Source organism: Zosterops lateralis (assembly GCF_965231275.1).
Source record: "Zosterops lateralis genome assembly, chromosome: Z".
Lineage (NCBI taxonomy): Eukaryota > Metazoa > Chordata > Aves > Passeriformes > Zosteropidae > Zosterops > Zosterops lateralis.
In genome coordinates, this window is record NC_139800.1 from 10299199 (window position 1) to 10587556 (window position 288358).

The 288358-nt window shown below is 38.7% G+C and overlaps 4 protein-coding genes across 7 annotated transcripts; 1 reads left to right on the plus strand and 3 right to left on the minus strand.

Annotated features, from left to right (window-relative positions):
• Positions 1–48845: 48845 nt before the first annotated feature.
• Positions 48846–131462, minus strand: IPO11 (importin 11). The gene is made up of 32 exons (XM_083884166.1): positions 131420–131462; positions 130874–130943; positions 124183–124267; positions 123757–123900; positions 120338–120438; positions 115235–115307; positions 111692–111895; positions 109846–109978; positions 108866–108924; positions 108110–108158; positions 106871–106941; positions 105255–105447; positions 104298–104450; positions 103987–104030; positions 102994–103084; positions 101462–101509; positions 100726–100831; positions 97000–97126; positions 94980–95013; positions 94756–94796; positions 93778–93894; positions 92276–92389; positions 90898–91013; positions 89303–89379; positions 84255–84334; positions 83601–83681; positions 81159–81254; positions 79528–79641; positions 78174–78295; positions 59007–59102; positions 55511–55595; positions 48846–50603 (listed from the first exon to the last, which is right to left on the minus strand). Exons 4-32 carry the CDS (start codon positions 123892–123894, stop codon positions 50439–50441), a joined length of 2928 nt encoding a protein of 975 aa, XP_083740292.1. The 5' UTR covers positions 123895–123900; positions 124183–124267; positions 130874–130943; positions 131420–131462; the 3' UTR covers positions 48846–50438.
• Positions 65512–68661, minus strand: LRRC70 (leucine rich repeat containing 70). Its single transcript, XM_083884167.1, has 2 exons — positions 68517–68661; positions 65512–68016 (listed from the first exon to the last, which is right to left on the minus strand). Exon 2 carries the CDS (start codon positions 68003–68005, stop codon positions 66080–66082), a length of 1926 nt encoding a protein of 641 aa, XP_083740293.1. The 5' UTR covers positions 68006–68016; positions 68517–68661; the 3' UTR covers positions 65512–66079.
• Positions 131463–132680: 1218 nt separating the features above from the next.
• On the plus strand, positions 132681–140358 carry DIMT1 (DIM1 rRNA methyltransferase and ribosome maturation factor). Its single transcript, XM_083884518.1, has 12 exons — positions 132681–132752; positions 132862–132935; positions 133273–133359; positions 133732–133793; positions 133891–133984; positions 134085–134134; positions 134946–135069; positions 135184–135276; positions 136016–136080; positions 136362–136425; positions 136900–137006; positions 137706–140358. The coding sequence occupies exons 1-12, from the start codon at positions 132698–132700 to the stop codon at positions 137746–137748; spliced, it is 918 nt and encodes a 305-aa protein (XP_083740644.1). The 5' UTR covers positions 132681–132697; the 3' UTR covers positions 137749–140358.
• A 120-nt stretch (positions 140359–140478) lies between these two features.
• On the minus strand, positions 140479–196720 carry KIF2A (kinesin family member 2A). Of its 4 annotated transcripts, none has more exons than XM_083884517.1 (20): positions 196604–196720; positions 173829–173923; positions 172464–172583; positions 171957–172011; positions 169834–169899; positions 169119–169219; positions 166629–166724; positions 165814–165868; positions 162673–162835; positions 159485–159575; positions 159243–159306; positions 158744–158835; positions 158365–158507; positions 157444–157648; positions 154399–154509; positions 150148–150215; positions 147087–147237; positions 145358–145459; positions 143186–143321; positions 140479–141375 (listed from the first exon to the last, which is right to left on the minus strand). In XM_083884517.1, exons 1-20 carry the CDS (start codon positions 196665–196667, stop codon positions 141290–141292), a joined length of 2064 nt encoding a protein of 687 aa, XP_083740643.1. In that variant the 5' UTR covers positions 196668–196720; the 3' UTR covers positions 140479–141289. The 4 variants fall into 4 exon arrangements, with proteins under 4 accessions (XP_083740643.1, XP_083740641.1, XP_083740642.1 ...); XM_083884515.1 differs by having other exon boundaries at positions 169777–169899; XM_083884516.1 differs by lacking the exon at positions 196604–196720 and adding an exon at positions 193241–193259.
• Positions 196721–288358: the final 91638 nt, after the last annotated feature.

Consider the following 288358-nt stretch of genomic DNA (forward strand, 5'->3'; position numbering starts at 1 on the left):
ACACTGGAGAGTTCCACGGTGAAGTGGTCTCTTCAATGTGGCCCTTTTTCAGCTGTTCTTCCACAAGCTCATTGAGCGCCTTTAACTTTTGTTTAGAAAGTGGCCACTGCTCTATCCAGACTGGTTCATCTGACAGCCAATTCAGTTTCTGTATAGGGCGCTCCTCAGTGACCACTGCCTGAAAAACCTTTGGAGGGTCAGGAATGTTAATCGTGACTCCCCATTGGGACATCAAATCTCTTCCCCACAGAGGTTCATCAAAATCCAAAACAAATGGGCGAAGCGTGGCCATTTGCCCGTTTGGCCCTTCAATTGTCACTGCCTTTTTTGACTGCTTGGCTAATTGCAAGCCTCCAATACCATTTACATGTTTGGCAATGTCCTGCAGTTCCCAATGTGATGGCCACATCCTTTCTGGGACGACCGTCACATCAGCAGCTGTGTCCCAAGCTCCTTTAAGGAGTTTGGATTCCCCACCCATAGAAAGCTTACAGAAATCTTTTGGTCTGTTTGAGCCTATCTTTTTTACCACAGCGACAGTGGTGTCTTTGTCGCTTTCTCCTTTGCCACTCTCTGTGGCACTTTCCTCTGGACTTGCTTTTACTGCAAGTCCTTGCACTGCAGGGATGGCCTGGGCAATAATTTGCCCTTTTGGTAGGAAGGTGGGTGGGTTTTCACTGCGGAGCCACACAACAAATCGCTCTGGGTCAGTTGTGATTGTCCCAGGGGCGACCTGTATGTCTGAGGGGGTGAACTTACAGTCCCCAATGACCACAAATTTTGTCTCCACCATGTGCCACGTGCCGGGTTCCTTTGAGACCATGGCTGTTTGCCACTGACTGTCCTGCAGGTGAAGAGGCTCAGCCAACTGGAGCCTAAAGGGCTCATACCTGTCCTCTGTTGTCAAGGATCCTGATGGCTCAGGCAATACTATGTGCCTCGGTTTCCCTTGTTTTGTCAGGTCCTGTGAAGAGAGAGACAAATCTGATTTAGGTGACTTTTTTTCTTTTTGGGTTGCTTGGGCTGCCCGATTGGGGTCGTCACGCTGGGCAGTTCCGCGCTCTCGAATCAGTTTTTTGACACCCTGGTGTTCTTTTTGTTCTCCCTCCCCTCATGTTCCCTTTCCTGTTTTAAGAAATTGTCAAATTGTCCCTTCATTGGACACTGATTGATCCAGTGACCGCTTTTTCCACACAGAAAACACTGGCTGTTAGCTCGTGCAGGAGTGTTCTTTTTGTGTGGTTCTGGTGTTTTAGGTGTTTCCACAGCCGCAGCGGTGATTTTCTGGCGCGTTTTCCCCTCTCTAAGGGCTGGTTTTCTGCAGCGTGGGACGATGGCACTGACGGCTTGTAGCATCTCCTTGAGAGGAGGTGTCGAGCCTGGTTCTCTGGGTATCAGATTTATTGCAGCAGTGCACTCCTCGTTCGCATGAGAGAAAGCCAACTGCTGAATCACTTGTTTCTCTCCCTCCTCTCCATCAAATTGCTGTTCCACAGCTGAAGCAAGTCGCTCCACAAATTTGACATAGGGTTCTTGTGGTTCCTGAAAAATGTCTAAGTAATATTGTGAGGGGCCATCGGGCCGCATTTTCAGAAAGGCTTTGCATGCTTGATTAGCTACAAACTCAAGGACATTTTGGGGAATGTTGATGGCCTGATCTGAGGCTGCTTTCCAATCACCTTCACCTAACAGGTGGTTTAGGGTAATAGGATTGCCTGCATTATCAGTTGCTGTGGTTGGGTCCTCCAGCAAACCTGGCAATGCAGCTTTCAGCAGTTTTCTCCAAGTGACCTCCCACAGCTCAAATTCCATTTTGCTTGAGAGGCACTTGAAAATCTGCTTCAAATCAAAAGGTACAACTGTGATTCCACCAAAGGAAGTAAACAACAAGCCTTCGAAGTAAGGGCTATCTCGCCCATACTCCTTTAATGCCTTCATGAGGTCTTTAACAAGCGTCTGTGACAACGCTTTCCAGGTGGCTACCGTGGTTCCCTGCCCCCTGCTCCTTCGGTATGTCACCGGAGTAACTGTGGGTACCCCGTCTCTGTTTGCACCCCCGAGCTCTTGCCTTGCTCCCTCTGGGACTCCAGCCGCTGCCTCAGGTTCCCAGTGGTAAGCTGGGGGTGGCTCCCAGCCTGCCTGTGGCACGGGTGGCTGTGGCCGTTGAAGGCTTGGAAAAGCATTCCCCAAAGGAGGTGCAGTCGGGGACGCCGTGTTCCCGAGTGGGGGGTAGGGCGGGGGCGGTGCCGGTGGGGCTCCCCCTGTGGGAGGGGGCTGCGGGGGGGCGGGCTGGGGCAGGGGCGCCCCGGCCGCCGGTGGGTGCCACGAGGGGGGAGGGGGAGGGGGGGCCACGGGGTCCGGCCCTTTCAGCCACTGTCCCGGGAACCCGGCAAAAGCGGCTGCAGCGCCGGCATTCGGTGGGGGGAGGGGAGCGGGCGGCTGCGGTTCCGGGGGGGGGGAGGCAGCAGCCCAGGCAGTCCCAGCACTGGGCGGTCCCAGCACTGGGGGAGGCGCCGGCAGCCCGGGCAGGGGAGGGGCAGCCGGCAGCCCCGACGGGGGAGGAGGGGCCGGCAGTGCCGGCGGGGGAGGGGGGGCCGGCAGCCCCGGGGGCAGCGGCGAGCCCCACGCTGTTGAGGCTGTGCCCTGATCCCCTCCCGGTCCCAGGAGCAGGGGAGGGGAAGGTGGGGGGTGCGGGGCTTTTTCGGGACCACAAGGCTCGGGATAGATCGGTTCCGGGAAAGATGGCTGGGGAAAAAGGGGGTGGGGAGGATAAGGAGTTTCTCCGGAGGAAGGAACCGCCCACTTCGGGGGCGGGGCGGGCAGGGGGAAGGTTCTGGGCGGAGTCGGGGCGGTGCCCTCACAGTAGGAGTTGGGTAAACCCCACCCCTGGCTCTGAAGGGGCGGGGGAAGAGGCGGGGGAAGGGGCGTGGGAAGGGGCGGGGGCAAGCCTTGTGAGGAAAAAGGGGGCGGGTAGAGGGAAGGGCCAGTAGGAGGGGGCTGAAAGGCATTCTGGGAACAAGAAGAAGGGGGAAGGGCACAAAGAGGCTGCACCTCGTGGCTGCCGCCATTATGGAGGCCTTTTCCTTTGTTCTCTGGGGAGGGGGGGGTCTCCGTGTCTCCCTTCGGGGGTTTCTCACAGCCGTTTTCGCTGCCGGACCCAACCGGGGTAGTTGGGGACTGGCGGTCTTCCTCGGCGAATGAGAAACGGACTCTGGGTTTGTTGGCTGGGGAAATCGGGGGGGTCGTGGGGGGGGTTTGGGCGTTCTGGCCAGCCAGACTGCCCCGGGAGCCCCGAACAGCCTGGCCGTGGCTGCGGGGCGCGGGGGACCCAGGAATTCTCAAAATGCTTGGCGAGGGGGAAACCTGGGACGCCGGAGCATTTTTTAAAATACCTGGGGGGGTTTTGGGGGTTTTAGGGGACTTAGGGGGCTTGGGTTCTCTGGGGGAGGGAAAAAGGGGAGACCTGGGGGGTTTGGGAGATTTCGGGGAGGCCGGGGGATGGGACCGGGGGGGTTGGGGGGACTCGGGAGAGGCAGGGGGAGGGGTATGGGGGGAAGGGACTGAGGGAATGCTCTGAGAGAATGCAACTTTGTTATCTTGCATTCCTGTGATCTCTTTTAAGGCAGCTTTTATTTGCCACGGCCAGAATGCAAATTTTGCAGCCAGGACGTCTCCTGACTTCCCTAATTTTTCCAACTTTTTAGAAGCATTTTCCCAGAACCAAATGCTGTTCACTTGGTCCGAATTAACATTCGGAAAATGCAAAAACAAATACCTAATAAACTTTTTCAGTTCCTTTTTTGAGTATTTAACTTTGGCAACAATTAAAACTCCAATTAAACTTTCAAAAACCTCTTTCTGGGTGGTGTTTAGTCCGTTTCCCATTCTGACTAGCTGTTATCCTTTTCCACCACCCCTTCCCAGCAAAACCACCCCCCAAATCCCTGTGGGCGTCCTTTCCTAGGGGTAAGGGCTTCCTTCGGGTGGACCCCCGGTCCCCCCCTGTCCCGTCCCTCCTAGGGTTCCCTGAGGCTTCCCAAGCCTCTGTGGTGGGTATTCTCCCTTCCCTTCAGGGAAATATACTCACCAAGCCCTCGGGACGCTGGAGACGTTGCTGGGGCAACCACAAGCCGGAAGGGACTCCTCTGGGCAGGAGCTGTTCCCTTCGTCCACCAGGGGTGCTTTTTAGCAACCCCAGTGGCTCCGTGAAATGCTGAAGACCTCGGGACACGACAAGGCGACGTCCTCTCAGAAGGTCTCTGGGTCACAGGGTCCGAGTCTTCCTCGGGCCTCCGTGTCAGCTCCCACGGCACAGCGGGTCAAAAGGCGTCTGCAGGCCCCACGAATGGGCGCCAATCTGTTGCTTCGCGTATCTGTCTCTCAGGTCAGCTCAGCGTCAGCTGGGCCACCCTGCTAGCTGTGATACGCCCAGCAGTACCTTTGCGTGGGTCCTTGGCTCCGCAGCGCTTTTGCCTTAGCTGTCTCGGCCGTGGTTTGAAAGAGGGGACACTCCGGAGGCTCAGGGAGAAAGGTTTTATTCGGGTAACTCAGGGGGCAGCCCCTGGTTCCAGGCCTGTGCCTCTGGGGAGTGACCCCGGGCCTCGGTTACAGGGGGTTTTTGTTCCCCCAAAATCTCAGGGGTGGACACCAGTTACAAGACCAATCACACAAAGCCAGGTGGGTAAGGTCAAAATGCAATACACAACATTAACAAATCAGGTGAATTTGGGATGTGGTCTTGTGAGACCCACCAATCCCTGTCAGACACCTCTCCTGAAGGTTCTGGGGTCTGGGGGATGGTGGACATGTGGGGGAGAAATACAATGGGATGGGGGAAAATACAATAGGATGATCGAAACCCAGGGCAGAGGATTAGAGTTGTCTCGGCAACTCTTATCAACCTCTGATAAGCACAATCCAAGACAGGAACTTTACCAGGCTAGGGTTAAAGTCCAAATCACATCAAACCTACAACTAAGAAACTTATAATACCATTCCAGCACCCCCACAGAGAAACAACATAAAATTAGTAGAAAGACAAATGGTAATTTTGAAAAGGTAAACCTGTTCGAAGATATGAGAAAATTAAGAAAGGCTTAAATTAATTAATTGGAAAATTAAGTAAGGCTTAAATTTTTCTTAAACTTTAGGCATTAAAAACTACCACACCTAGCTTATACTAAAATAACTTAGATCTTTCTGAGAATTCAGACAGATTTGAACAAAGTGCAGGCAATATCTGTTTCTTACAGAGTCCATTTTAAGTCTTTGTTAATATCATGGTTTCTGATACTGTAACCATTAAACTCTGGAACTTATGTTTTAAAGCTGAATCTCTTCAAATGTTATGCATTAATACCACGAGATGTTACACTTACCAAGCAATTGGCTTCAATATAACAAGAACACCGTTTCCTACAATGAAATTCCATGCTGCAATTTGATCAAACCTATATCTGCCTTATTTCAGGAACACATCTGTGAAGTTAATAGTAAGATTTTTTTACTTAAAATCATTATCAGTCTTCTTTCAAGGCTGATAAAACCCGTCAGATTACATATTATTATACTAGGTTATCATGAAGAACTATGAAGAAACCACAGACAGTTTCAATTACCACTAAACTCCATCTCACTTTTCAGAATTGTACTCTCTCTTCTCCTGTGAGTTTTTATCAGCTTTTGCTGATAGAAATCAGCTTCTGCTGAAGAACCCCATTTCCCAACTTGTATCTTGCTCATGTGTCTCATCTCAGAGCTAATGGGTGCTTTGTGAGTCAATATAATAATTGGCCTTGTGAACAAGGTGCAGAGAAAACTGAAGGCAAATATTTAGTTGCACATCCCAAGTTTTATCACAGAAGGTGTCACTGGATTCAAACACAGTTTGCAGTGACAGAATATTAAGGTCTGTCTGAGCTGGACTGGGAACAACATAAAAGCAATCCTTTGCAAACAAGGCCACAGCATCTCTATTATTCTGTAATTCTGGAAAAGCTATGCTAAAGCTAACCTTCTGTTAAATTCCATATCGTGCAACATCTTACTTTATTTCCATCCTTTATCCTTGGCAATAATTAGTGCACACCTGCTGTTGATCACAAATTTCTATCCAGTTCTTTGGCTCAGGGCTCATGGCCTTGGGGTGACCTGACAAGCTGGAAAGACCCTGCATCACGTGCAGGGGAATTAAGGTGTCTTGAAACATATTTTGAAGGGGATTTGGAAACACAAAAGTGCAAGATAACCAAAGCACAGAAAAAAACACCAGAGCTAACATGGGGACAACCATATTGCGGCTGGGCTGCATATCAGGTGATTCACCCTTTGAGCAAGGATCTCTCTCAAGGTTAAGACTCCTTACCTGAGACTAAAATACCTTTGCTCAATGTGGAGAGATCCTCAGTAAGTGATTGATATTATCCTGAATTATTACCAAAATATTACTAATTCCATGAACCATTCTAACTTGATTCTAACTCCGTTTTTCTTTGTTTCTTCCATACAGTAACTAATAAGATGAACCTTGCCATCAAGCTTATTAAGTATTTTCAAACCACTATTAAAATGTCGAAAATTCCATTAAATTTATTGAATTCTATCAAATTATTATTTTACCTTCATAAAACACATTGTTTCTTCCTCTTTTGAGTGAGGTGTATTCCACTCATCTGCAAAACCAGGAAACATGATGTGCCCTGCTTTGAACAGATTATAGTTGAGGCAAAAAATCAACAATGATTGAAATGTTTGTCCAACTGAAGCAATTCTGAATTTTGCTCCATTTTTCACTTTATGGAAAATTATAATGGCTGCACTGGTTTTGGAACTCAGCAAATTGCAGAATTAGTCACATTTTTTTTCTCCAGAAACATGTTACCTTCACTGTCTTCAGTTGTGCTGCTCCTTAGATTCTAGATAATATGCAGATTTTCTTCCTTTGGCTCAGCTTTATGACATGCAGTGTATCCTCCAGCATCATCACATTTGACAAACATATACACTCATCTCATAGACTCATACATTTAGCTGAAGGCTGACACTTCCTAAACTGTTTTTGAAGACAGAGGCCTTACCTTCTTTGTTTGGAAATGCATAAAAGATGGAACTAATTATCAGGAAATTTATGTATTTTTAAAATCATATTATATTTTTATATCATATTATCATGATTATATCATGTAATCTATATATTCTACCATTACCATGTGATACAAAACTTATGGGACAATTACTTCATAATTGAAATTGGCTGATTGCGCATGCTTAAAATAATTTCCACTGAAGCAAAATATATTTTGATATTTTCTATCTATGAATATTCTTGATACACAGAAGACCTCACAAATAGTACAAGGACAGAAAAACTCTAGAATTAATTCTGCAAATACAAAACAATTACTAATGGAAACTCAGTTTTATTATTCTAGCTAAAATTTGACTCAGTGTGCAATTTCTAAAATTCTAAAACTCCAAGAGATCATATCAAATATAAAGAGAGAGTTGAGATTTTATTTGAACTGCACCTTTCTCATTGTAGTGTTGATTTTTCTGGTTTGAAATTTCAAATTCTAATTTTCAAAAATGCTGTTCCCAAGTACTAATGTTGTATTCCACCTGAGTAGTAAACTGCTGAATCCTTCCAAAAGCACACATCAATAAAGTAAAATAAAACTACAATGGAAACCTGGAACAGAGGGTTTATTTCTTTTTCTAAATCATTAATTAATTTTTGATATTTAACATATTTGCTTGTGCATTGTTGGTTTTAAGATCTAAGGGTTTTTAACTCATTACTTCATGTGCATTACCATGCATATGTCATACAACTAAATTGCCATGGAAAGGTGCCTTGTTAAAATTTTTCTCAGGTTTTTGGAAGCCTTATCTGAGTTACCTATAAAAAGAATACAAGACACTAATAACTCCACTGTCATGCCACTGTGACCCCTAGTCTGAGATTCAGCTACTGTGACCACTATGGCACAGTTATTCATCCTTGTCTTAGCTTTATTTAAAAAAAACAAGTATTGAGTTGTGATAAAATATAGTAAAGCTAATGCCAGGCGATACATGAAACATTAAAAAATGCATAAAGAAAAAAAAAGCAGAACTTAAGTCAATATCTCATGGAGCAAATAGTAAAATGCAACAGGATAAACAGGATAAAGGAAGCATCGTGAAGGAAAAACAAAGCTAATGTGGCAATTAAGCAAGGCTGAAGATCACCATGTTTCAGGATCAATGAAGATTGGTGCATTCTCACCTGACTGACAATATCCAGGATAGTAAAGACCCACTAAGTGACTGTGGGTGGAAGCATCCACTGTCTTTGGTCCCAGATGGAACCAGTGCTATCTAGATATTATTTTAAATACTGGCACAAAGTCTCTGGAAGAAATGGTGGTTGTGATAGTTTTCTCTTCCCAGATGATGATTTTCATATCCTTTTCTTTGGTTCAGCTGTAACTCTATGCCCTGGGAAAGATCAGGCTTTGTGAGCAGCAGCTGAAGCTGCTAGTTGTGGGAGACCTGGTTAATGTATTGCCTCTGCATTTGCTGGTGTCAGGTACCCTACACATGTGCAAAACTCTGAGCACCTGCTGCATTTCTCCGTACATTGGGAGCACTGGTATCAGTGTCCAAACATTTGGGGCTTACTTTGTTTTTATGATTTCCATGGTTTTGTCCTCCCCCTTTCAGATGGGGTCTGTGCATTTCCATCTCCACCATGGGCTGCTGTGACCCTTCCCACACCTGAGGCTGAACATGAGGAGGATGCAGTTGTAACATCTGGAATTGAACACAGCTGCCTGACTTCCCCATCTTCAATCCTCCTGCAGGTCCAACATGCTTGAGGTCTTGTTGCCCTCCAGGGACATTTTGATGGCATTACAAGCTTTTAACCCTCATTTCCACTGATATTCAGTGATGAAATCCAAGCAACATCAAAAAGTCCATTTTTACTTTGTGAAACACTGCAGTATCTGCACTCTGACAGGACAATAATGATAAAGTCATGGATAAATCTCATTAAATTTGAAATAAACAAAAGTACCTTACTTCATTTCAACTGATGGAGATTAAAAAGAACCTACCAAATGTCACAGTGAAATCTGTGAACAACAAAATCTTTCATCACCAGTTTTCTGAACATATCACTCCAAAATAGGAACTTTTTCAGAGATCTGTATACTGTCAATATGGGAAATCAAGACACATGAGTATAATCTTTTCTGGATTTATATTTCATGACAAATGAGCAATAAAATATTCTCAGTAAGGAGATTAAGATATGGATTACCATTTGAGTTAATTTAAAAATCCATGTATCTTCAGATAATATTGCAAATAAAGTTTTCCACCAGTCATAACATTCCAGCTCCTGTATTGACCTCTTCATTCAAATAGCATGCTAAATTCTCCAACATAAGGAAAAGGGCAAGTGCAATCCTAATCTATTTGAGATTTCCTCACCCTTGTTTATTTTACACAGAAGATACTCTATAGTTACCTACTTTCTGTAAGATCAAGCCCACTTTAATTTTTTTAATGGAGGTATGTTCCACATAATTGTAGCCTACCTATACCCATGTTGAGGTCAGAAGACTTGTCTTTACACTCCAAATGTGCCTACATGTCTTTTCATCCCAGAGTAGAGGATGGTTCCAAGATCCACACAACACAGACAATACATAATTCCAAAAATGCCATTTCCCAGCATTTCCCTCTTTGCTATACCCTGCCAAATGCCCTGAGATGGGAGTCCTGCAACATTATGCTGCCTCTGCAGAGAAACAAGTTGGCTGCTTTGTCCACCTCTTCTGCTGCTGCTGCTGGGCTGGACAGCAGTGATTCTTTCCTGAAAGCCTCACATATATACTATTATATACATATACAATTTGTATATAATAATGAACAACAGAAGTTCAAGGTATTTCAGTTTTATAAGTTTCTAACTGGGAAAAAAATATAATGTACAGAATCTAAAGAAATTTCCAGAAGATGTGACACACTGTAGCATTAGTACTCCTATAATTTTGCTAAAACATGATGTGAAAGGATGAACTGAAATATCTGAGAACTCAGCTTTTCCATCATGACCTCTTCTGAAACACTTTTGCACAACTTTTGGATGGGGATGATGAGGCCAGATGGTCATTTCTACTATCTTGTTTGTGGGAAGAAGATAGGTCCAATCAAGTTCTCTGTTGTCGACGATGTAGATTTTCCTTTAGTCTATATTTCAGTCTTCATTTTCTTGAATTAAACCTAAACAAAACAGAACAAAACAGATAAAACTCTCACAGGTTGCACTAGGAGCCTTGTCAATGTAAACACTTCAGCACAGACCTGAGAATTCTTTGCACACACTTTCATCAAAATTAGGTTCTAAGGATGGCTTAAGTCTTGAAAACCATCCTACAGTAACAAAGAAAAGAGACTTTCCACAGTGCAGGGGAAAAAAATTGTGGAGGATGGTATGGTATTCTACAAAACACTTTACCTAAAGTTCTATTATAATATTGATGTCATTCATTTTCTTGTTTCCCTTTGCCTACATACTGATCTGGAAAATCATCACTAAATCCAGTAATATCTACAGCATCCTATTAAAATGTCTGCATCTTAACTATGAAATTCCTACAATGATAAACACAGCTCTATGTGGGCATTGTCACAAATGAAGAAATTTAAGAGGCAGCTTTCCACCCAGACACAAGTGTATGTGCCTATGGTCCCACTTGAAAAACCTGCACATTTTCTTTCTTATCTTTTCTTCCTCCAAAACATCTGTGAGCACACCACATGATTCCTGCAAAATTGCGTAACTATTTCATTCTGTTCGACAAAATTTCAGAGTAAACTTTCTATTTGGGTTTTTTTTAAAGTATACATTACTATTTCATAGCAAGTGTTTCCCATATTATTTGAATAGGGTCAGTCCTGGAAAGATCATGTGTTGTTCACATGAAGTCATCATTAACAGGAGGTTAATCAGCTTTCAATTTGCCATATGCCACACCTCCTGTTTCAGTTCCTGTATTTGTTCAATTGTGACAAGTTTTATACATGTAGATATTAAAAATCTATCTGTAATTTTTTCCTTTGCCATTTTTTCCCAATAAAAAGACAAAATCCAAAGCTTATAAAACAAGAGCAAAAGCCCTTAGTAAAACATTTAGATATATATATAAAATAATTGTTACTCAATCAAGGAATTGTTTATGGCTATTTCCTGCCTTGTTAATCAAGGATTCTAATTACAAATTTAATATCAAAAGAGTACTAAAAGAGAGGTAGATAAATTTGGGTGGTGGTTGTGGTGCATTTTTACCATTATTAAGGCTGTCATAGTTTTTTGGGCTTCTGGTTTTATTGGCAAAAGCAGTCCCTAGTGCTCTGATTTCACTGATTAGACATTTTTACAAGATAATATTTTTATTTGAAAATGATTGATCACTTCATTATCTGACTTTCACTGGTGTTTATAAATTAAACACAAAAACACACTTAAAATAATGACTGTTGTTTTGTTTATGACTCATATTTCAACTCATTTCCTGACAATCACCCCAAAGAAAATACCATTCTTTGGAGTGAAACAAAATTAATGAGATATTAGGATCTGATCAAGAAAGATTCCACACATACATCTGTCTTCCTAATGGGGAGAGCCAAGTATGTAAAATGCTTTCTGTTAATAGAACTGCCCCTTTCCCAGAAGACCACAGCTGGGGAGGGCAAACAGTACCAGAGTGCCCAGGGATGGATTTCAGTGGAAGACAATGAAAAGAAGAGGAGCAGAAAGAGCCCAGGACTCCTGACCATCAGAACATTGTCCTCCAGGTTCTCTCCACCATTTTTCATTCCCCTGGGATCTCTACTAAGCAGTACAGGCTCCACCAGCAATGAGATTCAAATGTGCCCAGAGCTTTCCCTTCCCTGTAATTACCTTTCAAGTCATTTTCCCAGTCACCTCAGTTTACCTGCTTCAGGTCTGCACTCCCAGATGGATACAGCACAAGCATCAAAACTTTTTTCTCAGCAGGATACTTTTCTGGCAACAGTAGAAAAAAAGCCCAAACACTTCAAATCATTAATAGTTCTGATATATATATATATATATATATATATATATATATATATATACACGCAGGAAGAGATTTGTGAAGAAAATAAGACAACAAATTGAGAAGTGCTCTAAGGTGGCAGCATTTCATTCATCTATCACTAACTGTTTTTTTTAATAGTGGCTTATATTTTTCCCCATTAAAAGGAGGACACAGATGAAATAGTGATCTTAATTCCCAGAAGCTCCCTAAAGCTTGCTCTCAAATCTTTATTCTCATTTTAAAATCCTAAACCATATTTATGCTGAACGCAGAAACATGTAAGTTGTTTTCTCTGGCATACAACAGATGAGCTCAAACTGGATCAAGTCAAGATATCTCAATTTAGCTGGAATTTATGAAGTAGAATAGTTTATAATGATAAATAACAATAATTTTTCTAGATTCCAGTTGGAATACAAGGAGACCAGAACAAGGATAACCTTCAGTCCTCTGATAGCTGTTACCCTTCTTTCCACCTTAAAACAAGCACAGCCAGAACACACATCGCAAGATAGGTTAACTCCAAAAAGCCCTTGAAAAACTACCAGTCCTCAACTGAAGAACAACTTCAGCTATGCCTTATGCCCAGCTTTTTCACAAAAAAAAACAGGCTTTGTGATGTACCCTTAAGAGTAACTATTTTAATGCCCTGAAAATAAATGACCCTTAGGACTGGATGCTGAAGTAGAGATTGCACCTTCTTCTTCTGTGCTGTGCTGTACTTACAAATATATACCATACACTCACTGCTCATGCCATACCAGATAAAAATGAATAGTGATCATGTACCAAGACAACAGTTTAGAGGACATTAGAACCTCCAGCATGACTTGTCACAGGATCAGCCGTGTTTTTTAAAGTGAGTTCATTACTATTCACACACTGTGCTCTTTCAAGTTATTAGCCATCATTCCACATGTTCTTTTTGGTTAGACAGGACTGCTGCTGACAAGTGCATATTTAGCATCAACTATTTCAGGGTTGTAATGCCTGAGCATGGGGATTTAATGCAATCTTGGCATCAATGTAAGTATGGCAACACCCACACTGTCCATTAGCATTTCCACAAATTTAAAGGTCAGCTGTAAGAATTTTAAGTGAAAATTGACACCAAATTTAAAAGAAACACTCTGTGTAAACTGTAACCCAGAGAAATTGATTTTAACTAATTTCAGAAGTTATAGTCTATAGGCATGTATACTTTCAGTAGGTACAGAGGACTAGCCACCCTTATAAGCTGTTTCTGATCAAACTCTCTCCAAATCACTGTGTAAATTGAAGCATGTGAGATGTGCATGAAACACTTGCACATGTTTATGCACAGTGATTCCTAATTCTTGAAAAGAAAGCCAAGTTTATTATATATTTGTACTGCTGAAATCATGTGAAAAAATTTCAGCTTTCCATGAAAGTATGTGGGCTTAACTCCCAGTGTCCTAATGTGTTAAATATCATGCACGTGTACAATGGCACATAGTGTCCAAAACAAAGTTCAAAATCTAACAGTCTGAGCCATGGTGAAGTGCAATGAAGTTCTAGAGGAATGAAGAAAAGATAAAAGTTAGAAAAATAAGAGACTTAAGCACTTCTGAATAGACAGTGCAGTGTCTGTACTAAGTGATGGCATCACTGTGAAATGTCATTAGACTGCACCCAGAGATTTTCCTTGCCATTAAATGCAGCTTTTTTCTGTATACTGACTCATATCCATGTCCTTTTGAGGAAAACTTGCATTCTGAGCTTCTTACAGAGTCTTTCTGCATATATCTTCACCAAAGATGCTTTCTATTCCTTGAAGAATTCATTGAGTACTGTGATGACAGGACCAACTAGACTATAGTCAGCACTTACAAGTGAAGTTTCAAGGAAACTTTTTTTTAAATTTGTATATGAACTGTGATAAAAATTTTGGAATGTAATTGTTTTTCTCCTGAAGATGTTCACTGAAAGGTACAGCAATAATTCATTTTAAAAAGCAAATGCATGGAGATCCATGGAAAAGTACTTTCTTTAACAATTCTATGTAATTTTATCACTTATGATATAATAATAAGGCTCCTTAACTTCTTCAGAAAGATTAAGAAAGCCAAATTATTTTCTGGAGTGCAAATCATCTTCTGGAGTGCTGACCACTTCAGCTGTCTACTGATCTCAGCAGCATTTTAGCTGGCAGTGCCTGGTGTTCACCATGGAAACCACTCCCTTGTTTGCTCTGCACAGAGCTCATCCCCTCTCCTCATCCAAATTTCTCAGGTACAACAAAAAATTGAGTTAAAGAAATTCTATCCTTGAAAATGGACTTGGAAAATCTCCTTTGGAAGATAAATACTTTTAAATCAGTAATAAGCTTAAAAAAAATCCCCAAAAATCAATGACTGAGTTATGCACATCCCAAGCTGGAGGCACAGAGGTGAGCTCCAATAGGCAGCATCTCATCCTAGCACATTGTCAGTGTCTTAGGTTTAACCTTAGAGACTGTGTGTGCAGCTACTGCATGAAATGGAACATGTGCCCTCTCAGTTTACTTTTCACAAGGGCTGACAGACCAGTGACTGCACTGCTCCATCTGCTCTGCAGAACAGACATGATTACTTGCTTTGTTACCATATTATGTTCTGCAGAAAGTGTCTCATTTAGCAATCAATTTCAAATGAAAATAAGTGAATTAAATTCAGTATAAGTAAAATTGCAAAACTGGAAACACAATTACAAAGCATTTTCTTAAAATTTTCTCCCTTATCTCAGCCTTGCTGTACCTCTTGCTGGACAACAGTCAGATAAGACTTAATATTCTTTACAAGTGAACCCCGGAGGAATATGATTACACCTAATTTGTAAATTACCGAAAACAGAGCATGAATTTAATCCTGTGCCATGATTTTTGTTCTTTAAGAACTATTTTCCAGGATAATGGTCCTACAAACCTTGGAAAGCAAAGTTGCCCACTTAGCCTCCACAAAACTAGATTTTAAAATCTTTCCTTACAGGTTGAAAACATCTGGGGGAAGGGAGCTTAAACCTCTTCCTCCAAGCATGGTTCCATCAGAGTCCTGAATATCTATCAGTTCCACAGCACTGCTGGGCTGCAAGTGCATGAAAGCCAGAAAGCAAGGAAAGTATTCATTTACCCTATAGGCTGATGAAAAAAGAGTCATTGGCAAGCTGATGAACATGAAAAACCAGCTGTAAGAATATTTCCACTTGTAAACAGGAAATATTTCCTCTCCCCTCAAATACAAGGAAGATTTGGCAAAAATTACTTTTTCCTCTATAAATGTAGTCACAGGTCACTTGCTAGTTGTGGTATTCAGAAATGTGGAGAACTAAACTCTGAGTCACTCTGCACCAATACAAAGTTCTGGAAAAGTAGCCAGCTAGGATGTTATCATACCAGGCGTAAGGGGTTTTTTGTTTGTGAAAGTTTTTTTGTTTGTGTTGGATTTTGAGGGCTTTTTGGTTGGGGATTGTTGCTTCTCTGTTGTTTTTGTTTTTAATGAGGATAATGCTACTCCAGCAGTTCTGCAAATGTCCTTTAGAAAATAGTTAACCTCTATGCTCCTGGTCCTACCAGGCCACTACCAAGACTAATTAGGATTTAGCAACAGAGGCATAAATACCCTCAGGCTTTACAATTTTGACTTTACCCACTGCAGAGGAACTCTCTCAAGGAAAAGAGAACTGACTCAATTTTCACCAAAAAAAGCGAGGTCACAGAGGATCAGGTCTTTGAGGACTTAATCACACAGATTTCCAGGATGAAGAAATACTGAAGCTTTACTCCTTTAATTTTCCTTTAGTATATTGCAGTGCTGGCAGATCACTTACCTAACAGTGTTTTTTCCACCAGGAGACCATGTACCAATTCAGGTTTTAAGAAGTTCTTGTTCCTTTTTTTCATGCCCCATTATTAAGATAATCTGCTCTAATATATGCAGCTACCATATATTTAGGACCTCCATTAAGAGTACTAGCCCATGAAGAGATTTCTATTTCAGTGCATAGATCACAAGAAAATGAAACATCAGAGATCATTTTCAAAGCAAGCCAAGGTCTTTAATAATACAGCCAAACAATGCTTTATATACACTGGAATAATCTTTTCATTATCTTTGTATGAAGGACACTGACATCTTCTCATTTTTCTCAGTGACATGAATCCTGACACCAAAAGATTCTGAAAACTCTCCTTCATATATTCTTGCTTTGATGAAGCATGTCCTTTGAAGTTCTGTTCTGTGAGTGCTTTTGGCTTGTGCTCAATTTGGCATAATCAAACAACATATTATATTTATGCATGCAAATAATCTCACTCAAAGTCAATGAGCCAGCTGAAATGTCCTCTGCACTTGGGATCAAACCCCTGATTTGGAACAATGGAGGACATTTTCCCTTTCTTGAGGGCTGCATTTTTAAGTGTGAGGTCAGAAGCAATCCCCAGAATGGTGAAAATTATTACACATCATTTTCTGAAGAGTCTGTACCACAAATAATAACTGTGTATTAATAAATTGAATTTTATTTTCTTGTTTTCACTTCTGGAAAGAACTTGTTATGCATCTCTTTTTTTCACAATTGAACATTTAGATGTTCGAGTGATCTGCAAGGAATTTTTCATTTGTGCCCACTTCTGTCTTGCACTTGCATCTGACCCCACTGATTTCAATAAAAGTCTCTAAGTCTTAGAGGACTTCCCAGAATGACATTTCAATTAGTTTTCAAGGAAGATTTTATAATTATTTTTTTTAGTTGAATCTTTCTTACTTCCTGACATTTTTAGCAGGGAGAACTGAATGGTTTAATTTGGCCTTTACCCTAGAAATTGTCCAAGTTTTGTTCCATTATAGTCATAATTTCAAGCATTCCTCAAGATGTGCATCCTCCAGCTGGGGAGAATCTGAATATCAGTCCAAACAGTTAATAGTCCAAAAGTTGCATTATCAAGAATATTTGTCTTTCCTGTAAAAAAATTTAAAAAGAGCTGAAAATTATGTCCCAGCAATTACCTTTTTCTTTGCAGGTCTTCCTTGAAATAAAGAGCATGATTCAGGTAAAGCAAGCAAATAAATAAAACTATAAATAAAATTGTTTCACTTTATAAGTTGTATATATTGTCTTTAAAAAGAATGACAATTCTTCTCAGCTAATCTGTTTCTGTACTCGTGCTTCCTGCTAACAGCTTTTGTAGTGTAACAGCAATGAAGTAAAAACATTGATGCTCATAGATGAATTGGAGGATTCTTTTTATGCAAAAAAGGTATTCATTAAAAAAGAAATACACTCCGGTTAGACAGTTTGCAGATTTACTGCACGTATTATCTATATTGTATATATGTATCTATATGTATTCACTGTAGTTTTCAGTCACTGCCTGTTTCAGAGTTATTTTTAAGATGCAGTGTTGTGTACTTTTTTTGTACAGTATTGTATGTTCTGTACAGTTATTTATCAGACACTCTTACTGCAAAGGCTTATCTTGATAATTTTAATTATCATAGGATCAATTTGGCAATAACTGAACTATTTGGTATTTGAACAGAGGTCCCAAGGGGCATCTTGGTTCCTTAGGATCCAAATTTCTCTCTAACTTAGAGATGCTTAGTTTGCAAAAAGAGATACACAGTGTAGGTAGTCATTCACAACTGAAAATCATTTGAGGTTTCCCAGCTTCTAGTATATTATTACACTGCCAATTTTGAACTAAGTAGCCATAAAACTTAAGATTTTTGCACTGATGAGAATATAGTTTAAAATATTCCCCTATAGTTTAATACACAGGTGAAAAGCAAGCCATATCAAGAAGCTGTACAAAAAAAAAAAAAAAAAAAAAAAAAGGGAAACATTTTTTCCAGGAACATTAAAAAGTCCCAGCCACAGAAAATCTATTTTTTTATAAGAGTAGTATGATAAAAGTTTATTCCTTTTTTGTGTGATCAAAGACAGAAACCCAGAGAGACCAGGGCAGAGCTCTTAGCCTCTCATGGAGACCAAAGGAATTACTCAGCCATAATACTTTCTGGGAAAGAAACCTCTATGACCTCAAATTTGTGTGGAAATTAGTGGGGAGTAGGTTGTATCCTTGTAGGAGTTTGTTCTGAAAATTCCTGGAGGGGGGAACAAAGTTAACCACTCCATTCTCTTTCTATAAGATAGGGTAGCAAGTTTCTTGGAAAATAATTTATTTAGTCTCCTATACACAGAAAAACAAAAATAGGTAATTTTATGGGTTTTTTTAATATAGCTTCTGACCACATCTACAGAGCAGACACAATTTGGTTTCTTTAGGCCTCCATGAAAAAAACTCATATGAAAGATATTTGGAATTCCATACCTTTTATACAAAAGCAAATGTTTTAAAACAGATTGAAGGGGATTTTTTTGCTGATAGATATCAAAGCATGATAGAGCCCAGAACTCTGGTCATGATGCATTTAATAGGAGTCTGTCAATAACAAATATGGATGGATTATTGAGTTGGTCACAGTACAATTCATACGTAGCTTTTTAAACAAGCCTTCATGCAAGTAATTTTTTTTTACTTACATTAAGCAAAAGTGTCAATATTTTCGCATATCTGCAGGGGGAGCATATGAACAAACAAAAAAAAAATGTGTTCTACTGAATGCATGTTGCCTACATCAATTTAGACCAGGCACATGCTGTGGACTATTGCAGGAATATTTCACATTTTATTCAAAAGGAAGCCGGAGGATCATGCAACTGAAATGCTGCTAAAGAGGAGCTATGGAGAAGAAACATGATTTCAAACATGTGGCATGTTTCTTAGTTGCATTTTTTTTTCAGTAGCAAAAGAATAATCAGAAAGACAAGGCCACTGTGTAGCACAGTACATGTCACTATAAAATGTCTCAAAACTTACAGTGGACCTTTGCCAGAGTACACTTTATGCACAAAATACTATGATCTACACATTGGAATGCTTGGCACTCAAACTAAATATTAACATTTTCTTTGTTTCTCTCTGGGATAAATAGCTTTCATCTCTTAAATACACCAACTCTTTATACAATTTACATAAATGGGAGAGGAGCAGTCTGGATTATAGCCTCTGCAGTAGTTTGGCCACCTGGCTCAGTCCCAGGCAGGCTTAGATATCACTATTCAATGTAATTATGCATTCAGACAAAGTCGATTTTGTGTAGCCTGATACAAAGTCTGGCAGCGGGAAAGTTAAGAGTATCATTCCACATAAAATTCCTACTAATACATCCATTCTGTGAGACTGCAATGGGATTTAGACAATACACAGGCACTGGCTTGTTCCTCTGGATGAGGGTAAATGTCTTAAGGTGCTGCTGGAAAGGAGGAGCTCATTTACCACAAACAGCCTCAGTGGTGGTGTGAGAGACAAAGAATTGCAGTGTCAGGTGCTGTGTGCCAAGTTTCAGTGTCACATGGCTCCCCTCACAACTCAAGCAATGATGCAAACCCAAACGTTGCTCACATTTTTAGTAAAGAACTGACAAGGTACACAGATACTTGCATGAATTGTACTGTACGCAGTACATAGCTTGAATTTGTGCTTATATTGACAGACCTACTTACTCAAATAAGTCATCTTGCAGTGCTCTTCTGAAAACATTTGTGCAGGAAAGCTGATATTTGCCAAATGCCCCAGTCACAGGACATCGCAATAAGCTTTACTACTCGTTATCAAACACTGATTCCTCTTTAAAACGTGCTATTTAGTAATTGAAATAAGACACAATCATTGTCAGAGTCCTAGGCACTCAGTGGTCATTACTGAAGAGCCAAAGATTTCAGAAAATTTAATAATTTTCCCAGTGATAATCCATTGGTTTAGCCATCCAGCTAAACATCAGCAGCCTGTGTCTACAAATCAAGTTTCTTAACTGAAATGGAAATGTAAGTTTTTCAACAAATTATATTACCACAGGAAAAAAAAAAAAAAAAAGACACTTACTTATTTTTTTACCCACATATTTTTCTTTCAAGTAACCAATGATTTGATGATTTGATGATTATTAAAAAATTAATTCAGAGGTGGAATAAAAGAGCAATTCTAAATTACTATAAAAGATCTTTGAAAATAAAGTGGCATCACAAACAAGTATTGTACATTTCATAATCTGTTGCAGTGGAAGAGAATATGATGGCACAAAAATCTTTTATTTTCCACTAATAAAAAAGAACAAAGCAAGAATCCAAACCATCATCATCATCTGACTGACCAGAAAGAACAAGAATCAAGATGGGACCTACTTTGGTGTGAACTTCCATTTGCTAATTTAGAGCTTTTGCAATTTGGGATTTAAGTAATGATGAAAGCAGTTCTGCCTTAACTGAGTACCATAACATTGGCATAATTTACTAATCATGAATGGTGACTTTACTTAATGTTCCTTTCTAATTTCAAGTGTTTATTTCAGTTCTTCAGGACTGTAAAGTTTCTTACTTTCTCTATTTTTTTCTTTAAATTCAGAGAGGTCAAGTATCTAGAGAAATATCTCTCTCAAAAGGCATCTATATTTTTAGCAAAACACAAAACCAGAAGCAATAAAGCTTTTTCTTTGTTCACAATCTCAACAGCCATCAATCTCTGATTACTATTTAAACATCTCTGTAGGTCTATACTTCTTCTGAACAGCCTCTGCTGAGACCAAACTTTTAGGACCCTTTATAAATAGTGTAGCTGTGTAATTTTATTTCATTTCCAATAAAAATATAACTACCTTCGGCTGACTCCCTGGACATATGGTATAGACATCAGTTATAAAAATGATATGCCCCACTACAATGTCTGGAATGGATAGTTTGATGCTGAGGATGAATGGCTAAGTGGGAATCAATTATTTAGTTGCCAGTATACAAAATGAAATGGCTGTGATTCATTCCTCTCTTGGGAATGTGAAGAATATCTTTGAACAAGAGTGCATTGGGGCAATAGCAGATGGAGATTACATGTCACATCTGAATGCTTCTTTCTGGTGGTAGCCTTTGAGCCCAGGGACTTTGTCTTTGCATTAGCATTAAAGAAAAAAAGATATATTTAGCCTTAAGAATGAGCAACCATAATCCCCCTGTATTACCCAGTTTTGTAGACTAAAGTACTGCATCAAACACCCAGTTAACAGCTTATTCTCCTTTATAACTTTCCAGGTTCCAGTAAGACCAGAAATTCCATATAATCCTTTGCTTGTCTTATGTAAGTTTTACATAAGGAAAATATAATTGTCTATAATACACAAGTCTTTAGGGCTTAAGAAATTGGAAATAGGAAAGTTAGCTCTCACAACATAAAAATCTAAACAGAACTGGAGGGGGCAGCAGATGTGATCATCCAGGGTGCCAGTAATGCTAAAGCAAAAGGCATTCAGGAAAGGAGCCTTGGAAAAGAATGTTCCTGCATTTAAAATTATACATGTGAGATTTTTTCTAATTAAATAGCAACTTTTCAACTGAAAACACACCTCCTTTTTGCTGTTCAGTTTTTAATAGCTGCACATTTAAAATCTCCAAAGTCAAAAATATCTCTGTTTAAATTAAGAAAGTAACCCATTGGTGCAAGATTATTTATTCTAGGTCATAGCTCTACCCTTTGTTTTGTTTTGTTTGTTTGTTTTTTGTTGGTCAGGGGGATTTTTTTTTTTGTTGGGTTGGGTTGGGTTGGGTTGGGAGGAGTTTGGTTGTTTGGTTTGTTGTTTGGTTTAGCTTGGTTATGTGATGGTAAATTTTTATTGGTATTATTAGTGGTTGTCTCCTTGATTTGGTTTTCTGTTGTTTTGCATTTTTTTTTTAATAATCTAACTTCGTGAAATTTTTAGTAACAAGATGAACAAGAATTCTCTACTTGTCATTTTCCCTTCAATCTTTCCCTTTGTAAAACACCTCATCTCAGTATTTCAGTGAGGCAAGTGGGGTTTGGGGTTCCTTCTGCTAAAATCTGTCTTTGCTGTGCCTCAGCTAGCTACACCTTGTAGCTGTTCCTGCACCTGCCTGCCCCTCACTCCTCAAGTGCTGGAATAACCAGGTGTAAAGTGAGCCCAGACCACTCACATCCAGAAACAACCTTTCAGTACAGTCTAGGAGAAATATAAAGCTATGACATGTACAAAAAGAAAATTTGACAATCTTTCTTAAAAGGAATAGTCAGAGGATTTCTGAAAAACCATTAGTAACTTCTGACATCTCAAATGCAAACTTTCTTACAAAAGACAGCACATTCTGAAAACACAAACCTCTGGGGATTACTCCTGTTTATATCACTGCTGTGCAGCAACTAGAGGGCTATAAGGTAAAAAATATTACTGAATACAGTAACACATGATGAAGAATTATTTGATATAAATTTATCATGAAGAATTATTTGATATAAATTGACCATCATAACAACTTCTAGTAAGAAAGGCCTTAAACATGGAAGGAAACTCTAAGATGCAGCTTTCCCTACACAAATATGTTTTTCAAAACTAAAAAGTGAGCCTCTTGTACATTATAGAAGAGGTCCAGCTATTAAAGACAAACCCAAATACCAAGCTTAAATTACAAACAGCTGATGCACAAGCAGCCAAGCTAAAAAGGCTTGCAAAGGTTTGCTCTTCCTCAGGAAAGACTGAGGAATATGTAGAGCAGTACATACCTGGGCTACAAGGAAAGTTCCCATTTAAAGATGATTTCTGAGGTACTAATCACTTAAAACACCTGACTTTAAAACAGCGTGGGAATCTTTTCAGTGAAGCTAATGTTCTCTAAGCTGGTCCCCTCCTATATAGGTCTAGAAGTTTCACCTTTTGAGAATTTTATAGGATCTGTAGTTTCTAATACTTAAAAGTTAATTAGAATATACTAGCACTTTGGTAGTATTTTCCATTCTGATTTTTATTCTTCAACTGATGTGCACATAAACACAGAAAAATAACCTTCTCATTTAAACTTCTATGAAGCATGTTAAGAGAAGGTTCTTCACCCAGAGGGTGTTTGAGCACTGAAACAGGCTCCCCAGGGCAGTGGTGACAGCACCAGGCTGGCAGAGCCCAAGGAGCATTTGGACAATGATCCTGGGCACATGGTGTGATTTTTGTGGCATTCTGAGCAGATCCAGGAGATGGACTCAATGGGTCAGATAGGTCCCTTCCAACTCAGGATATTCTGTAATGGGATCAAGACCATCAAAGTTGCTTCTTCCTGAATTACTTGTAGCACTAATTCTTCTTCAAAGTAGGTGTTCTTCCTGTAATTACTACACTGATTTTTTCAGAAAGGGTTCTACAACATTTTGTTGATACATTCAGTCAACTTAGGTCTGTGACTGGGATTTGTAATGTCATAAATCTACATGTAGGGCCATGCTTTTTACAACCTACTATTAGAAGAATAAAGGGCAATAGTTGAAAGATACACCCACAATGAAACCAAAGTGAGTTAGAGAAACTCCCTTTCTTTCTAACTCTTCAGGGCTCCAGCCTTTGGACCACTACTGAGAAGGGCCAACCTGGCCAAGATGTAGACAAAGCAAGCACACAGACAGTGAATGATTTCTAAGGGCAGGTTAAACATCACCCCTTCTTCTCAACCAATCATTGTGTAAGTGTAGGTGAACACCACCTCTATCCACAACTGACATCCTATTCAGCATTCAAACAAATTTTATATCACATATTGGTAGAGCTGGATCAGTTCACCAAGCCTGATTTCTTAGCAAAGAAAAGCATTTAGCTGAAGATATTCACAAAAAGACAGATGGTCTTGCAAACTCTGCCAAGTCAATGGGTCTTACTATTAATAAATCAAGTACAGAAGTGATGAAAATTAATTTACCTACTGATAATTTTATCTCTTTTAAAGGTGAAGTCTCAGCCAGTGCTAAGAAATCTACTTAAAACCAGAGATTGTGTGTTTGATGGGAGATTCCAAACAGTGAAGACAAGTTCTGTATTTCAAAAACTCCCTATGTAATGAAGGTTCAGAGTCATTCAAAAGAACATCAAATTAATTACATGAAGCAGTGGCATTTTTAGCCAGTGTCCATAAGGCACAGTTTTGAAATGTGATCTGTATTAGAAGAACCTGCAGCGAAGACACCTGTGCAGAGTAAATCAAGACAAATGAATGTACAGAAGTCTTTAGTGTTTATCCTAAGCACAGTCACTACAAGCACAGTCCCTTTGACCCCCACAGGCAGGTTACCCATGGCAAGGACAGACTTCAGCTGCTGTGCCTCACAAAATCTGCTGTGCTGATAACCACTCATGGCTCTGGCAACTGCTAGACAGAGAAGAGGAAGACCTGTGCTGGGTGTATGTAGGGAGATGTCAAGCTCAGTCTTGACCAACCCTTCTCAGCACCACCTTTATGACCTACAACTAGCAAGGGGTCAGTAACAGAAAAACATAATATGTAGGTGTTGTACAACAGTGTCTTGGGTTGCAATACAAGATGTAACCAAAAGTGTATATTCTATTACCATCTGTTGAAACCAGCTGGGGAGGTGTTTTTCTCTTCTATGACCCATTTGTTGTGACTCTGGGGAGAGGGCAGGTGTCTCCTGTTAAAGGGCAGCTGTTAAAACCAGATAGGGCAGTGTTCTTATCTCTTCCATGGCCCATCCTCCCTCCAGGGGAAATCTGCTGTTAATGGGCCATTGAGACTCACTGCAGGACTGATAAAATTACATCATTCTACTGTGAGATGCTCCACCCAGTGGGAGGAGCCAACCATTGGATGAAAGCTGAGATTCAGAACACCAGCACAGCCTGTTTGCCACTGGATTCTCAGAGGAAGACTGAATCCATCCCACCACCACTGGACCTTCAGAGGAAAATTACACCCTTCTATAGGATCATCTCTTCTCCAGTAGAATCACATCTATCACTCCAGGAGGACTCAACTGGACTGCTGCCAAGACCCTGACCAACAGGGTGTCAGGTTGTATTCTCACTCTGTCAGGGTTTTTCTTTTTTTGTTTGTTTGCTTTTTTTGTACTGCTACATTTTTATTTTTAATATTCCTAGTAAAGAACTGTTATTCCTAGTCCCATATCTTTACCTGAAAGCTCCTTAATTCAAAAGCTCCTTAGTTTCAAAATTATAATAATTTGGAGGGAAGGGGTTTACATTCTCCATTCCAAGGGAGGCTCTGTTTTTTTCCCTGGCAGACACCTGTCTTTTCCAAACCAAGACAAACAGAAAGGTATATGAGCAGGTAGGTTCATAAGAGAAACAATGATCTGCAGTTGCTCCAGTTGCTGTAGAAAAAACCTGGAAGATGGAATCTGGCGCTTTGAAAATCAGAAGACTGCTTGGCCAAATTTTCTTTGGGTACTTCAGTATTTTACTACTAGAATCCCTGTCAAACTACCAGGGCAACATATAGTCCATGGTGATATCATTGTTTTCACTTATTTTTTATGCACAGTTTTGTCCTGTTCTGAATTTAATTTTTCTTCAATAAATTCTAAAGGTCATAGAATAGTACCATAGTATTGGTTGAGGAGGTGAAAAATTTATGATCTTTCTATCTGGAAGAATTATTTTTTAACTTTAGTATTTTGTTATTTTAAGTGAGATAATTTTCTGCTTTTGATGTTGAAACACTGATATTTTCAAGTATTACTTCTACATCTTTAAGTTTAAAAAGGCTATAAATAGGAAGAAAGGCTCTGGTAGGTTTGATATCAGCTGAAGAAGAAAAGATAGCTGACTTTCTTTAACAATGGTCACAGAAGATGAAAAATTATTTACAAAAGATGAAAAAAAAAGGGTTTAAAAATCTAAGAAGCTAATACTGTTTTCCAGTTTATATACCTCCAGAGCTTGTTCTATGTATCTCTAAAGAAGAGTGTCAGAAATGGGCTTAATGTCTTGCAGCTGAATAATTCCTGGTTGTGTCATATTAGATATTTGGGTTTTTTCTCTCTTCCTGATATAAGCTCGTTCAATTCACAGATGTCATAGAATTTGGATAGAAAATCTCAAAGGAAAACATTTATATTTTAGTAATACTAAGGATGTAAGTGCACAGTGTAGAATATGCTATTATTCATTTGAGACAGATTTTTGGGGAAGGTCTAAAAGCTATCTTCCCTGGGGGTTTTTAAAAGATGTGTAGATATGTCACTTAGGGACACAGTTTAGAGGGGAATATGATGATGCTGCATTAATGATTGGACTTGATGATCTCAGAAATCTTTTCCAAATGATTCTATTCTATGATTCAAGAATACCAGCAGCCAGAGCGGAGGTAACACCATCCTCTCTGGCTACAGGCTCTCAGTCCTTCCATCTCTCCCTGTCTTCTCTTCTCCATCAAGGCAGTGGCTTGGTTCCCAATGCCACCTTTTCCCAACCAACCTCCCTTTTTTCATTCCTCTTTCCCAAAAGAGCAAAGCCTAAGCTGGGTCCTGCCTTAAAGCAGGAAACTAAGAGTGTTGGATCAATCCTTGGACAAAAAACTCTCCAAGCACAACTGGATCATAATGAAGTTTTACCACTAAAATCCCAGAATTATGACAGTAATATCGATCAATAATTTTAGTAAATGGGGAGAGAACTTTTAAATAACTTTGTCTTCATCACAGCTGAAGAACTATTGATGGTTGTCAGGACAGATTTATTTCTTTAGATATACAGTATGGACTGCCTCTCAACTACCTTATCTATTTCCTTAAGTTACAAGCTTTTCCCATGTGAGCAAAATTGACTGTATAGCTACAAATAAGAAAAACCCTAAAAACTAAAAAAAAATTTAAAAAAAGAAAAGAAAAAAAACCCCAACCAACCAACCAACCAAACAAAAAAACCAAATCAATAAACTCCCCAGAAACTCAATGAATAAACCCCAAAGGAAAAACACACACACACACACACAAAAAAATTAACAAAGAGAAAAAACCCAAACAAACAAACAAACAAAACCCAAATGAAAAATCTCTAATCTAAAATATGATTACCTAATACTCTACCATAACATCCACTCAGCCTAATTAATCACTTTAGTTCACTTGCATCAAGTCTTATCTGTATTTGTGTTTTGCAGTGTTAAACATTCAGTCAATCCTGCTAATGCAAATGAAATTATGCCAGAAAGGGCTGCCTAGTGACACATATCTCAGTATTTACACTCACAACTCACAGTAGAACGGCCTGGGAAAATGTGCTCCTTACCACAAGGCAAGACCCCCAGCAGAGATGCTCAGAGATTGCAGGGTGAACCCTGAATTTAAGAAAACTATTAAAAGCATAGACTAAGAAGTTAGCCTTTTACACCTCAAGTTCATTAATGGAGAGAAGGGCACCATGTCAAGGAAATAGAGTCATGACACTTTTGTAGAGGGTAACATGAGGACAGCTGATGGACTCATTGAAACAAAACCTCATCACAAATGTGTGAACAATTATTTCCTCTCCAAACTAAGCCAAGTCACCCTTTCAAAACTATGTATTCATTGCCTTCAGCCATGATGAATCACAGAATCACAGAATATTTGGGGTTTTAAGGGATCTCTGGAGATCTCATCCAAACTACTTCCAAGGCAGGGTCACCTCAAGCAGGTGACACAGGAACATGTCCAGCTGGATTTTGAATTCCTCCAGGGAGGGAGACTCCACAACCTTCCTGGGCATCCTGCTCCAGTGCTCTGCCATCCTCAACATAGAGAAGTCCTTCCCTGTGTTGAGGTGGAATTTCTTGTTTTATTTTATGACCTTTGCTCCTCATCCAGTGTCTGGGCACCACTGAAAAGAGTCTGGCACCATCCTCTTGGCACTCGCCCTTGAGATACTTTTATATGTTGATGAGATCTCCAGACTAAACAGGCCCAGCTCCCTCAGTCTCTCCTTGTAAGAGAGATGCTCCAGACCCCTCATCATCTTTATGATCCTTTACTGGACTGTCTCCAGGAGCTCCCTGTCTCTCTGAGGAGCCCAGAACTGGACACAGCACTCCAGGTGTGGCCTCACCAGGGCCCAGCAGAGCAGAAGGATCAGCTCCCCTGATCTGCTGGCCACACTCCAGGATCCCACTGGGGCTCCTGGCCACAAGGGCACCCTGCTGGCTCATTGTCACCTTGAGACCCACCAGGACTCCCAGGTCCTTCTCTGCAGAGCTGCTCCTCGGTGGGGCAGCCCCAGCCTGGGCTGGTCCTGGGGCTTGTTCCTCCCCAGGGGCAGGGCCCTGCACTGGCCCTTGTTGAACCTCATGAGGGTTCTCTCTCCGCAACTCTCCAGCCCACCAAGGTCCAGATGAAAGGCAGCAGAGCCTTCAGGTGTATCAGCCACTCCCCCAGTTTGTATCATCAGTGTGAAATCAACCTTGGCTAAAAGTGAAAAAATTCAGAGGAATCTTGTATGTGCATACATGGACACAAACAACATTGTAAACATATATATATATCTTGTCAATAAAAGATGGTCACATGATAAATTTATTTCAGTTGGCACATGTAAGAAGTTAGATATTTATGTGATTAAATCATGTTTAACTAAATATAAAATTCATTTAGCCTAGTTCTCATAACTGGGAACACATCATCACAAAGCAAAATGCATACTCATGAGCATATCTAAAAAATGGATGTGCAAATTTAAGATTTGATGCTCATAGCTGGATAAAAACCAAATATTACTGCAGACATACCTTTCAGTCATACTGTTTTTTCAAGCACAGCCCAGGGTTACCACTAATGGGTAATCTAACAGCAGTGCTTGTTGTCAGCAATTACTTACTCATCCTGCTGAGACAGATGAGTGAAGAACATGTGTGTGAGCAGACAGGGCTCAAGAAATGCCAGACCTTTGAACCAAGGATCTCATTCAGATTCTGGTAGCAAAGCAACAGCAGCCAAAAGTCCACAGTCACAGAGATTAGAGCTATAATGCCCTATTCACTCATTCCAGCTAATTCCCCTGAAAACTCAATATCCTTGCTGGCACTTTGCACCATTACCTCTCACTGCTTTTATTGTTCATGTTTTTTCTTCACCTTTGAGGTCAGAGGCACACTGAGGAGAAATGACTTGGAATAGTGAAAACTATTTGTACTTTATCTGTAAAGAACAATCTGCTTTCCCTCATAATCATAATTTCAGTTTATCAGAAAAATGGTAAGGAAAGCACAGGTGATTGACTCAGAACATTTTCATTTTTTAAAATTATTACTATTGTTTATATTACTTATATTGTTTACATTTTGAGCTGAACAAGAAAGAAAAATCAAGTTCTTTTTGAGTGAACTTGACTTGTTCTGTGCTGATGCTTTCTGACCTTTAAACTAATAATTTGGAAAAAAGATAAGGTATATCTCCAGACACTTCCTTCTGTAAGTTGTTCAGATCTGTGGTTTATCTATTTAATTTTATTTTCATTTATAAATAACTTTCCCTGCATATAAATGATAGAGAAAAAAAATGGTAAGTTACATCAGCCAAAATGTACCTTCAAAATTAATGAGCCTGGTGACATAAAATACCTAACAAATCTGTTATTCAGACAATGCAGATACCTTAAAATTATAGAAAACCAAACTGAATGTACAGGCTGTTAAGCTAGGTATCATAATATTAAGAATTCCCTGGTGGGAAATTTCTAGCTTTGATCTGAATCAATCCTCACAGGAACAAAATTCAATTCTCAAACAAAACAAAGGACAAAATTCCAAGCCTAATTTTGCATTTCAAAAGAGTCTTCTCTGAAGTCAACATAGCATTTGAAACGCTTAATGAATGCAGATGTTCTTTTCTGAGAGAGGGTTAGAACTGGTGCACAGCAGCAAAACGAAGAACCACCACTCCATGAGTTGAAATATAGGTTCAATTAGTCCCCCCAAAAAATAGCTGAATACAAGTCACTCAGTGTGTCTGAAACGTGTTAAATTTCACATTAACAACCCAAAACATTTGTCTCTAACAAGGGCTGCTTGTTACCTCTCTCCAAAAGCAATGTTACGAAGGAATGAAAGCTGCTGCTCTCTAGGGGGCTCTTTTGTGGAACAGAAGTCAAGATTTGTTGCACCTAAATTCTTCAAGTGTAGCATGAATTTCAGATGTGTCAATAGTCAGATGTCTGGAAGATGAACCAATCTTTGCAACAAACAACTTTTCTGAATGTATTTGGAAGCAAAAGTGGGGACAGGGAGAGCAAACAACTATTCCTGGATATAGGAACAGGGACAGTTTCAGCCTTAAAAGAGAAATTCTAAAAACTTAGAAGTGAATAGGAATACTAGCTGTAAGCTGTGTTTTTCTCTCTCTGTGCACTCAACACAGTGACCTCCCAACTACCTCATGGTGATGGCAAAACTGTGCATGGTAATTAATAGTAAGGCAGGAGAAGTCCTGTTCAGTCTGTATTTTTGGACAAGCACTACCTCCCAGGTATGGTTTCAGTACCAGAAGAAGCTCCTCTGCTGATCACAGCCGAAATTGCTGAAATTGCCCTCATTCAATTCTGAGCCTGCTGCTCTGGGAGCTTTCCCTGGCACCAAAGCCATCAGTCCTCACTGCTCCATGGACAGCACAGAGCACCTGGGAAAAGGGAAGTCAGTCTATCAGCTGTCTCAGCAGCAGCAGGAAACCCTCCACAGCTTGGGAGTGTTCCTTAAGCCATGCCAATCCACAGAGGAAAAATTAGCAGGGGTATGAAAAGCACAGGGACAACAACCACAGCTGAGTTCTGTCCCACCCCACCCCTCCCTGCTCCCTCCTTGGTACCAGCAGCACTAAAGGAGTAAAGCCATCTGCAAAAAAAAAAACCTCGCAAAACACAGAACAATTAAATGAGCTTTCAGCTGAGCCAGGGTGGCAGTGTGGAGGCACGAGTAGTATGACAGGATCACCCTGACACTTTTTCCCTACTTTCCAGCTTTGCGACCTGTTTCCTAGACAACTGCATTGTCGCCCTCTCACTTTGTACCTCCGTGCACAGCCCCCTCTGCAACATAAAGAAGCCAAAGTGTTTGTAAGGAGGTGTACCATCTGCAGTGCTAGTTTCTGCAACATCTAGATTTAGTTTGGCAGTCTCACACCTACCCATTCCTTGCCAGCTGCAAACTAAGCGGGTTTGACAAAATACAACCAGGACTCAGCAGCACAAATGAATACAGAGGAAAACAGAGGACGCAGTACTGGCTTGTACAATTCTTGTTCCTAATATTCCTTCTATATCATGTTTTGTCATCAAATAGACTAGACAGCAGAAAAGCATTCAATCTCTGTAATTGTTTTTTTTAATATGCCTTTGACTCATAGAACATTGTTTTTAAAAATCAAGACAATTTGAGAGAGAGAGAAAGAAATGTATATATGTTTCTCTATATATAACTCAACCAACTGAAGTGCTTCTTGCTCTGGCTCTAGGGAGCATGAAAACAATTTCTTCAGTTTTAACCTTCAAGGCATTATTTGGCATGTGAAGGCACTGTAAGAAAATAAAATTTTATCCAGGCAAAAGCATTACAAAGTGAAGAAGTAACCATGAATTAAAGTTACCCCACATTGTAAGAGGCAGTGAGAATAATTTCTATTTTGGGGAAAAATGAGGAGAAACCACACTTGGGCATATTTTGTGACTTCCTCGGAAAGTTTTGGTACTAAATCCTGAGTCCTGCTGACCTAAACTGGTTTGTCACAGAGACAAAAGTTTGTCACTCAGCTTTTATATTTAAAAAAAGCACAAGGTTTTACTTAGTGAGTTTTAAGTAGTTTAGGAAATGAACCCAGACACAGATTTAAAGTTTGTATGATTACTTAAAATCCAACCTTACTGTCTGGAAAAGCAGGACCCAAATCCCAGTACAATTTGCTATAAGAAAAATTCTTTTTTTTCCCTGTCTTTACTCAGACACAAATAAAAAAATTCTTATTTCTCCTATTGCATGTTACCTAGAGCAATATGATATGTATAATTTTTATCTCCATTTTAATATCCTCTTTCTCCCTTCAGAAATCCTGCCCTACAGATAGAATACAGAATTGCATCATAACTTCTTTTACCTGTATTTATCTTTTACTATTTTATCAGCCCAGCTCAATTTTTACTCAATGTGAACATAAAGTTCAACAACAACAAAGCTGATTCTGGTTCCTTCAGACCTTGTATTGCCTTTTGAAATTTAGTGATCCCTGAAATCCTTTAGTCAAAAGGAGGCTATTTTAAAACAGCACCATCAGCAGTAACTAAATTAATCTCAGAACATGATATAAACTGTGCAGTCATTAATGCCATTCCCTAGACACTGCAGATGATGAATAGGACTATCCTGAGGTTTGATGACCAAAAATAGGACCAAGACCCAATTTATTAAGGCTCTATACCTCCTGCTCTTACCTGCATAACATAAAAACATTCAGAGCAAAGCAAAGGCACAGAAAATTGTTTAGAAACTTTCAGAACTACCTCCAGCAAATAAATGTAGTACTGTAAAAATAGGAGTATTCATAATAGGTAATTGAGGAATAGCTATGAACCTCCCACTCAACATATGCACAAACAGACACTGTAATTATTATAGAAAAGCTGCAAGTGGTAAGAAGACTAAAGTGTTTACTGAGTTTTTTAAAGGATTGGCCCTTGAGAAGAATCATCCTATGAACAGGTGCTAGAGCACCACTAGGGCTGAACTTCCAAATCTCCAAAAACTGTCATGTTCATCCTTTTTTAAGAATTATATTAATATATTGGCCCAAATAAATAGCTGGTGGTGAATTCCAGCATCTCAAGTGCAATTTTCCATAGATATTTATTTTTTTCTTTTAAAAGGCACATTTTATTTCTGTCTTTTCTTTGTTCATAAGCACACTTAAACTCCAATATACCCAACAAAACACTGCACCATCATTGTATATTCATGAATGCTTTGTATTCAGCTTTGTCATCATTACACAGTTCTGTAACACTCTCATATTCACACCAAAAGCCCTTAAAAACCTCCCAGTTACTACACATGAAGATCAGCTTTTGTTCACTGAAGAAGATTAAAACCCTTTTGAAACCCCTGAAACCCCTCATGCCATTAGAGCTGCCATTGGCATACAGATTACTTTTCTTATTTTTACAGTACAGTGCCTTGCAAAGAAGAGGATTCAAGGCAAAAGAAAGAGAAGAGAAAAGGAAAATAATGTGAAGCAGACAAAGTACAGTAAAGTTGCTCCAGAAATTTCTCTATGCTAACAGGTACTGGGGGGTTTTTAAGACTCATGTTTGGCTCAGCAGTCAAAAACATTTCATCAATGTGAGGTGAATGCCTTAAGGTTTTCACAGGTTTCAGGGATGCCCCAGGAAATTCCAGTTTCTACATGAAAGAACCTTAGGTCAACTCAAAACACATTTGTGCTAATGAAGAGAAACTACCACCTTTGGATCTATTTGAATTATTTCAAATTGTCCCTTTCTGGGGACCTAAAAATTAGCAATTCTGATGTATGCCCATCTACTCTACAGGCTCACAAGGCTCACCTCATTCTTTGTGCTTCCAATAAGGATTTTACAGCTTCACAGGTAATTGCACACATGAAAACTATTCACAGGTTTGAAAGCTCTGGCCAGGTAAGTCATAGCCAAAAATCAAGTAAACTGAGACAATTCTTGTTTTAATACTGTTGAACTTATGATGGGAAAAAATACTATGCAGAGTAAAACTTTTTTCTGACATGCCATGTATTGGCATTAAAGCTGTACAAATATACACATGTAGTCCCAGGATTCTGAGTAATGAGTCTCAAAAAATGAAAATCAACTCACTGTCCTTTGCAGCAACCTTTTCTTCTCCCCAGTTGTCATGAGCTCTTGAGTGCATCGAGTGTCAGGGGAACAAAAAAACCCTGACATCTTGCTCTAAAGCGCTTTGCCTAATAAATACCATTTCTTTGATTTGTGACAGCTGTAAACTTAACAGGCATCCAGCCTCCATCCAGGGTTTATCAACAAGGCTGCACAAAATAGATTTCCCCCAAATAGTGCAGAGACTCCTGAGTAGTGCAGAATCCCCTGTATTCTGTGGGATGCTACCTTCTTTTTTTGGGTTATTGTTTTTAAGCACATTTTTCAAAAGCACATGCAGGTGGTAAAAAACTTAGTTCACATTGCCTAATGTTTTCTCTGAGACAAATCTTTTCCCCAGAGAAAGATATCTCCTACATCCACCCAAGACAGCCCCTTATATTTATCTCAAATGTAACACCAGAATTACCAAAATTTGTTCTCGACCTAGTTATTGCCTCATTAATGCTCAGAGGACTGACATTTGCAAGCAGACTAAGAAAAGTGCTGAAATCTTCTTTTCAAAAATGCAGAGATGCATTCTCATTTTGTGTAGAAACATTTTCCACCATTACAGAAGACAGCTCAGTCTCTTTAATATGTTTTTCATAGTTTGTTTTTACACACTGTGTGCAAATAGGCCATACAACTCAGTGCGATGAGAAACCCTTGATGACAGGAACTAAAGATTAAAAATGAGATTTGTAAATACACCAAGGATTTTAAAAGTTACTATCAAGAAAACAGCTGTATGTTCTTTGTATATTCTGTCCAAAGTTCTGGGATAAACAATGGTCCTGCAGTGACTCAGGTACTGGGGGAGACCTGGAGCAAAAGCAGGGTTAAACTTAAAAATTTAAGTTGCATTTCATAGAATCCTAGAATGGTCTGAGTTGGAATAGGCTTTAAAGATCATCTATTTCCAACTCCCCTTCCATGGGCAGGGACATCTCCCACTAGACCAGGTTGCTCAAAGTCTATCCAACCTGGCCTTGAACACTGCCAGGGATGGGGCTTCCACAGCTTCTCTGGGCAGTGTGTTCCTGTGCCTCACTACCCTCCTGCAGTAAAGAATTTCTTCCTAATATCTAATCTAAGCCAATCCTTTTTTATTTGAAAGCCATTGTGCCTGGTCCTGTCACTGCCTGTCTGTATTAAAAGTCTCTTTCCAGCTTTTTGTTGACCACTTCAGGTACAGAAAGACTGCCAGAAGGTTTCCCCACAGCCTTTGTTTTTTCTCTGATTACATGACTCATCCTGCCTCAGGTAATACAATGGTGTTGCAAACATATATTTGCTATAGCAGGTATAGAGCTGTACCTCTGCAATCCTCTCTCATTGCTAGCAGCAGATGCTTGTTAATGCATATAACTCCAGTCCAAGGATGTATGTGGAACTCACACAATTGAGTCTTGAAAGAGAAACAAATTTAATATTGAGTGCCATGTCATTTGTTAGAAATGAAAAACACAAATTATGATACTTCATGTGAAACACAAAGATAGGTTTTTGTCCCAAAATATCAATTCTTAAGGTCATTACATCACTAAAAAACAAAAACAAAAACAAAAACAAAAACAAAAAACAAAAAACAAAAAAAAAAAAAAAAAAAAAAAAAAAAAAAAAAACAAAAAAAACCAAAAAAAAAAAACCAACCCAGCTGAAACACTTGAACAGTTGTAGTTATATCAGCTAATATATCTGACCTTCTAAAAAAACCCCCTAAACCAACTATGTATATTCTGCAATATAATTTGCATAATACTTGCCTTTTTCAGATATTAATTCCAGAAAAAGCAGTTGTTTTGATACTTATAGAGCCAAACCAAACCCGTACCCATGAAATCTTCATGAGACAATTTGTCATCATGTACTCTTCCCATACATGAATAAATTACTAATTTATGACACAAAATATTAGATAAAGGAAAGTATGTATGGGCATCTGATATTGATGCTTTCCAGGGGTTGGTGGTGTGTTTGTTTAATTAGCAGAACTTCAGCTCTGCCAACAGCTTCTCTATTAGTGCAGAAGCCCCACAGCAGTAGTGCAGGGGAACACACAATATGATGGATTGGTGACTCCTGAGGTTAATGGAATTGACCATATTCAGCTGCAGAGTTGAGTAACGAGGCCTGGTAAAGCCTGCTAAGGTAAGCAAATCCAGAAGATTTATCCTCTTTCCTCCTTCCTGAACACCAAAGCAATAACCTCTCGGGTAAAATTGTTATTTTGTATTTGGAAAGATTCCACCCGAAAAAAGAGCATTTTTCAGTTACACAGACAGAAAACCATATCATGCTGTTAAGGTGTATATTCATCTGTTATGATAATTATATTTAATACAGGTGTAATCCTCCTGTGTACTACCATTAAAAACTAACATTATCCCATTTATACTGCTTTTTTTTCTTCTCTTCTTCAGGTCCCTTAGCAAAAATCTTTGCTCAAGTGAGGCTTTCCTGCCAAAAGAAAGGTTGTTCTCTGCTTATGCACCATGTCAGTAGGCAAACATATGCTTTCAGCAAATTGTACAGCATCTAGCTAAATCCAGGACAAATGCATATGTCACCCCCTAAATCAAACACTCTCTCTGTAATTTACAGTCTGCTCCAAATTATAGCAATTCAATCAAAGGAAGAATTTGCCTCAGTACTTCTGGGTTTTTTGGTAGACATAATTAGTGCCAAATCATTTAATAGTTTGAGTTAACACACTCCAGTTCATTTTTGCTTTTCAGTTTAATGTGATAATAAGCAACCGTCTGATGTGAAGCAACTGAGTAATCTGGTGTTGCTTATCCTGTAGAAGAGAAGGCTCAGGAAGGACCTTACAACTGCCCTCTACAACTGCCTGAAAGGAGGGTATGGCCAGGTGGGGGCTCATCCCCCAGGTAACAAGAGCCAGGACAAAAGCAAATAGCCTCAAGTTGCACCAGAGGAAGTTTAGATTGGATATTTGGAAAAAAAACATTCTTCACAGAAAGTGTTGTCAAGCATTGCATAGGGAAGTGGTCCCTGGAAGTGTTCAAAAAACATGGATGTGGCACATGGGGACATGGTTTGGTGGTGACACAATGATGACATGGTTGGACTTGATGATCTTAGAGGCATTTTCCAGCTTTCTTGTGTGAAAGCAAGAAGCATCATGAAATAAGAGTCTTATAGTTTTAGTTAGGCTATTTTTCTTGAACAGTAACAACCCTTACCATGAAGTATGACACACAGAAGAACTCATTATATACTATTCCCAGGAGCAGTTATGAGGTCCAAGAAGAATCTGAAGCCAAGTAAAAATGGAGGAGAGCAGCATTTCTGTTTGCTGTGCCTTAACCACCACCTCTGTCACCTCAGTGAGGATAAACCACATGGTGCATTATATCAAGGCTCTGCAGCTGCCTGGCCTCAGACAGCCCAACACATGCCTTTCCAGAAAAAAAAAAAAAAAAAAAAAAAAAAAAAAAAAAAAAAAAAAAAAAAACCAAAAACCTCTCAACACAGCACCAGTATGAGTGAGCATGAAGCAGTGTTCTAATTCTCTGCCTTGTCCATCCAAACCATACTGCTGGTGTTTCTCCAGGAAGGGTGTCCCACCTTAGGAGCTGAGTCATGGTTGCTCTCCACAAACCTGCTCAGCTCAACATCCTCAAGCAGCCACAGTCCAGAGCTGGACTTCTAAATTTCAGTGTGCTGAAATTTTCTGGGAAAAAAAATAGATCCCAAACAGATGAAAGGACTGCACTACATATTATCTGGACCCCTGTGCCCTACAAATGCAGGTCAATTGTGGACAAGTTAGACTCCTCAAGGTGTTTTTAACTGGGCTTTAGTGTTGTTGAGACATCACTGAGACATTCAGACTGTAGGTTAGGAAGGCAACAGGTACAGAAACACCCTAATTGCCATGCTGTCGACTGAACTTGATTTGGCAAGGGTCTATTAGCTCAAGTATGGACTAATTTGAGCAGAATTTATAAATTACAGGCCAATTTAGACAGATAAGTGTGGCTGCTGCATCAGTGCTGAGAGGAGCCAGAACTAACAGCCCTTGTCTGAGCCTGTGCAAGCAGATCCAAAGATGGTGTTTCTGGCCACCTTTCTTCACTTGGGAATGCTGCATGAAACAACACAAAAGTATTCATAGCAAAACCAGCTCTGGTGCGACAAATACCATCAGTTTTGGCTCATCTGGAGCTGAGTTAATTCTTGAAGAGTCTGTTAATGTGAGCAAGGTTCTGGGAAACCACAAAGCAGGGGAGGCTGTGTCCAACATGGACAGAGGGAGCAGAGCTCCAGAAATCAAGCCCTAGAAGGACAGCACACTAAGCAGCTCTGCAGGAGAAAGAACAGCCAGCTTTGACTTGGCGCCTTAACACCTTGCTAAAGCTCCACATGGTATAAAAACAACATCTCTGCTCCATTTTTCCCTATGTTCTCTAATAGTAAAATTATCCAAGCAGTAAATAACAATTATTCTGCTGTATGGGGCCCCTTAACAACTTAATGGGGAAAAAATCAAATCCTTCCATCTCTTACCCCAAGAACACACGATTTGTCTATTCTTGGCCTATGCTTTGTAATTTCACATCATAAAAGACTGGAGAGGAATGGATGCCCTGGGTTAGGTGTAATCTGCCCCTACTACAATACTTAAAAATCTCTTATAGTAAGAGTGTATGTTAGCTTATTAATGTCACAGTCTTTTCACTTTAAATTGTGTCTCTAGAGCCTCAACTGAAATGTATCATATTTATGGGCACTAAAGCTTATATTAGTTACTTTATCCAAATTTACTGCAAAACGAAGTTGAGTTAGAACTTCAATTTAACCTGAAGCTGCACACAGAGTCCTTTGTACTTGCCTGAACTTCAGATTGCTTAGGATTTTATTGCTGTAGGATTTTATAGACTTTGAAGTGCAAACATAACTGTGGGCAAAGGGAAATAATATAGATTTTAATATAATTTCTGCTGAAAGAAGTGTTAAAGTAATAACTTTGAGCAAATTCAGTATTTGGTAGACTGACAATCCAGAGATAAGATTACACAAAAACCCCCACTCTCTGAAGGGGAGGCAAATGTACTTCTGGGGTTCCTTTATTTGTCTTTTCTTAATTATAACTTCAAACTCACATTTTTCATTGGTGATGCCTACAGTGAGGCTTTACATCTATATTTGGGATGTGCAAAAATGATCAGGAATAACTGTGGTTTTGCCACTTGGTGACTTACCATTGATCTGCTACTGTTAAGCTCTGAAGCTTCAGTCCTACACATCTTTATTATGAGTTCATGGTGGTTTTAAGCAAATGCATTGTGTTTCTTATTTAAAACACGAGGACAACTTACATCAACAGCATACCAATTCTGCCATGATTTCTATTGCTACTCTAAAATATGGCTGCAAGCAATAAATAGCTTCTTGCCCCAAAACAGAAGTTCTAGCAAACTTGAATGCCCCAGATGCAAGCTTCAAGGGCCTATTTCACTGGGCAAGCTCTGAGAAATAAAATAATCTTGTTAACAGTGACAGAAACACAGGTCAGTGCATACATACTGAACTGAACATTATTACCCTGACAGTGACACCTTTTTCATGTTTTCCATCCTTTTATGTTTAGCTTTTTCATAATTTAGTATCATTCACTTATGTTTGTTCCCATGTTGACTCTTATCACCTTCTTCTATCCTTTTCTTTTCCACTACATTTTTTCTCCTAAACATGCTTTTTCTATCCTCTTCTTCCCTAAGGCAGTCCATTTCTCATTGGTTCCTGCTGAGATCTTGTACTCACCTGTTTTCTGTAAGCAGGCAGTTAAAATTGTCCTACCCTAAAGCTACAAAGAGAAATCACACAGCAGATAACATAAACTGGTTGTGGTCAAATTCTTTGTAGCTTTGAGGTAAGATAGGCCAGGGAGAATTAGTTTAAAAATGCAGTAAATACAAAAGTGCACCTGAAGTCTTAGGGCCATAGAATGGCTTGGGTTGGAAGGGACATTAAAAACCATCTAGTTCCAACCCCCTTCCATGGGCACAGACACCACTAGACCTGGTTGCTCAAAGCCCCATCCAGACTGGCCTTGAACACTTCCATGGATGGGGTATCCACTGCTCCTCTGAGCAACCTGTTTCACCACCCTCACAGCAAAGAATTTCTTCCTTATATCTAATCTGAACCTACCCTATTTTAGTTTAAACATATTTTCTGTTGTCTTTTGACTACAATGTGCCCATGTAAAATGTCTCTCCCTCTCTCCTGTAGGCTTCCTTCAGGTACTGGAAATCCCCGGTTAGGTCATTCTGAAGATTTCTCTTTTCCTGGACTGAAAATACAAATCCTTTTCTCATAGGAGAGGTTCTCCATTCCTTTAATCAAATTGATGGCTCCTCTGGACTCACTCCAGCAGGTCCATGTCCTTCCTGTGCTGGGCCCCCAGAGCTGATGCAGCCCTGCAGGTGGGGTCCCAGCAGAGCAGAGCAGAGGGGCAGAATCCCCTCCCTGGCCCTGCTGCCCACACTGCTCTGGATGCAGCCCAGGACACGTTTGGCTCTCTGGGCTGTCAGTGCCCATGGCTGGGTCATGTCCAGCCTCTCCCCCAGCAGCACCCCCAGGTCCTTCTGGGCAGGGCTGCTCTGGGTCTGTCCATCCCCAGCCTGGATTTATACCAGGGTTTGCTCTGTCTCAGGTGCAGCACCAGCACTTGGTCTTGTTAAACCTCATGACATTCCCATGAGCCACTTCTCCAGCTTGTCCAGGTCCCTCTGGATGGCCTCCCATCCTTCAGGTGTGCCAACAGCACCTCTCAGCTTGGGGTCATCTGCAAATCTGCTGAGGCTGCACTTGACCCCTCTATGCCATTAAAGAATTATATTAAATAACACTTGTCCCAATATGAACCTCTGATGGTCACCACTTTTCACTGATGTCCATTGGGACTGTGCAGCTGACCACTACCCACTGGATGTGACCATCCAGCCACTTCCATATCCACCAAACGCCCCTCCTATGGAATTTCCCTCTCTCCAACTCAGAGAGAAAGATATTGTGGGGGACTGTGTCAAAGGCCTTACAGAAATCCAGGTAAATTACATCTATAGACCTCCCCTTTTCCACTGATGTAGAAAAGTCACTCCATCACAGTGGGGCATTGGATTGGCCAGGTGCCCTTGGTGAAGATAAGCTGGATGTCCTGAATCACCTTTCTGCTCCCCACATGCCCTAGCACAGCTTCTAGGAGGATCTGCTCCATGATCTTCTCAGGCACATAAATGAGGCTGACAGGTTGGCAGGTCCAGGGTCTTCCTTTCTACCCTTTTCTAAGACTGGTACCACGTTTCCCTTTTTCCAGTCACCTGGAACTTCACCTGACTGCCATCACTGTCTTCCTCAATTGTCAGTTGAAGCAAACACAGAATATTTCTGAAAGCCTGAGAAAATCTTCTCAATTTCTATCTACCAGTTCAAAGTCTCCCAAGATTCAGGGTCAGCAGAATTCTCTAATGCCACTGAGTTTTATTTAGTTTCACTTTGTGACTAACTTGCATATTCTCCATATCTGTCAAGGTAATGCAGCATATTAACAATGGCCTAAGAAACAGACAGTGAAGGTGATTCTGTTTAAGGAAAAAAAAAGGTTTTGAATCTGGTAAATAGAATAGGAAAATGCCTAATGTAGTGGTCAATTAAGAGCAGTGTTCTGGAATCCTTCACAGTAAAGAGTAAAAGAGGTTAAAAATAAAATATAGAAATAGAACAGCCTCTGATACAGTCTGCTAGGTCTAAGGGTTCTGTTCTACTCTGGTGTTATTTCAAAACTGTGAAATGACTCAACACAGTAAAACCAGAAAGTTTCTAAAGCCAGTTTCTGTCACTATTTTTCTATTTACAAACTGATTTTACATAAAGTGCAAATGAGGATAATTCTACTCAATGCCTGTGGGCAATAAGACATTAAAGACTTCATTATGTCTTTTGTACTTAACTCCTACTTATATGCTTATATATTAAAACAAGAGCCTTGAACTCCAGAGATCATGCTGTCATGGAAAACAGTCAACATTCCCATCTCCAATTAAGGTAAATGTCTTCCTTGCTGTTTTACAAATGAGCCAAGCCAACATTGCTGGTTTTTGTGGTGATGAAATATGCTTATGGCTGGGCATATGTGATGCCTCCAAACAAATTCAGTGTTCATCTGTCTCCAGTTCTTCTAAAGAAATGGGACAAAATTATTCTCCTCATCATTCTTCAATTTCAGGGCAGATTTTGTGAGGCAACTCAACATTAGACATTACAAGATTGAACCATTCTTTCAACAATTAACTTGCCAGCCCTACATGTCAAGGCAGAAAGTCTTTTCAAATTTTGCCTTTCCCCAGATTCCCCTTTTACAAAAATTAAAATAAAACACGACCTCATCTCTCCTAAAGAGGTCCTCACCTCCTTCTGGTCTTGCTCCTGACATATCCTTTTTGTGAAAATATTTCTACTTCCTCATGACAGAGTACCTGTAAGACCCCTCCAATCTTTGGAAATTCGTATTCTCTGCTTATTATGGGTCCATCCAGTCTCCAACCCAAACACTGACCAGTATTCTGCTCTAGCCCATGGACAATCCTGTTTCTTTTCCACACCGAGTAACATTAGGATCCACTGAGTTTCACCATCTTATCTTCCTTGAGAGAAATTGGTCCCCCAAACCCTCTCTACAGAAAGAGATGGCCAAATCTTGAGGGATCTTAGCAGTATGTATAAGTACCCAACAATAAAGATACAGAAAAGGGAGCTGAATTCCCCTCAGGGATGCTCACTGATGTGCTGGGGGTTTTTGCACAAATGACAGGACCACTGTAAGATATTCCTCCAACTTTTATTGTGGAATCAGTCTCATAACAGGGTTTGAGGCATTTGAAAGATGGCAACAGCTCACATCTTGCCAGCAGCAGCCCAAGAATTCTTGGTTACAGGGCATTTTAAAAGTTTTCCAGCCAATAGCATATTGCTAAATCTTACAGACAATTGTTCTAGCCAATCACTAAAAGCACATGGAGCACTCATCTGTGGATATACTCAAGAACTAACTGGACGTGGTTCTGGGCAATCTGCTGCAACTGACTGTCTTGGGCGGGAGGGTAAAATATTCAACAGAATATTCCAACCTGGACAATTCTGTGAGAGCTCCTTTCCAGCTGTGTGAGCTTGTTTAAATTCTCTCCCTCAACAATGGAACCCTCTAAACTTGTGTTTCACAAGCCCCAAGCAAAATATGACACTCAAGGGCTGACTCTGAACCATCTGTCACAAGGCAGATCAGACATGGACTGTACCTCATGGAAAAGTGACCCATGCTGCAGCAGTTTTGGGTGGACAGTCTGCCTGTGGGAGGGGCTCATGTTGCAGCAGTTTTGGAAGGAGTGCTGCTCCTGAGAGTAGAAGGTGCTGCTTGTGAGGTTGGAACCACGCTGAGGAATTTCACAGAACTGTGTCCTGTGGAAGGGATGCCAGGGTCTCACAGGGGAAGGACTCCTCTCTCTGACCACAAAAGAAAACCTTGGGTGATGAACTGACCAAACCCCCACGCCCTGTCTCCCTGCACTTCCAGTGGGAAGGAGGAAGGGGCTGGGGGAAGAAAAGGTAGTTTTTAAGGGCTTATTTTATTTCTCATTATTCTCCTCTGATTTTATTGTAATACATTCACTTTGTAGCTCTAAGTTGAGCCTGTTTTGCCCTTGGAGTGTTTTCTCCTGGTCCTTATCTCAACTCTTGAAGCCTTCACTAAATTTTCCTCTCCTCTGCCCAGCTGTGGCAGTTTGGCCAGCGTCAAACCCCAAAACTACTCCACTGCTGGCCCAGTTACATTCTTTGCCATTTCTACTTCACCAGCAGTTTGGTTTTTTTTCATCAGTGCTCCTAAACCATTCATAAAGTTTGATAAAACTCAGCCCTAATACAGAAGCTTTGTGGAATCTTTCTTCAGCCAGGTTGAAAACTGCTTATTCACTCTCTTGATTTCTGCCTGTTACTTAGATGTTAGCATCTCACATTTGACTGCATCACCACCCAGCCTCCCTAGGAGCCTTCTGAAAGACCAGCTCCTCTCATTCAGCCATGCATTTGACACCACGCCTGCAGAACCTCAAGAATGAGGCTGAGATAAATTTGTTGATTTCTTCGCAAGTGCTTCAGGAGGGGGAGGATGAAAAGGAACTTCTGCAGAGCAGAACAATTCTGCTTGCAGGGCTCTCACATGGATTCTCAGGAGAGAGACAATAATACATCAAAATGTTTCAACAAATGAGTACAGCTAGCAGCAAAAACCTAGATGAGGACTCCTGGGATCCAGGGTCTATCCACACCTGAATCATTACAGTATCATTGAATAAAATGCCTAAATAGCTTTAAAGCCAGATAGGAGAATACGGGACTCTCACCACTTCCTTCATCTACAGCTGTTGGACAAACCAATCTGCATCTTTTATTCCTCTCCAGAGTTCTTGATGGTCAGCATGCTTGGATTTCCTTTATGTATTTAAGAACTGAAAAACACAGGTGCTTGGGAAACAGCAGGCACTTGTTATAGATGTAGTAAACCAAAAAGCTACACCTGGTAGTGTTAAGTGTGGGAGAACACAGGGCAGAGCATTTCAACAGCTGAACAAGGTGAAAAGCTGTTTGTGCATGTAGTTCATGCCTGTAAGTTTCCTTGCATACCTGCCTGATGTTTGAAGTTGTGTTGGTGGAGCATTAGGGTGAAGGTACAGTTCTTAAGTATCTATTCCCTTGAAAACTCAGATAGTGAGTAAGGAGTTATTCCCATAATCCAGATGTATGAGAATTAGTAGTTTTTCTCAGTATCCTATAAAAATATCTGCAAGATATCTTTATCATTTTAGTTTAAAAAAAAATCAAATTGTAATAATTAATAAATAGATTATTAGCCATTAAAATAAAGACTACTTGGTTTAAAATATGTTTGAATTTAATGATGGTGTATTTTCAATCACTGCCATGCAACAAAATAACAAAGTGTACAACTTCTCTACTCAGAATTTATTTATCAGCCATTTCCATTTTCTCAAGGTGGTAAGTGGGTATTTGTCTACATTGTATGACTGATTCAATTGTTTCCTGAATAACTAATGAAATATTCTTCGTTTAAACCACAACTACCATCTATCAGACAGGCCCTACAATGTTCTGTTACTTTCCCTCATTAACACCAAAGATTGTGCCGGTACAAATATTAGAAAAACAAATGTAACTTCTGGGTCAAATATTCGTGTCACCTAAACACTTTCTGTCTATTTTTAAATGCTGCTTTAATAAAAATTTCTCCTGGTTAAAATTCCAGTGGGAGGGGATGAAAACCTGCAATCAAAGTCAACATGACTAATTTTTTGTCATCGTTTTAAGCAGTATCTCTTTATTAGCACTACACGCCATTTTATAATTGTATAAGCTTTCAAGAGATTAATGTAACAACTGAAAACTGAAAATTTGCATACTACCTGAACTAATACACACATTCAGAAAATTGTTTTATCTATTTATTGTGAACGTCTTGGGCTTTTCACAGGTTTAGAAGTGACAGCTTGACTCCAAAATTGGCTTGTATTTTATTAAAAGCAGGTTAAGAAGTCTTAAAAAAGAGAGAAATACAGCATTAAACCTTAGGTCAAGTAATACACTTCAGTTGAGCATTTGCCCTTCTTCAGAAAGGGAATGAAAAGCCAACTGCTTGCACAACCCCAGCCCAGGTAAACTTCTTTGCCACCTGCCAACATCCACTGCTTACTTCAGAAATGACAGACACCTTGATGTGGGTTGTGATTTTATTCCCTATAATCAACTTCTAGGAGACACGCTCTAGTTACATTTATGTATTGCTGGTGAAATTTGCACGTTTGCAGCACATTCTTTTAATCCTCTTTGTGACAGCTGCAGCTAGTCCGTAAGCTGCACAGATAAATTGGCCACAACAGACTCCAGCTGGACCAGCCTAAGCTCGTTAGAGAGTGGAAGTAAACAAATCCCCGGGTACAATAATGATGGGCTGGATTCAAACTCAAATACAGGACCCCAGCCAAGCCCATTCAGTCTTGAATGCAGACATATCATTGGCCAGTGAGATGGGCGGAGCTAAGACATCAACCAATCACATGTAAGCACAGGAAATTTGAACCCCTATAAAAGAGGGTGCCCAACAATAAACTTTGGTTGTTGTTACATGAACTTTGGTGTGTCCTGTCTGTGTGCCTGTCTCCAACATCAGCAACACCTTTTCACTTCATTTTAGACAAAAAAACTGTTCACCCATTCCATGTAAATTTGAAAACTATCTCCTTTATAATCAGTATTTTCAAGCATGCCATATATACTAGTTAGTGCAATAGTGCACACAGCCCAACATTCTGCTGCCTGGCCACTGTGAGGAGCAGAGGATGTAACATTTGTAAGCACTCGTTATGAATACCCAATTAAAATTTTAAGGGAGTTGTCTCCACTCAATTTGATTTCATTTTCACAAGAGTCAGCAAAATGTGTTATGAACAAGCTATTGAACCTTATGAAATGTTTTTACAGAAGTAGTCAAATCTGACTACCTGGTGATTAGTCATCATTATTAATCACAGCTGGCAGTAAGATGGAAAATGTGAACATTTTAAAATTAGTAATCATTTATTTTTTGAAGCAGCAGCATTGAAGCAAGACAGGTAAATGAGTCTGAAGACCCTTCAAAATGTGTATCTTAGTTACAAAGGTGCTGCTTCTGCTAAATGAAGATGTGGCATATTCACTGTTCTAATACTGTCAGCTGCAATTTAGGAGCATTACTAGAGTTTGGAATTAAACAAAAACTAAGGGAAAAACTTAAGCATACTACACAGTATTGAATATTAGCTGCAAACCTGGTATCTGTGTTAATACAATGTAAAGAAGTGATTTTATCATTACTGAATCATCAGAGAAAAGACCTTATCTGTTACAGGTTGCAGCTACGAGCTGTGATTTTGCTTAGGCCTTTGGCCTTCACTCACTTCACCCTGGGAGAACATGTCTGAAAACCTGAGTTTACCTCCTGCAAATCCTCTAAGGCTTAGAATCATGGAATCATACAATGGTTTGGGTTGGAAGGGATCTTAGAACCATTTAGTTCCAACCCCTCTGCCATGGGTTGACACCTTCCACTAGACCAGGGTGCTCAGAGTCCCATCTGAAAGAGTCTCAGTAATTTAGGGAAAATACAGTGGAAAAAGCTGATGAGCTATTAGTGTATGCAAAGATCCTGAGGAGAAAGAGGTAGATATGAGTGGCTTGCATGGTGTGTTCATCCCTGGAATTGTGGAACCCCTTCTCAGTGCAGGCACAGTGGGCAGAACACCCCCGGCCCATCTGCCAGCTTTGCTGCAAGCAGTCACTTTCCTGGCAAGGAGCAGGGTTCTCTCCAGCAGCCCTGCCATGAGAGCTGCTGGGACAGGCATCCCCCACTCCCTCTGCACCTCCTGGGACAGGAGCATGGCTGAGGTCTCCAGCACACAGCCTGATCCCAGCACTGGCTCATAAATGATCCAAAATCCCCCACCACTTCACTGCAGGGAGGGTTGGGAGGCCATGGCTTCACTGCTGCCAAGGCAAAGAGCACTGTGAGAATACAAGACCCTGCCCACAGATTATCTAACCTGAAAACATCCTTAGAAGTTATTCCAGTTGCATTCTTTCTGAGACAAACATCTCAACTATTAAATAGAAATAAGTTATAGCTTGGATAGGTTGTTTCTAAAGCTGAAAAAGATTTAACAGATTGAAAAGAGATCATGTGAGTAATTAACATTTAGATTAGGCCAAGACCTAAAAATGGTCACCATCAAGACACCAAAGCTAATGTTTTGAAGATGGAAGCAGCAGAATTAGTCCTCTCATTTAGCTCTTATCAGAAGCAGAAAGTTTGTCATACCTTAATTATTGCTTTTTCTGAAAAGTAAACTGATAGCATTTGTAAGTATTCAGTTGTGCCGTAGGAAAAAAAAATACCCCAATTTAAATTACTTCTGCCTTGGAAATCAAAGTCTAAAGAACAAGAGAATCCAAGATACTTCCTCATAAGAATTTCAGGAACTCTTTTACTGCTTTGGTGTCAGGCTAATTGATACATTTGGTTTCCATTCTTTCCCTAGAGACAAAAGTTAAAAATTTCACCATCAAATTCAGAAAGGGCTATAGCTTCCTGCAGTCCTAATCCACACTCTTCCAGTGAAAACTTGATCCTGTGTATAAGAGTTTAATATATAATGATAGTATGTGAGAGTTTTTCTGCCATTCCAAGCTGAAATTTCTCCACTTTGAATACTAGATTGTTGCTGGCTGCAGATGTTTGGCATTGTGCTCATTGACAAGAGTTCTCATATAAACAGTTATGATAATGATGATTGTTTTCAACTACAGTCCAAGCCTCAGAGTAAAATCTTCCAAGATCACAAGCCGAACACCTAGTAGCAAATTTAACTTGTTCCCTAATGCATATGAAAATGAACACAGGCAGTTAATTCAGAGACATTACTCAGAAAGTTAATCACAACTTAATATGCTGTTATTAGCTGAAAGTGTGTCCATCATTCTTGACAGGGTCTGTGCCCCCATCATGCATTAACATAACCTGCAGCCAACACTCCACCACATGAGGTAACAGGGGAGGAGTTGCTCTGAGAATGACACAGGCAGGCAGGTCTGTCTCGGCCACAGATCTGACCTGTGAGATGTTACACAGGGAGCTGGGTGGCTTGGCCACAGCAGAGACCAGTTTTTAGGCCAGGGCTGTAATGCAGCAGGTTGGACCTGCCTCCCTCTGAGACTTCAGGGAGTGCTATGGGTTTTACCCACACTTCTGAGGGCCAGACTGGCACAGACAAAAATAAATCAGCGAGAAGGCATGATTGAGTGTGTCTTGAAAAATCGAAAAGGTTTTAATAAAGAAAATAATACAAAAACAAAGGGAAAGCCAAACACGGTATAGAGACAAGTCTCCTACTTACTACAACGCCTCAAAAAGTGTGGTTTCTTTGTCCTCTGTCTTTAGTACTTAACAGCCTAGGTGGGCTTTTTGGCCCTTGGCCCAATGAGATGAACAACAGGCTTTAAGTTACACTCTCGGAACCCAATCTATGCTCTTGTGCTGGCTCTGACCCAATTACAATGAGAAAAGCATAGAACTTTATAGTTAAACTTCCTAAAATGTCTAAAGGTAAACTGAAAATCTTTCCCTATTTGGAAGCACCTGCTGGAGGTGTGGGGTGTATTACCAGCGAATGCTATTTGGCACTGCACAAGGGATGCTGCAGAACGGTGGAAGGACAGCGCTGGTTCCTGCCAGGATGTGTTCCTGTATGCCAGGTGGGGTCAAAGCTAGCAAGGGGGACCAGATCTGCACAGATTTTATACTGAGCTAAAAGCTTAGGGTGTCTGCAGATGAACTGTGCAAATCCAAACTTAGTCAAAAGCCACCAGGTCTGGTAATTGTGGCTCACAGCTGAATGGGACCATCAGCAGGACACTGAGTCTCCTCCCTCGTAAGCACCAAATGTAAGCAGATAAACTTCTTAATTATGATGATGAGGAAACGACATACACATAACATACATAGTATGTTATGTATGTTATGTTACAATAGTAGTAATTCTTCTGGCAATCCTCCCTATGCCAAGGTAAGATGCAGGAAACAATGAGTTGAGTTCTCACACAACTTCTCCTGACAGACGCTGGCAGGAAGGGACAGGGGAGGTTTTGCAGTCAGAACTGTGACAGTCCCAACAGTCTCTGACACTAATGCCAAAGGAGCAGAGAAAGATGAGTGTTCCTCTGCAAACAGGGGGAAGGTTTCTTAAAAAAGATTACTCTCCAAAAGAACTGTTAAAAAAGGATCACATTTTTAAAAGCATCTGGTAATCGGGTAAGATTGTCAGAAGCTTGTAGGTGTCTTTAAACAGCTAATCCTCTCTGGAAAAAAAAAATCTGATTTCATAGCTGAATCATCCCTTAGTGAGGCAAAGTTAATTTCAACTTTGAAGGTGGAAGATCAGTATTTAAAAGGAAGAATCTGAAAATGGAAATCAGCATTTTCTTCCCACTTCCATCTGCAAGGTACAAAAGACAAAGGCACGTAGAAAGGAGCAGCTTTACCCTGAAAGTAAGTAATAAATAATTAAAACTAAGTGTCATTTTTGTAAATAATTGTTTTACTGTGATTATTTGGGCTTAAACATTTTAGCAACAATTATGAAATATCCCCATAACATGTCTTAGATGAAAAAACACAAAGAATTGAGATACTGTACACAGTACTTTAAAGTAGTCCAGGTATGGCCACAAATTATTTAGAATGGAACTGTTAGCTTAATGATAAAACTCTTAATTAACTCTTTATTATTAAAAAACCAAAAGAGCATAGTTTAAGAGCAACAGCAGAAACTTATTTTTATTCCTTTGTCACAAGTTATTTTCACCTTTTGTTGGACTTGTCCATACAAGACAGAAGGTCAGAGTTCTTTCGTATTTTTGAAATAAAAATTTGACATAGAAAATCTTTTTTCCTGCGTATTTAGAAGCCTTGTAAAAATTCTTGTAGCTGGGCAACTATTTCCGTATCCACAGTTTCCATAAGGGCATGAAAACCTTGCTCTCCCAGTAATTCCTGCTGTGCCTTCAACTTCTCATAGATGAACTGCTGCAGTGACACAGTGTGTACTGGGTCCTTCAGTGCAAGCTGTGGAAAACACGTAAAACAAAAATATGTAACAATGCAATAAAAAATGCTCCATGACTTAAGCCTTTTGATTATAACCTCAGCTCAAGAAAGAAATATGCTTTTATTTTCTTTGTTTGTACTTGAGAAACAAGAGGAAATACTTATGCAAAAGAAAGATCAAATTAATTATTATGAAGGCAAGTATCAGTTTAAAACTATTTGAAACAGCACAAATCACGAGTCTTGCACTTTGCCATAAGGTCTCATGCTTCTGCAAGACAAAACAATTTCAAAGCTTCAATTACTGCTGAATGAGGTTCCTGTAACTCCTAAAATTCAGATCTTACCAAGGATTTGAGTGATGGCATACATGATGGTCAGTTTCATTTTATTAGTAAGAAAACAAAACACCGAAAAAGTTGAACTTGCTTAGACTATATAACTAACAAAATGAACTGTCCATATGTATAAGAAATAGACACACTTCATTACTGATACCCGTAAACCTCATAAATCTAGCTGGATTATACAATTTTCTTTTGTGCAGGGAAGGACAGGGTATTTGTCACTATTTTCCCACATTAGCTACCTTTTAATAAAAGCAAAGATAGGTAAAAGAAGAGGCTACATTGTCAGAGGATGTACTGCCAATTTCAGTGCCAGCAGACACATGGGCAGGCTCAGGGCATTGACAGTGATGCCACACCTGTCCCTCAGTCCACCAGGCCATAAGGGGATGGGAGATGGGGACACCTGGCACCTGCTGCATCATAAAGAAGTAGGATGTTGAAATCAATGGTAATTAATGTAGAACTGTGATCTGTTCATCTTAGTGTCTAACCCAAAACAACACTGCTGTTTATGCTGGAAGGTCAGGAAACTATTCTGCTATTTCAAGGTAAGACTTGATCATTTTATTACCTATTATTACCATTACACTCTGGTTTGGTACAGTTTGGTACTCTGTAAGAGTTGGTATTTTTCCAGTAAATGTAATTTGAATCTCTAGAATAGACTCTTCTAACGAAATTTCTAAATCACAACTACTCTAATCAATATCTGCCAAAGTTAGTGGCATTCTTTTCCTGCCTTGCCAAGCAAAGGACCTACCAGTTTCTGAATGATTTGCATTTGTTCATCTAAAACTGTAATTTGGGACATATAATGCATTTATAGTTAGTTTCTGTAAGTTTACAGCTCTGAATAATCATACATAAAATTACTCTAGGGAATTTTGCACAGAAAAACAGATACTTAAATGTAAGTGTTCTCATCCTTGTGACCCTGACCGTAACTGTGTCCCTCCACAACTGAGACAAGAGAGAGAAAATGTAATGAAAGGCTTATGGGCTGCGGTAAGAACAGGGAGAGATCACTCACCAGTTTCTCACATGATCAAAACAGATTTGACTCAGAGAAATTATATTACCACCAACCAGATCAGAGTAGGGTAATGAGAAATGAAACAATCTTAAAACACCTTCCTCCACCCGTTCCTTATTTCCTGGGCTCAACTTTAACCCTAAATTCTCTATCTCCTCTGGAGCAGCTTGAGGGACAGGGAATGGGGATTGGAGTCAGTTTATCACATGTTTTCTGTGGTGCTCCTTCCTCCTCACACTCTTACCCTGCTCTATCATGGGGCCCCACCCACAGGAGGCAGTACTCCATGAACTTCTCCCAGGTGAGTGCATCCATGGGCTGCAGTCCTCCACTAGTGTGGAGGAACTCCTTCCATAGGGTGCAGTCCTTCAGGAACAAGCTGTTCCAGTGTGTGGATGGCCACAGGTCCTGACACAAGCCTGCTCCAGTGTGGGCTTCCCACAGAATCAGACTCCTTTGGGCATCTCCAGCATGGGCTGCAGGTGGATCTCTGCATCCCCAGGGATCTCCCCATGCTGCACAGCTGCCTCACCATGGTCTGTGCCATGGGCTGCAGGGGAATCTCAGCTCTGGTGCCTGGAGCAGCTTCTCTGTTTCCTTTCTCACTGACCTTGGTGTCTGCAGATTTGTTTCTCTGACATATCTCACTACTCCCTGGCTGCCTGACTACTCAAAGCAGGAGCATTCAAAGCCATTAGAGACTTCTGCAGTATGATTAATGCTTGCTGCTAGAAGCATCATCTATCCATCTGTAAGTCAAATGTGACTTAAGAGTCTTCAGATTTAATTAAGGAGTTAATACACTAACTTGTTTTCATTCAGATAGTCACATCAAAACTATTTCAAGTAAATGAAAGTTTTCTGCAACGTGAAGTTGATTTTTTTTTGCTCTACTTTTTGGAACTTGTATTCAGAACTAACAAAACAAATAAAATAGTTTGATATAATGAGTTTGTCAACAATATGCAAAAGACAGCTGCAGTCTTCACTGATTAAGCAAACAAAATCGTAAGTTTGGAAGAAAAGTAAGCATAGTTGGTGAAGGACTATATATTAAATATGTATGCTGAGTTCCTAGGTGTGTGGCCATAGCTGTTTTATTGAAATTGCCTGATTCTGATAAGGCAAAACAAATCTATTTTCCAGTTAAAAAAAACCCACTAGTAAATACAAACAGCTTCTTAGTCAAAACAGCTGCAGACAGGAAACAAAAATTTGGCCAGTAATTATACATTATTGAAATGAGCTTTATGCTTTATGCTGCAAATCTGGATTTGACTAGTTCTTCAATCTTGTTACTTTACAAATTCATCTTGAAACTGGAGACAGGTGCCCACCTTGGGGCTGGACTGAAGAAAGTAATCTTCCACCTCACTGACTGTAAACACTGGCTTGAAGCAGACAAACAGTTCAGAGGTTTTGCTGATTCCCTTTAGGTTGTTCTTGATTTTCCTATCACATCATATATTTATTCCCTCTTTTACTTTACCAGTGGTGTCAGCTACTATAGTTTCATGTGAGTGTGTGCACTGGTGCTCCTACAGAGAGGAAGAATCTTCCATCATACACAGGTAGGAATGGGCCCAGGTAATGTTTTATTTTTAATCTAGTTTCTAAAATAAAGTGCTAGCTGTGCTTTCGAAGCCATGATTAACAATTCTGATTATTATCTGACACTTCTGCTACTAGTGACCTACCCAAAGGAGCTGTACAATTTTGAAATAAATAGCCAAGTGTCATGCCTCAGTTTCTGCACCATCTGCAAAGTAACATATCAAGCTATTTCAGTTGGGACAGAGAATGAATTTATAGCAAACATTTGTAACAACTATAGTTCACTTGCTTTCACAGCTGCAAGAAATTACATTAAAAAGAATACAGTGTATACTAAACTTAGCTGAAGAAATGACAGCATAGAAGGTTTAAGTCAGAAATATATCAGGAAAAATAAACTAAATATAAGAATGAGAAGACTAAAATAGACAGCTATTCTTACAAAGAAGGCTTGAAAGGAGAAAAAGGATTTCCATAATGCTTAGGAATCTAGGAAACACAGCAACCATGGAAATAGTTAAATTTAGACTATGAGATTCAAAACAAAAATGAAGCTTTGACATTCATGCATGATAATTTATTCTCTGTAAACTTTCCAAGAAAACAGGCTGAAAACATGTTTAAGCTTAATGTTAAAGAACAGAAGAAGAACAAACGTCAAGCAATTCCTTAGAGAAAAAAGCAAACTGATATGCAAAGGAAGGTATATGTAAGGGAAGATACATGCAGGGGAAGTAAACCAAGACCTTTGATATGGTGTTATTAGTTTGGTGAAGCTCCTCCTTATCAAAGCACATTTGTCTTCACCCAAAGGACCATTGATGCTGTATTGCATGTGACCCCAGAACAGTTCCCTCATTCTAACTGTGATCATCACCAACATATTGGTGTGTTGTGTCATTTAATGATATAGGATAATTCCACCTGCCCCGCTTTTCATTTTGCCTGACATATCCACACTGAATGTAGTCCATTACAAAGCTAACAAGCATAAATTCTTCAACATATATCCAAACATTTGAAGCTAACTTGAAACAGAAAATTAAGGTCTGACACAAAGCTATTGAAACTTTAGCCAGACAACAATGTTGCCTGAGTATACTCAAAACTAAGAACATAGAAGCACTGTAGATTTAAATTTACTTTGCTTTTTAAATCTGATTAACAAACAACACGTGTCTCTCCCTGTTGATCTACAGACATATTGATCCCTATCAATAATGATATACACATATGTATCTATATTGAGAGATCATACAAAACCACTAAGAATAAATACTACCACTCTGCAACAAACAGCTAGAATTTAAGCCCACAAGCAAGTAGGAAATTTAACAGAATCTAGAGATGTTTTTAAGAGTAACAACTATAGAACTGTGTAATATGTTTTTAAGGCCCACAGGAAATTATATTTCGGCATTTTGTTTAAATCTGAAATCACAAGACACTAGGAATTTCTCTTAAGACATTTCTAATAGCAGAAGAATTTGGAAAGGTTTTTTGCATTTTTATAAAAGATATATATTATATTGCTTTTATAAATATATTCCTATATATTTATTAGTATTTAAAAGAAAAGTTAAACAAGTATACACTGGCTTCTTTGTAAGAGTTAATCTTTACACTAGAAAAAACTTCTATGCAGGCACATTAATTCTTTTATATATGAGAAATTTAGCCTGTCATGGTATTTCAATAAAGTTCAGCTCTCTGCTTTTTTCAGTAAATTCCCTCTATATTACGTTAGCATTGTAATGCCCAGATTTTGTGAACAGATGATGTTTATTTTGATCACAGTTACCAAGATGCAAAAGGCAAGCAGAAGTGCAAGTGTTGTGATTGCAAGTTTTGGCATTAAATTTTCTTTTTTTGATTCAAAACATCAATTTTCCAAGAACAATAGATCAACCAAACCTAAAAAGAATTTAGTGTGACAGAATTGAGACACATAATCAGGTCTATGACTGAATAACAGATCTAAAACTTACCATTTTTTTCCTTTTGTCTTGTTCTGTGGGAGGTTCCTCATCTTCTGTAGCCTTCGGCTCTTCAAAATGAGACATCAACATGCAGCTAAAAATGGGAATAAGAACAGTTTTAACATCCATTATCACTAAAAATTATTTTAAAGCACTTTTGAAAACACAGAACAGATATGAAGTTTGCTGAAAAGTCAGGCAATCTAATCACAAGTAATTTTTTTCTGAGAACAGTGAATCTAATGAAGCCTGAATGCATGTCTTCTGTCACCTCTACCCTGTAACAATCTCAGTTATCCTCCTTATTTTAGCTTAAGTTGTGGGTTAAAATGTATTTGTGCACATAGAAAACAGACTACCACATCTTTTTTCAAGAAAGTGCAATACAAGCACTCTATACTAAGCCCAAGTGGCACATATACAAAGAGTGCAAAGATGTCTCATGGCATTCATGTTTTTCTGTGAGATCTTTGACAAAAGGATCTGAAAACTAGTAAGGACAGTGCTACTGGTTCTACAATAAATTCTGCAAGATACTGAACAAAGATTTTAAAACTCATTTATTGTTTTGCTGAAACGCTCAACTGGCAGGTACTCATATGTGCAAATAACAGCCATATTTTAATTTCTATTTTTGAAGTAAGTATAAAACCAGAAAATATGAAGAAAAAAACAGTTTAAAAGTCAGAGGTTTCCCTGTCTGCTGACATGGTTTGAATTGATTTTATAAAAACATTGATGAAAGCTATCCTATAGAAAACATGTATTTAATTCACTTTACATGCTCTAAGCTGAAACAAGAGACAAATACTCCACCACTTCATCAAGTATTTTCCTGGAATTTCTGCCTTAAAAACCAAAATGATCTTAAAAACACTCAGGTGATGACAACTTGCAACCATGTATCAGGTATCATTTTAAGACATAAAGAACACATAATTCACATATTACAAAGCACCAAGACAGATGCAGATTATTGTTCATTTTCAGTCCTGCACTACTGGGCATTTTTAATTTCTGCATTCCACTAGCATGTGAAATGCTCCATCAACTAAGATGAATAACCTATTTTAATGTTACGAAAATTAAAAAGAGGTTGTGATTTTATGTGTTTTTATATGATTTTATATGAAAATGTTCTGACTTATTCTGTTTACATATTTAGTTTTCTATTAACATGTGTTTAGAGCTGTATGAAACACTCCTTGCAAGAAGGGTCAAATGCTAACACAGAAATAATTTTAATAAAGGGATTTGTTATTACAAAACAAGAATTGCATATCTCATCTGCTCACAAATGGCTGCTTGCATCTCAGTTTATTAAAGGAAAAGGAGACAAAAATGTCAATTGTCAAAATATACAAGATTGAATTAACCTTTTCAGACCTTCATAAATTTTAGGTACCACAAAATTCCAAACACAAGGAGAGGAAAGAATAGAAGAAGAGATAAAATTGGGAAAGGTGATAAAATTGGGAAAAATCTGAGTATTGGTGAAACAAGTCTAGAGCAATGGAATGCTCCTCTTTCCAGAAAATTTGAGGTTTGTAGAGCTCTCTCATAATTGTCTCTACAATGTGAAATATGAACTCTAGGAAACCTGGCTGAGTGTAATCTCTTTGTATTACAAGACAGTATAAACATTTCCACAACCTGAATAAAATCCAATATAAATAAAAAAATGACAAAGCTCTTACTGCTTTCAAAATCTCACTGCTCTAACTACAACAATTTCTTTAAAATTCCACTTTAAATGTATTCATTTAAAGTGGTTAAACCACTTAAGTCATTGCCATTGTTTAACTTTTACAATTTTCCCTGTACACGTTTACTCTCTCTTCACCCTTTGGTCACTGAAGTTTTATAGTGTTTCAGCTTTGATTTTCCTTTGTTAAACATGCACATAATTTTATTTCCTGCACTACAATAATGAGCTACTATGATAATCAGTGGACTACATATAATCTTTTTTCTGAACCAGTTCAGGCTCAAGCCGTTCTTCTTCAGTCTGGAGAGCCACAACAATACACATGATTTCAGATGGCTGCTCTCACTTTACTTCCAGATGATGTCAAAATATATTATGCAAATGTCAAAATCTTTCAAACATCTCTTTCAGAACCTGTCAACATAAATATGTCCTTGGTTCAGTGTGGCTATATTTCATGAAGTAAAAGCAATGCCCAGAGTTTGGAAAACTAGTGACAAGTTCTACAAGCCTCCAGGCTTAAAATATGAAATGAACTAGGATAAAGTTTATTTATTTCTCAGTGAGAACTCTTTTCAACAAGTGCTGGCAAGGCAACGTTTAGAAATAGAAGGGCTCTGCAATGTTGCCTCCAACAGTAAACAAAACATAGTGCCAGACATTGTGCATATTCCCAGACTTTGGAGCTACATCTTCTTTACTAAGAGTTTGGTGGGAAGTACTTTGGCAAGCAATTCTTAGGCATAGTTCAGGTTCAGTGTGAGGGTGGATTGTTCTCAACATACAGTTGTGTGCCTACCACCTTTTTAAAGTGGAGAAGAACTCAATAGATTGCATTCTGGTGCTCTGTGCCACCTAGTTTCAGTGGCAGCAAACAGCCCCTTAGGCAGTTAATTGATTAGCTCAGATAGTCTGTTCCATCACCATGTAGTTATCTGAAAGAAAATGCTTCATTCTTAGCACCAGAGCATCAGTAAATTCCATCATTAGCATGTAGTGCCTGTAAGAATATCCTGCAGAGCACCTGTTTTTAATGTCTTATAACTCTCCATTCTAAAAGTAAGTAACCATTACAGAGATAAAAAGACATCAAGATCTCTGTCCAAAAAATATCTTACTGTTCATTAGGTTGGGTTTTTTTCCCCCTCCAGCTTTCATGGACTATAACCAGTAACCAGGAAGCCATCAGGAGAGGAATGAGTGTGGTTGGTGCTGGGTGGCAGCGCACTCTGGACACCTCCAACACCCACATTCCTGCCACAAGAAAGCTCTTGCTCCTAGCTCTGGAAACTGTCTCTTGAGATATATCCTGCAGGAGGACATGTGCTACACGGAACAATTGGAGAACTGTCCTTGTGGGATACACTTTCAAGTTCTCCAGGCTGTGAAATATTGCACACTAGGTAAACTCATATGAGGTTCCTCTCACACTCAAGAACTCTGAGCTACCTCTGAGCTAGGCTGGTCCCTATCAACACACAAGCTTGTTGTATTGAAACTTTAGATATAACAGTCAAGTAAGCAAAAAGCAAATCTAAGCATATGAATGTTTTAAGACATCATTTACATAACTTAATGAACAATATAAAATTATACCGTCATTTTAAGCCCTCTTTCTCCACTGCAAATATTTTCTTTTAAGACTAAAAGTTTCCTGTCTTCCTAAAACACTCACTCTTGAGAAAAAGAACTGTAACAAGCATGTCTTAACTGCCTACATATTTTTCAAATAAAAACACTTAATATAAGACAATACTGCTACTGTTAAACCCAGTTTAAATTAGATTTTCCGCTTACTCTTTGTATGTTCCCGTTTCAGAATCTTCAGTCATAACATCGTGCAGTCCTTCCACTGAAATGTTGATGATACCACAAAATTTATCTTGGATGACACTGTAAAAGAACAAAATTTATTTTGGATAACATTGGAAAAGAACAGGAAAGTGACTTAGCTAAAGGAACTGCACAGGAAATTTGCTCAGTTGTAGAGTACATTTACTGAGAGCTATTTTCCTTGCTTACTGCTTAGCTGAACTTGCTACCAAGCATCTAATTCAGTACTTTCTTTAATTACAAAAAAGCTTCAAAATAGACAAGAAACATTATTTTTAAATATTACAAAACTTAACGTGCCACTGAAAACCTAGAAGTAATTGCAAACGGAGTAAAAGAAAATATACATTAGCACAGGAGTCAAGAACTGAGTGGGAAGGGCATGCTCCTGCCAAGCATGGAGCAGGCGATGCAAAATAGTGGCTTCTATTCCCAACACATTTACACCTTTTCTACCATCACCATCCAATGTGTACACCTACACAACCCCTTGAGTGATAGCTGCTTGTAAAGGTACACTCCCCTACTTATCTGTATTTCTTCACCCTCCCAGGTAGCAGGTGGAAAAACCCTGCACCCAGTTCTGCAAGAATGTGGTTTTCCTGACTGTACCAAGAAAGGGTGGCAGGATGTAGCTGTTTAAACACAAGTACCTTCAGCCATTTGACACATAAGTCTATTTAAGAGTAATGCAAAGGGCTTGCAGATATCATATGGGAGTCAAAAAGCAAGAGTACTTTTACTCAGCATGACCTGAAGGCTTGACTAGATAGGCCCACAATACCCAAAATTACAGTGAACGTATTTACATTTGCCCCTGCCTTGAGAAAGGATGTGCCTGTAAGGTAATGGCACAGAAACACAATCTCCCTTGATGGATAAAGTAGGTGCTTTAGCTCCAGCTCCTAGTTTATGGAGAGCAGCCAACTGCTTCTGCTCCATTTCCTGCTACTGTGGATCTAATGCCAGAGACATGCCATTGTAGAACCTGGGCTCTCGGACTCCTACTCTGTCAAAGTGTGAAGACAAACTGGAAGTAAAAAGATGTTCATCTCAGGAATACCTCTAGCTACATGCAGCAAAGAAAGAGAAAGGACTTAACTGGTGATGGTAAACTGCAATCCTTTTACTGGGACTGCCACTGACTGAAACAGTTTATTGCTCCCTGTTTGGAATTTCAGTCTTAATTATCCCAAAAAGGTGCTGCTCCTTAAGAGGGACAGGCAGACACATTCTATTTATTTACAGGCACCAAACATGAAGTTCATATATTGTACTTTGATTGCAGTTGATCATTGTTTTAACACAGGCAGATCTATTTCCTAATATTATTTCATATCCTTTTCTTATTTGGGATGAAAACTGAAGACATGGATGAACTGTAGCTCCTTATACAATAGCAACTGCTTTTGAAAAACTTCTTGTCAGACACACAACAAAATTTAACACATATGACAAAAAATTAAATAGCAATAGATGCCTTGGAAAAAATACTCATCGAGTTAGAATACTAAGCATAGCAAATATTTATAATTATAATTTCATTCATGATCCTTTGTTTCAAAGGGATTTGTTTTTGTTCTCTTCTTTAAATTCAGCTACTGTTGTATCCCAGAATCTGAAGTGTATTTTGTACATGTATGTACAAAATTACATATATCAGACTTGAAATTCCTGAATTCCACAAAATGAAAACTGACATAACTTTTACTGCCTGATTGCCAGCTATATATTTTAAAAGACACTTATTCCTTTGCCAAAAGGTTTTCCCATCACATTCAGAACAGCAAAGCATTACATGTTGTGAGACTGAATCTCTGTGAGGTTCTGCAGACAGCAAACAACCTAATGACCTCACAGCACAGCTGAGAAAGTGAACAGTGCCTCAGACACCTGCACAATGAGCCCTCTGAGACAGAGCAGATTTCTTCACCAAGTCAGAGGTCCTGCCTAGTACACCTCCATTAAGACTCTTTTGCCTCATTCTTGTTTTTGAAACATATCCCTAGGAAAATGCCATTAACATGGTTAATATTTTCCAACATGAGTAAGGTTAGTATTTTCCAAGCTGCCCTCAGATTTATGTCAACAGTAGACAAGGGGCATTCAACAGAGAACCAATGTCAGCATTTTGAGCCCTGGAGAAGTAAACTATGTCCTGTTCATGCACACTATTTAATTAATAATACAGGATGCTGTCCAATACCTGTATTATTCCTTTGTTCCAAGTCGCACAAATCCCAGAATGGTCTGGATTGAAAGGGACCTCAAAGGTCACCTAGTTCTGACCCTCCTGCCATCAGCAGGTCACCTTCCAATGGACCAGGCTGCACAAAGCCCCATCCAACCTGGCCTCAAACACTTCCAGGGATGAGGCATCCACAGCTCCTCTGGGCAACCCTCACCCTCATCACCCCCACAGTAAAGAATTTCTTCCTAACATCTAACCAAAACCTACTCTCAGTTTTAAGCCATTCCCCCTTGTCCTACCAGTGCAGTTCCTGATGAACAGTCCCTCTCTGACTACCCTGCAGGCCCTTTCAGATGCTGGAAGGTTGAAGACAGGTCTTCACACAACCTTCTCTTCTCCAGGCTAAACAGCCACAACATTCTCAGCCTGTCTTCAACAGAGGAGGCGCTGCACTCCTCTAATCAACCTTGTGGCCTCTGGACTTGCTCCAGAAGTATCAGGTCCTTCTTACATTGAGGACCCCAGAGCTGGATGCAGCACTCCAGCTGGGGTCTCATCAGCACAGAGCAGCAAAAACATTGTTCTTGATAGTTACGGCAAAAGCACATAAGGAAATCACTAATTTCTTGGAAAGGATATTCTTACCTTATGACATAAATGAAAAATAGTATTTCACTTCTTTCTTTGGTGGAAGACTCATGAGAGTTTTTGGGTTTTGTTTATTTTTTAAGAAAAAACAAAGAATGTAGAACACCTTTCAAAATGTAATTTGCCTGCAGCTTTCAAATATAATACCTTTTCTTACCCTCCTCGCCCCCTTTTTTTCCCCTTTTAAATGGGACATACAGTTTCTTTCTACCAAAGACGCACTAAAATTTTACCAAGTATGGAGTCATTAAACAGTGCAACTATTTCTAGAACAAAAGACACATGCTAGTGAAAAATAAAGATACAGACTCATGCTTTAAAGAAAGAAACCTCAAAGTTCAGTGGCAATATAAAATGCATCAGGCCTTATTTTCATAGATGAGAAAGCAAGCCACGCCACTCAATGTAACACCTTTTCAAAGATACTAAAATTAGCCTGCTTATTTCAAGAAATAATTAGAGAAGACATATGAGCGGATTCAAAGAAGACAAATGACATATTCAGATGAATTTTCAAAACAGCACAGTTAATATATTTCATACTAAAATCTTAAACCTGGAAGGAAGACACCATTTAAGCAGTTCCCCCTCTGAATTGCATACAATCCAGATTAGCAATAAAACAAACAAAAGCATCAGGCTATAACTGGTTTTATATCTACCCAGTCTTCCTAAATTATTGGGACAAAACCTCTTTTGGTATGCAGCAAAAGTAAAAGGCACACACAACCAGGACCTAAAACACTTCATAACCTAGTTTCAGAGATATAATGACTACATTTTTTTTTATTATGGAAAGGATATTTTATGCTCCCTGTTAATAAAATTCACCTTACCAATAAAGAAAACAAAATTTAGCATTCAAGGCAACTTCCATATAAATAATCTCGAAACCTCTATTTCAAAGTTCACCTAAGGTTTTAGATAAAAGAATAAAAGCTTTCCAAAGGACAAAAAAGACACATCTGTTCTGAATATAAAAAGGTAGGAGTTTCTTTTATTCTGTCTATAATTTCTACTGCACAAGGCTATCTATACAACTTATTATCCTGAGGTTTTATGGGAGAATTCACAATTTTTACTTCAATTATATAGGCAACTACTGTAGACAAAGCTCTGTTATCATCTTAAAACATGTCTTGACATATTTTTAGCAGTGCTTAAATAAAATGGACCCCATATCTACTTTGCATATCCCTCAGAGACAGAGAAAAAAAAGATCTATATGAGAAAAAATACTTTTTCAGAGATTAAAAGAAAGTTAAAACATTTTCTGCTTGTCTACATTCACCAGGATGAAGCAATGAACACCAAGAAGAGTTTGATTTCACATCTTTACTAGTGTACATATTGAGAAAGCTTAATTAACTCTTTATTCTTATCAGCCAAGGAAAGAGGTGGAGTGGGACACATAGAGATTACTCTGCACATGCTGTATGTGATGTAAATGATTATTACACACACACATGCCTCTTAAGAGCTGCACAATTCCAGGGAGCTCCTAAAGCAGTGAAGTAGCAGCTAAGACAATTTTTCCAGGGGAGTCCTACGACTGACCATAAACCTGATCTTCATGAAGCACCACTGCTTCATGAGGGCAGACTCAACTCAGGCTTCTAATCTATTCCCTGATGATTTTAGTAGACATGAACCACACACATACATGAAAGGGTTGTTTTCCTGATGTGAACATTTAAATACAAAAGATCCTGACTGCTAAAGAAAGGCACTTCCCTCACAACTGCATAATAAATCTCTCAGTGCCTTGTTAGACTAATCCCTGTGTTGGCAAGCTGGATGTTAGAGGATGTCTCCACTCCAAAGGATGGCTTTCAACTGCTCTAACTCTCTGCTGCACAAACAGCTGCGACACTGGTTTCCTTTCATGTTCCACCACTACAGATGGTGAGACTCATACCTGGCAAACAATTCCCACAGCAGCTTGTCAGTGAAAAAGATACAGAGAGAACCTCTCATGCCTTTCTGTAAAGAGCAGCTGTGGAAATCAGAGCCTAAAATAACAGAGCTGCTCTCTGCCAGATTTCTTTGGGAATTCAGAGTTAGGTTTTTTCAGTTTTTAACCCTTGTGCACTACCAAAACTCCTCTGTAACAAAGGCATAGTAGCATTTCTAGCAAGAAAAACTTAGCTAGTTTCTACTGCATTTGAAATCCATTATTTCTGAAAGTGTCCATGTAAAATTAAACGTTTAGAAATATAGCATATAAAAGTGCTGAACCGACTACAGAGCAATCATTGCTTGCGCAGTTGTTACTAAGTGAAAACAAAATTAATATTTATCACACGGAATTGCGTAGGAGAGACAGAAAGAAACAAAAACGGGTTAAAGAAGAAGAGACTGCAGTGAATTAGCCTCTGGAAAAAAGTGCATAAATTACAGGCTGTATCTTCCCTTCTTAAAAGCATTTGCTCATTATATTTAACACCTTAAATTAGGAAGTTATTTTAAAAAATAGCTTCTACTCAAGCAATACTAAACAGTTCAAGCTTTTGTCCAAGAGGCTGAATTGTGTGTTCCCCAGAAGTATTTGATCTAGTATTTGATCTATGATACAGTAAATTAAAGCCAAATGCAGTATTATTTCATTACACTAATAACAAACAACAAACAAGTCACACTTGCATATTCACACCCACCCAGTACAGTCAAGATTTCTATATGTCCTGGTAGCAGATAATAGATTTTTCCCTTCTGGAAAAGAATTGCAGATGGACAAACAGGATGACCAGGACCTGCACAGGTCAGATACACACAGAGTTACACCAGCAGGAAAGAGAGGGGACAGAATAAGAATGCTGAGGGCAGTTCTGGATCAGCTGGAGCCTGGAACAGCAACATACTTCTACACAATTTAAATCAACACCATGGAGGAAAATCTATCAAAGCATTGTTCCCCACTTTTCCTTGAGGAAAATGCTCTAACTGTAAACTGTGTAACTTATAAACAACACAGCTGAAATCTCTAGGGCACAGGCCTGTAGAAGACAAACAGTATCTACAAGACTATGTCTCAGTTGTTGAAAATTTTACAATATTGGATTATTTGGAACATAGTTTTATGACTTTAAATTTCTGAATAAAGTTTGAATTATTGAAGTAACAAACAGAAAAACAAAAATCAGACTGAAAATAAAGCTACAACATACTAGACATAACCTGACAACAACAGAACACCAATATTTGAAACAAAAATAAGACGTTAAATGCAAACTATATAGGAAAATATCTCGATTTTGAAGAAGACTTCACCAAGAACATGTATCTTGACCTGACACCTTCAAATATAAACAAAATACATATGTTTTCAGATATTAATTTAGTATTATGTATTTATGGAGCATATTTATTGTATTCTTCATTTTGTACCTCTTACCGAGCTAAAAAGTCCTTCAAAATATTACTACATTGATTACATAGGTGATGATCTTTTATTGACAATAATTAACCAGCTCTATTACCTTAGACATAATAAATTTGGCCACTAAACTTTGGTAAATTTCAACAAATTCAGTTTTTCCCAACTCCAATTTGAGGTACTTAATGAAATGATACAGATACACACTAATAAAAAAAGTAACTTTAATATATTCTTTAATATACAGACTGAACACACAGCTTTGTATATTACAATATGCTATTGGCATGAATAGAATTTGTATAGTTTGAAATTTTTCCCTTGTGCAAGAGTTTGAACATGAAAGCTGTAAATGTGCTTTTTTTCCACTGTGCTTTATTTAATAGAGGAAGAGTAGAAGCTCTATTAAAATAAACACATGAAACACTGTTTTCTGATTCCACAAGATTTCTTGGCTTCATGATTCTACTAAGAACTGATGTTTTGCTTGCTTCACAATAGCTATGGAATTTCTATAGGAACTTACATCATTAAGTAATGCAAAATAAATTAAAGTGTACTTTGTACTTGAGTTTGAGTGAACAATTACTACAAATAGGGACTGAGGTTAATAAATCTATCCATGTTAGATTGAAATGACATAGTGAAATAATAAATTTGAAAACGTTCAGTAAGCACATGGTGATGCAGAACCCAAAATAAGCCATTTTCCACAGTTCTATTAAGCAGTTGGTTTTAATTGGTGGGGGTATTTTTGCAGAATCGAGTTCTTGATTTCTTGACCTTTCATGTCACAGTTAACACCAAATCAAATGAGGTAAGTTACAATGATGAATGCTCAAACAGGATGACCTGTGCCTGACTTTCTGATGCTGTTCGCTTGAGCAGCCTTATTTGGTCCAGTTCTGAATGTTCCACTGATTTCCGAGTCAGAGACTGCACTGAGTCAGTTATGTTGTATCTGCCAGGCTGATAAAAGCCATAATATTCTATACTCTTTTCCCCTGAGTTTTCCAGTGCCTTTAGTTTCTGCCTAAACAGAATAATTTTACAGATTAAGAACAGGATAACACCACAAGCCAGAATGAAAAAGGCTAGTAAAATGTCAAAAGCTTGATTCAGCTTTTCAACCTGTTGTGTACAAATCAGGGTTGTTTTTAACGATACAGGAGCAGGATCTGTTGTAAACAATCTTTCTTCTTCCGCATTTCTATTAGTAGGCATAGTTTCTGCTGGTATTTGTACTGGTAGTGTTGGTAACACTGTAGCTGCCTGCAAGGGCATTTCAACAGCATATTCCTCATAAGGCAACGGGGTAGAAGACGCAGCTGTAGCTCCCTCCCAGACAGCAATATCCTTAGTTTCTGCAGTGACAAGCTGTTGCAGTGTGTTGTGCCTGTTCCCATTATGCCAGGCCATCAGCAGAGTGGTTGTGTTGTGATGCACCCCAACAGATCCCAGACTTGGGGCAGAGGCTGGGCTGGCACTGGGGCCTCTGCAGTTTGAAAACCAAGCCCACTTCATGTAATGCAAAGGTCTACCACGCATACTCTGGGGATTCTGGCAGTGGATTTTTGCAGAAACAGAAGATGATGATAGCCAATTAAGTAATGCAAGCATTTTGCAGCTGCAGTTCCAAGGGTTAGACTGCACCTGCAGATGAGTTAAAGATACTAAGGGTTTGAGCACTTCAGGTTGTAACTCTGTGATATTATTAAATGCTAAATTGAGTACTTTAAGTGACTGTCCCATTTTTTCAAAGGTACCATTGTCAATACCAGCTATTTTATTTCTGTCTAGCTGTAGATACATTAAATTGTTCAATAGAGTAAAAGTGCTGGAATTTATATTTTCTAAATCATTGTAACTTAAGATTAGCTGGCTAAGGTTGTTTAATCCAAAAAATCCATTTACAGCAACACATTTTAGCTTGACATTTTTCAAAGACAGATATCTAAGCTTGTTAAGTCCCTTAAATGCAAAAGGCTGAATTGATCCAATGGGATTGTGAGACAAAGAAAGTCTTTCAAGATTTTTGAGCCTTCCAATAGCATTTGATGGCACAAGTGTTAAGTTGTTACCTTCAAGAAACAAATATGCAAGATTTTCAAGATGATGAAATGCTGAATCTGATATCCGTGAAATCTTATTATTTGCTAGGTTTAGTGTTTGGAGACTTATCATTCCCCAGAAAGTCCCACTTCCAAGGACACTGAGACGATTTCTTTGAAGTGTTAAATATCTAACAGAAAGAAGATCACTAAATAATCCTCTTGGAAGAAAAGCTATTTGATTATTCTGAAGGTATAAACAATGAAGATTGGAAAGGCCTTCAAAGATTCCTGGATCCAGGCGTTTAATGTTATTGCTATTTAGATGCAAGTAGCACAGTTTAGGGAGTTCCACAAAAGCTTTTGGGTGTACATACAAAATACTGGAGTTATCCATGTAGAGTGCAGCAAGCTTCTGAAGGCCTCTTAGATCATTTGGAGTGACATGTGATATATTATTTCCACTGAGGTAAACAACAATTGTTGATTTTGAAAGGTTCCAAGGGATGCTTGAAAGCCCTGCATTACGACAGCTAACTTGTCTCCCTGTGCAGAGCTGACAAGCAGATGGACAGCCAAAAGCCTCCTTCTGGAGCAGCAACAAAAGAAAACAATTAAATATATACAGGAATGCTCCTGGGCAGGGTGGAGAACTTTGCAGAACACACATATCCCTGTTTTTGGCCTTCTTATTCATCTCTGACTTCACTAGTAGAGATAAAGAGAAGTATATGAATATTATTAATTCAAGTATGTTCATTATATATATATTAATTATTAATAATTATTTGAATCTATGTGTACAGTCTCAAAAATATTAGTATTGCTCTCAAAATTGATTTTACATATTATTCTTTCATGCCAAACAAGTAGTTTAAAACTCCAACTTACTAACTGGACTACACTGCAAAAAATTTTTCAAAGTAAATGGACAATTAAATAAATATACTGCTAACATAGCCAGAAAATATTTAATTGGCTGTAGCATAAAAGCATCTAAGCTGCAAAAATAACAGTTTCTATTAAATTTAAAATACTATGTACTACCTAGTTCTTACAGTTGACTGTCACTAAGAAATGTTTCAAAAGCATTCAAGTAGAAACGGCAACTGTAAACAAGTTACCTTTTACTGGCAGCTCGCTTACATTTTGAATTTTACTTTTATAAAGCCAAGTTACATATAAAATAAACAGAAGCACTTACTTACCCCAAATCTGAAGTTCATTTTTTTCTGTTATTTTGCTGTTTGCAGTCTACTGGACTGTGTTATAAGCTGACTGGCTACACTCATCTGTGAAACCTTTGTAAAGGCAGTACTGCTGTGTACTACAACACTCACATTTTTGCCCCAGGGTTTGCAACAGTTTGTTCAGGAAACTAGGAAAGAAGTGCCTAAAGTCAGGTTGCCATGGATACAGGAAACCCTGGGACAGGAAGCCATTTTATCTGTGCTTCAGAAGTATTGTTGGAAAGGAAATCTCAATGATTTGTTTCTAGAAAACCAAGAACTATCTTAGTCTGTAGCTGCTGGGCTTTTTTTTGTTTGTTTGTTGTTGTTTCGTTTTGGTTTTTTTTAATCTACTGATTTAACTAGGAGAGCTCAAGAGTTTTATCTTAGTTAGATACAAGTTTTAGAATAAAGCGTAACTATTTATAACAACACTAATGCATTACCTGTAACTCCCTTATCTTTCAGCCAGAACCTGAAATGCTTTATTAAATTGGTAGCAACACTTAACACTGTTCTCTGTCTACAGAGCCAAACTGCTGTCACATGCACAAACATTCCAGTGGTCTGGCTGACAGGGAAAAGACACATGTCCTGAAGGGAAGAGCCCAGTGTCTCCTGCCCCTTGGGCAAGGCACAACTTGCCAGCAATCCCAGAGAAGCCTATGAAATCTTAGGACACATATGATGTGGCACTAAGCTGCTATGTACTTGTATTTCTGACCTGAGCCAAGCACTTTGTTAGGCCACCCTTTTTAAAGCAAATTTATCTACAGAGGACTATGAGATGATTTCTGGTTTGGAGAGCCACACCTTTCATGCACAGCCTTCGTTTCCTGCAGTGTCCCCTGTGCAGAAAAACACCACACGGGCTATAAATATCTCTCTTGCTTAAGGACCGGAGATTACACCCTCACTTATTCCATCACAGGGAAGAAATACTTTCAAAGCTCAGTCACATCATTGAAGGGGAAAAGGGGAGATTAAGCCTACAAATAGCAACCTAACTAAAACCCCATGATTCTACTGCAATGAGACCTTCTGCTCAGCAAAAGGAAGATGACAAAGCCCATCAGTAGCCACAGACAAAAAAGAGGTGCAACAGCAGGAGAACCAAGTCCCTCCAGCTACAGTGATCTCAACAGGAAGCATGAGTTCACATAAGGGGTGAAATGTAACCCAAATGTTCTCTATATATAATCCAATATAAAATGCAGGACACACATGAGAAAGGGAAGCAGAATAGACAAGGATATGCTTTTGATGAAGCATTCTTCCAAATATCTAGTCTAAAATAAGAAATCAAGCAAGTAAAATTAGTCTGTGGGCCACTTTAGACAAAGCCTGTATCAGTTACAACCCAGAATTAGAACTGCATTTCTTTTTTTCTGAGACCAATAGATCAATAGGAAAACTAGTTCTTCTTCAGATTTGAATATTTATTTTCACACTTATGTTTTTTCATAGTATTTAACATAATTGTTGATGTAGAGAAAAGTAAATATCATTTACTAAAGGGAAAAACTGTGTAGTTCATGGGACTGGATGTGAGGGACAGAACACTACGAGTAATGGAAAAAGATTATCAATAAAGTCAGATGAAGAGACAAATCAGACACTGGCCAAGAATGGAAAGCAACTTCAAACAGGAAATTATCTTCTACTTAAACCTGACTACCTATAGTCTCTTTGTATTGAAACCTATATGTGTAAAAAAAGCCACCAAACAACAACAAAAATTTCTCTTCCAAGGTGTGCTGTCTGAAACAACCCTTTATAGCTACAAGAAGTAAGACAAATTTAAAAAAAAAAGTTTTAAAAAGCAAATATTGATGGAGCTCTCTTTTTGCAAAATGTCAGAAGCAACACATTTTGAAAAACTAGATGAATTAATGAAGATCTACAGTATATCAGATAGCATGAAAATTTAGAAGAACCAGTAGAGCAGTGATCAGATAAAAGAAAGCTGATGACCAGCAAATGGCCAAATGTTTCTGTGGTCTTGCACTGAAAGTACCTTATGAATATTCACAAAAGTTTTACTTGAGCCCTAGCTCCACTGTGGTTCTGAGCACACTGAGGACTCTTCTGATAGTTGAATTCTATACCCAAAATGGAGGGAAAAAAAGTGTTAAACCAGATCATGGCTCCTTCCATTCTGCACTAGGAAATCTAGATAAAGTCCTGCTTTACTTGACAATACTGCACACAAAGGTGTGCAGATCTGATTACAATGTAATTTAGAGTTATTATTTCATTAATACTACATATTGTTAAAGTATCTAAAAGCAGTATCTGTTAAGAGCAAGACAAAATCACAAAATTATTACTGTTATGTGCCACAACTGATACCATTTTGGGGAAAACCATAAAAAAGGATGGCTAGGATGCATGCATAACTTGGATCAATATCTCTCAAACCGGTGTGTACTTAAACAATAAAATTAATCACTTTTTGAAAACTGTACCAAAAAAAACCCCCAGGAAACACTAACAAGCTTAGGCCACTCTTATATTTTATTCACTGCAAATTTTCTTCTGCAGTGAGAGAACTACTAGATTTGTACCTGAATACAGCTTCACATAATCACAGAGAAAATTATTTTTGAACCCACAAGTGAATTTTATCTTAATATATTAATATTGATGAAGTTACTAATGCTACTTGCTTTTTAACACTAAAATCTAGTTTAACAGTGACTCCTTGTAAATACAAGCAGAAAGCCTGAGTAACAACAATTGGTCAAATTGTGCATAAAATGACAAGCCAAAGTAATTGAAAGAACATAGAAGCACTGCACCCATGTTATATTAAAGCCAATATAATGAATGTTAGGTGGCACAAACTAGTCATCTAAGTCCCACTTATGTACAGCAGAAAAAATGCAGCAAATTCAAAAACAGGGTCTAAATCCAATTTTTGAAAAGAGATTTCATTCTCATAATCACTACAAAATTATGATAAAGCCAACAAAAGAGGGCAATCAATTTTTAGCACTGTAATTATTCTTTTAAGCTTATAAGAGTGAAACTATTGCCCTCCCATTGTGTATTTAGCAACCATCTGCTCTTGCAGGGCTTCCTTCTACTTTTATCCTCCACAGGTAGGCTGTTGTACAACTTTATTTTTTCAAATACCTACCTCCTTCTGCCCACATCATCTCTAGAAATGGCCACAAATCAAAGCAATTCCGGAACTAAACTAGTGCTTAGGTAGCCCAGACATCAACATCTAATTAACACCCAGTAGGCAGGTGAACTGTTGACACCTTATTAACTTACCAGATCCCAAAACACTTTTCTGTTTTTCTCATTATCTAGTTTACCTAAACATTTCTGAGAACCTCAAATATTGCAGATTCATTCTAGTATTTAGTATTTCTGTTTCAGTAAGAATCCTGACTTGATACTCCATTTACTGAAAATTTCTCTCTTCCACAGCATGAAAACTAAAAAATTATTTTTCCCTTTGAGGATATGAAAGTAAGTTTTCATTCTATAAACCTAATTTGACCTTAGACTCCAGCAAAATAATCTGACTGAAAGCTCTCAAGAAACTGAAAGCTCACTTTGAGAAACTCTTAGAATCAGTTTCTTCTCTTTATTCAGAAATCTAAGTCTTCTGTGGAGCAACCACTAAGTTTGGGAACAAAACAGTAACATAAAAAAGGTTGGCCATGAATGTAAGGCACAGATGTGATATGCTGACAATAACACTATAGCTTTAGCCTTTACTTTTCACTCCAATATTTAGCAATTCTGTTCAAACTATAGAAGTATTAATGTATGCAATATGAATGCAATTCAAATGAAAAGGTCCAAAGAACTCAAATTAATTTCCCAAAGTTCAACGTCCAGAAATTTAATCATAACTCAATTGCAAAACTAGTCTCCCTGACAGTTTAGGAGACAGGATGGGCATACACTTGGCATTAGCAACTGATAGCTCCAAATATTTAAGAGAAAGAAAACTCCAACAGTTCCTAACAAACACTACAGAGAATGCCCACAAAAATATTACAAAATTTATTCCTTAAAAATACAAGCTTTCTTTATACTTAGGCGTTTTTTTAACATCGAAACCTGAAGTTTTGTTTTAAACACTCACTTTCTCATTAAATTGTTTGAATATGAAACATTATTTTTCAAGACAGTATTTATTTGCAGAAGGTCTTGTCGTGACATGGGTTGTGGTACTTATCACTTCTGGTATCTTATCATAATAGTCTGGCACTGTTAAAGAAAGGCACTGAAAAATCTGAGCTACTCTCTGTCAGTCTCAAATTTCACAGAGCACAGCACAGAGAGATAAGCAGATGTACCAAAACGGCTCAAACAAACCCAGGTGCAAAACCAGCTGTAAATCTATGGTTTGGGTTTAGAGGTTTTTTTAACTTTTGTTACAATCTTGTGATTTTTACACATTTTTAGTAATATGCTATACTTCAGTCACTACTTACTTACTCAGTATCTCATTTACAAACATGTAAACCATACACTGCAAAGAGTTTGAAGGAAGCTAGTTAGTCTGTTATCTTTTGCTGTCTTTTATATAATTAAAATCTTAAATTTTAGGGTAAATTGTAATTAGAATAGTTTTAAGAAAGACTTCTGAAATATTTTATACAGGCCATGAAAAAAAAACCAAGATGTCAGCAACCAAACCCTTATGACTGCAGTTTAATTTTTTTGCAGCATTTAGCTGCAATTAGTGACATAATTCCTTGCTATCACTTGGTGCATTTTTCCTTGAAATCAAGGCTTAAGGGTCTTAGGGGAAAAGATAATATGCTCCTGACCAGTCCATACTAGCAATCAAGTGTAGGAGAAGAATTGATGGAGATTGTGAACATGGAAAGTTTAATGAGTGCATCCTTTTGCCAATGCCATAATGTGACATGCAATTAAAGAAGTTGGCAGTGCTCTCTGTAACCTTCTGAATTATGCAGACTCTGATAGTCAGACTAAGACCAAAGCCACATTTTTCATTCTTATCATTAAAACTGCACTGTTACTTGTCAGGCAAGCTAAATAAATCCAAGGCCAAACACTGATGACAACTGCAAAATCTTAATTTAAAGAGCTCCTTTAAATGCTAATAGTCTATTAGAGGCGTGGGTGAGCATACCTTCAACTAGAAGGATTAAAAAAATGGAGGGGAAGATAAAATAGCTTCAGAGTATCATCCCTATAAAAAAAGGAGGATGTACAAGTAATCATGTAAGAAATTTTGACTTTATAAATAAGGACATAACTACCCTGAGAAGAACATGACATTTTATTAGGCACTTCCTTGCCATTTACTAACATTACATACAGACAACTTTTTGAAAGGAAAATTAAAATTTCTAAGTAATTTTAACAAATGACAGAGACAAAACTTTGTAACAACCTAATGAAGATTTATAATTGCATACTGTAAGTACTTACAGTCACAAAATGCCAATTATGTAACTGGCAGAACTCATACTGGCTGATATATCAGACTTGATACACAATGAGAAAAAGCAGACATGTGTTTACATAATGATTAGAAACCCGGAGAACCTCTTAACCCTTTCCTCACAATACATATTTGACTCAAAGGGGTAAAATGAAAACTACTCATGTACCAGAAACCAAAATTAAGAAAGATAAATTAAAATACTTCATATTTTAAGCTCAGTCTAAGTCTCTTCTACTTTAGAATGGCACCACTCTACACAGGTAAGTCCACCAAAAATGAGCCTATCATCAAAGACACAGTTAGTGGCCTGTTTTGGAAAGCACTGACTCTGCCAAGTTTACTTTTACTCCATCTCCCATTGGAGAGTGACAGATATAGCAGAAGTAACACTCACTTGCAGAAGGGGAGTGCTTAGCTTCCAACATGGTGTCTGTCAAATGCTACCTGTGGGTACAGTTAAGTACCACCCCAAACTAGGCTGATCATTGACTCCATAATCTTTCCAAAAGCTGTTTCCATTTCCTTATTAGAGAAGAAATGTTCCTATCATTCTTTAGCATCTCCCAGTGTCGTTTGTGTTCTACCAAAATACACACAACTCTAGGAATAAAGAAGATATCTACTCTGTTAAATAAATCATTAGAAGTTTTCAATATCACCAAAGAGGGCCATTCCAAAACACTGAAATACTGACATTATACTGCAGTAAGCACACTGATTATTTCCAGAGAGATAGATATGGGTAGGAGAAGGGGACATAGTACTATTTTAGCCACTTTGGCATCAGGAACTACAAAGGATGCTGAAGAGCTCAAAATGCAGAATCTTAAGATAGTGGTGGAGGTCCACACATTTTCCACAACAAATAAGAGGTAGAATGCTGCTACTGACCATATTCACTAGGGTCTATTTTAGAGAACCAAAGGGGACATCTAATAAAAGGGACCAAAGGCATATCTAATAAAACTCAACTCAGTCTTAAAGAGTACTCTTGCAGCAGTATGTTCACAAACAAGCCATCAAGGTTGTAGACAAATATGAACTGACTGAACTACAACAGTAGGGAAATCACGACATTTGTGAATTTACTCATCCAGGTTGCTGTCACATCTCATGTCTCACACTCTAGCTCAGATGAAATTTTCCTATTTTCCTCCAAAAAACTTCAACTCCTTGCATGTTTTTCAAAAAGCCATGCCTGTTAGAGCTGCTGTGTGTCTATCTACACTTTCATGTACTAAACATGGAGACACTGACTCCCCAGGTGCATCCTTACTGCCTGAATGTTACTGGCCCCCACTGTTGATACAACAGTTTAAAGACAGAAATCTTTTACCTATTTAATGAAATAGTAAGATTTTTTAATAAATGAAGAAAATGCACGTGGATGGATGAGTGATAAACAAGCAGTAAGAACACAAAACACAGAAAATATTGCCAATGCATACATCTGTCAAACATAAAAAATGCTAACGTTAATTGACCGCACTTGGATAGCAAAAGCAGACAATTATATAGCATTTAATTTGGGCAAACCCCTAAGTAATACCAGGAAATTACTCTTCCGTGAAAAGGTGCTGCAACACTCTAATCAGGAAAGCAGCAGTTATTGTTCTTTTTTTGATATGAATTTCTAATCCGTAACACGCTGTGCAGCTGTGGGAAGATAAACAGGATGCTAGATGGAAGGACATGCATACATGATTAAAATGCAGCACTACTGTTGATACCAAAAGCATGTCTGTCTCTGGATGGTACTGTCTAGATGAGAAAGTTAAAGTGTGGCTAACAATTTGTCACTTTATAACCTGCTTACACTAGTCAGCCCAAGAGCCACTGCGAACAGCTGCTCAGCAGTGACTTCGGACTTACCTGCTCTAAAATACTTCACTCATGACACTGTCAAAGGTGCTGTACTTGAAACAGAAAATTATTTGTGTCAAACTGATTTTAAATAATTAATGGTGGAAATTTTAGCTTCCCCTAGAATGCAGAAAGTCCAGAGTTCCAGATATTTGTAACTATAAATCTGATCACTAACTAGAGAAACACTTAAAATCTAATAAGTAATACTATAGAGTTTACAGGGAGAATAAAAAAGGTCACTGTTTAATACTTTGCCCCAACATTTTATCTATAAAACTCGGAGGGAGGAACAAGAATACATGTTATCTTCATTTTCCCCCCACTATTTTTGTCTACTCCTCTTTCCTCTCCAAAATAAACCACTGCTTCAGCTATAGGCTAGAGAAAGCAAAAGGAAAAAAAAATCTCAGAAAGTGTTAGACACAGCACAGATGCCTGTTTTCCTTACAGCAGAGCCTTGAAAATCTGAGCTTGCTACTGGTACTAATCCTGACCACCACAGAGCAGCAAGATGAGAGAAGAATCTCACCCTTGCCTTGGCATTCCCAAGACACCCCATCAACTATCCACAGAAGAAAAAATTCTGCTCTGCCTCTGCAGCTGAGAAATCTTGAACCTACCTTGGATATCCAAAGTAAAATCTAATCAGGAAACCAGTTAGTGAGGTATTCCAACAGGAAAAATTACTTCAGCTTTTCTTGAAAACACTTACATTAATCAAAATGTTTTGTTTAAATACAGTATTTAAACTTTTTTTTTGCTTCAACTATGCAAATGTACTTGTACAAGACGCCTACAGACACAGGATGCAGCAAGTATGTGTAGTATAAACCCTGAGATATAGCAAAACCAGAGTGACTCACATTGTTTTAGTAAAAAACAATCAATTGACAGGATCCATTTCACACACTCTGTCTGAAGGTAAATTTGGCAATCTATCAACTGTGTAAGTGAAATTTTCATAGCTTAGACATAAATACGTCCACTGAAGAGAGGCTATTTATTTGAGAAGCAGCTTTCTTAAATGATATGAGTAACTGAAAAATAAAGCTGTCATTTGAAAAAGGTTTTATTATGTTAAGGACTGCCAGAAATAATTGGCTTTTACAGCAGGAAATCTGGAGCAGCTGAACATAGTTCAAAATAACATGGTTATCTAAAGGAATTTCTTTTTTTTCCTTCCTCTCTTTAACAGAAACTTCACAGGAAGACAGATGTAGTTCAGCACCTTAAATTTTAGCTAACACCTCTTTAAAAACATTTTAAATATACTTATAAACAATATAACACTGTTACATTTACTGAGAAAAAACCTCTCACAAAGCAGCTGCTTGGCTCACCTTTAGCCAAATGGTTATCCTGACTATCCACCAGACAAAAAAAAGGGTGTATTTCTGTGCATATAAAAACCAGTGAAGCCTCTAAATTACACCTAGGTGTTTCCTGATTTTTTTAGGTATTGACTACATAGTCGACAGTTTTGACAGGTACTACACATTCTACAGATACTAACAAAGCTTTTAGGATTTGGGAGCAACATTTAAATTCCCAAAAGACAACACTTAAAGACTGTTCAGGAAACCCAGCAGACTAAATATAAACTCATCCAGTCTTGTCTTCCTGAATGTCAAACAGATAAAAATAATCTGAAGGTAACTATGGACTGAACTGTCACCTTAACATGTTGTACATGACTTCTAGAATTGACAACTTAGAAGTCAATACTCTTACTTAGCATTTTCATTTAAAACTTTCATTTCCTATATCTAGCAATGATGATGGCTATTGAAAAGATAATAGTAAAATCTGCTTGCTGTAAAATTTATAATGCAAAACCTGTTTTGCAGCAACAACACAGTCTTCGACAGCAACTTTCTTCCATTTAATATCATAAAGGAGAAAACCAGGATGAAAGTTCAGATCACTTACAACAGGAAAGAAAACTGAATACTGTTCCCTGGAAGGGACACCAAAATAGTAACATCTCAACTAAAGCAACTACTAAATCACAGATGAGAGAAGCAGATAGTTTTAAGTCAATATGAGAATCAACATTAAAATCTACACTGCTGGTTCCTCACTTTTACTAAATGACATTTCCTATAAAATGGAAGAAAGGTTACTGTAATGCTATGAAGCCAAATAAGAAGTTAATATGATGTAGCATGGAAGTTCTACCTCTTTAAAGTTTCTCTTGGGAGAGAAAAACGAGTAAATAAAACTACTTATATTGGAATATTTAGCTGCAGAATTGTGAAATACTTCAAAAACAATTTCAAGGGCCTTTGAAGCATTCTTATTTAAAGCATTGTACATTTGCTTACCTATTCAATGATGGTAGAAGAGAAAGCAATGCCAAAGCAGAAAGTTTTCTTCTTTCTGGCTGAGTGATGTTATCCATCCTATCAACCCACATTTCAATCATGTTACCAAGAATTTGGTCCAACTGCATGGGGAAACACAACATTCCTTTTGAGTTATGAGTACATCAATGTGTTTAGAAAATAACTTATTTTAATTTTTCTAGCAACTGAATACATTATTTAGTCTTGGAAAGACACTATACAGTTGTATACCCAAAAAATGTAACAAGCAACAGGTACTCTTAAAATTTTCTGTGACAATGCTTCCAGACCCTGAACCCTCCATACCAATAGTTGTAACCTGTATGTTTGAAATGCATTTCATTCCTGGAGGGGGAACTAACCCAGGACAACAAATTATTCAATTTTTCCCTAACAGTCTCATAGAAACAAAGCACATAAATTTCCTCCGTTTTATCTACACAGTGAGAAGGGAAGAGGAAGGGAAGAGGAAGAGAAGAGGAAGGGAAGAGGAAGGGAAGAGGAAGGGAAGAGGAAGGGAAGAGGAAGGGAAGAGGAAGAGAAGAGGAAGAGAAGAGGAAGAGAAGAGGAAGAGAAGAGGAAGAGAAGAGGAAGAGAAGAGGAAGAGAAGAGGAAGAGAAGAGGAAGAGAAGAGGAAGAGAAGAGGAAGAGAAGAGGAAGAGAAGAGGAAGAGAAGAGGAAGAGAAGAGGAAGAGAAGAGGAAGAGAAGAGGAAGAGAAGAGGAAGAGAAGAGGAAGAGAAGAGGAAGAGAAGAGGAAGAGAAGAGGAAGAGAAGAGGAAGAGAAGACTTGTCATTTATCTGTTTGAAAACTGTATTATACCCCAGAAAAGCAAATGACTAAAATTTCACTTAAAGACAGAATAGAGCACTTGTAGCAGAAGACCCTCAGTAGCTTCACCAGTGGAACTGAACCACACTGAACCTGATATTCTAGAAACTCAGGGGAGAATGATTAGACCATTCTCCATCCTGCAAGACCCATCAAAACAGCACAGGGAAAAAAATTCTCACCCTACAATCACATGTGAACTAAGGGGGTTTATATGTCTAAGTGTGGGATGCAGCAGGAAGAGAATTTAGGGACTATATAAAAAATTTAATGGAATGTTTTAAGTAATTATGAGAATATGTAAAAGTTGTTACAGAGTGTTCAGGGAAAGCAGAAAAAGAGGGGAAAGAGCCCCTTTTCAAGATGAACTGGGCAGAACAAGGATGCATAATAGAGGGAAAAGTTTCTTCAGGTCAAAAGAAAGCAAGACTTCCCTATGTAATACGGCTGAAATACAAAGACACAAAAACCCCAAAAGGACAAAAAAAGACAATAAACCTTACCTCCTGACCCAATTCACATGCCATCTGGCTCAAAAGTAATGAAAAAAACCTTGCATTTTGTAGTAGAACTCTACCCATGATCCCCAGATAAGTAGACATCACCACTGGATATCTCTGAAACAAAAATAAACCAAAACAAAAGGTGCTTAAAAATATTTGACAGTCACAGCAGTAATACCTGGAAAATACTTGTATCCATCCCTTATGTCTTTTACTAAATCTTAAATTATAAATTGCAATTTATTTTTCCTCTAGGAACAGAAGACTGAGTGAGCAATCTTCACCAAAGTTCTCAGCTCTTACATATGAAAACTGTGACAATTTCAAAGTCAATTTCATCCAAACAGCCAAGACAACTTGCAAGGTATTTTACTTTAAATTTTAAAACCGGTATCTTAAGGAACTGAAAGTTCATCACACTGTTAAAAAATATTTTTGAAGTTGATTATGGTTCCAAGTTACTGCTTCCCATTTCAGTAACACTTAGTATTTCTGAACACTTACTCTTAAGAACACTTAGTATTTCTGAAGCTTCTACTTTTGTCAGATAGAAACTATAACACGTTTGCCAAAAACTAATCTGCGTGTGTCTCAAAATTAACTGGATACAATAGTAAGTTCATTTGTTTATTATCCTTGGTTATGACTTTTAAAAGAATCTATAGATTTTTTCACATTAAATTCAGCATATAACAATATAACTGTAATTTTTAAAATAGCCTACTTGAAAAACAACATGCCAGCATTACCTGAAAATGCTAACCCAGATTAATACATTCTGAATAGGGCATAATGAATTTATTAGTCTTAAATCAGAAAACATTTTAATAATTCACTCTATGCTTTTAACAGCAAAAAGTATTTTGCTATATAGTATTACTTGGCTTAAATTTGGAAATCTTATTCAACTCATTAATTCAACATATTTATATTTTAAAGTCTTCAACTGAAAAAAAGCAAAGGTTTTGATCAAAGAAGTCAAAAAGCTTGAAGAATTACACCCGCTGATTCGTACTAGAACTGAAAGGTTCAACACAGTTAAAGCATATTTGATTTTATTCATTTTCATCCAACACAGAATTCTGTTGAATACAAAGAGAGAAAAGCGAGAAGTTAAGACATACAAGCCAGAAAATCTTAAAGACTCTGTTTCACACAAATCATTCACACATCCTTCAGCTCTTCATACTAGATATGCCAATTAGGAAAAGAACGTCAAATTGACCTTCTCCTGGTTCAGTTTGCTTTTCTCTGGTCCAGGTACAATTAAAAAGGAATAATATGTGTCTTTAAAAAAAAAACAACAAAAAACGCCAACATCGACTAAGGATTAAACTAGGCCTAATGTTGCAGCTCTTAAAAGTGTGAATAGTGAAGGAACAGTGAAACAGCAGAGTAAAATCAGTGCTGCTTTATCAAAACAAACACTACATGACAAAACAAGTAATGGATAAGTTGTTTTTTCTTGTGCAACTGTGTTACTTTTACAGACTTTTAAACTAGATGTCAAAAATCTATCATATGCTCTTAAAACAAGAGAAAATACAACATCAATATGAAAAACTCAAGACAATGCAAGGTACTGTCATTTTCCAAAGGAAAAAGTAGAGAGTAGTTAATGTAACTCTTACCTCCCCATCTATAATCCCCCTGAATACTGATGGCAGAAGAGGTTGAAACATTTGAGGACCCAAAACAGGGTTGACTTTTAGGACGTTTTCTACAACCTTAAGAACAAAACAAATTAGACCATTATTAAAATGTATCCATAAATCTTAACTGAAGCTTTAAAACCATGTGTACTGGTGTACACATATAAAGTGGTCATAGGATGGTTACCATTAAATACCATCAAACCTCAGATTGCTGAAACTATCTTCTAGTAAAATATTCTGCAAATGTGACCTGGTGAAAGCTGACAGGCCAACGAAACCCACCTAACCAAGCACCTCACAAGCCTCCCTGTGGCCCAGGCAAAGTTGATGATGTCCCTTTGGAAAAAGGGACCTTGTTATGGTTCCAGGAAAAGCAGCAGATTGAGGGGGTTGGTAGGGTGAAGTACCAGCAGTTCAGGGTATATTTCCCTGAGTGTCATGTCACTTTTTTGAGAAACCACTGACAAGGTCCTACCAGCTCTGTGCAGTGTGCTCTCAGAGGTGCCATTCTGGGTACCTTGCTCTGGCTCCCAATGTTTAAACTCTTCACCCTCTGTTTTTCAGCTCCTTTTCCCCCCCATGTGCTGTTCCCTGAAACAACTTGTTTTCCTGCCTTCTTCAGTTTTAATTTGGCCCAGATGTTTGTGCTCTACCCCTGTACTAAGAGGGGTAGGAAGAGGTTGTGAGAATGATGGGCTGAGAGTTCCTCACTCCTATTGCCAGGTAAATACAGTGATGCCACATGCATGAACATGCACTATGTGTCTATAAAGCACATAAAGGTATCATAAAGGTACCTCACCTAAATGCTCCTAGTCTCTATTTACTTCCACCTAAGAGGAATTTCAACAAGGAATTTCATCTCTTCTGTGCTCTTGAGCAATCTCCCCTAAATACTTTTTCTCCTTTTTCAACCTTGTTCCCAATAGTTTCATTTAATACTCTATTTTTTCCATTGAGAAAAGTGTTAGGCCGTTGACCTTTCTCAATGCCTCTCAATTTTGTAGACTTTTAATATGCAGAGGTAAAAAAGAGGCTTATTATGTACAGAGGTAAAGATAACTTTTCCCCCACTCTTCTGAGTACTGGAAGTTCTGGCCAACTCCTTTGTTCCTTGCACAGTCTTTCTAAACCTTTTATTGTCTGTGTCAGATAATTAGAAAATCAAATCACATCAAGCCTCAGCAATCTTGCAACAAATTGTCTTATCAGTCCAAATTAGTATTTTTCAACTTTATTTATTTACTGTTCTAATGTCTATTTACAATCCATCCAAAGCTGTTTGCAGGAAACTATTTCAGAGAACACCCCTGGGTGTTCCTGTTCCCAATGCTTATCTAGATTTTGGGGTTTTTTGTTTAACACATCAGCATAGTGAAGCCTGACACAACTAGCTTTTTCTAAAAATATTTACAGGGATGATAGCTCAGTTATCCCTCTGGAATCAAGAGGGCACACTAGGAAAGTGTTCCAAGTATACTGGACAAATCTGGCAGCGAATGCAAGGCCACACAGGGACCCAAGTGAATAAATAATTCTATATTAGCAGTATAATTCCACTTTAGAAATCTGATTAAAAGCTGCTGCATAAAACATTTGCCCAACTACAAACTTTAAACAGTATCACTGATAGACTGGAATTGACATTTTAAATTTCAGAACTATAAGTCTTAAGCTCCTCACAGCAGCAACTACGAAGAGGGAAGACTATCAGCTTCACCAGTTGTTTTCTGTCCTGGACTCTAGAAGCAGTTGTGTGATCCACTAGACAGACAGGTGGGATCCAATTTATATTCTCCATTGCATTTACAAGTAATTGAATTCAAGTCCAAGTTTTCATAAGCAACACAGAGCCCCTTGTTAGTGCAACCACTAGAAATGTAAGTAGTAGACTACTACAGCCCCTACTCAGTTATTTTTCAATGTATATTCCAACTTTTTTTCCTGAAATTCTTCAAAAGACACATTCAAATTATTGCTATTAATCTTTCAAAAGCTTATGAGTCCCACAACACCATTTGAAGGCTGCGTGAAAATATAATTTTCTGGTGCTTTGAAAAGCCTCTAGCAACTTTATTTAAGCAGTTATGGCCATTGCAACAGCAACTTATGCCAAAGGCAAACAAACACTGCCTGAACTCTGTATCTGGTGCAAATGGAAGTATGGTACACAAAGGAATTTCACGGAGACCACGTACATAAGGCATTCAATAAAGATTGGAAAAGTTTGCTCTACACCCACGAGGTCTGTAGATATATGTACAGGCTTCAACTAAGTAGAGAAACCACCACTGTTGGTTTAACTCCCATGTTAAATTCTGCTAAATACACTGGTTTCTTCTACATGTTCTAAATTCTACCTGAAAACATTACATGCACAGAGCTGAGCCTCTGGATATTATTGTCATTATACTCCACCTTTAAAACTTGAACTTGACCTTCAGTAGTTATGTCCTTCAGAAGTTCACAAAATGACCGACATAAGTCAGCAGCATACATCTGAAATAAAAAAGGTATTATACAATGCATTTTATATATTTGTACATATTTCAAAATTCAATTTCTTAGGGTTTATATATGCCTAAAGATCCAGTTTCTCTTCAAAGATCATATCTGCTACAATGTTAAATCATTCTATACTAATTAAAATCTAAATTAAGCATTTTGTTGCTCTTTTGACATTGCAGGACCTTTAAACAATCAATCTCAAAGAATTTTCTAATGAAGGAGGTCTGACAACAGGGCATAATATCTCTAGTTCAACTCTTGCTAGAACATATATTCGTAATCTTAATCTGGTAGGATAATTAGAGTGACTATTATTACCCAACATAGGACCTTTTCAGCTATCAAACTACTAAATCAATCTACAAAGCATTAATTCTAAATAACAATATTTCTCAAATTGGAGTGTCCATTGTGCACCATAATGAGCATTAGAACAGTAGGTTTCTATACATATAAATGAATAACAGTATAAATGTTTGTGTGTAGGGTATGTTCCAAGATGATAGAAAATAGTCTGCTAGTAAATTAAGTGGTAACATGGATCTTTATATAACAGTAACATACCTGCAAAAATTCAGATGATGATAAGAAAATATAAGCATTGATAATCTTAAAGCAATTTTTGAGGTTTTCTGAACTCAGCTCTGGAAAAAATAGAAATCACAATTCAGAACTTGATCACCAAACTGAAGTGCAACCAAGATGATTTGTTTCTACAAGCCTTTTTTCTCTCACAGCTTGTAGTGCCAGATGCCAACAAGTAAAAAAAGATCTTCACTCCAGTGCCAATCAGGTTCTCTCTCCCTGCAGAGACAATTACAGAAGTGGGATGACAGCCTTTGTGCTCAAATAGAAGCACAATAAATCCTACAACCTCAAAAGCCAACGCTAACTAAAAACAAAAATCAAACAGACAGAAGTTAGGTTTTGGATGTAATACTGAGTTAAGAAGATATTAAAGACAGAATAAAAGAAACATGCACTTTAGAGATTTGCAATTACTGATAAACGGTCTCTCTCACACTGTGTCAGTAAATGCTGAGCAGAAAGAATGAAATCAAGATTGCAGTTCTGCTCCTCTGACCCAGATGCCATATCAAATGGCACTGAGCTGCCATATCAAATGGTCCTGAGCTACACTGAGCTGCAGGGCACAGCTTGAGTATTTCAGTAAAGAGAGCATACCCATCTAAGAGATAGATACACACAGAGGATGATATACAGCAGCAGCTTGAAGAGAGAAAAAAGATACATCCTCAGGCACTACCTGTAAGACTTTTAAGAAAAAAAAAATCACTCTGTAAAAGAAGAACTCAAAGCAAAACTAAAAGTTTCAAAGTTTCACATGGATGTTGATACTAATGCAGAAAGTCTACATTGTATAAAAACAAGACAAAAGAACAAAACCCCTCAAAGGTGTAAATTTCGTTAAAACCAATTTGGGAGACAAACTATTCTTGGTAAAAGAAGTGGACCTCAGCTCCATCACCTTCAAAACATCTAATAAAATCATCATGGAGAGGCAACAGGAAAATACTTTTAACATTAATTTTAAATAAAATTCCTTTACCAGATGGAACAAGCATCTGGCTAAGACTTCATATGTCTCCTGTGGCTTACATGAAAGCTGCCATACAAAAGTGTGGCGTACATTAGTGATATTTATATATATAGAAGCTTCTATCAAAAACAGTTCTCACCATGAGCAGTGCTGCTTTTCCATTATAACATCTGTATAGTTCTGGGGAGGTACAGCAGATTTTCTCAACCTTTAGGTAGAACATTAATGTTCTTCTATTTGATATGGCCATAAGACAACTTTGCATTCATGAGTGTATTCATACGTCAGTACTCAGACAGGACACTTCTTGTAATAATTTATTAGGAGTACTTTTGTCACTTGACTTGAAAAGAGATCACCTATCAACCTAGTATCAATCCAATCTTTTGATATCAAAAGATTCCAAGACATCTGTGAGTTTAGCTTTAGAAGCATGTTACTAGAGTTAAAACTGAGCTCTCCTTAGAAGTCTGCATTTGTGGTTCTTTTCTTTACTGGATACAATCATATTTGAAGTTTCAGACACTGAAGCAAATACACAAATTCTAAATAAATGGTCATATAAGCATGAAGTATTACTAAGTTTTAGATAGATTTCCATTCTGTGATTCTCTGACAACTGATAAAAGGTAGTAAAATGTGTGTAGCAAAAATTGTACTTCAGGTCAAAATGAAAACAGGTATGACAGACGCAATGGAAATGACAGAACTTCCATTACTCATCTGCAGCTCACTGTTTAGCAAGATTTTCTAGAAAGATTTCATGTCCAACTAACTACTTTTAGAAGCTAATTACACATCAATTCTCTTACTAGGTTTTCTTGAATCAAACATATTCCTCTGAATTCATTAATGTGCTCCTTTGAGTTTTGTTTGGATCAGAGGAGATAGTCCAGTTCCAGTAACCTGTTTTTTGCCTGTGCCTTTACAAATACAGCACATGCACATTAAACTTGATGCTTCTTGGAACAGGTATATCTAGATTTTAACCATATTCCCAACATGAAATTGTATCAGATTCAACTGTCATTTTAAGCAGCCTCAGTGCAGAAATACTTCCATCCTCAGGCAATTAATTATTTCTCCATTCCACATTATTCAATACATTCCAAGAGATGTATTAAAGAGATTGTACAATCCTTCTAAGGGCAATTACATTTCAACAGAGTTTAAACAGTAGCAGCAGTGCTGAAGTGAAAATCAAGTATGACAATTATGCTGTGAGTAATTATTGTACATCCGTGATCGCACCACAATCTTTGAAGGTCAGTCACTTAGCAAGTGAAATCAAGCCTTTAGTATCAAATGCAACATTCTGCTTCTGAAGGCAAATCTAACTGACTTGTATAACTCCTCTGACATCCACTTCCAACAACAGTAGTATCCTGAAATGGGTATGAAAAGATTTTTTCATAAGGACAATTATATCTGGAAGTGAACAACTATATATTATTTTCAGATTAGTTAAAAAGGAAAATAAAAAACATACATATATATGTCTTTCCCCTTCCAATTCAGAAATATCACATATGAATTCTTCTCTCCCTGCCCTCTAGCTCTTCTAGTTCATCCATGCTGACCTCTGATATATTTTCTGAATGACTTACATGCTGATGTATAAGGTAAACATACCAGGAAAACTGTCACATTACCTGTATATTACAGTAATTCCATTCTGTAAAAATAAATTCAGAAAAAAAGGTCCAGGAGGTTAATACTCCTTACATTGTATTTTCAAGAGTTGATTTTCTGGAGCATCTTGTTTCTAGTTCTCCACCCTACTCCAAAAAACGTAAGCATAGTAGTTACCTATTCAGAACTTCCTTTCACCTTATCTGTCCTTTGACTTTTAGTCTGATGACTTCAGACTGAATTGAAAGCCAGTCTTGGAGAGATTATCTTTTTTGCCTTATCTCAGACAGTTAAGGCACACAAGACTTTGCAATTTTGACGTCTCAGTTAAAACACCTTTTTCTGACAGCTACATCACCATGCTAAGAAGAAGGAACAGTCTGACTTTAAGTGCTGGAAGTTTCAGCTGAATACTGCTACTGGTGTACTGGAAAAACTCTCCTATAGGTTTAAGACTAAACAGTTATTTAATTAACTAGCACAGTTGATCATCCCTGATCAAGGCATTTTCTTTTGCAAGATGCTGCACCTTAAACTCTACTGTTGCACTTGATTTAAGTGAAGAATCTCTTTTTCAAATGTCCTGAATGAAGTAGCTCTCTGGAGGGGACAGCAGATGGTAGTACTGTACTGGTTTTCTAACTATCATGTTTCAAAATAAGGTTAGCACTAATCCAAAATTCCAGCTCTATTTAAGCATCATAATACCATGGCTGCGTCATGTGGAGGTTGTCTAGTCAGATTCTCCTGATACAAACAGATAGAATTTGTAGGCAAAAAGCACACCAGAATGGTTCCACTTCCTGGCAAAATGTGCATCATTTTGCAGCAATCAAAAATTTTGACGAACATGACACTCAAAAAACCAGTTTCTCAGAAAAATGCTCAGTAAAGTAGTACAGAAGCCTGCAGGATAAAATCACTCTGTGATTACACATCAGCTGCTGTGTTTTTGCCACTCACTCCCAACCCTGATAAAAAAAAAAAGTTTGACATAAGCATGTTTGAAGGCTCATCCTAAGTAAACCCTACCCAGCTGAACTGTACTACTTACTTTACCAGCATCATACACCTTTCATTTTTCAGAATAAATAATTTCTCTTAAGAATGTTTTCTTTTTTCCAAAGAACATCACTGTTCTCCAGGATTCATTCGTAAAACAAGGAAATCATTACAAGTATAGCATATTCCAGGATACATCCACCTTTTCTAAGAAGAGCTTGTCAAGGTTTCCGTTTCCACTCATCTCTACTCTGAAAAGTAGTACGTGAGGACTGGGCTCAGACTGAGGACTGGACTCAGTTTCTGCTACTGAGAAAGTATCAGTAGCAAACAAACAAGCCACAAATCCAAAGTATTTCTGAATTTATCTCCAGTAGATTAGCAGTGTGACAAACCATGAAAATCACAGCCATTCACTCAGTGCAGGCTTCCTGCAGCACAAACCACCTCTGACTGACCCACAAGAAGAAGGCAGAAGAGTAGGTGTGTAGTTGTGGAGGATGACAACAGTAAGGACTCAGCAACTACAGAATTTTAGCAGTAGCTGTGGAGTATTTAACCATAAAGCTACTACTAACCAGAGCAGTTTTGTCACTAGAGATCTTGCACACAAGGCGAAATAACAGAAGACATCACCTTGCACCTACCTACAATGATGTGACTTTCTACTGACCAGTAGAAATAGAATAAAATATTAAGTCCTGAAAACAATTATCAATTAAAAAGCTAACTTCTGTAATGCTGTGAACACATATCGCTAAAAAAATTAACCCATTTCCTGTATTAGTGTTGAAACTTCAAAAGGACAACTAAAGATCTAAATACAAACATATTAACATAAAATTAAATCACAGAATTCTTACATTCCCTTTATTATGAAGAAAAAGCACTTGAAATACCAGTATTTCCTAGGCACTGAATCCTAATTGTCATTATTAAGTTTATATTTTGCCAACAAACTGCTATTTTTAATTTCAGAGCTTGATCCAAATGTTTATAGACACATTTAGGTAATTTGAAAACATCCTACATTGTTATTAACTGAACAAGGGAAAAACTAATAACTTCATTCTGGTTTTAAGCAGAACAGGCAAGTATTCCATATAATCAATATCAGTAACACTAGGCATATTTGGTGTTAAATTTCAGAAACTTCTTTAAATAATGTCTAGAACGATAAACTGAAATTTGCCTTATCTTTCATGTACAGCAGCTCCAACCTATTTAAAAAAGAGAACTCAAGTAAGTAGATCATAAATATTAAAAAAGATGAGGCAGTCAGACAATAAAAACCTGTTCCTCAACTTTTGTAACAATTCTGCAAGCTCCCTTAGTACTTCCAGCCACAGGAGCATTGCTTAGTGGATGAAAAATGCAGCACGAAAAAACCCTGAAATTTTATTAGTAAAAGACTTACCCAGAAGGGCAGACATATTCTGAAATATTCTCAGGAGTTCTGGTGTAAGACATGGACTGTTCTCCAAGGTCACTAACCTAAGAACAGATTAAGCAAAATATTTCAGATGATGTATGAGTAACATTGAGCAATCATTTTGACAGATGTAAACATTTTAACCTCCACTAACCATCTATGTTATCAACCATATGTAACAATTACCAGAAGCATACTTCAAGCAGAGCAATAGTCCTTCCAACACACTCATCAGTATAGGCACAGGTCTTGCCAGGTGGAAAAACAAAAACATGCTACTGTCTTTTTATAAAGACAACATAAGCTCTGAAATGCAACAGTGAGAATATCTAAATAGCCAGCCAGGGAACCTGGAGAAGGTGGGTAGAGAGGGATATTTACAGAGCAAAGACAACATATGTTGTGTTATAAACCTCAAAGGAGAAGCTGTGATAGACCAGCTCACATGTTTAGATTTTTTTAATGTCCGAAATGATACACTGATTATCATACACTGTTTATAACAATTTGAAATATCTGAGGTTTGAAAACAGTAGCTAGAAATTAAGCTTGTGTTTAAAGCCACAGCAACAAATTACACTTTTTCCCTAGATCTTAGGCATGGGCTTACCATATCTAAATAATATGTCTGGTTATGTGAAATATCTTAGTTGTTTTCCTGCTCTTGGCTCAAGAAGCCCTTGGAGTCCTAACTGTCCCTGCCAGCTCTCCAGATTTCTCTGATGCTCTAGAACATCTTAAAATATCATTCTGCTGCCAGACATCAGAAGAGTAGCCTCAAGATCAGTATTATTAAGAAGATATAAAAGTTCTGAACTGATACATGTAAAAGGCCCCTATGCTAAATTTTGAGAAGCTCTTGCACTTTGACTTGCTGCCACCAGCATCATAAACCTCAGTTTTGCTGTATATAGAACAGATAATTTGTAAGTTAAGTATTTGTACTTGAAAGGCTCATTTACAATTTAGAACAAAGGAACTGGTCACTGTGTATTCCTAATAACTCTATGTATTTTTATTCTTCAGAATTTGGTCCAGGTAACCATTCTCCCTTCTTATAGTATCAGCTGCACCAGAAACAAATAAATCAGGCTCATGGCAAACTGAGCACTGTGTCACTTCTTGTTTTATGTCACTACATGTTTTATGTTCAGTCACCAAATAGTCTGAGATACAGAAAGCAACCTCTACATTTCATCCTTGTAATTATGACATCTCTTCCTGCAACCAGCTCTGATCCGTTGGCTCACTGTTCTCCCAAAGTCAAGCACACCAAATTGCTAAATTAGCATGGACATTATAGTGAGTCTAGACTTTTTGTCCTGCTGTTATCACTACAGAATGATATCTTCAGTATCAACTGTCTGAAAATTAATAATGGAAGAAACACAACTAAAAACAGCTGAGTGTATAAATTTCCTAGCCTCCTGTCTTCTGAGAAAAGATGTGATACAGGTGATGGCAAGGTAAGGTAACAAGAACATACCAGTTTCAATATTCAAAGCTTTTTACAATTTTTTTCTTATGGGGATACAAAAATAACTGTATTAAAATTAGAAACAGAAAGAAAACATTCTTACCACAGCTCTAAACCATCTTCCAGAAGGTAGACATGTGGAGGCTGAGAAACATCTGTACTTAGTTGGATAACTGGAAGTAGAAAAGGGTAGAGATTTTTGCTGTCTGCTCCCAATCCCTACAAAATAAGTAAAAAATGCCAAATATGTCAAAAGCCTTAAATCAAGCATTTCAAAAATAGCATGGAAAAGATCTATACTGCTGTTATATTCACATGTAAACATGCACTCAAGAAATCAGAAGTTAAACTTGCTTCCATTTCATACAACAATAAAATAGTCTGATATTCCTAAGCTTTCTCTTAACATGTCTGGAAAATATTATGTTTTTTGAAAACAATTCACTCATCAACAGTCTGCTAGAAAAAATGATAAAGAACATACATTCCTAAAAACATTCACTGGTCATTCTCCTTCTTGGAGAAGTCATGAGTCTAACAAATACCAAATGACTAAATGACTAAAAAGCTGAATGTTTTACAGGTCAAGAAAATAATTACTCTTTGGTTCTTATAATTTACAAAATCATTTGACATAATCTAATATTCAGGAGAAAAGTTTGTTTTTATAGCTACACAAAGATTCACAAACTGATGACAGTCCTTCAGTTCTTAAATGATCCATGAGATTTTTGAACAATGAAGAGTAAATTGAGAACAACTGTCAATTACTGAACAGCATTACAAAATATTGTAATATTACTACTTAAGAGAACTGAGGCTAGTGCAATGCTGAATTGGGATAATTCCTGCATTTTGATAATGGAAAAATTAAAATGATTTGATATTTCTAAATTGCAGCTTCTTTGTGGATTATCTACTTACTTAAACAAACATGCCTTAGAAGATTCTTCTACAAATCTGTCTCATGTTTTTGTGTCTATCTACACCAAGAGATACAACTTTCGTAAAAAAACACTCATATTTTACTCTCCACATGGGACAGAAAGAAGAATTCCTACAATTTGTTTATGGTAAAAATCTATTTCCTCTTCATTTGACCTCACTCAGCTCTGGAAAGAACCTTTAAGTTCTCCTTCTATAATAATATTTGTCATTTTGTTTTCAATTTCTCTCCACTGTTAACCTCTACAATACCATCCTTTTAAGACATGCATTTCCACAAGTTCAAGACTGCCTGCATATTAAGTCTGTTCCTGTACAGTCACTGTTGCAGGAGCACTTCTCTTGGCCTCTGCTAGTCCTACTACATTTTCTTTGGGATGCAACAGGGGTTGGGAGAAGGTAGTGTGGTATTAAGTCTGTATTAAAGAACTAGCTAATACCACAGGTTCTGCAGGCAATATAACCATGTACTGGTTTATCATCAGGAAAGAACTGTAGGAGGTACTGACAATGTTTATGTGACTCAGATTCCTTACCTGGACGAGGTGGATGAGGGTGGTTAGAATGGCACATCGAAGCATGTTGTGCTCCTCACTCTGCTTCCAAAGGAGTGGTAAATACTGAACTAAGCACCCTACATATGGTCGTATCTAAACACAAATCAGAACAAAAATTGGCTTCTTAATATGTGAAACAAGACTACTTTATCCCAAGCATAGTTTCTGAAAAAACACAGTAGCTGCTTTTGTCTCAGTAAAAATATAGTTTGCTCAAATCTTTCTAAAACATCATATTCTTTACTCTGCGACTGAAGTAACTTGTGACTGCAGAGCAGTTTGAAAAGAACAAATTACTTATGGTGAGATTCGTGTATGGCAATCAAGCTTATGTAGTAAATAGGACACAAAAAAATATTTAAAACTTGATACACAGAGATATTTTCATCTTAGTATATTCTTCACTTAGACAAGATTCCTAAACAACAACATTCTTTAAAACCAGAAACAGTCCCAGGGAAAAAAAAATAAGAAAAGGTGCTGAATAACCTCTGGAATTACTGAGCCTCTGAACAGGAGTTAAGACTGTGTAACTTTCAGAGATTTATCCTAGCCTATACTTTTTTGTATTATGGTCTTCAATACTAGAAGATTTATCTATTTGTCTTTAAAAGTATTTAATTAGGATTTAACCTAAACATATTCAAGGGTTCTTTCTCAACTTGTGTTTAATGCTGCTTCTCTAAACTGCAGAGAATCTATCTCTGCTGTCTCTAATCTGCTGTCAGGTTGATTTTTTTCTATAAGGGACAATTATGAAAGCTTCATCTGGCCAGCAGACAGGATTACTTGTAGAAAGATGAAATAAACTCAAAAACATGCCTTATCTCTGTCCTTAAATCAGTAATACTGAAAAAAACCTCAAACCAAACCCACCAAAACAAAAGCTGAGACTAAAGCAGTCAACTACTCATTGTTTAATTCTGCAAAACCACCTTCAAATTCTTTATGTAAAAGCTAAAGCACATACTTTAACACTAAAGTACTGAGAATTCATAATGTGAATTTGAAACCTGTCATGTAGTTAAGGAGAGTGCTGTAGAGGCAACTCTGACCCATAGCAGCATCAACAAGAAATTACAAATTTAACCATACACTCCCTTTGAGTGCAAAGCACTTTTTCCCAAAAATGTATTTTTTAATGTGTAATATAGATTAAAATATTAGTTCAGATTCAAGACAAGTAGAATAAATAGAAATAAAAAAAAATAAAATTACACGAAATGTCACAAGATGTAAAAATCCTTCAGTACACTAAAAGCTGACTCAAGAGAAAATATACATAGTAAGTTAAGAAAAGTAAGTTAACATTTTACACAAAAGATAAATGAGAATTGGAAAGAGGACCAAGTAATGCCAACAGTGCAGCAGGCATCTCTGACAACAACCACCAGTTTAACTGATGACATTTTCCTCCCACAACAAGTCCTCCTCTGTGTTCTTAGGACAAAACTAAAACTGAAATATACTTTAAAAATTACCTGCATATTGACTCTCTCAATCACACAGGATAGAACATGAAGAACATGCATTTTGGTGTCACATTGTGTTACTTCCTGAAGCAGCTGGAAGAGCAGTGTAAACATGGACTCCAGGTACTAAAAGAAAAATAAAGCTGGTCACATGAAGGGGTATGCTTTCTGTATGCTTAAAACTTTAAGACATCCATAAACTTTGAAAAACATGTATAAAGTGTGCAAAAGGAGCACTTTGTTAAGAGTCAAATCAAAGGTACAGTTTTTCAGCTTTTGGGCCAGTAGATAAAAGTTAAATACTAAACTGAAAAAGACATCTTAGAAAATTCCAGTCTTTACAGTCTAGATGCACTCTAAATTTTTGGTTTGTTTGCTCTCAAGTGAGTTGAAATTAATATGGAAGTCAAAATGAAATGAGAAAAAAAACATTGCTAAATTTGAGTGACCCAAATAAAACTTTGGTGCACTTATCTCTTTCTACTGTTTACTTAATAACAGTAATGACCATGGTAAAGAACACAAATATAGGAGAACCAGAAAGCTGTGCCTTTTTAAGGCACTACTATAACCACACACTTCTATGTAATATTTTTAAGAAGCAGCAGGTTGGAAAGTACTGTGTGAAACAGGCACGTGGGAAAGCCACAGTGGTGGAGATGTATTTGTTAGATACAGTTTTAATATTTTCCTATCATAAAGAAACTTACTATCTGGCAACACACAGAGCCAGAGCTCTGGTTTATAGAGCACTAAACACATTGCTATGAAGTTGTAATAGCATAATACTAAAATGTATCTACACACTAGCAACCTTAACAGCAGCGGTATGAGTATATATTTTGGACTGTGAAGACTGAACATACAATACAAACATGCACACACATCAATTACTAAACAATGTAGCTCAAAATGAAATTGGAAAATGTTTTTTCCTGCTTTTCTCTATGGATTTATCTACACATCAGAATATATAAATGCTCTTACTGGTAAGAACTGGTCAGTTCTGAACTCAAAGTCATCTACAGGTAAATAAACATTAAGGAAAAATAATACAGACAGAGGCAGATAGATACCAAGACTCAAATAAGCAAATATTTAATGGATACTCAAAAACATAATGTGAAGAATTTGGTAGTAAGTTTAAAATTGATTTTTTTCCAGGAACTCAAAATTAAGAACTAATCAAACAGTTTTCCAAATAAGGATATTTAACTTCAGTGTCGTAGCTGTCTCAATACGGACCTGAAAGACAAAAGTCAAGAAGCATCATGCATATGTCCATTAAACATTTTGATTATCCACAGAGTACCTGACAATATTGAACTACGTGATGTTTTGGCAATTGAACCATTCTCTGTGTTCTATAATTCTCTAAGAAAAGCAGTTAGGTTCATTTTCATTCACCTTCATTTTAGTATCCTTGACATTTTATTTGTCACTGCTGAAGTGGTAGAAATTGAAAAAGCTACTCAGGCAAAACCAAGGGTAAGAAATAATTAAACAAGAAGATATTATCTAGACTGTGATAAAAACTCTTGCAATAGGGAGGAGTTTTACTTGGAACTATCTCACAGCTTACTGTCAACCAAGAAAATCAGAATCAAATAAACTCAGTAAGTTAGACTGTTCTTCCTGTAGATGCTTAGAAATGCCTTAGAAAGCATTAAATAAAAACAGCTGTCAGAGAAACATATCCTGCTCTGCTAAAGCTCTCTCGAATCACAGAAATTATTGTTATGACTGGCAACTGCTAACTAGTATGTACCTACCAAACTAGCAAAATGTATTTATTGAGTTTTTTCTTTTGTGGGCAGATGGCCCAATTTGTTTAAAAACAAAAGCAAAATAAACCACAGTAAAACCAGCATCTCAACTTCATCTCACCTGCTGGTAAACTGAAGCTGTAGCTTAAAACTACAGATTTGTACTCAAGCAGTTTAGCGACCAATGCCATTTATCATATCAAGTTAGCAGGTAACTTTAATACCTAAATAACCATACAATCACAGAACCATTATGGATGTACAAGGCTTTTAAGATCATGTAGTCCAACCGTCAAACCAGCACCAACATCACTAAACCATGTCCCCAGCTGCCATATCCACACATCATTGAAACATTTACAGGTGACTCCATCTGTTCCAAAGCTTGACAACTCTTTCCATGAAAAATTTTTTCCTAATGTCCAACCTGAACCTCTTTTGGTGCAGCTCGAGGCCAATTCTTGTTTCGTCACTACCTGGGAGAAAAGACCAACCTCACCTGGCTATACCTCCTTTCATGTGTAGGGAGTGATAAGGTCTCCCCTGAGCCTCCTCTTCTCCAGGATAAACACCCCCAGCTCTCTCAGCTGCTCCTCACAGGACTGGTGCTCCAGACCCTTCCCCAGCTCCATTCCCCTTCTCTGGACTCTCTCCAGCCCCTCAGTGTCTTTCTTGCAGTGAGGGCCCAGAACTGGACACAGCACTCCAGGTGTGGCCTCAGCAGTGCCCAGCACAGGGGGACAATCCCTGCCCTGCTCCTGCTGCCCACACCATTGCTGATCCAGGCCAGGATGCCCTTGGCCTTCTTGGCCCCCTGGGCACACCCTGCCTCATGTTCAGTCACTGTCACCAGCACCCCCAGGTCCTTTCCAGCCACTCTGTCCCAGCCTGTGGAGTTGCCTGGGGCTGTTGTGACCCAAGGGCAGGACCTGGCACTTGGCCTTGTTGAAGCTCACACCACTGGCCTCAGCCCATGATCCAGCCTGTCCAGATCCCCCTGCAGAGCCTTCCTGCCCTCCAGCAGATCAGCACTGCCACCCAGCTTCAGTGTCACCTGCAAACTCACTTGATCAATGCTGTATAATAAAGGGACTAGTCAAAGAATAACTCTGTTCTATCTACACAAAGTATTAATTTATAAATTACTGTAAGATATTTCATAGTTTTATTCCTACAAAAACCAGATTGTTGCTCTTGGAATTAATTTTCACACCGAAGGCACCACTCATTGAACATCTTCATGCCTCATTTAATGTCTTACAGTACAGTAATGACATTATTGTTCAGTATCTGCACAATTAAACATCACCACATCTTCCCAATGGTTCATCTTTTGCAAGACACAAGAGACTTCAAAGCATGATGTTATGAAATTCTCAATCAAGTTTACACAAAGTGAGGTATTTCTGTTCCATCTGTGGTTAAAACAAATGTGTAGTCCAAAAGATTAGTTATTTATACTCACCACTAAGTCACGGTCTTGAAGCAAGTTACGAATTGCTTCATATAAAACAGGTCTCAAGTCTGATTTGAATTTTACAGAAATCCACTGTCCAATCAGCCATATTACTCGTCGGCGTATTGGTTTATAACTTTAAAAGTATAAAAAAGGAAAAAAATTGCACTTGTTAATTCATTACACTAGTTGTTATAGAATACTTTGATGAAAAAGCCAAGAATCATGATGAAAGTGTTATTGCCCAAAAAAATTAAAAGACTTAGTTTGTCAGGATCAACTTCAGAGCAAAAACCTTTTCCATTAAAATTCTTCACAAGAAGGCTCAGGAAAAACCAGCTTAGTCTGAAAAAGAAAATTTTCACCCTAATGAATGCCTCCCTAGAGATACAGTTCATTCTGCACACGGCACACCAATTTAAAAAAATAAAAATTAATGTTACGTTTATTACTGCAATCATGGTATCTACTGTTTTCAATACAGCTCCCAGCAATTCCCTCGACATTCTGTTTATGCTCAAAAATTTTAAGTCAGATAAAATTTTAAAACGCAAACTTAAGGACTGCACTACAGCAACTGTCAGAGTAGTTCATCAGTCCAAAACTATTCTAAAACAGACATTACCTAATCTTGCACTAGTGCCATGACACGGGTACAAATCAAACAGCTTTAGAGTTGATAGGAAGAGGAAACCAGAACAATGATTGAGAATAGCATTTGACAGAGCTGCTATTTTATTCCACTGAGCAAATAACTTAGATTTATTTGTTTAATTTACAGATGTATAAAGTTAAGAAAGATAATAAAGCAATTCCTTAGACTGGAACACGTATCTAATGAGGAATAACAGTCCAGTATTTCTTGATGCTTACTGAGTGGCAGTGAAGCCTGAATAATGTATGCTGAAGCATGACTTACACAAAACATTGCCTTATTAATGCACCCTTCAATTTGTTCAAGAAGCTGGGAAGATACAACTTCTTCTACTCTTAGAAGGCCTGTATCTGACACTTAATCTGGTAAACATCATAGTATTTAAAAGACTAAGTGATTTTCTTGAAATTCGAGTTAGGTAGTTTTCCATTATCACATAACGGAAAGTTTTAAATGATACGATGTAAGTGCAAAACTGTCTGCTGAAAGCAAAGGTTTTCAGGTCTGGTGGTATCTATTATTCAATACATACATCCTATCTCTGCATCTCTATATTATTTCTCTCTCTCCATGGTAGCAAAAATACAGCATGTTATTGAGATTTTTTGGGGTAGGTGTGTGTTTGGTTGGTTTTTGTCTGGGTTGAGTTTTTTGTTTGGGTTTTTTTGGTGTTTTTTTTAATACTGAAGTTTCTCATAGGTGCTCATTTTTGAGGTCCTACTTTTTCTATATTCAGTACTTCTGGGAAAAGCTCACCTCAGAAGATTAGCTTTTAAAAAAGAGCACACAGTGACTGAACATGGTGGACGTAAACCTCACATGGGAAAAGTGACCATATTCCAAAATAAGGCAACCTCCGCTGCATTAGTCATAAGACAGTACCCTTCAGCAGTCTGGACTGCATCAGATATTCAAGTCAGAAGTACTCAACTTTTTCTCTCAGCAGGAAATGTTGCTTTACAAATGAGTTATCGCAAAAAAACCAAAACCAAGTATTTAGTAAACTACTTTCTTATTATGGAAAAGCTTCTCATTAATCAGTACAAAACTAAGCATCGTGGCAAGTGATAAATTTGGCAACGCCCTATTTCTGGAAGTCTTTTAGATATTTTTTAATTAATTCCATATTTCTTCTATTGCTATGGTCATGGTTGATGGGTTTACTATCAACAGTAATGAATGAAACATTCAGAGAAAACAAAAGACTGCAAACTCCATGCTCACTGCTGACAAACACAATAGGTTTGTGTTTCCAAAGTGCAACCAGTTCTGAACAAGCATACTGGTCAGCATGGGACATTCTGTGGGACAGCAGAAAACACCCTCCAACCCACTTTATCTGAACTGCAAAAGTATTCCCAAAGATGCTGTTAAAGCACTACTCTATTCAAGCCATTAACACTGCCTTCTCTTATTGCCATGGTGGTCTCCAATAATGAAGGCAGTAGAAGCAGTTCAAGTAAACAGGGCTTCAAAATTCCAGACAACTTCTACTGCAAGCTTCTGTCCCCAAAGGAATTTCATCCTGGGATATCACAAATTGCAACCAAATGGTAAGATCAGGTATCTTCCTGAATGTAATACAACTGTATCAGGAAAACAAAACTTGTCAGTTTTACTTAAGCTATATGGGTGAACAGCATAAAAATGCCATAGCCAGCATGTGCTGCAAAGATCATGGCAGCTTTATTTAGAGGCTGCTGCTGGTGGAGCACAACAGCAAATTAACAATCTTATACAAGATCTCCCATTTTCTTCCTGCCCTTCTGACATTTAGCCTAATCATTACAGTATTACTTGGCCACTTATAAATAGTAAGTGAAATCTTAGTTTAAAAAAATAGTCTAATGAGAATAATAATAAAAACATTAGGAGACAGCAGGTAAACAAGTGTGGCAATCATTCTTTCACACTAATATAAGCTTATACATCCAAAAGTAAGTAATTAATTTTTTCAAAGTTCATTGTTGTGGAAAGAAGACTTTTAATATTTTAAGTTCCACTTTACAGGAAACTGAACTCTCTTTGTAAATAGAGCTTTTGGAAATAAAAGAGCTGACTAGCAAGCCACTATGGAAAATAATTTAAAATTTATAGTAGTTCCTAAGGGTATAAGGAAACAAATTACTTCATGTTTCCCACAAAAATTGCCACTGGTAAGATGAATTGCAAATGTTAAGAAAAACATAGTAACAGTCTTCAAAGGACATTCGGGTCACTGCTAATGATTATGTTGAGAAAAATAGGACATACTTATTTAGAGTCAACTGCTGATTTGAACTTGTCTGATAAGGATTAGCACGCACAATAGTGGTCACTGTCCTTCCCCTGGGGAAAGAGTGAGCTTGAGGGAAAGGGAGGAACAGTGTTTTCCAGACAGTTATAAAGAGCGACAGCTCAGTCTGTACCAAGATGCCAAAAAGGATCTTTCAAAATACCCCATGAGATCCATTAAACAATAGGAGGTACTTGTGTGAAGGCCGTCCAAGTGAGGGGGACCTTGGTGAGAAGAAAACACCACAGCAGATGGGCTGCATAAAACTCCTCATGTAGAACAAGCTGCAATCATTCACACTTTACAACACAACCCAAACCCTTATTTCCCCTCTTTATTGCAGCAAAATGTACTGAACAGAATTACAGAGGGCTTGTATTTAAACTTAAAGAGAAAGACAAATCAAGATCTTGGCTAAACTACAGTTTTACAGGGATGATTTCCACAGGTTTCAATTGGACTTTGCTGCCTGGAGGACTCCAGGGTCTCTGGAGACCTAAATATCTTTTTTTAAGCAAGCAAAGGTGGTTATCCTGAGAAGATTTAGTCAACTCTAATATATGCAAGAAGACAATGTCCTTTTACATAACTCCGGAAGTATTCACCACACAGTAATTTAATCATGAACTGTCAAGAACACTGTCACTTGTGACTGCTATGTGTAGGCATTTCATACTTCTCCTCATTTATTTATTTCAAGGTTGAGTATTTTTCAACTCAACGATTATTAGGCATTATATTTTATCGGATTTGTATCAACAGTTTGTATTTAAATGATGAAAGCATAACAAACCAAAGTGTTTACCTGTCATGAGAAACCTGTAGTTCTGCTAATAGCTGATTTTTAAACCATTGATCAAAATCCACACTATCAAACAGTTCATAAGCAGCCAGTCCAACCGCATTATACACTGGGGAAAAACAATAGTTATGCTTACTGTTTGCTTAAATGTTAATTTTTTAATACTAAATAATCAGATTAATTTAATATTCAAATCACATTTCGGTAACCTGAATATAGTAAAGAAAGCAAAACTAAAGCATATCTTTCCTTAGAAAGTTTTATCAGATCATGGTGAAAGAAATTCTTGTGGAAATTATTAGTAAAAGAGAGAGACTACAGAAGAAATGTTAGATTCTTGAAAAATAGCTAGAAGCCAAAGGAACAATGAGGATCATATTCTATCATCAAGGATGGTTCCATAAGAAACCATTATTTTCTTTTGCTGTAAAATCTCCTCACTTGTAAAATTGACAGAGTATCTCCATGTGAATACTGAAGGTCATTTACTTGGCACAGCAGAAAGAACAGGACAGTAAAGATTTCTTATTTCAGAAAAAAGCCAAAAAGCAGTGTATTTTTACATAAACATTTTCAAAAGTGAAGGCCAACATCAATGAAAGGAGAATTAGAATTTAGGTCCTACTTTACAAATGACTTTTAAAAAAATCTTGCAAATTCTTCATGCAATTTTTAAGAAGTAAAACTCATACACAAAAGTGGCTCAGTTATTTTCAAAATAAAGTAAAACTTAATTTACCAGCATCTTTAATCAGTATAGCATTGGTATTTTCCATGTTGGTAGGTCCTACAAGTCAAAGTTAAAATAAACAAAAAAGTGTCACTAAAACAAGGAATGCAAGCAACTTTGCATTTAAATGCTTTAAGAAAGGAAGACATGAATTAAGACTGCTTTCACTGCTTTTACTCAATTTACAAGTTCAGTCATTTCAGTTTTGATGGTTTGTTCAGTGAATATATCAAAATCAAATCTCTGCTTTCACATCCTATTTCTGACTGAATTCTTTGGATGTGAACATTTTTAATAACAACATATACATAAGTCAGAAGCAAGTATTTTAAATGAACAGACTCAAAACCTGCCAATTGCAGAAAACTGTCAACCACATAGTACCACATCCAAAAGGGTCCTAGACCAAGTTCCCAAGTTCCACATTTTTATTAATGTATACCTGAACGTAAATATTTTCTGAAGTTTTAAGAACTAATGGATTATCTTCTAGTACTTCAACAGTCAACCTCAATTTGAAAATATGAAGAGCAGAAGAAAACTGCTATGGGCCCCAGGAAAAGAAGTAAAGGTATATCTTTTAGCATGGTAGCATTAACTTTAGTAATTTTCGGAAAACAGAAATACATTAACTGTAAACCCTATTATAAAGAATCATTTACTACTCCCCATATTATAGTACAACAAGCCATCCTCTAACCTACATACATAAAGTACTTTATGAACAGATTTTGTGAAGTCAGAAACTACTCTCGGAAAATGAGTATTTTTTTTTTTTATTTTAATAGAATTTAATGATCCTTTCTGACAAGCTCGAATACAAAATATTGTAACCGAACTAAGAAACAGCTGGGGAAAACAACCTGAGCTGAAATGATGGGGGGAAAAAAAAGCCACTCCCACTTATTATCTTTCCTGGCCATTATGAAACTTAGTTAGGGGGCAAAGAATCATTAAGTAAACCAAAGAAAATACGAATCACTCCTCAACCTATGAATAATTCAGTCTTCATACAGAAACCCCATAAATTTTTAACACAATTCTTCAGATTTGGAAAGTCATCTAGACCCTCCAAAATGACAGCACAACTAAAACTTTTTCTTCTAAAGTTTTTTCTCCCCCCAAGATTTTGGCAGAGATACAGCATGAACCTGCCTTGCAACATTTGAACAGGAAGTTCCCAACAAAAAACAACCCAAAGAATTCATTAAGCTTGTGGATCACTCCCAAGAAAGCCTGAAACCTCATGAAATTAGAAATGCTACATTTGTCAATCATCTAGAATAGTTATGATGAAACCAAAGAGCCTTTAGGATTTTCTCCTCCTAGATACAGAATGCACTCCAATATGCTAAGTTTAGAAATAATTTTAGAACATTAACATGTCCTTTCAAAAATACAGAGAGAGAATGCATTATATAAAATTAGATGTTACAAGGTCAAATTGTTTAATAACTGATAAGAGTATGTTATGAATGTAAACAATTCTACTTTTACACAATTCTACAATTATACTTCCCTGATTTTTTTAAAGAACTTACCTTGCAGACTGTGAACCATTTCCAAAAGAACTGGGGTAAGAGTCTGATTATATTCATGAAAAATATCAATAAAAAGAACTTCTGTGCACGGCTGAAAAATTAAAAGATCTGGTTAGAATCTATTAAAAGAAAGGCAATTAAAAAAATACATTTTATGCTAAAATTTTAAGTGCTGAATACCTCGCACTGAAAGTCACAATTTAAACCATAATACATAGTAGCAAAATTAATAGTTTAAGAAATACCACTCTTTCTACTATACATTGTGCTTAACCCTAGCAAGAGTTTGATGGTTGCATCTACACCAACCAGTTCTGTGGCATTAAGAACAATGAATGTGTGGAGTGAAACAGCTGGTGCTGCACCACCAGTGACCATACTGTAGGTATGTCACAGGTTATTTCTGTATTGGCTAACTGGCTCTAGGTCAGGGACTTGGCCTGAACACTCTTTTACAACCAGAACATATTATGTACCACGCTGGGTCTTTCAGTTTTATAATAAAACTAATCCAGCAAATAAACATTGAGATCTCTCTGCAAAGCAAACTACAGCAGTTACAATTGGGAGACACATTACAACAGCGTATTTCTGATCGGAACTAAATTAACTAATATAATAACTAATTAATGAATGTAATTAACTAATAAAGATGCATCTGGAACTTGCTTCATTCATCATGTCTACTAACAAAGTCATATGTGGTGACATAAGTTATCAGTTTAAAAAAGAGATAACTTCTGCTGGCTTTAACCGGATGCTATATAATTCAAATGCTGAAGCAAACTTCTTTTCTCCCTCCTAAAATACGAAGTGCATAGATTCCCATGTATTTCAGCAAGTTTGAACACTGCAAAAAGAACAAAGTTAAACTTTACAATATCTGAAGAAACATAAGGATTTTTTTTCAAATATTATCTGTTTCAGTAATAAAACTATCAAGAATTGCCTTCATTAATTTTTAATGGTTTTATTCAAATTTTCAACACTTACTCTGAGACTGTACTTCCAAGAATCCCCTCCAGTCTCTTCTACAGCTATTATTTCACAAAGAAAAGAAAAAAGTATTATTTCAACTCTGGTACAAACAAAGTTTAGTGTTAGGATAAGAGGATATGACAGACTACTCAGAAATCTTTTATTACAAAAAGAATGACGAGAGGGAGCATTTGTCCACATAAGAAGACTGGAGGAAATAAAATGGCCAATATTGTAGTAGAAAATTTTGTAGAGACAATGTGGATATGAAGCATTTATACAAATATCTAACTACGCTACAAACAATTATATAGCACATTTCTTACTGAAGCTTTCTGGATCCTCTTCCCACATGGTCAATTCTTCCTTTGTCAGCAGAAAATAGTGAGTGACTAATCTCCTACATATTTCCATTAGTGTTGGGTATGTGAAAAAAGCTGTCTTTATCTTATGTGCTTCAAGAGTTTCAGGACTGCTGTCTGAAAAAAAAAAAAAAAAAGAAGATTTAAAATTACAAATAAGTGGCTTAATGATCACAGACTAGTCTAGTAAAATTAGAAGGAAGTCAGTAAATAAAAAACTCTTATCCTCTGAGTAAAACAGAAAAAATGTATTTTCATGGCAGACTTTAACTGACTTTCAGCTGGTAAGACGGGTTTTTAAGCAAGTAATCTATTCTGACACATATCAGTACACAAAACATTTTTTCAAATTCATAGAGAATGGTAATTGTTATCTAGTCACTGCCACATTTAAAACTAATGTGAAAGGTTGAGGTATTTTTTTAATTCACACATACAGCAGAGTATGAAGTCTCAAAATGAAACACAGTTCCCCAAAGCAAAACATATGAACTCCTTTATATTCAACTGTATCTCCAATCCACTGTGTTTCTGAATTTCATTGTACTGGTATAAGCTAATTACAGAAAATATACCATTTAATCAAACATATCTCACAGGAAAGATGCAACAAACTAGTTGATGAAAACAAACCAAACTCTATACCTCAGTACTTTTTAAAATTTGTTCAAGGGAAACTAAGAAAATCAAAAAAGAAAAAAGAAAAAATATTTGTGCTTCTTTTGCTTTTAAAATTGGTTTGGAATGTCTTTATCTATAAACATTATTACTTCAAAAGTTAAAATAGCAATTATCAATATAGAGGCAGAACCATACATATTTTAATCATTATTAAAATATTCATAAAAGAGTTTAACTGAGAATAGCTAGCAAAATGTTTCTCAAGACACGAAAAATTATTTTAGTAAATAGTAACAGTACCTTCAATATTTTTGGATGGCTTGTATGCATAATTTTTTACAATCATCTTAATGAGATTCATGCATTGTACAATAAACTGCTCAAATACAACTCCTTCACCAGCTTCTGTGAAAACATAGCTTACAGAGAACTCCAGGGATCTCTGAATCAAAGCAGTGAATGAGAAAGGATGTTGATCCAGGAAGTCCAAAAGCTTAAAAAAAATAGGAAGTAGAAAAAGAGAAATCAAAACACTTTTAGTGAAGTCTTAATAAATGTTTTAGTAAACTAGTTATCAAAAACAGGTGCCAATTTATATAAAATTATAGAAAGCTGAACATGGACAGAAAATTAGGAAGAGATCTGTATCAATTGTTAATAAAGCATTATTCTTGATTTGGATTCAAAATTACTTTTTTTTTAAGTATGGTGAACACCCATTTTCAAATGCACCAGCTTGCTAATAGTACACAAAATATATCAGCCAAACTTAAAAGTGAGCATTTTGCAGATAATTCAGCCCTATTAGAATCAGTGTGAGCAAAAGAGGTATGAGGGATATATAACTTCTCTCCAACACCACCACTGCAGTACAAGCACTTTCTCAACTTAGCTTTTCCAGTTACTGATCTAAAATAAACTCACGGATTCCTTTTATATATTATTATTTAAATATTCCTTTTTTAGTACTGCAAAAATGCCTTAACCTGTATTCTTGCATGCGAATTTCTATAGGTGGTAGATTAACTATTAATCAAGTTCACTTTCTCCTCAGGTCTGTGAAAGAGATGCACATTTGCAATCTAAGTACTAAGACCAAAAATAACGTCAGAGCATCTTCAGCTCAATTTTGGTGAAGCTGATAGGTGCCTTTTACTTCTGATAACTATGCTAAATATTTAAAATAGACCCATGACCTCTAGATAGAATCTGAAAAAAAAAAGGAAACTCTGTAGGTTTTGCAACTAAAAAATAAAATAAAAAAAAAAAAAACAAAAAACAAAAAACAAAAAAAAAACAAAACAAAAAACAAAAAAAAAAAAAAAAAAAAAAAAAAAAAAAAAAACAAACAAAAAAAAAAACAGACCAAGTGTCTATGTTAAAATTATCTTCAACACAATATGCATTTAACATTTACACAGAATCAGCTGACAAGTCCAACTGTATCACACAATACAAGCCTCAGAGGGCAAGAGAGTATGCTATTCATTTTCTTTTGATTAATTAGTGTGGCCAGTAATTCCACAGAACTAACAAAGCCATAGAAACAGTGATCTAACTAGCTATAAAAAATAAGATGAAAAGTTGATCTCTTTATTCCTTAATACCACTTCCATTATTTTACCAATACTTCCAGAACTCTTCTTCAAACAAACCCTAAGTAAATAACTTACTTACAGAATGCACTTAATTTTGTTTGAGCTAAGAAAATTCTTCTTCGCTGCTGCAACTTACATCAGCATGAGTAAACAGACACCCTTTTCCACAAAAATACATTTCATAACGAAGAAGTCTTAAGTTGCAGTACCTTCCATTTCTTTGAAAGATCTAAAACTTTAAGGCACATATGTATCTGGATGGAGACTGATCTTCCAAAACTATAAACTACACAGTAACTGAAAGGAAATTTTACTTACCACTTTAGTGAAGAGAATTATGGTCTTTTCTAGACGATCTCTGCATATGCTTTCTGCTCTTACACTTCTACCTAGTAAATCAGACATTTCATGACTATCATTTTTTAGACTTTCATTTTCTGTCTGGATAGCTAAGCTTTTAATAATTAACACTGAAGAACTTATTTTTACTGTAGTTAAGAGATTAAGTTGAGCCTGAAAAAAGTTCTAGGGCAAAATAAATTCCAAGTCAAATTCAAGGTAATGAGTACTGGAAATAAGCAATCAAACAGTTTCTCTCAAGTGTAGTGAAATTCACTGCACTTGATCAGGATATAATAATTGTGACATCATTATAGAAAATTCAATGATAAAAGGCAGTGAAAATAATGCAAACAAATACTAGTATAGAAAAAAATAATTATGCATTGAAAATATAAAGATATTCTTTTAATAAAACTATTACTGTATACTATTACGTGTTCTTTTAGAAATTCCACCTTAAAGAATAATTTATTACAGACATTAGAAAACATTCTCAAGTAGGAAAAAAAAAAACAGACAAAACTTTTATTAAAAAAAATAAAAACCAGAAAGGGCCTTAAAACATGATATAATAAATGTAAATACTAATCTTGCTTTTGCAAAACAATTTACTGATCAGAAAAGTGGAAATCGGAAGGTTCAGCTCAGTTCTTGTCTCAGAACACAGATATCCTGAAGTCCACATACTCTAGGGGACTACAATAAACACCAAACTTCAGTATGTGATGGTCTTCAATTCCTTCTATTAAACTCTGCACCTTTCTTGTCAAAAATGAAAGAAGAGCCAGAAGACTGTAGTGTAGTGAAAGTGGCAACTGGGGGGAGTTTCCATCTCTTCTAAAAATGAGGATCAAAGCCCAGATCAGCCCTCTCAGTGAAGTGCAGAGTCCCAAACCGAGGAACTTCATCAAAATATCAAAAATTACATAACTTATTTTTTAAAAATACTTCCTATTCAGTTTAGACAACTATTCTCGTAAAAAGCGTTGTTAAAATATGACACCAAATACAATTTTGGTGTGATTTTAGTCGATACAAAAAGACACTTCTACTGAATTCTACTCTGATAGTTTCAGCAGCATTTAAAGAAATATTTTTGACTTCTACAAAAATACCTTGCACCTAAATGATTAGTGTTGATACACTAGCCTGTATATTTTCTTGCAGCTTCTAATGTTTAACAATGAATACAAAGAAAAATATTCAGGTACTTACTACACTGCAGGAACTGTTTCAGCCGGTCAAATATGGCATGTAGAAAACCCTGAAAAACAAACACGTGTTTGAAAGATGAAGCTTATTCTGCATTGTATTATGAGAACAAAGTTATGTCAGACTGAAGTCATGTGTTACCAGCTCAGACATGACCTCATCACTTTTAACTTAGCTATCTGATTATTTTGAACAATTTCCTCAAGAAATTAACAATTAGCTAGCAAGCTGACTGCATAGATGATATGTTTATCCAATTCTATTCTGTTCTCAGCTTTCTAATGTAGGCCATAGGCACTCAATTCCTCCAGCAAAACAGGGAGCACTGAGGTTAAGGAAGGTTTCTTTGTCTGGGTTTCTTTGTCTGATGCTAACCTCTCCATGGGCTGCAGACCACAGACTCTTATCTCAGTCAAACAAATGTGTAAGGGCAAGCATGGCATTACTTTCATCACTAAACAAAATGCTTTTAACTGGGAGCAGGAGGGCACACGTAAGACATCTTTCACTAAGCAACAAGTGCCATCATCATGTGGTGCATAAACTGGAAAGGATGTCTTGTCTTTTTTTAAACACAATAACACTAGTGTCATAGTGTTTAGAATCCATCTAGGATCTGAGAGTTCTTGACTGATGGGAGAATGTTGCTTGATCTTCCTTTGCATAATACAAATGTGTTCAACAATTTTAAGACACACCTCTAACAATACCTGAAATCATCATAAAAGATTACTAATCTTGAACTATAAACACACTTACCATCACCTCTGCATTCCAATGTGGTTCCACAAAGCCATTGACCGTTAGTTTCCGAAGCACTAAGAAAAAAAATTACTGGTGTAGCTATTCATTAACTCTTGTTTCAACAAATTTCAGAACACAATTGCAATTCTACTTGCCATGGCTTTCTTTCAACTCAAGGCTTTAAAAAATACACATAATTTTAGGTCCTGGATATCTCATCCACACCTAACATTCACCTTACTGAAATTACTTTAAATACATCTTTCATAAAATGATGAAGAGAACTCCAAGAATTACTCAATCAGGAAGAATTCTGTCAAAACTCTGAGTATTCAACTCCTGAAAGATCTTGCAGTAGGAAAAGGGCCAAGAATAGCCAAGTAAGGCCCATAAGCCACTTGTAAATTCTCTCAGGTTTATCACTGGCACTAGCCCAAAAAAGCTGCACACTGCATCTTCTGAAACAATTCCAGACATGTATTATCTACACTGCAAGCATTGCATACAAAAATCTCAGTTGTTCAAAGCAGCAAAGTAGTCAGGATATGCATTTATTCCATTCGTAAGCCTCTGAGCTTCAACCTAAATATAAACTAACTGCTAAGGCTAGCTTTTCACTGGACACAGGGTGAACTTAATGGAATGAAACTTGTAGCTCAGCTTCCTCAATTAAGTGCTAAAGACATGCAAGCCTAAATTACAACACACGTTAGAAAATATCCTGTTATGCCACCCACTTTCTAACCTTCTAGACAATGACTTCCTACAACATGCACAGTTTCTCACATACTGAGAAACAAGATTACTCTTTCCCCCTTCTGCATGAGCAATCCTCTTTCTGCCTTGCTAACACTACAGGTAAAATAAAACTAGAAAAAAGTTATTCCCAATGGGCATGGCTTTGTTAGAGAATGGGAACTACTCGCCAAAGAAGTTCTACACATTTCCTGTGAAGAAAGTTATTTTATTCCTCAACATCATTCCATTATTATTACCTTTCAATGACAACAAGGTCCTTTCAAGTGAATTTGCAGCTGCAGCTTCATCCCCTGTACAAATCTGCTGTAGGAATGTATCTGTATGATGATTCCACAAGGAACAAGCAAAGCTATAAATACTTGATGTAAGCTGCAAAAGGAAGATCAAGAATATATTTTGTTTCCTGAATTTTGCTATACCATAATAAATCCCTAAGTTTTAAAGACTGGTTCAGACTCTTAAAATATTTAATCCAGCTTCTTGTATGTCTGACAGGCCACGATGTTTCATTTGCTTCATTGTTGTAACAAGTTGCATTAATCTAAAGGTATTTTCCAGAAAAATAATTTGCCTTTATTTGAAGATGTTAGTATAGACTCACTGGTTCCCCTGACTACTTGGGTCTATGACTCTCACCTTAAAGAAAACTATTTAGGGCTCTTTTCTTACCCAATTTTCAATAAATACCGCTATTGATGTATAATATGGTATGACACTTCAAAAAATTATCAGCTTTCCTCATACCTCTTCTCCTACAAAGACAAGCTGTCCATCTTACAGTTAAATTAATGTCTGAATCAGCTTACTCTGGGGCACACTTAGCTGTTAGAGATGCAATAGTATTGAACAATGCCTACTCCAAAACTAGCCTTGTTGATAGCTACAAACACTGACTCTTCCCCTCAATTTTTTTAAAACACAGAATGACAAATAGTTTCTAATCAGGTAGAACTAAACAAATCTCAAACTTAATTCACATTACAGTTCACATATAGTGCTTAACTGATAAAGATATCTGAATTACACAGAGAAGATAAAGGTTTTCTCACTCAGTTATGGTAGCACTTGACAGCTTCACAATTAGGGAAATCTGCACTTAGTCTGGTACACCTTATATCAATGGAGTCAAAAGCACATGACCTGTTTATTTAGATGCTTTGACTGAATAAAGGTTAGTAAAGGTTCTTTAGGACCTTTAAAAGTCCTAAAGGTGAGTAAAGGTAAAGGTTACAAGTCAGTCTTCAATGCCTCAGACTCCTGATGGTTAAAATTTCATCTTAGAGATTACACAGACAGAAATTTCTACATAGATAAATAGGTAAACTTCCATAAGCAAATCTTCATTTTCAGTGCTCACTCATTCCTTTAAAATAAAGGAATAAACAAAAACCTCAAAAATTTAAGAGTAACATGTTTGGAAAAACTGCTTAACTCACTAAATTCAGTTAACTGTACTACATCACTGGCCAGCTCCAAACAGGTTTGGAGATGCATTGCCTTACGGCCAAAGTTACATCTGTGTTCTAATCAGTGGATTTTTACAGTGGAGAATGCAAGCTGAAAGACACAAGATCCGGCATTTGCATTCACATCTTGCCCTTTAATTAACCTGAAGAGATGGCCTGGAAAAACCTCAAACACATTCCTGCTGATGATAAAATATTAAAATACGGTAGTATGGAAGTCTAAACCCCAGTATTTCTTAAATACTATATTGACTTAAGAATTCAGAACACACTTCCAAAAAAGCTCCATAAATTCCTAGAAAAGTAGATCATACACATCGTAAGGCTGAAATGCAGATACTGTTCTGTAGATGAAGCTCTGCTTCTTTACGCAAATTAAGATAACATTCAAGCTGTATGCAAAATTAATAATGACTTCAAACATCTCATCCAGAAACCGACTTCCAGTTATTCCATAGTACACAGATACCCACAACATAAGAGCACTTTTGTTCCAAAGGCAGACATTAAAGTCCACAGACATGCCATTAATGCCCTGCCAGCTTAACTCAGGAAGAAGCAAGCACATACAATACATGGTTTGTATGCTCTTACTTACTTTGCTTACATTACTTACATCATAGAAAAGCTTCCTATCTGCAGCAAGACGTTTGGATGCCAAGGTCTTTGTAACGTGGTAAAGCGTAAGCAGTGCCCTGTGCTGTTGAAGATCATCCTGCACCTTCACAGACTCTACAAGAGTGGGTATAAGTTCTGGCCATTGCCTTGGGCAGTCCACTCTGGCAACTTTAGCTATCAGTACAGAGATCTGAGTTGCTATCTGCAAAAAAATACACAGACACCGCCAAGTCAAAGGGCACTTAGGAAATGAATAATGATGAGCTCCACAGCCAAATAAAACCTGAACCTAAAAACACTAGTGTGGACTGCTAGATTTTTGTGTGCTTTTTCTCAAGCTGCTTTTAAGTTTGCTGAATGCAAATAAATGTGGAGAAAAAGTATTCTATTTTATGCTTGCAGCAAGTATTTACATAAAATACTAAACTTAATACCTTGTTTAAATTTTACATGAAGACCAGTAATGATATTTATTCTAGAAATCACATAAATGAAGAAACAAATATTTGGGAAGCACTTTTTACTTAGTGATCTTTTCTATCACTTTCTATGATCATACACTGCTGAGTACATATCACCCTTAATTCTGCTCTACCTGACTTGCAGACAGAGCCATTCCTAGCCCAAAGCACACATACATGTGTGTGTGTGCCTAAGCCCCATCCCAGTAACTCGAACTGAGACTCTCTCTTGCTCCAGATCTTCAGAACCACAGGGCAGGGGTGCCTGCACCACTCACATCATCTGACTTTGGTTGCTGGGCCCAAATTCCACTCGTGCCAGTCTTGCCAGCAGCTGGAACCTTTGCAGCACACATGCATGATGAACAGAGTGAGATTACACTCTACAGGTAAGGGATGTGATCAGAACACAGGACAGGCAGTAGCCATTACCCACAGGGTTTGTTTAGACACAGGTACAGACCACCTATGGTTTATACATGGCCCTTCTCATCCCTTCTTTCTGTCTATTCCACACTTGGCTGCTGTGCAATTCCCTTCCCCTAAACATTCCTTAGCATATTCTGTATGGCCCCTCAAAACCCTGCCTCAAATGTCCAAAATTTTTGCATTCTTGTTTTCCTTGTTCTTATTCCATTCTAATTGAAAAGGTTCTTGATTGGATTAGTGAAGCAGACACGCTCTCCTCTAACACACTGGAACAACCAGAGTTCCAGCGTGGGGAAGAAGTCACCTTTGTAGGTTACCAGAAGGAATCCAAGCAATTTACAGGCCTAAGAAGGATAGTGTTATGCCTTTCTCCTTCTTTGCTGCTTCCTGAGCTGTTTCATCTGGAGTCTGACAACTCCACCAAGTTTTCTGCAATATTTACTCCTACCATGCTGCTTAGTGAGAAGAATTGCTTCAGGAAAATGATGTCAATATTTGCAAGGAAGAGCTGGGAGTCCTACTTAACACCAGATCAAATTTGGAAGTAGGGGGTGCAAATGAATTCTTCTCTCTATGTGATATACAGGCAACCTCCCAGGAAGGCAAAAAATACTTTTATCTTCAGGACTGGCTTTTTAAATGGGGAGAAAGAAGAAAAAGAATTTGCTATCATACATTTGAAGAAGTACTTTGTTCCACTGTTCCCTCCATATGAAATATCTTCAGAGGGCATGGAAATTATACTCTCCCCAGATGGTATGTTCTCTTTTTCCTCTCCACCTCCCCTGGAAGTCAAGTTGTATTGCATCTCCATACTATGCCTATTTCTCACTTTTTTGTGTTGTTTTTCTTTCTATACAAGAGTCATATTTTTTTCTGCCTTCACTGATGCAAAAAGCACAAGCAGATAGCAACTGTGTTATGAGCTATCTGTGACTGGAAAAGTGCAGTTATCAGGAACACAGGATATCAAAACTCAGACATATCAAGCAGGTTGGGAACTAAAGGAAAGATTCCTCTGAAAGGACACCTCAGGATACCTACAACAGACTGGGAAACAAGGGGAAAGAAAGGAGTGTGGACTCTGTAAACATATTTAAGTATCACACAGAATTGTTCAGGCAATTATTTAGACTGCTGCCATAAAAACAAACAAAAGTCTCCACATCTAAAAAAATTACATCCCAAAAAATGTCCTAAGGACACATAAATCAAAACATGAAAACACCAGCCTTTAAAATGTCAGTTAAAAAGGTTCCAATCTCAACTGCAACTACAGTCAGAGAACTCCAGAAGTGGCATTTTTAACTAGTGGCATTTTCAACTACAAAACATGCTATGCTATCATCTTAGCAGGCAACCTGATGAAATACTAATGAATGTATGGAAAAAGTATTGATAAGAAGTTTTAACTGTTTTACGAACAATGGAGTTAGTATTACACTTTTATAAATTATTTCCCTGTTTATACGTGCAAAAAACATACAAACTTCAAAATTAAACATTCGATAAATTACATGCTACCTAGTAGAAGCATAAATGACATACACTATGGTTCAGCATGATATACTTCATAGTTCTATTTGGTTAAAATACAGAAATAAGTAATATTTGATAATATTGTTTACATTGAAACTATACCTCCCAAACAAATTTTAAAGTAATTTATAAGCTTTTTAAAAAATTGCATTTGCAATGAAAATTTTTAACTCTAGTCAAAGTTGTCCTTTCACAATAGGCTTCTACAAAGACTATATTACTCTAACTTTGATAAATTGCTCTAATCCTAGAAGTTACATTAATCTTGTCAAGAAATCCTGAAAAGTTAAAAGTGAACTGTCTGAAGAAGTTTATTTCCAATGCCTTTTCTTTTTAATCTTTACCTTACGCCTATCATTTCTGTATTTCCTTGACAAAGTCATTTAAGATCTAGCTCAAAATATTGGCAAATACCTCCTTACAGAATCTTATACTTATATGATAAAGAAGTTAGCAGAAGTAAGATTGATTCATCTAGTATGGACATATTCTGTGCCCCTAACATTAGTTCTATACTCAACACAATAATTAATTCTTCTTTTGAACAAAATCATGGTTTACAACTAGTCACTTTATGTAAGAAAAGACAGTATCACATTGAAGCTTTATTAAGCTTATTTAAATTCACTAATGCTGTCACTAGACACGTGACAGCAATACAGCTTAGGTGGGTTTATGCAGCAGCAATCTCAACTGCTCATTCCTGCTATGCCACTGCCACACTTCCTTGTATGGCCACACTGGGAGTCAGGTAAGAGAACAGACACCGCTGAGAAAACAAAAAATCGCTCTAAGAAAGGTTATTTTTGAGCTACATCCAGTCCCTGGACCATTTCACCAAATGGTTGCATAAACAGCAAGGGACAACAAACTGCCATTGCAACACCAAAAGAAACAAACCAGAGAGACAAAACGTGTTGTTTCCAACCAAAGTGTTTCTATAATACAATGAATTATGATCTATGGTAGAAGATCTCACTTCCAGATCTATCTGAAAAGCAATATGTAAACTGCAACTTTATTATTATAATTAAATACTTTGTAAAGAAAGAAACTAAGCTATCTATCAATACAAGCATTTCTCAGGAGAGTAATAAACAATCACTACTAACCTGATTCACTGGCTCATTGAAGTTGGTGATAAGTCCAGCACGCAATGTAGATTTTTCTTCTTCAGAAATAGCACTGCCAGGATACATTTATTAAAATATTATTTGTTTCCAAGTAAAAAACTACTATCGATTCATACGTAACTATCAAAACTAACAAAAGAACCTCCTTTGTTCTTCCACTATCTCAAGCATCTTTAAAAAAGAGAGGGAACAGTGAAAAAATTACTTAAGAGGCATTTGAGTCTCACGTTTTGAGACCTGAAGTGAGCTTTTTAAAAATAAATGGCAAAAGAGTGACAGAGTGAGAAACACAGATACATACTGAAAAAATGCAAAACTGTTCAAAATACAAATGGATTGCTCATACACAATTGTTATACAGTTATTACTGCCAGACTTAAGGTTTTGAACATGAATTTGCTCATGTATACTAATGGACAATGGCCAAAAAATGTCCAGAATAAGGCTATCACCATATCAGATGACAGGTCTTTTTGTAAAAGTAGTAAGTCTTTTATATTATAAATCGTTTTCTACTTCTAAGCAAGTAATATATTTACACTTTAAAGTACAGATCCTTTGAAAATTATACCTTAGTGTGAAAAGTATGTTGATATTTTCTCCATAAAACACAGGGGAAAACAGTGAGCAGGGCAAACTCTAAGCCATAAAGGCTAATTTTCGTTCAAGTGCAGCATTGTGGCATCTTAATACTTCATTTTAAGTGACCACTATCAGTTTAAGACTACAAGTTACAGTAGGATATCACTCCTGTATTACTTCAGACTTTACATGAATCATGCAATTTTCTTAGAATTTCTAGTCAGGAAACATAACACACTGCTTTAAAAAAAGTTTTCTTGATATTTACAGATTATAGCATTGAGGAAAGAGAAAACCAAAACCAAACCAAACAACAAACTCCAATTTTCATTTACTGATAGCACCTAGAAAGCTGTTTCTTCTTCATAAAGAGCCTGTAAATAATCACCCAGGATTGTTCAGATGAAATTTTCACCTAACATTACAATGACTTAGAAGCATTTGCATATGAATGCATTTGCTAATGAATGCATGCAAACATCACATCTCAGTGAAGACCAGTGGCTGGAAATTAAGATTAAACACACCAACACAACCATTTCCTCTTGTCTGACCTCAGGCAAAGATATTAGCCAGATAGTTTTATATATTGAGGTTTAAAATTATGTCTAAAGCTCCCTAAAGCATGGGTTTTACTAATCTAGACAAACAGTAAATATTAATCTAAAAATAATAAAAAAATAGAGGCAGGAATTGCCATAAGAGCAAACATCTGCAAAAATATTCTAGTTTTCACTTTCCCTTCACCCCTGCAAAAACACAGGTACTCACCATTTCCCAGATGAAAGACTTATCATTTGAAGTATAGCACAAAAGGGAGACAAATCACTGTTTCAGTGGTGACTCAAGACTGTACACTAAGTCTTATTTTCCAAGGTAGTTATAGCATTCAGGAGCCATAACCTTGTGTTTTATTTTTTAAATCAAGATGTAGACTTTAAGATTTTTTTTTTTTTTTTTTGCATAAAATTAAATTAGACCTAAAAACATTCTGGTGAAAAATTTATAGAGATTTCTGCAATAGTAAAAGCTTTTCTGCATTTAACTATTTATTTAAAGCCATAAGACTACATTCCAAGAAAATAAATTTTTGTGGGTTTTTCTTTTATAATATGAAAATGCAGTATATAAGTTCCACACATACAGGCATCCTCTAAGTGGTTTCTAAAACTTAAAAGCTCTTATTAATTAAATCTAAAAATCTATTCTCAATTCAATGTAGATTGCATAATACTTCACTTTCAGAGACAACAGAAAGCACCTAAAACCTGGTTTATAAATTAAAAAATGCCCTGTTTTACTGTATTACTTCATTTACTTTGTTTGTGGGCTCACAAGACCCCTGACCTTAAACACTTTTTCATAATTATAATAACATTAAATTTATCATATGCACACTCTAAGAGCAGCAAGAATTCAGTTCATTACTTACTGTAAATAAAAATGCTGTAATTAAGCTTTTGCCATTGCAGACAAAACAAAGGAAAGAAAAATAACAAATTCATGAGGACGAACGCCTCAGACACACAAGCTTGTGATAAGCAAAACTGGAAAACAGTAATGAAAAAAAAAAAATCTAAGAAACGAGCACTGATGGAAGTGTCACAGGGTTTGCCCAACCGTGGGCGGAGGAATTGTAGGTTTGAGCAACCCCAGGGTGACACCTGCCGGGGAGAGGGGACACTCGCACCCCCACCACGGCCCCAGCCTCCCCCAGCACCTCAAAGGCAGCAAACACAACCCCACTATTCCATCTCTAAAAGTTAAAGGCAGGAGAGAAGTTAGGAAGAACGTCCCTCACTGAGCCGGGTATTTCCCTTCAGCGTTTCTGGGCCTGAGAGAATTTTAGCCTGCTGAGCAGCTGCTTAACACTTTCCCAAAGAAAGGGTTCTCAAGAAAGTTTTTCTCAAAACAATCTTGGTAAACAACTACCTTATCTCAAAACAATCTTTGTTCAGCTGGTGTTTTGCTGTTTCTCTAGTTTAACCAATGGCATCAGAGAGGTGCTGTTCCCATTCCTCAATCATGTTAAGTCTGTATCGGAATACCTTATAAAAGGTGGTAAGAATTAGACAGTAAAGAGCCTTCTTTTTCTACTCTTGCTTTCTGATTTATTTGGAGTCTTTTGTGTCCAACAGAGACAAGCACTGAATTACATGTGCCCAAAAAAGTAAAGCTTCATCTCCACATGAACTTCTATCTACTATGCCATAGTCGTTCACAATTTTCAAGTTCAACATTACTTCAATCTTTCTCTGGGTTTGTGGTACAGAGAAATGTACATCCAAATACTTTAAATCTTGTTTTGGAGCTTTATTAAAAAAAAGTCTGATATTTCAAATTTGGATTTCTGGCTTATGAGGAGTTATATTTCAAAAGTATTGTTAAAGTTGCTAATACGGTACTCGAATAAGAGAATGAAGTCCACAAGTGACAGGATACAAAAGTAATTGTCTGCAAAATCAAAAACATGCTCAGCTCTTGAGTTCAAGAAAAACCATTTCTGAAGAAAATAAAAATACATACAAAATCATTCTGTAACAACAGTTTTTGAGCAGGCTGACAAAACATTTCAGGAAAAGAGGCCACATTGTGCCTGAAAAGGGGATATCACAACTTCAGGCTCTTTGTCTCAGCTATATGAAAAGCTGCCTGAAAAAGCAGGAGGAAGGAAGTTCCATAGGCTCATCTTCAAAATCACTCTCACTGGAAAATGTCTTTTTAAGCCTGATCTGAACTTCAAAATACGCTCTGATGTATATGAGCTGTCCCCTCTCTGTCATACCATGGACAAAGAGCGGACAGCTGCTGAAGTGACACAAGACAAAAGACAAGAACTTTGCAAAGGCAACAAAAATGCAGCCTCTACAAAGAAGCCTTCAAAGAATCATGACATTCAAAGCATGACTGGTTCACAAAATAATCTACTGAGAATTTAGTTTAAATCAGGATTTCTCAAAATGACCTCAATATATACTAAGAAAAATGTGATTTGGCTGAATGCTGACAAAATGTTGCATCTAACAAATTTAGAAAGAAAAATAGTTGGACTCAGACTAAAAATTAAGTATGCATTATTCCACTGAGTCCTTAGCAGCAGCCAAAAATTTTTCAAATTAATTTTATATTTTCATTGCATTCAATCAGTGGCAGAAAAATTAGAAGTGGGGAAAAACAGGGTTGCACTGCAAATTTAATATAATTTAACCCATGGAATCTTTAAAGCCAAGAATTTTTTTTTTTAAATTACATTTAATTTAGAACTACAGAAAAACTACATTAAAATACTTTTTTATGTCAAACAGTAAAATTCTAGTCTTTATTTCTGCAAGAAATAAACTATGCTTTTTATACACTATGCTGCTAGTGTTTAAAAATATTAGCAGATTGAAACAATGTTCAACTTTTTCCAACAGTCCTGTTAACCAGGAATGTCAAAGATATTTTCCATTTTTCATGAAAAAGATGGTATTTTCCTTTCATATAAAAAAGAACCCAAATGCTTGCAGATGTTTTGCAGTCATATACTAATTCACACATACAAATACTCTAGTGCTCTATGCAATAATGAAGGAGTACTACACTACTTAAAATGTGCTGTGGATACAGGATTTTATAATTTTTCCCTCTTTTGGGAGCTCCTTGGAAAAGCTTACAATGCAAGGCAAAATACATCGAACTATCTCAAACAATGAACAATGAAAATCATACTTTGTATTGTAACACAATATCTATATTTAGATATATATTTGTGACCCAGAAAAACTAGAATACCATCTAATGTACCTAGAATTCCATCTAATACCCTACATCTGACAGTGACAGTCCCACCTATTATTAGCATTTAAGAGAGACTCAACACTCACAAGCCTTTACAAGTGCTGGGACTGAAACTTCATGAAATCACACCTGTTTTTAAAGGGAAAATAAGCACTTTACATGAAAGACTGGGAAGTATATAAATCTACGAGTTGCATATTAAAATGGCACTTTTTGCAATTTTTAAGTAAATTACATGGAGCTCATGGAAAGCATTTATCTTCTTTGGAGAACTCTTTGTCATACATTATCAGAGCCCACATATCAGAACAACAAAAAAATAACCTGAACTTTTTAGTATAATAACTACTGCCTCTTTCCCATGTACACATTCAATTCAAATCAGCTTTAAAAAAATGAAATGTCTCTCCCACTCTCACTTCTGTCACTATCAGTAAATCCAGGTGTCGATGTTGTAACACTTACTGCATCACTTCAAAACCTATTATCTATGAAACAGCTTTCTAACTCAGTTCTCAAAAGTAAATCACGAACACAGTCGTAAGAAAAAATATGAAGACAAAATGTTTTATCAGCAGCTCCTGAAGTTTGAAGCATGTTGTCAGTTTCACCATAAATTCTAAAGTAACTTCTATGAAATAAGGATATGCTGTTTTTCCAGCCTAGCAACCACAGCAAAGACAACTTTAAGACAGTGAAGTGTAAGAACTCAAAACTTACTGTGGTGCGACCCGTCTCCAGTAACGATCAATTCCATTTTTGAAGTACAGCACAGCCAACCATCTTACATTCACATCCAGGCTATGATTTGTAAAGATATTCTGTTTACAAAAAGAAAAAAGTTAAAAACTGCTCAAGACATCACAAGCAAGACAGAAATTGTATCAACACATGCCCTGGTTTATGTAGAAATACCTCTGTGGTACAGGTGTACATAAACAAAAAGCCTTAATCATCATTTGACAGAAATGTGAAAACAGTGTGCTAAACAAAATTTTTAAAGATTGAAAAAATTTTTATCACTAGCCCAAATTTTGATTTATTTTTAAAAAAACAATATATAAGGCAAAGTACTGCTAATCTTGTCTGGCAGAAAAGGAAATGTAAGGGTGGTTACTAGAAGCTGACAATTTTTACATTAATGACATAACTGTCAGAAGTTTGTGCCACTGCTGAATACAGGACAATTCCTTATTCTAGTCAGAATCCAGTCTTCAGATTTATTATGCTGTCATATGCCAAGAACCATCCTGTCTACCAATATTGTTTGTAAAGCAGTGACCTGGTAGGTCTGCAATTCTAAAATTCAACTATGTTTACTCTAGAAAATTCTTTTCTACCAATAAAAAGCTATGTACCTATAGATGCATACATACATGCACATGTATCTATCTGTACACACTTATACATATGTATGTACATACAGAAAAACACAGAGGATTTACTTTGTACAGTAACGCTGTAAAATAACCAAGAAAAACTAAAATAAAGATAGGCTATTGAATCTCAACACGGGTACTACTCCGTGTTCTACTGCACCAGATGGACCCTCCTCAAGGGATGAGACATCATTACTGCCTCCTTTAGAGAGCAAGCATGTTCTTAAGTTCTTTAGAGAGCAAGCATGTTCTATAGTAAGTGTTCTTACTACACAGTGCACTGCAGAAAGAGTGCACCACCTGCATTCATTGCCTTCAGAAGCTCAGTCTGAAGGGGCCTGAAAAATGCAGGGATTCTGGTCAAAAGCATCTGCTACTTTTGGGCGCCACGCCTGCAGATGTATAAACAAACCTTTGAAATAAGTCAACTGTAGAAACCTAGGACCTCGTTTTCACTATGGATCCAAAACCTAACTTTCTCTCAAAATCTATTTTGATTAATAAGAACATCTTTCCAGAGGTAATGGCCTACCAAAAAAACCCCCAAACCCTAGCACACTCCAATCCCTAGAAAGTAAACAGACTTACATGCCAACAAAGACATCAACTTCCAAACTAGCAAACTGTAGAAAAGTATCAGAGAGGTGGTAGCCCACCAATAAACACCATATAACATGGAAATGATCTGTATGTAATATGCCCTCCTTCCCCAAAGCTCATTTAGGAAGACAGACTGAATCTCTAAAAGACCTGACCTTTCCCAAATGCAACTTGAGCACATTAAAATATGAACAGGTAACTTTAAACACCCATATCATAAATAAACACTTCAAAATAAATGAAACATGGAAAACCCAAATTACTCATACTGACACTTCCATTGATCTTACAAACAACTATTCCTCTTCTTGCTGAAATATTTATCAGAAGCAAAACTTCCACAGATTAAACTTTCCCGCCTTAAAACAAGACCTGGCCTAGATAAAGAATATTAAAAATAAAGACCAAAGAATCTACACAGAAACAAGTAGAACTTCTCTTTATAATCTGTATCTTCCTAAGAAGTTCCTAAAATGTGAAGTATTTAATATAACACAGTAATGCTGTCAGACAAATAATAGGAATGAAGCCAATATACAAACTGATATAACTTGTACAGAGTTTCTTTTCAAAACCATCCAATTTATCACTGAATCAAAGGAGAGGTATGTAATCCCTTCAAAAGAGAAACACAGAAAACTAATGACAGCAACTCCACTAGGTACTAAAAATGGTAGGATCAAGGATGCATGCCTCACATTTGTTTATGATTTTCTCTACTCTGTCTCAGAAGCAAGTGTACCTCATAGTTAATAATTATATTACTTGCCACATCCCACAGATATCAGCTGTCTTACCCACTCTCCATCTACATTTACCTGTTACCCAGCACTTTTCTGCTCCACCAAGAAGGTGCCAACTATTTTCCCTCCCAGACAGCCCATCTGCCATGATCATGTTGAACAAAGTAGACACTTTACTTGTTTAGTTTGCAAGACTATGTTGATATTTCACACTTAAAGAAAGGCTGATGTGGCCCCAACAAATCCACCTAACCATGTAAAAGGAATTATCAGCATTTGATCCTCTTTGATAAGCATCTAAACCCCTGAATTTTTAGCCCTTATATTTAAAATTAACTCATATCTGTTCCAGTTACACTGTGAGTACTCAACTTGTCTACACCCTGAATTGTAAGGTCTCAAAGGAAACATCCAGAGGAAAAAAAATGTCACCAATGGTAATTTCTGCTGTTTTCTATCAAGACCATTTACCACCACAGCTACACTATGGCAAAAACAGTTTGTAAAAGGAAATTTGACAGCTACAAATGTCACCTTCTACTCCCTTCCCTAAATCCTCTGGTTCACCTTCAACTTTCCAAGCAAATGAGAGGTCTACAGAGAACAGAACATGTCACCCTACAAACCTGAGTCATTCAATCTATGCACTGAAGACAGATGTTTGTAGAAAAAACATTTTACTTGTGTTTTTAAGACTATTATAAACATATGCATAGATACTGGAAAATGACAATAGTGTTAACTTTCAAGTGCCTTTGCTGAAATACTTTAATTTCCTTTTTGATTGTGTTGTCATCACTTTGACCCCATTAATGCATCCATTTCAGCAATGGTCATAGCACTTCTAGAAGTATTCACCCTCCCCATTCCAGGATCTCACTACCAAAGCCAGGTCAGATAATCTCCCTGGGAGTCTCCCTCCACTAACAAAAAAGGAAAGCAGTCCCAGAGAGGTATCACACAGTGCAATGGAAAGCATGAGGGAACTTCTATTAAAACGTTTGTAAAGCATTACCTCCACAAAAAAGAAAAGGTTATTACTGCCTTGGTATATAAAAGGATCCCTGCCTCTTGAGGTAGTAAAGGCAATTCCCCTGAAAAGGATGCTCTTGGCCTTCTACCATCTACAATTCACAACAGGCCAGTAAAAGATCTAGCCCTACCACCCACTCATACTGCTAGAGGATGGATTTCCACTTTCTGAATGGCTGGGAAAAGAGCTCTGAGACACAATGATGACAGTGCCTACCACTGTCATATCATACCTACCATAATCTTCATCATAAGGATCCTGGTAGCTAGACCATGACAACTCAGGGCTTCTCTCAGTCACAGGTCATGGCTCAACTGTGTTCTAGAGACCAGTACTCAAAATTATTCAGAGTTTACTTAACAGCACTTTTCCACTGTATCTTACCAACAAGACTGAATAAAAACCTGGCTGTGTCTCCCACTGCTTCAGCTGCTCCTCAGCTGGCTTCAGCACTGCAGTATCTTGGCTAGTGGCTTGTGTCAGGACTTGCAGAACAACAGTGCTAGCACTGTTGAGATCCATGAAAACCTGAAAACATTAAAAAGGAGAAGAAAAAACACTTAAGGAGAAAAAGATAGCAAACACAGACAGGTATTTTCCACTCATCCAAACACCCCACACTCATTTTTCATTATACTACACAGTGTAAAGATAGCATGACACCCACTCACAGGCAGTTTTGGTTCAGGGATAGAATTATTTGCCTTCAGAAATCTCTCAGCAGAAAGAGCAAGCATTAAATCTATCATTAGAAGCACATTTGCTAGATTTGAGGAACTGCAAGAAATATTTTGATTGTGTAACAGTTACCTCTGTCGTGAAACACAGCAGCTAAGAGCAAAACTGCAGCCAGAGATGATTACTCAGCTGTAAGCAGAGTAAACCATGGGGTTGTCTGAAAGAGGCAAAGATGCAGATTATTAACATTTTTTCAGTTTATTTTTCCTTTAAAAGAGAAAATGACACATTCATAAATGACACAAATTCTGTAACACAAATTCATCAAAACAATTCATATTAATTAAAAAAGAAAGCATTAAGTCTCACAATTAGTCCTATATGAAACAGAGTTTTTCTCAATATATTTGGTTTCCTTATTTAGCACACAAATGTGAAATGCATTACCAGCTGAACTATGAATGTGTATTGCCAAATTTCCAATGTATATACATCCTTATGCACCTTTGTACACTATGATGGCAAAACAAAACTGCTCTCCAGATGACAGAGATTACATTTATAATGACCACACAAACAACATTACAAGAAGAAAAACACACATTTATGAAAGGAACCATGAAGTCTGTTTTCTGCTTATAAAAAGAGACTGTCTAAAGCCTAAGTCAACTCTTAGTAACACATACACAGTTAAATATTCATATACTTAGGTTTCTAACAAACAAAAGAGAACAGCTTCTCTTCAAAGAGGAGAGAGGAGGAGGTTCAGGTGGGGCATCAGGAGGAATTTCTTCAAAGAAAGACAGTTAAACACTGGAATGGGCCAGCCAGGGAAGTTGTGGAGTTGTCATCCCTGGATGTGGCATCTAGTGCAGTGGTGTAGCTGACAAGGTGGTGATCAGTGAAAAGCTCGACTCAGTCTTGGAGGTCCTTTCCAACTGTAATGACTCTGATTTGCTTTTGTTTAATGGGGGGAAAAAAAGGTTTATTTTTCCACTCTCAGGAAAAAAAAATCAAGATTAAAATTCTTGCAGTAATGGTAAGAAAGTGGGGGAAATAAAATTTATTCTGACTTAGGTTTAAATTTTTGATTTTTTTTTTAGAAAAATCACCTTAACAACAAAACTAGCCATAATACTGAAGACTTTTTATACCAGTAATAGCATTGCACAATTGAAAAAAAAATGACACCCTAAAAAAAAGTTCTTTCTCTCCAATCATCCTCAACAAAAGCTGACTAAAATTTAAAGGTCTTAAGGTTAAAGAAAGTCTACTTTCAAACACAGGAAACACAAAATCACATCTCTACAGCAGTAACTGAACAGGTGAGTCCATCTCTGCTTTACACTTCCCATGTGAAGAATGTTCCAATCTTTGTGCTTTAACCAGTTGTGCAGAAGGGGGGTTCCTACAGGGCTGTCTCTGTGAAAAGCTGCAAGAAGCTTTCCCTGTGTCTGACAGAGGCAGTGCCAGAGGCTCCAAGACACACCTGCCATGGCCAAGGCTGAACCCACCAGCAGCACGGGCAGCACCTCTAGGATAACATGTTTGAGAAGGGGCAGGAAAAACCTGACAGCTTTTGCTTCTACTGGAAATTTATATTCTTCATCTAGAACAGCCCTCATTAGAAGACATACTTAACTTAGTAGAATGCAAGCACAAAAAACAGTTTTCAGTTTCTTGTTTCAAAACAGTTAGCTGGCAGTTCTAAATGCAACAACAAAAAAAGAACAAAAATCAAAGTGAAATATTAGCTTATTTTTAATAATGTTTCTCATTCTTGAAAATATTTGTATTTCTATATAAAAACTGGAGCAGCTAGTATTTGAGCTATTGCTCAAAAAAAAAGCTGCAAGAAAAATCAAACTAAGCTTAGTGAGTCAGAACAAAAATTTATTTAACCCAATGTTCTTTCTCTGTCAAAACCACAGCAGATACCCAAGTCAGCACATTTCTACATAATGCTGGCCCATCATCCAGAAAACTCTGGTTCAAAGATTTTCTATTAAGAGGCAGGGAATTTAACAGCCCTCAAGATTTATTCTTCAGTGAATCTGCACAGTAGCTTTTTGATCCCATGTAAAGAACAGTCCTCATACAATATTAGATGAGGCTGTCACCAGCCAAATAGCAAAACTGAATTAAAATATAATAATCTCCCTGAAGATGAGTCACCTTTTAGATAAGGTTTATAAATACTGTGAAATATAAGGAAGCAGTATATTCTGTATGATTTTGATAGCAAAACATTAACTGGAAAAGCATCTATTAAATGTATAGCAAATACAAATGGCAAAGATGAAAAAAAGCTGGCTATTACTACTCCTTTCTAAAAATTCCTCTGAAAAGTTTTTGTTTTCTTCTAGGAAGTAACTAGTCTTACTTGTATTAATTTCTGTTTTTTAAAAAAGCAGAAAGAAAATAATAAGAAATGAAAAATTTTCAACAAACTATTTTGAATCAATCCTTACTGCACAAAACTCGAATTTGCACTTTATGCTAGCTACAAATAAGTTAAGCTAAGACAAAGAGCTACAGTCACCAAAATAAATAGTATAACCCTCTGCTTCTCCCTGAACCCCATAAAAATCCAGAGATGGAAGGAGCAGGAAAAAATGCAGGTTTTGGTTTGGATCAAGTTTTCTTATCATTTTGACATCACATTGCTAGACAGGTAAATATGCTAGGCATAAAAAAAGGAAACAGAACAGGAAGCAGCTTTTATTTAACACTCTTGTCAAAATGTGATGCAAACTCAGAACAAACTTACAAATTGTGACTGAGCCATAAATGCCCACCAAAAGGCAAGAGGCAGGGGTGGGATACTGAGGGCACACAAACCAAAAAATCTCAGACGAGCCATCTAACACACTGTCCCACAGACATCAGAGGACACCACAGGAGCAAGGAAGAATATGTGACTTCCAGCAATGTCAAAAGTCATTCCAGGCTCAGCTCCTGGCATGTAGTGTCAACTCTCACAAAGTCCTTACTTTCCCTTCTCCAACAGGATTTCTATAGGGAACGAAACTTCTTCTCTGCATGCCCCATGTAAAGACAATTGACTGAGGGAGGGCAACAGTTCCTACCTTAGTGGGATCTGCTCATACTGCCATGTTCAGATGCAAATGTGAAAGTTACTCCTGCAGACAGACACAGCTGTACTTCAGGAGTTTAAACCCAGATCTCTCCCATCTTAGTTTGTTGTGGTGCCTTCACACTGACCTTTTTCTTTTTTTTCTTTTTAAATTGATGAACCAGGGCTCTCCAGACCCTAATTTACACAATGAATTTAAAGATGCTCTTAACCCCATAGAGCTGCAAAAGCTATCAAAATTGGCTCTAACACTATGGGATAGAGACAATCTTCACTTCTTCCATATCTGACTTCACTGTTGCATGGGAAAGGCAAAAAGGGACACAGGTTACCCCACAGATTGGTTAAATCACAGGGACAAGGACTCTCTCCATAGTTCATGGGACTTCTACAGGTTTACTCAGTACTGAGCTTTTTCTACAAGACTGTCCTAGAGATGAAACTCAGGAGGTGAGTATTAAATATGTCTTTCAGGTACTTTCAGAGACTTGAGGCAGATACAGAAATATCAGCAGTCTGATAAGCCACACATTCCTAGAAGGGTGTAATTTCCCTTCTTTACTTACTAGTGTCAGTCTGTGCCTTAACAATAAACACTGAGCAGTATCAGAATGTTCCTTGCTTTCTCCTGCTTTTTTGTGGTCCACACTCACTGCTATAACAACCAAACAGCACATAAACATTTTAGAAGAAGGAAAAGAAATTCCTTTCACTAGAAAGTGTTCAATGCTGTCAACTGCAAACCCAAGCATGACTCTTAGTGCCAAGCCAGAATTCTGTCTTGCAAAAGGAAAAAAAAAGACTATCTGAACTCCACAAGAAAAGCTGCTCTCCAAGATCCCACTGGATATGATGATACTGAACTTGACGATGGCATATTCTCAAGTCTCAGCTGGCAAGAAAAAAACAAGTGCATTTACATCTAGAATAAAAGCAACACATCAAATGCCACCCTTCAGCATGAATTAGTGTCTTCAGAGACCACAAGTATAAATATCAGTTCCTCACCATCATCACCCAATGCCCTACACTTCCATTCCCACTTTCAAACTCCTTCATCTCCCTTAAGTGGCAAAAATCCAAGCCTCATTCCCGTTCTGTTCTTTACTCTTTAATTCCCTTTCTATGGGGGGATCTACAAACACATTTTACCATTCAATACTATCCCAACTGTCTTAAACATTCTAGTTTTATACTAGCCATGCCAGTTTAATGTTTTTCCTAAACAGAAAATGCTTGTGATACAGACAAAAAGGTATCTAGGTACTTATCCCATCACATTAAAATACATCCTAATTTTAAAATCACATCAGCTATGAAAAGAAATTGGTGACTGCTAAACATCTAAAGTGGTACAAAACAAAGGATTTCATCACTAAAACAGCTCTCTACTTCACTTTTTCCAAGGGAATGCAGTGTAACAACTCAGTCATATCCCGATAATTCATTCTGAGTATTTTTGTTATCTTTTGTTAATAATTTCATTAATTCATTCCCACTGTAAGAAGGTGCAAATAAATTCAGCAAAGATTTTATGAAATCAGAAGAAGACAAGGCCATAAACCTATCACACAAAACACAGTTTGTTTTCACTGATCATAGTGCAAATACATTCTGGACTATTTCACGAGCACAAGCGGCTCTGTGGATATTGTTATCCTTCCTTACACAGCACCTGAGACGGCTTCTAGGACATCATTTCCAGTTTGGCTCCCACAGTTTTCCCTCTCCTTAGCTCAAGGAGGAAAAAATTGGAGAGAGACCGGAGTTACAGCACAGTGTGGTCAAAAACAAACTTTCTGTGAGGAGAGTTTAAGGACTTAAGACAGTGGAATCTAAGGAAGACTTTGGAGACACTTAAAACTAACTCCCTGAAGAGTGGATACAAAGAGGACATGCTGCTTCTTATCAGCAGATTATACAACTAATGAACAACTATAAAGCTACACCCTGCATCTCAGAAGGTTCAAGTAGAAACTTAGGACTGTCTTTTACAGCACATTTGTTTCCAGGAAAACAGGAAAAAACAAAGTTTCCACGCTGAAAAGCCGCAAGAACTCCTGAAATGAGTAACACGGATGCTGGCATTCAGCCATATAGATATGATACATTAGCAGGGATATTGTCACCTTCAGGAAAAGTCAGTTGTTACACTGATGTCTCTCCAGCCCTTCTGAAAACTTTTCCATGAATCTCTTTTCCAGCATTGCAGTATTCCTCCATCAATCATGTCACACACTAATAGTCCTACTAAGGCGTGCACCCAAAAGAACTAAAACTATCCTGGTTATTGAAGGTACTACGTAAACTCAGTAATAACCACAGCAATCACCAACACCAACACAATGACTAATGTTAAGCATCACTAAGATTTTTCAACACCTACATATTATTTTTTTTTTTAATGTAATTGAGCTAAGCTATCTACAGTTTGCCCAATTTAAGCCACAGTAAAGAAAACAAATAATATCTGAGTAGGAAAGACTCAGAGGTGTTTTCTTCCCATACTGCCAGTGACAGAAATACAGGAGTAGAATTTCCAAAATTTCACTTTTACAAAATTTAACATTGAAACTAAAACCTAGATCTGAAAAAAGCATGCAGAAGACACAAAGGACACAAGAACTAAGAACAATGAGGACCACAGTAATAAAGGACAGCAACAAGCAAGGCTGACAACGTTAAGGAAAGTGAATAAGATTATATTAAAAACTTGTAGAAGAAGAATAACCTTTCACATTAAACAGAAACCACCGAAGTGACCAAAAATTCCCAACAGAAAAAACAGGGAGTAAAGAAATGAGTGACACAATTCCAATGATTTGATAACTCAAAAATTACTGTCACAGGATTGTGTACTGATGACATAGGAAAAGCTGAATAGATACGGAGACAAAGTAATAGCATTTTTAACGTCTAATAATAAATTTCTAGGATGACTGATGCCTTAAGTTTTAGCTTTCATGTTTTTCAGATTCTGTGCTTCCCAGGGGTGCAGTTCTGAGGTTCATATTAAGTGCCAGTGAGCTCTCCTCACAGAATGGGTAGACAAAACAAGTAATTTTCCAGACAGAGACAATGGACAACTTTCAGGCCGAAAAGCACAAACAACAGTGGACTGAAGAGAGGAACAAGGATGAGAGCTCACAACCTGAAGCTGTAATTGGACAATTAAACCCCAATATGCAAATGGACCAAAACTTATAAAAATGTGAGACTTTCTGACTGGTCAGCCATTTTGTGAGTATTTTGGGTCCACCCTGGGTGTAGCTCTGGTCAGGCTCTGTCCTGCCCAAGGTGTATCCTAAAGGCCTTTCAATAAATACCTACTTTATTCTCTATCTCTGTTCAACCTTTGTTCCAGGTCAGCCTTCCCAAGGCATCATGACCAATACTATAAAGTCAATCTCATTCCTTTGGCTTCCTCCTAATTTACCCAATATAATGGATGACAGACCACGTAAGGACACATTACTGCCAAACAGCTGAGATGGAAACACAAGTTTCAGTCAGCCCTCATGCTCTGGGACAGGTTCAAACCTTTTCATTGTAACTACAATTAAATCCCATTAAAAGCCATATCAAATATGTTACACAGATGATCCATGTAACATACATGGGAAGCAGGGCACATGGAAGCAGCATCACTATTGCACTTAGGGCCTCGTTCTTGTATTTTACACACACTATTTTCCTCTGCGGTAACAAACTGGAGAAATAACTCACCGTTGGTGCACTGAGCCTGCCTCTGATTAAGGGAAGACTCTGCTCTGCAGAAGAACTGCTGCTCTTCAGCCTGCAGGAAGAAAACAACCACCTCGAATAAAGGCCAGTGCGCGCCCCTTCCCGCAAAAAACAAGTTCTGTCAGGTTAACGCCTCATCTTCCTCCCACGCCTTCCCATTAACCCAATCCTGACTGGACATTGATTCCAGAGGAAAGCGGGAAATTGCTCCCTGGCATCAGGTGACCAGTTATTTCCCTCCAGCTCCGAGCGGGCCCTTTGCAGCCGCCAGTACAAGAGGTAAGGAAGGCCCGGCTGCCTCAGCCCGGGCGCGGTGCCCCGGGGCCGGTCCCCCGTGGCGGGCACGCCGCGCGGGCTCGGGCAGCGTCAGCGGGGGCACGGCCGGCGGAGCGGCAGCCGGAGCCAGCGCGTAGGAGCAGCACCGCCCGCGGCGACACGGCCCCGGGGATCCATGCCCCGAGCGCCGCCTCGCTGGAGGCCGCGGGCGCCTTTCCCCCCCTCCCGGTGCCCTCCCGGCCTCCCACGAACCGGGACCCGGGAACGCCGCGCCGGCACCACCGCCTCCCCGGCGCGCGGCGTGACGTCACTGCCCCGCGACCCAGAGCAGAGCCCGCGCCGCTTCCCCGGCAAAGGCGGGGCCGGGGGCAGGATACGGGGCGGGGCCTGGACCGGTGGGCGGGGCTCGGTCAGCGGGGTGGGGCCTGGGGCTAGTGAGGAGGAGCGGGGCTTGTGCGGAGGGGGCGTGGCCTGGGGGCATCGCTCGCTGACGTCAGGCGGCGGCTGCGCATGCGCAGAGCGGTGGCCGCGCAGGATGATTCCCGGGATTCGGGAATTGTGCGGCGATTCCCTGTTGTGGTCCCGGGAAGCTCCGGGCGGCTGCAGCCGAGCGGGGCAGGGCATCACGGCGGACGTGCGTGGTGTTTATGCCAGAACGTAACGCTAAAAATATGTGTGAGAAGGTAAAGCAGAAAGTACAGAAAGTATGTAGAGAAAAGAGTGTAATTTATTGGTGTGCCCGCCCTGGGAATGGCTGACCGGCACCGCGGCTCCGGGTATGAGTGGACTGCTCAGTCAGGGGGGTAAAGAGCCGCGTTACATAATCGGCAGAAATTGATGAGAGTCGCCCTGCAAAAAATCAACTTTTCATTTCTTTTTCTTTTCTTTTCTCTCGCTTTCTCTCTTTTTCTTTTCTCTCTTTTTTTCTCCCCTCTTTTTATCTTTCTTTTTCTCTTCTTTTTCCTTTTTCTCTTTTTCTTTCTCTCCCTTTCTTCCTTACTTTCTCTCTCCCTCCCTTTCATTCATCTGCCATTTTCTCTTTTCCCCCTGTCCCTTTACCCAGCCCCCTGCCGTGCGGTTACGGCCTGGCCCAGGGTACCGAACGCCCCCGTTCCTCGGCCGCGTGTCATTGACTAATAAACCTGGGACACCTTTCGTGAACCCGCTGGCTCCTGTGGTCCCCGCTGAGCACTGTCCCTCGGGACCCAGGGTGGCAGGGATGTGCTGCGGGTCTCGCTGGGGGCGGGGCGGACTCGCCATTCCCGGCGGGATCCAGCGCGCCCCTCGTGCCGCCGCGGGTCCGCCGGGCCGCCAGGGGGCGCTGCCACCGCCGGCCCGCCCGCCGCTCTCGGGGCCGCTCGCCGGGTGCGGCACCGCGGGACACGTGCGGAGCGGGGCCGGGGCGAGCCGAGGCGGGCCGAGAGGAGCCGAGGAGGGCCGAGAGAGGCCGAGAGGAGCCGAGCGGGGCCGAGCCGGACCGGGAGGAGCCGAGCCGAGCGGGGCTGAGGGGATCCAGGCGGAGCCGCCGCTATGCCCAAGGCGCGGGCCGGGAAGCGGCCGGAGCGCCGGGAGGGCCGCGCCGGCGGTGAGTGCGGACCGGGCCGGGCCGGGCCGGGCGGGCGGGATCCCGGGAGCCGAGGCCGGGTGTCGGCGGGTCGCGGCTGCCCGCGGTAACACGCCGGTCTCTGCCCTAGGCGTCCTGTTCAACACCGGGGCCGGGCAGCACATCCTGAAGAACCCGCTGGTGGTGAACAGCATCATCGATAAGGTGGGAGCGGTGGGCCCGGCCCTGGCTCCGGCCTTCCCGGTCTGCGGGACTCGTGTGTGCCGTGTGTGTCCTGTGTCGTGTGCGGTGTGTGCTGTGTGTGCGCTGTGTGCTGTGTGTGCGGTGTGTGCTATGTGTGTCGTGTGCGCGGCATTGCCCAGCGCCTGGGGAATTCCTGTTCTCCCATTTCCCGCTCCTTCCCTTATAAACGGCTCTTACTATCCCCTGATACCCGGTTCCAACTTTTTAAAAAGTGTAAAAAGCGCTTGCTTTCAGTCTAAAGTCGAGTGGTAGCACGGAATGGGTGCGAGGGGGCACTGGGAATGCTGTGTGTCCTCAGGCCGCCCTGCGCCGCACGGATGTCGTTCTGGAAGTGGGCCCGGGAACTGGAAACCTGACAGTGAAAATGCTGGAGAAAGTAAAAAAAGTGAGTGCAAACTCCCTCACACACACCCCCTTCCCGAGGTCTGACTGTGCTTTGGCTTAGACTGTGGCAGACAGAAGGATCTTCATAGGCGTGATGCACATAAAGTAGAATTACTCCACTGATATTTTTCTTAACATTTGAACAATCCCAGTGGGTTTTTAGCCGATCACATAAATTTTGTGTGGTTTTATCAAAGTACATTGCTGTTATCCATTTATGTGGTAAAGCTTGCATGTGTTTGCAGAGGGAGGAAGGTGCATAGCCTAGCAGAGGTTTTTAAAGGATTCTTTAAACCCATAGCAGCAGATAACAGAGTTGGGGTTTTTATGATTAAATTCCAATTAGGAGTGGCAAAAAAATTATTTTTTTCAGGTTATTGCATGTGAAATTGACCCTAGACTTGTTGGTGAACTTCAGAAGAGAGTCCAAGGCACGTAAGTATCAATTATGGAAACAGGGAGCACTTAAAGCTTTGGACACATTTCACAACCTGTTTATCTGAGGATAACCACAATGTATCTTTTCCCTCAGGTGCCTAGCAAACAAACTTGAAATCAAGGTTGGAGATGTCTTGAAAACAGACTTACCATTTTTTGATGCATGTGTAGCTAACTTGCCTTACCAGGTATGGGCCAAACCACATAGGATACAACAACATTAAAAAAATTATTTTTAAATGCTAATTTCCCAGAAATTATACTAACAGTAGTAATTTTTTTCCTCAGATTTCTTCGCCTTTTGTTTTCAAGTTACTGCTTCATAGACCTTTTTTCAGGTATGTGGAACAACAGAGCTCTGTATTACCTGGGAGGAAGGAAAATAGTTTTAAAAATAATTTCAAATCCAAAATTTTTTTAGTTCCTAAAACAGCAGTTTGATGGATCAGAGCTGCACTAAAATTTTTCTGTAATGCACAGCCTGACAGTGCCTGGAAATTAAGTTTATGTTGATGTATTGAGCATGAGGAGAAAAGTTAAACTTGGCTACAGTGAGTGCCCAGCAGATAAAACCAGGAGTTACACCCTCTTAGTATTACAAGTATTATTCCAGGGATAAGCAGGGCATCACAGCATTTCAAATACCTTCCTACCTAAGTTAGGCTGGAAAGGGTAGAATCAATGCCAAGTCACTTTCTTGTTGTCTGATCTAAAAATGTAACTGCCCTGTCTGTGTCAGACATCAGTGTGTCAGCAGCTCTTGATTTCTCTCAGAGGAACGTGGGTAACATTACCAGTCAGTTTTTGGAAATCTTGGATTTGAGGGACTCAGCACAGAGTTATTCAAAATGATTTATCACAGTCAGGCAGCTCTGAGACTGGACTGTCTCTTTGATCCTGATCCATTTAGCAGCATAAATAATCAAATTATGTAACAGCTTTAAGGAGACTCAGATGGCTTCACCAAGTTCTGTGATGGGTTTTGGGGTTTTTTTTCAACTCACTATTTAATTAAGGCAGAGTTGTTTATTACAAACTTTTACTCTTCTGAGTGCTGAGGCAAATTGTGTGTTATCCAAGTGTGTTAGTTGGCTTCTGACATAAAAATTGATTACTTAGAATTGATTTTCTCATTTCTGTTACTCTCAGGTGTGCAATCCTTATGTTTCAAAGGGAGTTTGCACTCCGTTTGGTGGCAAAACCAGGAAGTAAACTGTACTGCAGGCTCTCCATCAACACCCAGTTGTTGGCTCGAGTGGACCACCTGATGAAGGTCAGTCATTCTGCATTTGGGCAGCTCAACTGTCAGACACAGAAGAGGATGTTGCAAGGGATGTGAGGAATTTGCTGCTTATTCACACAGCTGCTTGACTTCTCTAATTAACAGGTTGGAAAGAACAACTTCAGGCCTCCTCCCAAAGTTGAGTCCAGTGTTGTCAGAATAGAGCCAAAGAACCCACCACCACCTATCAACTTCCAGGTGAGCAGTGTGCACTCAGTGTAACATGATAGATACTTAATTTCATTTCTCTTTCCCCTTACTACTCAATTCCATGTGCTGATTCTAGTGCAAACTACCAGCTATTCATTAGAGTTTCCAAAATGCTTGTTTCTGTGTTGATCAGGCTTGTGTTAGGACATTAACAGAACATGCCACCATCAGCTGGTGCAACTTTGTGCACAGTATTTCTCACAAGGACAAGGTCAGGTGGAGAACTGCTCCTAATAATGTCCCTTTCATCATGGTTTACATCTCCCAGAGATGTTTCTGGCTGATGATTTTGCAGGTTTTGATCAAAAGAATATATGAGATTTACCTTCAGATGAGTGTGTGTAATCTCAGAAGACAAAAGTTACGAGTATTCTTAATTTTTAAACCACTTTAAGACCATTTCAGCCTTGCCCAAGGTTAGCCAGATTTTCTTCAAGTATCTGCCTTCTCTGCACATGAGAGCACCTGGGCACGAAAAAGTTCAATTCAAAGGGTTGTGGAGGTGAAGTATTTTCTCCTCCATTTGTATTGCTTTGTCCAAGACACAATTGGATAAATTAAATTTAAATTAAATCAAATTAAAACAACAACTAAATTGTTGTTTAGAAGGACATTTTCATGAAGGATTTTCCTTTGTGTTCAGTGTTGTTCTGAAGTTGCCAGTAGACTGTTCTTGTTTGCAGTAGCTGTATGTTATTTTCTAAAATTCTGAAATTTTTTATTTCAGGAGTGGGATGGTCTGGTAAGGATAGCCTTTGTTAGGAAAAACAAGACACTCTCTGCAGCATTTAAGTAAGTAACTTCTATCAAAGGAAATCTTTTTGGAGTTTGAAAGCCTATCCAGTTAACCTTTTCTGTGCAAATGCATAGCAGTGTTAAGTAGTCGCTGATAAACCCTGGTGGAAGATTTATACTGATGTTACAAGCTTTTTCTTTCAGAACAAAACTAGTCGGGTGTTTAAAAAGAACAGTTCTGAGTAATTGTTACAGTGTTTTTGTAGCAGACATGACCAACCAATAAAGTGAACAATAGTTACAGCTCATTTTTCATGCTAAACATGTATTTCTTTCAGATCAAGTGCTGTAGAGCAGTTGCTGGATCATAATTACCGAATTCATTGTTCCTTACATAATACAGTAAGTTCCTTCTTAATCTATTACATTCTGTGTACTGTGACCTACATACTGACTTCTATGAGAGTAAAAAGCTTGACATCAGAGGTTTTCCAAAAAAGTTTGAAGGTGGGAGGAACTTGCCTCTTTTCTTAGGGAAAAATCTAAAAGGGTCATTAAATCAGAGTGAAAAAGCTTAAAATCAAGTATATTGTTACAATATTGTCCATATATGTATGTCTCAAGGTCTTTTACTAATTTAATAAAACATTTCATGTCTGCTTTTCAATACTGTTGTGATTCATATATAATGAATGAACTGATATATAAAAATTCAGATACAATAGAATAATGCAATAATTCATAATAGAAAATGTATAACTTTTTATCACTTGAAACAAGAACTGTTTTAAAAGCAGGAAAGAGTTAGATTATTTAAATGAATCCTTTTCTGTGTTATGAGTAGAAAATAATTTCTATCCCATTTTTCATTGACAGGAAATTCCTGAAAACTTCAAAATTGCAGAGAAAATACAGACAGTTCTAAAAGATACAGGTTACTCTGACAAACGAGCCCGTTCAATGGATATAGATGATTTCATTAGGTATTCCCTTTTTTTCTCTTTATGCCTTCCTTTTAAGCTTCTTTAAATTCTGTCTGCATCTGTACCTGTGTAGTAAAGATTAGTATTGGATTGCACAGAAAGAGTAGGGTTTCTTCCAGTCCTGAACATGAGCAAACACTCCAGGCCTACTTAAGTATTTTAAATGCTGTTTATAATACTGAGGAGCAACTAGCTAAGGATCCCTATTTCAGGTGTTTGTGTACTAGGCCCTTCTGTGTCTCCTTTAAAAATGACCATAGTGTAAATTGATTATTAAAATTTCCCTGGAGTCTTACACATCCTTTCGCTGCCTTGAGGATTAGGCCAGAGTCTATAGCCTAATTTTAAATATAAATAATTTACTGCTATTTTCTGCTCTTCTGATGGCATCATGAATCCTCTCGTAATTCAAGATAAAAGTTCCTAGCTGTTTGTCATTTGGAGAACTAAGACGGGTAATGCTCTCTGAAGAAACATAGTGAACCTGATAGGATCCAATATAAGTAACTGCACTGAAAATAAACCTGCATCTCTAAAATGGCAAATTTGCTAATAACTTCTAGTTTCATATTTGTAAAAATTCTTTCTTTGCAGTTCGTCAGTAATGGCTGCTTTCATGCTATTTTCTTTGTACTTAGAAATGCCACAAGCTGAAGTTTAAATTGGTAGAATTGTAATACACCTATTTCACTCTTTCAGATTGCTACATGGCTTCAATTCAGAAGGCATCCATTTTTCATAGATACTGCTGGAAGAATCAAAGGTGCTGTATTTTTTCACCAAAGCTCTACCCTAGCCAGAGTGAATGGAATGGGACAAGCTCCTCATAAAAGCAATGAACAGCATATGCTTGGACTCAAAATAAAAGGTGGCTTTATCACAGACAGAAGGCAAGAAGCTGCTGCTCAGTATTTTAAAAGCAGTAAATTCTTTCACAGCTGGCGTGAGGTGCTGGGTTACCTCATGGCTGTGTTTTTCTATATATATCCAAAACATGGATTGATGATAATTGACTCCTGTGTTCTCTGATCGTGGACTTCGCCTCAGTGTATTCATGCACAATCCTCAACAGTGGAACACATTGGGTCTGGACAACAAAAAGAAAATTGTAGCAATTCCTTTTTTATTGATATCAATCCTTTGTGTGTTTGTTTAAAGTATATTTAAACCCTTCATTTTGATTTGAGGTGCCTGTGTCTCTCCTTCCTCTGGTAACTACCAGCACTCCAAGCCTGTTAGTAATCTGCTTCTCTTAGAGACTCGCAGTGTGTGTTTCTCAGAAAACACAAGAATTTACCTTGTGGGCTTGATACCATTTACAGAATTGCCTTTACCCTCTCCTCCACTGGTGGAACTGGGAAAAAACTACCAGTGGGCCAGGCTCATAAACAGAGACAGCAGGGTTGGGTTTTTTGTTAACTAAATTCAAGCAGCTATTTTTTAACTCACTGTTAAGGCAGGGAAAAGTCTGAGCAAAGATCATAGCTTTCAGTGAGACTGAGAGCAATGCATGCAAATTAGCAAAACCTCCTGTAAGAAAAACTTTATTTATTCACATCATTGAATCATTAAGGTTGGAAAAGATGTCCTGAGTCCAGCTAGCAGCCCCATTGACATCCTGTCTTATTTTTTAAAAGTCATTGATTCAGAGGCATGTATAAAAATAGCCAGTCAAATTTACAGGCATCCTGAAGCATTGACTTCAAAAACTCAATTGCACAATGATTTCACAATTTAATAATTTAGTAATTCTAGTTCTGCTTCGCTTCATGCACAACCAAATGATGAGTTAGGTAAATAGCCACAAGGAATATTGGTTGGACTAATACAGAAGGAGCAAGTGCTAAAGATATGTGTCAACTTCCTTAATGCTTTGTTTTACTGGAGAGGAATCGAGGACAGGCTTGTTCAAATCCTATTCAAGTAATTTCAGTCCATTGTGGCAATGTGCTGTAGAAACTCAAGTGCCACAACCAGCCCTATCAATTTTTCTTTATTCTGACTGCTTCAGTATCAGTGTAGATCTGACTTAAAGCAGGCTCTGGCACAAAGACGCAGCAGGCAGCGTTTCTGCTCACATGTGCTACTTGGCACACGTAATTTACAGGGCTTTGTAAAAAGATGGTGAAAGATGATTGTCCTTTGTGTCCTTTTTGGACCCACAGTAAGCCACAGCCTGGCTGTGGTGCTAGGCTTGCATGGACGAATTGTGTGGAAGCCCCTGTTAACCTGTAGGATGCCTCAGTCTTCAGAAGCTTTTTAGCAAGTAAGAAATGTCTAGAGCAGCTTCAGAGAAAACCTCTGATAATATGTAACCTGTACTATCACCTGCTAACAGAAGCTATTGCCTTCCATTCCATTGCTTTTTTCTTTTAGCTGTGATGGGGGATTATCTTAAAATATTCAGAAAGAGGTGTGATTTTTTTAAGATCTGCCGCACAACTGAAGTCAGGACAGTGGTCTGGGGAAGTTTTTTCTATATGACAAATTTTGTACAGAAGAGTTGGCTTTATTTTGAAATCAGAGGCTTTTTCAAAAATGTAACTGATGTGCTTACAACTTGAAACCCTTCCCAAAGCATAAACAGAAATTCTGAGATGTAATTCATTTAATAGCTTAATTTATTAAACACATTATGTAAAATCTACATTGTTTCAGTTTTCATGTTTACACACAGGAGGATTTTTTTATTTTTTACCATGATGCGACAAGAGCTTCCCATAGCCTACTTTTCTATGGGAGATACAAACATTAAACACTACAAGAAGTTCTGGCTCATTTAACTCTCTTTTCATTGCCTTCCCTTTATTCCCCCCCAGCCCAGGCCTGGCACAAACAACAGGCTTGTATTCCAGAAGTAATTTTTAAACATTTCCAAGCAAAAGTCTGCTGATACAAACTCCTGGAAAGAGGGAGAACTACAGAGGTCTACTCTTCTTCATTTGACAAGAAGTTCTTACAGGAAAGGTCAATCTCTTTTGGATACTGACTTGCAAAAATAACTCGAGTGCCACCACCTAAAAAGTGCTGATACACATGGCGCCATTTGTGAGAATTCAGGTACTTGTGGGATTTCTATTAGCGCTAGGTAGAGGTATTGTGCAAAATCGTCAAATGATGCAATTTTACCCCACTTTTCAGCTGCTGGCACTGTACAAAGGGAAAAATAGGTATTAGCTACTTCTTAAAGCAACAGAACTACTCAAGCTACCTGCAAACTACGGTTAATGTACATGTAACTTTGTCATGCATTGAAATCCAAGTATTTAAAACAGTATGTGAAAGGCCAGTATGGACATATTTATCCCCAAAGTTTGATAGTTAACTTATCCATACATAGCATTATCACACCATACCACATAATCATTATCTGCATTATCCTAAGATACAACTCTCCTCAGTACTTAAAACATTACCTTTTAATATACATCAACTAATTTATATTTTTGTGGGTTTTTGTTGATTTGTTGGTTTTTTTGGTTTTTTTTTTTTTTTAATGTTACAGATAACATGTTAAAATTATATAGCCATCTTATGGTATTCTAATAAATCAAGATTCCAGATTTTTACAAGAAAAATGGAATGTCCAGCTGTTCATCCACTCTTAACAGCTTGCAGTTCCTCTTTAAATGATATGGCACATCCTGTGAAATGAAACTAGCCACCAAAAAATAAGTCTTCTTGAAACACATCAAGAATGTACACACACTAAAGTAATTCATATTGACAAGTAAGGAATGTATTTTTTAAGGCTGTGCTTCAGACAAAAGATGTTTAGGGTTAAGTAGCCTTCATCAAGGCACAGAATGGGAAGAGTTAAGCACAGCTGTCTGTGGAAGAGAAGTTAAGTAAAACCACTAGTGAGGTGTGCATGCACGCCACAATTTTAAACTGCACAGCTGGTCTTCGTTGTAAAACTGAACATGGTCAGAAGGAAGTGCTGTGACTTTTTAATGGCCACAGTTTTATGTTATTAAAAATATGGCAAGTATTTCCAAACATTTCACTATTTGAATAAATGAAATATTTAAAACAAAGTGCTTCACAGATCTGAACCCTGCATGGTTGTGCTGTCTGGTCTAGAAGCATTTTGTAGACATCATAGGAGCATTTCACATAAAACTGAAAATGTCATTCAGGTGAATAAGAAACGGGACATTTCCACAAACATTTCTAACATTTTTACTTTCAAGTAGTTGAGTTCTCTCGGTCACTAAGTTTTGTAACAAATGTGTGCTACAGCAGTACGGGTTCGTGATTTCCTTTAGCAGCAGAGGCCCTGTTCAAAGGGCACGTGGTCTTTTCGGGTTGATCTGTTTACTGGCCTGTTCCTCTTCTTGCAGAGCTGCCCGGAAAGATTTCACTTTGTCTTTAAGGAAAAAACAAAAGAATGAGTACTGATGTGTCTCTGCTCAACAGATCTTGAAGCTGAGCCCTGATCCTCCACATCCCAGCCCTAACAAATAATGAGGAACATTCCTCCACAAAAATAGCTGACGCTACAAACTACAAAAGGACTGAGCTAAGCTGGCATTCAAAACCATACAAACAAGTTGCTTAGCAACTTAGTCTCTTCTTGAACACTACCCCTGTCTCTAGGCAGGACAGGTTTGTAAACTGAACAATTGTATTTCCCAGCATACAGTGTTCACACTTCCATTCTCCTCTCTCAGAGTCTACGGAGATAGACACTACCTATATCCCTTTCCTTCTCAGCACCTTCCAAACCATTCTTAGGAACATACAAAATCATATTTAGTGTACAGTCTGCCATTTCTGTACATTATAAAACCCAGAAGACTAAATTCTAATCCCTTCTGTTTCCTTATGAATGTGAAAAACATTTGTGAATAAGTTTTGGAACTTAGTCGCTGTAAATAATTAAATACATCATTCACTGGTTTCATTTTAATTCAGTAAGAATGAGAGAAACCTAAGGAAGGAAGTGTGGCATCCCCCTTTTTCTATTCCTGTCCCTTCTATTCCCCAGTAACATGCCCAAGAATGAGAAAAAGAAAACAAAAATGATGGCAAAAACATGTCAGTCCCACAGTGACAGAAGTAAAGGCTGAATGATTCAATGACCATTATGTACTGTGACCAGAATACAGATGATAACAAAACAGCGTTTTTGACTTTATACAAGTCACATCCTGTAAAACTACTGTTATATTAAGATGGCTGTAAAGATGCAAGATCTCTTGGCATTTTACCTCCAGTAGCCTTTTGAAAAACAGAATCTGCTAAGTTTTTTAAGAACAGGTAGTCACCTAAACTGTATTTTTTCACTGCTGGCGTCTCAAATTCTTGTGTTCTGAAGAGAAAGGCATCATCCATAAAAACAAAAGGAAACTCCAACTCCTAGCAGAAGTGTAACTGGCGTGCTCAGGACACAAGCACATCTGATCTGCTTGTTGTATCCCAAGCAGATACTCAGACTGATATAACGTGAGACTTTAACTTACAGTTTTTTAACATAGATCAAGAAAACTGTTCCATCAGCCCCCCAACTCACCCTTGAGCTTTTGCCAGTGTAGCAGTATGTTTCCTGGAGTCCAAACACTTTACAAAAAATGAAAAGGAAAATTTATCTCCAGGACTTACCCAACTGACAAGCTGATTTTAGAAGACAAGTGGAAGAGTTAATTTTAGGCACTAAGAGTTAGCTTCAGTTTGTTTTTCAACAAAAAGAGGCTGACAAAATTCAAACAAAGGCTGTTTAAAAAAATGTAAACTAACAACTAAAATACTCAGAGCCTGATGGCACTGTTAAACACAGTCTTAAAAATGACACCAGGCTCCCTGCTACACTCCACAACACAACAGCAGGGACTGGGAGCTCCTACTGCTTTTTCCTCATTGCATGGCCTTCTGTTCTTTTTCATACAGTTGGTTTGGATTTTCTTAGCTTCCTTTAGTGTTTTGGTAAAAAAGAAAAAGTTTCAATACTGAGTTTGTACTTCCTAGGGGTAAAGCTTAGACTCTTTATGTTAGGATGAACTGATCATAGATGCGAACTTGTTCTTAGACTGCAGAATAAATGTTCCTTCCACTGATGGCCAGCATAAGTGGGGGAAAAAAGACCAAATACATCCACTTTTACTTTCTTCCTTGTTTTTACTGCAAGTCTCCAGGGCATATGCTAATAATGCACAGAGAAGTGATTAAAAGCACCTTACCTCTAAGTTCAGTCAGAATATCAATTTTTTGCTCTAGAATTGCTTCAAGTTGGGTAGCGTAAGAATCCACATCATAGTCCACTTCTTCTGTCATCTCAAGAAGTAGTTTTTCAACTTCCAACCATCTAATGGATTCCTAGATAAAAGTTTAAAAATAAAGAAAAAACCAAAATACATCAGCAAAGTGTCAAGACCAAGAGCTGATTAAGACTTTTTTGCACAATGACCACACATTTTACTGCCTAGTCACCTCAAATAGATTTCAACCCAAAAGTGAAACTGCATTCCTAGTTCAGCAAAACTGCATTTTTTTTCTACATTATTTTTTAATTTCAGTGGCCACATCCTCACAGGTAAGCCCCAGCTACCCAGTTCTCTTCAAATTCAGAACATTAGATGGTGGTGAAGCTGAGAAATTTAGGGAGCAGAACTTCATCATGTTTGTGTCCCCTTAGGCAAGAGTCAAATTTTGAAATTAGGCTTTAAGTATGGGCTGCTTACCACTATATAGTCACACAGTCATTATTACATTCAAGGAGCCAAGATAATTCTGACCTGTTTTGAGAGAAGCTGTATAGAAGGATACCTATTTTAAACTCACTATTATATGATCTAAATTCACACACAGGAATAAGATAAATGTTGGTTAAAGAAGCTCATCTTTGCACTCTGAACATAACAAAAAAAAAAAAAGAGGGGAAAAAAAAGCTTGTGGCAAAGAAGAATGTAGCCAGGAGTTTAAATGTAACAGAACCATGTGAAATTGTGATCGGAAGAATTGAGCCCATTGGAAGTGCTTTGGTTTAAAGAAAAGAAAGCAGATGACAGTTTTAGGCATATTAGAAAGCTTGGTTTGACATATCAAGATGAAGTCTTTCCCTCTGTGCTCCACAGCCCAGGCAAAACTGAAAATGTAGTCCAGTCTCCTTGTTTGTTTTTTCGCTTTCAGGAGAGGTGGAGCTTACATGGGGTAAGATTCATCTTGTCTGGCATAACCTTGTACATCGAAGACAAAGACTCCTGAACATGGAGAGCACAGTCAGTTGCATTGGTTTATCTTAGCCATTTTTGTCAGGAAAGGATGCTGTGTATCAGCTGCTTCCAGGAGAACACAGACAGAAGATGACTGGTACAGCTGTTGGATTTTGTATCAGTGCAGCCCACCTACATACACAGATAAACTAACAAGCCATGCTGTGAACCAATGGACCTGAGGCTCGGACACATTTCCTCCCAGGGACTGCCAAAAGGAGCAGTAATCTCCAGCAGAAGGCCAGATGGACAGACAGAGGCGATTGTATCTTAAACTAATGCAGCTTGTCTCTCCAGAAGCCGCATTAGGACATAGCCACAGCACACGGCATATGACTTTCACACTTCCGTATGTTTTACTTCAGGGCTAATGTTCCATAATAAGTAGATATCTACATCCACTGTAAGATGTTTTATTTAGCATCTTGCTTTATTATGAACACACATCAATGTTCCATTAAGCTAGATACCTAAGCTGATAATGTGTATTCCCTACAGGTTTGATGGCCTGCTGTTCTCCAGGAGCAGATGTGCCAAACAGAAAACTTGCCTGAAGGCTTTAAGGCTATGAACAGAAGGATTCCACATTTCCTTCTAAAAACAAGTAACTCACATTATTGCCACAATTTTGTGAGCATAAAAGGTTCCTTAGCACTGACCAGCATTACATGGGCAGTATTCCCTCCAAAAGCTCTGACTAACAGACGGTGAAAATTTTACATAGCTGTAAAGACTGGATGCAAACAGGCTGTCTGAAATACATTGTCTCTCCTGGAGAGGGAGATGTCAGAAAAGAACACACAGATTCAGACACAATACTTGGAGGAAGATGACCAAACAAAAAAAATGGTGCTGACTGAGACATAACTATTAATGACCAGCCCAGCAAAGAAAAATTTTACTAAATTTCTGCCATGATCAAGAAATGTACTTCTCTTTAATCATGGGGAGTAAGATCAGGTGTTACAGAATCTGATCCTATTTATTTGATCCAATCAGCTTAACAAATCAGTTAAGGAATCTTTGACAGACAGAAAGGCTACAGATCAGATGCTCCTCCATCTTCAAGGGTATGCACTTTCATTGGGAAAATGTGAATTCTTGAATTAGGATAAAACGAAATGGAGCTCCATCTTTTACCTGGAAGACAGTCCTGTGGTCTTCTACTACTTGCTCTTCCATTTCTACCATTTGAGACACAGCTTCATGAAAACTAAACAACTGTGGAGAAACTTCTTCTTCCTAAAAACAATAGTTAACCTTGTTAGCCTGGAAAGAACTGTGACTACAGAAAAATGTTGAATGTCACACATTTCGTCACAGAACGTGGAAAAAAAATATACAGAAGGCAAAGCTTGTCAAAAACAGAATTCAATACTTATAAGAAGTATTAAGAAAATCTCCAGGAATGAACAGAAATTAAAAATATTTACAGAGTTAAATTTAATTAATATTCACCAAAAATTTCCAGTCACTAATCCTAGCAAATACTGGAAATCAGAATATTCCACACAAAAGTAACAAGTTAAAATAATGGGAAGAGGAAGTCTTGAGGGAATATTTGTAACTTCTAATATATTTTAATGCCCACAGAAAACTTTGGAGTTCTGTCAGGACTTTTTGTCGTTGTGCATGCTGCAACAGACAAGAAAAAATTTTTTAAAAAAAGAGAAGAGCAATTATGTTTAATACATTCCAGGAAATCAAAATTAAATTAAACTTTTTGGGGGAAAAATAAAATAAATGTGAAGGGAGTAATATAAAATTTACATAGTGGTTGATAAATTAGAAGAATGCACACATGGATTTACAAATTAGGACAAAGAAGGCTTCTTTAAAAATGAATAGTCAACAATAGAAGAGGAAGGTACTGCAGGCTGTAATTAACATTTAGCAAGACAGTGTAGTTCCTTACACAATGCCTTTGAAGTATTTTTTATAACATTAAGTAAGGCTTAAATTCATTCAACATGAGCATGAACAAGTGGTATGATAGGATATCTGGTTAGAAGGAGCATCCAATGGGAAGCTCTAGGAATCACTACCATGTTCTTAAGAAACAGAGTCCTGGGAAAAAAATTCAATTACTTAAGTAAGATATACCACAGATATCACAAAGAGATATCTGACAAAACTGAGAGTCTTGTGAAAAATCAGATTGTTAGGATTGTAAGGATTTTTCCTTTCTATTTGTCATGGATTCTCACAAATAGAGTTTTAATCCCTTTTGAATATTTAAGGACCAGGACTAAAGCTGATTAATCAGCAATGAGGGAGAATGCCCTTCAAAAAGAATCTCCTTGTTTGAAAAAAAAAAAAAAAAAAAAAAAAAAAAGAGCCTCCTGCCCAGGGAGACGTACTGGGAACATCATGTGGCTGTCTTCCCAAAGAGTGCACTGGGGTTTCACCCTAGGAAAACTGTGATACTAGGAGGAGGAATGATGGGTAGCCAGATTTCTACATGCAGGGAAAAGCAAACTCAGTTGAAATGGGGCTTGCATGCAGGGAAAATAATGCTCAAAACCACAAAACCACAAAGGGTGTTAAGTAAAACAGATGAGTTTTAGGATACTTCCCACTGCCTAAAAGAACGTGATGGTATCATTGAAAAAATGCATATTATAGATCATCACCACAGGCTGCCTAGATATTAAAAGCCCTAATCAGCAAGGAAGATAAAGAAACCCTTCAAGAAAATTTTGGATTTTTTTTTTTTTTTTGTACAGAAATGAGCATAATACCATAAGGAAAAAAAGGTGAAGAGGTATGCTGTATGCATATAAGATCTTACTAACAGGCTATTCATCTGGATTTGTCCTGCCCATTGTATGCCATCATCTCTTTCCATGTAATTCTGTAAACCACTCACATTTTGTTCACAAAGCAGCTTGAGATCATCTCTCTGAGGAGAGCTTCCCACACCCCACTGTGTCTCCAAGTCATCCATCTGATTGGGAGCATGGTGTATGATGGAACGGATATCTCCTGCAGCACTGGGATCAACTGTCAGCTCCTTCACCCTATGGGCAGAAAATGGTTCATTTGAAACTTGGTAACCTCCTGTGCAAATGAGTCACAACCAAAAATAAAGTTCTATGGGTTTATGTGCAATCAATTCATTTATAATAAGGAAGATGATGATGTCAGCTTCACAAATTTAATGTACTTTCAGTGACAAAAAAGGTATTAGTCCAGCTCCTAAAAGGCATGAACTCTTTCATTTTTACTACTTGCATGTGGATTAAAGTAATCTAGCAAAAAGTATTTTCTCATTGAAATCTTACTACTTGTTAAGTTAGGAGGGCAAAAATTTCAAACCCCTCAACATTAACTCTTTAACAATGGGTGATATTTCAAAGAAAAGGTCATTTAGCAGCCGAGACATCACAATGTTTCTTTTTCTTAATAGACAGTTATGCTTTAAAAAAGTTAAGTCAATCAGCTCTGCACTGGCTGTTATAAGCAAATCAACCAAGAAATTCTGAAGAAAATAACTTGCAACCAAATATTCCAGAGAACAAATAGATCCTTTTATTAGTTTCAAAGGTGAAAATATTTTAATAAAATGGTAGGCTCTCACAGCATATAAGTAGTTTAAAGATTGATCACGATTCTGTCAAAAAAAAGCCCATTTAAAAGCAAGTTTATGAAAGATGCATGGAAGTCTGAAAGCAAGTTTTAGAACATATTCCTAATTCCTTTAATCGGAAAAATGTTCTTTCAAGTAGCACTTATTCACTACAATGGAAAATATTTTTCATTTATCTTCAGAGTGCTGAAAAGCTTTAATAACATATATATATATAGACACACACACACATATGAAAGAAAATTTTCTCTTTCCGAGATATTCAAATTACCCTAAACACAGAATTGTTAGATTTGGTCCACTAAATGTACAAAGGTGACATCACCATTTTTTATTTTTTTTTTAATGTATGAAGGAAGCTAGCAAGCCTGGATATAGAATGTGGATGTTTAAGGAGGGTAAAACAAAATACTGGGAAGATGATTGCATATCATGCAGAACCATCACCTGCCAAACCAAAATAAAAACAAAGTATGTGTGACTCAAGGCAAGGGGACTAATGAAGGGTTGGTCTGTAAAATTACATAGCCAAAAAGGAAACTTAAAAATAAAGTTCCATGTATAGAATGAAGTAGACCTGGTGTTTGAAGGAGAAAAGTCGTCATACTCATAGGAAGGAGAGAGATCAGAGCGACTGCCACTACCCTGTGAGAAGGGAATGTCCGAAGGACTAATTCCAAATTCCTTTACTCTGCAGCAGCAAAATACAGTGGCAAATTAAAAGAAAATGTTCTCATAAACACAGTTAAAATGACAACTCTTTGTTTAGCATATTTCTTTAATAGTATAATTACAAAATTGCTTTTATAACACAAGTGTTTTGACATAATTAAACTCTTTGCAAACAGTTCAGATCACTAACAAAACTGAACAAAAACAGTGCTGCTAATTTGCAGGGGACTATACTATAACAGCAGAGTTTTGAAAAGAGTAATTTCTGATTTCAGTTTATATAGAATATGATTTGGTCTACCTTCAATAGTCCACTAAATGACTCCTGTTAAAATATCAAATCATTACAGCTACAAAATACAAATTCTATTTCACCTCCTGTTGTCACTGCCCACACACTAGTATCCAGCACCTAAAACTAACTACTATGAAATGATGTATTGTTAAAAAACAATAAACTATACAAAACACATGAATGCAACATCACAGTGACAGGTATATACTCCATAACAACATACAATTTTAACAGTAAGGGGAGGAAATAGATTCAGCACACCAGAAAGAGGTGTTTAATTTGTTTTGTAGTGACTGTTCATGGAGTCACTTCAGCAATGTAAGTTCTATAAAGGGTAGAAGTTCCAACAAGTCTTGAAAGTGCAAGGTCCTGCATCATGTTACTCTATGAAGAGGAGTAGATGCTTCATTCTCTTCAGGGAGGAAATGACAGACTGGTCCAAACCAGGCAGGTTTACTACCAGCTCCATTAACCCAGACACAGGGACATTTGGAGATTGAGAGAAGCAGGCAGTAAGCCTTCCTAGCAGGCCAAGGAGAAGCAGTTGTGATTCTGCCTGACCTCTCACTGAGGCAAACAGACCCCCAGATGGTGGTCTTTTCTGGCAAAGCCAGGGCTTTGATGGCCCAGAGGCTGTCTGCCACCTTTGTCCTTTGCAGCCAAGTGTGGAGTGTGTCTGAGTCACAGGTCTGGCTGCAGGGACACACAGGACCTGACTGCATCATCTCCACAGATTTTAAACACAGGAGAACTACACAAGGTGAGGGCTCCTTTCGCACTCACTGGAAAGAGCTGAACACTTTCTTAGAGCAGTACAGGTCCCAGGTGAAGCATCTGCCTCTGAAGGTAGTAATTTCTCTACAGCGATCATAAAGCCTGTTGGATTTCCTGCCTTTTTAAGCCTTACTTAGGGTCCTCAAATATTTGCCTGAATTTGGGAACCATGACATTTTATATGTATATATAATACAGACTGGCAATTGCACACTATTCCACCAAAAGGATGGAAAAAGAAATTGCATCACAGAAAGGTATTTTAGACAACACCCTAGGGAATCGTCATGAACACCAACTATCCCTAATGCAAGGGAAAAACTAATAGTAGCATGTGCCACATACCTTGCAATCCACATTATCCATCTCTGGATAATGACATAGATACAGTTTTAATAGATTCTTTTTAATGGTTGTACAAAGTGACGATTTAAATTAAATGTGAGCCTGGATCAGTAACTTGGTTTTAATCTTATTAAGAAACACAACTACCATTGAATTATTGAAGTTGCTAAAATAATCATACATCATGGAACAACACTATTTCAACTGTCAGTCATCAACAGTCAGTATAGCTTTAAGAAATAACATTTTTCATACCTATTGGCGTATCTCAATGTATTTAGAGTGTTTTCACATGATGCCATCCCCGGAGAAATTGTAGCAATCTGGAGAAAACAGGCCACACATTAGTAAATCACTTTGTACCAATGAAAGTGCAGATGAATTTAAACATATATATATATATATATATATATATTTAATATCCAGTTTAATTTCTGATTTTCTAAAAAAAATGTTTGCTATGGACAGTTGTCCTTACACAACGACATCTCAGGGACACAGATGGCCAGTCCAAGCTTCAATTTAATTGTTTTCCCATACAAGGAACATCAAAAATTCATAGAAATTCGATTTCCCCAACCATCTTGGTAATATACTGCATAAATGTGAAACTGTAATTTAAGAAATACACTCCTCAAAAAAGGAAATATGCAACTCAGTAAACTCTAAGTCTAAACAATTATCACATTATTTTTTATGTATCTTTTGAGACTCCCCTCTGTTCAAGGAGATCCTATGCTGATTTTGGCCATGTCAGAACCTGAACTTAGCAGCAGTAAAGATAAGCTTGAGTTTAACTATTTTCCTAAGTAGAGATATATTTTTTCTCAATTACCAGTTATCTGTAAACAACACTTCATGGCAAACCTTTCACAAGACCTATCTGGAATGTAGAGGTCTTTCTTTTTCCAGTTAAATTAACTACTCTGAAGATAGCCCCACCTTTCCTGAAATCAACAAAAATTAAAACTCTGATTGGGAAAAGCGGGATTGTTATTCGTCCTAGCTTCTCTCAGGAATCCAATTTTTCTACCGATGTTCTTTCCTAAACACTCATAAAGGCTCTGCTGAGAACAAACACCTCTGTGATCCTACACACTAACATTTTTGTGGCATCACAGACTCAGGACACTGAAACTGATGGTGATTAAATAATCCCAGCCTCCTCTTTCATCCTGCTACTGATATTCCTGTATAAAAGCAGAGGTAGTAATACCAGGAGGAATTTCTCCCTCTGGGGAGAAAGGAAAAATATGTGGTGGAAGTGACCATACAGACCTAAGTTTAAACCTCTAATACACATCAATTACAAAAGAAAACAACAAGCTTATATTTGAGATCACACAACTGCATGTCTCATGTTCTAATAGTTAACAAAATCTAATTTAAAAAAAATCTGAAAGTTCCTAAAGCCCTTACAAACTAAATAACATGAAAAATGCATACATCTCTTCCAGTTCAACGTTCAGAGCATGCCACAGACAGTGATGTTTAGATTTATGGCATTTGTCTTCCCAAGGCATCATTACACGTGATAGAGTCTGGGGACAGCTGGAGTATCCTGACAATTGGAAGTGGAGAATGAATTCCATGTTTTACTTTGCTTTGTGCACGGGGCTTTTGCTTTACCTATTTACTACCACTGCTGTAACACTAGGAGATTGCTCCAACATTTTAAAGAGCATAAGGTACAGCTGCCTTAGGGAAGTGTGGCTGCAGGTGCCCTGGTCTGTGTGAATACCCTGTGCAGGACACATGAACTTGTGCACACATCCAAGCCCAGTCCAGGCAGGACAGGAGGACTCAGACCTCTCTGTTGCTCACTTTCTTGTTCCTAATTCCAAATGAGGATGGAAAAAGCTGCACTACTCATAGACAGGAGTATCTTTAAGACCTGTAATAATCATTCCTCCTATTCTGAATCTATCTACACTGCTTGTAAGCCATCACAGCGCCATCAATGGCCCTGCCTGGACATGAGAGTCTGCATGTTCCTATTCCCATCCTGGAGGGCTGAGGGGTCTGACCATGTCAGCTACGACTGCAGCACAGGAAGGATACAACATGTCATGGAGCAGCACTCGCTAAAAAAATGAGACTATTCTATGAAGTCACACAGCAACTTTCAAATGATGATTCATTGTCCTACAATGAAACTCCTCAAAAACTTTAAATGGTTTCTTAAACTATTTAAAGACAAGAACAGTAAAACTGCAATGACTGATAAAATTTTTAAAAAATGTTTATGCTGACTGTAAGTCTCTGGATTTCTTCTGAAGGAAGTAAATCCTAGTCATTACTGTCAACATTATGAAGTTATTTTCAAAATATTTTTCTGAAATGTGAAAAAACAGAGTTTCCAAATCAGTTTAATGTTATATAGACAGAGAATACTCCATCCCTAAAGATGTAACTTTTACAACTGCAATACATCCATAAAAAATAAAAGGAAAAGTCACATAAAAATGAAGTGTGGAAACTACCCAGTGAGTTTTACTCAAATATCCTCCTTACAGATTTGTATATCAGAACGCAAGTGGAAAACATACAGCAGGTATTTTATTATGTCAGGAATCTTTTGGTAAGTTAAAAATCACAAGATTTTACTACATCATTTTATATGCATTCCATATTGAAAAGCAGCTCATAGTTGCAAAAATGTCCTATTCAAACAGCACGTTTCAACAGTGGATCAAATCTGTCTTGTTGAGAGAGTCCTTAGTAATAACTCCCATCGCTGGCTGGGGTTGAACCACGACAGTATCTTAAGATGAAACTGCTGATTACGTTCTTAACCAAAAAATTCATGTAAACAAACAGTAAAACCAGAGTGTCATAAGTGGTTCTACTACTAACAAAAATAGCAGAAGAATGAATCTGAAAGCAGTATCTTATCCTCAAACAGGTTTCTTAAGCTTAATTGTGAAGAGACTCTAGTTAAGTGAATGAGAAAATAAAAACAACAATCCAAGCATATTTCCACTTTCAGAGGGGATTCTTTCTATTAATTAAGAACTTCTCTGAAATATTCTCAAATGGTTTTTATTCGATGTGCAGAGAGTAACCTCCAACAGGCTAATTTTTCAAACCTCCTCCAGCAGTGTGGATACACCTGATAGAATTGCACCATCTAGCTATATAATCCTGCACAGGATTCATGAAGTTATAGAGTCATAGAATGATTTGAGTTGGAAAAGACCTCTAAAAGTCATTTAGTTCAACACCTATGCAGTGAGCAGGAACATCTTCAGCTTGGACAGGTATTTCTCAGTGGGAAAGAAAACTGTCCTGTTGTTTCATTAGAAAACTGAAGGAAGAGAAAGGTTAATAAACATATTATTTTACCACCATTTTCAAAAATTAAAGCTAACAACTAAAGGGAAGACTAAGCTGCCCTAAGACCATGGTTTTCACATTGCGGTCTGCATATTTCTCTGGCCTCTAGATTAATTAATTCAAAGGAGCCTGTGAAAAGTAATCAACACAAACAAGCCTAGTAATCAGTATACAGAGAGTTCACATTCTCATGAGGAGAAATGTTAGGGATGCGCAAATAAAACAACTGGGCATCAGGATTTTTATCTGTCCTTTCACTCATTTGTCAGAAGAATTCTGTTTTTCAGACTGGTGCAAATGCACATTTACAACTATTCAACAATTATTTGCATATTTCTATATCCTTATATGTTTATAATAGTTAATAATTTATAGTATTTACAATAATTTTGATTTATGTTCTATTTTATCTATTTTATATGCATATATATTTTTTATGTATTTGCAACAGCTATTCATCCCATCTATCCCAACAACTTCCCCTCAACAGCCTGAAGCATATTCTGATGACCTTGACAACAACTTTTAGTTTAATATGTGCCACTTAAAAATCACAAGTCATCACTGTATTTCCAGTCTACACCCTCTTTTCCAGAATTCTGCAAAACAAACAAGACGCTTTTATAATTAAGACACTGTTAAAAACAAACAAACAAACAAACAAACAAACAAACAAACAAACAAACAAACAAACAAACAAACTTCTCAGGCTAGAAGTGTTTCTAGCTGCCAGGCTAGCTAGAACACTAGAACAAGCAATAATAAAAAAGTGAGAAGGCAAAAAGTTTTCTAAAATCACAGAATCATAGAACCACTTGGGTTGGAAAAGACCTCTAAAATCATTTAGTCCAACCATCAACCCAGCCAAGCCTATCGCCATGTCCCTAACTACACTTATATCTTTTAAGTATCTCTAAGGTTTGTGACTAGACCACTTCTCTGAACAGCCAGTTCTAATACTTGACAACCCCTCTGGTGAAGAAATTTCTTCTAATGTTCAATCTAAATAATTGAGAAATGTCTTCTGAAATCTCCCTCTACATATAATATCAATTAGTAAACAAATTTAAGTCCATCACACTACAAGGAATCAATTTTAAACATAAAAGCCTAAATTTGCAGTGTCTTCTCTCTTTGTAATTGTTAGAACAGTTAACCAAATCAACTTACCATACAGGTACGTGAGTTTTCCCCAATGAATGAATCTCTTAACACCTGAGTGAGTTTACTTGCTCTGAAGGGTGTATGAGGTTTATTTCGGCCTAAGGCTCTAATGCACTCCTGAAAAAACAAAGAGATTCTTTATCATGGGTTAAATAAACATAATAAAAATACAGAATCAGAAAACATGTGCCTTTTATTTGATGCACTTCCCCAAAACTATCATTAAAATTTACTACTAAAGCTTGGATTCAATAAGCATTAGCCTTCTATTTCTCATTAAGCTCAGTAGAGAAGAAAAAATTTTAAAAATATTAGAAGCCCAGTGTCATCCAGATTGTTTACATCTACTGTACCCACCAAAACTAAACAGTGTTGCTGTGAAATATTCAGAGTAACAATTATTCCCAATTATCAGCTACAAAAGCCTGAATGAGCTGCAACCTCTGCCAGCAGCAGCAGTATGGGCAGGGACATGCATTAACTGTATCAGATAAAAGCAGTGGCTTTGATTCTGAGTTTACCACTGTCTTGCTTTACAGATTGGAAAAAAAAAAACTTTCTGAAAGCTTCCTCAGGTCACAAACCAAGTGGGCATAGCTCTCTACTGGAAGCAAGCTCTCTACTTAGCTTTGGAAGACCCTTGAAAACATTAGGTCACTCCCTGTTGTAAAATACTCTTTATGTGAAGAAACAGGGATAAAATCTTCTCTTCCATTCCCAGAGGCAAGGGGCTACAGTAATATTTGCAGCTGATGGGGTTCCAGTGAGCAATAATGTATAGGTGTAAATATTACAGAAGTTACAGCAGCAACTAAATACAACAGTGACATCAAGACACCATTAATCTAACCATCACTTCTGTCCACTCAGCACCCCAATTTTGTCTAATAAGCCATATTTTTATGCAAATTTTAAATTTTTGCATTGTTGTCATCATAATATTTTGACTGGTAATTCCAGACTCTTCCTTTGCCTTAACAAACATCTCTTCATATGCAAGGCTTCCTTGGTGCACTTTTAAAGTACCTACACACAGAACTTCTACAATCAACTATACTTTAAATGTATTTTAAATTAGAGCTTTGCTTTTAGCTGCACTAATAGATGAAATGGACTTTGTGTTGCATTCATAATTCTACAGAAGTTCAACTTCTCCAGTTGAAGGATTGAACTCCAGAAGTTCAATCCTCCAGCTGCAGATATATCCTCTATTGAATTACTGATATGGCAATCAGCAAGTTTTTAATTGATATTTTAATTTACCATAATGATTTTTAGTTTACTTACTCCTGAAAAATTGGATTATGTCCTTATTAGTAAAAGATTACAGAAGGACACCACCAGCTTCTAAATTTGTAATACAGTTTTAAACTATGTTTGGTTTTCATTACATCTCTGAAAACCAGGTAACAAAATGACAACACTACTTCCATGTAGAGACATTACAGAAATAACTTCTTGTGCCAAAATCCTGAACAGGTTAAGACAGGACTGATATCCAAGTGGAAAGAGCAGATCTTGGATAAGCAACAAAGACCACTCAGTCATAATGTACTAGTTTAATTGGAACTTGAAAACAACTTTGTTGATCCTAAATACCAATGGAAAAGCCAGTGTAACGTTTTGGGGATAGATGAAAAATGGCAAACATGTCATTGAGGAGCTTCTATATTTTGTACCACCTTTTAGACCACTGCAAGACCTCCATTTATTTTTATTTATTTTTATTTCCCCTTTCTCCATATAATTTGGATGGAAATCACTAGTATAGCAGCAGCAGAACCTTTTGCTATAATTAAAAAGACAAGATGTATAAAAATTAACCAAATATGTTATATGAGCACTACCCAGTACAAAAAGATAAACTGAAGAAAAAAAAAAAAAACTCAAACCAAACCCCCAAAATAAAATAGCTTTATTCAATTACATTTGGAAATGAGTAATAACATCAATCCAATGGCCCCTGCATTGACTTTTTGATGTTAAATCAGAATAGGCCAAAGTTTTGGAACTGCTGCTTTGGAAAATTCAACATGCCATAGAATTTTGTAATGACACATTATACATCACAATTTTATGGTGTATTGTGAGATCTGTTTAGTCAGATGTCCATCTTCTCTCAAGTTTATACTGAGAATAAAAAAGTAACCACATAGATCTTGGGGTTCAGATTTTTTATATAAAATCAATGTTGCTGCTGAGAGAAGTAAACCTAAGCAAAACTAACTAAAACCAGAGAGAAATTCTAAGACATTCAAAACTACTTCTTCTTCAGTTTGAAATCAAATATTACTTCCCCTACTTAGACTGAACCTCTTCTAATCACTATAAAACAAACCAAAAAGGTAGATGAATATTTAAGTAGTATTTCTTAGCTCTGTTTATATGTCCTGGATTGGATGCATGAAAATCTGTAAAGTGACTGTATCAGACAATTTGCTATGAAGAAGTGTTGACGAAAACGGATTTCACCTTTCAAGGTTTTTTCAATTATTTTCTAGTTTTTTCTGGATATGCTTGCTGCTGTTTTGCTTTAGTCAATATTATTAACAGCAGTAAATATGTTGTCAGTGTAGTTCTATTTTTCATTTTGAAAAAGAAATAGTGGTATCAGTAAGAATACTTCCTGTTAGTATTTCATACCTTGAGTACCAAAGTAAGTAATTTGCCTCCCTATTTTAGACATATATCAGAAATACCTGCAAATTCAACCACTGGGAACTTTTTGTGAACTTGTTTTTTTGGGGTCTTTTTTGTTTGGGAGTTTTGTTTTGTTTTTCATTTGGTTTGTTGATGGTTGGTTTTGCTGGGATCTTCTGATTTTATTTTACTAAAACTACATGTAAGTTGATAGCACAATGTTTCTGCATTGTTTCTACTTGGGACGTACTAAGTGTTCCCTCACACATTTAGAGGAGAAATCAATACATTGTTTTACTTGTCATATCAATAGACAATGTAGACAAGCATGCAAAAACACTAATTTTACTTGTCACTGCTATTACATGTAGGCTTCCACCTACTCCAAGGCAATAGAAACACATCAGTTACCTTGAGTGCTAAAAGGCTCTTGTTAATTTCTGCACCTTCCAGTCGTGTCTGCCTGTCTGCACTTGAAGTATCTGCTCCTCTTTCATTGCCAGCCAAATCAATCAGAGAAAATTTACCATGCAATTTCCCTTTCCTTCTGAGAATAATCTGAAACACTGCATGGCTTCGAGATGAGTGTGCATTTGCAGATGTCTGGCCAGATGTCCTTTAAAAAAGAGAAGAGCAGAGAGAGACATTAGTGGGTGGAGGACCACACATGTTAAACATGACACCTCACAATGACAGGTTTTCAAGGCAGATTCCTGCATTTTCTTACATGTTGACAGCATGTCTAACACTCTTGTGAACACTAGAACACTAATAATTGGATATACATAGTACCATTATGCCTCTTTTTCTATCACTTTGAATGGAAATGGAAGATTAGTAACGTTTTGCCTCCCTTTTAAAATCAGATCTTCACATATTCCAGATTGTCAGAGATCTTACACAAAAAATGCTGATGGCACTTTTATCTGATCATGCAGCAGTCCATGCTCAAGACTAATTTTGAAAACAATAAAGCTGAAGTCTTAAAAAAAAAAAAAGGAAAAAAAGTTATGCCAGTATGCATCAAGGCCTTTTAGAGATGAAGAACCTGGCAGCATGCCAGTTTTTAAATTACACGAATTTAAGTCAGTAAGCTGCTTATATAATGCATGCAATTCACATCCTCTTGAAAAATCAGTTATTTCTCTCTAGCAGACAGAAATTCTAAATGTCTCCATTTAAAACTTAGGTAGATTCCTTACTTGCCGACAACATAATCAAAAAATCCATTGCATATTGAAAAAGGCATCACTACAAAGATAGCTCCAAAAAATCTTTTTCTAATTTTTTAACTGGTGAAAATGAAAAACTGGTGTAAGCCATTTAAGATACCTGCAGCTGTTGCCTACTTCAATAAGCTTAAGAACATCTTCAACACATTTGACTTCCCGCTCCTGTAATCCCACCACCTGGACTTGCTGTTTACCATCTTCTAACACTCTTAGTTTTGTTTTCCTGTTCAACAAGTCAAAAACCTTAGGGAAGGAGGAAAACAGAACAGTTAAAAGAGGAGCTTTTAAAAAAATCCTTCTTTGAATTCCATTTCAAATAATGGAAAATATTTCATGGAAATACATGATTGGAAGGGAAATGTAAAGAATTCTTTGAAATACAGCTTTTAATACAAAGAGGAAAAAAATATTTTATATGACAAGCTCAAAGTTTTGGGTATGAGTAACTTCTTTCTCAGAAAAAAAGGCCTGGTACTTACCTTACCACTGTAGATCTCAAAAAATGTTGCATATACTTGAAGTTCTAACTTCTTATAGTTTGGCTTCTTTAGCATTAAAAAGACATCTCGAGCTGTGAATACATTTCCAGAATAAAAAGAAGTCTCGTCGTGTGTTTTCGTTTAGTGAAAACATTCATGTGTAACAGTCTATTTTACACCACCTTATATTTTGCAAGAATGACAGGCAGGGTCAGTCAAACAAGCCTAAAACAATCAGTGCAATCTAAACTGCCACATTAAACTGGAGGATGCAAAAAAAACCAAAATGATAAACTTAAATAATCTGTTATTGCATTTTTGCTAAGTAGTCTATATTTACATTACTGTGTAAGGAATATACACCTACGGACAACTTCTGACATCACCAAAGCTCTACTGCAAGCAAGTGCTGTAAAGTGTTATATTTGTATGACAAAGAGTAGAAAATTTATTGATCTCAACTGATCTGCCCAAAGCCAACTGATCAATGAAGTCTCACCTGCAAGTGCATATATGCCTTTAGAACAATCTTGGTTCTTCCCAGAAAAGTCACCACCCATAGTCTAAAAAAATAAAAAACAAAATAAAAAACAAAATAAAAAATTTTAAAAAGACAAAGGAAAAAAGAAAAGCACCATAAAAATCACGGAACTCTAGTTTACATATTTCTTATTCATTAGAACTCATCTAAGCATGTCATGTAAGAAAAGAGTATTGCTGACTTGTAGAAGAACTACTTACATGGGTTTTCCCACTGCCTGTTTGTCCATATGCAAAACAAGTGGCCATCCCCCTTTCAAATATGGTCTCCACCAATGGTCGAGCTGTAAACCTTAAATGCAAAAGAATATGTATTTAAAAAGCTGAAGTACCAACCCTAAACAACGATTTCCTTGTTTTAATGATCCAACACCCCACAACTTGCTAAACAGAGTCTGGAGCTCCCTCAAGATGCCAGAATAAGAAGATACTGAAGTAGGACAGCATAGCAGATAGGAGTTTCATCAATATTAAAATTTTGCTGTAGGTTTGTTTTTTTTTTTCCCTCCCTAAATCAACTTCCAAGATTAGATTTGAAAAACAAGAGGCTAAAACAACATTGCACATCTTTGAGAACATGAATGCATTAAGAAAGGGCCCAGGATAATGGATACCCAAGCTCTTAAGAATGAAAAAATCTACTTATCACTGAGGTACTATTTGCTGTGTCAAAAGTATTATCTGAAGTATCATTTCTTTTTTTAGATAATAATTTTATTTTAAGAAATACAGAGCTCTTGTTCCTACTTCAGCTGTTTATGACCATTATTTCATTGTAAACTCCAAAAGCAAAGGGTAAATGAATGGAGAGTTACATATGGAGATGATTCTCTCTGCAAAACTCTTCTTAAACTTTTTCCAGTTGTTTACACATAAATAATTGGTAAGTGACCAATAAAGGAAAAAATTAATTACAGAAACACTGATATGCTACAACCTTCTTTCATTCTGCTTTCAAACACAAGATCACTGACAAAATTATATGGGCACGACTGCACCATTCAGCAGCAACCCAGAGTTGTGGAAAAAAATCTGTGTCTATCTGAATCATGAATTTTCATCAAGAATACACCAGATGATTCCTGAACAGCCTCAATCTTTGTTTCTTTGCTTCTTCTAAGTATATACCTTCTGTCTTCTCAAGAGGATATTCTCATATTTTGATGTTTGTATTTTCTATCTATGAAAATTAAAAAATTCACGAAGTCCATCCAACTTAGAAGCACACTCCATTACTTCTGTCTGATTGAATTTGAAACTGTTTACTTTGCTTATTTAATAAAAAGGACTTAAAAGTATCTCTTTTCAAGTAAGACAAAATACAAACATATCTTAAAATGTTTTCATAAAGGACTACACAACTCCAAATGATACTATGCTAAAAGAGACCAACTTTACTTTTACTAGAACTGTTATTTGCAATTTTAGTCTTTCAGAAATGTAAACTGGTTCTCCTTTAAAAAGAACTCATAAGGCATATCTATTCCAACCTGTGAGTGCTTCTTAATATTAAAAAAAAAAAAATTGCAACTCTGTGTTGTGGTTCATGGACTAAAAATACTTTAAAAACAGGTTAAGCAAAACAATAAAAGCAGTAATAATGGTAATAATAATGGTGGTAGTAGTAGTAATAATAATAGTGTAGTACTTTTCTACCTTGGACTGAACATTTTTTCAGTATAGATATACAGTAAATTTAGCATATTGGAGAAAACTGGAGCATCTTGACACAACATTTTTTTCCTCAGTATGACCCTGAAGCTCTGATGAGAGCACATGATGACACCTATCTTGCTCTTACTTCTGTTATTACGGAAGACCTTAAAACAGATTGCCCTTCAAGTAATGATCATTATTTTGCCATGTGGGGAAAAAGGAGAAAGACTAGAGATCTACTGTTTCAATATGACTACAATAATCTTAAAATATATTCCTGTATTACCATTAAGGTATTACATAACTAATAAAAACTCAGTACAAAACCACAACATTGTATACCAAAACCACCCCTCACATTAAACACTGTGTTCACACAGATAAATAAAGAAAGGAGGGAGATTAGAAGAATGGATTGTCAAGCAAGAGAACTATTTCATGCATCATCAAGCACCTGGCTCTCCCACAGCTCTTCAGTATCAAGGAAAGGAAAGATGCTACCAGCAGACAACCAGCAATGACAGTAATCTCCAAGGACACAGCTTTGCTGTTTACAACTCTTTTGTTAGATTTTCCTTTCACTCCCATCTCTAATTATAACAAGCAGAAGACAGGAGTTTTTATTTTCACAATCCTTTAAGAATTCTTTTACTATGACTTTTTTTTGTTATCCACTATCAATCAGGGCATGATCCTCATTTTCACTTTCTAGTTGTGGATTACAAACAGAAAATAAGATATTTCTCTGTCAATACTCTTTAAGACTATGGGAGGCACTTCCCAAGCATAAGAAAAATTATCTTCACCAAATTCCTTTTTAGTACCAATATTTCCTGCAAAAAACTCCACAGTATTTAGATGCATACTAAGATTCTGACCAAGATTATGTCACAGAGTCTAACCTTGCCCACTACTGTATGTACTTCATTTAGTTACTTGTTCAAGGGAAATAGCTACTTCTAAACAGGCTTTTAAAAGTGTTGTGTGAATTATTCCATACCAACAGTGGAACTGAAACATAAGAACCAAGAACAAAATGGAAATCCAAACACCTTGGGCCTAAAAGAGGATACGGGTCTTTGTTGCTGTTTGTTTTTAAATTAGAAAGATTTGGTGTTTTCAGCAAGATAACTCATCTCCAAACACTTCCACATTACATCAGAGAGATTCCAGAAGACAAGTTAGCTCAGGTATCTCGGTAATACTGCAATATACACTCTCTCACTTTATTGGTACTCTTTTCTCATCCTCTACTGATTTGTTTCCATCTCTTATTTATCCTATATTCATACTGCAAGCTCTTTAGTGCTAGGGCTCTCCTTTTCTTCCAGGTTTCCTGATGACCAAAAGCCATGACTCACATTTCTCAGGTGCTGCACACACACTAATAATAAGACAATAACCTGGAAGCAAATGGAGAACTGATTACGTGGCTCAAGTAATCAGCAGCTGAGGAGGCAGGCAATACTTGCTAGAGCCTGGAATGCAGCAGGGCTTGGAGGAGGACTGGGAGTAGGACTGAGGCCAACAGAGATGGAAATGACATTGCAGGTGAATAATTAGGGATAAAGAGTTAAAACAAATGTAAACAGGTAAAAGAATGGAGGTAGCAATATACCATCTGCTAACACAGAGAATAGGAATAAAGTCTAAGACCAACGTAAGTGTAACAGTTATTAGTATGGAAAAAACATGAGAAAAAAGATTCACCAAAAGAAAGCGTATACACATACCTGTAAACCATTTCATTAGGAGCCGTGTCATCAAAGGCATAATCAAAACGAAAAGTTTGGTTTTCTAGGTACCTTGTTAAATCCACCTTTTGTTTTGGTTCATGTACCATCACAACATCTTTACTAGGAATTGTTATTACATCAAGGTCTTTCATTAAAGTTTCTATAAAATAAGTGAAATATATATTTAACTAACAACACATCATTATTTTTTACATTTTCAAATTGTTTACACTCTTATAAAATCTCAGATAACACAGCTCCTCCAAGTAACAACACTGCAATGGATTTGGGCTTCTGATGCCTAGACAGTAATCTGCTAAGCAAGAGATTTCATTTTGGAAATCTAGTCATCCTATCCTACTAATTGCTAGAAATTAAAGAGAGATAGAAAGCTGTTTAGAAAGACTATGATCATTAATTACAGCACTTTCACTGTAACTTGTCATGTCTTCTATAACACTTTTCATGGATTTGAGGTCTCATTCCTCAGTGATTATATAGTCTTCTACAGCTCACTGCCATATCCTTTGAGATTTTATAAATGTCTTCTCTAGTGGAGAAACTAGATTCTTGTACTATACTGGTTAGACTGTCAAACTTGAAAACACAAAGAAATTAACATCCTTATGATAACACATTTTATTTTATTTTAAAATTTTATCGTGATATTTTCTTTAAATTTTGCTTTCATTCCTCACTGGCATTTTCATTTGTGTACTCCTCCTGGAACCTACAGTATACATATATCTTTAATATATATAATTCCTCTAAAGTAAAACCCTTTCTAAAGATTATCTTGTAAGCAGAATAAGCTGAAAATTTTAATGATCCTTCCTATCACTGTGACTTCAACCGTGAGATCCTAGATTATAATTACTATACAGCACTGCAATTTACTGCTAATTGTTGTATGGTATATGAGTCAGCAAAACAGAGAACCCAGTGATCCATAATATGCACAAAAATAAAGACCCTTTATGTGTACAGTCAGGATTCACTAATGTGTCCTACTTGCATCTCTATGTAAAATTTCTTAAGGCATGCAGTTCAAGAATTTGATGACTTTATACAATCAGATGAAAAACTTTTCATGAGTTAATATCCTGATCAAACAGTACAATGGTTACCATTGCATTGCATTACATTACACACCAATGGAAATGCACATTCCAGTCAAAATATAATCAACTTTTCAATAGTTTTGACTGCAATAAAATGAAATGCAATTATTCTACAGCAATAGCAGATAAAAAGTAAGGAACAGTGACACAAAGAAATGTATGATGGACAATCCTTTGCAGCAAGAACTTTTTCCATTACCCAGTCAGAAGAGGATTTTTCTTAAAAAAAATGTTTGGAGTAAGACATTTACTTCCTCCCAGTTATTGGGTATGAGAACCTGCATTCTTTGCTGATGAAAATCAGGAATAGTGTCTCTGAAGCCCATCATACATTTCACAATTATAAATACAAGTCACTGAACTAAAATCTCAAAGTGCTACTTTGAACACTTCCTGCAAAGTCAATCTACAGAACAATTGATGCTGAGAACACCTAATGTTTTTGGTGATAATTCTGCATTTTGAGATGACAAAACAAATTAATTTTATTTTTTTCTAACCATAGGGTTACAGTCTAGCATCTTTAATTCTTCTATGCTTTTCTGTGATTTTATGAGAAATACTGTGTCTTATGAACTGAGTGTTTTTAGGAGATTGTATCATGTGGGTATTAGATTATCATCCCCTCCATAGAGTATGTAGTTAACACCTTTTTTACTACAGTTTATTCTTAAAAATGCCAAACAGCTTCAAGTATCAACCTCATTTTTACCTAGACATTCATCTTTCTACGAACACCTCTGATCTACTTTTTTAATAGCTCCCAACCACTAACACCAAAGATATGCAACTTTCAAATCAGTTCCTACTTCTGAATCCCAACTCATGTCCCATAATAACTTGTTTTCATTTACTACAATTTGACTTTGTCTACTTTCAGCACAGGTAGAAAGTGACATTTTTCCAAACGGTAAAAGTAAAAATGAAAAGAAGACAGAGAAGCAGCAATGTAAAGGGGAAAAATAAAACAAAACCTAACTATATACTGGTATCAACATATGTATGGGAAAGGGAAAACATTTCTCCCATTTTCCTCTGGGTATGCTTCAGATAATCCTAAATGTGTACTTCTTTCAGTACAAAAAACATGTCATTCCATGTTGCTTCAGCATCAGAGTGATGCTCATTTGAGTCCTTCAGCTGAACAGAATATAAGAGAAAGAGAAGGAAAGACATCCTGCAGCACTGGATTCAGACAGGCTGCAATCCAGTAGGCATTTGTGTTCCTAAATTCCCACTGAAAGTAAAAGAACTTACTAGGAAGATTGAGATTTAACTGGAATACTGGAATTGAAAGCTGAATAGTTTTTTGCTGTTTGGTTTTATTTTTTTGAATCAGACTCTAGTCTGATGAGTAGGCAGTAAGAAAAATACTTCAAACACTCATCACACAAAATAAAAAAGTCATTAAGGAGTTCTTCTACTACCTAACAGTTTGTTAGTGGCATTTGAAATGCTGTAGGGTAACTTTGCCAGCCCTGAACAACAACTCCAGGGTGTACAAGTCTTCTGTTTGCCTGTAATCCACTAGCCCTGCGAGGATGTCTTGGACATGTTTAAGCACCAACCATGTCATAAGATACTTCCTTGATTCAAGACCACTTAGAAGTATAAAAATATATCTACAAAAACATGTATGAAAGTTTTCATTGTGCAATTCTCTGCTCAGTAGGGCACTTGAAGGACACTTTCAAATAACAGTGATCCTAATATATTGTAAGAATACTGAAGAGATTACAGTAGAATTCACTTCCAGAACAACTAGATACATCCTAGATGACCTTGGGAAAAAAATGCACTCTTCCTGTGCCTCAACTCCTAATACATAAAATTGTGGCAGGTAAACTACTTTTCTCCCAGGTATTGACAAGTCTATGAATTTTCTAGGTTCATCACACAAACTGTCTAATATAAGAGATCTTTGATCAGCAATTCTAGAATTGTTTAACACAAATAATGTTACTATCAGAAGCAGCTTCTCAAATAAAGAAATTAACAAAATCTTCAATAATCATACCTTTTTTATTGAGTGGTCGTTTTCGTACACAAACACAAATCCTGTGCTCATCAATCTGCAAAGGAAAGTCTTTCAGTGACCAATTCCAGTTACAAAATATCTAACTTTATTTGACTTCTCTTTTTGAATTAAATAACCAATCATTTAAACAAAGAGAAATTCCCAAGACAGTGAGTCATCTGAACAGATAAAAACCCCTTGTGCCTGCAGAGTAGCCAAGAACCCAAAAGGGAGAACCACAAGTTAACAAAACTCCCTGCAGGCAGTGATCTAATCCAACAGGTTCTATTGGACTATGCAAGCAAGCCCAGCTTTAAAGGATTAATATGCTATTGACAGAAATCTCTGATTTCCATGGAATTTGACAATATCAATCATTTAAGAATTCCACTCCTTTGACATGTCTGCAAACAAAAAGACCACAACCCCTTCAAAAATCAAATAGTAATCATTATGTTGAAGAAGGTTTTTCAGGCAAGTTTCATGGTTTTGTGTGTGCTTCCCTTAGCATCCCAGGAAAATTTACCATACAGGGGCTGAGTGACTACTTAGTAGTATATATTGGCATAATTTAAGAGTAAAAAGATATTTAAATAACTTAACAATAGTTTAGTAAACTAGGACTTCCAAAACATACTCAATTTCAGTATCAACAAATTACCAGGAAAATAAACCCATGTCATACTGAATACTAATATATATTAAAATACCTATTTTTTGCATTAATAGATAGAAGCATACATTGAAAAAAAAAATGAGAACACACAGCAAAACCATAGAAGGATAACACATTTCCATGTTGCTGGCATACTTACAGGATCTGCAGTTGTTAGTGGTCTATAATCCAAACTTCCCCTGAAATCTCTTATCATACACATAATTTCATAATTTGGGTTTGTAGCATCAACATCCTAGGAAAAAGTAAGCAAACAGAATTTCTATTATACCTTTTTTGTTTCCAGAAAAGGCCTAAATTAATCATCTATTAAAAAAATACACATTAACTGAAATCTTATTTTTTTCTCCAAAACACCAGAAATGTTTCTTGCAAGTTTAATGTAAGTTTAATGCCTTTTTCCACTCTGATGAAGCTAATTTACTGATCATAAAGGAAACAATTACATGCTTCCCATGTCATTTTGGTTGGCATAAAATAGAAAATATTTATTAATTGAGGACTCATTAATAGTCCACTCAAGAAAGAGAAATTACTCCTGCCTTTGCCAGCACATTCACACTGAAGAAACACATAGTCAACACTTCTTATCTCAAATATGGCACTGACAGATGCACAGATACTCCACTACACAGGTACAACACACATTAGAGGAAAGAGCAGGAACCACAGCTGCTCTAAACACAATCCTGCTGGATATAAGTCAGTTAAAGTAGCTAACTAGTGGTCCTGTGTAAATTTATACATATTTGGATGTATTGCAAACTCTTCCAAGGGTCCCAGACCCTCAGCAAAGCAGAAGCAATCCCAAGGATACTCAATAGGCTACATCCAAGCTGTGATGGTTTTGGCTGGGATAGAGTTAACTTTTTCCATAGAAGAATGTGGTATGCAGCTCTGTTTCAGATTTGTGCTGGAAACAGGGTTGATAATGCATTGATGTTTTGGCTACTCCTGAGTAGCACTTACACAGCAAAGTCCTTTTTTCATCCTCACCCCACCAGCAAGGCGGTAAACACAGCCAGGACAGCTGAGCCCATGACAACAAGAAGATAACAGAAGATAACCTGGAGCCATCAGTCCCAGAGTGAATGGATATGCAAGAGGATATGCATGAAGCACCGACAGGCTGAGCCTGAGAAAACCCTGTTTTCTGCAGAACTGATTAAACAACTTCCCATCACTTCTCCCTGCAAATACCTGTTTTACAACACTTCAGGACATGCTACTGATGCCAATCCTGGCCAGCTCTGGTGCTCAGATCCTACTAAGTGTTGCATGGCTACCCTCACATGATGTAAAATTTCTGAATCACATTTCTGTCCACACTGTGGACACAGTGTAGATACTCTCAAAAAGCACTGGATTGGGGTTACTAAGCTGAAAGGGAGTCATCTTACACTTTGCACCTGTGACACAGCCAATCCTCACCTCAGAAAAAAATGTCCTGGTGATCAGAAGCTGATTGTACCTTGATGTCATTCACACTGACTACGCTGAACTAAAAACTGCTGACAGTAAGTCTTCACAAAATGTTTTTTTCATAACATTCAGAAAAGAGTATTGTTTATCATGGAGAAAGCATTTACCTAATATTCTTCAAGCCTTGTTTAAAGGTCTTGCGTACTAGAAGTCAGTGCTTGGTGAATCTGTTGCATTTCACAACAACTTCCTCATACAGAAGTTTAAGACTCAGATGGAAGAGGAGTGCTTGCAGGAGCAATAAAATTTTACAAGTAACACCACTTCAAAGTATTTTGATGCATAAAACCTTAAATGGTCATTCCTCACACATAAAGACCATATTAATGTTTTGTGTAAATGGATGTAAATTATAAAACACAAATTTAACATAGGTGATTTTAGGTCAAGTTGGAAACATCATTAAACCATGACAAGTAAATTGTATGAATGATTTACTTGATGGTGGTAATTCTCATGTCAGCAGCAGACTGGTACTACCTCTTTAGAGACTAAGATATACCCACACAGCTGCCAACAAGATTACACTCCTAGCTTTGCTAAAGCTTTTACACCATGGTGACAGAAAGTCATTTAATATTAAGAGGTTTTTTTCTCAAAGGATTAGCAACTTCATTTCTTTCACTCAAGTTTTTAACAACTGGTTGCCAACCTGCTTCCATGATGAAATTATAAATGTACAGACTAGTTTAAAGAAAGAAACATTAGAAGTCACTGTTAAAATTTGAGCCTTGAAAATACCTATAAAGCATCATAGATCATAATGAATAATTTATCATTATGTTTTATTACCTCCTGTAGAATAATAGACCTTTCTAAAAGTCAAAAGGTTGGTTATTGTCAAAAATACATTTTTCCTAAGAAACAGCTGTCATCAGTAGTTGTTCTCTGACAAATATGCAGCAAGACAGCAACTGAAATCAATGATTTCTTTAGGAAGGAAAAAGAGGGGGAAAACCATCTGAAGTACCAGTTATGAGAGCAATCCTACCAAACACAAAAATATTTGTCAAATTTGTATACTAAATGAAAACACTTAATTTCAAGATTATCTGACTTCATAAAAATTATTAAAGACTGAAAAAACCACAATTTTGCAAATTTCTCTTGCTGACATATGATTTCCAGTTGAGCTTAAAATACTAACCTGAGCTCTCTTTTCTCTAAGTTCTTGCTGCTGTAACCTTCTTTTTTCACGCTTCTCTTGCAATTTTTCAACCTCTTTTACACAGTTTGATTTTCTACGTGCTTAAAGAAAAAAGATGCAATTTTAAAATACTTTCCACATTTACACTGCAAACTTCAATTAAATTAATGTATCAATAATTAGAATGCATCAACTATCAATCATATTTTCAAGCAAATCTGATTAGTATCGAATTACTACAGCATTTAAATTTCTAAAATACATAAGATTTATTAGAAAAATGTCATGGGAATGGGACAATAATAACACAAACCAAAATATATGACCTTGAAAAAATATTTGGACAGATACATGTGATCTCTTGGTTTGAATCAAAAGTAAGCCCAGACAAAACAAAAAAAAAATTGGAAACAAAAAGAAGCTAAACAACACCACCATGTTAAAAGAAAAATAAAGAAAAATCAAATTCCAAATACTAGTACAATTACAATGAAAATGAACATATGTTTAGCCACAGCTTTCTGAAAAGCTCCTCAAGAGAGAGCTCAGAGGCAACTGAGCATGTAGACCACTTGTCATTTATGGATAACAACATAATCCAAGAGAATGTACATGTAATGCCCAGAATGAATGAGTCCTTGATACACGGTTTACATACAAGGGGGTCCAAATTCCTTTTTTGCAGCTTGAACTGGAGATATATCTGAAACACTACCATTCTGTTGAGAGGAGGCAGACTGCTCGGGAAGCTGAGTAGGTCGTGCACGTGCAGAACCAACCACTGCAAAGGAAAAGCAAAAAGCTCATCTGGACATGGAGGAGTAACCTTTCTACCCATTTCTGAAATGCCTTGTTAAGATGAGATAAAATGAGGCTCCTTTCTAAACACAACAATTTACTGTGGATGAGGAGGAGCCACATTCATAGAAAGTCTATTAATAAAAATATCTGGTATGCACACTTTTTTATCCTAGCGCTGTACACTAACACAACATGATTATTAAGTACCAATGCTGCATGTGCATATTTTTAAATACCACAGAATTAGTACAACTTACTGTGAGCACAGAATGAAGTGTTTACTTGGAGATATACATGCAATCCTGAAGAATAAAGTGTTTCAATTTTATTTATATTGCAATTATACCCGAAAAAATAGTAAGAAGAAAAGCCCTACTGTTTCACATTCTCTAAATTCTACAAAATGCTCCAACCCCACTGAGCCTATGATCACTGGAGGAGCAATGCAGTAGAAATTAAAGCCAGCGAAGTACAGCACAGTGTGTAAGTGGAGAAACAAGCCTTTTTGCCTCTATACCAGAAGGGATACAGATACAATCAATATGTCTAAACGTGTGCATTGATTCTATATGTGCTAAGAATGCCAGTTTCTGAAGATACTGTGATGTCTTTTTCCAGTGAATGCAGTGGGAGTGGTGAGCATGCTCACATGTGTGATAGAGCTGAATGCTTTAAATTGTTTTTCAAATAGTTGCTTCGATCAGCTCTGCTTCAGCTGGCCCATTTCCTGCACACACTTGTGACAGAGTGTGTCAGAAGAGTACGAAAGTGAAGGCATCAGCTTTGATCAGTTGCCAGAGATGAGACTCCAAGTAAAGGCCAGCTCACTGTGTAACACAGAAACAACTACATAAACAGGGTTTGAACAGGACAGACAAGACAAATGCCCAGATCACTCCACATATCATAGCAGATCTGGCTTACAGTATAAATTGATAACACAAAATAAGATACTGTGCTGAGAAAAGCTGAATTAGAAGGGCAAAAAGAAAAGTATCTAGGCCAACAGTGAATAGTAAGAGGCATGGTACTCATTAAAATACAAGTTACAGGGTTATTTCATACCAAACAGGTAATTTACTACAGGTGACAAAATGTATGGATGTGACAATAGTCCATCAGTAAGACATATTTAAACACTAGGTAGGAAAAAAACCCCAAAACACTCTTGTATTTTCCATCTGCTTAATACCCTCAGAGCCAAATGGCAGAAGGGCAAAAGTGGTCCCAATCAGAAGAGTCGGATTATTTGCAAAGATACGCGAGCCCACTTGTTTTCCAAGTTTAAACAGATGGACTGGAATCTAGTCTGAAGAAATGTTAGTAGACTAATGTTTGGAAGAAGAATCATCATCATCATCACCACCACCATCACCAGTACAAATTAGTTAAGTTGAACATAGGAGAGAAAATGGAAACAACAAGCATTAACTATTCTTTCACAGGTTACAGATGCATTACAACTGTATTCCTTCAATACATACTTTTCACCTTTTCTCCAGTGGTATTTCAGCAATTTTTTTCAGTTTTTTTAACTATTAACTGTAGAGGGATTAAAAAACCCCTGTAGGACTTAATTATTCGTATATTCTTATGACTGTTCACACACAGACTGTTACAAAACAACAGGCTGTTGACAAAAAAAAGTTAAAAAATCTAAAATGTAAAGAATTCAATGTTCACTACTTAGTGTATATTGAAACATTCAAATAAGCTGAGGACACTTATACATGAAAAGTCCATGCATTAATTAACATTGCATAATTAATGATCTTGAAATTTTTGCACCACCAGTTAATTCAGCTTAACTTTTATAACGATAGATTGCTTAAACTTGCATATAAATACTATTTGTACAGTATGAATTCCTAAGTATACATAGGAATAATTCTAGGAATTATATACCATATCTTTTACATGTCACAGGCATAAATACCAAATAAGAAACACAAAACTATTAAGGAATACTAGACACACATGAGGTTAAAATGCTACTGTATTTTTTATTTCACTGAAATGGAAAGAGATAACATTTACCTCTATTATCTCTGGCAGGAGGCTCATTCTTAGAAGGCAACACAGTTCGTCGACTCTATAAAGAAAGAAGTCTCTCTTATTTGATCACCTTATTATTGAAAGCATAAACTGCAGCCCCACTCATTTCTGCTTCTTTCCAGTCAATGAAAATAACACAACACGAACAAAATAGATCTTATTACTGCCAAATTCTACCATGAAAAGGGAAAAGGTGAAGGCTGATTGAACTGTATGTAATGTTTCAGAAAACTCCAAAACCTTTTATTTGTCCTTCATTGAGACATTTAGTTATATAAACATTAGTTCCCAACTCCCTGACTACCAAACCTGTTCTTAAAAACATTAGAAATCCCTATTCACTACAGAAAAGGAAAAAGAAAAGGAAAATAAAAGAACAGTTATGAAATAGCACCACAGACACAAAAGTTAGGTTAAAAATTCCAGCATAGCATCATGTATAGAGCTACTGTAAAGTTACCATGAACCTGGTGCATAGATAGTACCAACCTTCACAATTTTGTTTACTTTGGCTGATGAAGCAGGTGGTGGTAGTGTCTCTGCATTAGGTTCAATATCTTCATCAGGTGCAAGGTCTGGGTTAAGTGAAAATATGCTCTCTAAATCAATCTGTGAAAAAGCATAAAACACATTAATGACACTTGACATAAATCCTCTGTCTCCTGTTATGTTAGACAATAAACAGTAAATATATTTGATGTTTTTACTCCACAATTTGTTCATTCTAAGATCTGAATTATTTTCTGTTCACTAAAAATAGGCTAATCTTTGGTCTTTGTATTATTTGAAAACATGTAATTGAGTAAAGGGATGAGTTAAAAATGACCAATAGATAGTATAGTTTTGTAAGGCGATCAAACTAAAAGAGAAGTAGCTGATATTACTACGATAGCTTGAATAATTACTGCAAAATATGTAAGACATTCTGTAAAACAAAAAGAAGATCTCAGTTATCTTACATTTCCCAGACAATGCAAAAGGAACAAATAGCAAAGACCCAAAAAAATCAAAACATGGCTGAAACCATGCTAAATTTATCACTTATTTTCTTCTAAAGTATTACAGAGTGTTATCCAAACCGCTGTAAAATGTAAGGGAAGAGGGGCAGGATCTTAAAAATATGATTTTGTAAAAATGTTGAAGAGTTTTGGTCTCCATAGACTATTTCTCTTGGCTGAAACTTTCAAAAACCTCAGTCCCATATAGATCCTGTGCGTCTTCAGCAAATGAAATCTCCAGGACTTTCTCATGGCTTTTTTTTTTTTCTTTTTCCTGTGTTTTCATAAATTCAGTAAAGTGTAAAGCACAATTATTTCTGATATACTTCTCCAAAACTGAAACTGGCTAACATGGTCCAAAATTTAAAGGAAGATGCAGTAGTAAAATGCTGCACAAAAAGACAGAGTTTCATAAGGAAAGCAAGGCTGGAAAATGGCTGCCAAGAATAAGGGAATAAGCAAACAAACTGGCAGTTAAATTCATCAAGAATACAAACAAAAGAAAATTTCTAGTTTAGCTCTCCTACTTTCCTGTCTGAACTGTGTGTCATTCTCCCTCTTAAAAATTTGATTTTTCTATTTGTAAAAATTGGGTAATAAAGTCAGCCTTTGTAATCTGGTTCAAAATCAATAGGTGAAAACAACTGCTGAAAAGCTATGACACAGAGCACAGAAATTCAAATTTACAACAGAAAACTGAATTTGCTCAACACTTTCTGTACAAAACAGTCTGTAACCAAAGAATCATGAAGTAAATTAAGATTTATGTCTCATTTTTGTTTCCAGTGCAAATTCCAAGTAATATTCATATAGATTACACGTTTTGTTTTTTAAAGTTCTAAATAAATAAGTTTACCTCTTTCCCTTTAGTATCCCCATTTTCAATCCATTCAACAGTTACACTTTCATTATCTTCATTTAGAGATGTTACCATAGCTTGGTGAATTCGGCCTAGAAAGCAAACACAAGTGATCATTTATTAACTGGTGGAAAAAATTTCCAGAACCTATTTTCATCCCTGCACTGAGATACACAGAGAGGGTAGGAAGAAGATGGCTGAAAAAAATGAGGTGACAAATAGAAGGTGACTGCAGGCCACACAGTGTGAAGTGGTTCAGACCTGACCCACCAGCAGAGGCTCTATGGGACAGTGGCATCCAAGTGAAAAGCACAATGAACAGAAAATTGAGTGGTAAGTAAACAGAACCTCTCAGGAAAGCCACACCACTTAGACTCTCTCTCTCCTTGAGAAAACTCCAATACCAGAAGATTGCCACAGGTGTTAAAGACCCCTTTGGTGCACTTCACAAGGACTTGTTTGTCCCCCTGATCTGGGCTGATACAGCATTACACATCTCAACACTGTAATTAAGCCCTTTGAAATTGTGTTCTGATACTCATTTTCTATAGGCACCAATCAGGAGGTAGTCCAACTAAAATTAAACTGCCTGGAACAACACAAACCATTCTTTCAGAAACAGCTACTTACAGAGACTGCTGAGCTTGAGTTAAGGTGCTTTTGCATTGACTTTTCCAGTGCAAGACCCAAAGGAAGCAAGCCCCCACAGAGTAAGATAAAACTAGTAAATTTTTGGTAGGAATAAGGACTTTTCTTCTAAAATATATAGTACGCTGCAATTTTTTTATGTCCTCTTTCCTCTGCTCAGCACAGAAGTGCAACTGGAAGAGCAGGACAGCCATGCACTGACACAAAAGGATCAAGATCCAAGTGTCACATTGATTTCACATCCATGTTCTGCCCTAAAGTACCAAGAACTGAGGTTTCTAAAGAGCACGAATCCAAAGGAACTGCTCCTCACACATCCTCCTGTAACAAGGGTCCACACTATGAAGAAGCAATCCTTTGCTCCACCTGCCACGAGCCACCTCCCAGGACTACGTGCAGCTCCCAAAGAATCAATGACCACCCTGGAGCAGTTGTGCATATGCTGCTGCTGCTGCTGGGCACCTGCTCAGGGTCAAACACAGCACAACTGGCACACGGTTCAGTCTGGGCATTCTCTGCCTTGCACTTTCTCTTCTTTTCTAAAGATATTGGCTCCACAAATCCCCTTCAGTTTTCTGCTCCATTGATTGTTTCGACTTTTTGTTTTAGCCAACTCAGTCACAATTTGACACTTTTCCAAAAACAAACAAAAAAAAGGGTTTTTACAGTCTAAGCATTCTAGGGCCTGCAGAGGAACAGAAAAACCTTGAGTGATATCCCAAATTACTCAGCTACCAGTGAGAGTAACAAATGTATACCATTATTATTTCTCTTATTACAAAGGCTGCCTAAACTTTCACATCTAGTTAAGATTCAGCAAGGAGGGAGAATACAGGGGGGCATCACGGAAGGTAACAGCAAGTCCCTGCACGGTCACACAGGGTGTGGAGGAGAGACCAGCTGCAGCCCAGGCGAGGGGCAGCGCTCGGGGATCTCGCAGAGCAGCCCTGGGCAGCATCACTTCCACATCTGCAGCACTTGCCTCACTGGCAACACACATTACACGTGCACTTACAGCCTCCGCGCTTCTCCTGGCCCAAAGCACAACTGTCACTCCCGTGCTAAAGCAGGTTAAGTAGTTTTTTAACATTCTAAATAAAAAGCCTCCCCTTCTTGCCCCTTTTTGCTTCACATGGTTTCTGTCCTCTGGCATTCTCTTGTTTTCACTTCCCTGACCCATGCTTTTTCTGAACAAACCCTTCCATTTGTGCTTTCTGACTGCCATCCTCACCACCCTGAATACATCTCTCCATTAATATTTCAGCATTTAATAACCTCTAGGGACTTAATTCTGTGCAAGAACACTGTTGTAGAACTGCTTCAATGAGCTATCTGGTCCTTCAGCAAAGTAGCAACAGAAGCTGCTGTCTTCCCACAGAAATGTCACTCCTGTCTCTTCTGCAAAGAGTGTGCTGAGACCAGGCTGCAAGGACACAAAAACTCTGGGAACTGGGAATTTAAGTTTACATTGGTATAATCTTCTGCTGCTTTTTTAAGGCCTGGCCCAGCTGTCAATTCAGAACCAAGAGAAAAACAATGCATGAAAAATATATGTTTAGTAAAACATATTCTATACAATATTACAATAATATTTAGTATGTTACCCAGTTTTAAAATTTTTGAAGAAAACCACTATTCGCAGCTGAAACCTGTGACACTGTAACTGCAAATAGTCACAGAGCCATCGTATAAGTCCTACTATGTGTTTCTGTGCTCTGTTACTTTTGACAGAGAACAAATAATATTTTAAGAAGTTTCATCTTTGCCATAACAAGCGAAAAGAAATCAAAGCAGGCTGATGAATCAACAGAAAATACCCCACACTCTAATAAACACAGTAAGCCAGCATGCCGTAACAAAAGAATCACAATAAATCTTCCATCTCTGTGCCAGATTTCATCCCTTCCCTGGCCAAGAAAGTCAGGGCTGAACAAAAACCACAAAAACCCACATACTAACAAAAATAAAAGTAATGCCCATCTTCCAAATTCTCTGAGCTTAAACAGAAAATGTTCACTACAATGTTTAAACGGACAATGTACTCATATAATTTGTTCCTAAAAATTCTTTTTGTTACTAAAAGTTTACATGTTATTGAAGTGCCAGATAAAGCATTTACATCTATACAATTGCCTCTTGCTCTCTGGAAACAGTATTCCATTATATTTTTCTAGTACACAGCTGAATACAGCAGCTGGGAAATTCAGGAATGCCAGCAACCAATTAGGCTGGCATAAACCTCGTCTAGCATATAAAGCAAGACCAAGCTACAAATGCTAAAGCGTAAGAGCCAATCTGCAGAGACCCTAATTTCTGCTGCACTTTGTAGAGCTGGTACCAAAATTTGACATGTGAGCATGTCCATGTAAACATGAACCAGCATTATAAGCTGAAGAAGTAACCAGTAATTCAAGGGGACACGCACATTAAAATCAAGAGAGGTAGAGCGGATACAACAACTCTTCACTTGGCATTTCCTTAATTTCTAGTGCTTCTCCTCGCATGATTAGAATTCAGATCACAAGCAACAGATTTTTCTGAGAAGCTGTTCCATTTCTGTAGGGCTCTCCATCACACACCAAGCCTATCTGAGTTTAAGATGCTTTTGCACAACACTCTCTGGCAGGTGCTATGACTCTTGTCCTGTTCAGGGCCAGGAGCCAGACTCGACAATCCTGACAGGTCCCTTCTAATTCAGGATATTCTGTGATTCTGTGGGGCTCAAAACTAATGGAGAAGTTATTTGAAAAACCTATTATTTGAGTATGTTCTGTCATACAGCACACGACATCTGGCTCATCTCTAGTGACCAAAAAATACTGCTGCCAGTACAGCAGTACAACAGAAAATGTGTGATGCCAACACATTACAATTACTTTAAATACACAGAACATTACAGTATTCTCATTCCAATCAAGTGAAAAATGTCAACTCCCCATTCCCTCTCTTCCTAGTCATCTGATAAACATTTGACAAACAGAAGGAAGCACTGAACTGCACACATATGATAAAAACATCCCCTGTTGTAAAAGTTTTTAGGACAGGTAGTGGTGCACAAAAAGGTTCAGGAAGAGCAGTGAAAGCAAATAACCAAGGCAAAATCAAACATTTTCATTTACCCTGAGCCTAGGCAGCAGTGCCAAAGCATTGCAAACACCAAGTGTACTTAGATCCTCACCTCTAAGCAAAAAGAACATTTTCTACCTGCCAAGCTTCACCAAAGCACCACAATTTTGAAGCAGAGATCAATCAGAGTAATAAACTCATGGCCCTTTCATCTTCCTACGACTTTTCAGAAACATAAGTTATCAGTGTGAAATATGGGTTGGTGTCTAAATTGCAGTCTGGACTACAGCAGTGGCTGACATGTGACAAACTCCTCTGTATTTTTCCAAGTGACTCAAGAAACAGAGCTGGACCACATTCTTCCCCACCCTTCCATATAATTGAAGAGTGTCTGCCCCAAAAAACGCTTTACTCACACATCTCATGCACGAGCTTTATGAAATTTTAGAAATAGCTTTGAGCTGTAATAATTAAAAATTTACACTCAGGCTCTGGATTGGGTTATGGAGAAGAGAGGTTCATGATTTCCACTATGATCCTCCCATTCCCCCCCAAAAACAGTAGGAGGACTCTACCCCACAGTGTTACATTATGACCATCACACAGTTTAAGTCTTGGCAGCCCAAACACAGGCAACTATTTTCAGCAGGACCAGGCTGTGGCAATGTTAACAGACCTCACCTTGGCTCATGGTTTGCTCACGTTACATCCCTTGTACCTGCCACATCTTCAGGAGCACAAATGTGTTACATTAGCTCTGGCAGGGGACCATCAGCCAAGCACCTAGCTTTTTAAAGTGCATCAACAAATTAGGTGAATGCAAAAATATACCACAATTTCACACCTACTACAGTCTTGCTGCAGTAGGAAAACCACTGCAACAGAAGCTACTTGCATGCCTTAAAAGATAATAATACACATTTGTGAAATACCCATGATTTTCCTATTCATGTTCATGAGTGACTAATGTGAGTTACCTCACGTGACAGCTGGACATGGCTGACCTTCATCCTCTGTCAACTGACAGTCAAAAATTAAAATTGTAAAAGTACAATTTTCTTCATTCTCTTTTAAGTAATACAAACTCCAAGTTACATATATTTACAAAAAAAAGTTTAGGAGAAGCATGAGGCTGCAAATACAGAAACAGCACATACCAGACAGAATTATTGTAATTAATAATTCTGACAAAATTATCTTCTGTGCTACAAGTTCCAGTCCTAGCAACTCTAGTGGAAGAGTTTTCCTGCTCTCACAGAGCTCAAAGAGGCAAAAAAACCCCAAAAATCAAATAATGCCTGTAGAAAACTTCAACAAAAGAAGCTCAAGGAAAAAGAGAACTCCTGGTTTGGTGTCTCCATCATCATCAACTATGGGGATGTCCCTATTCACACTTGTCACAGTCTTTCCTGCACTACACCGACAGTCCTGCTGTTCATCCCTCAAGGAAAAACCAACATTTAATGCTGACTGATGTTACTTTCTCCACAAAACCAAATGTATTTGATTTTATTTTGCTTCAAAATTTCATTTATCCACAAATTAGTGGATATAGTATTTTATTTTCATTGTATCTACTACTTTTACCACTTTTGTTTTACTTAATTGTACAAAATTTTCAGCTTCACCAGCCTTCCCTATTGTCTTGTCTGTTATCTTAGTTACAGTGTTATCACAGCATCAAATGGACATTAAACATGCACAGTCCCTACAATACTTCTAAAGCAAGTTCTTATACACTAAAAATAACATATAATTAAATATATTTTTTAATATTTCTTTTTGTGAATGACCCCTACCTACTACCAACTCATTTTGCTGTATTATCTAAATTATCACAGCAATATTCAAGTCCTTCATATGACACGTTACAACCACATCTCATCTCTGTAAACACCTACAATGTAACAGACAGAGATTTTGAGAACAGAAAGTAACATTACCCAAATCAACTTTCCCACTTCTGCCTGTATGTTCCAGTTTTGAATTAAAATCCAACTTAATGCACTCTTGCCCCTACATAAGAAACTACCAAACTCAGAAATATTCCAAGCTATATATGTAGGTAACTTCTGTGCAAGGACCAATCAAACATAACACTTTAGAAAAAGAGAGTTCAAAAATATTACTGACAGTCCACAAAGAAATGAGGAGGGTAGAAATAAACAACACACAGACATGACACTGAGCTGTGTATAACATTTAGCTTCAAAATACAAACAGTACATTTAATCTTCCTTGTGGGAACCCTAAAAATCCCTTCAGGGAAACTTCCAGGCTTTGCCCTGGAAAGACTTACCATAGAGCTTCCTGCCGAGGCTGAAAGAAAAGGCTTCCTTCATGGCGTCTTGCAGAATTACTGCCAATCTACCCTGGATTGCTTCTCTCATTGGTCACTTAACCCTGCCCACGCCAACTGCTCATCCCTCATCCCCTCCTACAGGTTTGCTGCCCCTGGCCCTGCCTTTGTTCCGCCCTGTGCCCTCACACCTTTAGTTCCTGACCCCTGCTTAACCCCTGGGCACCACACGGTCCTGTCCCTGATCCCTTTGGCAGGCTGAAATGAAGGCCCTTCAGACAGGAGGCCCTTCCTGTCTCTCCTCCACTGAGGTGTGTGTGTGCATGGACATGAAATGGCTGTTCCTGTGGCCTGCTCTGAGCGGCATCGAGAAGGGAGCAGCATTTCCCCATCCTGCCATGGTGAAATGTTACAGTTCCTCATAGGGCAGACAAGATCTAAGTGACTTTTTGGTTCCCCTTCCACCCAACACCAACAGGCTCCTCCACCCCCTCCTCTCTGAACTACTAAAATCACAATTTTCCATGCTCAGCCTAGCAGAACTTGTTAGCTGTCCATACTGAAACACCTGTTCTAAAAAAGTTACCAAGAGCTGCATGCACACATTGCTGTCATGGTTTTTGTTACTCTAATAAATTTTTATCTCCAATCTTGTCATATTGTGATTTGGTGGGGTTTTCTGCTGATTTTGTTTGTTTTTGTTGGTTTTTTGTGGTTTGTTGTTTTGTTGGGGTTTTTTTGCAGGCTGATCTCTAAAATCTCCCTTTACAATCAAAACAAATTTTCTGTGGTTTCCCCAGTTAGAGGAACACGTTGGTTTTTTTTGGTTTTTATTTCCCTTTAAGGCAGGCCCAGTCTCTTTTGGGGTTTTAATATCTTTTTAAGCAGATTTCAAAGTACATTATTTTACACTAAAAAGTTCTGCTTAAAACACCTTGTCTTTATTTGCTTTCAGAAGCTTCAACTGCCAGTGAAATCAATGGCACTACATATTGCCTCTGGAGGTGCCAGTGCCAGAGAGGAAGAGGATACATAAACTATATATACAGTTATAGTATATAACCATATACATATAACTATATATATATAACATATAACTAAAGCAGCTGAATTCACAACAGTGTCCCATTATGATGCCAACAGATGCACTGATGTCTTGATATTTACCATCAAGTTATCTCAGCTGTACCAAGCCAGTCATCCTGTTATTTTTACAAGTAGGTGAGCTCTCAACTCACTAACTTACCCACAGAAATAGGTGTTTGGAAGGAAGTGCCTTTGAGTCATATCTAATACATGTTTGAAGTCCCCTAGAAAATTTTCAATAAACTGAAAACATTTCACTTTTAAATGTTTGGAAACTACCACTTTGATGTCAATATATACAAACTTTTAAAAATATTTCATATGTCCACAGTCTTTTAGTACTCTGTGCTCTCTTTATGGCTTGTACAAACACACCTGCACAAGCACTCTCTCTACCTGTTTCAGACTTTTTAGAGTATCTGCTTTTCCAACACTATCATCAAGAGATTAAATATCCCAGAGAAACTCCGGATCACTTTCTACAGGAGTACTCATTGCCAAATAACAGTAATTCTGAAATGGCACTTTCTTTTCCTCTTGGAACCTCACCCTGCCCACACTTACTTTGTGACTAGCTAGAATATGCAGATTTTATGCCTGTCATTCACAGTTTATGATCTCCTAATCTATAGCAATAGCACATTCACTTTGTGCCACTTTTACTCCAATTGTTTTGCTCCACACCTCTTAATCTTCCGGTAGGATATACATCTCCAGACAGATGACAATCACAGTCTAACAGAGTAATGAAGCTTCCCAAAAGCAGTGTTACTTTCTGTGTTATGACCAGGAATTAATAACTTCAATGGATGGGAAAAAACTAGCCAGGCAGTCCCAAAACTGATCCCAGAAGGTATGTTGTTAGTTAAAAATTAATAGGTACACACTATCATTTACCTGTCTTAAGCACATTACCTTTCTTGTGTTAAACTTCATCTGAATCATTTTTCATACTCTACTAAACAGTTTATTAAATTAAGAGAAACTTACAGTTTACCTTCACAAAATGGTCAATGCTGGCAATGCTGCACAAGGTCTCTCCTACCCTGACATCCTGGCAGGGCCAAATGCAGGTCATCCCACACTCAGTTCCAGGATTCAACATCATGCTAACCTGCTTCATCTCTATCACGTTAGTTTAGGACACAGAGACTAGAAGCATTTCAGTATCTCTCCCCCACTGTTTGCTCCTATTTTTACTCAAGGTACTGTACATTCCTAGAAAGATTCGATCAGATTTGTAATTTTTCCATTTACTTTAGTTCAAGATCAAGCAGGATGAGCTCTAATCATCCTCTGAAATTGATATTAATGTGATGGCCAGTTACTCCATGGCCTAAAATCTTTTTAATCACTTATGCTGGTTTTGTTGCTGGGGTACCACAACAGTCTTTCTCTTTGTGATGAAGAGGAGAAGGAACTCAAAGGAGGATCTAGCATTTGCTGTAAAGGTAGGCTGTGTTATGCTCTTGAACTGAACCATGGCATAACCCATGACCTACAACTCCATTCTCAAGCATCAGGCAGTACTACGATGTAAGAGAAAATGTCCTGAAAATCCATTCTGTGTCTTTCTTTCAGACCACACTATGGACAGAATCCCCTAAGACAACTGGTATGGGGTTGGTTGATGCTCACAATTGCCCTGGAAGAGCATCTTTCATGGCACATTGCCCTGATGTACAGCACCTTAGTGCCCAGCCCAGCTGAGCCTGTGGTAGCAGGTAGCACAGTGCTGCAGCAGGGGCAGAGGTGTCTGCAGCACAAACCTGGTGGCGCTTGGGATCAGCCGTTCATGCCGAGTGCACGGGACTGGGTCCAGCCCCACAGCCTGAAGACCCTTCGCCAGAGGGCACCATGCATCGATCTTGTATGTACCCTCCAGTTACATTTCTTCCAAAAGGAATTTTGTGCCAACTAAAGCACAACAAAAGGAAGCAAATAATGTGTCCAAAGTCCACTTTCCATATGAACTGAATCCTTGTTACAGATTCACCTGTGGTCCCAAATGGCACATCTAGAGTATCAAAACCTCTTAATTCACCTTTGACTTAAATAGAAAATGAGAAAACTGAATTACAATATCCCACTATGATGCCTTTAGGAGCATGAATAGGTGCATGTGCTGCATGCCCATGCACAAGTATGAAAATGTGATGCTTACTAAAATAAAGGACTGTCCAAGCAGTGACAGACAAAATTACACAATTCAGACCTCTCCCCAAGAACCAGACAGAGGAGTTCAGGCTTTCTGTAGGAGGCAGGTCATCTGGTTCATTCCAGATGGGAGCCTGGAAGTGAAGTAGCTCATGTGCACTGAGAATTATCGCGGCACCAGGACACTAGATTAAAATGAGGTGCAAGATAAACTCACAGCCAAAACAGTGCAAATTGTGAAATTTTAATCCTCTGTACAAGAAGATTGCATGCAAATGAGTTCTAATGAAGAAGGGCATCAGGAAAGAGAAGCATGTTTTCTTTTATTATACAGTCCTTTCAAAACATTAGCTACAAACTTACAGAACATCTTGGGCCTGGTGTTTAGTAACACTCTATGTTACATTGAATTTGTCATCTGACCTTTTGAGAAGACAGCTTTTTTGGGTAGTTAGATGACTCCAAAAGAGTCATCCCAAAAATACAGGAGTACAGAAAAAAATGGCAGATGAGCTTCAACATTGTTGGGGTTTAGTATTTCTTCATTTTGTTTTCTTTCTCTTAGGGAATTTTATCCCATTTTTGTTGCTAAGAAACAATAACGATCTGTACTTAGGAGAGACAAAAGAAGTAACTATGCAGAAGGGGGAGGAATGCAGCTGGCTTTACTGTGAGGGCCGGGGAGTTTCTCTGGGAGGGGCAGAGCCAGGTGAGAACTGGGCTGGGGAAAGGGGCACAGCTCCCGGGTCTCTCGGTTTCGGAGGGGAAGGGCCGAGCTGCTGCTGCTGCCGGAGCCCTGCCCGGCCTCTTGTGCCGCGGGGGAGCCTCTGCCTGTGGGAGCAGCCACTGAACCGGGACCTCATTGGCACCCTGCCACACTAAAAAAAAAGTACCCTTCACCATCTGCTGGGGTGCCTGAGGGAAATCCCGGGATCCCTGAGCCCCTTTCCTCTGCCAGAGAAGCTCCCGGGCTGCCTCTCCCCATTGCCCTGCCCTGCTCTGGGTTCACTGCACTGCAGATACACACACGGGGCCCTGCGGTTCCAGCTACAGCTGCCGAGTTTCTGCAGCCTCTCGCCTGGTGTCCCGGCGAGCCTGCCCTGCCGTTCTGCTCCGAGATTTCTGCTGCAGCTCCTCTGGCTGTCCAGAGGGGCTCTGGGACCAGCTGCCGCCGGGGGTTTGTAAAGGAAGCCCCTTCCCATCCCCCCCACCGGCCGCGTCCGCCATCGCCGCCTGAGGGGAGGCCGGGCCCGCCACAGCGCCCCCTGCCGGCGGGGGCAGCACCGCACCCTGCCCGGCCGGGAGCGGCAGCGCCCCCGCTGGCCGAGAGCGGAACTGCAGCCGCGGGGAGGTTCACAGGGCGGGGAGAGACTTCAGGGGTTTTCTGCTCTGGTTTGTTGTGCTGCTGTTGTTGTTGATTGGTTGCCTTGTTATACCTACATTTACTAATAAAGAACTGTTATTCCTTTGCTCATTTCTTTGCCTGAAAGTCCCTTAATTTCAAAGTCATAATAATTTGGAGGGAAATGGTTTGTATTTTCCATTCCAAGAAAGGCTCCAGCTTTCCTTAGCAGACACCTGTCCTTCAACCCAAGACAAACATTAAAGAAAAAATAACACACCCAGAGAAAATAAATCTTAATTACAGCTTTATAATGCTGAATCTAGAACTAGAAGTTACAGCTCAAGAAATCCTTTAGCTGACACAGCTCTCTCAAAACATCATTGCCTAAACATACCCATGCATTGACAAAAAAAGCTGTTGAAACTTAAAAGCAAGTATCCTTTTCAAACTATAAATAAAACTCTGGTACACTCACATCTCAAGTACTATGGCACACCTCAAAAATGATGTACTGGAAATAGAGAAGGTTAAGAGAAGGACAACTAAGAAAACAAAGAGAATGAGGATATTAAGCAGGTAAAGACTGTTCACTTTTAAGGAGAACACTGAGGATGGACTTGGTTACAATTTACAACCATAAAAGACAAAATTAGTGAAAACTACTATTGACCAAATTCTGCAACACTAAAGCTGGGAGTGGTCTCTTAAGGCATAGGTTACAGACAGAAAGAAGTGGTAATGTACTTTTGTATGCAGAAAGCAGGGAACTTTCCGATCTTTGGTCTGCAAGAGGCAGGCAGTGTAAGTCTGGTCACAAAGGCAGTCAATAAATCCACAGACAACTGGTCCATTAATGGCTAGGACTAAGCAAAGTTGTACTGCTAACATCCTAGATATAATTCTGGATAGCAGGGGCAGACAAAGACTTTAGAAAGAGACAAGGCTGATGGGCTTCCCCTAAACAGCCTCTAGCTGCTGGGCTAGATGAACCACCCATCTGATTCACTAGTGTACTTCATAGAGAAGTGGTGAGCTTACAGGAAATATTGTAAGAAGTAAGGAGGCTGAAGAATCCCCCAAAAAGCAAAAATACTTCAGAAGATTTAAAAGAAAAACCCCAACTTTCTCCAATTTCAATAAGTCTTATAGGGAGAGAAGGAAAATGTTTTCATTCACCTTTCATAAAGTAAAAATTACACATATTCCTTTTAAAGTGTAAAGAACAACCAAAATAAAACAATAATAATCTACCCATTTCCAAAATTCCTATGAGGTTTTCCAGCACCTGCTGGTCCCTTCCATGGCCCATACCAACCCCCTCCAGTCCTCAAATTTAAGAAAGATTAGGAATCAGAGATGCAAACTTTATTCAAATGAGAACAAGACATCAGTGTATAATAGGATATTTGCTGTCATCTAACGAATTTTTTCTTTTACTGATGCTGTATAAGTGAAGGTTTTCAGTCAATTTCTGATAAGAACATTTCTACCTGTCCCATGAATTTATAATTTGTAAACACATTGCAAGAATAGTTCAGTATCCGCTTTTTCTCTTCATAGTTTTGTAAAACTGAATATAATTTGACATATTTTTGTGCATTTAGTCAGCAGTTCTTTGGAGACCTTTAGAACAATTTTGCAGGCAGCTTCTGTAAACTTCTGAAACTGCTTCTCAAAGTTACTCTCAGAATAATTCATATATTTTTGCAGATCCAGGCCCTCTGCATTCAGTATAAATTTCAATACACTTCTGACAGGTAAGCAAACTTAGATTCAGCTCAAGTATGTCCTGGTAGGGCACTGACTGGGATAGTTATCTTTCTTCCTTGCAGCAAGTATACTGCTGTGTTTTTGACACAGTAAGAGAATACAGTTGCTAACACAGTTATTCTTTGGTTGTTGCTAGTTAGTGCTTATCCCAAACCAAGGACACACTGGTGTCACATGCTCTGCCAGTGAGTAGATACACAGGGGTATCTATGGGAGGAAGCATAACCAGGACAGTTGACCTGAACTAGCTAAAGGGATATTCTATATTTTTACAATAGCATGTAGGACTAATGTAACAGCCTTCGACCCGTAGAGACTAGGTTTAGACTGGATATTCTGAAAAAAAATCTTTATTGAGAGGGTGCTGAGGCTGGTTGTTGAGAGAAGCAGGGAATGCCCCATCCCTGGAAGCTTTCAATGCCAGAGTAGATAGGGCTCTGAGCAACCAGATCTAATGATGGGGGTGATGAGGAGAGTGGGTAATTTTTTGAGTCCTTTTCAACCCAAATCATTCTATGATCCTGTCACTCCATGCCTAGAATGTCATGCCCAGTATATAAACTGGGGAGAAAGAGGGTCCAATTTGCTGCATGAGGACAGGCTGGATATTGGTCAGCAGGTGGTCAGACCTTGTTCTGTGCATCACTTGCCTTTTTTGGTGTTTTATTCTCTCTCTCCTAGTGTTGTCTCTGCTTTCTTTACAATTATTTTACTGTTTTTACCACTACTACTACTACTACCATTATTATTATTATTCAATCATTAAAGTGTTCTTTTTTCACATTTTAGCTTTTTTTTTTTCCTAATTCTCTTCCTCATCCCACCAGAGGTGGAGGTGTGTGGACTGAGCAAACAGCTCAGTCATATCAGTCATACTCAGTTGCTGGCTGATATTAAACCTGGACAGTCCTTCAAACAGCATTTGGGTTTACTGGTTGTTGAAATTTGTTTAGTAACAGGATTTAATATTGTGGTGCATTGAAACAGTTTAGTGAATATCATCTACAAAGATTGATGCGACTTGGCTAGTCTTTTCCCTCTTTTTCTTCCTTTTTCATTTGTTTGTTGTTTGAATAAATGGCAGAGACCTCCTTTAGATGATTTTCTCTACTTTCTCTGAAGCTGACCATACCTGCCTAAAAACAACAGCTTCTTGCATCACACAGGAAATTATTAACAGCACCTTTCACAGACATTTTCAAATTGTACTCTTTGCTTTTCATGACCCATCCCATCAAACAGTTGTTTGTTGTTTATTGGAGCTTTTTTTTTTCCCTTTACTTCACAAAATTATATTTAGTAAGAACATATACCATTACTTAATTCATTGCAGAGCTGCCAACTGTTGCTCCAGTTTAAAAGTGGGAAGACTTCATTCTTATGCCAATTTAAAGCTTGTATTTTAGCTTAAAAAGGTTCTAAAAGTTCAAACCAACAAGTTTTCTTAGCAGCATTTTAATTCTTCTGTGTTTGACAAAAGCTTGACATAACTTAAAAATCATCCAGTCGTGATTAAAATATTGACATTATTTATCACCACCTGAATTCCAATTGTACTAAAATACCAAAATTTACATTGAAGTTCAAATCATAAAAAATACAGAAGCACAAGAAAACCCAAAGTGGAAATAGAAAATTTGAGTATTCAAAAACCTAAGTGCTCATGTGCTTTTCAAGCTGAACTTATTTCCACTACCCTCTTCCCAGTGCCAGAGATCCTCATTAGCACACCACTACATATTCCTGCAGATCAGTTGTGCAAACACTTCTACAGATCAGTTGCAAATACTCCTCAGATTCCATATGTAGTTTAGCTACAGAATAAAAGTAATCTGTTTTACTGACTGCAAAGTGTGCAGCTACGGGCAACAAAATTTCTAGAGCCAAACTCTGCAAGGGCACAAGTATGCGGTGCTTCTGAAGAGAGAGTTTTAGACAAAGCCCACTGTCCATCTCCCTCCACCCACACATCCAGTGTGCTCATCCACTGGAAGGCAATTCCTAAATACAAAATTCTGTAATTAACAGGAAAGACTAAAAAAACACTTCTGATACCTGCGATTACACAAATCAGCAAGTGCTTGAGAGCCAAGAGAACATTAAACTTAGTAAACTTTGCAAAGCTTCAATGAGATTTCTGATAACTTGAAATTAAGTAACATTCCAGTATGTGAACAGAATTACCACAGACTCCAAAACAATGAAAACAAAGTAAAAGGCTTTTTGTTATCTACAAGTCACTTTGTTACTGATTGGGATAAGCCAATTAGCTCACAGGGTGCTGGTGTTTACATCAGCGGCAGAAATTGCAGCAGACTGCCTGCCCCCTTTACGAGCCTGGGAAACCCAAAAGCAGCTTATGCTTGATGGAACAAGAACTGCCACCAAATAAAAACTAAGCTACTCTGAAAGCGTATTTATTTGAATAAAGCAAAATAAAAAACTCTACTACCACATCCAAGCCTTTAAACCAACAAAATCCCGCAGTTATCTTTGAAGAGCCAAAATACAGTATCAGATCCAGTGTTGCTAAACAATATCCAATTAAAAAAAAAAAAAAGACAAAAGGAAAAAACTGATCAAGGGGCTTACTTAAATTAAATCTAATTAATAACTCACATTTCTGAAAACCATCATTAAAAGTTCTAGTTAGACAGAGTTTTACACAGTTGTCTTTTAGACCCGCTACCTACTCCTTTTAAGCAATTCTAAAATTAACTAGAGTTCCTAGCAACAAGAAACAGCTGAATTTAGATGGTAATAGTAGAGTTATCAAAAGTCTTCTAGGCATGTGCTGTTCATGTAAATGGCTCAGTGCACTACACACATTAATAAAAACACATAGGCACAGACTGGTATGCTTCCTTATCCAGAAAAGGTAAATCTAATGTATTTTTACACACAGTTTTATTGCCTTTTGTCTAACAAATCTAAATTATACATGTTTAGCAACGACCAATTTCAAATGCAGCAAAATTAGCTCTGCAGAACACCTTTTAATGAGGAAATGGCAATGCCATCCTTGTAACACCCTCTCTGAGAACTACTACCCGCAGCTGCACCATTTCCCTGGAGCGACTACCAGGGATGGAGAAACGTGGCACAAGAGACCAACATCAAGCCCTGTTCCACCTCCACAGGGGGCTCCATGTCAGGAAAACATTGAACAATGGTAGGTGAACTCACTGACTTCTAGCAAATCAATGGCATGTGAACGTTCTAAGGTCAAAATTGACCTTATCGTGATGCCTTTTGAGGGCATGAACAAACCGTGTTTCCAGGTTATCAGACACAGGTAAAACTGCCTCATGGTTAAACACTTAATACAGAACTCAAAGGATCCCTTTACAGTCAAAGGTGCAGGAAAATCATGTCAATCACCCATCTACATATACATTTGGAACACTACAGAAAATACAGACTGTTCAATTCTTTAAATGAAAATTTTAAAAAATTATACCCACAAGCAACACAAAACTCTAATTGTTTTTAGGAAAAGAACTGGGGCAGGGAAAGAAAACAGCACATGTGCCCACACACACACAATATGAATGGGTTTGAGGATATAGCTAATAGCAGTTTTCAACAATCTCCATCTGAACAACATATCTAAATCAGTTTTAATTCCCTGCCCTCCCTTCCTCACTTCCCTACAAGACATCTTAACTAAAAGCTAATCCCAATGCAGCAGGCAGAGAAAAGCAGTCTAATGTTGAACATTCTAGTAGTCAAAACTAACTGTGTACAACAGTCTTACCTAAGTAGGGAAACATCTGCTCAAATGCAAGAAAAACTGCTAAGAAAAACTAGAGCTAGGAATACCTGGTTGTATGTCTATATTCAGTCCATTGGAGAATAAAACCCCAAATACCAAGTCACAACAAAACCTAAAGGTTTGGAATATACAACTACACGCAAATGTTTTAAAAGGTTATTAGAAAGATATTCAAAAACATAAAAAGACTTCCAAAAAGACATAAGTCATAAATCTGGAAAACACACACAAGATTTCAAGCAATGAAAAAGAACTGTTCATGTATCTGAAAGCTTTTTTGTGTTTTTGAAATAGATTAAGAGATATAACAATGTATTGCAGCTACACAAAAGTCTTCCATCCTACATCTGGAAATACACACTGAAAGCATATACACCTCCAAACAGTTTTATCTATGCTACAGAGGCATAGTGAGAATTTGACTATTGAAGTCCAATGTCTTCTTAAAAATTCCTCAATTTTAAATCACAAACACCATCGTGGCCTGACCATGTATTATATTTTGTATACAATATGACTACTGTACAATGTAAGGACTTCTTAATAGTCCTTACTTCCATAAATGAACTTCCGTATCTTACTTCTTGTATCACATTAGAAATTTAACTTAATTCTGAAGTTAACATAAACCTTTAATGTATCAAAAGTAACTGAATTCTTCTCCTCTATGGAATACACATAATGTGAACAATTATAGGGAACACACTTCAGTGTTAACCATAGGTTGACCGCAGCATTCTCCTCCTGATCTCAGATCCTGTCATACAATATGGTGAGGAAGACAAGAAAACCCAACAAAATAAAAGACAGGAAGAAAAGTCGGGGGGAAAAATCCCACTTGATGACAAAAGCAGTAAATGTTTACAAAGGAAGAACCTAAACAGCAATGGAGCAATGAAGTTAATTTACTCTGTTACTACTTATTCCTCAAGTACAAAAAGAAACAAACCCAAAGTAAACACAATAAGCATCCTACAGATTTTGTGCTCCGAGAGCTCACCTGGTAAATACTTCACACTCATTTTTCTACCTTGTTCCACAGCAAATGAGTGTATGAAAAAAACCACAAAAGGCTAGTTTATTTCCTATAGCAAACAGAGTTACTTTTGTAATGACATTACTCTTCAATCAAGCATGACTTCTTCCCCATGATTTATTGTCTTGTCCCACCTCGACAAGGGTAAAAGTGATGTTTGGTGACACAGCAGCACAGTGAAGTCTTCCATTCACAAAGCCGTAAGAAGAAAAGATGAGCAACACCAGGCCCAGGCAACACCACAGACCATGGGTGCAAATTTTACCTATTAAAAGAAACAAAGACCAGATTCCCCCGTAACATGATTACTGGGCGAAAACATGCAATACAAGCTGTGTGATCCTATTTGCCACGTACAGCTCTAAAGACATCACTGCCAGTAAATAATGCTGTATTAAACACACTTACGGATCAGAGATGAGAAGAGTCTCTGAAGAACAGGAGGCCACTTTTGTTATTCACCTTGCAAAAAGCTATTTCCACAAAATACAGAAGGCCTACATAAATATCTGAGAATCTTGTGAGTTACAATGAAAATTCACAGCTTAATGAAAGCTGAATGCATTAAAAGTGACTTCAAAAAGGAGACAGAAAATTTAACATATCCTCCTGGTCAATTTTTCTTAGGGAACGATCCCCAGAAACTTTGGATGTAGCAGTGAGAACCTACACCGGATAAGCCTAAATGATGGATCCATTAACTGGACCAGACTTGAAACCATGGGTGTGTTCTGGCTATTATGGAAGCACAAAGACACATTGTGTCTGCACAGCTTACATAGGGATTAGGTAATTGAGTCAAATGATTTAAATGTGGTAACAAAAACCTTAATCACAGGGAACAAATAGATGTATGTCACCAAAGGAAAGAGTAAAAACACATTACCATTTAAATCTATCCTCAAGAGCTTGTAAAATAGGGTGCCTACCCAAACCTGAACAGAAATTTTATAGCATCATTAAACCTTCTCTCCTGCTATAAAACCATTCCAGCTACTGGGAGTTGTACACGAAGATACAGGACTACTCAGAATACAGAGGATGCTATCGACCTCTCAACTCCGAAAAACACGAGTTCCACAGAGTTGGGTTTTAAAGAAACAAAATATAGCCCTGACTATTGCTACAAATGTAGCCTCATTTGTGTCTGAAGGCGAAAACAGTTACCAGGATGTTTCAGCACGACTAAGGAGAGAGGAGCTCCCCATAGACTTTTGGGCTGAAGGGATTATCCTCCACCATGACCAGTTCCAGCTGCTCCAGACACAAATGAAGAAAATTCTTGAGTAGGCAGTTAAAAACATCACAGCCATGAGCAAGATGTCTTCATACCTCACATCAATAAGAGGTTATTTAAATTACAGATGCAGGAATACAGTTGCTGGTGGGTTAGTTTTGTTTGTTTGTTTGTTGTTGTTTTGTTTGGTTGGTTGGTTGGTTTTTTTAGGGTTTTTTTAGGGGTTTTTTTTAGGTTTTTGTTTGTTTGTTTGTTTTTATTGTAAAACTGGATATTCCTACCATCCTTCTCAAAATTCTGCTATGCTTCTAGATTCAATCTCCTCTGCTAACAAGCTCCACATGATAACTGTACCTAGTCCTTTCTTCTTTTAACAATTTCAACTTTTCCTTTTCAAACACGGACAGCTCTCCAACTCTTGTATTACGAAAAACATAGGCATAAAGTCACGATCTTTCTTTTTTACACTATTTTATGGTTAATCCTTAGAAATTCAGCATTTTTCCATCCCTGAAAGTTCAGTCAAATCTTAAGTCAGGCTCCTAACTGCAAGAGTGTCCCTTCTCCTCATGTCTGTACATTATTTCTGACACAGTGAGGTCAGAACTGTATTTGCCTATCCCTGCCTCCCATCTCACTTTTAAAATGACCAAATATATAATTAATTTATTCGCCATTCTAGGTAGTATTTCAGATTTGTAAAGACAGAGAGAACAGGAACAGTCTGAGGGGGAAAAGCACAGAAAAAGAAAAAAAATTAATCAACTGACTAAAGGGCTGCAGGGCAGAAGTGATTTATCTTGCTTCAGCAAAAGACTGCATTTATGGAGAAAAAATGTGAAAGATTCTTTCTACAAGTACTTACACAGGTCTTTGTAATCATTAATGGGATAATGCACAGGAAGTGTAGATACAGGTGTCAGTTCACACATAAAGCAGTAGGCTATTATTATTTGTGTAAAGAGAATTCATCAACATAAAAATGCCTACCTTTAGACCTCAACAAGGAACATCTTCTGGAGAGGATCATTACCATGAGTCTGGCAGGCACCTTTTGGTTTCCTACTGCCTGCCTCAGCTTCCATGTGATAAGGCACATTTTTCAAACATGGAAATGCAGTCCATTCTTAGCAGTTTGCAACTTAAAACAAAGTAGTTCTTTCTCAATTCCAAGACAGACTACCAAGTCATACTTCAAGCAATATGCATAAATTAAACCAAGCAGTGTAAATTTCAGAAGTTATTAAAAAACCTGAACTAGGTGACCACTTAGTGCCTCTCATGATTCATGAATATAACTAGTTATTCCAGTTGTAACTGGAAATAATATCTGCAGTTGTAGGTAACAGTTATAAGGATATTTACCCATTGAGAAAAAACAGCAAGCAGCTCTGCAACACCAGCTCTTGAAAATGCAGGGGTTTATCCAAACGCATTTTTATGTGTTTTTGGCCATAATTTCTAACAATGCCTTTCTTTTGTACAACATTCATTTTCTATTCAGTCCTACAATAAATCCCTCAGTTCAGGCTAATTAGAACTTGTTGAAATGAGAGAATATGTGACTTATTTGTCCCAGAATGTTCTGGTCTTACTTATAACAATCACATCTCACCAAAAGAATGCATTTCTTTTAGTCTTCCTTTTAACTTAAAGAAAAATAGTTCTCTGGAATCAATAAAACTCTGTATACAGAAAAATGTTTAGGCAGATAGATGAAAAAACCCACACACTTTTTCACTGACCCCACTAATCAAATAAAACTATTCTTCTCTGGATTCAGCAAATAAACAGTAAGTAAGAAAAACTTAAAATAATTACTATGTCCACCTCTCAAAACACTATTTAGTTTTAAGAAAGGACTCACTACAGACAAGACAAAATGTAAAAGAAAAGCCCATATGAACACATTCCTCTCTCCAAAAGTTTCCTAAACAGTTTTAATGGTGCTTTCTCAGCCAGTGGCAGCTGATCTGATAGACAGCCCTGATTCTTCCTAGGATACAGCTCTGGGGACAGCAGATCCAGGAGATCACATGTAAAGACTTCCATGTGTTTCTGGACTATGTGTATTTCCTACGTACTGATACTGCTGGAGTCACAGATCCCTCTGTAAGCTATTGGAACACACTAATTGTGCAGAAAAATAGCACATCCTAAAGTTTTCTGCTGTGTTTAGTTAATCAAATTATCAATTAACATATAAAGTAATCAGAAGAAAAAATCATTAGACACACTGGATGGAGAGTCTGTAGGAACAACTCAGCTGACAGACAAGCAGCAAGATCCTCACCTTGTCAGCAGCAACAAGACTAATTTCCACTGCTGTGGAACCACAGCTGAGGTTAGAAAACTACCTTCTACCAGGCAATGCAATCTAGCGCTGGCTGTCCTTCCATATATCCCTCAAAACGCTTCCTTCCACGTACCCAGGACAGTTTCTCCTACAGTTTAATGGGAAGAGAATGACACTTAGCTGCAGTAGCCTGAGCCAGAACAGGATACCTCTTCAAGTCCCAGAGAAAAACAAAAACACCTCACAATAACCAGGACCCACTACTTAATTATAACAATGCAGTCTTGCTCACACATGGACCTACTTAAAACAAATACCATAAACCCTACAGTTTGAGCAACTGCTGTGAAGACATCCCCCTAGTACATATTACTGGTGAGTAATATACTTAATGTGCTGCATCACCTTTTACAGTAATACAGCAAAATACATAAACTAGTAATAGTAATGAAAATAAGTATTGTCATATTTGAGAGTTACCAAAATCACTTCTGATATTAAAAAGTGTGTAGAACCCTATAGAGTGGAAAACAAGAGCAGCAAAGCATTTTCATGCCTAACTTCCAAAGGAATACCAACCAAACAGTAATGTCTCTAAGGAGTCCACAAAGACATCAGAAAAAGTAGCTACTGTGAGGCTTTCTGAAACCTCAGACAGAAATCCATGGGAGTGAGGCAAATAATTGCCAGACCGATCAGATTCTTCACGTGGCAGACAAGGCATCTGGCACAAATTGAGGGGTTGGGTGTAATCCAGTGTCCAGCCAACACCAACCATTATTTTATTGTAGGGTTGAATTGCAGCATGGAACACAAGGAAGACAAGCTACATGAGGCTTGTTGGCTGCTTTTTTCCTGCCTCATGACAGAACCATGCTAGCTTCAGGGCCTTGGACCTCCACATCTCTCTTCCATTAGAAACATCCACTTACTCTTAAACAAGCTTCTGGATCCCAGGGAAACAAACAAACAAACAAACAAACAAAAATGACAAAAAAAAACCTTTCCAGAAAATCCCAGCAGAACCCCACCCCAGTTTAGCAGGTTTCACAGAGCTCATGGAGGCTGAGAATAGATTACATATTCCCACTCAAATCCAAGAGCTGAAGTCATGAGTGACCTGCCATTGATTCAGCCAACTTCCTATATCAGTTGACTCCTAACAGACAGAGCCACTGAATTGTTGATATTGGAAGGGACCTTTGCACATCATCTTGTCCAACCCTCCTGCCAAAGCAGGGTCACCTAGAGCAGGTTACACAAGAACACGTCCTGGTGGGCTCTGAATGTCTCCAGAGACAAATATGAAGAGTTAGCACCCAAAACCTGTCACACACGCCTCCTTGATTCACATGTATTTCCAGATAGCATCGCACATCCTCCCACCATGAGAAGCTGGGCAAGACGAGAAACACTGGATCCTCAGCGGAGAAATTACAACTCACGGGCATAAATAGCAAGCACTCTTCCTACATTTTAATCACAAAGAACATCTGAAATAACAACATCATGCTTTCTGCCAAGCGATGGAAATGTCCAAAGGCGTTCCTGTCAGGGCACTACCGTTGTGTCATTTTGCAGAGAGACAAGAAGTTACCTCTTTCAAACCAAAGGCCTTTCCTCCCTCCCTCCCTCTCTCCATCACCTCATCCCCTCCCCGAAGGCCCTCCCACCTCCCTTGCCAAAAGCTCCCCGGCTCCCCTCCCACCGCCCCCCGCCCGAGACCCCACCCCGGCCCCGCACCCGAGGCCACCCCGAGGGGTCTCGGCGCCCCCCCCATCCGCGGGTCCCCCCCCCCCCCGCGCGCGTCCCCGCGGGGCGCCCCCGGCCCCGCCCGCGCTCCCCTGACAACGGCGGCGCGCGCCGGGCGCGGCCCCGCCCCGGCCCCGCGCACACAATGGGCCCCGGCGCGCGCGGCCCCGCCCGCCCCCCGCGCCCCGCGCGCGCGGCACTGCCCGCCCGGGATGCGGGAGGGAAACGGGGGAGGGGGGGGTGGGGAAGGCGTCTGTGAACGGTGATAGGTGTCCGTGTCCGCCGCCGCCCCGGCCCCCGCTCACCATCGCTGCGCTTGATCTCCACGTAGATCCCTATCTGGATCTTGCCGAAGTTGGCCGCTGCCATCGCTTCATGGGGCGCGCCGGGGGGGAGATCGCAGGCGTCGCCGGCCGGGCGCACCGCGGGCAGGGAGGGAGGGAGGGAGGGAGGGGGAGGCCGTGCGCGGCGGAGGCGGCGGCGGCGGCTCTGGGCGGGCGAGACGGGCGGCCGGGGAGGAGGAGGGGGAGGAGGAGGAGGCGGGGAGCGGAGAAAAGGCGCCGGCCGGATACAACAGGCGCCGTGGGCGCTGCCGCGCCTGCGCGGCTGCCGCGGCGTCACGGCGGCACCGGCTCGCGGGGGGGGGCGGGGCGGGGGCTGCGCGCGGCCGCAGCCCCGCGCGCCCCTCGGCCCCGCCCCTCGCCGCGGGCGCGCGCAGGGGGCGCGGGCACCCCGTGAGGCGGCGGGCGGGGCCGGGCCCGGGCTCGGGGTGGCCGCAGTGCTGGGCTCGCCTTGGGCCCTGCCCCGGCCTGCCGCACACACAGACACACATGTATACACACATATACACACACATACACGCTCCCCTGCGGCACCAGATGGTGGCCGAGCTGCTCTGGAGCGTTAATGTAATAGCTTTATCTACCTGCCGCCTGCTCATGCGGCTCCCATGTGCTCAGCAGAGCAGCTTAGGAACAGTCCTCCTCCTCCCCAGCCCTGCCGGTAGCTCCTGTGTCCCAAGGAAGGCACATGGTGTGGTTCCTGGGGATGTGCTGTGCGGCGATAACAGTTGGACTAGATAATCCTTGTTTATCTCTTCCAACTCGGAATATTTCGTTAATCTGTGAAGGTCACCCCGTCAACTGCATCCATCCTTCCATGTCGGGAGCCGACAGGGAAGCCAGAGAGGGGCTCTTTGTCAGGAATTGTACTGATCGGACAAGGAAAAATGGGTATAAATTGAAAGAGGGGAAATTAAGGTTAGATGCTAGAAAGAAATTCTGGAAACAGTGGAGCAGTTGCCCAGGGAGCCTGTGGTATGTCCCAACCCAGGCAGTGATCAAGGCCACATTGAATGAGGCCTTGAGCAACCTGGTCCTGTGGGATGTGTCTCTGCCCCATGGAAAAGGGTTTGGAAACCAGATGTTCTTTAAGGTCTATTCCAACCCCTTAACATCCTATGATTCTATGACCTTTGCCTCGTGCTCTATACTTTTATACAGCTTAAATAAAAACAAAACACAGTTCATGTTCCACACTTCCCTTTTGTGAGTTCTTCATCCCAGGCAGGCCATGGTGTTACACATTGCCTCTTGGGTTTCTCCTCTGAGGGCCGTTCCTGACACGATGAATCTGCCACTGGTTTAAAATTGTCCTTCCTGTGCAGCTCCTGGTGACCTTAAGCAGCATCACAATGAACTCCCTAATTACTCGCCAAGCAAAAGCTGGTCTAGTAAAAATAATCCCCCAATCCAGGCATCAACTGGTTATGGGGAATGACAGCTGACGCCCTGTCACACCACTGTGAGAGCCGTGTCCTCCCAGCCAGCCCGTCACTCTCTTTGCCTCTCCTCTTCTCCCTGCTTCCACTGTCAGTTTTGTACTGAAATCGGTATGATACCTGGAAAGTCAGAGTCAAGGAAGCAGGGCTCCCAATTCCTACAACCTTTATACATGAGGAGTAGCAGCTGTGGTGGTACAGCTTCCCCCCACCACACTACGGTCTCAGAAATACCTATTAGGCCTTGATGAACAGCACCTGAGCTAAGCTGCTCCAGCTTATCAGAAATGCTATCTGCTCCCAGGAACTTGCCTTGTCTAATGAGCTCGTGTGTTTTAATCCATAAGCTTGGAAACTAATTTTTATTGCCTGAAAAACGACCGTAGTCAGACAACATTTTTGTCATTAAACCTTCAAGGAAAGTTATGGACCTGAATTGTGGCCAGGATGGAAAATTCCTGTGTCTAAAGCCCACTCTCTTGTGACCCAATGCACAGCAGTCATGAGACCCTTTGTGCTGTGTTTAATTTATGATTAGTTTGTTTTAATCTTACCTGATGTTTATACATAACATGAAAATTTTCACATTTTATATAATGTGAAAATTCAGGTTCTCAGGTCAGATGCAGAGCAATGGAAAAGTTCCTTATTTGCAATAGTAAAATAAGAAACGAGATAATATTTTTTAATATTATTTGCTCTGCGTACTCCATAAATGTTAACATATGAGCCATAAACTATATATGCTTTTTTTGGAAAATTATTTTGACTCCTGTCATTGCAAAAACAGATGACTACTTTTACAAACAAATCATCTCATTGAGGTAAACAAAGGTGTATCTGAGAAAAATATACACAACCTTAAGTGTGTATATTGTAATCATGTTCTACTCTAAAATAAAATAAGTCTTGAGCGTGCATAGGTCTGGGACATAACCCTGAAATCTCTGAAGCAGTTTGACCTTAGTCCAGCAAATACTTTTAGAATATTCTAAACTTTAAACACATATTTCCAATTGAAAATAAAGCACACAATGCTTGTTTTGCTATATATATGCTGTGATAACTGAGATTTTTTTGTTACTGTCATGAAATTCACACAGAAGCATTCATAGAGCAAGTCAGCAATGTCCAGAATACTGCTTGTTCGTGCCTGAAAAATGAACAGAGCAAATAGTAAATAAATTCAAAATATTTAAAATATATTTCTAACCATTATAGGGGGTTTCCTTATGAAATTGAAGATTCCTAACTGGTTGGGGTTTTGTAAGAATGTATTCTTTTTATTTTTTTAAAGAAAAAACTTGCAAAACTTACTCTTGAATACCAGATCTATCCTAGTATTCTAAATATTTATGTCTTCAAAATTTTTATTAATATATATTCAATCTAGTTTTAAAGAGAAGAATAAAGTTTTGAGTTCCAAAATCTAGTCACACATTTTTAACTGAGGTATAGAAAAACTTTATTATGTAGAATATAGCATTTTATTGGCTCCCAACATAGAATTATTCTGATCATTTTTTAGAAAGCATATTCGTGGCTTCTAAAGTAATGTTTACAAAATTCCAAGAGCTGCATGTGTCTACTTTTTATGCATCAAGAGCATCAGTACATATTGCTCTTGCCAATACAGAAAAATAATACAATTACTGAAGCTTTGGCATTCTGTTCTAAACTTTGACTGCTGTTGGATTAGTCACACAAAATCGTGCACCAGTTATGTTTCAACTGTTAGCAGGAATTCTTCAGTCTTTAACAAACTCTAACCTCTGCTTGCCTTTCACACAGACAATCATATTAATTAAAATTTCAATTTACTGTATTTCAGTATACAAATCGAGTTATTAATATGAGTCTACCTGCTTGATAACTTAGAAGTAATTTATTATTAAGTATTTTAACTATTTCACGACACTAGTGAACAAATATGTTTAATCACAGTACACATTTGTAATCAATCTGATATGAAATTAATTCTTTTTAAAGGTCAAATCTGAAAATATATTTTTGTTTCCATGAATGCATCTGGTAGCAAATGTATAAACAGGACAGCCAACAGTCTGGTTAAAGGAACACGTGGTCACTTGTAAGATTAAAAATGTAAGTCAATGTATTTATTATATGGAAACAAAATTTTAAAGGAGGCATTATATACAACTATATCTTCTCAGGTCATCGTAAGAACATCTTAGCAAAAAGAAGAAGAAAAAAAAAAGGCAAATTTAATAATAATGGGGGGGGGGGGGAGGAGGTTGTCACTTAAGAATATGAAAATATGCGAGAAGAGCCTGAACTAGTTTGACATCCCTGTTTCCCACTTAGACTGATAGACTCGTCTTGTCCACTTCAGTATCTTGGTGAAAACAGTTCCACTGATCTGTCTCTCAGATCCCTTCCTGTCCTTTTTTTCCTTTTAAGCATCTCTTCATCTGTATTGTATCACTGTTTAAAGCCACCCCCGATGGACACAGCACTTCCTGAGTAACTGCACTATAGAAGAGTGTCAGAAAGTAATAAAAAGAGAACTGCCTTACCTGAAGATAAAATACTTTAATCTATTTCCCACTGCATTCTGAATAGTTCATTATTCAGAGGTAGTTACATCAAAATCATATTTTTATATATAGTAATGCAGGATTTTGCATAGCTGCTTATCTGAGAGTCAAAATGTTTTCAACTGGGCACTCAAAGTTTAATAACTAACCTTTTATCTTCCACACACACATTCTAGATTCCATTGGTTTAAATGTCTACAAGTCTGCTTGTAATCCTCAACAAGTTAACAAATTTGAATAACAATGCTTTGGGGATTATAATTAACTAATTATATATTAGTTTTATATATTAGAAAAAACATACATTATTAGATTGTCAGATTTAAACAAGTATGTCTAACCATAATAGCTTTCTCTGTATAGAAAATGTAGATGCTGAAACCATTGCCATAAAGCTCAAACATGCTTGTCAAATGTCTAATTTAATAGAGCTGTCAGTGAGCTACCCAGGATCACTGATCTCTGCCCTTTCAGGCATCATCACTCCACATGTGCAAAGACCAAACCTCCACCAGTTTTTGTACACCTCTACTGGTTCGAATGGTCAGCCAAAAGTGTGGAGAAAAGTAATCACTGAGCAAAGTTGTCCCCAAAGCAAATGCAACTATAGAAATAAAATCATTATTTCACTTACTGCATTATTATTCCAGTCTGAGCTGCACTCTAAAGAGCTTCTGCATGCATAAAAGCAGAGCTGGGTAGATAAAGGAGTCAAGAAGTGGAAAGAGTGTTAATGTATTTCAATCTTTTCAAACCAGGAGACATGAGAGAAACAAAGTGCTTTCAGGAAAAGCACACCTCCCTCTCTTACCATGCTCTTCACTCCAGCTCTGCATTTGTAGTAGTGGTGGCAACATCTTTTGCTCTTCCCTGTATTCATAGCTACTTCTGCACTTGCTGGGATTAGTAATAATATGTCCTTGAGGTGAAAATGTCAGTCCAAGAAATACGACACTAGTTCAAAAGTCACAGAATAATAGGGGAAGCACTGAAGAATAAGAAAGCTGGGTCTGCTTATTGCAGTAGACAGTAATGTGGTCATTATAGCTCTGTCACATACATTACATATTCTCTTACTCATTCCATATGCTGCTCCTGAGTGTCTGGGGTCATGTTTCATTATGCTTCCCTATTGATTGTACTAAAGACAGGCAGAATTCCTATTAGATTGCAAACTGCTTTGGAGAAAAACTGAGGAGAAGGTGAACCTCTGTTCAAGCTTCTTGCTCCCTACAGGTTAGCCCAGAACAACTATACTGTCATATTTATATTTAACCTTCACCCTACTCTTCCTTCTTTCTTTTCTCTCTTCGCACTCCTCTCCAAGTCTTCATAGAAAATCTCAGAGGGATGATGGTAAAACAGTGTTCCAGTCAGGCAGTTTGACTGAGCGATAAACACGCATTTCTTACTACCTAATTTCACGTTTCTGTCAGAAGGAAATATCCAGTGACATATTACCCATTAAAGAAACTTTAGCATGTATGTATCTATTTAAGAGCTAATCTAATATTTTCATCCCATCTTTGCACCACCAGTAAAGCTTCTGCAACAAATCATATAGAACTATTCCACTTTGTGGAAAAGAAACCTTGAGGGGTTTCTTTAATTGTCCTTAAAGGTTATTCTATAGCTATCTGTAGGTTTCTGCACTAGTAGCACACAGTGTTAGCAAACCCAAGTATTCATACATAAGGTATTTTTTCTTAACACACAGCACTTTAACACATTATTATGTTGAAATTTGAATTAATGTAGATTGTCAGTGTGCTTTGTTTTGTGCTTTCACCCCCTTTTCATGTCCTTTCATGCATCCAGTGTAACATTTGAGTAACTAGCTAGAACTGCATGGCATCATATTGTGTCAACACCCAAACAGACACCAGGCTTGGTAATATGCCTGGGGGACATGCAGTTCTATCCTGAAACTGCCTGTTCCTCAACATACAAGTGAAAAAAAAATGCAAAAAGAGCTGTTTGCAGTTCCTCAATCATACAATAGTCAGGGCCTAAATTCAAGCTAAAAGGATACTTATTTTAAAGGAAAACAGGCAGTAGATTTGGTTGCACAAATCCTGGAAGACAGAAACATTGAAATTAGTATGATGGCACAGCAATCCCAAGGTTTCTTCCAAGCACTAGCATAGACCTCTGATAGTAGATATCCTTCTATTTGATTGTGCAATTGGACCCCACTTTAAAATACAGTGATGCATAATTTTATGAAGTAAAAACTGTGAGAAAACTTTTTTTTTTAAATCAAAGTAATTAAAACAGCACTTTTCATCCATTCCATCCTACAAAGCAATCAGGTGCATTTTTGTCCCCTATGCTTTTTCAAAAAACAAACTTTCATCAAGTCTTCTAAAAAATCAAAAACAGCAGCAGTTGTTTTATAAAAAAATCACTGCTGCATAAAATTATTTCTAATAATTTGACAGATTCATTGGAAAAATTAATAAATTTGCATGCAAATGGATTCATACATGCTTTTTCTTTTTCAGAGAAAAAATAAATTTGAAAAGATTTATCAACTCCTATATACCAATCCAAATCTCACTGCATTTCCTATTTATTCATCTCAGAAACTAGAGAGAAATGATACATGCAGACTATTCTGATCAATTGCACATTTGAAAAATTAAGTTGCTTGTCTTATCAAAACGAAGACTTTTAGGAATATTGTAACAAATTTGTGTCAAGGAGCTCTTATAATTTATAAGAACAGCAAGCATAATGTTTTTGTTTTTGAAGTTAGAAAAGAATCTTAGACATTGTAACTACACTCTGTAACAGCCACAATAGCTTAAAGTTATTAATACCCTACCTTTTTTTGTAAAACAACTCATAGGTTTTTTTCTATATTAAAGGATTGTGGTCAAATTGTGATCCTTTTTCCTGGATTTCAGAAAGGGTGAAACTTTTAAAATTGAAAACCCTACTGTCTTCCAGTTTCTAGGCAAATGTCTTGGCACTTCTTACTTTGCCAAAGCAATGAGAATGAAATGTTATGATTTGAAGAACTTATTGCAGTAACTTCCCAGTCAAAGCAGATGTTTACCTCAGTACAGTTGCAGCTGAACTGCTACTTTGAGATAATTTGAAATCAAGGATTCCTTTAGATTCGGTGTGTAGGAGGGCAACTCTGAAAGAACAGGCATTTTATGGCAGTGAAATCCTATCCGTTTTTAAGAAATAAACTGTAGCAGAATAGATTCTGTGTCAGAGACATCTCTCTCAGAATCAAAGTATAGATGAGGAGAAGCTGCTCTTTAGTGTGGAAAGACTCCAGCAGGCATTAGTGTTTGGGCAAGTCTTTTTCTTGTAGAGGACATGGTGGGAGGTCTCCATCTCTCTCAAGCTGGAGGCATAAAATCTGTCATATTGACAGAGACACCTTTGAAGAAGATCCACTGGCTGGCTGAAAGGCCTGGCATGGCTACAGACACAGATAGCTGCAGGTGCCACAGGAGAGCAGTTATTTGAAAATATCAGCATGCCTCAATACACTATGAATATAGTGTAAAGTTTTTCACCTAAATATTTATAGCTGAGTTCTGATGTTTCCAAGCTCACTACATAAAAAGTGCATGAAGGAAGAAACTAGAATATTTTTGGGTCCACCCAGTGAAACATATTTAAACATATTTACACTTTTTATACTTGTACTAAGTAGTATACAGGCAGTGAAAATATACTGGAAAGAAAACTGCTTTTTATGTTTAGCTCTGAAGGTGGGAAGGAAATTTTTTGAAGTTTTGCTCTTCTGTCAGCTTAAACAAATGCATTTGTATTAAGTTCTGGTTACTAAACTTCTGAGACATACTTGTAAACTGGTGTAAAGTACCAGCTGAGTCACAGATTAAGAAAGATCCTTTCTTACTTTTCTTATTTCCTCTGGCAAAGGTATAACTGATTTTCTCCTTTTTGGTGCAGCATTGCCATCCAGGCAAACAGCAGAAAAGCTTCTGAAAGATAAGCAAGTTTCATTTTATCTCCTTTGGACTTTCTAACAATGAGATGCTCTGTAGAGTGCCCTCAAAAGCTCATTCACAGGACTTTTTTTTTTTTAAGTTTTTCTTTAAAAGAGACATTTTTCCTTCTTTTTACCAAAAGATATACTGGGCATGTAGAAGAAAGTTACAATTTGCAAAAAATAATATATCAGCATTTATATATAAATATGTCATAATTGAAATATTAAACTCACAAATGCAAAGTAAGATATTGAAATGTGTGATGTGCCTTGAAAATTCCCGTAATATACACAATAATTGCACTTAATACAACCTAGTGTCAAGCTGCTATTGCAGAAACAGAGGTGAGTTCATTCTTGAAGAACAGCATGGCGTACACTGTCGATTAAAAAAAATCCTTTCTGTTAAGCGTAGTTAAACCCTGGATCATATTATACAAAGTGTTTGTCATAATTCTCCAGTGAAGGTGATTCAAGAAGAGATTAACTATCTCTTAGAGATGGCATATACTTCTGAGAAGGAGGATGGGCTGCATGACCTCTTTCAGATCCTTGCAACCTTACATTTCTATTGTAATCATGACAAATCCTTTTTCTCCTGCTTAAACCTTCTCCCCCACCTGGATTAACAGATTTCATTTGAGCTTCATTGCTGTTATAATTTTAGCAACAAGTTTGATGCTGTGTGTTCAACCACCACCCAAATGATTTACCTGGTAGCTTAGGCATGCAGCTAAGGTATTTGAAGAAAGAATCCCTGCCTTTCAATATGCTGGCAGAAGCGGAGGAGGGGTTTTCTTTCTATATAATTATATAGAAAACCGTCTAAGTGCCCTTCAGTGGCATTAAAATGAATTTACTTAGTAACTACTGAGGTTGTTAGAGTTACTAGCATTTTTCGTTTCTAATTCCAAGGTTATAACCTTCTCTAAGGAAATCAGAAACAACAGACAAAACTAGGCTAACCCAGACAATTCCAGATATGCAATACATGGACACCTATAGCAAAAATTTCCCAATTTGTTTTCTTTGCTCGGATGTCAACAGCCATCAATACAAAGCAAATGGAAAAGCAACAAGACCTAGTTAAGATGAGAATAAATCCCTGTCCTGTAATGTTCCTGTCTTCATAATGTACACATTTTTATAATAATCTCCTTCTGGAACACAGAAAGGTTTAGATAAACAGGTGATTTTTACACAAATTGTTCATCCTTGAAGTAAAATAAATTAGTGAAATAACCCAGCATATTGAGAGAATCTGAAATGGGGGACATACAGGTTTCCAATCTACAGGTTATAATCCCATGAAGTTGCCACAGATTTTAGAGAATGGTGTTTAATTTACAGTGGCTAACTTATAGAAACTGTAACTTTTCCCTCTCAGCTGTGATTTCTTATTTTAATTAAAAATCTTTGAAGAATTTGATTTCATAGGCCTTATGGAGACAAGAGTGAGTACTAAGCACTCTAAAAATGAGGTATTGTAGTGCCCCAGAGATAACAGATCATCTCATAACTTCATTCTATCTTATGACTATCTTATACATTGTCACATATTTATTAACCCAGCTTTACATGATTTCCCAGTGTTCAGCAAATAAGAGGCAAACAAAATCGCTCTGGGTGATGATGGCACTTGGCAGACCCATGGTCAACAATGTATGGATTTTTTTGCACAAAATTTTACTGTATTCACAGGAGTCTCTTTAATTTGTCATAATCCTTAACAGTGACCAGTCACTGCACACATAAGTGTAAAATATTCACATCAGAATAATTAGTAAAGAAAGCTTGTGTCCCTGCAAAATACCTGTGACTCTGGAAGACTGATGATAATTGTGTAAGGCTGTGGGAAAGGCTTACTTTGAATAAGCACAAAATAGCGTATTGGACCAAGTTGTGTCAGGAGGATGGCTCAGTAATACCTTATCCAGGAAGCTGCCAGGTAGATAAGTCTAAATATTGTTGCTTTGTAGAAAAAGACTTCTCCCTTGGCCTGCCTAACATATGTTATTAATATATTATTGGGATTAAGACACTCTCTATCCATTGATTTTTTACTTTAGACCAATGACACTTAGATACCCTAGCTGGTGTTAGAACACCAGGAATGTGCAGAGCTATGTCCCCCCCAAACAAGACAATCAATATTCAGCAGACCTCCATGAAGGCAAACTCAAGACCATTAACCCTAATATTATCTCTGCTGTCCTATTTCTGCTACAAAATCCTGTCTTTCCAACCTAAACTGGTATGTAAGAAAACAAAGTTAATTATTTAATTTTTTTCTGTGGTCCAGATTTGATTCTTGTATCCCAGGAAACTGGAGGCATGAGTAGTCCTCCAATCCAAATACACTGAGTAATAAAAAATTACAAGTACATGCAGAAGGCCAGAATTTCACATATTCCCTATTCTAAGAGAGTTTGTTCTGAGGGCTGAACAACCACAGGGATTCATCTAACAGGTGATATGTCTTTTGGTGCGAAATTGGTGTTACATGTGAAGCTCTGTGTTAAAGACCAGTCAGTGACAACTTAACCTACTTTTGCTGCACAATCAATAATAGATATGTATTAGCTAGTATTAATATTATTATTATTATTATATACAGTCCAGTATTATTTGCTGAGGTAAATATTCACAGATCATAGTCAAGCACTTTACTAAGGAATTTCACTGGTCCAAGTGGACAAACATAGTGCCTGTGCTGGCTCAAGGATGTGATTTGTTACCTGAGAGCTTTTCAACATTTTTATCTTTTTTTTTTTTTTTTTTTTTTTTTTTGCCATTTACAAAGCTCAGCAGTTTGCATTGAGTAATATTATATCACTTAGGTAAGATAAGATCCTTCCTTTTAATGAAACTCCATCAACATTTCAAAGATTTCTCTGGAAAATAAATTTCTGTTGGATTGCAATTTCTGACATTCTTTCTTAGCCCCTTTGTGGATATAAATATTCAGTTTGATTTTCATCTGAGCTTTTTCTTTGTGGCTTTCATTTTTCTCTCTGCTTCTAGAGTACATCAACAGGAATGCATTTCCAAACGATAGCACTTTTCTGCAGAAGATGTAGATTTCAACCAGATAGTAAAATAATGTTATTTCTCTCTTGTAAGAAACTCTCTGGTCTTGCCCAAGATATATATGATTCTGTGACTCCAGCTTTTAGATCTGTACTTAGTATTTTTATAAGATTATATCTATCCAAAGTAAAGAGCAAACATTTATCAACCCTTACAAAGCTGTTGGTATTGGACAGGAGAATAAATGTTCTATGGAATACCAAAAATAAAATTATTATTAAAGATTAATTATATGCTTCTAACAGATGAAAACATATGATCAGAAATTCAGCACATATGAATTCTCATATGCACTCGTTCTTTCTTGTCTGACACCTTACAAGGCCCTTGCAGTGTGAAGTGCAGCAGGCTCACCCTCATCCTGAAGTGTCCTGAGGAGCTCTGGCCAGAAGTCAACCCAATCCATTTCTGTGATTCCCCCCAGGAGCAGCTCTGCATATTAATTGTACCCTCCTTATAGTCTGTAATTATTCCACATGCATTTAGAGCCTTCTCTTTTCCCTGAAAAACTGTAACTGAGATATAGCAACCTGTCCTTTTAAAAGCTTACTATCTCACCTTATCGCCTCTCCAGGCAAATTCGCCTTAATTAAGGAAATACAGTCACTTACTAATCATGCATTATCCAGGAACCCCACTGGGGTGACTAGTGTGCATAGTGTGCATGCTGCTGTGGGCCAGCTCAAAGTTTTCCACCTTGGTCACAGAGCTCCCCTTTCCAGCACTTGCAAGATGGCTTTGAATCCTGGGATTCAAAGCTGCAGGGGGCTGCAGCACTGTGTCTCTCCTCTCTTCATAAAATCATACAATATTTGAGTTGTGAGGGACCTTTAAAGGTCAGCTAGTCTCTTCAATGAGCAGAGAGATCTTCAATTAGATCAGGTTGTTCAGAGCCTGGTCCAGCCTGACCTTGAATAAACCCCAAGGACAGGGTATCTTCCACCTCTCTGAGAAACTTTTTCCAGTGTGTCAAAATACTTATGGTAAAAAATTTCATCCTTGTATCTAGTCTGAATCTGCCTGTTTTAAGTACTTAAGAAGATCTCCCCAGAACCTTCTATTCCTGAGACTGAACAACCCCAAGTCTCTCAGCTTTTCTTTATAGGAGATGTGCTCCGTCCTTCTTCTCATCCTCATAACCCTCATCGGTAACTACTCTAGCAGGTCCATGTCCTACCTGTGCTGGGTCCCCAGAGCTTTTGCAGCCCTTCAGATGGGGTCTCAGCAGAGCAGAGCAGAGGGGCAGGATCCCCTCCCTGGCCCTGCTGCCCACACGGCTCTGGATGCAGCCCAGGACACGTTTGGCTCTCTGGGCTGTCAGTGCCCATGGCTGGGTCACGTCCAGCCTCTCCCCCAGCAGCACCCCCAGGTCCTTCTGGGCAGGGCTGCTCTGGATCTGTCCATCCCCAGCCTGTGTTGATAGCGGGGCTTGTCCCAACCCAGATGCAGCACCTTGCACTTGCTCTTACTGGACCTCATGTGGTTCACATGGCTGCACTTCTCAAGCACCTCCAAGTCACTCTGAATGGCGTCATGTTGTATTTTCTGTGATGCAGCTCCAGCTATTGCCCAGACAAGCCCCTTGGAAAATCCTGGTGGTAGTGCTTGTCAAAATCTGTTGAAAGAAATGTAATAAATACTTCCCTGAAACTCCAATGTCACAATGTTCTTCAGTAATTTCATTTTTAAATCCAGAGCAATGATTAATATTTCCTGTCATTTCAGAATTTTTCCATCTCAAACCTAGCTACTCAAAGTGAAAATCGTTTTTGTTACCTTCAGCTAGACCACCACCAAAGATGCTTTTTTGGAATGGGAGTTTTCCTGGTTAATCACTAACAGGGTGATGAAAGTCATACATCATCAATGTATCCCATTCAAAATAGAGATGTCTAGTTCCTAGGATAAACAAAAATTTTAAAGTCTGATTTCCTCTGTGACTGCATGTTTCGGAAATACCTTAAATTGGTTCCTAAAAGATGCATGTGGAGAAACATGTTTCTAATATTTCTCATAGATACTCTTCAATTAGACTGGAAATTGCTCATGGTATAAGTAACCATACAGAGAAAGCAATGCCAGCTTTGCAGCCATATGTGGAATTTTCCTGATAATGTTTTTGAAACTGGGTCACTTTTATGCAAAGTGCTAAATATTTAAATTCAAACTTAATCCTTGAAGCGTGCTAATTCTGTCTTTTTAAGAATTTGATAGCACTTGCAAGGCAAACTCTAAGGACTATTAAAGCTAAAAACTACCAGAATTAAGGAAAAAAAAGAAAAGAAAAAGGATCCCGAATACAAAAATAAATGGAATTATAGCAAACTTAGTAGCATCTTTTTACTCCAGTATAGAGTTACACTCAGTACATACCAACAGTTTCATGTTTGAAACCAACAATGAATTCCATGAATAAGGAGAGATGAAAGATGAATTGTTACTGTTCTTCATTTGCCCAGGTTAAAGCAGTAATATATTCACAAATAAGTATAATATTTCTTACACTGAAAGGAATTGTTTAGATTAGTTGGATTACATTTGACTTCAGAATACTATAAAATCTGAAATCACAGTAATTGAGGACAATTTATTTCTTGTGTTACATACCATTTTTCTGTCACTGAAAGGCAGGAATCATGAAAGGAAGGTGACGGGGCTAGAAGAGGAAGAATAACTCTTTTTTAAAGAGGGAATACAGCAGAACTAAGGTCCTTGTTCATATAATCTATGATAGTAATTTTGTTCAGTAGAGAGGTGATAAAGTGATGATTTTATTGTAAAAGGCATAAATAGATTAAAGATGTAGAAGAGTTTACAGAATTTATTTCTAAACAATTTAAGGAAATAAATAAAAATTCAGTATCTTCAAGAATTATGTATCTTTAATATTTTAAAAGTTTAAAATATTGAAATTGCAGTATACTGGATTGACCAGAGTGATAACATTTATTGTGGCAATGATAAATTTTGACAAAATGCCACTTCTAACAGTGAATCCTGGTTCTTCTTTCACTTGGGAAAAATATTTGGCATCTGTGTAACTTCGGAAGACATGGCATCTCCCAAGAGATGATTCAGAGAACCTGAAGACAATCCACTTACTAGTTAATATTTTAGAAAAGGATTTGAGAGGTTTATTTTTTTAAAAAAAGAAAAAGATGCTAAATTTTAAAGCTGAAAACTGGAGTATGATCTTGGATACATAAAAAGAAATCCTCTTTTATAGATGGAGAAGAAACTGTCATTGCCTTGTAGCTTAAAGTTATTCTGAACATTTTGTGCCCTAGATTTTTCCTCAACACTCAGGATATGTTTTGAGATTCAAGTTGTTCTTTCTGATAATCAGAAATAATGAATGTATCTTCACTAACTTTATACAATGCAATTTTATGAGTTTCAACCTTACTTTGGCACTCCAAACACTAAAAGTATTAGAAGGCATAGGAAAAATACCATGAAAGAAAGGTACAAAGATTCCTTTCTTCTTTTTGCATTTTTCTGGATAACTGGCTACATAGACTCTGTTTTGTTTACTTCCCTACAGGAGTGGTATGTCTGTACAAAGCATAATTATTGGTACCTGGAAATTACTCATTGCTATAAGAATCTCTGTGGGACTTGTTCCAGCAGTGACACTTAGAATCCTGAGCTATTTCATCTATTTTTATGGAAGTTGTCATAAGGTTTTCAGCTCAGGGTGGAATGGTGAGCCTTCTGGGCTGAGTGGTTATGCCAGCAGTGTTTCCAGCAGGAACATTGGAGAGATCCTGGTGAGCACCCAGGAGAGCAAACCCCAGTACTCCAGGGTTTAGCAGTGAACCCGGCTCACAGCCATCCTCTCTGAGACAGAGGGACTGTGCTTAGACATCTCCCCTGCTGCAGGGCAAGACTGCTCCCAAGGCAAGCTGTTTCATGGAGGCACTTACTCAGAAAGTCCCTCAGGACATCCACATTTTTGTGATGCTGTGGGGATTATGTTATATAAAATGATCACTGTGCCAGAAAAGGTGTATTGAATTTTAATCCATGCAAACCAGCACTAACCGACCTGTCCACTGTATGTATAAATGCCATCTATTTTACCGGCCTCTATGCTCAATAGTACCTAAAGTATATACCATTTATTTATGGATCTTATTTTTTAATTGTTTTATAAAAATACAAACAAACTTCACCAATGCATTACACATATAAAAAACAGCCATATTTGTATGCCACTGTCACAACTCACCATACACAAGCCAAGTGCCAGTCCCTAATTTTCAACAAACATGCATAAAAATATATCATATATTAAACAAATGTTTTGCTTATTTAACACAGGATGTGATTCTTTACCCAAGTGACAATTATATCACAATAATAAATGGATTACATAGAAGTGTTCATTAAAAGAAAAAGGTAATCTCTTCCTAAATTCCTTTTTTTCCTGACCTTTGACAGATTTGGAGCAAGTCTTTGGAGTATGCATACCATTAATGTTTTAGGAAAGCTTTTGATGTTCTGTGATGTTGAGAGCTTTCTGATTGCTTTGTGAACAGCCTAGTGATACTAAGATATGTGATATTCTAACAGCCCTGTACATGGGTTATGGGTCTTTATGTCTTCATGGTGACTGCAGACAGGGCATGTCACACCCTTGACAATGTTTTTTGCAGATATACCCTTCAACAGAGACATAACTCTACTCTGGCTAAAGTGGGTTTCTAATTGTCTTCTCTGAGGAATGAATTGATGACAACAGTAGGGACTGTCAATATTACATGAATCTATTATTCTGTGCTAAAGAGACATTCAAGGAAGGTGTGATGGTTTCAGAAATTCTAAAAATGCAGGTTTGTGTTCTGCTCTCATCAGTACAAGTCCCACTCTGTTGTGTTGGTAGCTTAACACTGTGAATATTACCTGTGTAACCAAGTACAGAATCTGACACAAAATCCATAGAACCATTGTATTGTTAGGGTCTGTTGAAGGTCTGGTCTCCTGTATGTGAAAGGAAAGTTGGACAGATACTTATGTGTCTAATATTAGGTGTTACAAGTTTGGCACTCAAGCCACTATACAGGTTTTGAGATAAACTGCTCTGTGTAAAAGACTAAATGGTGCAACTTCAGTAAGAGAAACAAGAGGATTAACCAAAGGTTGTTGGAACAAGGAATCAGAAGCTTCAGAAACTGTTTGGATATCTTCTAGCACTTCTGCAGCACTTCTGTAGTTTGTTATCTCCAGAAAACTACAACCCCAAAGAGGCCTTGTTGAAGTCTGATACTTTTTTATGGTAAACCACAAAAAGCATCTTTGATGTTTACAGTGAGAATCAAGATCAGAGTTGATCAGACAGCTGCAGACAAGCTCCCCTGAAAACACAGCACAATGAGGTTGCTATAGTCAAGAGAGTGTTTTTGCATCTGTTAGAATGAATCTATTTTGTTTTGTATATATAAGGAATATAAGGAAACTAATCTATAAAGTGAAGCCTGGAAATTTCCATTTCCTACTTTCTGCCCTTGGTCAGATATCTCATGATAATAAGTAACAATACTCGTAAATAAATAACTATCTCCCTAATATACCATTAATGTACTTTTCATTAATTTTATCTTGTTGAAGTGTAATAATTTTCTGAGAAGCTTGCTTCTATCACCTTCATTGATAAGACTAAATGAGGAAAATAAACAAGGAGCCTGTAAAAGCAGCAGGAGAACACTTTGAAAGTTTCCCCATCTCTTCTTTTCTAAAGCTCTGAGATAATTGCTCAGTGGACACAATTTTATAACAAATGAACAAAATACCCAAAACAAGTATAACAAGTATAATAAAAACCGTCACTGTGGTTGACTTGGATTTTTCTGTGTTACAATAGGTCTAATATTAGTCAAAACCCAATCTTTTTTTAGGATATTAATAAAAAACCTAACATTTACCCTTGACAGAACTAATCAAGAGTTACACAATATCAGTCCATGGATTTTGAAATATCCAGGGATAATTGTCTAGAAAAAGATGGACTTGCTGCAAAACTCTGGAGCCTTTTAGGATAGAGTGTTCTCTTTAGACCACGGCAGGAATCCATGCAGTAAATGGCAGAGGCCACTGAGTTATTCCGAAGTGTTTTCATACAAGTAACAGCTTAGTGAAAGAAGTTACAGTGACAGAATAATGTCAGAAACATATCACTTTTGAGAATGCCTTCCTTTTTTGAAAAAATGAACTACTTTATCTCTTTCAACTTTGAAAAACATAATTTGTTATTCACAAATACCAGTTATAAAACCTTCAAATCTTATGCACAAAAGAAGTAGGACCACACTGTAGCTGCTGAAATACTATTGGGGCAGGAAGGAAGGTGATGTAACTTCTGCGTGCATGAAATATACAATTGGCCCTGATTATGCAGATGGATTTTTGCAATGACTTTTCTGTTTTGCGTGGACTCAGTTAGAATTCTTAAACCTGGCAGATATGTTTTAGGCCAAGAATTACAAAAATACGCTTGTGTGTTCATATCTCAGTGGATTTTTGTTGACTGAGAATCTTTTAATTAAAAGGTCTTTATTTGCTGCAGTTATTGTGACTTTTTTGGCGTGTTCCACTTTTTTCACTCAGAAGTCTGTAGTATTCTTGAGGCTTTGTAGGAATGAAGCTTGACAATATCTGTTTAAATATAGCCATATAAACACGTAAGTCAGCTTGAAATGATGCTATTTCTTTCAAATTCTTGATAAAAACATTGTCACAAAATAGAGCTATAGAAAGTGTTTTGGCAGCTGCAGCAGTAACATTTGAAGCATCTTCATAATTAGTGTTATCTACAGCTTATTTACTATTTTGATTCACTGAAATTTGCTGCCAAATTAACAGCTTTTGCTCTCTTGGGACTTTTAAAATAACATGGTCCAGCACACAATTTTATTTCCAGCTTGCCTCCATCCTCTTTTCATTTTTTTATGCATTTAATGAGGTTGATTATTTGCCTATGTCGTTTAGGCCTTTTTTTTTTTTTTTTTTTTAATGAGAAATGTGGATAGATTTGGGATTAATATGGAAAAAATCCACAGTCATGAATAAATATAAGGGAATGAAGAAGAAATCTATGGTGCTTAATCTACTTGAGTACTATGTTACTGTTTCCTCTCTTAAACTGAGCTGTTACTTCATAGCTGAGGCAATCTGCTAGAAAGAGACATTAATGATGCAGAAAACATGATTTATTACCACAGCCATAGTATTATTTTTATTTTTTTATTTTTTTGGAAATAAAAGATTTAATTTTTGAAGAGGTCAAGCATTGCAATACCTTTTTGGTAAGTGCCAAAAAATACAACTGCTGTTTCATAACAAAGGTAAAAGGACTCCAAAACTGTTGCTGACAGACTGGATTTGCAGTAGAGAGAGGATTAAGCTACTTTTTCATCCTATGTGGTTAAAAAGACTGAAGTTGTTCCTTCCCAGTTCATTCCTGCATTTTTCCTCTGTTTGCAGTAACAAGTATGCTGCATGGTTCTGTACTTTGGTTGGGAGAGAACTAGTAATTAAAAAGGTTATGCTCAGCTTCCCTTTCCCAGTTTCAGCCCTAGCCAGAAGAGGTGAAGTCCTCGTGCCTGAGAACAGGCACTGGGTGCTGAATCACTCATCTGTGATTCAGCCCTCACTGTAATTAGGAGAAGTGTTCTCCCTTAACTGAAGTGACCTTTGGGTTGGGGTATCCAGGGAGGAAAGCTTTACCTGCTGGATTATGCCTTCTTGTGAGGGTCTAAACCAGCTGCTAAAAATGGCAGGAGAGCACTGTCGATTAGTGTACCTCTCTTTTTCCTAATGAGGAAAGATTTGAGAGCAGAGCCATGCCTTGATTCCTGCTGGTCAGCACCAGATTTCAGAAGCTGTAGGATGTATCACATCCATTTTCCTTGAACTGCCATGAGGAGTTAAGTGCGAAGGATATTCCCCTACATTAAACTCCACAGAGCTGATTCCATGTAAGAAGCCATAGTGAGATCTGCTGTTGTTTTGCAAATCATAAATTATCACACTACAAAATATAAGTCTTGTGGAGCCAGTGGCTGGAATCGGTCTCCTTTTTTTCCTTTGTACTGATGTCAAACCTTGGTCTCACTGGTGTGTTGTGGAATGCCACTTCAGAGACAGTACATTAAAAAAAAAAGGTGCATTGCAGGTCCTAGTAGGTTTTCAAATTTTGTAATGCCCTGAGTGGGATATTTTTGAAATTTTCTGAAATTTTCTCATGGAGGTTTATTTCTGTCTGAGCTTTGATAATGTAAGTCTGTAGGATGCTTGGGGTTTTCTTCTTGCGATTTGTAGTAGAAATGAAGGAATTCTAAATAATTTTTTTTCCCCTGACTAACAAATCCATTTTTATGGCATTCACAGTCTGTCATGTCAGAGTGCTAGAGCCATTTAAAACAAGGTTAAAAACCTGTGAATTTGTGAAGTCCTCTCCTTTCAGTGTCCTTTGATGTCACCAAGCCCTCCATGGGTACTGGCATAACCTCAGCTAGGGGTTAGCAGCTTCCCAGGGCCAGGACCATGGGAATTTCCCGGGGCAGCAAGACAGGACTTCACAGCCAGGACTGTCTCACTCCTGATGCATTAAGGGTATAGGAATTCAGCAGAAAATAAATCTCCTTGTGTTCCAGGTGGTTTTCAGATATCTTAAGAGCTGGGTGTGGATGGGCTAGATTTCTGGTTATAGGCACTTTAGCACGGGAAGACTGGTTGAGCTCAAAAGAAAAAATTGCGTGACCATGGATGCACAAATAATCCAATTTACCAATTTAGTACTAGAGGTATGATCGCATTCAATACGGATTTGCACAATCCAGATTCATGAGTACAGTGGTTTATTGGAACAACAGGAGAGCAAGTTCAGGATTGCAGGTGATACATGGTGATACAATAATTAAAGAGTGTTAACGTGGCACAACAGCAAGTATAGTGAGGGAGATTTGTATGCACATGTGTATGTATGCACAAATGAATGTTCATGGATCTACACAAACACACTTGGAGGCAAAAAGGTCACCTGAAAGACCCTCTTCAGGAGTGGAGGAGAAACACAGCCCATTGGCAGAACCCAAGCAGGCAGAGAAGTTTTCCTCCTCCCGAGGTGTTTTCTCCCTGCAGCACATTCTGCTCTCTCCTTTTACACCATAGGCTCTGGCCTGTCCCATAGGAATGGAACAACTGCATGTTATAGGTGGGGTTTGAAGATAGATGATGTGCATGCTTTACATGCCCCATGTTCTCCCTCAGTTGCATTTTGAGGGATACATAAATTAATATCTAAATAGGGATTAATGAGCATCTCAATTACTTCCAGTCAAGATTTATAGTTGACAAAAAAAAAAAAAAAAAAAAAAAAAAAAAAAAAAAAAAAAAGTAGAACAGCCACTTTGGTCCTACTCCATATTCTGAAGTGGCAATAAAGGCTTTCTGATCAGAAGGTCACTGCACCTATCATTTTCTTCTTAATGATCCAGATTTCCAATAAAGCCCTTGTTTCTCATGGTGAGGGGAGAGTGGCCATTGACTGGTACAGAGGGTCAGGTGAAACAACTATGGGCTATGAGACCTCAGCTGCAGTCCAGGCATCATTCAACTGATAGTCCTCCCACAAGCCAAGTACAAGATAAACAAGGCATCCAGCTCATGTTTTCCCAAATAATCTCATGAATTCTTTTCTGTCTTAAAGTGACACTGTACAATTCTGACCCTTCACCAGAATTTCACAGCCAAAGAGCTAGGCAGGATGAAGGGACAACAAGGCAGCCCTCTCCCTGGGCCTTGAGCATCTTCCTGGGGATGGGCTGGTATCCACAGGAGGTTGCTGTGGCTTGATGTATCTAAACACCTGCTTCACATGCATTATTTGAAAAAAAAAAAGACTCAGTTGAATTTTAAGTGTGCTACTTGCCCACTTTTACTGGATACCACCATGACTGTCACAAGGAAAGAAGGACACAGAGGCCCTACAGCAACACTTTCATAGTTTTATTGAAAGCTGCTAGAAGCTTCCACCGTGCCAGGCAGAGCCATGTCCCTGATGGCTCTGAAGATGGGCATGTTGCTGGCCAAAGCCAGGCCAATTACAGATGATGGCCTCTGTGATAACACAATCTAGAAGAAAGCAAAACAAAGTAGGGCATGCACAGGTTTTTCCTAGCCAGAGAAGAGAATATTATAAATGAAACAGCCAGATTTGAAAAATAAAATGAAAAAACCAAAGTCTTTTTTTCATGTAACAGTAAATTTGGAAATCCATGATGTGATAAATGTGACATTGGGTAAAAATTCGTGATAAAAGAATATAGCAATATATGTTAGATTGGTGTTAATATAAAATGTGAAAAGGTACAATCCGTAGAAACTTTCCCCCAAGCCAGGTTTCCACCGTTCCCCAGTCCTGGGACAAAAGAACAGGACAGGAGCCATCAGGATGAACAAAGACACTAGCCAACCCAGATAAGAATCGGCATCGCACTCAGACAGAGAAATTCCTCTCTGAACAAAAAGAGAATTCTCCACTGAGGAATACACATTGGAATAAACATGGACGGTGGGCCCCATCCGCATGTGAATACGATCTGCAAAGTTCGACAAATCCGGGAAGCCCATCCGAAAATTATTTGGACTATTTGCTGGACTATCCTGGGCACCTATTTCGCCTCGGGACATGAAAACCCCTATAAAACCCTGAGCTGCGACCTGCTCCGGGTGGATTTGGGAAAACCGTGCTTTAGAGTGCGGACCCCTCATCCACCCAGCGCTGCGCTGCACATCCTATTTGTGGTTTTCTCTCTTTATTGGTGATTGGGATTGTTTTATTAATAAATTGTTTCTTTATTAATCCGATTTTTGCCGTTGCGTTTATAACATACGATAAAAGGACAGCCCCGACCCCGGGATTGGGACCGGGTGAATGTAGGGACAGGCCTCTGTCCTTCCCCCTTCACAAATCCCATCACCATGAGTCCAGTTTTTATACAGTTTATTTCCCCCGAGGCTAGATCCTTTGTCCCCTTTCTGGGATAATGTATTCTTGAGATTTTCTTTTGAGGCCTCCCCCTCCTGAATAGGTTTCTGGGCAGAGTCCCTGAGTTGATTATTTTTTCTGGGAAGGCTGCATTGGGTGGCTCGAGTCATTGAGTCTTATCTGGTTTCACTCATCCTTGATTAATTGCTGTCAATGGCCCATCTCCAGGGCTGGGAGCTTTCTTTCAGGTGTTGATTTCCATTATTCTCTTGCTGGAGACACCCAACCTGGAATGCAAGCCTAGTTTTCCCAGAACTGGGACTTGTCCATTAATTTATTTATATCTTATTTCAGCACAAATTATTAAATGCAGTACATTCCTTATAACAAGAAGGAGGTGAGAACTTGTGAGGGAAACAACATGGAGACACCAAGGTCAGTGGAGAAGGAGGGGAGGAGCTGCTCCAGGGGCTGGAGCCAAGGTTTCTCTCCAGGCTGTGATGAGACCATGGTGAAGCAGTTGTGCCCCTGCAAGCCATGGGGATCCATGGGGGTTGCAGAGATCCACCCACAGCCCGTGGGGATCCATGGGGGATGCACATGTTAAAAATTGGACCTGGGACCTGGGAAAGCCACCTTAACTTGTGGCCTTCCAACAGGTTGGTCCAGGCCGGGTCCATGCGCCAAGCTCTGCTGTGGTGCTGAGCCCCTTCCTGGCAGAGCCCACTGGTCCATGCCAGCCAGGAGGATATCCCAGCACCAGGAGCAATCATACAGGCAGGACCAGTGCTGAGAGGAGCATCCAGGGCTCAGAGTGGCCACTGCCATCCCAGACTAGAAGCAGCCATGTAGTCAGGACTGTGGGGCTGGGATAGGGATGACAGCGACTGCCTTGGTGTGACTTGCAATGGACTTTGTTTGCTTAGCTGTGTTATAAATGTATATTATAAAATTGGCTTTTCACAAGATGTGTGCTATATGATTAATAACGTTGTGGTAAGGATATAGGATATAAGTTTTTTATTTCTGATATTACTAAAAGAAGACTAGGCATAGTGGTAGTAGTTGATGTAGTATGCTTAAACTGTTTGGTTGGGATAACAGCCAGTGAACATGTAAAGAAGACTCTGCTACAGATATACCAACTATCAGCATCTACTACCTGAAGAAAGCATGGACCAAGGCCCAAGTTGGAGGTGATAATGAAGGCACAGCCATGAAACATGCATGCTCTAAAAAGGTGGACCCAAGGAGGAGCCATGCAAAGCAGTTCCTGGACTATGGAAACTAGTTTATGGAATTATATGAATATTCATAAAGTGTTGCGATAGAAAAGGTATTTAAAGAATGTCCCTAAGATAGCAAGGTGTGGACTTGGCTAAATGCAAGTCACCCGGCCGGCCATACTTGGCTTTTTTTATCTCCTAATTGTCTTAATTTTTTTTATTAAACATATTTCTTAAAATTTACCAAAAAGTGAACCTCGTTTTTCACAGCTACTTTTAGCCAGCTATGCTGTGGATGGAAGGACAAAAACAGCAGCAGCAGCTTTTCTTGTTTTCAGTGCTCCTCATGAGGGAAAGCACTAAGGAAAGCCAGCAGCCAGCACAGCTCGTAGGGGGTTGGTAGAGACCGTGTGACCAGCAGGCAAGACATGATGATCAAGCGATCTCTCTGTTCAGAGCCTGGCTGAGATCAACCTTTCAGCTTTGGAGAACTCTGTAAAGACTGTTTCAATTAATAAAGCTTGAGAAGAGATGGACTTGCAAACACCAGTTATCTCCTGAATCAGAAAAGGGAAGGGGTGAGGACAGTGGGGAGAACAACATGAGACACTGTGGGCGGTTAAAGAAGGATTCAAATTCTAGATAGGCGGGGATTGATGAGATGCCTTATTCTTGGGCTGAAATTCTTTTATGTAGCTACAGTGAGGATGTATTTATGACATATCACACTTAGGGGTTTTTTCTCTAAATTCATGGAATGCATTGGGGGAATGTTGCATTCTACCTACAGTCCAGGGCAGAGGCACCAATATTGCAGTGAGCAAATGTTAGAGTAGCTGTAATTCACTGAGAAACTTGAACAGAAAAGAGGGAGATGGGAGAAATGAGAAACCTTGCACTAGGAATGAAAAAGAAAGAACTTCTATTTTTATGCTAAAACAGCTCATCCTTAAAATAGCACCCCAATAAATTGACATAACCCATGAAAGCACCTTCAAGAAAGCTGCAAACCATGAGAAGGAATTTTCCCCACCACAAACAGATTTTCCTTTCCTGGGCAGCTATTTCGCTGTGATGTTAAAACCATGAGAAAACTGTTTTTCTTGTAAAAAGTCTCCATAGCATGGTAAGAGAGACTCCTCTCCCTGGAAGAACTGATGAAAAGCTGATGATTTTAGAAGTGATAAACTGACCTAACTCTCAGGTTTTGTCTCTATACATTGTCAGTGGAAAAAAGTGGAAGACTGTGGGAGGAGGAAAGCTGTTCTGTAAGTTTTATTCTGATTCTTACTAGTTTTTTTCTTTCCTTTCAGTTCTATTTAAATAAAGTTTATTTAATTCTTTAAAATTTGGGCCTGCTTTGGTCTCCTATTATTTCTTATCTCACAGCAGAAAAAGAATAGGTAATTCTAGTGGGTACTCAACCCACCACATTAATTGGTGCATTGGCTGGGAAATTGGAAAATTGGTTTTTTCACCCGGTTTCAACCTGTAACCACTATATAAACTTGCTTTGCTTCACTAAGTTGAGCCTGGTTTGCCCTTGGAGTGTTTTCTCCTGGTCCTTAACTCATGAGGCCTTCATTAATTTTTCTCTCCTCTGCCCAGCTGTGGTGGGGGCGGGTGAGTGAGCGGCTTTTGTGGGTCCCTGGCATTTGGCCAGTGTCAAACCACAACAAACAGCAATGGCCTGATAGTGAACAAGCATCCAGGAGTGCACATGCACCTGAACCCACTGGAAATGGTAACAAAACCCCACTGACTTGTAGCAAACGGAGGTTTTAAAGCTCACATTTAGCAATTCAGCTGCAGTGTTAGTGGCAAAAAAGAAGGTATTTGTATGCAACGCTGAGATGGGACAGCAGCCCTGGCAGTGAGCACAGAACAAAGGAGTGTTGAGCTGGATCCACAGGCACTGCACAATACACTGGCTGCGTTTGCACAATTAGCCCATCGTGACGTGAGTCACGGATAATAAAGAGCTGTCTGTAATCCCACACAGCAGCAGCAAGGCATAGGAGGAGCTGTGGCTCTGCAGGCAGAATTCCTTAAAGAAAAATAATCGGGTCACTTGACATGTGTTTGGTGTCTGTGTGGCCAAGAAAATAACTCAGCCAAACACCTGAAAACATCACGGGATGGATAAAAACAGATGTGTGACTAACAGGAAAATCCTGCAAGCCCAGTTTCCTTTTCATTGCTTTCAAAAGCATCCATCGTTTTCCCAATGCACTCACTGGTGCAGATAGACCCATATAAATTATTTTTTATAATCATCTCGTTGTGCTACTCTTACTGAGGGCCAGATGTGTGTGGATTAATGTGAGTAAGAAGTTAATGAGAAAATATTAGCTCAGCTTATCAGGACTTCAATCTCAGCCTGCATATATTATTCTTTCATACATTTATGAGAATGCTTTTGTTTAGTTGCATGCTTTGTTCTTTTGTGAATCCTTTCAGAGACAGATGTCATTTTGGCTAGCTTGACAGAAAACCAACAGTTCCCTCCTCTCTGTTACTCCTATGACGGCTCAGTGGGTTGCTGCAGGGTGACAGGCAAAAGGCCATAGAAAACAGAACAACAGAATTTCAGTTTCAAGTCCAGGAGACTGCTGTCAATATCTTCAATCTCCCTGAGAGGTCTTGAGTATTGGTAGTTCTCCATAACTTGAAAGAGATTGGGCATCACTGATCTGAAGGATTTAAACCCAGCAAAATCTAGAACCTGAGACTTTGTTCTGGGTCTAGGTCAATGTATAGGTAACTTGGTTAGTTCAAATCACTTATATGAAACTAGCTTGTGAAGGAGACCATAATTCCTTCAGCACACTATTTTCAGTGATAGATGAAACATTTTAGGCTAATGTTTTTTGAACAATCCTAGTTCGAGAAAATAACTGATGCTATGACTAGTTTGTCTTAATTCTCACAAGCAAACAATAATTTCATTGAACTGTTTATTCAGCCATCATCCCCATTGTCATTTGCCATTGTTTTTTAAGTTGTTTTGATGGGACCTGTAGTGGTTACTGCTGGTCTCTAAAAATCCCGAATTCACTTATGTTTTGATTAATGCAAAGATTTTTAAATGAACAATGAAAGTTCTTTCCATCAGAAAAATACTGGCAAAAAAAAAATCTTTGAAGTGTATTAGGCTTATCACTCACTTTGCACTTGTCAGCTAAACTGTTCTTATAGGAATTTGCTTAAATCAAGGACACATGAGGAAGTTAATTCCTAGAAATGTTCTGTGCTCGGCATCAAGAAAATATCTGTAAGTCTGGACAGGTCAAACTAGAATTTTTACTGTTCAGTCTTAACAGACATGGAATAGAAAAGGATTTGGAAAGAAACATTGTTTACATTTAAGCAGGCAGTACATAAGCTTCCCAGATTGTTGTTGTGCCACTACACTCCCATCCTATGGTGAGCAGAGACCATAGCAGCTCTGGGACAAAAGAGCCTGACCCTGGAATGTCTGTATTTTGCTGGAACTGTGGATATTTCCAAAATAAATACATTCTGGATGAGACAAAAAGTAAAACAAAATTGCCCTCTAGAATAAGATTTCTTCAAATCATTCACTTCAAAATAAAATGAACTATTCCGTTTTGATTTAAACTTTTTAATAATATGTATCACATCCTTCAAATGTATTCTTTTGCTTTGAATAGAAGCATTAGTACTGTAAATCCTAATGCTGCTGAGGAAAAATCATTTGTGAGCTAGAGTGAATAGTACAATTGAGTGAGAAAGGAGCTAGGTCACTAATGGATATTTAAAAGCAACTCCACTGTTTATAAATTGCCTCTGCCTGGAGAACCCATCATGTGACATGTCTCTTCTGACTTTGACAACAAATCACTCCTTTCTTTTCCTGCACATCTATGGCTTATGAATAAAATGGCCTGGACCCACTGCTGTCCCTTCCAGCCTTACCCATTCTGTGATTCTATGATTTACAGTGGTAGATCTTTTCAAGAGAAATAAATTAATTATGTTCCTTCTGAACAAGAAAATAAAAGCTCTGTCCTTTTCCCCATGAGCAAGGGGCCCAAGAGAAGACTTCTTCAGTGCTCAACTGTGTAATCACCCTCTTGGGTTTGGGAGATACTCCTGGTTCTGTGTCTGCTATGTAGAGCTACTTTTAGAGGACATCACAGTTTTAGTCAGATTCTTCAATTAACACATCTTTACTTACATTGAACTCCAGAAAATTAGTCCATTTTTAGTGATTTTTTTTATGTTAGCAATTGTAGTTCATCCAGTGTGAGCCAGCTGACTCCCTCACTGTAGAAACTTGGCTTTTTAGACTTTTTTCCCTTCCCATATGCCCCTATACTGACCAAGCTTCAGGGCTCAAAACATCATTGTTATACACAATGGTCTTCTATAAGAGGGAAATTCTGGCACCTTTCCTGGTGAAAGGGGAGTTCCTTCAGCCGTGTCTGTTTAGCTCTTGAAGGGTTCAGCTGTTTGGCTGACTAGGGCACCAGAAGACATTAGGAAAGCATGAAAGTATACACTTTGAGATGAAGAGCTGAATCATCACACCCAGCTACAGGCCTTTTTCTGGTGTGTTGTGGCCTTCTCTGACATGCAGGGCAGAGGGAACTGGCTGATGGCACACCATCAAGGAAAATGGGCCTTGCCTGACATCACATCAATCCACTGTGCCTTGTTCTAACACTGGAAAAGTGAAATTTTGTGCCCAATAACTCTATTGTCACTTGAAGGAGAATCCTGGTCTAGAGATTCCTCTATTTGATTTTTCCGGACTTGAACTGAGATGAGACCTAGCGACAACAAGGTCTCAGGATAATTTTTGTCTTTGGCAGGTAAGTGCTATTGCCAGACATCTTACATTGGCATACAGAGCCCTGGGAAACTTGCAAACTGCAAGGAAAGGATCAGCAAACTGCAAAAGGTGGAAACCTGTCCATTTAGGCCTTTGGGTTTAAACAAGGGGCAAGAGCCCTCCATTTGATTTTGTTTGGTCTTGGGTAAAATGAAGAATCTCTGTTGGATCTTACCTGACCTATTTAAGGCAAGTTCACACTAGTCATGTAAATTCATGTTATTGATTTGTTCTGCTGTAGTAGATAATATGTGGGCTCTCCAAACCTGAGACAAAACATGTATCTATAGCCTGGGCTCCTCATGGAAAGGGATAGGCTTATTGCCCTAGAAAATGTTTGTTTCCTGGCTTCCTAAGGGGACATCATTTTCATTTTCTGGCCTTATCTTGTTGCTAGTACTTTGCCATGATGGCTTGTAATGTGCATGTTACCTCAAAATTTCTTTTTTTTTTTTTTTTTTTGTCTCTTGGTGTAGACCAAAAAATGGTCAGTTTTGTTATGTTCTTGAAGGAATTAATAAATTTGTGCTGTCAGAAACTTCTGTGACCTCATGGTCCTCAAGACATTACTGGGACCTTTTCCCCCACTGTCAGTCTTACCTCCTGAGGGGCTCCAGAGGCAGGACATACAGGAGAAAAGCACACAGGTAACATGAAACATGTGAAAGAAGAGGAAGTGCTGGTGGGTTTGTGAAACTGTACTTTTGAAGACAGTCTGTTGTGGGTGGAGTGATGCACTTAGAAGATAAGAATTTCTTTACTGATGTAGCAAATTTCAGCAGTAGCTGTAACTGAGTTTTAAGAAGATTTGATGGCAAGGTGCACTGGACTATTTGCAGCATAGAGGACAGAGTAAGACAAAGCTGTCAGGGACGCCCATGCACTGAGCCATGAGTTTCAGACAGGGCCCTCTTGCTTTCTAAACTTCTCAGAGTTTAGGTGGGGCTGGATCCAATCCAGCAGTGCAGACTTGGACAGTGGTTATGTCTGAAAGATTACATGTACACAATCAATCCTTTGTGTCACTCAGCTGAGCTGTCAAGGCTTAGCACACAGTTAATCACTTACTGAGAATGAGCTGCTGCAAGGAATCCCTCACCCTTGGGTGTAACCTGGACAGACATTCCTGCTCAGGAGGAGATCCTGGTGTGCAGGACAGCCCCCAGGCCCTGGGCTGCCCACTGTTTATAGCTCACAGTCACAGTTCCTCAACAGCAAGGTGTGCAGGTCACTGGTCCAGACAGCCTTGGCTGCCAGGATCCATCCATGCCCCAAAGTCCAGGGTAAGCTGGGTGCAGCCATCACAGCCTCACTGGTGACTGTGGCTTCAGCTGGGGCTGGGGGGAACACACTGCCACATAGGTCAGGGAGAAGGATGGGTTTTGAAAAAGGATGCACACAAGGCCTTGAGCAGACCCATTCAGAGGAACAATGTTAATGCCATGTTGGCTCAGAAATCATGCACTGTGCTGCTGTGCCCTGGAAATACACCCAGTTCCAGGCATGGGCTTCCCTCATCTTCATAGAAGCTCTGATGGTTTCAAGTTGGATTCATGAGAACCTGAGTATTCTGTCCTGGTGATGGAGGTTCTCACCAGCCTCAGATAAACCATGTAGCCTGTGATGATGCACACAGTGCTTGGGGGATGCTGACAGCAGGCAGACACCCTGGCTCAGGTGTGTGCCTGGAGCTGTGCTCCATTCCCACCCTGCAGCAGCTGGGTGGGTTCTGGATGAGGGCTGGTGGCAGGTGAGCAGGAGCATGAGGATGGACTGGCACTGGGTCTGTTGTGTCACCCACCATGTAAAATTCCTCTTTGTGAGGAGGAAGATATCTGGCCCAGGCTAAAGTAGATACTGTGTCAGAATTCACCTGTACATCTTGTTTTTAACCTAATGGATGTATTTTCTCCTAGAATTTTAGTCTTTATTAGCTTAATGACTATTTATCCTTAGGAAGAAAATACACTCAGATAAACCTTTTTCATTTCTAAAATAAATTCTTCAGGAACTAGTTGCATAAAACTTTTGATCATATTCCTACCAGTGAGTATATTCTAAGCCAAAGAGTTATAGGGCCAAAATGGCACTGAATGATACCAATTAAACTCTATATGTGACAACCTTTTCAAAAGTAGAGTAAAAGTTTTAGTTCAAAAGTTTTCTGAGTTGTTTCTTCTTACAGGCAGGTGAAAAATTCCACAAAGGTGGAAGTCTAATTTTGATACTTTCAATCAAAACTGAGTTTAGGAGATAAGATCTAATTTTGGTTATGTTGGTCACAGCTATGGCAAAACAGTGAAAACTGAAAGTGGAAACAGGTGTATTTCAGAGCCATTTAAATTGCTTTATACAGACCTGGTGTCAAAGTAGATGTCAGACCCCTCTTGCTCCAGTATTATATTTGGAAAGAGGTGGCTGTTGTTAAACGTGTGTTTCCTTGTGATATCCTACACTGGAGCTGAGAGAAGTACTGATTTCAGCTCTCAAAAACTCTTCCATATTTCTTTTAGGATAAGCTATCTTTTGCTATCTTTTGAATTCAACATTTGAAAAGATAGATTTATAGATAGTTCAAAGCATTTCTTTATTTTTGTCTCAAAAAACAATTACAGTGAGAACTTAAATATTTCAGGATCATATAATTTGTTGAGTTTTAGAGCCCAGTTAAGTAATTCAGGTTTCATTTCTTGATATAAGACATAATCATAAATGTCCTTAATAAACTAAATTTGTTGAAGCCAGAAACATTATTTATGTGAATATATTTATGCAAAATTAATCTCATTTTCAGAGGTTCATTTCTCAAATTTAGTAATTTTTCCTAAAATAAATTTAAAATATATTTAAATGCTAATATTCTAAATGCTCATGAGCATTGCTATAATAAATCAGCCCTTTAACAGGCTGCAGATGCTTCCTTTAGTGAAGGAATAGATTTAAGCTTTGAGTCTCCAACATACCATGTGGAAGAAAAAAATAAAGGTCAAATTAAGTGCTGATTTGAGTATGTTTTCATGGCATTCACCCCTCCAGTATCTAAGCACATTATTTATACCACATGGAGCTTCACAAGATTTTTTTTTTCTGCACAAACCAAAGCTTTACCATCAACCTTAGGAAGAGCCTAATATCATAGGCAGGCTGTGGTCTTCCCTGGGGAGCAAGACAGTACAGAAAAACTGTTTTTTACATGCACATAAAGGCAAATACTGACTGAAAAAGAGACTGGCAAGCAATCCTGCCTGTGTAGTGCAGGAGCTCAGCTACTTGGCAGTGACTGTGTGCTGTGCCCACATAAATCCGTGCCTGGCAGTGCAAAGTGCAGACAGTTTAAATTAAAGGACTCTGAGAAATGATTAAACAAAGGTGGAAGTCTAATTGTGTGGGTGTCTGATTGTGAAGGTGACTCAGAGCAGGTGGAAGCAGCCAAGGGCAGGGACAGTATGAGGAGGCCTGGGCACACTGAGCAGCTTGTGAATATGGAGTGTGAGGGGTCCAGCCAGGCTGGATTGGCATCTTCTGCACAGGGGACACTGAAATTTTTGTCCATGTTCAGCAATAAGCCAAGGCAGATGGTTTGGGGTTGTAAAAACGGCGTGGCAGACACTGATGTGATGTGAAACATCTTTGCAAAGAAGTCAGGATAGTAATCCAGGGGACAAAAGTGCTGAAAAAGTAAAATAGTATTTCATATTATATGTATGAACTTCTTTGAGGTGAAAGTTTTTGCTTCCCTCTATCCAGCTTAAAAGATCCCGGTTTAAAACAGACATGCACTGATGAGAGTAACATGATAGTCAAGAAGCATTCAGTGTTTCCTGAGATGGGAACCTCTGTTGCTGCATTAGGCAGGTCTCAGATCTGGTTGGGATATAAATACTCATTCTCCAAACCACACACCAGCTGCAGAGTGCCAGAGTGGTGAAGAAGAGTCTATAAAAAGTGACTCCCCAATTGCCCAGTACAGATTTTGTGATAATCCAGATCCCCTCTCTGGAAATGGGTGAGATTATGTCCATCCTGACATTCTTCTTTCTAAGCTGCAAAAGCACTGCCATCACCAGGCTGCTACCCAGCAGGGCTAATTACTCTGGTAATTAGCTCTGCAAATTGGCCTTTGAGTAGCCTCAGAAGATCGAAATCCTAGAAATTAATAATACCAGTAAGACAAAAAAAAAAAAAAAAAAAAAAAAAACCAAAAAACAAAAAAACAAACAAAAAAAAAAAAACACCAAAAAAACCCCACCCCAACCCAAAAGTCAACAGATGCAAGCTAAGCATCTTTTAAAATGTTAAAATTTAATTTTCCATAAAACTGAACAGCCTTTCACCTCATTCTAGAGGAAATACATATCAGTATTCCTAATAAAAATATTGATATTTCTTTTTCCTTTCTCTCAAATTGAATGGTCAAGACTTGCTCTTTCTCCCCGTCTTTTCTGAGGAACATTATCATATTTCTTGTTAAAAACATGATAACTAAAAGTATATTGGTCACAGCGCCTTCAACAATTTTTACCTACAACATTTTTTCATTAGAACTCCTATTTCTACATTATTTTTCATTCCATATTGTAAATTCAGAGATGATGAATATGTATCAGTAGTAGTTCTAAGAACATACAAGAGTACTTTATATACGGTCCATTTATTAAATCAATGAGAGTTTATTTTGGTATGTTGTCTCTCTCTAGACCTTTTGGTGTTATATTTAGCAATTTGAGCCATTTTCTTTCATACTGAGCCTGTATGTCTGGCACTGAGAAATCTAACAGCTTGTGTCATATCCTGTAAAAAAAACTATGCAGGATCAACTGTTAAATACTCCACCAGACACACAAGGATGAAATAAATTCAAATTAGTATGGTAGGTGTATCTAAAATGACCAGGTTTCTTATGCTGCAGGAAATGGTGTAACTATTGCAGGTGATTGATGCTACCATTTGTACCCATTGAGAAAGACTATTTTCCATCAGAGTGAAGCACCATATTCAGTGACATCCTTATGAATTTGAACAATAGTGATGTTATTTGGGCTTTTCTATATTTAAGATTTATTTTTTATTAAAGGAGGACATAGTATTTTCAACCTTAAAGATTAATGTTCCTGTCAAGTATTGCTAAATTGCTGAAAGATGAAAAGAGGAAAAATCTTCCACTTCATAGCTAGTTCCCTATACCAGAATCCAAATCCATAATTTCCATACCATACTGTGCTGGTTTTGGCTGTGCTAGAGTTGACTTTGCTCACAATGGGTAGTATATGAGTATGTTCTGGATTTGTGCTTGTGGTGATTTGACCCTGTTTGGAAGCCAGGTGTCCACCAAAGACAACCTATCACTGCCTTCCCCAAGTGGACAAGGTAGAGAAACTATAATAAAAGTCTCATGAGTTGAGACAAGGACAGGGAGAGGTCACTCACTGATCACTCTCAAGTGGAAAGCAGAGCTAACTTGGCAAATTTAATTGAATTTATTACCAATTAAATCAGAGTAGGATAATGTGAAGTGAAATAAATCTTAAAAACACTTTCCCTCATCCTTTCCTGGGGGTGCATGGGAAGCTGGAAGGTGACACAGCAGGGACAGTTGACCACAAGGATATCCCTTGCCATTTGGTATCATTCTCAGCATATAAAGCTGGGGTAGGAAGAAGGAAGAAGCAGATATTCAGAAGGATGCTGTTTGTCTTCCCTACTCAATACATGCAATGGGACCCTGCCTTCCCAGTAAAGGCTGAACACCTGCCTGTCCAAGCAAAATGCTGAATTTATTTCCTGTTTTACTTTGCTTCCATGCATGGCTTTTGCTTTACCTAAACAGTCTTTATCTCAATACATAAGTTTTCTAGTTTTTACTCTTCTGATTCTGTTCCCCTTCCCACCAGGGGGACTAAATGCAGTATTTTAGTTGCTGGCTGAGGTTAAATCGTGACCCATCCCTCTACAAATATCAACTATTTAATTATCTTGGCTTTCCACATGAGCTGTACAAGTAGGATATACTGTAATCCTCATTCTACAGGTAAAAAAAAATGTTTGCAAATAAACAAATTACCCCTCTGATAAAGCTGAGGAATGAAAATAAAAAAATCACTATTAAGAGCCTGGTCTCAATGGACTTTGGGCTGTTCTCTTGTGATCTGCCCATGAAGGCAGGTTGGCTTGCCTGGTTCTGGGCCATGCCAGTCAAGACACCTCTTACACTCTGGGTTGGAAGAGAAGTGGGACAGCAGTGTCCAGACCAGGTGCAGGTGGGAAGGACCAATTGAGGTGCTCAGTAGGGTGGCAATAGGGATGGCTGAACCTGCTCCAGGAGCCTTTTAGGAGAGTCTAGGCTGGTCCATGACTCTAGCACTGCTGGAGCTCTTGTAACAGCAAGTAACTGCTGAGATAAACATGTTTTGTGGTACTTCTGAATCCATAACCTTACCATGTAACTCATCCTTCAGAATCATCCCATACACAGGCATTTGGACACCATAATGGTACATGACACTCTCAAGATTATTTAAACAACTAAAACCATAGGGGGTTATTTTCTTGATAAAAGGTTAAAAAACCCACTAGAGTGATCGTTGACAGTTTGGTTTATCAGAAGATAGAAAGTTCATGGATGTTGGTGGCACAATCTCCTAAAGGCATCCTTGAGATGACTGGGTGACTCCATTGCTGTTTGTCTGCCTGTGAATAGGCAACTGCTGAATTCTGTGGGGTTTAGACTCAATAGATAATGGACATATACAAAATAAGAGCATGTAGGGTTTAAGGAGGCTCAGCTTAAAATTTTGTTAACAGATTAAAGAATGTATATGCTTGATACAATTGACCAATAAATGAAAGAAATTTGTTGTGGTTTTCCATTACATACAAAAGCAATAGGCTTCCTTTAGTGGATTAGTAAAAGCGACTAACCTTGCATGGCATTGATGTGCTAGGGTTGAAATGTTTGCAAACTATGAAATGGGACTGTTTAAACATCAAGTGTACTTACAAGATACTAATGAAGTTGTGTTATGCATTAAACTAATCAGTGTTGTCACACAGTCATTCCCCATGTGTCTGGTGATCTTATAATAGGAGCATTGCAAGCAAAGCCATAAACAGGATTAGCTGCAGGAAATGTGGAGTAGTTATGACTAATACATATATATGTAAATGCCATTACTGGGAATAAAGGCAACAGCTTTACAGGTTTGGTTAGAGAACTGTTTTCCTCCAAAGATGTACCTGAAAGCTCTCATTCACTTGATTTCTGTGGTACAACATAGAGAAATTGCTTCCCCTAGGCTTATATGATGCTTTTATGTTATTAGAAGCAGGATGAGGTGCAACCACCAGGGATCTGGATATCTGCAAGCTGTTATCTACAGTTTGAAGAGTATGCAGGCTGTACCTAGGGTTGGTGAGGACAGATGGGCTTTTCCAGAGGGTAGTTTGTTGCATGAGATTTAGGAAAATCTTGCAGGGGAAAGAATTCCAGCAGTGTTTCTATTCCCAGTGACTGGGGAGGATCTTTACCTGCTGAGTTCAGAGTAGATGCATACTTCCCAGTAGCCTTGGTTAGACAGGACAATATTAAACTTTGATCTTGTGTTGCTTGTTGCACAAACATACACTGTTTCCTATAATAACTTCAATGGCTTATATATGACAGCTTAGAAGGAGAAAGCTAATGTTCAACACATATTTTACTGTCTTATCTTTATCTCTAGATAAAGATAAGGCAGTTAAATATCAAAGTACACTGTACTGTACTTTACATCCAAATTGAACAAGAAGAACAATTATAAATAATAATATGCCAAACAGATGCAAGTCCTTATATATATTGTGGATTCTAGCTGAAATTTATTCAGTTCCCTAAATGCATACTGTAACTTCTAGCTGGTTTTTCTATTAAATTAATAAAAGCAAATAAAAGAAGCTCAAATACATTTATAAATTCTGTGTATAAATTATACACATTTCTATAAAATGGAACAAAGTAATGTGGTTGTGGATGCACATTCTAACGGGTACTTTTGGATTTCAGAATAGATAATTGTTGTCATGTAGCCCAGAGCTGAAGGTTGCAGGAAAACGCCAGTCATTATCATTTTAAATAGAGTTTTGCCTAAGACTCAGCTGTAAATTTGTGGATTCAGTCCCAACAACTGTTAAAAACTTGATCTACAGATAAAATTCCTGCAGTTCTCCAGATGGTGGCACCACAACCCTGCTTTTCTCCAAGGCAAAATAGTGGGAAGCAAACATTTTGTTTCATATTTGTTCTGTTTTTAAATAAGCGGATTTTTAAAACTTGATTTTAAGAGTCACACTTAAATCATTAGTAAAATACAAAAAATACTTCTAATCATTGTTAACAATGATGCTTCATTTCTTTTCTTCAAGCTTTTAAAAATACTCTGTCATTCTGTGCATAAAGACTGTTTAGCATTTCATGCACTATTTGCTCATGTTAAAAAATGAAGTGACAAAGAATAGAGGCAAAGGTCTCCTACTTGCAAGCAACAGTGGATAAATATATTTGTTTGTAGTACGGGACTGCTGTTCCACTAGAAGAAACACTTGACATTTTGATGAGTGTCTCCAGGGAAAATAGGTACTAACTTCAGAACGTAATTTTAATTATACTAAAGAGATTAAATTATTCAAAAGCATCCCACTGGCAAGGTGCAGCATTTCCTAAAACAGTTTAGTGGAAAATGTCACATTAATCAGTTCAGTATTTCACGCAAATGGCTTAATGATGGGAAGAAATCCCATCCTTACTGTAGTAAGGAAAAAAAAAAAAAAAAAAAAAAAAAAGAGGCAGAGTATTCATATAAGAGAGTAGAGTTTCAACTTTCTCTTTAAAATATTTTACAGAGGGCAACAACAGTGGGGAGAAGGCAGTACTGATTTCATTCTTATTAGTGTGATGGTACCAACAGTGGCTCTTGCGCCTGAGAAGCTCAGAACTCCACAAGTTGTGCCCATGGCTTTTCACTGACTAGAAGGAGCATAAATGGAACCCACTGTTCACATGTTGGCATTTATGCTGGTGGGATTAGAACTCTCTTTAGTAGAGAAGACAGATCAAGCATCTCCACTTTGGTTTGTCTGCCATTACTGGTAAAGCACAAGGCCACATGGATTCAGGAAGAATATTTTCTCCTCTCTTCAGAAAGGTAAAAACCAGCAAAGGTAAAAGGTTCAACAAAGGTAAAAGGTCCAACATTTTTTAAATGAACGAAGAAATGCACGTAAGTATGAATTATGGCTGTGCTCACTGCACTTCTGCAATTCACACACACATTTGTCCATTTTTGTCTTCTCATGTGTCCTCCATAGGCATTTGTGATATCTCTGTTAATGACACACACTACTCATGTGTTTTGCACATTCCTGTGCCTAAACATTTTATTATCCTATCCTTTCTTCTCATGCTCCTTCTCTCCTATTTTTATCCCCAGACCATCAGAAAAGAGTTTGCACAGCTGGTTCAACCAACACGAAGTGAAATAAAGTTGCCAGTCAAACCATTAACCTTTTAAAACACCAGAGGGTAGCTGCAATTTGTCTGAAGCAATGACACACAAAGGCCTCTCTGCACAGAATGTCCTTAGCAGCAATGTCCTTAGTGGCACAAGTGACCCACGAGCACATTCAGCTAAGAGAAGCAAGGACTGACACTAAAATTTTTGGTCACAAAGCTTTTTCTTTTCTTCTTCAAAGAGAGGGGAGGGACTGCAGTCGTGGGGCTTTTTGAGTCATGATATTGATAGAGATGACAAATACAGAAAAACAAAAGGGTGCTGGGGGTTCTCTCTTGACTTATTGCCATTGAGATACAACCAAATTTTGCAATCAGCATTTTGCTAATGTACACATTCTGGGACAATGCCAAGAAGCTCTTAAAATGGTGAGTAACTGGCAACATGGATTTGCCAAGAATAGGTTGTGTCAGACCAGTCTAATTTCCTTCAATGACAGTGTAAATAGGTTTGTGATAAAGGGATAAAGTAGACATGTAATATTTAGGTTTGGTGTTTTTATTTGCACTGTCCCCTTGGCATGCTTATAGGCAGACTAGTACAATGCTGTCCAGGGGAAAGTGCCAAAACCCATGACACAGATCTTGAGAAAACCAACCACAGGGAATAGCTGTCACTGATTCACCTCCAGCTTGGACACACACTGAGTGTTATGGCCTTCAGTCTTGTGTTACCTTCCATTGGGTAAAGACTTGGTTGAAAAATGAAAGAAGATGCCCGACATTTTTTCATATAAGTCTAAGCTGGGAAGGATTGAAAATGTTTTAGATGACAGGGGTAGCATTCAAAAGGATCTCAATGAAAATGAGAACTAGTTGTGTTTAAATGGACTGAAATAAATAGGCTGTGATTCAATGAGGATAAATTAAAATCTCTGCCCATTGACTGAAAAAATGAACTGCAGTGTTGTGAGGGGCTGGGCAGTGAAACAGACAGTAGTAGCACAGATAAGAATCATAGGCTTTTAACAGGTCAAAAAAACATACAAATTAAGCTGAAGTCATGATGCTGTAGAGCACTTGAAGCAATCCTTCCTTTTTGCCAAAACCTCAGCTGGACTTTCATTCTACAGGATTCACATAAAGATAAAGATTGATAGAAGTATTTCTCAGTCTGCAAACCCAATTGCAAAAGCAAAAGCAGTACAGAGATTTTACATTACTAGGACTCCCACAGTCAGAAATGTGTTGTAGAATATTACTGCATACTCTCAAATGGTTGAAAATCATTAGGGCTGACTTGAGAAGAAATGGAGGCAAAAGTGCTGGAGATTTTCCAGCAAGATTAGTGGAGGTAAATGTGTTTGGTTTGTTTAGGTGATGATTACAAACCTGTGAAATGATTAAAAACCTGTGAAAAATATGGTCTTTGGGAAATGTTGCATGTATGTAAATAGGAGAGTGGTGGTGACAATCAGAACTGGAAGCCAAGCTAATAGTAGAAAGACTTCTGCACTTGTGAACATGCAATATTATTCAGCAGTGTCCACCAGGATGTACTAGAAGCCCAGTGTACACGAGTCTGTTTCTGCCACCCTTCAGTGTCTCAGTAGAGAACAATCCCATTTTCATGGTTATGTCCATCTTTCTCTAGCTTTTAGGATGTTCTGAAAAAATAAATTAAAATAAACAGAAACAATCCCAACACAAGCTTGTTTGTTTCTTTTGTAATCATGTTGTTTACAAATTCTGTAATACCCAATAGGTTTTTCAGACTTGTTAGTCTGAACTGATACATGCATCTTTAAATAGATAAAAACTACTTAATTTCTCTGGTTTAGTCCCCAGTCCTTTCTCACAATTTCTGGCATTTCTAGTTCATTGTTGAAAAAGAGTGAGGAGACCATGCACACAAACATCACAAGTCAGAAAGCAAACTTGGTAGAGCTTCTACACAGGGTGTAGAAGCTGGTGGGACACATTACTGCTATCAGTATTAGACAATTCCTCTCACACCAGAGTTAGTGCTGTGGTTGCTGATTTGCTGGTGTGTCATCCAGAACATTACTTCAGATGCCTCTTTCAAGGTGAAGACGTGGTCATTTCTATCAAAAGCAGAATAGCCTTGGTGTGTCTGAACCCTAATAAAGATTGAGTCAAACTGAGATGGGCCAGAAGGGTCTTGCACTGCATACTTAGAGGTACACAGCCACTGGTGCTTTTTCATCTGCTTTCTTCTTCTTCCTCCTGATTTTGCTCTTCAGTTCTGCAGCTGGGAGTGTTGGAAGCTATTCCTTCCTTTGTCACTTGCTAACATCCTGTGTACACAACATGCTTGGGGAGTGATTTGCTGTTGAGATTTAGCCCTTTCATACATACAGGATATCTTATTTTCAAGAGTTTAATTTTTGAGGATAATACCTAGTTTGGTCTGATTTATGCTCTCTTTATAACTCAAATTACTGTTGGCTTTAGTGCTGTAACTACTTCTTCAGTGCCAGAGAAATATAAGAAAGATATTTTGAAAGGCTGTTCCGGAATTGGAGAAGTCGGTGTTTTGCCTTTTTCTTCCTCCTGTCTTTTTTAATACTGCCCTTCAAACCTTTTCTTCAAACATTCTCTCAGTGTCTAGAAAAGAAAGAGTAACTTTTATCCTTAAAAAAAATCATAAAGAGAACCAAAGTTGACTTCTGCCACCTGTGAGCTGTTGCAGGTTTCTCTGGCACTGAATGTTGTCTGGGTTGAGCTGTGCTGGGACTGGGTGTCCCCTGGATGGTTCCTCTGTGAAACTATAGCTCCAATCACAACCAGAGCTGCTACTGAGACTCAGTGCACCTCAAGGACTATATATCTTATCCTTCAGCTTATTTTCTGGGCACTTGAAAACATAAGGTTTAATTTCTTTTTTATTTCAGCCACTTCTAATGTGCTCAAATGTACATTGTGATTATGAACCCTTCAGAGCAGTAAAAATCTATTTCACGGTAACACAATTTTTTCTAAAGCTTTTCAGCTGAAACTCTGTACATGTCTCCCTGGTCTTGACGTTTAGCATTCCAGTTTAATTATTCCTGTGGGTACCAATAGGCAGCTACGCAGTTGCCACAAATGGTGCTTGGCTGCCACTGCTTTTTCTTGGTTATTAAATTCAAAAACTCACATGAGGAAAAGTAGTCATTCTTTCTTTTGAAAATGTTGACAGTCAGAGCTTTGGCCACTGCAGCTACTTTGTAATGAGTATGTCTACCTCCTGTCACTTCAAATAGTGACCTAAACTCTCCTGTCAGTTTTCTTTGGAAAACTCCCCAGATTTTTCCAAACTGACATTTCTTTAGGAGAGAGCAGGCTTTCCTCCAATATTTTTTCCATGAATCCCAGCTGGATAAAATCTATGAGGTTACTGCAGACAGACTATTGACAGGACTGATGGGAAATGAAAGCAAAATCAGATCTGAGAAAGGATGCTTTAGACAGCTCAGTCTCTCACTTTAGTGTAATCTTGTAACACAACACTTGGTGTGAAACTACTACAGAATCACACCATGAAACCTGAGGATTTCACCTGGCCTCTGCAAGCAGACATAACCAGAACAACAGATAAATGTGAAGGTATTTTTTTTGTGCTGGATCTGAGTTATAATTACAGCTTTTGTTGATTCAGCTGCCATTAAGGATTGCAGGGAAGAGAGCAGAGAAGAGGTAGAAAGATGGAGAGGAAACAGTGAAGGGAAAAGAAAAAGAGTAACGGAGAAACATACAAAAGTAGAAAAAAATATCACAAGACTGTAGATTCCAACAACATTCTGTTGGTCCTCTTCCAGTCTTCTCAGTGTTGCAGTCTTGTTGAGATGGCTGTAGACTGTATCCATCAATTGGTGAAGGAAAAAGTCTACAAAACACCATGTCCATGGGGTTTATTATGCTGAGGGTAGGTGGGAATGCTGTACCTCCCCTGGATGAGGTAATACTGGATCACTGGACACTTCCCACATCTTTTATATCTTCCTAGATGCTGCTGCTGTCTCTGAAGTTAGTGTAGTTGAATCAGTCGTGGCCCATCAGCCAAGGTGAATCCTTCATCCTACCAGTGAATCTCCCAGTACGTGGGAGGGGAGTTTTCACAGCTGAGTCATCATGTGAGAGAGGACATTGGCATGATAGGAAGGATTTATCTCACCTAGAAGCACTTACCTCTTATCAGCCTTTTCCCTGATCTGGAAACCCAGTTTGTAGCCTCAGGCCTTTCTGCACCTGGGAGGTCACTCTTTGCATCTCTGGTAAAGCACCCAACCAGATGTTTGAACCATTAGCACCAATAGTCCAATCTCTTGCAGCACCTTTGTGATTACTGTGAGTGGTCAGATGTTTGAGTCATCAACCACCAGCAGTCCAGCCTCTCACAGTATCTGAGGTCCCTCCCAGGCTTTCTGTCACCAGGCAAACTGTATATCCAGTCTCTCTGGCCATGGAACTTCAGATTCCTCAGCCTGAGTTTGCCAGTGAACTGGACAAAATGCAAAACCACACAAACCCCCACCAATGAACAAGCCCAACACTCTCACTGCCAGTAATGTGCCTTTTCTGCAGTGCTACAGGACAGAATATACTGTCCTCGGGTCAGACACTTCCATATGGTCCATTGTGCAGTTACTGAGGGCAGGAGGTGATATTGGAAGACAAGTAATAACGAAAATCTCCCTCATGTCAAGGAGAAAACCTTCAAGAACAAGGGCATCTGGCAGGAGGTGCCATTGAGGAGAACACCAAGGTTGATAACCAGCTATCGCAGGCAGGCTTTTATTTTAAAAGGGAATAAAGAGAAACAGTACAAGAAAGCTGATCCAGGCAGAAAGGCCTGTGTGATTTTTTATTTTTTAATGCTCCATTTTAATGTTTATGAAGCAAATGCTTAAACAAGCACTACTGGTGTTATCAGTAATACTGTAATATTTGCCTTGAGTTCCTTTGTTGCTCAGAGAACATGTCAGATTTTCAGTGCATTTAGCCTCACCATTTCCTTCACAAATCACTGCTGCAGAATTGTGCAACCACACCAGTTTTACTAGAAATGAAATGCTGAGAAAATGAAATTTCTCCTGTGCTGTTTCCAGATATTCTGCAGTGCAATCTTTTCATTAATTTGGTTCAGCAAAAATCTAAGCTATAAAATCATACTATTCCTGCAAGATTAAATAATAAAGATCAGCAGTGAGATACAAACTATATAGTATTTGTACTTTCATGGATTCTAGTGCAAGGTTGTGTCAACAGAATATTTTTCAGAATATAGGCACACAATATTATCAAGGAGTATAACAGGACATAAATGTAAGAGACAAAAAACACTGAAGACCTCAGTAGCTTCACAGGCTGGTGTTTAAACTAAAATTAAAAGCCCTGTGCTGTATGAAATGCCTTTGGTCAAGGTATTTCTTGCTATAAATATTTTATGTTGGATAGTAATGACCAGTTTTATTTTTCAGGTGTCTGCAGTGACCTCTGAGGCAGACAGTGGAAAGAAGCTGGTTGCACTGATTGAAATGCTGTTGCTGAATTCCAGATGAGGGACACAGGCATCTCATCCAGCTGTCCCTGCCTAATCCAGCAACTAGAATTAATACTATGTGGATGCACCATATTTTACCCAATGAGAGTTTAATTCCATGTGTTTCTTTTTCAAAGGTCAAAGAGCTCAAGGGAGAAGAGGATGAGAGAGGAACTTATTTTCTTCCTCGTGTGGAACAGAGAAGAGGAAGTCATTCTAGTAAACTTTACCAAGGGCTTCACAGCAGAGTGACAGTCATGGACAAAAGTATTCCTATGTCACAGTAGTTCTGCAACGAGATGTGTCATTTGGAGAAGGACACTTAATATTTTTCTTGTCTTACTGAAATGGAAGTTTCTTAAGGTATTTCACTGTTGTTCAAAATTTGATTTGGAAGGCACAGGGAAACAAAGGTGGTGAGTGACAATGCAAATCCTTCAGGTAGCTGAACCTGGGTAGCGAAGGAAAGGGCAGAGTTAAAGTACAGTGTTTTGCAAATCCATTTGAATTTTTCCAATGTCCTCTAAGGAATCAGAATTTTGTCCTTCCTCACAGAATGATTAAGCATCTTGGTAGTAGAAAAATCAGTGCTTATTTTTGTGTATGATTTTGTGTGATTTTAATGCCACATGAAGGTTTGCACAACATTAGGCTTATTTTAAAATGCTCATGGTTTGAAATGAAGAGTAGGTCACTGTATGAGAGAATCACTGTAGTAACTTGTCATAGTCTCTATTCTGTAAAACTCAAAGCTTGAATTTGGATAAATATACACAATGAAATTTGGCCAGCCATGCAACTAATTAAACCAATTAGATACTGTCTCCCTGATCATTATTCTGTTAATTGGCCTATAGTAATGGCTTCTATGTAACAGAGGAGGGAATTTTGAAGTAATAAATTTGTTATAAGACATCTGAATGCTCAGGTGTAGGCTCAATCCATATATATCCTTTCAATGCTGTGGATCACATGTTTCTATAGAAATGTTATGAACATTCAAGAATTAAATTTGGAGCAATGTTAGTAAATTACTTTCTTTCTTTAGAAAATATTTTTATGATAATATTTGTTATTATAAAGAACAATAATGTCTTATTAGAACAATAGCAAAATTTAGGCTTTGAAATATTTATCTTTTCTGATTTTTTTCCAGTTTTTCCAATCGTATTCCACTGTGAGGCACATCTGCCTTTCTACTATCATATAATGCTTCTTCAGCTTAATTTTTATCTCAAATACACTATTATCATTTTGCAATTTCTTTGTTGGCTGAACACGAGAAAATGCAAGAAAGTAGTAATTAAGAGTAAAACAAACTCTGCTACGTCCTACTTTTTCCTGCTAATTTCTTTCTAGGTCATCACCTCTTTTTGTTTTGTTTTGTTTTGTTTTTTCATAAAACAACAAACAAGTGCTCCCATCCATAGAACAGCAAATTAGTGGAAAGCAGTTTTCAAGACACATATTTTTTCCCTCATGCCACTGCCAATGTCAGCAATTAATCTGCCTGGAAATGAAGCTTTTTTTCTCTGTAAATGAACAGGTGTTTTGCTGTTGAGTTCAGCAAGATCCATTGTCTAGCTCTGCCTTTTCCATGCCTCCTATTCTGAATTATTACTCTGAACAGTGTATTACTAAGAAACCAGAACCATGTGTACATAACTAGGGAACCTCCTGCTTTAATAAAGTTCTTCCTTAAATGTCAAAGTCCAAGCCTCTCAGTGTTGGAGCATTTCAGAAACTCTTCTTGGTCTGAGCTTAGTCTTAGTCCCTTTCATGGCAAAGCTGGATCTCTTCATCATCGGCTTTAGCTCTTCACACACTGATTCTGTAGCCATGGATAAGCACATCATCTTGCATATTAGGGGTTCTTTGCATCAGTAATCTCTTCACAAAGTTGTTGAATTACACATTTGATTCACAGTTTCTTTTACAATTAGGTAAATTTTGGGGAATGTAAGGAAGAGCACTAACTGATGACAAAGGTAGTAAGGAGAAAAAAGGCAGTGTAAGACAACTGAAAGAGTTTAAGCAAATTAGCCATTAATTTACCATCCCACAGTTCAGTAGAAGACCTTCCAAATGTTCAATGTGTTCACATCTTCAAGCTGATTATCTCTGGACACTTCTTAATATATAAATATGGTACCCAAAATTGTTCCATACTGTTGAAAATACATTACAGAAGCTGAAAGAATAAGGGCACTTTCTGCAAAGAGTGAATTCAAATAATGTAGGCTACAATATTTCTTATTGTTGTCAAATTATGTACAGCAATTAAATTATGTCAATGAGTGAGAGTCATAGAAAGTTTCAAAATATGACCAGGCTACCAGTGTGTTGTGATTTGAAAGCAAAACGAGAGGCTCCAAGTCAGAGATATAATTTAATAATAAAAAAAAAAAAAGATAAAAAGGTAAAAGTAAAATAAAATAAATACAATAACACAAAGGATCACTGACAGAGTCAGAATACAACCTGAGCAGGATGGTGGAAGCAGTCCAGGTGAGGGGCTCTTCCTGAAGCAGTGATCATGTAGAAAGGTCTGGTAGCTCTGCTCCTCTGGGAATCCAGCGGGTAAGTGCCCTTGCACTGTCCCACATACCAGCTTATATCCAGGTGAGAATGTTTGGCTCCTCCCCCTGGGCAGAGCATTTCACAATGGGATGAGGAGTGTGAAGTGGGTCCTTGATGGCCCATTAACAGAGATAACCCCTGGAGGGAGTTACCTGTGAGTCATGGGCCAGGCGTTAATGGGCCATTAGCAGAAGACACTCCAAACGCCATTAGCAGAAGACACTCCCAAAGGCCATTAGCAGAAGAGGCAGGGGGCTTGTGGGAAAACACTAGCCCACCTGGTTTTCAACAGTTCATGAAGATGGTGGTAGAATAAATACTTTGTGTACATCCTACACTGCAACTGAGTTCCTTTCACTCTTTTGCCAACTTTCATGCTTTTCTAAGCACCAGGCACACTAATATTATTGTTTTCTGTTACTCTGGTTCAGAGTTGAACTGCAATTTTTAACACTTCTTTCTCACTTTCTCTGCATACCTACCTTCAGTGAAACACATCAGTCCCCAAATGACTTTAACAGAAAGAAAAAAGAGTGGACATTGCTACATGTGGAACAATGGAGAACCCATCAGGACATGAGGGCTCTGGCCCTGGCAGGTCTTGTCTACAATTCTGCCAGCAGGAACAAGAACATGAAGAGTACAGGTAGTGGTGCAACAAATGCTCTTATAAAGCTTTTTTGAAAGTATGAGTGCAGCACCCATGTGAAGCATTTTGTGCTTAATAATGGACAAGCATAAAGTGTACAATGTCAGCAGAAAGCAAGCTTTACAAAGTGCTTGTTCAGTGCTTCACAGTCTCCCTGCCACTAGCTGACACCTTACTGAAGGAGTGCACCCTGCCTAGCATTGTGAAGACTCTGCTCTTATATTCAGCTCTAGCCCTCATTCTGTCCTTCCTGGCTCTGACTGAGGTCTGTATCAACCCCCTCACAGAGAAACACCTCATCCCCTACCTTTATCTTTCTACTCTTTCTGATGTTTCTGAGTACACTCCACACCTGAAGCTCTTGCTGACCTTCCTTGCTGTGCTGCTGTCTTCTCTTTTGTCTATTCATCCTCCCTAACACCAGTTCAAATTTCTTTTAGGTAATTCCCCCCTTTTCTCCTTTGAAGAACAGTTTTTGGTTCCTGTCTACTCTATGACCTTTCCTTTGATGATATCCTCTGCCTGACATGCTTGAACTACTATACTTAACCTTAAAAAACCGAGTAACTATTTTAAACTATTCTGTCACCCATAAGTGATTCTTTCATCAAATAAGATATTTCTCTCTTCTTTTCTTCAGATATCTGATGATTAGCTTAAAATTAACTTGGCCAAAACTGAGTTCCTTTCACTCTTTTGCCAACTTTCATGCTTTTCTAAGCACCAGGCACACTAATATTATTGTTTTCTGTTACTCTGGTTCAGAGTTGAACTGCAATTTTTAACACTTCTTTCTCACTTTCTCTGCATACCTACCTTCAGCCATGTTTATCCTCCCAGCACTTTCTAGACTCTAGTCCTGCTTATCTGCTCTTCTTATTCAACAGTTTCAGTCAGATCATTAGCTGCATGCATCATATATATTACCCTTCTTCTGGCCTTTCCCAAACTTGTGGCAAAATACTTCAACACTCAAAGAACAGATGAACTCATTTTCCTCAGGTGCAGTAAATCCTTTTGTTATCCTCCTATTCACCATCATATGAAAGTTCTTTTTTAAAGTTTCTTTTTTACATCTGCCTTAAATGCATAATGTTAGTGATGATTTCTTTGAAAATCCAATTTTCCAATAACATACAAATACCTTTTTACTTTCTTGCCCCTTACTGCTCCTTGCACTCAAATTGCTGCCTTAAATTAAAGAGGAAAGCATAGCAGATATATGGATCAAGATCTAGTTCAGTCAAATAAAAAAATCTAGAAAAAAGAGCAAAATAACAGAGCCACCTGCAATGGCTGCATGGGGTTATAAGGTTTATTTTTTTTATTTACCAAGGAATAGGAGGCTTATTTATTTTAGAGGTTTCAAAATTTCAGAGTGATGAATTTGTAACCAAGGTTTTATTACTTCCTTCTAAAGCATATTCTTCAACTCTCTGATGTGCTCTCACATGGATAACTTCCAAACACCTCACAACACACTCAACTGTGTGACTGTCTATTGATAAAGTTAATTTCATTGAAAGTGGGTTTTGAGTTAAAACAGGGTGGCACAATTTATGTCTGACTGTTAAAACTGTGATAATAATAAAGTGATAGGGGCTGAGGATGAGATGCTGCTGCTTTAGTTAGGTTTTAGGTTGTATCCCTGCTGTTGCTATACAGTTAAAAGTGTGTCAAGAATATTTGGAGTGTTTTCTGAATAAACACATTCACATAAATATAGATTCTTATTCTCATTAATACAGTCTCTTCTAGTTTCTTATACAGTCTCTTTTGGTTTCTAACAGGCTGAAGAAACAAGCAGGAAAAAAAAAAAAAAGGGAAAGACAACCTCATTCTTTGAAGGGTTTATACCCTTAAGTTAAGAAAAGATACGGCAGCTCAAACAAAAAGAGACTCAGGAGGTAAGGGACAGCCAGAGGTCTTCAGTAGTCACAGCCAGTTTTTAAAAAGGCTGATGATTATACCAGATAAAGGGCTTTTAGGATGTTGTTAGCAGAAAAAAAGGAAGATGCTGAACATAGCTATTTTAGTTTATCACTGACCAATTCAGAATAAGGAAGTGTTTAAAGGTGATCATGCTATGTGAATTGTAGGGGAAGATTTGAAGGAATACCACCATGGATTTGAGTAAAACTCCTCTTTGAAATGTTATCTCAGACTCTTTCTCCTCACATGCTTTTTATCACATTCACATATCCTCCTTCCTCTGGGACTGTCATATTTATGGTTTTCTCATAAGCAGAGGCTGTATCCCTCTTCATGCCTGCAGAGTCCTTAATACAAGGGAGGCCTAAGAAAGGTACACCCCATGGTTACTAGGAAAACCGTCATCTACCTATTCTGCATTTCTGTGCCCTTTGTTTTGCTTGCAAAGTTTAAGAAGAAGTAAAAAAATCAACACTGAGATCTTTAAACCCCTTTCTGTATATCCCCCATGCATGATGAATGGGGCAGAAGCTGACAGAAAGGTTCTATCTGGACATACAAGATAAACAAGACCAAGGTTCTTTAGTAACTCAAATAGATTTAATACTATAGGTCACACATCTAAACCTTCATATTGGCACCACTGCACCCAGTTGTGGTTGAGGAATGGTACTCCCCAGTTTAGTGCTCCCACTGAGACTCTCCAAACCATGTGCCATTGGCTTGCTCCCTTCTCCTCTCTCTCTCCCTTCTCTGTGGAGGGCTGGAGATGAGAATTGGAGGCACAAAAAGTAAAGACTATGGGTTGGTTTAAAACTAGTTTACTGGGAAGGGCACTGCACACTGGACATCACATACCACCACCACACAGTGCACACCTGTGCTGGACGCACCATGTGCTGCTCCCAGCACATCTGTGCCATGCTCTTACTGTCTGCCCTCCCTGTAACACCTGTCTCAAGGGATAACACTGCATGACTACCCTCAATCAGGTATTTCACAATACCAAACCTCTTGACTTCACAAATCTAAACCATATTCACTTTGCCTATGATTTCCTTTTTATCTAAGAGGCTGGAAATGAATTCTGTGAAGTACACCAGGGCCACTGACACTTTCACCGTGTCTGGGACCACAAGCTTTCAGCAGAGAGCTGCTGGCACTCCACAGAACAAACAGATTTTTGTTTCCAGCTGATGGCTATTACCTTAAGGAGAAGACTGCCTGCTGGGAACATGTGCTTGGTCCATTAGCTGATCATGGTAGACCAGTTTCATTTCCTTCTATTTTACTGTGTTTCTGCTCCCATGTCAGCTCAACAGGCTGTCAAGGTTTTTTTCCTGAGCCAAATGATCCAAAAGATGGAAATTGTGATTTTTGACAGTCTGTATTGTATCAAAAACTAAACAGATTTCCTGGGGTGAAGTAGATGGTCTTTGTAACCTAGGGCTCTCTCCCCAGTCAATAGTGTGATGCCTGTAACAGTGTAAATGGCTCAGAAACAGGAAATTATTTAAGTTAATGAATAAATGAATTGAATAATATAGTCAGGGAGCCAGAACATCAATCTAGACAATCACAGCAGTAGATAAAATAATTCATGGTTTGGCTAATTAACATCATCCCAGTCAAGAATGCAAGAAGAACCCTCAGACATTGGACAATTAGCTCCATTCCTTCCTCAGTTCCTAGATGGTGCACTGGCACTGTATTGAGGATAAAAGTCTGAACAGAGCAGGATCTTTCACTAGATATTTGCAAGCCATTTAAGAGGAAGCAATTGGTATCTCTTTCCCAATATGAAAAATGTACTACTTCATCAAGTCAACATTGCAGGGGAGTATGGCTACAAACCTGAACAAACAATTATTTAAGACAGAATATGTAAAAATATTTAAAATAGTTAGAAAATGATTATGTGTTTGGGTGCTACTGGTGAACAACTATTACATCATTGTGAGAGTATGTATTCTGTTTTCTTTTACATTACTAATGTGGAGGAAAGAACATGCAGTCTGTAGAGAGAAAGGGAGAGTCTGTATTTCAAAGGATAAGACATTCTAAATGTTTGAAGGGAGTAATCTTATTACAGACCTGCATTCTGTATATGAGTGCTACTATTAAGTAAAAGGGGAAAACTTAGAGCTAACTATACTCATATTGAATTTATACAGTAAACACTGGAATGACTATAAATCTATAGTACTTACCAGATGGACTGAATGGCTTACTGAAGAAGGCTTACTTCTCCTTCAACTGCCTCACTGTTTTGGAATTTTTTTAATGTATTGTGTTGTTTTTGTGCTTACAGAAATGAACTCTTTGTTGTAGCTTGCCCTTATCAAATGTGCTTTTTTAATGGAAGTCTCTTTAATGGAAAACAGATAATTTGAACCCTCTAAGGTCATGCTGCTCTTCTCAAAGGTTAGGACCTATGCTGAAGTTGGGCTGGTTTTCTTCACCTAGTTACATTATTGCCTTTTAAGAAAGACTTGTAATGGGCAACATGTTCCCACAGAAGTACCATATATTATTAAAAAAGTAATAGTCTGCAAGAAATTTACTTTTATAGATACTTTATGAAGTATAATCTTTCTCTGCTCAGAGATAGAACAAAGTTTTTTTCTAACCTTTCTCACATTTATATCAAGTGGCTTGTAGTAAACACATTAATACTAACGAGTCAGCAAATAACAGCTTCACAGAATACACCCAGCCTTTCTGAAAGCTGTAAAAACAGAGGCTGGTGGGCAAACTGAGATTAATGCCCTCAGCAAGAATAAAAACAAATCTAGATCTGTCTCCAGCAAAAATTGAGTGTCTGGAGAGGACTGCTCAGGGGCCAGCAGTACCAGCACTGCTTACATTCTTGGGGAATGCCTCCCCAGTCATGGCCTTTCCCAAGAATATAAACGCTTAAGAGCATTTCCTGTTTGTTTAGTTTTGGGTTGCTGGCTTCTTTGATTTTACTTTACCTTGGTTGATTTTTTTTTTTTTTAATTATATCACTCTTCCATTTCTTTATTCATTTCCATGCAAGTCCTTATGTCCACCCCCAAGGGCTCAAATGGGAAATAGAAATTCCAGGTCCAATATTAAATAATATAAATAATCTAATAACAAAGACATAATTAATTCATAGTATTTAATATTGATTTATGAAGGCTTTTATATTTCATACTTGAGAAAGGCCTAATGAATTCATATCTAGTATCTCTTGTAATGTGTCACAATGTGCTGTGATGGGATGTGGTTAGGATTCTTCCAGGATTTCAAATTTTTATTGGTCTGCAAGGCTAGATATAATCTCTCTTATCAATTCCAGTAAATATGTAAACTAAAATGTGTAGATAAAGAAGATTTCACTGGATTTAAACTCTAAATCACACCAAAGGGAATTTCTCCATTTTGTCCTAGTTTCTATTTCTAAGCAATATTCTCCTGAAGCCCAAAAATGCACATATTGAATCTATCCAGCATGGAGGTCAAAAATACAAGTAATTTCTAAGATCTTTATATATATATATATATGTACTAGTTTAACACCAGCTTTGAAAAACAGTTCTTTTTCTTAAGGACATGGGTATTTCAGAAGCAAGGAGATTTTTACAAGTTTGTGGATCTTCATATCATGGAATTTCCTGGGGTAACTATGCAGGAATCAAGATTATGCCTGATTTATTGAATGTTTTTCTTGGCCAGCTGTAGATAAGTCTAGCATTACAAGAATCCAAAATCTGTGAAAGGCAAAGTAAGAAGATATAAAACTGTATCCAGAACAGACACAAAAAAAGGTCTCGCCCAGACCTGTCCTTATGTGCAAGCACAGAAGTATCAGATAGGAACAAGAGGATTAAACAAACTAGGAGTGTGGCATTGCTGGGGCTGGTTGCATTCCTCTGTGAGGAGCATTAGTAGTCTGGATACAGAAATAGGTCCAGTAAATGCACAGAGGAAATGCTGTAAAGAACAAACTTCAGGAATGATTGAGCTATTTATCTTACAAGATTAAAAATAAAAATTATTTGGTATATAGGTGCCTACAGGGGAGAAAATATAAAACATGATAGGTCCCTTACGTTTCCAGCGAAATATCCAGTTAAAAGATACAATTATGTTGAAACCAACTGAATTCAAATCACTTTCGGATTTTAATAGTTAACAACAGAGTGGGATGGCTGCAATTTTTTGCTTCTCTAAATTTTATAGAATCACAGAATATTACGGGCTGGAAGAGACCCATGAGGATCATCAAAGTCCAGCTGCTGACCCTGCACAGGACAGCCCCATAAATCACACCATTTTACCAACTGTGTTGTCCAGATGCTTCTTGATTTCTGTCAGGCTTGGTGCTGTGGCCACTTCCCTGGGGAGCCTGTGCCAGTGCCCAGCCACCCTCTGGGTTAAAAACCTTTTCCTGATATCCAACCTAAAGCTCCCCTGGCATAGCTTCAGGCTGTTTCCTCATGTTCTGTCACTGCTCACTGAGATAAGAGATCAGAGTCTGTCCCTCCTCATCCCCTCACAAGGGAGCTGTAACAACAACAAGATCTCCCCTCAGTCTCCTCTTCTCCAGGCTGAGCAAACTCAGGAGGTTCAGAGGAGGGATTTGACTGAGGACTGCCCCCACATACCTCTAGAGTTTTGGGAAAGGTGATCCAGAGGCCTTGAGGAGAGTAAAGGGCAGAGGTGCTGAAGAGAGAGCCATGAGTCTGCTGAATCTGAGCTGAGTCTCTCCAGTCCTGAAAAGGTCCATCACTAGACTATGATCTGAAATTTGAAAGCTGCACAAGGTATAAAAATTTTCTCATTTAAACAACTCTGTATGAAAATGTTTCCTATTTAGCAAAATAATCAAATATTTTGGGATGAATTTTCTCAAACTGGGCTCATTTTGCTGCATAGTGGGTCACAAATCTTAGTTTATTCCAATAAAAATTGGTATTTTTTTTTACTCAAAGAAAGTTGAAGCTAAATATTTTAGGGAGTACTATCTTTTTTTTGTCATAATTACTATTGGTATTGTTATTATTATGGTATTTTTATTATCCTTAGTTAAATGTTCACAATGTGCTCCACACTGTAGAAGATACAGTAGACAACAGCTGCCCCTGTGTGCATATAATTTCAGCCTCTGATCTGGCAATTTAAAATGCATGGCTGGAATCCACATTAAAGTTATTAGTGCTCTACCTCAGTGGTCTGCCTGAGCACTATGAACTGGGGGATTGGGGCTGTGAGGATTTGCATGTGGATATAAGATTCCCCTTAGTCTCTTAATCAAACCTTGTGACTGATACAGACAGTGATTTTCATACCTGGAACTGCCCTGAAACCTGGTGTGCAGCTTTATGGATTTGTAGTTGTTTTAGGTATTTTGAATGGAAATCTTTCTCTGGCCTGAATTTCACATGAACCAGAGGCTCCTTCAACCCACCAGACTGCCACTGGAATGACTGGCACTGCCAGCTTTGCTGTGGACAGGGGCTCTGAAAAATCACTTGTGGCTCTGGGGCAAAGCTGGGAATTGCTGCTGGGAGGTACTGGGCACATCCAGCAACCCCTGGAGGGGACAGGCAGACCAGCAGCACCTGCTGCAGGACTTGGAGCCTGGGTCCTGCCTGGGGACACCTACACTGCTTCAGGTTTCCTCACAGGAGCTGTTAGGAACCACAGATCTATTTCAGCAAAATAATCAAGTTGGGATGTTTTAAGAGAAACTATCTAGGTTCAGTTAACTGGCATTACTGGGGGAAATTGTGTTCATCAGTACACATATGAATCATCCTTGGATCTTCAGTCATCTTAATTACAAGTCTGTCTGAGTCCTAATTTACTTGTGTGCTTAAAATTGAAAAATACTTCAATGAAAAAGAAGAACATAGCCAGTGGAAATTAATTCCCTGTTGCAATTTTATTTCACTATTGAAGAAGTAACTGATGCAGCTGATGATGAGGAAGACTCTGGGAGTGACTTGGGCAAAAGGCATTTGGGAAGGTCACTGCTCCCACACAGAACTGTGAATCTGAACTATGTGCAGCATCTACCACCAAACATGTACTGCTATATTTAGAGGAGCCTAGCAAATACTATTGAGTATAGGATGTTGAACAGAAACAGTAATTTTCATCAGTGTATTATCTTCCCCCTCTTTACACTGATTCTTCAGGAAAAAACAGCCAGCTAAACTCTAGCTGAGATTAGCAAAAATAGCAGCAACCCAACTGGAAGTAATTTCACTGTTGACTGCATTGCAGTGTATACAACAGATTTTATTCCAGATTCAGAAGAGAGCAATAGTATCATGGCTTTGCTCTCTGACCTCTGCCAGCTGCAGCTAGTCAGCATAATACAGAAATATTTTTTTCCTCTCGGCAATAGTGAGTGGCTATTTTAACTTTCTTTCAGGTTACATATGAATTTTTAAATCAGCTTCAGAAGTTTAGTGGAACTGAGCTAATTAATTGGGTGACCTTACCTCCTGTGCAAGGCTGCCTCCCTTCTCTTTGCTTCAATTTCTATCTTGGACCAGAAAATATCCTTCAAAGTTGTTGAGCCACTTCTGTTAGACTTAAAGATCACGAAAGTTGCAGCTGGAGAAGAGCACGCTGCCCTCTTAAATGTTAGGTGAGTACAGCACAGGCTCAGGTGCTGCCCTCAATTACACCAGTAGAGATCTGGAGAAATTTTGTTTTCTTCAATGACATTAATTGAAGACTTTCAGTTTCTTGACTGAAAGTCAAGAACAGTACTTTCACATTTCCATTGGTGCTCCTTCCTCAACTCCACTTCAGTTTAGAAATTATTTCTGTCAAATAGGATTTGGGGATATTCTGTATAGCAGAAGATTTATAAATGTCAATGGTATAATTGTCTGCATGATATGAGATGCTAGTCAGGTGTTTTGTTTAGAAAGAGCTTATTTATCTTCTGTGGGCACCACAAGCATGACCAGTCTGAGACACATAGTGAATTTATGAGGTGTAGAGATTTCAGGGAAACAGAGTACCAGGTATTAATTTCTTCCTGCACATCTGATTCAGTGCAGTTCTTGATATCCCATGCTAAGCTCATGCCCTTTTCAAAGAAATATCTTCATCAGATTTTTTTTAGAGATTGAGGATGTGCTTTACATCTTGCTTATCTTTACCTCTTCCCTCTTGGTGCCCTTCCTGTTGTTCTGTTCTTCCCTTCTGGTCTCAGCCCCTTCTCCCTGTATCATTCCTTTCTCTGTTCTTCTAATTTAGTCAGACCCTTTCTTCATTTCATTCTCTCTCATTTCTCTGCGCACTAAAGAAAACCCATGTCTGATACATGTTTTCAGGTTTTGGAGAGGAGAAATTTAGCTTAGATTGTTGTGTAATTACTTCACCTCTTTTGGAATAATGGCTTGGAAAAAAATATTCTAATTTGTGCAAATTTTTTTCTGGAATCACACTAGCACAGAATTCGAGTAACTGGATTTTGCTTGTCAACTAAACAGCTATAACACTGTATGTTTCTTTAACAGTTTCTGTTTATATTTGGACAATTACCATTATATTTACACTTACCTCAGTTCTGCTGTAGAGTGTTTTCTGAGTAAAATTTCCATGGAAGCTTTGTTTAAGTGTGCAAATAACTGCAGGACTCTCAGGCCTGAATGCTCAATGCCTGAGCAAGACCACTAGTGGTGTTCTTATAAGCTGAACTCCTTCTTCATGCAGCTGCCTCCCTTGCAATCACAACCTGTGACAAAAATTCAGCTATGTGTCAGCACCATAAAAAAAATGAAGATACAGCTATAATTACTGTCTGTAGTCTCCAGCAGAGCTGGTCCTGTATGAGAAGAGCAGGAAGTTATCTCCCATCCCCAATAAACCAGCATTAAGCACAAAGTTGCTGGAATACCACTCTGTGGTTTTGGTGATAGTTACTGACCCATGAGTGCACAAAAATAAAGATAACTGTTTCTAAGACTTTTATTTTTCTCAAAAGAAAAGCTCTATCCTTAATCTATAAATACTTTTTGTCTGTATTTTGTCTTTCCTCATCTTATTTTTTATGCATATGCAATTTCTGCTTGGGAAAATAACAAAATTCTGTTCATTGGAGTAGGAGACAAGGGTCAATATTTCTCAGAGGACCAAAGTTTACCATCTCCTAGCTCAAAATAAGTCATCTCAGAGCAAGCACTAAAATATCTGGATAAAGCCCAGAACTTCTTGGTCTCTAGGTTTTATTCTGGTTCAGCTTTTTTCCCTAAAGTTAATACTGATATGTTTTAATAACCCAGAGACATTCAGTTTTACGTTAAAAACTCTCCCAAAGCCTGGTCTATGGCAAGTTGAACACAAGTCATCAGTGCCCTGGCAGCCAGGAAGGCCACCCATGTCCTGGGACATCAGGGACAAGATCTCCAGCCAGGCAAGGGAGGGGATTGTCCTGCTCTGCTCTGCTCTGGTCTGGGGTGGCCTCACCTCCAGTGCAGGGAGCATTCTTGGTCACAGCAATATAAGAAGGACAAAAACCTGTTAGAAAGCGTCCAAGGGAGAGCATGAAGGTGGTGAAGGGTCTTAAGGTGAAGCCTTACGAGGAACATCCAGTGTGTTCAGCCTGGGGAAGAGGAGATTGAGGGGAAACCTCACTGCAGTGTATAACTTATTTGAGAGGGAAAGATCCCACATCTCTTCTCTGTGATGATGTCCTGGGTTGCAGTGTAGGATGTACACAAAGTATTTATTCTATCACCATCTTCATGAACTGTTGAAACCAGGTGGGCTAGTGTTTTCCCAAGGGTGTCTTCTGCTAATGGCCCATGAGTCACAGGTAACTCCCTCCAGGGGTTATCTCTGTTTAATGGGCCATCAAGGAACCACTTCACAACTCCTCATCCCATTGTGAAATGCTCTGCCCAGGGGGAGGAGCCAAGCATTCTCACCTGGATATAAGCTGGTATGTGGGACAGTGCAAGGGCACTTATCCACTGGATTCCCAGAGGAGCAGGGCTACCAGACCTTTCTACAGGATCACTGCTTCAGGAAGAGCACCTCACCTGGACTGCTACCACCATCCTGCTCAGGTTGTATTCTGACTCTGTCAGTGATCCTTTGTGTTATTGCATTTATTTTATTTTATTTTATTTTTACCTTTTTACCTTTCTTCTTATTAAATTATATCTCTGACTTGGAGCCTCTCATTCATTTTGCTTTCAAACCACAACAGATGACCAGCGACAGAACACAGGGAAACAGCCTGAAGCTGTGTCAGGGTAGGTGTGTGTTGGTTGTTAGGAAAAGGTTCTTCTCTCAGAGAGTGTCTGGGCACTGGAACAGGCTCCCCAGGGAAGTGGTCTCAGCAGCAGCCTGACACAGTTCAAGGAGAGTTTGAACAATGCTCTCAGGAACACGGTGTAATTTCTGGGATTGTGCTGTGCAGTGCCAGGAGCTGGACTTAATGATCCTTGTGGGTCCCTTTCACCACAGGATATTCTGTGATTAAACCTCCCTTTCAGTTTCTGACTTTTTGGTCGGTGGTGGAGATGCTGAGGTGAGGTGGGGGTGCCTGTGCGGGAGAGCCTCATTGGAGGAATTGCTGGACATTTCTTGGTTCCTCTGCCCTTTCTGAAATGGCTGGAAACAACCCACGCTAGGACAAACTGTTATCATAGTATAAAAGCTGTAGAATTACAGTCAGAAAAATGACCCACCCTAGAATTTAAAGAGCACACTAGTGTGTTTTACTCCAAATAAACAGATTTGTATTCTGGCAAGGGCTTTGCAAGAATGAATACAACTGACAGTTGGGTAGCATTTACCTTCTGCATTGGGATTCCAGTCACATCCTTGAGAGTGACAGGGCTTTTCACAGTGGCTGAGTGGTAGACACAGCTGAAATCTGCATAACATGTCAGGAGAAACAACAAATTTGATTTTAAGATCCTGTCATTTTTTAAAAACAAAGATATCCTAAAAGTATTTTAAGACTAATGCTTCCATTAGTGTTCACATTTAATTCAGTAAGATAATTCCTGAAAATGATGGATACTAATTAGATTTTTACAGTATTTTACTAATTAAAGGGACTATCTCTATCCATTTGAAAAGTACTCTGAAGGTACTGAGAAATTTAGTACCTCAGAACAACAGTTCTCTACAAATGTTTCTCATATTTCTTGCATAAAAAGCAACTGCTTTGTTGACTCTGTACATATTTATTTATTGTGTGTTGCATTTAAAATATTAACCAGTGTGATAGGGCTTTTTTTCTGTTTCTAATTGTTTACTTTGAGCTAACAGAACACACACTAGCTTGCTATTAAAAATCAGATGTTCATTTAGAGAAAGTAATTCTTTAAGTAAGCTAAAGACATAGAAATAATTGAGGGACAAAACCTTCTTCAGCTTTGGTCTGATTCACTATTTCGTTTAGCTGTTCAACAATTCCATCACTAATGAACCCATTTGTACACCATATCTGAAAGATACATTCTGATTTACCAATAGATGCCTTTTTGCTTTACTTCCCCATAAATTAAGGAGTCCTTGAGTGCCATTCCTGGGAGGAAAAGAAAAATAAAAAGGCTCATCATCATGCTCAGGCAATTACCACAACTATGCCATGAAACAGCTCAGGTAGAATGTACCTGAAGAAACACTGTAGAAGAAACACTAAGATAGCACTTAAGTAATGCAAATGTAGTGAAATTCCCAAGTGTTTTACATAAAAGAACAAATTGCTTTAAAAGAAACATTGTGATACCTCCACTGATCTGCTTCTGTTTAGAAGACAGTCAAAATCCAATAAAGCACCAGAATAAAATCACTGCAATACAGTGACATGGTATGCACCCAGAAAATGTAGTCTGGACAATGCAAGGTAAAAGGATTAACAGAGTGGAAGCTACTTGAATACACAACTGTCTGGAGATTTATCAGGTGGGTTCTGCCTTAATATTTCTCAAAGGTTTTTTAATCTCTTCTGAGATACTTTTCACTCCCATCTCTGAAATCAATACTGGTGCTCTTGATTCCTCTAGCAATCATCCCATGGCCCTCAGGTCTCTTCTGATTGCCCTCAGACTTCTCTCTGCTATTTCACTGCTGCCAGTTTAAACCACCAATAATAGGTGGTAATCAGAAGGCCTTACTAGACTGGAAGGTTTTTCAGTAATATCCCTTACCCCAGCTCCTGGGGGACAGAAGACTTTCTTGTGAGTTGGGTCTCCATTCCCCTTAGAAGGGAGACTCCTATTACAACTATCCTTCTTTTATTTTTAACAAAGGTGGCCTTGATGCAGGGTACAGGTAGTGCTGTTTCTTGGTGCTGTTTTGGGACATCCTGCTGTGTCAGATTTGCAGCAGAATTCTCTGTAGATGCTGGGAGGGGAGTGAGACTGGGTACTGCTCTCATGGAGTAAGGGGAGCTCCTGTGTTTTTTATGCTTCTTCCTGGAGTTTCAGGGGGATCTTGCTTTAGCAAAGGGAGTTACCACAGCCTCAGCTCCTGCTGTTCCTGCATAGCCCAAGGCCAGCAGGAGTAATGATGCTGTAATGATGCAGTGACATCAGTGGGAGCACTCAGAGGAGACACAGCCTGGACCACAGGGTAAAGACCCTCCAACAGTCCATTGTAATGGGCTGTCACAGTACTGAATTGTCCTGGATCTGCATCTGCTCCTCAAAACAATGACTCTGGACTTATTTCTATATTATATAAATATAGAGTAAATCCATGCCTTTCGGTGGAGTTATTCCTCACTTACCCTCCTTCCACAGAAAACAGAGTTTGACCCAGATAAATGGGTGAAGAAGCCACAAGATTGGTACTAGGTTATCCAGCTCCATCATTCCATATGAGATGTGGGCTTCTTATTAATTATAAAATGCTATGGTTGATTAGCTCTAATTTGATTCCATACTTAAGTCTCTTCTGTGAGAAGCAGAATTTGGGTGTGAAAAAGTGGGAGTAAAGGAGATTTTGTTCTGTGTGGAAGTTCCATCTGTTATGGATGTTCTGTGCTTTATTTTTAATTGCATAAGGACAAGCCCACCCAGGAAGTGACATTTGTAATTAGCCCACCCCAGGACGTTATTTTTTTTTTTTTTTTAATGCAGAATAAAAACCACAAAACACTAAGAAGAAAGATATAATGGACCCCAAAGAGGTTATTCCATTTAATCTATGTGAAAAAAATTAATCTTTTCCCTAGGCAATCTACATTTTCCACTGTTCTCAAACAAGCAGAAAATCATATTTCTAGTTTTGCCATATTATTATCATCAGGCTGAAACAATCCTCACAATCCTCAACAATTTACCAGTGAAAAATATATTATTCTAACTTGCATCCCACTGTTTTTATGGCAGGTGACTGATGTCAGCATTGAGACACATTGCTTTTTGAGTGACATAACTCAGACTTTGTATATTTATTACACAGAGTTTAATAAGTGCCATATGGTCTAGGGTGTGGGAGTACAGTGAACTCCTCAGGAGACTACTAAAAAACACATCTGAAAACCAGCTCACAGCTAGGAATTGGGTACTGGGGAGTTGTTGAAAGAACCAGCCTGCTGCTGGATCTGAAGGAACCCAGTCACAAGCCAGGCCCTTCCTATTCCCAAAGCTTTGTTTTCCCTTCCCTGGATATCACCAGAATCACCTGAACCTTCCAAGATGAGGGAAAACATCCTAAGCTGTTTGAATTATGGAAAATTCCTGTGGAATTTTCTCGTGCACACTCTCATGCAGCCACAGGTGATTTTCTTGGTTCCTACCACTCCAGCCCACGAGTAGGAGGAGCAGGAAGCCAAACCAAGGCTGCTTGCTTAGGTTACATTTGCAGAGACTCTTGCACAAATGCCCTTCCATTCCTAGGAGTGTGGGCAGCCTCAGTGGCATAAATGGGATGAAGCACACAAGGTCTGGGAGTTGTATGTGTGTAAAGCAAGAAGGGGAGAGGAATTTTTTCCCACCAAGCTGTTCCAAATTTTAAAAATACCCAAAACACAACTTACCTCACCTCCATTCATTGGGATTCATTGTGTGCATATATTTGCACACTGCTCATGTAATTACAGTAAAACTTAGAGCTAATTGTGTTGCTCTATGTCATTAGTTGCTGACTTCCTAACAGGTTTTTTTTTTCCTTGAGAATTTTGAACTTCAGATCTACATTGCCCACTAAGACAAAGTACATTGTAAAATTAATGAAAAGCTTACATTGTTAACTTGGCAGCATTATCTCTTCTAGATAAAAGCTAGTAATGTGTAGCTCTGTGTCTCAGTTTAGAAACACAAGCACAAGCTACAAACCTGGCACTTTATGCATAAAAACTTTCTGCAACAATGGCACATAGACTTCTAAATATGGGAAGCTATTTGGGCCTAAGATGATATGTAGTGACTCTCCCCAGTCTCTTCTCAGGAGAAGGAAGGAGAAGGTTTGATGCAATTTTAAATTTTATTTTATCATTAAGCTTTCCTAGGATCTTCCTAGCATCTTTAAGGACAGTATAGCCCTCTCCAGCAAAAAAAAAAAAAAAAAAAAAAAAAAAAAAAAAAAAAAAAAAAAAAAAAAAAAAAAAAATTGAATTTTTGGTATTTGTATCCTCTGTATAAAAAGATGCTTATAATAAGGGCCAAATTCTGGTTTTGTGCAGCAACATCAACCCAGAATAACCCAGCAGAGAGATGTAATTAAATGTTGAAAACTCTCTACTGACCTTGTTGCAGATATGAAAAGTGGTGACAGTTGAAAGAATTTGGCCAGCAAGATATGTGTTATGGGAGTGCCTCTGCATCTCTTTGCCTTGTTTCTTGGGAGGGAGGTTTGCCTGGGGCAACCCAACTGGACTGGAGTTATCCCTGTGGCCTTCCCACAGTGTGACAGGGCTCTGAATAAGGCACCAGAAGCATCACTGTTCTGCATCTCCACCCATCCCCATAAGTGTCAGGAGACTCTCTTGCTTCAGTAGCCACAGGAGGAGTAGTAAGCATGAAAAGGATGGGTGGCAGAAGACACTTTGGATGGATCCCTTTGGACAACGGAACATATAATTGCTTCTGCAAATGTAGCCTCAGAATGCAAATGTCTCCTCTCCCCAAGAAACCGAAATATGAAAAATTGCCATTTGGCCTGTTAAGGCTGTTTTGGTAGCTAAGATAAACTTGCTGCCTTATCTAAACTATGTTATGTTATTCTTAGAAGAGGTAGCTGTCTTGGGTTGCAATGAAAGGCGTAACCGAAAGTATGTGTTCTATTACTATCTGTTGAATCCTGTTGGGGAAGTGTTTTTTCAGGCACCAAAATGTATCTTTGTTTGAAAAAGACAGATGTCTGCCAGGGAGAAGGCAGAGCCTCTCTTGGAATGGAGAATGCAAACCCCCTCCCTCCAAATTATTATAATTTTGAAATTATGGGGCTTTCAGGTAAAGATATGGGAATAGGAATGACAATTCTTTACTAGGAATATTAAAAATAAAAATGTAGTACAAAACAAAAAGCAAACAAACACAAAAAGCAAACGCTGACAGAGTCAGAATATGACCTGATACCCTGTTGGTTGGGACGTTGACAGCAGTCCAATTAAGTCTTCCTGGAGTGAGAGATGTGGTTCTGTCGGAACAGAGATGATCCTGTAGAGGGGTAGTTTTCCTCTGAAGGTCCAGTGGTGGTGAGATGGATCAGTTTTCCTCTGGGAATCCAGTGGCAAACAGGCTGTCCTCGTGTTCTGAATCTCAGTTTTTTCCAGATAGGAATGCTTGGCTCCTCCCACTGGGAGCATCTCCCAATGGGATGATGTACTTTTATCAGTCCTGCAGTGAGCCTCGATGGCCCATTAACAGCTGATATCCCCCTGGAGGGAGGATGGGTCATGGAAGAGATAAGAACACTGCCTCAGCTGGTTTTAACAGCTGGCCCATTAACAGAAGTCACAAGGAATGGGTCATAGAAGAGAAAAAACATTTCCCCAACTGGTTTCAACAGATAATAATAGAATACATACTTTTGTTTACATCTTGCATTGCAACCCAGCACAGTAGCTCACTACTTTATGAGTTATTTAGTAAAAACTTTTAGCCAAATATGCTTGATCTGTGGTCAGAGCAACTGTTTGCATATGGCAGTACTGAAGTGATAAAAATGAAATTTGGAATGTTTATCTTGTAATGTAACAGTAAAGGGCCACCTCCATGGCACCCCCCCAAACCACCTTAAAAAACAGACCTCTAGAGCTCCATTCAAAGAAGCCCGGCACCGTGGCTCCCCCACTCCCGCCACCGGAGCCTGGCGCTGCTGCCGCCAACGACCGAGAGAGAGGGCTTCGAAGGGAGGCGAGGCGTGGGCCTCGCCCCCGGTCTCCCCCCCTCTGTGCGGGCGGCTGTCTGTGAGCTCCCCGCTCCCGGAGTGAGCGGCTGAGGCAGAGCTCGTCCTCGCGGCGCCGTGCTGCGGCGCGGCGGCGGTGGCCTGGGGCGAGAGCGAACAGAACCGGCCGCTTCTCCCCGCCCACAGTGGGGACCCCAGTGAGCGGGGCCGTCCGGCCCCGACCCCTGCTCCCAGTGTCCCCGCAGTCCCGCCACTGCCACTGCTGCTGGAGCGGTGCCATGTGTCCCCCGCGGTCCCCGCCGAGCCGCCCGCCCCGGCGCGGCGACCCCCGTCCGCAGCCAGCCGCCGCTGAGAGGGCTGAGAGCGGGCAGGGCCGCCCCGGCCCGGACCCCCCTGCCACTGCCGCTGCTGCGAGGCAGCGCGTCCCGGCCCAAGCCCCGGTGCGGAAAACCCCAAAGCCCGCAAAACCACCACGTGGCGCGCCCAGACTGCCGCCCCGCTCCAAAAAAAGGGAACCCACGCCCACCACGTTCCATCCCCACCCCGCAGCCCCTGCTTCCCGAGGGTGACCCTGTACACGCAAATTAGAAATCCGAGGTGTATCTCGGGACTCTTTTAACACCAAAAACCCCTTATAAAAATAAAACTAAGTAAAATTAAAACACACAAAAACCAATACTAGGCTGTGTAAACCCTTAAGTATCAGAGGAACTGATTTTTCCAGTTTTTGTGACTCTCTGTGACTTGAAAGTACCAAGCCAGAAGTGAGACCCCAAGGAAAACAAAGGAAATTCAGAACTTTGGGTATACTCCCGACGAGGGAAGAGTTCTCCAGCTCTGCTGTCCTGCTGCAGAGCTGACCAGCACCCTCCTCCTCCAGGGCGCATCGGGCTGCCACACCCCTCGAGCAACCATTGTAAGAGCTGATTAATAAAGGCATTTTAAGGAGAAAAATATTATCTCCGCCCTTATTTATTACAGAAGTGACAATGAAATTTGTGGGTTAGAGGTGAAAACACCAGCCCATTCCAAGACATGAACAGTTTGCACTGCATTTAGAGAAGGTAGGTGAAAACATGTCAAAGGAAGCACTATCTTTTTCCCTTTGCTGTAAGGGGTTAGCAAGTGTAAGAAATCATCTGCACATTTGCTTTCCTGTTTAGGGACAGCCTCCTTATCCTACAGCCTGGAGAGAACCACAACAGCTGCTCAGCTGCATGAGCCCCTGCACTTAAGGAAGAACCATTTAATAGTTTCCTTCTGGCCTCCAGTCTTTATCCAGGGGCAACCTTCCCAGCCAGGACATCATAATGGGAGGAGAGGGCTCCCAATTGATAGGTGTTGTTCTTCACTGCAGCACACTGCACACATTCCTGCACTGTCTGTAGAGATGGCAGCTCTGTGCTCATTAAGGAACTGTGCCAATTAGCTGCATCTGGTCTCTGAGTCAGAGCAGATTATAGAGTGTATTTCAGAGCCTAGTTCCCAGTGTGCATCATTTGGTGTAAGAAGTGGCTTTCTGTTTGATGCCTTCTGTTTCACCTTGTCTGGCCTCAGATGCACAAGTGGACAGAGGAACAGACAATGAAGCAGCTTCTCTCTCCATTGCCACAGATTTATACCTGGCTTCTTTGAGACATTGTTTCCACCTCCCTCACAGGCTCTGACCTGTCCCAGACACACCACATCATTGAAAGGCAGATTATGTTTGTCTACATCACTACCACAACCAAGGCAAACAACCTGCTTCTTATTTAAAATATGCAGAAGTCTGATCTCTAAGCTGCATGAGTAGCAAAGGACCTGGGCACTCAGCATCTGCAAAAAATAAAAAATTGATTAAGTTTGTTTTATTTTCGGCAGGTGTTCAGCAGTATTTTTGCCAAGTAGTAGCTAAACTGTAAAGAAATACCTTTTGGGGAATGGAATAATGAAATAACACTGTTGCTAGTAATATGTCTTTAGGCTAAGTCATACTAGTGGTGATGCTAGATAATATTCTCTGATGAAATGATGCTAATGATATTGAGACTTCCTGCAGTGGTGGATAAAACACTTTCAGATCTTGGTTTCAGTGGAGGGAGAGAATGGATTTAGAAAGTTAAAACTATGTAAATCTACATACAGGTAACATTGTAAACTGATATGTTGTCCATTTCTAAATGTTTTATACAAAGAAAAACTCATGCTGAAATTCCTGGCATGTGGTATGGTTTAGGCAAACCCTTAGGCATTCAGGCTTTTAAAGTCCATATGAAGTGATATGAGCACTAGGACTCACAAAGATCTTTTTTTCAGTAAGGATGTGTCAGAGAAAATTTTCTTTCCTAGAAAACCTACCAGATCTCCTTAAGTTCAAGCCAATGTGGAAGTCTTGCCATTCAGAGCTCAGAAGCACATTTAGAGGTTACAGCTAATACCTTGATTAAACTCTTGGCCCACCATTATAAAATATAGGTTTCCCTCCCATAAAACTTGATGTCTTCTTGATTGATTCTTGAGACAGATTTTCCATCTGAGACCATCTCAAGCTGCTGAGACCACAGCTGCCTTTTTCACTGTTCCCATCCAGGCAGTTTGCACTGAGTCTGTCTCCCACAAGGGGATTTATTCCCAGTTGGACAGTATGGCAGAAGGCTTCCAGTGACAAAACCCCTTCAGGCAGGCTGAGAACTCAGAGGCTGAAGGCCCTGCTAAGTGCTGTGGTGGCTGAACTACAGAGAAGGTGTCCAGGCACCAGCTTTCTCACAGTGCCCTGGGAGTGGGAGCAACTGGGTGAGATGCAGCTGGCTTAGCATCAGAGTTGGAAGGATGCATGCTGGCAGGGTGGGGCTCGGGTTAGAAGAGGAAACAGTCTGGGAAACTCTGTCGGGATCCCAACTTTAGTCTGAGTAAAAGGCAGCAGACTACCAGCTGTGAGAGCCCATAGTCCTCCTCAGGCTTAGCCATTCAGGAATATAAAATTGTCTTTTAACTGCAGCAAATTCCTTCCTCTGGTGTCTTAAGGGAGTGAATGCGACATTTCTCTCAAATAATGACTGATGATTCTCCAAAGATATTTTCAGTTCACTACAGGCATTTATTTTAACCATTATAGGGGTAGGGCGTGAGGCTTACACTTGTCTATTTCTGAAGAGGGAGGATCTTACATAGGCTCTTAGGGTCTTCAGGATTATTTAGAGATGTGAATAGTTACATAGATTTCATTTACACTGCTAAGTCATGCATCCAGTATTTATCTGACAGACAAGCAGTGCATGGACTGCATCAGAAAATCTCTTTCTAGCCCTGGGATGATTTTGTCAAGCTACAGGTGAGTCAGTGTGCCAAGGTTATTGCAGGTATAGCTGTCACTGCTTTGCTGTAGGACTGGAGAGCCTCAACTTCAGTGCTGTCAGTCAGGAGCTTTCAAATATACAAACTGGTCTTAGAAAAAAAAGACTTTAAAAAAATATAATTCCACTCAAAATCTATTTCTCTGCTGTGAATTAAATAATTATTTTTAAAATATACTAGGCCATTAAAAGATTAAGCTTCTTTCTTTAACAACAAAGTAATGCAACTACACTTTATCTGGAGAACACGAATGCCTAAAGCTGCAGTTTCTTTTTCACCACTCAGCAAGTGGCCATTTAGTCTTAATTGCTACTCACAGTGTAGTCCAATTAAGAATGGCATTAGCAGGCCAAGAACTATTTGTTAATCAGTAAAAGATATGACAGACAGTTCTTGTTTTGCCTGAGGTTTCGATTCACACCTTTGTGTCAAAATCTAGCCAGCAGGAACCAACTCTCCAAGCAATACAAGAGTATTATCAAGCTATCAGTTATAAACAAAATAAATGTACTTGTGTAAATGAGAAGTGCAAAATTTTATAAAACGCTTATTTATATTTGGAAAGGCACGTGTTGCTGAACTGGTAGACCCAAGTGACAGTATTGACATTTGACTTGAGAAATGGTTCCAAGCTTCTTTGAGGTGGAGGTAGCTTGTAGGAAGACACCTTTTATGGGATGGCACTTCAGGGTGCTTGTCTAGACAAAACAGGCAGTCCTTTTTTGCTGGAAGAATATTTTTTTCCAGGACAGGAATATAAGGGGAGTTGTGGAATTCCTATGAAAACTTTCTCCTATACATGAAGGCAGCAATTCAGAAGTCACACTTCTCAATCCAGCTATTTCCTATAATTACTGACACTTGCAGTGGCAGCTTCAGTAAAGTACATTCATGTAGTATTTTTTCTCAGAAAAACACTACACTCTACATGGCTGTTTTGTGGTTATAGTTTCTAATCAATACATGCTTTGGTTGTGCCTCTTTACATGAATGGAATACTTGGAGCTGTTTTTCAGTCTGACATTAAGGTGTTTTATGCCATTTGGTCTGAAGTCACCATATTTGTAATACCAGAGAAGGGAGATAACAAAGTGAGCAGGTAGAAAAGCCCAGAGACTAAAATGCAGTTTATTTCAGGATGTGGAGGAATGTACATATGACATTCATGAACCTGCAGTGGGATCACTTTTGTGGCCCTGCACAAGTGTTAACCATGCCCTTTTCCACAGCAAACTCAATCCACTCTCTCTTGATGGGAGGTGGCAAGGCTAAGCAAGAAGAGGTTCTGCCTATAAGACAGAAATCTTTGTACAGGGACACAACTTAGGAAAATCAACTTGGACAAAAACAATGCAGAAATGCCTCTCATCATATAGTTGAAAGGTAGCCTTACCCTCTGAATTTTATTCAGCTTGACAGTTTTCAGTAATTCTGAGTCTCAGGAAAAACTCATGTTTTCTTGATATATTGCTAATGAAGGCAGACTCTTTATTCCTACAAGAAAAGTGTTTAATATCATCCACTTCATATTCTTAAAAGAGAACAAGAGGAGATTTTTTTTATCATGAGCATATAAAGTTTTGTAGTTTCATATGTGTGCCCCTGTTATTTCATTTGTTTTCTTTCTCTCTAAGAGAACACTTGTGGGAAGTGTGTGGGGATCAGGATAGGCTCCAGGTGCTTGTGAGGGAAGCTGATCTGATGGATGGACTTGTCCTTTTCACTGATTGATGCATTCAGCTTATTTTTCAAAAGACTTTTATTCATTTTCTAACAGATAGATCTGAAATTCAGTGTTACAGAAGAAAATAATACACTATGTTCTTGTTCTACAGTATATGTATCACTAGTGGAGACGTAATTTAATGACCTTATGCAGGTCATTATTTTTGTCATTAAATGGCAAATCATTTTCAGACAAACTCTCAATAGAGAGTCAGTCTAAGGTGAAACTCATGGGTCCTTCCTATATCTAAAGTTAAATTTATAGCATTTCTACTCTCTTTGGTGCAAGAATTCTTTGCACTGATGCCCTGGCCCAGGGTGTTACTATGCCAACTGTATCTGCCCTGGGTTTTGCCACCCCTATCAGTGTGTAGATCTTTACAAAATAATTAGATATAGAATTAGCTGCAACTTCATGTATCACAACTATTAGCAGCTTTCCAAAGTTGAAGTTAATGCAATATTCACCTGACAATCAACAATAGGATTGAAATGATGAAACAGGTATGGAATAATCCCCACACAATGCATGCTGCAGTCCCATCAAGCAGCCTCACTTTGTAAACTGCTTTGTGGGATTAATAAACATATCAATCCAGAGTCCAGTTCAGGAGTGCCATAAATCACTGGAAGCACCAGGTGAAATTGTGCAGTTAACAGAAGTTTTGGTATCAACTTCACCATGGCCAGGACTTCATTCCTGGTCTCAGGAGGAACTTTTTACTGATTTACCTCAAGTAAGAAACTGGTGCTGAGCAGAACCAGGAGATCCCAACTGCCTGGGCTGCCTGCAGGTTTCTTCATCCTGTCAAGAGAAAATTGCTGTGCTTCTGCCCATTTTCAAACTCAAGTGACAGTCTGTTCCCACATCATTTTTTCTATCTATGGGCCCTTTTCTGCTTTGTTGAAAATGTAATACTGAAAATGTCTCAAAGTGTGGCATGGGACTACCTGCTCAGAATAGAGTGACTGCATGATTATGAAAGATAAGCATCATTTTTATGCTTCTTATAATTGAAAAGTTTATTGTACAGCACATAAAAATTAATGTCTAATGATTTTCAAGTGGAACATTTTTCAATTAAAATGTTTACAGTATGCTCAGGATTTGTTTTCTCTTGGGTTATGATCTCACTGTTCCTGTCTAAGTAATGATTTGCCATGTCTGGAGACATTTCCATCCAGAGCACTTTTTTTCTTGTACTTTGCACTTTTGTACAAAACACAAAATAAGTACTCTTGTACTTTTTATTTTGTACTTTTTTTTTTACTTTGCACTTGAAAGCCCATTCATATTTCATGGCAAAGGATACAAAAGAACATGGCATTCACCCTTTAGTTCTAAGGACAACAAATGAATCTAACAGTTGTAGGGCTACCACACAGAAAACAGGATTTCTCTTACTACACTATCAGCTCTCCTGATGCAGCAAAAAACATAGTTATGGTTTTTCCCTTAATTTTATTCAATTTTGTCTGGACACCCAGAAATGTGTCTCTAATGAACCACAGATATGCAGTGCCACTGACCTTAAAACCACTGGGCTTGGTGTATATACCTGATTGCAATATTTTGTATGTCCCTCTCTGATTCTGTCACATTTGCCATCTAATTTCCTTCCCTATTGTAGTATATATCAGCATCATACTCAGGGGTCCAGAACCATTAAAACATTTTTAGCAACTCTTTGCAATATGAATGCAGGTTTTAGGCATACAGCATGAAAAAGGTTAATGGATTTAAACATTTACAATGAGAAATCCTAAATAGTTGCACACCTGGTGAATAGGGATGTCTTCCCGGAATGTGCATATCATTTCAATCAGAAATAATACATTGAAATCTCCGACCTTTGCCACTAGGTGGTACACACATTATGTTTCTTAGTTGTGTATGCTCTTGTTTGCATATAAGGTTTGGTCTGAATGCACTCACAACAGTTTTACGTAAATGCTGAAGTCTCCAGGTTGTTCTTGGTAAAGAATTTTGATATGCTTGTTAAACATCTGACGTAATTATCAGGTAATCACTCCAGCGGTTTGACAAGCATTTTTTTTCCTTTATTTGGTGTTGCTGGGGTTATATGATCCTTCCAAACTAGAACATACTGGTTCTGCTGGCAGAGGAGGTGGTACCACCTGCCACCTCTATCTCCACCCCTGGCACCCTGTTTCTGCCTGCTGCCTGCCCAACCATGTGCAGGGAACAGGTCCAAACTGGCACACTGCACAACCATATCATTGCAGGTCCCAACACCAGGGATGTGGTGAGGACCATCTTCTAGGAAAGAGGGATGTGACATTCCTTCTGGTGACAACAAGGACTTCTGCTGAATTCAAGTGACCCTGCAGTGTGAACTGTGAGATTAAAGATGGTCCAAACCACAGAGGGTCCCACCTTCATTAACTATGTTCATTAGGGCCTCAGTTCAACAAAATTCCTAAGAACATAACAAATTTTAAGTATCTTGACTTTAATCAAGAGTCTAATGTGCTTAAAATGAGGTGAGTGCTAAAGCAATTGAGGGATGAAACCATACAACCTATTGTAGCCACCCCAGAAATCAGCTGCAAAATGTCCATTGATTTAACTAGGGAGAGCTGTGCTGTCAGTCTGCACTGAAATCATGGAATCCCAGAGTGTCTCTCTGGCCATGGCCCACTGGATCAAACTGAGAACACATGTTCCTCTGCCTCTTCACCTCCTCACCCTGGCACCTGGGCAGTGGTGCTGCATGGGTGCCTGGGGGCTTACCCAGCCACTTCAGGGACTTGGGAGCTGAGATGAAGAATGCTGGGCCTGAAATTAAGAGTTAACTTCTGTAGCTGGTCCCAAAGCCTTTATGCCAGCAAGACTTCTCTAAAATCATCACAAATTTTCAACTGTGAAAACATTTAGGGTTGAGCCCAGAGCAGTGCTCAGGGTTTAGAGGTTTTCATTCCCCTGCTGTAATTCTAGCAGAGATTGATTTTTCAATTTATTCTCTAAGTAAATATGAAATCTTTTAAGTAACATGTCAGAAATAATTATTAAAAAAACTTATTTCTATCCCTGCAGAATACACTGAGCTATTGAAAATTGTAATAGTGCTGAATTTCTATCAGGAGAGATGAGTAGTGTGTTTCAGTAGAAGGTGTACTGTGAGATCAAATCACTCACCTGCACTCACACTTGGTGTGTGGAAATGTCATTGCAAGCATCAGCAATGACTGCCACTTCTCAACTGGGAAAAGTTGCTGAAACACAAATTTTATGATATTGTGCTATGGGATTTAGGCTTTGATTATAAGCCTGACTTTGACTTCAGTTGATTTGATAAGCTAAACTCAGGTAATGGATAAGGAATTTTTAGGCCAATATTCAACATCAGATATTATCATATTCAGCTATATTTAAGGGAGAAAGATAATTGTGTCCTGTAATACAGAAGTTAGTCAGGCAGTTCTCCTGCCTGGCCTTCTACCTGGTATGTACAAACATTCTTTCTCCATAGACTTCTCTGAGTACATGGAAAAGGACCCCAAGGCAACCAAGGTCTTCTCTCCTTGGGAAAATTTTGACTAAAAATGAATGAACCAGAGATTCAATGTTGTTGTTCTTATCCTTCAAGTTTGGGTCAATATTTTTACCTGATAGCCATATATAACTGGTATCTTATAGTTTTGGAAGTTTACTTAATATTATGTTCCTGCAGAAATTTATTTCCTTCTCATACCCAGCAACCCTCATCTGTATCTCCAGCCTTTCCTTCTCTCTGCCTACAGTGGGGTTTGGCCTACAAGAACTGATAATTTTATTCTTTTTCTGAAGTGGGAAGCTGTGTTCTCTATCTGGGTTTTATGAGCACTGGGTTTTATGAAAAGAAAAAGGGCACCCAAGAGTGCAAAGAGTGGAGATGCTGGTCCACATGTAGCTGGCTGTGAGCTGCCATGTGCTGTTCAGGGAAATCTAGCATGGAGCTGAATTTGTGCTTTAAATCTCTTTAGATAACATGCTGACCTCTTCTGTAGCTGCAATGAAGGTGTTGGCAGCAAGACTTTATTCTTACCTCTCAGTCTTACTAATAAATGCAAATTTGTTACTACCTGTTGTGTGCCAAATAAAATGATTTAGAAAGAATACTATTAAAATCTTCCATCCCTGTTGATGTAAAATGAGATGCTAATGGAATACAAAAGTCTGCTGTATATGAGAACTATACATATACAGCTATAAATGTCTCATATACCTCTGCAAAAATTCATAGATTTATAGAATGCAAAGATATTCATATTATAGAATGCAAAGATCTGCATGATCTGCTCCATTGCTAATAGTTCTTTAAGTATTATAGTTAAAAGTTGTCAGATGTGTTCTAGATTATAATTTATATAGAGAAATACAATATGATGATGCTTAATTCAGTGTCATCCAACAATATATTTCATGCCAAAATTTCACAATCTATTAAGCCAAAGACATTTACTGAGAATTGACCTCAATCCTCAGGAAGTTGAATGTAGCTTTGGTGGGATTAATGGCTTAAAGTTAATTGTTTTTGCTAATGTTTTATTTGAAATGTCCTGCTCAGCAAAGGTAACGTGACATTTTGCTCACTAGGGATGTAGAGCCAAACTCACTGCTGACACAGGCAGGTGTAACCTCATTGACTTAATTAGAAGCTGCACCTACTGATGTCAGTGAATTTGGTATCTTGCCCTTTTGCAGAGAAGGGGAAAATGTAAAGGTTGGTGCTTAGAAACCTGGAGGTAGAGCACAGAGGACAATAGAAAGAGGAAATACCAGTGTTTGAAATTACTTGGCCAGTTACTCTAGAAAATTAACTAGTAAAAGCAGCCAAAGCTGACTTTGCCCTCTCTAGGAAGGACTGTGTGTTAAATCTTGCTGAATTAATGGTATGGCAATAATCTGAGGTTTTAATAACCACTTGAAAGAAACAAGCATATAATTGTTTCTGGAGCAAAAAATAACCATTGCCCTTTTGCGAGGAAGAAACCTGCTAGTTTGAAAGAAAATAAATATAGTGAAAAAAGGCTGATGACCCGGAGGAGGAGTGAGTGGCTCACATTTATAAGTGCATATTAGCCCTGAAAGGCTGGAAGAGATAATGGGGAAGTGGAAGACAGTTAAGGAGGTATTTGGCCACTTATCGCTACAAGACAAAGACAGTGTCCCCAGGAGGTGCCAGGAGGTCCCTCCTCAGCCACTGCAGTGGGAGTTCCCTTGTGCAGAACAGAGCTACTGGTCTGATTGTTTCCAGTGGAAAATTTGCTAGCATTGCATGTGTAGGACTCAGATTCTTAAGGATGGACTTGACTTGTATTTTTTTATGCTACATTTTCTTTCCTTCAGGGGACTTTGAGGCCTCTCATTACAACATTATAACTTTGTTCAGGAAAGGAAATCTGAAGGGTGGATCCATGGTCACTCTAAGTCCACATTAGACGCACAGTGAAGGAAAGAGAGAGAGAATTCTTTGAACAGAAACGGATGGATTATATAAATTTCATTTGATGATGGAGACCATACCTTCCCAGGAACAGTCTACAGACCTTACCAAAGCTGTGGATGTGGTCAGAGTGGATGTGGCCTCACCTCAAGTCCTGTGTGGGGTTTTGGGCACCTCAATGTAAAAAAGATAGAACTACTGGAGAGTGTCCAAAGAAGGGCCAAAAAAATGGTGAAGAAGTGAAGCTGTATGAAAAGTGGCTGAGGTCACTTCAGCCTGGACAAGAGGAGGCTGAGGGGAGACATCATTGCAAATGACAACTTCCTCGTGAGGGAAAGAGGAGGGGCAGGCACTGATCACTCTTACGACCAGTGATAGGATCCCCAAAAAATGGCATGAAACTGAGTCAGGGGAGGTTCAGCTCGGATATCAGGAAAAGGTTCTTCACCTAGAGGGTAGTGTGGCACTGGAAGTGGCCACAGCACAGTGATCCTCTAGCCTTAGTTTTCCATCAGCAAACCCCATGGGTCTCCAGCAAGATTCAGGTAGATGATAAGAATTGTCCTGGAAGAACATTGTGCTGCATGCAGTCTGTGGCCATGTGGTTTCTTGATCCTGACTCCACTCCTGGCACACAGCCTGGCAAAGCTGATCTTGGAAGTGGTGCTATTGGAAGCATTGATGTCAACTGGTCTGAAGTTTATGTCTTGTCATGGGATGCCTGAAATATTTCCTAAAATTTTGACTACTCACAGCAGGTGAAAAGCTCAGGCAGAAAAGGTGAAAAAAACTTTGAGAATGCAGAAACTAAAATAAAACCCAGATAATTGTTTAAAAAATATTGTGTGTATTTGGGAGAGATTAATCAAAGGATTATTGCCCTTACCCTGGCCCTTGAAGAGACATTCACAATATTTGACAAAATGTGTATTCTCACCCTCAGCCCACCACCTTCCTCCTCCCTATGATCTGTGGGATGAAAAGGAAAGGATGGAGAGTTACCATGGGACAGAGGTGAGGCTCACCCTGCCTTGTGCAGAGCATGCTCCTGGATGAGGTAATACCCTAAGTTTTTTAATCCATGTTTGAATTCCTGATACATGTGACACTGCACACAGTTCAGGAACTAGATATTGACTTTAGTCCAGGAATGCTGTTGCCAATGCAATTGGCTTTGAATGTAATTTCAAAGCTTGCTAACTGGCTTTGTTTTCAGCCCACAAGCATTCCTATGATTAAGGGACTGTGCTCAAAAGTTGTATATCAAAATATATTTTCTTGGCAATTCATTAAGATGAAATCCATGTGAGCTGAGAATTATTTTCCAGTAGTTCATATAGGTGGGAAGAAGAGGGGAAGTGGGTGATTCTATAAAAATAATTAGATTTTGAAGTATTTTCTGAGTGGGAAGTAATTTTTTTGTGCAATAAGAAACAAGCTAACACAATACCTTGCCCTTTAGTCTTGGTCATGCTGACATTCATATATCATCATTGTAACCCTTTCAAATGCCTTACTGAGTCAAGACTTCCACATTTAGAATGCAGGTATGATTTTTATTGGGTGACTCTCTTATTGGGTGACTGTGCTCAAAGTTTCAAAGTTCTCTCAACTTCGCTCCAACGCAAATGCCTTTCCATAAAATAGGCAACAAGATAAGATGGTCTGACGTAGTTTTCTCCAGTCAGAAATGCCATTTCCTGGTTTATATAAGACTTTGATATTTTATAGGTTGTTGGAGTATTGAAAATTTTATGAACAGAGGAAATCTGCAAATGAATTATTCTTCTAAACTATTCAGGAAGTGTATACTAACTGGTCAGATTCTTATCTCAGACTTGGTGCACAGGAAAATTTAGGTGTTAGATGCCTAGTAATGTACTCAATACAGAGGAAACTCAATTTACCATGAAAACAGCAAGTTACTTGAAATAAATAATAATGTTTGACCATTGGATTTTAATTCTAGCCCTCTGCATGTACAGGATAAATGTGAAGTGATGAATATTCTTTATGCTAGTCTGTAGTATGTATCAATGCATTATATTATTGATGCCTTGAGTTTTAGCTTTCGTGTTTTTCAGATTCTGTGCTGCCTAGGTGTGCACTTCTGAACCTCATATTAGTCAACTCTCTTCACAGAGTAGGTAGACAAAACAAATCCTTTTCCAGATGGAGACCAAGGACAACCATTACAAGTTTTCAGGCCCAAAAGTATCAACTTCAGTGCACTGAAGAGAGAAAACAAGAAGGATGGGACTTCATAATCTGAAGCTGTAATTGGACAATTAAATCCAATATGCAAATGAACCAAAACCTATAAAAGTGTGAGACCTTCTGACTGGTCATCCATTTTGTGACCATTTTGATTCCACTTTGGGTGTAGCCCTGGTCAGGCTCTTGTACAGCCCAAGGTGTATCCTTAAAAGACTTTCAATAAATACCTACTTTATTCTCTAGCTCTGTTTGGTCTCTGTTCCAGGTCAGCCTTCCCAAGGCATCATTATGATTATTATGTTAATATTCCAGGAAGACACTATAAGAATTACCAGAATAGAAGGAGAGACTGTTACAGTCATGTAACCTTATAATTGTATAAAGCTGTGCATGGAACTGAATGATGTTCTCCTAAGAGCTCAATATAAAGGCTTTGTTATTTGTTCAAGAATAGAGGTTTTCTTTTATGTACAGTTTACCTTAGTTTTGTCAATGCTTCCAGATGTATTTTGGTGAAAGTCAAGGTAAGTTCAGCCATCAAAAAAAACAGTTTACAAACTAAGCCTGGAGATGTGTATGACTGAAGAAGACATGTATAGCAGTGAAGATCAGAGATGCAAAGAGAAGTTGGCAAGAGAGAAAAGAGGGTATTTTTTGTGCAATAAAAAATGTTTGTTAGTTATTTTACAGCTACATCACAAAGGGGTGCGTTTTTTTGGAAACTCACTTCATACTTTTGGAAACAGGTTTAAATAAACTCATCAGGAAGCTTCTAGGATGGGTTTTAGCACCTCTTGTACCACCTCTCACCACTTTAAGTCTTGGCAAGAGAGACAGAAAAGAGATGAAAAGTGAAGGACTGTTTATCATCCCAGACTAGTAATTTATGTAGAAACTTCTATCCCTTTTATCCACAAATATCTCCCCCATTCAATACATCTGGAATTTTTCACTGTCTTCATGGAGTGCCTTTGATACTCCCAACACTGTTTTTGATTTGCCAAGACTGCTGACATCCCATGAGGTCAGCTCTGCATCTCCCCTTCTCCTCACCTATAGGTGCTGGGTCAGGCAGCTCTTCTCCCCTGCCAGCTGCTGTCAGGGCTCAGGGCCTGGGACCCTCCCCTGGGTGGCACAGCACTGCAGATGGTAGGGGTTTTTTAATCTGAATATGGCCTAAATATTTATTTATAACATCTATACTTGCTAAGAGGCTCCTTTGGGCATGCTGACTATATGGAGGTTTTTATAGCCACATACATCGTGGTGTAAGAGAGACTGCCACAGTGATATTCATCTGTGAGCTGTCATTTCAGAAGATAGAAGTGCTGTCTTGCAAGATAGGCTTTGCAACAGTGCATTATTTATTAATTAATTAGTGGTATGTTATTTATTAGAATTTGATTCTGTCATCCTTTGTTCACAACCTTTAATTTAGGGTGTGGGTTTTGGTTTACTAATTTCACAGCACCAATAAAATTCAGAGATTTTAAATTTGGAAATTCACGTGTTAGAAACTGTGACCTCTGTGCAGAGGGAAAGCTGAGGTGCACAACCACGTTGTATTGAAGCCTGGAACTGGAATATGCAGCCATACCACTTTCCAAAACAGAGAATAAAATCTTGTAGTATTCCACACTGAATTACTGAGGACAGGACCATGGTCAGTGAAAACAATAGATCAGATCCTAAAGCAACAGTACAGAGGCATCAATACTCTAATTTACTAATTATCTCTGCCCTGCCATGTTGATGGTTTTATTTTTCTTCTGGAGGTAGCTCAGCTGTTGCTGGCTTAAGGTTTTCTTCTGCATTCCTGCAGGACAGGCCCTTGGCCCTGTGACAGAGCACAGCATGGCCTGAGGGCCTGGAGTGACTGTGAAAATGTTCTTTATACAATAACCAGACATAACCAAACCACTGTACATAATATGTGTGTTCATGCGGGCAATAATGTCAAAAGGATTTTTGCTTTTTATGCAATTTTCATACATTCATAGCTCTGTAAACTGCTATTATATAGTTATATATCTCCTTCATTAATTCTAGTATGTTTCCTATCCTTTCTCTTAGATTTTAGAATAATAAGCTAATATTCTAAACACATTCCTCAAAAATTGTATAGTCTTATTGTCTGGAAGAGGACCTAAAAGAAGAACATTTTTTCTCCTGACCAGAATCTGAAAAGTCATAACAAAAAGTTGGGCAAAGAAGCCCTTGGACCAACTCCAAGGGTTTGACCCATGCCTGGGTTACTGGGGCAAATGACTCTCCTACTGTCTGTACCTGTTAGATATCTGAATTAATCAACCTTATAAAATTGTGGAAATCAGGTGCTGGGTGTGCCCCAGGTGTCCACCACTACCAGGACAACTGGAAGCTTCCGAGAAAAAGGTCTGGTTTTTGCTTTGCTATTCTAACACTGTTACAAGGGGTTTTTTTCTCTTTTGATTATAGGCAAAAGCACAACAGAACAAACATTCTTCTAAACCACCAGCACCTGATCCTCTCAGCCCCCCAGGTACATTTGAAGGAATTACATATTTAAAGCCTACTTGCTAAGAGTAAGTTGAAGTTCTGCTTTCCAGGATCCAAGAGCTGCCTCTGCACATCAGGGTTTGCTCTGCAAATCTCCTGTGCAGTCTCTGTGGCTGTTGGCATAGCTGCAATCCCCGCAGTAAGCCAAGCCTGTGAAGTCACATCCACAGTCCACATTCACAGTTCACATCCAAATCCCTGTTTGGGGGATATTGTTTACATACAAGGCCATAACAGGACAGGGAAAAAGGAAGAGTGGAAAACTGGATTGGAATTGCCCCAAATGGTTTGTTTCTGGTATTCTAGAGACATTTTAATCATTATTTTGCTGTCAATTCCCTTTGTTTCAGCAATCCCATTTTTGGTGGTCCCTTGGCATTCCTATTCTCTTCAAGATATGGGATTCCAAAAAAAGACAAATGTCTGCTTCACTCTTATTAACAAGCTACCAGCCATCTGTTGGAGTGATTAACTTCTGGAGCACCATGCATTTTTAATTGTTTTGAGGCTTGGATGTAATTTGTTTCCAGATATATTTTTTTACTATTCATTTCCCAAGCAATGAACTACAGTGGTGGTGATGATGTATTGGGAATATCAATACTGTGAATACTGTTTATTAATTTATGAAAGCAATGAAATGCTTAAAGTCACATCTGCATCCACCCTCAAAATTTAAGTGGTATAGGATGGCCATCTGTGTCCTGGGGTACATCAGGCACAGCTTGGCTAGCCAGGCAAGGGAGGGGATTGTCCCTCTGTACTCTGCACTGAGGTGGCTTCAGCACGAGTCCTGCCGACAGTTTTGAGTGCCACAATATAAAAAAGACATAAGGCTATTGGAAAGTGTCCAAAGGAGGGCATGAGGATGGTGAAGGGCCTTGAGATGAGGCTCTGTGAGAAGTGGCTGAGGTCACTTGGTCTGTTCAGCCAGGAGACTGAGGGGAGACCTCACTGAGCTCTTTGACATCCCCCTGAGGTGAGCAAGCAGAGGGGCAGGTACCCAACTCTTTACTCTCATGTCCAGTGGCAGGACTTCACGAAATGGTCTGAATGACCAGGAGAGGTTTAGGCTGGATATCAAGAAAGCAGCTTCTTTCTCAGAGGGCAGCTGGATACTGGTACAGGCTCCTCAGGGATGTGGTCACAGCACCAAGCCTGATAAGAGTTCAAGGCATAGGTGTGACTCTTGGAGTGTTCTGCACAGGGACAGGAGTTGGATTTTGATGATCTTTGTGAATTCCTTCCAACTCAGAGTATTCTGTGATTCTATGGTTCTATGATTCTCTGTATTGTTGTTCTCTGGTGCTTAACATCTGTTTTTGTGCACAGAATTAATTAAGAATATCTGTCTAGATTATTTAACTTAATATTCATTATAAATTATTCATTTTCTAAAGTTTTACTAATTTTTCATATGTTTAAAAGAATATTTCAGAGGATAATGAGAAAAAAGAAAACAGTAAGTGGTTAAAAAAAACCACCAGCCTAATCTCAGTTAAATGCTGCTATTCATAAAGTTCCAACACTGTTCAGAGGAGTTGTAATAAATCACAGTGGAAACTGTTGGCTGGATTTGTATCCTGTGATTCTTCATGTAAAAGCACGTAGTTCTGTGCTGCATAAGAGAAAATAGCAGGTACAGAAAGATGTGCAAAGTCATAAAAACCACTAAGATAGAAAACCTACATGGGCTTTTTTGTATTAACAGAAAGTCTTTGGGTCAAAAATAGCAAGGGTAATTAAGATTTTAGTTTTTATCCTGGTCATTTGGATTCTTACGTACTAATGTAGGCTGCAGTTTGCAGTTTAGTTGTGCTGCTGAAATTTTAGAATCATTGGGCAGAAGACCTCAGGTTTTCTTCTCATTCATGAATGGGGAGAATCAGGTTACAAGAGGCTCACTCAGTTTGATTTAGATTATGCAGACTAAAGAACAGAAAATTGATCTAATTTTGTATGCACTAGGCTTGGCAGAATCTGTGAACCACTTTATGATATTGGCTCATCCGTAACTGTGGAAAACTGACTCTCATTTAAAGTAGGCAGCTTTTCAGGTTTTTTCCTCTTTGTTTCTAGATGATTATTAGAGCCTTAAATGGGGACCCCATGCATTTTCAAAATTACATCTCTTCAGTGCTTCTCTAGTATACAGTAAAACAGACTATTTCAATTGGAAGTGGTATAAAACATTAATCCAGTTCAACTCTCCAGCCACTTCAGGGCTGACCAAAAACTACAGCATGTTATTAAGGGCATTGTCCAAATGCCTCTTAAACACTGCAAGTTGGGAGCATCAACCACCTCTCCAGGAAACTGTTGCAGTGTTTGACCACTCTCTTGGTAAACAAATACTTCCTAAACCTCCCATGGCACAGCTCTGAACCATTTCTGTGTCCCATCACTGGATACCCAGAGAGGGGATCAGTGTCTCCCTCTTCACCTCTCCTCCTCAAGAAGCCACAGAGAGCAATGAGGTCCCCCCCCTCAGCCTCCTTCTCTCCAAACTAGACAAGACCAGTGTCCTCAGAGCCTTCCCATAGGACATTCCTTCAAGCCCTTTCATCAGTTTTGTTCCCCTCCTCTGGGTATTTTCACCTCATTAGAGTCCTTGAACTGCAGGTGAACACAGGACTCTGCACTGGAGTAGTGCCAGTTCAGTGCAAAGGGAGGCTGGAAGGGAGACACACCTTGCAAGGCTCAGTCCCTCATTTTAGGGGATGCAGATTATTAAAGTGAGAAATATTGAGCCCCATCCCCATGTCATGATAAATGTTGAAAGTTAAATTCTGCCAGCAACTGCCAATGGTTGTGGGTTTTGCTCTTTTCCTCTCCTGACTTTTACTCTGGGTGCAGAAAAAGCAGCTGCCAGTACAGGAACTTAATGTCTCTGGGCACCATCACATGTACAAGAAATGGTGTACAGGTGATCTGTGACTCAAGAAGATGCTGATGGACAGAAGACTTGGTGACTGATGTCAAATGTGATGGCCAGCAGCCATCGTGGGCTGGAACAAGCTGGAGTGCTGTGCTGGTTAGGGTAAGATGTACAGCCCTTGGCTGGAGAGGGAGGTTGCATGAACCTAATTCGATCCTATTTCCGAGGAAAAGCTGAAGTAATTTCTTTGCCTCTGGTGTATTACCTCTTCAGAGATCCCCTTGGAGGTGACTCACTCCTACCTTTGCATCAGAGGTTATTGTTTGAAGTAATGACATATCTATATAAAGGAAAGCAAAGTTACAGCCAGGGTCACTCTACCCCAACTTACTTAATAAGAATCTAATTGAGCTGAACACTTTCTATAGCATCAATTTCCCCAACTTTTTATCCAAGGACTACACTGGGTACTTTTGGTTCTTCCTACATTTATAAGGTCTGTGATCTGTCAATGTGGCTCTGAGAAAGTACTTGAACAAGAAAGAACATGAGTTCTAAGAGTCACTGATACATCCTGACATGGAAGGGATCCACAAGTGTCATCAATGTTCAGCACCTGGCCCTGCACAGGACATCCCTGAAAATCATAGCATGTACATGAGCACTGTCCAAAACCTTGAACTCCAGCAGATTTGGTGCTGTGACCACCCCACTCCCTGGGGAGCCTGTTCCAGTGCTCAACCACCCTCTGGGTGGTTTTTCTTTTCCTGATGTCCAACCTAAACCTCCCTGTAACCACTTCAGGCTGTTCCCTCAGCTGCATCACTCGTCACCACACAGCAGAGATCAGTGTTTGCCCCACTTCTTCCCCTCATGTGGAAGCTGTGGCTGCAATGGGGACTCCCCTCAGTCTCCTCCAGGCTAAACAGTGACCTTGGCCAGTCCTCATGAGGCTTCCCCTCAAGGCCCTTCAGCGTCTTCCTGCCCTCCCCTGGACACTCTCTAGTTCTGTCCCTGTTACACTGTGGCACCCAGAACTGCCCCCAGCACTGGAGGTGAGGCCACCCCAGAGCAGAGCAGGGCAGGACAATCCCCTCCCTTGCCTGGCTGGAGATTCTGTCCCTGATGTCCCCAGGACATGGGTGGCCCTCCTGGCTGCCAGGGCACTGCTGACTCATCTTGCCATGAGCCAGGACCCCCAGGTCCTTTCCCTGGCCCTGCTCTCCAGCCTGTCATTCCCAGTCTGTCTGTACATCCAGGGCTCTCCATCCCAGGTGCAGAACCTGCCCTTTCCCTCACTCTGGAACTTTCTATGGTTGGTGATTGCCCAGCCCCCTCTGCAGGGCCTGGAGGCCCAGAGGGAGTCAACAGCTCCTCCCAGTTTTGTATCACCTGTGAACTTCCTATCTCTCCCCATCCTGCACCCAACCATTCAGAAGATGTTGAAGAGCACAGGGCCAAGGATGGAGGCCTGAGGAGCCCCCCAGTGACAGGTCCCCACTCTGGTGTCACCCCACTCACTATCCCCCTTTGTGCCTGACCCATGACCCAGCTGCTCTCCCATCACATGGTGTGTTTATCCAGCTGAGTGCTGGACATTCTGTGAGAGACAGTATCAAAACTTCACTGAAATCCAAAAGGATTACATCAACTGCCTTCCTTTGATCAGCCAGGTGGATTACTTCATTGTAAGAGGAAATTAAGTTTGACAAGGAAGAGTTCCTCTCGTGAAGCTGTGCTGGCTGTGACCAAAGTCACTGGCTGTGACTTTGTTGTTCTTCAGGTGTTATTTCAACAGCTCTGAAAATAGTTGTCTCCATAATTTTACCAGTCACTGAAGTGAGGCTGACAGGCCTGTAGTTTCCAAGGAATGCACTTAGAAAAGGCAGTGGGATATCTGAGTATCAAACACATGTTTTCAATCAGTGCACGGGGCAGGTGCAGTCTGTCCAGCAGACTGTCAATGCAATTTCAGGAAACTGATTGCTGTCCATGCACATCTAGTGCCATAGGACTGGAGCCACAGGGGGTAGCCATGTGAAATGAACATAGCAGGATGAAGTGAGCCATGACCCAGGGTTGGAAACACAGGCCAGTGAGTTTCTGGGGCAGCCCAGCAAATCTCAGGCCAAAAGACTGATCTCGTGTAATAGAAGGATGCTTCTATAGCAGTGTGCCCTGCATTGTGTCCCTGCATCCATCTCTCTAGTGGTATGACAGGGAAGATATTCTTGTACCTGTCAAAGAGACACAGAAGTGTACCTGTGCACATCAATCTTGCCATTTGGAAGACATCTGGGTGTCATATCCCAGAGAGTCCTGTCTTGCCATATCTGTTTATGACCAATCACTGATGACAGGTTTTGTCCAGCCATCCAAGCTCTGGTCTGTCACAGCCCATCCCATGTTATGTCCCAGCTCTCAGCAGCCTTAGATGGATGCCAGTGTCAGATACTGGAGATGGTGCATGGTTGAGCTAGAACTGCTACTTGGCAGGACACTGCACTTGGGAACAACTCAGTGGCTGGGAAAAAGAACAAGTTCTGGCACTGAGTTTCAAGCCTGAGCAATGATTGCAAGATCAGGACCTCAACAGGCAAAGTGAGGCCATGAGAAGACTGGAAAAAACATCTGTAATGAAGTATAATTATTACAGTTAATAATCAAACTTAGCTACATAGGAACTGCAAGCATTAATTCCTTCTTTTGTTTCAGAGACTGTGTTTCTTCACTGCTCTGACCCTTGCTGTCCAGCCAGAGACACTTTGAGACCACACCTTCCCAGATGCCCTTTGGGAGATATTATTCTGCAGGGATCAGCAGGGGAGGCCATTTCTTACAGCCCCTTGCCCTATTCCACATTCCATTAAGCCTCCTTGGTTCATTTTTTAAGACCTGCTGGCATCACATTTTATCTCCTGTCAGCCTACAGCAAGGCTGTAGCACAGGAACTGTGAACTTGTCCAGCAAGGTCAGGAACCCCATACCCTTCCTCCCCACTTAGCACATGCTGTGTGAAATTACTCCTTTAATTCCTATTCTTGCACTGACATGGGTCCCATACTTATATAATTTCCCTCCAGAATAATATGCTTGTTCTGCCTGCTCCTCTGAGCAAAGATTTGTGCATGCAGGAGGGAGGGGCTGGAGCTGTTTCATGTGACCTCCATGGAGGTAGTCCTAATGACAGCTCTGCAGCTGTGGAAAAGCAGGAAAGAGACAACTTGTGAGAGAAACATCCCTCTTTAAAGATGTCAGCTCTCTGAAAAAATCTCTGAAATTCTTTAATGGTTTAGTTTTAATATGTGTGTTTACAAAATCTTGGTTTCAGTTAGGGAATCCAGGGATATTTTCTAATGACTTCTCTAGCTTTAAAAAGAAAAGTTCAGGGATAGCCATGCAATTAACTGTGACTTACACGTGTTTGTATAGCAACAAAAGCCTGCTATGGAAAAAGTTAAATTTCTACCTGAAGGAGAGTGTTTCTACAGATGACTTATTCAAATGTGCATATAAATTGTTTTGACAGGTTTTGCAGGAAGCAATAGAAGTACATCACTATTGAAATAGCTCTGGGTACCACAAATCTATGCACATGTAATTGAACTACCTGATGTGTCTGGGACCAAAAAAAAAAAGGCTGGCAAAAATGAGCCTTAAGTGATGGAACAGATTTACATTGAATTTGATCTCTCCACATTCAGTAGTGCTGAATTCACCATGCTGCACAAAAGAAACTCCCAGCTCTTACAGGAAGGGGAGCAAGAGCAACATGTATTAGCAGGAGTTGCTTTTCCAGCCATGCCTTCCTCTGTCCAGATCATTCCACACTGTGGGAGCAAGGGGGCCTGTTCTCACTTAGGGCAAATGAGGTGTAAATCTCCTAAAAGCTGCTCTGCTTTCCCTGAAATGGTTTCAGCATCAAAGTTTGGGGTAGTTGGTAGTTGACATCTCCCTTCCACCACCATGACAGCTGTGGGGACCTTCAGTGTGTTGCAGGGGTTATCCCCTGTGGTTCAGGGGAACACCCAATGGCTGGCTGGAGACTAGAAACCCTCAGCTCATGTGGCAAAGTGCACTTCTGGCTACTATTTTTAGTTACCAGTGCCTATCCCTACCTTTCTGCCTAAAGGCTACTCTGGTATTTAAATCTACTTTTTTGTGTTTCGTTTAATCTGCCTCCACAGACCTGGGATCTGGCACAACTGGATGAGGAGCTGCCTTGTTCAGTCAGACTCAAGGTTCATCTCATCTCAGATTCCATCTTTAATTATGGCTGATATCAGGTTTTCAAAAGAGGCAATAGGAACATTTTAACTTTGGGATCTGTATTTGAGACAGGAGATCCTGCTCACTGGCAGTCAGACTTGGAAGGCATGGTTCAAAAATGTATTTGTCAGCAGTAGTTGTAGCCACTCTGGATAGTCTAATGTCCACATGCTACCAAATCTCACTTTGAACTATATTTTGTGATTCTACATTTTCTCTCTGTCACTGAAACAGGAGTCTGCAAGCATTTACCTTCCTATTTTCTCCATTGCTGCATTCCTGCACTTACCAGGACTGGTAGGAGCTAAAAATGCACTGGATTTTTCAGAACAGATCCAAAGCCAGCAAGTCTGTATGTGTGTGTTTGTATAAAAATTCAGCTCCAGTTTAAAAAATAACCCACAAATGCCATTCACAACATTGTGGACTGTCAATGACTCACCACACTGCTCTGAGGGAAAGAAATGGAAGAGCAGTCCTTGTTCCCTTCTGCTGCCAAGTCTGTACCTTTGCCCATGGGGAGAAACCCAGTCAACTGCTGACACCAGCTCTTAGTTGAGGCAAACCACTGTGAACCCTTTGCTAGACATCTGGAAAAACCCATCCAGACACCTTGCTGCTTGTTTGTATCTGCACAAACAGGAGGAAGGCTTGTGCTCCCTGCCTTCCCAGCCTTGCTTCGAAGTGGGGAGGAGAGAGGGGAAAGGAAGGCAGAAGGGAGCATAGGAAGCAATTACATGTGTTCAGCTGAAGCATATAATTTACGCATCTTCTGATTCAGTGCTGCAGGCCTGTTGTGCAGTTTCCTCCCCCTTTCCATTAATTGAGGGCTAAAACCAGAACTGCTGTTTCAATGAGCAAATTACTGACTTGCTCACATGTGACAAGTGCTTGCCTTTCCCTGCTTTCATTTTTCCCTGCTGGAGCTCCTGCTGCAGGACATACCCTTGGGACATCTTGTTGGTGCTGCACCTGCCCAAGAGCCTGAGGACTATGCTGCACCTATTATTATTTCATAACTTGCAGTGAAAATTGTGAATTGTCCCTCTGCAAGTGCATGCATGGCATGCCACACAGAAAATCGAATTGCTGAAAGAGTGCCTGCTGCAAGTGGCACTATGAGCCTGGGTATTCCCACCCAAAGGGAAGGAAAGGTACCATCCTCTGCAGTCACAATTTGGGGCAAAGCCAGACATTTTGGCTTGATCTGTGTGCCTCAAGGCACTCTAAGCATTGGGTCCTGCTGGTAAAATTAATTAATTGGGGCTTTGACTGACCTACTGGCCTCAACAGTGATATCAGTTGTGGTTAAGGTCTCCCACAGTGAGATCCTTCCCACCTCTGCTCCTTCTCTCTTGTATAAAGCCAAAACAGTTGTGCCTTTTTGTGTCACAACCAAGAAAAATAACTACAAACCTGGTGTGGTTCAGAGCTCAAAGTGACAGTGGGGCAAGATTTCCCATGGCTGCACCTTCATCCTCACTGGGCTGCTCTCAGCTGCCCCATAGCTCCTTTCTGAAAGCAGGATGAGCACACAGGGAAAACACTGTCATCACTTTAGTCACAGGGTGCATTCAGATAGGATGGTAAATGTTTTAGAACTGGAAAGACAGAGCATTTTAGGACAGAGAGAGACAGTGTGAGAAATGGTTTCATTGGCTGCCAAGTGCTGAATCACAGCTGTGGATGTGCTTGCTAAAAGCTGCTGGAGGTGTTCTATGGGAAGCCTGTGATTGCCCAGTACATGTGTAAGGACACATGTGGACAGGCAGACACTCTCACACGCACTCAGACCAGCCTGGCCACAGCCCATCCATGTGTCCTGCTGAGCCTTTCAGAGCTGGTAGTGTGGGAAGAGAGAGACCATGGCTGTGCTTTATAGCAAAGTCCAAAGAACAGGGTTTCTCTGTAGGAGCACCAGGGAACATCATCTCCCGAGGAAAGTAAGCTCCTCATTGCACAGTGTGAAAAGGCATTTGGGAACAGATAGTTCTGCATTCTGCAACCTTCTCAGGGCACTTACCAGGTGTTTTCATTAGGGGAACTGGTCCCTGTGTGCTTGTCCAAATGTCATTTTCCCTCAGTCGTGCAGCATGCAGTGCAACATCAGCCACTCTTCAAATCTAAGAAGGTGGCATGCCAGTGCTCCTTCACTGTCTGGCTTTGGTTTGACAGGTGCCATGGAAAGGTAAGCTCCCATAGTAATGACAGTGATAGTAGATACTAACTTTGCATGGCAGGAATTTTAAAGTGAGCTGCAATCTGGGGCAGTTAGCAATTGACTGTTAGAAGTGAAGCACAAGAAGACATTAGGCTGAGGAAAGGCTAGGAATGGCTTAGCAAAGTCACAGAGACACCTCTCCCCTAAGTGCAAGTGGAGAAAACAAACAGGACAGGTGCTGGTCACATTGCCTGGTGTGTGACTTTGCTGGTGTCTGAGGCAGTGGAAGCTGCGCAGACCAGGATCCTGCTATCCTGTTTGGTACAGTCACAAGACCTGATTAAATGTCTTTTTTTTTTTTTTTTTTTTTTTTTTTTTTTTTTTTTTTGTTAGAGACTTTACTGTAATTAAAACAATCACCATAGATGAGTGAAAAGCAGATAAGTGAGCTCAGGCTGCACTCTGCTTTGCAATAGCTGAGCTGTGCATAATTACAAGATTACCCTGGGGGGCTTCTCCTTTACTCAGATGGATTTGAAAGCCAAAGCTTTTGTGACGTGATGTGATGACATTTTTAGGGGTACAGTCAACCCGATTTTGCTTGGTTTGGTCATATGAGGGTTGTTAGCACAGCAAGAACACTGTCAAGTGTTACTTGCAGCCAAACTTTTGCTAGATCAGGTTTTTGAAGTATCTCTTATAAAGACGGCTATAAATAAAGCAATAATTTATTCATACTGAAAGAACACATGGCAAGATAATTAAAATCTCCAAAGAGGGAGCCTGAGATCCTGATAAAAGAGAAGAAAAATCAGGAAATATCCACGAATGACGTCTCAAACATCTCAGTAAAAAAAAAAAAAAAAAAAAAAAAAAAAAAAAAAAAAAATTAGATGAAAGAGAATTTCAACCAGTTTCATCAGTCACCGCCAGCTGTTATTAACACTAAAACACCTCCCTCTTCTTCCCTCCTCCAGAAAAGTTCAATCCGTTCTGCTCTCAGGCTCTTTTTCTGCTGGGATCCATCATTTTCTCGGAATCCCGAGGCACCAGCAGCAGCACGGGAGGCTCCACGGGAGGGCACTCTGGCTCCACGCAAACCCAGCCCCGGGAGCGCTTCTCTTTCTTTTAAAAAAGGCACTTCAGCCGTGACAGGTAATTTGGCACATTTCTCGCTGAGATGTGCCAAATGATTTGGCAGATATTTCGCAAGCGTCTGAAAATAGGAGCACCTGCTGCTGGCTTACGGGGGAGGCTGGGGATGAGGGGTATTTCATTAGTTGCTAATTACAGCCCCGGTAACAAAATTCTCACATTGGGGGTACCAGGCCCTGCAAAGAGCGACCCATCTGCCCAAAGACGCACAGAGGCACCCACCTAAAATCCCTCCAAAGTTTCCACCCAGGTGCCAGCCTCTTTTCAGCCGTCTTGGGCAATTCCATCACCGTGTAATGATGAGGAGGATGACTGATCTGGTTTGTCAATCACACCACATGGCTGCATTTGCACAGCTGGCAGATACAGAATCTGATGTTCTAGGGATACAGAAACTTGTGCAAACTCCACCTCCTGCTCCAGAAACATTATTTTCCTTTTTATGCACTTCTGCTGAAATTTAAGCTGGAGACAGAGAAGGATCACTAATAAAAACTTTATTAAGATATGTGTAGAGAGAATACAAAGGAATTTATGACAGGGCTTATTTGTGAGCATACCAGACTTCTGCAGTCAAACCAACTGATTGCCCAGAATTCTTCTTAGGCAAGATTTTCAGACTAGGAAATGAACTAGAGAGTCTTCAGAGATTTAAATAAGTAATAATAACATGAAACATGTGTAAAATGCTAATAAAAATTATGCATTGGAATGTCTTTTTACATGCCGCTTTTCCTGATGAAGTAATTTTTTTGGTTTAAAAAACTAATTAAAAATAGGACTTAATACAGACAACAGCCTAGTCTATGTGTGAATAAGCATTTTGGCAACTGTAATCACATAAATTGGCAGAAAACTGTACTGATGTCAGTCCAGACGCAGCGCAGAATATGAATGCAATAGCAGTAGACAAAGTTAGGCAGGTTTTGCTCCTTTCTTCCTGTCTGCAAATCTGCAGGGCAGACAGATGGCCAAAGTTGGACTATGTTTTTAACTAACTGAACTTCCGCACTTCCCTCTCTGAGTCACAATTTTTGTCCTGTATTACTATCCTATTAACTTCATAAATGGTTTGGAGGAACATGTGATTTTCTCATATTTGCTATCAGTCCCACCTCCAGAAAAGTCTAATGTCTTTATTTAATTATAAATATTTATTAGAGACCAAACCAAAGCTAAGAATCAGCTGTACAGAACACCAGGGAAAAGGTGAGCAGGAAGAACAAGACCTATGCTCAGGTTACAGGATGGAGAGAGTCTCTGGGAGCAGCAGTCTCTGAAGGGTCCAGACCCAGCAGGATCAAGCTGCGGTGTTATTTATGCTCATAGTTCAAACAGGATCACTTCCAGTAGAATTCCTCATATTTTCATGCCACATCTGTTCTTTATAAATTGCATACTGACCCAAAATGACTTCTGAGAGTATCTACTGAAGAAATTTAGAAAAATTAAGATTTTCATCAAAGCAATCAAGCATGCAAGATCAAATGAAGCATCTTTGCTCATTTTGAACATTTTCCTGTCCACTGGCAATGATGAAGTCCTGTTCCAGCGAAGAGTCAGGCTCATATTTACATCTCAGCCCAGCACAAGCACCTTGAATGCTGGTGACAGAAGGGCTACACTGGACATCTCTTTCTGCTCTGAGTGTCTCTTGGGGTGCCAGAGCTGGCCCCAGGGGTGCCCTGACAGCCCTAGGCACTGGGCATCTTTTGAGGATTGGCTGGGTGAGGGATGGGATGGGCAGGTATGGTAAGGATTGGGGGCGCACTGCTGGCCCTGACAGTGCCTGTTTATTTTTCTCTGATGGTTCCCCTTTCTGTTCTCCTTTTATCCAGAGAGCACTGAAAATCTGGACCTATAAATCTTTCAAACCATATAGTGGCAAACCAGGGGCAATTTCAGGCTGGAATAATTTTAAATAGCAAATATTACTCATTAGAAACACTCTAATTCTTTTTAATAGCTCAAAAAGTTAAAAAATAGGGATTTGATGCCATCTATGTGGAAAGACACATTTGTTTCTTAGATTTTGTATAGTCTCAGGTCAGGCAAATGCCTTGAGCCACCCACTGCAGAGATTAAGGGTGGCTCTGGGTGCAGGAGCTGGATCTCCAGTCTGTCCAGACAAACTCTTGGTGCAAATAGGATTCATGGGGGAATACATCAAACAATGTTCACTTTTTGTTCAACAATAGGCTTCTAAGAAGATGCCAACTAGGTATATCCAGTCATTCTTAGGATCACTGTCTTATTTATTGCAACAGATCAAAAGAAGTAATCTGCAGGCAGAAAAAATTCTGCCTTGCTCTAGTTTATTCATATCACAGTTGGGGTTTTGAGGACATAGAAATAAT

Excerpts from the sequence above, each read along its gene's own strand:
- LRRC70 (XM_083884167.1), bottom strand. The coding sequence starts at position 68,005 with ATGAATAAGAAGGCCAAAAACAGGGATATGTGTGTTCTGCAAAGTTCT.
- IPO11 (XM_083884166.1), bottom strand. The coding sequence starts at position 123,894 with ATGGATCTCAACAGTGCTAGCACTGTTGTTCTGCAAGTCCTGACACAA. Across the intron at positions 94,797-94,979 it reads AGCTACGACACTGAAGTTAA|CTGTAGATGACTTTGAGTTC; the intron begins ATATCCTTATTT and ends ATGTTTATTTAC. Across the intron at positions 81,255-83,600 it reads GTCAAGTTCAAGTTTTAAAG|GTTGTAGAAAACGTCCTAAA; the intron begins GTGGAGTATAAT and ends TTTGTTCTTAAG.
- DIMT1 (XM_083884518.1), top strand. The coding sequence starts at position 132,698 with ATGCCCAAGGCGCGGGCCGGGAAGCGGCCGGAGCGCCGGGAGGGCCGC. Across the intron at positions 132,753-132,861 it reads CCGGGAGGGCCGCGCCGGCG|GCGTCCTGTTCAACACCGGG; the intron begins GTGAGTGCGGAC and ends TCTCTGCCCTAG. Across the intron at positions 133,985-134,084 it reads TAGCTAACTTGCCTTACCAG|ATTTCTTCGCCTTTTGTTTT; the intron begins GTATGGGCCAAA and ends TTTTTTCCTCAG.
- KIF2A (XM_083884515.1), bottom strand. The coding sequence starts at position 196,667 with ATGGCAGCGGCCAACTTCGGCAAGATCCAGATAGGGATCTACGTGGAG. Across the intron at positions 173,924-196,603 it reads GGAGATCAAGCGCAGCGATG|GCCGAATTCACCAAGCTATG; the intron begins GTGAGCGGGGGC and ends TTTGCTTTCTAG. Across the intron at positions 169,220-169,776 it reads AAAGGAATTTGGACCCCCTT|CACGTAGAAAATCAAACTGT; the intron begins GTATGTAAACCG and ends TTTTTCTTTAAG.